The sequence below is a fragment of the Sciurus carolinensis genome, chromosome 1, assembly GCF_902686445.1.
Source record: "Sciurus carolinensis chromosome 1, mSciCar1.2, whole genome shotgun sequence".
Taxonomy (NCBI): domain Eukaryota; kingdom Metazoa; phylum Chordata; class Mammalia; order Rodentia; family Sciuridae; genus Sciurus; species Sciurus carolinensis.
In genome coordinates this window covers 95715339-95964774 of record NC_062213.1, presented here as the reverse complement: position 1 = coordinate 95964774, position 249436 = coordinate 95715339, and the positions used below count along the sequence as shown (strand labels likewise).

Genomic DNA, 249436 nt, shown 5'->3' with positions numbered 1-249436 from the left:
AACCCAAGGTTAGAGAAGCAGTGAGCCATTCTACATAGAAAACAAAAAATACAACAAAACAAAAACCCACACACCTACCCACTTCCATAGGACACATTTTGGCTCCAGTGAGTTGAGTGGTTGGGCTGGTTGTCCTTTAAGAACCATTGCAAAGGAAAGATTCCATAATCAAGGACATGGGTTAATCACTGCAGCATCCTTTCTGGACTAGATGCAACTATCCCAAATTAATTGCTGCATTTGGCTTTCAAAGTGGAGAGCATATGGTATACCTTGGCTGCTGTGCATCCAAACATGTTGCTGTGTCTCAGCACACCAATTCTCAGAAAGCAAAAACTAGAACAAAATTCCATGGGATCTCAGTGTTCAGAGTGGCATAATGTACACCTGTATGAAGTGACAGGCAGTGCAGAGTTGATTAAGAGGTTGGACTTGGCAGACAGCCTGCCCAGATTCAAATCCCAGCCACTTATAATCCTCATAACCATGGGCAAACTATTCAACTTCTGTGTGCCCTCAGTTTTCTCTTCTGGAACACAGGAATGATCATAATAAGACCTACCTTATAGGTTTGTTTTGGGGATTATGAGAGTTACTTCTTGCTGTCACATGCTTACAACTCTGGATGGTAGGTAGTAAGAACTAGACAAAAGTTCATTAGCATTAAGAGACTACATTATACAAACTCTAATGTTAAATATAAGGAGTTCCTAATATTCAGAGAGCAGTCAGAAATGAAAGTCAGCTCATGACTGAACACCTTAGTGAGAGGCATTAGATCTAAAAATCTTAGCATTAGGAGAAAAAATAGAGGTTATACAGACTAATTGCATACCCAGGACTGAAATCCTTTTAAAAAGAGTTATGATCTTCCATATTTTTGGAAAACTTTCAAGGACTTGGAACTAAGATCATGCTTTTTAAATTTTTGGTACCAGGGATTGAACCGAGGGGCATTTAACCACTGAGCCACAGCCTCAGCCTTTTTTTTGGTATTTTTTTAGAGACAGGATCTCACTAAGTTGCTTAGGGTCTCACTAAGTTGCTGAAGCTGGCTTTGAACTCCTGATCCTCCTGCCTCAGCTTCCTAAGCCTCTGGGAGTACAGGCATGTGCCACAGCATCCAGCCCTACCACTGACTTTTCTTTTCTTTTTAAGATTTTTATTTATTTTAATTTTTTGTATGCAAATGTTCATAAAAGTATTATTCATTTTTTAAAAAAATATTTATACATGTATATAGGGCAATGTCTGCCTCAATCTACCATCCTTCCCATCCCTACCCACCCTACTCTACCCCTCCCTCCCCTCTGTACAATCCAGAGTTCTTTCATTCTTCCCTATCCACCCCCCATTATGAATCAGCATCCACTTATCAGAGAAAACATTTCGCCTTTGGTTTTTTGGGATTGGCTTATTTCACTTAGCATGATAGTCTCCAGTTCCATCTGTTTAGCAGCAAATGCCATAATTTCATTCTTCTTTATGACTAAGTAATATGTGTATATGTACCACATTTTCTTTATCCATTCATCTGTTGCAGGGAACCTAGGTTGGTTCCATAGCTTAGCTATTGTGAATTGAGCTGCTATAAACATTGATGTGGCTGTAACACTGTAGTATGCTGATTTTAAGTCCTTTGGGTATATGACAAGGAGTAGGATAACTGGATCAAATGGTGGTTCCATTCCAAGTTTTCTTAGGAATCTCATTACTGCTTTACCAAGTGGTTGCACCAATCTGCAGTCCCACCAACAATGTCTGAATGTACCTTTTCCCCACATCCTTGCCAACACTTAGTATTGCTTGTATTCTTGATAATTGCCATTCTGATTGGAGTGAGATGAAATCTTAGAGCAGTTTTGATTTGCATTTCATTTTTTCATATCTGTATTCTTTCTTCTGTGAAGTATCTGTTCAGTTCCTTAGGCCATTCATTGATTGCGTTATTTGGGGTTTTGGTGTTAAGTTTTTTGTGTTCTTTATATGTCTTGGAGATCAGTGCTCTGTCTGAGGTGCATGTGGTAAAGACTTTTTCCCATTCTGTAGGTTCTCTCTTCAAATTATTGATTGTTTCCTTTGCTGAGAAGAAGCTTTTTAGTTTGAATCCATCCCATTGATTGATTCTTAATTTTACTTCTTGCGCTTTAGGAGTCTTGTTGAGGAAGTCAGGTCGTAAGCTGACATGTTGAAGATTTGGGCCTACTTTTTCTTTGATTTTTTTTTCTTTTTTTTTTTTATTTTTTAGTTGTAGATGGACATAATACCTTTATTTTATTTATTTATTTATTTTTCATGTGGTGCTAAGGATTAAACCCAGGGCCTCCCATGAGCTAGGCAAACCACTGAGAAACAATCCCAATCACACACTTTTTCTTCTATTAGGCACAGGGTCTCTGTTTTAGTACCACTGCCTTTTCTAACTATGCAGAAGTTTACCTTCTTTTCTAACAACGGTATCTGCCCCACCTCTGACATAGCTAGTTTCTTTACAGGTTTTTCCAAGATCTGACTCCAAATTCTACTACTAGGGGCGAGCTCTCATGGGTTTGCTCTAGTTTGTCAACATCCCTTTAACAACCTGTCCCCCGTGCCCCCAAAGCAGAATGGCCCAAGTGCATTCTGAAGAATGAAGAAAGCAGACAAACTGTTACCTATCTACATCTGTCACACACTTGGCCACTTGTGGCCACATGTACAACAATGCTTCCCTCCACTCTCCAGTTTTCTCACATTGCCACTGTTAATCCAAGTTTCTTTCTCCTTTTTCTCTGTTCTTAAAATGAAATATACCTTCATTGTTATGGATTTCATAGAGAATGTTTAAAAAAAAAAAAAAAGATGGGTATGCTACCTGAAGCACAATGTTTCTATCTGAAACTCTATTACACATAGCTAGGCATGGTGACACATGCTGGTAGGCCAAAAGAATACAAAATTAGGTGTGAAATAAATACTTAATTAGAATGTGAAAAGAAATTAACTGCCTGACATTTGTTTATTTACTTTTGGTACTGGGAATTGAGCTTAGGAGTATTTTACCACTGTGCTACATGCCGAGTCCCTTTTTATTTTTTGCTTTTATTTTTTACTTTTACAGAGCTGGGGCTTTCTGAGAAACTGAGGCAACACAAAGACATGCCTCCCTTCAAGCCCCAATTGTTGTCATCAAGTCAGAAAGATTTCAGTCACTCAGAATAGCAGGCATGAATTTATTGAAGGGATAGGAAAAGGAAAAGAGGTCCTTTCAGAGAGGAGGGGACAATGTGCCTCTCTTGCACTCCAGTTTTATTGGGGATCCCAGAGAAGTTTCCAGAGAGTCCTGCCCAGGTCCACCTCTTAACCTTTGATAGTAGCAGGATGACCTCAGACTTTCAACTCCCCACTGCCATGACAACTCTAGGTTACCATCGCCCTGACTGACCTGTTCTAATTGGATTCTTAACCATAAATGATTTCATGGTTAGGAGGAATTATCCTTATTCCTGAGTTTTGGGATCAGGTCAAAGGGTCACAAAAATCTCCCCCTTCAGAGTAACTTGTGCTGTTCTTATGGACATTATTTGGGGCCTACAGATAACAGGTAGTGTGCTGAGGAATGTGACATAGCCTGCCCACGTAAGCCAAGCAGTTTGTAAGTATTGCTTTTTGGAAAAGAAAGCATATGGAGGTCATTTTATAGAATTATTCCCTTAACCTCATGTTTCCACCATTCACATCTGTCTGTCCCCTAACATCATTAAATTGCTAATGCCAATCTGGAATTTGCCATCCTCCTGCCTCAGCTTCTCAGGTAGATGGGATTATAGGCATGCCCCCCTGGGTTGGTTGTTTTTCTTTCTTTTCTTTTAAAAAAACAACAGATAATCAGTTTATTAAAATTATTGACTTAGGCATCTGCAGTGATGACTTCAACCTCCATCACTGGCTCAATACTGATGTAAGTAGTCTGTTTAACAGTCTCAGAAAGAGCCAGGGGGTGGGACTGTATTCCATACTAGGGAGGCTGAGGCAGGAGGATCTCAATTTCAAGACAAGCCTCAAAATAACATTTAGGAGCCTATCTAAAAAAAAAATACAATTTAATTTAATTTAATAAATGAAATAAGAAGTGTTGGGTATGCAGCTCAGTGGTAAAGCTGCTCTAGATTCTCATCTGGAAACAATCCTTCATCTTAGAACTTTAATCACAAGGTGTTTTTCTTGTAGTAATTCTTCCAGTGTTGGTAGCCATACAAACAAGTCCTTTCACTGTGAGGTTCTTTTCCTCTGCACCTTTGATCAACTCAACATACAGCTTCTCCAGTAATTTCACATGGCAGCTGGTAAACCCAATTCTAATTCAGTGAATAGCTACCTCTGGTTCCATGGTGTCTTTCCAGTGTCTTTAAAAGCCATCGCTGCAGGGGACGGGGTTGTGCTTAGTGGTAGAGCACTTGCCTGGCATTTGTGAGGCACTGGGTTTGATCCTCAGCACCACATAAAAATAAATAAATAAAATAAAGGCATTGTGTCCATTTACAACTAAAAATTTTAAAAAAAGAAAAAGAAAACCATTGCTACAGCTGGGCTTCCTGATGGACTTGCTCCTGGGCAAGAGAGAAGAGAAGTGAGTCAGGAACAGGGGCAGAGATCTGCTGCACCCCAAACCACAACACCTGCAGAAAGATTTAAATATTCTTTGGAGACGAGGGTATCCCTAAATTGCTGAAGCTGGCCTGGAACTTGCCATCCCCCTGTCTCAGCCATGCCTGTAGTCGCTGGGATTCCAGGCCTGTGCCATCATGCCTGCTTGTTTGTTTGTTGTTTGTTTTTCCAGTGTTGGAAATCAAATTCAATGTTTTGGCATGCAAGGGAAGTGCTCTACCAACCCTTTTTATTTTTTTATTTTTATTTCTTTTGGTACCAGGGAGGGAATGCAGGTGAGTCACATCCTCAGCCCTTTTTATTTTTTATTTTGAGACAGGACCTGGCTAAATTGCTGAGGCTGGCTTTTAACTTGACATCCTCTTGCCTCAGCCTCCTAAATTGCTGGGATTATAGGCTTGTGCCATGGTCCTGGACCCTGTTATATATATATTTTAAATAAACGTGTTAAGGAATTTATTTCACTTAATGAGGGAATCAGGCAAATGTTATGAGAATTTCAAAGGAAAATTTTAAGTGGCATAGATTTATTTGGAGTAAAGGAATGAGGTGAGACAACACTGGTTTACTGGTTTTCTATGGGGCAGGGCAGGGTGGGTCAGGACCCAAAGAAATTACCAGACAAAATTTACACATATACAATTACAATTTATAAAAAAGTACAAATCTCTCAAAGATAAGGAACTGTGTTAGAATTTATAATCTGGAAGAGTAGACAATGCATCATTTTCCATTGAAACACAATTTTTTAAAAGCAAGGTACATCGATAGAAAATGGCTAAAGAATGTGGTACTGATGTCATGAAGTTTTAAGAAATAAAGGGATATCCCTGGGTATGGGGGCACACTTGTAATCCCAGCAACTCTGGAGGCTGAGGCAGAAGGATCACAGGTTCCAAATCAGCCTCAGCAACTTAGTGAGCCCCTAAGTAACTTAGTGAGACCTTGTCTTAAAATAAAAAGGCTGAGGAAGTAGCTCAGTGGCACAGTGCCCTTGGGTTCAATCCCCACTACCAAAAAAGAAAGAGAGACAGAGAAGAAATAAAGGAATATTGTACTGTATTATCATAGAAAATAATATGACATTAGGTGAAAAAAAAAGCAAGAGAAATCATTACTTATGACAAAAGACAAACACATAAATAAATAATGAATATGTGGTCATTTCTAGGGATTTTTCCTATTCCTTAGGGGTTTTTTTTTTCTCTTAAAAATATATTTAGAGGGGAGTGAAAGGAGAGGAAGGGGTAAGGGGGTAGGAAGGATAGTAGAGTGAAACAGACATTATTACCTCATGAACACATATACGACTGCATGACCAATGTGATCCTATAATATGTACAATCAGAAAAATGAGAGATTATACTCCATTTATGTATGATTTATCAAAATGCATAAATGCATTCTACTGTCATTTATAACCAATTAGAACAAATAAAAAATATACAATTAAATATAAATAGGGTTGGGTGGGGTATAACTCAATGGTAGAGCACTGGCCTAGCATGCAGGAGGTCCTGGGTTCACTTGGAGAGTTTTTTAAAAAGTTGCTATTTTGGAGATCCCCCCCCCCCTCGACCCGCACCCTCCCTTGGGATTGAGACTAGGGCCTCCTGTATACTAGGTCAGCACTCTGCCCTCTACCACCAAGCAGTATCTCTGGTCCTATATTCTGGGTATTAATCCTTTTCAAGTTAATGGTCTTCAAGTATTTTCTAGTTTGATATAGTCCATTTGTCAATTTTTGCTTTTGTTGCTTGAGCTTTTGGGGTCATATCCAAAAATGTTTGCCCAGAATCATATTCTTTGTTTTCTCCTAGTAGCTTCTGTTTCAGCACTCCCCGCCCTACCGCAGGGTTGAACACAAAATGCTTTACCACTGAGCTACATCCCCAGATTATTATTTTTCATTTTGAGACAGGGTGTTGCTAAATTGCCCAGTTTGGCCTTAAACTGGCAATCCTCCTGCCTCAGCCTCCCAAGTAGCTGGGATTATAGGCTGGTACCACCACACTGCACTTGGCTTTTCTTTCAGGCTTTATATCTAAGTCTTTCATCCATTTTGAATTATATTTGTGAATGGTGATAGTATTCTAGTATTATTCTTCTGCATGTGGATATCCAGTTTTCCCAGCACCAAGTAATGAAGAGAACATCCTTTTTCAAATGTATGTTTTTCTGTCTTTGCTGTAAATGTGTGAATCTATTTTTAGTTCCTCTATTCCATTCCATTGTTCTTGTGTCTGTTTTTATGTAGCATGTTTTTTTAGATACTACAGCTTTGTAATACATTTTGAAGTCAGGTAGTGTGTGTAATGCTTTTATTTTTGTTCTTTTTACTCAGAATTACTTTGGCTTAGTTCCATACAACTTTTCAAAGTATTTTTTAATTGGTATTTTGATAGGAATTGCATTTACTCTGTAGATTGCTTTCAGTAGTATGGACATTTTAAAGTACATGGGATGTCTTTCCATTTTTTGGTGTACCTTCTTCAATGATCTTATGATATTAAATACAATGCTGAAATATTTAATCTTATATCCATACCTAATGTGTACTATCATATCTATATCATATTTCAAGCAGTATAGCTTCAAGATAAACCCATAGAAGTAGAATTGCTGAATTGTAATATGTATTTTTTGGGGGGTTGTATTAGGGATTGAATCCAAGGTTGCTCAACCACTGAGCTACATCCCCAGTTCTTTTTATTTATTATTTTGAGACAGGGTTTCATTAAGTTGTCTAGACTAGCCTTGAACTGTGATCCTCCTGACTCAGAGTCCTGAGTCATTGGATTACAGGTATGTGCCACAGTGCCTAGCTTTAAATTTTATTTTATTACAGGGGATTGGGGTGTTTCCAGAGATAGTGCCTGCCTTTATACATGTGTATCATTTAGGCTCCCACACACAAATAGAACCATTATATACACAATGTTCTATACCTTTTCTTTTTTCAACTAATGGGTGTTTCCACGTACACAGAGTAATGCTATTGAAAATGAAATAACTTACATTTGTACTCATCAATGATTAAAGCAGTGCTTTGCACCTAGAGGGAATCCAAAGCATATTCAGTTGAACTACAGACTAAACATTGGAAGGGTACAGAGATCAGTCAGTGTAGGTCTTATTTTATGGATAATTAAAATACCCAAAGTCAAAATGATATCGAACAAGACAAATAAAATAGTGAATGCGTGAGCCAACTTGAAGGCATATCCACAGTATTTCAATAAGAAGTTTTTTAAATAAGAAAAAAGATAATAATATGTATAATTAACATAAGATACTGCAAATGTAGAATAGTGATGACTAGGTTTGTTTTCTCCTAGTAGCTTCTGTTTCAGCACTCCCCGCCCTACCGCAGGGTTGAACACAAAATGCTTTACCACTGAGCTACATCCCCAGATTATTATTTTTCATTTTGAGACAGGGTGTTGCTAAATTGCCCAGTTTGGCCTTAAACTGGCTTAAACTGTGGGTGTGTGTGTTGTTTTGTGGTACTTGGAATTTAGCTCAGGGTTGCTCTACCTCTGAACTACATCCCCAGCCTTTTTTGTTTTTGTTTTGAAACAGAGTCTGCTTATTGCACAGGCTGGCCTCAAACTTGTCATCCTCCTGCCTCAGCCTCCCGTCACTGGGATTTTAGGTGTGTGCCACCACACCCAGCATAGGTAGTGATAACTAGTACAATGTATTCCAGCTTTAAAAATGAACTCATATACATTAGTTCACATAATCCTCTCAAACCTAACAGATTGCCTTGGTCTCCACTTTACGGAAAAAGGCGGAGGATGTAGCTCAGCGGTAGTGTGGTATCCCTGAGTTCTGTATCTAGTAACACACACACACAGTAAAATTTGGCTAGGGCTTAAGGTCAGTGGAAAAGCACAAAGCAAAGCATTTGCCCAGCAAGAGTGAAGCCCTGGGTTCCCAGCACTAGCGAAAAAGAGAAAAGAGAGAGAAAGAAATTTTGTCTTTGAATCTATGTAAGGCAATCCCTAAAGTGTTTCTAAAGAAGGGAAAATGCTGCCGAAATGCAGTTGGGGAACGAAGTAAAAACGAACTAACACATAAGCAACTACACAGCGTTCACAAGATTCCTCACTGGTTTTGAGTGAGAATACAATGATTTCCGTGACGTGGGTCAGTCCCAGAGACTCAAAAGGAATAAGGTTTCTCCTTATTCCTCATCAGCAAATATTTATTAGAGATAATGTTGGCACGAATCTAATTGGTTTGCGCACGTGGGTTAAGGCACTTTTTGCAAAGTGATAATTGCACTTGCAAAGGAGCACACACTTGCCTGTGGGATACATTCAACTCAGGGAGCTGGCTCCATACCATCTGAGGGCGTTTGCTCTGAGACTACTTAAAGGTTGGTGCTCGGCTCCCTCCCCTGCACTGCCAGTTTGCGGATAGGCTTCGTGTCTCCCGAAGCCACGCACGGACAGTGCCCAGATTCCCAAACCCACCCTTACTCCAGGAATAAGAACACACAGACATATCGCGCGTGCGCATTACTGCGCGCACGCGCAGCCTCTCTTCTTCCTGATCATTTCGCAGGCTCATCCGACCACCATGTAAGATGCCCCGCCCCTTTGAGGGCGGAGAAGAGATTCGATTGGGCAAGTTGGCTGCCCATCAGACCGGGCTCGTTTCTTCTCAGTACCATTGGTAGCGGAGAAAAGATCAGTCCTCAGTCGTCTGCCTTCCCCCTGGAGATCCACCGCCACTGCGGAAGCAGCTATTGGCGGAGACTGTAGACCGCCACTGCTCACTTCCGGCGGGGGCCGCAACGATTTCTCCCACCCCCTCCGTCGCTCTCAGCCTTCCCACCCCCCGCCCTTCCACCATGGCCGCCTCTGTGTGGTGTGAGAAGCTGGTCCTCCGTGTCCTCCTGTAGCTCTACTGCCTCACCCTCACCCTCTAGGGCCGGATCCAAAGGAGCCTTGCTCCCCAAACCTTGGGGCACCAGCCAGGAAGATTTCCTAGCCCCTACTTCAAGGGCAGGACTCCTCTTTCCCCCCCACCTCTAGAGGCAGAAACTTAGGGTTTTCCCTTCTTCTGTTAGGGTCAGAAGGCAGAAAGGGCTCCCCTTCCACTTCTTCAGGGGCTGAAGCCTCTCCTAGCCTACCCACAGGGGCACAGACCCTTACCCTACCGTACTTCTGAGCTAACGGCTTTTCTTCATCCCTGCCACTCCAGAAGCAGCACTTGGAGGACAAGCCGCCTTCGCTCCCTCGGCAGGCGCGGCCTTTCGGAGAGGAGGGCGGAGTGCAGAGGACAGGGGCTCGTGCCCTCCCCTCCCCCACTTGTTTATCTTGCCCCTCTTCCCTGGCGACCCAGAGTTCCCCATTTCTAGGACTTTCCACCCATCCACTCCCCGACCTTTTCCCGTCTCCTGGCTGCAGCCATGGAGTTACAGAAGGGAAAGGGGGCAGCAGCAGCAGCTGCTTCGGGAGCGGCGGGAGGTGGAGGAGGAGCGGGAGCAGGAGCCCCAGGAGGGGGGAGGCTGCTACTTTCAACCAGTTTGGATGCCAAGGATGAGTTAGAGGAGGTAGGTGTGGGGGGTGGGAAAGGGAGTTAAGAAACTGGGTTGAGGGATACTGGAGCGGATATGGGGTGGGGGGTGGGGGAAAAGGCCTTCAAGTTTTTTCTAAGGCAACACAAACACTGCTCTAGTTTCCTGCTCCTCAAGGAAGAAGTGTGGGCCAACTTCCTGGATAGGTTGTCATAGTAACAGCAGCCACTAGTCTGAAAATGGGTGGGGGGTGTTCGTGATGGAAGTGATACAGCATCCAGTTTGACCGAATTTATTTATTTTTATTCCTTTTCACATACACACCACAGCTATTTTTTTTTTCTTAGTTGTAGGTGAACACAATACCTTTGTTTTATTTTTATGTGGTGCTGAGGATCGAACTCAGTGCCTCACACGTGCTAGGCAAGTGCAGCTACCTCTGAACTACAACCTCAGCTGCAGCACAGTTATTTTTAATATCCACTCTGTTTCAGACCCAGGTCATATCAAGTTGAGAAATAATGTATGTGTGTGGGAGTGTCTGGGGGCTGATAGGAGCTTGCAGCAGACCTTGGACCCTCCTTGTTAGTATTGTTGATGTGGTGCAGGCACAGCCAATTGCCATTTAACCAGGCATTTAGAATGAGTTCAGTAGCCTCAGCCACAGGGAATCGGGTGAGCAAGTGAATGTGACCTAGGGAACCATGTTCCTCAGAACAGATAGAGAACAGGGAGTTATTGAGAAGAATATGGAGTGTAGGGGCTCAGTAGGAGAGTACTTGCCAACCTTGCCCGTGCCCTGCGTTTAATCCCTAGTACCTCATTTAAAAAAAGGATGGGGTGAGGCAATGCCATGGAACAGAATGGGAATTCTTAGGGAACTAGGTAGTTTTCCCTCCCATCTCTTCCCAGTTTTTCTTGCCCCTGTCTCTGCTGGCTCAAAGTTGATCACATATCCCTTTCTGTTGCTACACACAAGGATATTGATATAGGAATATAAGACCCAGCCCAGAACTGAGGCATTATTGCTGAACTACTTGTAAAGCCTATTCAATGCTTCAATTCAGTGGTTATCCAGAGACAGGATGAGGAAATTAATAGGCCCTGACTATTCACTGTTCATTTTGCTGCTTCTGACTTTGCCATAGCCCTTTATCAGACTGTAGGCAGGCAGATAGATGAAACTCATATTTTATTTGAAAAACTATTAGTTCAGATACAAGATGGTGGAACTTTGTAAATCGAGGTGACTGGATAGCAACTGTGGATTACCGACCAGCAAATGTCTACTTGTAGTTTGGCTTCCCATCATGCTTTCCCCCAATAATTCTATGAACATTTAGATAAAATTTGTTTTCTGTAGTTTTTTGTTTTAACCAACCAAGGTAAATATAATTAGGAATGTAAATGATACTTCAAAAATAATGTATTACAAACACAAAATTGACTTAAAAAATCTAACTTTAGGGGCTGAGGGATAGCTCAGTTGGTAGAGTGCTGGCCTTGCAAGCACAAGGCCCAGGGTTCAATCCCCAGTACTGCAAAAAACAAATAAACAAACAAAAAAACCTAACTTTAGGGTTACTTGGGAATTTGAATCATCCACTTTTTTTTAAAGAAATGACCACTTTCAGCACTAGAAATATAGTTCAGTGGTAGAGTGCTTGTCTAACACATGTGAGACCCTGGGTTCAATCCCTGAGTACCACACGGAGGAAAAAAAAAAGAAGAGAAATGGTCGCTTTTTATGTCAATATATTGAGCCCTGTGTTGTAGCACTGGAGCTCTAGGGTTGTACAAAGTCAGTAATTTTACTGCTTATGGTCCCTCTATCAGTTTGTGTGAGAGGGAAAAGACTAAGGGTTGGGATAATCTGTTTATTCCTCATCCTGATTCCTACAGGGGTCATCATGCTTCTGATTTAATTCAGACCACAGGGTAGGACAGCATCCTGTTCTGAGCAGTAAACAAAATGGTATGGCAGGAGGAGACCACAAAAGAAGGGAAGCATTTATTTTCTTGCTTTTTTAGACTGAAAATGAACTTTCAGCTGTTTCCAACTGTTTCCAGGGAGAAGAGGAAGGGAGGGTGTCTGGTTTTTGTTTTTGTTTTTTTCCTAATTTCCTTCATGGTATAGATGTTTCTTAGTGTGCCTCAAGCTCCTCCACTCTCTTTCCTTCCTTGCCCTTTGTCCTTTGCATTCAAATTTTCCAGCTAACCTTGCCACACTATTTTCCCCCCATGTGTGTGTTTCAGTCAACTCTGCTAGACCAGAGTGTCTCTAAGGGCTCTGGCTTCTTCCTCTGGGCCCCCCCACAGATCTCTACACACAGAAGTTATCAAACCCTGGTTGTTGACCAGCTGACCTCTGCTTGTTTTGGCTCTGTAATTTTCCATCACAGGTTTATCTATTCTGCAGGAATGCAGAGGTAGCTTTCTGACCATGTATACTTACTTACTGTGTGTTGAATTTTATAGGAAAGTAAAATGGGTGAGACCCAAAGTCTGCCTTCCACAGAGTTTATCTTCTGACAACTTGAACTAACACACCCACAAGAAGGTTTAAAAAAAACAAACAAAACTGATTAGGATATTGAAGAGGATGAGGTCATTATAGTTGGATATGATTCGAAAGGCCTTTTAGGCGCCTGGAGTATGAAGCATTAGTCAAGGTCAGGGACTGAAGCTCTTCTACCCAAGGGAGTGTTTGTTGTATCCTTTCTTCTCTTTGGCCTCATTCCTCCCTTTGAAGACCAAAGTCTCCTTGCTCATCCCCAGCCCAATCTGGGGAGGGAATGGGATTAAAATAGGATTTTAGAACATGTACTCCTACTCTCTTGAGCCTTTGCGGCTCCTGGTTATTCCTTTGTCAAGGAGGGACCAGCCACTTTGTTTTTTTGTTTGTTTGTTTTTTTGGGTACTAGGGATAGAACTCAGAGGCCCTCAACCACTGAGCCACATCTTCAGCCCTGTTTTGTATTTTGTTTAGAGACAGGGTCTCACTGAGTTGCTTAGTGCCTCACCGTTGCTGAGGCTGGCTTTGAAATCGCTGCTAGGATTACAGACATGTGCCAACTGTGCCCAGCTACAGACCAACCACTTTGAAGTAAGGCTGAAAGCAGGCGCTGTGGTCCAAAGAAGTCAGAACTTCTTAAAGCTATGAATAGGTCTTAGTGTTGCATTTGATTAGAAGTATGCCCTGCCACATTTACCCCAGGGAATAATCTATATCCTCTCTAGGGAATGGGCTCTGAGTCATTTCCAGTTTTTTTCCATAAATCATCGTTTCACATATAAGGAACTCTGTTGTGGAATATAGGTTGTCCTTCAATATCCATAGGGGATTTGTTCTAGGCCCACCAGAGGATGCCAAAACCTGAGATGCTCAAGGCCCTATGTCAGCTCTGTGGAAAAGAAGGGTTACCTGTGCTTGGAACCCACTGTTCAATAACTCCTCACTGTTATGGGTCCTTGAGGATTTTGCCCATTGGATCATTTCTTCCTTTTCTGAAGACCATAGAATTTAGTCGTTTAAGGCCCTGATGTTCCATAAAGGAGCAGTATATACCATATACTCCTCTTCCACCCCCACCCAGTACTGGGGCTTGAACCAAAGATCCTACCTTGCTAGGCAAGTACCCCACCACTGATCTACACCCCAGCCCATTTTTAATTTTTTGAGACAGGTCTTGTTAATTAGACCAGGCTGGCTTTGAAATTAGAATCCTCTGGCCTTAGCCTCCTGAGTAGCTGAAATTTATACTGTTCATTTTTTACCACACAATATATATTGACTGAGGGTGGAAAATGCGAGGTTAGAGTTATCCCTCTAACTTGAGACTCCAGTGTCAGTACTCAGCTTCAGGTATATACTGGCAGATATCTATTGCTGTTGTGGTAGTTATGATCAGGCAGTCTCAGTACTAAAAAATTAGTAGAGGAGCTCCTGGAGATGATAAATATTTACTCAGCTCTCTGAGATGCTGTCGTAGAGGGCTTGCTCTGAACAGAGCCATTCTGCCAGCAATTGTTGGCAGCTACATGTATGATTTCATCTTTACTAAGGGTCTCCAGAGACTGGGGGAAGAAGGATACTGTTACTGGATTGTAGGAATCTTGTTTCCTGTGACCCTCTTTGACATCCTGAATCGTAATTAATTCTCCATCCTGTAAGGAGAAGTAATTTCTATAGTCACAAATAGTGTCTTTTATACTTCTGTTGCCTGTAAAGAACTTCCCACCACATTTCTCTTTTCATTGTGTTTATCTGCTTGTCCAGATTCTGGACTCTCCTGCTTTCTACATCCTTAGCTGGGCCTCCCTGTTTCAAGAGGACACTTTGTCCTTAACTGGGCAGTAACCCATAGAATTGATTCAGTTCTCTGAGCAGAGCTTGGAATATCCAGGAGGGGCCTAGAGAAACTGTTCAACCCAAGGTCTCTGAGGGTTAAATCATAGCCAGAGACCCGCCTGCCCATAGGGCTGTGTAGCCAGCTTTACAGGATTTTGGTACAGAGTCCATTAGGCAGGCCTCTTCTAGAAGTCAAAGGTTTGCAGAGGATAAATAGAAGAGGAAGTGTTTCAGCCTACTCAAGCATTTATTCATGACCTGTGGTAGGGGGTTAGTTTTCAGGACTCTTTAAGGAGATGCAATTAGAAATAGTGGCAAAAAAAAAAAAAAAAAAAATAGTGGCAATTGGTTTGGAGAGTCTATTCCTTGTAGGTATAGATTTGTGCAACTGATGGGCTTCCCTGCAAATTGAATAGCTTCTAATTCAACCAAGGCTGTATGCTATGCTTTCAGATTTTTATCTAATCAGAGCAACCTTGTGTTATAGGTATTATGTCTTTTTAAGATAAGAAAACCAGGGTTTAGATAGTCTAAATAACTCATCCAAGATGAGCCTAAGTCTAACTAGCAAGGTCAGTTCCTTCTATACTGTGTTTTCTGTCAATTTGCATTAGCTAGCTGCTGTTTGACTTCTTTTTCCTCTCTCTGTTGATTGAGCAGAGATTTCTTCCTTTGATAAAAAACAGTATCTAGAATTTTAGGATGCTATGCTGCTGCTTGTTCACTGTCTCCCTCCACTCTGAAACTGCTTGTTAACCTATGTTGGATACAGGAGTCCCAGCAAGAATAATCTAGACCTAGCAGCTAGAGCAGCTAGAATAACTGACTCTCCAGTCCCTGATAAGTGTCTGAGTATCTTGGGGAGAAAGGGATGAAATTAAAAAAAAAAAAAAGAAACCCAGCCTGAGGTTTTTCCTTCCCTTTTCATATCTGAGGTGGACTAGGTAATGATGTATCTCAGAGCTTGTTGAGAGGTGGTTTGTAAGAGTCACAGCTCAGCTTTAATGTGATCTCACAGCTCCTTGTCACAAGTACACAGGTGCTATTTATTAAGGTGGAGCCTGCTGATTTGTGCTAATTTGGGAGATAGACCCAATATTTCCAGTGACCCGGCAGCTTTGGGTTTATTTTAGGTTGAAGTTTTGTAGCTACCAAAGCTGCTTACATTAACACACAGTCTGACTCTCTGCCCCCTTATCTTCTTACCCTGGATAGACATATACAACCTCAGTATGATGATCAAAGAAACATGATTGTCTTTCATGCTTAGGCCTTTCCCATTGTCCTTATATTCAGTTCTCAACAAGATGTTTTATTCTGACCTCTAAGGTCAGAGGGAAGTAAACCAACCTACCTTTGTTACAATTTTACCAGCATCATTATCATTGGGGATCATTTTTCCTTAAACAGTTTTTGGGTTAATCCTCATGATGAAAGTTTTGAAGGACTAAGGTTTAGGTGTTGATAGTGGAGAAATTTTCTGACTTAACATTAGATATGTTTTGCCAATATCTTAACAATATTTAGTATTAAGTGCATCTTTGGAACAGGGACTGGTGACTGATATCTCCTTAGAATGTTGAGCACATACCATGTTTGGGTGGCCTTTGAGACTAGAGTGGTCCTTGGATAGGCTTTAATACAGCTGTCCCCACCTTTGTTTAACTAGAGACCTTGGCAAGTTTTAGTTTGGCCTTTGTCACTCCTTTTCTTTCCTCGTACTCTTTATTGTTTTGTTTTTTTAGTTGTTGATGGACCTTATTTTATTCATTTATTTATATGTGGTGCTGAGAATTGAATCCAGTGCCTCACACATGCTAGGCAAGTGCTCTACCACTGAGCCAGAAGCCCAGCCCAATACTCTCATTGTTTTTTAAGTTTGTTTTTAGCATTTTGGGGCACATTAGGTAGAACAGTATCTCCATGTACTTATGTCTCTCTGCTTTAGTACTTACCAGTAAGTACATGGCAGTCTTGTTTTACCTCCCTCCAACCTCCTTGGGATTATTTTGAAGCAAGTCTAAGGTATATTATTTCATCTTTTTTTTTTTTTTTTTTTTTTTTTTTTTTCAATGCTAGGGATTGAACCTAGCATGATCTACCACTGAGCTGCACCTCCAGGCCTTTTTATTTTTTATTTGAAATGGTCTTACTAAGTTGCCCAGGCTGGAGGACTTGGAACTTGAGATTCTCCTGCTTCAGCCGCCTGAGTCATTGGAATCACAGACATGTACTACCATGCCTGGCTTCATTTCATCTTCAAATAATTTATATGAATGTCTATAAGAGAAGGATATTTTTTATCATAGACCCAGTTCCAATATCATATCTACAAATATTAACAATACTTTCCCTTAAACCACCTCCTGACCCCACCTCTGTCCTCTGTCAAGTTTTCTGGAAGCCTCATGATTATCTCTGTGCTTGCCTTTTATTTCTCTTCCTTGTGGCTGCTGCTTTCTCTTTTTACTTCTTATTTGCCTTACCATGCCTCACCCCCCAAAAAATTTTAACAGTTTCTTAATATGTAATCAATACTTCAAGTCAGTAATCAAACAAGATTCATACCTTGTATTCTGTTGATAAAATTCTTCAATTTTGTGTGTGTGTGTGTGTGTGTGTGTTTGTGTGGTACTAGGGATAAAACTCAGTCTTGTGCATGCTAGGCAGGCATTCTATCACTGAATTTCATCTCCAGCCTGATTCACTCTTTATTATTATTAATTTTTCTTTCTTTCTTTTTTTTTTGGTCAGTGCTGGGTTTTGGACCCAGGGCCTTTTGTATGCTAGGCAAGTGCTGTACCACTGAACTACATTCCCCAATCCTGATTCTTTAATTTGTTTAGTAACTATTTCAAAATAATTTCAAGCTTAAAAATTATAATACATAGAACTCTCATACACCCTTCACTTGGATTTACTAATTATAAGTATTTGCCACATCTGCTTTATTATTCTATATATATAGACATTTTATCCTTTTGAAACTAAGTATCAACCTTTAGATTAAAATGCTTCATTGTATTTCCCAAGAACAAAGATTTTTTAAAAAAATACTTTATTTTTTTATTAACATGCCAATTATGTGTGTTATATTTCTACACATGCCTGCAGCATATACTAATCAAATCCAGCTTCCCTTTATTCACCCTTTCCTACCTCTTCCTTTCCCAACCTCTAATAATCACTATATAGATTCTTGTTGACTTTTTTTTAGCTTCTACATACATGAGAAGTTACATACATGTTTTTCTGTATCTAGCTTATTTTACTTAAGATAACATCCTCTTTGGTCCCATCCATTTTATTGTAAATGATGGGATTTCATTCTTTTTTGTGGCTGAATGAAATTTCATTGTACAAATTTATCATTTTTTTTAAATCCATTTAGCTGTTGATGGGCAACTAGATTGATTCCATACCTATTGCGAATAGTGCCACAATAATCCGAGGTATACAGGTATCTCTTTGGTATCCTGATTTTATTAAGAACAAGAATCTTCCCTCACATAACCACTGTTCCATTATCAAGAATGGATAATTTGCCAGGCATGTGGTGGCACACAACTGTAATCCCAGCAATTCAGTAGTCTGAAGCAGTTCACAAGCTCAAGTCCAATCCCTGCGATTGAACGAGACCCTGTCTCAAAATAAAAAGGGCCTGGAGACTTAGTCCAGTAGTAAAGTGCCCCTTGGTTCAGAATTCAGTATCCCCAGGGGCTAGGGGAGGGTGGGTAATTTAACACTGACATGTTGCTATATAACATTGACATGTTCCTAGTATCTGATTTATAGTACCTATTCACATTTTACCTGTCATCCCAATTATAGCAGTCCAGGATCACGCATTGTATTTAGATATCATATCTCTTTATTACTCTATTATTTTTTATAACAGACTCATAGTCCATTTTTGTCTTTCCTGACCTTAACCTTTTTTTTTTTTGACCTTATGACAATTTTTTGACAGGTGAGTTACTTTGTGGAATATCTCAATTTGGGTAGCTGGGACTCCAGACATGCCACCACACCTAGCTATCTTCAGTGCCATCTTATCAGAGGCATGTGATGTACTTTGGTTCCTTAGTTGAGGTGATGCTGTCTGGGTTTTCTTACATTTATTATTTTCCCTTGGAAATTTATAAGTTTGAGCATTTCTTCTTTCTCTTGAAAGTTTTACCTGCTGGTAAGCATCCATTGAAAGTATTTGCCTGAATCAACTATTATTCCTGCTATTCCTTCTACATTTGTTAGTTGGCTTTCTATAAGGAAGAACTTTCCCTTTCTTTCCCTTTTTTTTTTTTTTTTTTTTTTTTAAGGCAATTAGAGCTACAGACATGATCAGGTGAGAATTTTTAAAAACTTTTTTGGGGCCAGAAGTACTTTATAGGTGGTGCTGCACGCCTATAATCAGAGCAGCAAGAGGATCACGAGTTCAAAGCTAGCCTTAGCAACATAATGAGGCCCTAAGCAACACAGTGAGACCCTGTCTCTAAATAAAATATGTAAAAAAGGACTGGGGATGTGGGTCAGTGTTTAAGCACCCCTGAGTTCAATGCCCAGTACAAAAAAAGAAAAAGAAGTAGTACTTCATAGGTGGTACTGACAAACTGTTAATTTGTTCTCACCCTCCCCAGAGATTGGAAAGGTGTATGAACATTGTGACGTCAATGACAACTGGTGTCTCTGAAAGAGAGGCCAATGATGCCCTTAATGCTTATGTAAGTATAACACTCCTCATACCCATTTCTACTTCTGGAAAGTTCTGAGATACAACCAGAAAGATGCAAAGATTAAGTGACTAAGATCTAGGGTACTAAAGTTCATGTCTTGGCTCCCTAATCTGGGTTTCTCAATTCCTCTTTTACTGTGGAAGTCTATCTTTTGGGGTCTTCAGTGTTTATAAATAACAGCATTTTAATAAATTCAGTTCTGTAGTAATTTTTTTCTTTGTAAATCATCTCATGTATTTTATCTTTAACATTTTCTTTTTTTTTTTTTTTTTTTTTTGTGTGTGTGTGCTGGGGATCGAACCCAGGGCCTTGTGCTTGCGAGGCAAGCACTCTACCGTCTGAGCTATCTCCCCAGCCCTTCTTTAACATTTTCATTGATCTGTGAAGGACTTAGAGTACTCTCAGGTTCACAGTAAATGTTCAGTAGGTATTACTTGCTTATTATTGTATATTATTCTTATTATGTCTTCATTTTAGAAATTTCAGAGAGTCGATGATTTGCCCATGGTTATGGTTTGCTAGGTATACTTGTTATTCCATGACTGGCTCTTAGCAGCTGCCTTTCTACTGAATGCTGCTAAGGTCTGATGAAGGGGTGAGGAGGATTTTTGGTTGTATTTTTCCTATATTAAACACTCTTTTTTCTACCTCTGGCTTACTTCAGGTGGTTAGAGAAAGGGTTATCCCTTCCCTTCACCTCTCTCCTAAAAACAGATATCTCATCTTTTTTTGTTACTGGGAATTGAACTCAGGGGTTCTTTACCACTGAGTGTGTCCTCCAGCCCCTACTCTCATCCCCTTCTTCTTGTTTGTTTGTTTTTGTTTTTGTTTGGGAGACAGAGCCTTACAAAGTTGCTGAAGCCAGTCTCAAACTTGTGATTATCCCACTTCCCAGTTGCTGGAAGTACAGGCATGTGCCACTGTGTCTGCCTAATTTCATCCCTTTTAAGAGAAGAAAATAATCAGATTCAAGAATTGATCATTCTCTATTGTATGTTAGGAGGCCTGAGTTTTCTGGGAGAAACTGTGCTTGAACTTGAGTACCAACTACCTTTTTCCCTTCCTCACTTTCCAGGTTTGCAAAGGTCCCCCCCAGCATGAAGAAATTTGCCTGGGCCTCTTTACTCTTGTCCTCACAGAACCTGCCCAAGCCCAGAAGGTAAGACACCTGCTGTGGACCCACAGACCCTTCTCAGTCGTGATCTGGGAATACGGCAGAATTTACCATTTAACTAGGGCCATATCAGACTCTTGACTACTACTGAATCACCTTGTTCTCCAAATGTAATTTCAACTCCCTTTTTGTTCTTAGTGAATTGATTATTTTTCAAGTTCTTTCTATTCCCAGATCCTAAAGCTAAAGGCAAGAAAAGGCAGTTGTGAAAGTGAAAAGCACTTATATAGATTGAAGTTATAGGTGTATGACGTGAGGCTCAAAGGGCAGGGATTTTATCCTCGGGGAGAAGAAAACCATTGTAATGAGATCAGTGAAAGTTCTTACCCAGAAGAGCATGATCTGTAGTCAATGTAGGTTCTGTCATTGGTAGGTGAATAGAAAGCTGTCTTAAAATTGCAACAGGTAGCTGGGAATGCTGTTGCCACACCTGTAATCCCAGCAACTTGGGAGGCTGAGGCAGGAGGATTGCAAATTCAAAGCCAGCCTTAGCAATTTATCGAGGCCCTAAGCAATTTAGCAAGACCCTGTCTCAAAATTAAAAAGGGGCCAGGGATGTGTCTTGGTGGTAAAGCGCCCCTGGGTTCAATCCTCAGTATCCAAAAACAAATTTAAAAAAAATTGCAGCAAGTAGAATTTAGACAACTGAGGTCAATGTTACCTGATTGATAAAGCAACAGTATAATAAAGATAAATTGGAAGCTGGGTTCTGTGGTAATCCTCACTACTCAGGAGACTGAGGCAGGAAGATCACAAGTTAAGAACAGTCTGGACAATTTAGTGAAACCCTGCCTCAAAATAAAATAAAAAAGGGGCTGGGGAGATAGCTCAGTCGGTAGAGTGCTTGCCTTGCAAGCACAAGGCCCTGGGTTCAATCCCCAGCCCTGCCAAAAAAAAATAAATAAATAAAAAATAAAATAAAATAAAATAAAATAAAAAGGACTGGGGATGTGCCTCATGATACAGCAGGTACCTGGCATGTATGAGAGACCCTGGGTTCAATTCCTAGTTCCACAAAAAAAGAAAGAGTAGAGAGTGCTGAAGCCCAACTTACTGAGGAATATAGTAAACCTAGTCTGTAGCCCTTGGTTAACAGAAGAGACATCTTCACACAGGATGGTATAATTCGGGTCCTTCCTTGAGGTGAAGGACTAGGCAGTATGATCTCTTTGGATTCTGTTCTTTTTATAATAAAGGAGCAAAATTAAGTCTTCTGCCTTCCCATATTTCCCCTTTCCATGTCCTTTGAGTCTTGGCATGATGATTTAAAGTATGTGTCTGGCCAGGTGGGGTGGTGCATGCCTGTAATCCCAGCAGCTTAGGAGGCTGAGGCAGGAAGATTGCAAGTTCAGAGCTAGCCTCAGTAACTTAGTGAGGTCCTAAGCAACTCAGCAAGACCTTGTCTCTAAATAAAATATAATAATAGGGCTGGGGATGTGACTCAGTGGCTAAGCAACCCTGGGTTCAATCCCTGGTACCAAAAAATGTGTGTGTGTGTGTGTGTGTGTATCTGGAATCTGGCTTAAAATGTTTGACATAAGAATCTGGCTTTGGGGCAGTTTGATTTCCCCAGAGTTGGGGAAACTCAGCGTTCTGTTGACTCTTTCCTGAACAAGGGTGATATGGAAGGAAGCAAACATACTCTTTGCCCAGCATTCTTCTAGGCTGTGTCCAGAGAAGATCTCATTTGATGCTTCCAAAAAATTGAATTATTTGGTGACTTTTTTCTCTCCCTGCAAACTGCTCCCACTTTACCAGTGTGGTAACTTGGTGGTTAGAGATGTTATTCTTGTTAGGGATAACCAAAGGAAACTCACTCCCAGGGATAAGGATAGGATGCTTATGTTCTTCTGGCATAGCAGTTTGGATTAACCTCAGGGGAAGGATTTATGGGCATAGCAACCTGACATGTTTGTACTTTTCTAATGCCAGCTGGAATGGAATAGGGTCTGAAGTTAGGCAGATGGTGATGCAGCAAATATTCGAAATCCTTGGTTCCCAGGAGAACCCAGATGATTTTGGATTAGGTCTCTGTTGAGTAAAATTGCTATTTCATTTTTATAATGAATTTATCAAGATCCTTGAAAATGAATATTTTCTTCTTTTTTTTTTTTTTTTTTGTTTTTCGTATTGGGGTATAGGGGATTGAACCCAGAGGCATTAACCACTGAGCCACATCCTCGCTCTTTTTAATATTTTATTTAGAGATAGTCTCCCTGAGTTGCTTAGGGCCTTGCTAAGTTGCTGAGGCTGGCTTTGAACTCAGGATCCTTCTGTTCAGCTTCCAGTGCCACTGGGATTACAGGTGTGTGCCACTGTGCCCAGCAGATCCCTTTCATTTTAAAGAAATTGTTGGCAAAGATGAGGGTGGAAGGTTTAATTTTTTCTTATATGGGTTTTTTCCTTTTTTTAACTTTGTTTTTTATTAGTTATTAATGAATATTGTACAAAGTACTGAATTTCATTGTGTCATTTCCATATATCATGCTTGATCATATTCATCCTCTTTTTTGCCCTCCTCTCTCTCTCCCCATTCTCCCATTCCTCCTGATCTCCTTACCCTTCCCTGACCCTGATGTTCCTGCTTCTACTTGCATCTATTTTCCTGCAAATGACATGATTTTATTTTTCTTTATGACTGAGTAATACTCCATTATATATGTATACCATTTTTTTTTATTCATTCATCTGTTAATGGACACATAGATGATTCTATATCTTAGCTATTGTGAATAGTGCCCTAATAAACATGGGTATGTAATTATCTCTTTTGTACGTTGACATCATTTCCTTTAGATGTATACCCAGGAGTGCTATAGCTGGGTCATATGGTAGTTCTAATTTTAGTTTGCCCTCTCTCCTGTTGTAGTAGGAATTGAGCCCAGGGGTGCTCTACCATTGAGATACATCTCTAACCCTTTTTATTTTATTGTGGGGGTCTTGCTAAGTTGCCAGACTGAACTCAAACTTGTGATCTTGCTGTCTCAGGCTCTTGAGTAACTGGGATTACAGGCATGCTCTACCATGCCCAGCTCTATTCCATGTTGTATGGATTTTTACAAAAATTACAATTAAAATCTCATTTAAGGTCTGGGGATGTACCCCAATGGTACTGAACTCTTAGCACGTGCAAGGCCCTGGGTTAGATCCCTAGTACTTAAAACAAAGCAGCAGCAACAAAAACAAAACCTTTTTTAGTCATCTCAATACAAATTACTCTTACTGGCTGGAAAGGTTAGTTGATTGTTTGTTTCAGGTGACTTCTAAATCAGACAGGGTAAATCAATAAACCTCGGTGATATATCTGGTATTTTTAGTTCTTAACCTGGCATGGCAGTGTAAGAGGCCACTGGGCTCTGTTGTAAGTGCTTGTTATATCATATGATGAATTAGGCCATCCAAACGCAGCAAGGACTAGAGCACTCCTCTTTTTGTATTGTGATAGCCCCATGAGGGAGGCATGTGCTCTCTCTAGAGAGGTCAGACATCTCACCTTGGGTCTCATAACTGATTGACAGCTGCACCAGGATTCACGTTCACATGTAAACATTTCCAAGTAAATCCTTTATCAGTGAGCCTCACACTGAGTTCCCAGATCAGGCCTCTTCAAAAAATGGTAGCGACAGAATCAGGAGGACACAATTTTAGGTGAGTGAGGAGCTATCTGGTAGTGACTCATTCAGAGATTTTGAGCCAAGTCAGAGTGTGGTGGGGGAACTGATAATGTATCTCCCTTGAGCTTTGATCCTTCTCCCTAAAAAGGTGATTATCTTGTGAAATAGTTCTGTCCTGAAAGTGTTTTAGATGGGAGTTACTGATAAGGTCTGACTTTAACGCATTATTTCAGGTTTCAGCAAGAGATCTGTTTTCTGAAAGTTTATTTGAGGTTAATTCTACCTTTGGAATAGAAATCCCAGAATGAATTTGAGATTCAGTTGTTCCTGAGTCTCCATAGGCCAACAACAAGGATGAAAGAGAAGGTAGTGGAAACTGAGTCTTGACTCATTAGAAACCTGTCCTAGGCTGGGCTCCCAGTAGCTTTGGGGGCTGAGTCTTAGAAACTTAATGAGACCCTGTTTCAAAATAAAATGTAAAAAGGGCTGGTATGTAGCTCAGTGATTAAGCACCCCTGGGGTCAATCCCAGATACCAAAAAAAAAAAAAAAAAAGAAGAAAGAAAGAAAGAAAAGAAGAAAAGGGGGAAAAAAAAAAAAAGAAAGAAACCTACCTTGGTAAAACATGAGCTGAGAAGCCTCTGTCAGTTCTGGTGGCAGCTTCATGGAGTTAGGATCAGCACTAACTCCATCTGGGACTTCTTGGTGGATAGAGATGTTAACAGTTAAGGAGCAAACAGGTTAATTTTGTATAGAAAGTAGAATATTCATGGGGTGAGTTTTGTTCCTTCTTTATTTGATCTGCCCTCTTGTCATTTCTTAGGAATGTTTGTATTCTTTGAGTTTGCTTATTTCTTATTTGGTATCTGAACTAAACAACTAGGAGCAGGCCTGGTCAGGAAACTGTGGGTAAAGAGGGAAGCTAAAGCTGTGTAGGCTCTCTACAAGCCAGTAGATTAAGGTTATTGGAAAGGGTCTTACATCAGTGCCAAGGTCTCGTTCCCTCTGAGAGTCAAGATCCCAGGCCCACGCATTTCTCAGTCTAGGTACTTCTCTTAGCAGGCAGCTCCAGAAAGAAGACTGGGGGCTGAGTCTAGAACATCACTGCTGTCCAGAAGGTCAGGCTAGATGTGCTACCTTAGCACCATCTTGTCACCTTTCCTTTCTTTGAGACCCTCTGCTTTTCTTCTCTGTTCCTTGCTGAGTTTTGTTTTGTTTTTTTCTCCCATATGCTTCTCTCCTAAACCAGTCAGCAAACTGGCACAGAGGTTGGTAAGACAGCTGGCAGCATCAGGAATATGATACTCTTGGTACCCAGCTGACAAGTGTTATCAGCAGTTGTGGTTGTTAAAGGTCCCAGATGGAACATGAAATCAGGCAGGCAGTATCTGCTCTCTTCATCTGACCCTGTATCTCCTGAGGGAATTGTCTTCATTCCCTGTCCTGGGTCTCTTCTACATTTCTGGAGTTTTGACTTTGAACCGATAAGGCTCCTCTATGTTTAATGACTGTCTTTGGCCGAACACAGATTTTCCTTCTGCCTCCACTTCCCTGATCATCCTCTACCCATTCTGTGACTTACCTCTGGGAAGGCTCTAGGGCTTATCTGCCCAATTTGCTGACCAGCATGTTAGCAGTAGTTCATTGCCCTGCCAGCAACCGCTCACCACCCCACCTGCTACCTCCCCGTTTTTCTCACGCCTTGTTTGTTTGTTTAATGGTCTCCCAACCATCCCCCAGATGGGTCAAGGATAAATTCTGCTTTGGGTATGAAAAGTTTGTGGCATATGGAGAATCTCTGCTATTGTCATCAGATGATTGATTTGACTTAAGGATAAGAAAGGCAGGAGGAGTCCCGCATCACACTAAGGCCAAAGAGCAACTGGTCTTTATGTGTACATCTCTTTTCAGTACTTAGAATAAAGAATTTAGAATGTAGCTTCAAAGCCATTGCAAATTCTTACCTCCATCCCCAGCAGGGTCTTTCTCTTTTAGTTATTTCTCACTTTGGTATAAGAGGTGGTTAAGCATGGAATCTGGAATTAGACTCCAGGATTTTAATCCAGATTCTTCTTTTGATCTCTTATGTAACCTGGGGTGATTTGCTTTAACTTTTCTGCCTACCTCCTCATCTGTAAAACTAGAAATCACAAGGTAATATCTAATTCAAAGGGTTGTTATGTGTATCAAGTATAATAATGCATATAATACAAGGCAAATGAATATTAGCTATTATTGTTACTCTTGATGCCATCCTTGCTTCCTAGCTACTTTATAGGTTTTTGGATGAGACCCTGACAAGATAGAGCCAAGCAGGCTAAGGGGGCTACTAATGAGATCCCCTAAGGCATTCCCCCAGGAGTCTGAGCTCACTGGAAAGACTAGTGAGAAAAGCTCCAAGAGGAAAGGAAGCAGTGACTGTCACAGAAAAACTTGTCTTACCTTCCCTCCCCCTGGGGTAGGGATACTGAAGGACCCTTCTTTCAATACTTGACAGAAGCAGAGGGCATCCCAGAAAAAAGAAGAAAGACTTTTAGTCAAGAAAATTCAGTTTGGGTTTTCTCCTTTCTCTCTGAGTCCCTGATCCCTTAGTGCTTTCTTTGCCGCATCTGTCTGAATCGGATCAGGTCTAAAAACCTCTTGGTTAACTTTATGACTTGTTCAACTAAACCCATTCTACAGTGACCTTTTACTGGCAGATGAAAAGCAGATGGCCTCCACCTGGTTTTGCTCAGCTTGTGACATCAAACAGTATGATACTTCCTGAAAAGGGAGGTAGGGGGATAGGGATAGGACTCGGAAGTTTGTTCAGCAGGCTTTCCTGCCTTATTAGAGAATAGCTCAGTGCTTTCTCCCCAACCCTGTGTGACAGAGCAAGGGGTAAATATGGGGTAAAGGAGGCCTATGGGAGGAAAATATCCAGAAAGGAAAGTTTCATTGCTACTCATTGTCTCACTGATGTTAAGTTTAAGAGACTAAAGGGCAGGAGGTCTGCTGTGGGTAGAGTCAGAGCTTTATCCTCAACTAACTGCTTACAAACTTTGCTTTTTTTCAGTGTTATCGAGACTTGGCTCTCGTGAGTCGTGATGGCATGAATATTGTCCTGAACAAAATCAACCAAATACTTATGGAGAAGTACCTAAAGTTGCAGGATACCTGCCGTACTCAGGTAAGAAGAAAAGAAGGATCCAGGGGTTGTGGGTGTAGCTCCGTGGTTAAGTGTGTGCTTAGACACTGTATCAGGTCTCAGTGATTTGTTTGTGAGCTTGTTCTGCCTGTCCCATCTTGGAGCCCCAGAGCCCTCATGGGTGTATCATGCTCAGCAGTCTACCAAGGTACTGTTCTTCATGACCCCTGTCCCCCCATGCCCAGGGACATAGAGGCCCTGGTCCTTGCCTTCAGGAAGTTTAGTGTATTCACAGTGGCAAAGTGCACACTACCTGAAACTAGCAAGAACCCCAAAGCAGCTGCGGTAGACACCCGCCCAGCAGGCTTCTGGGAACCTGCAGTCTGTCTTCACTGACCCTTCCCTGCCTTGCCACATTGTGGAGGGTGGGAGGGCAGGAGAGAAGGGGAGTGGGTTCAGGGACAAGTGGCCAGGGTGGGTGGAGCAAACAGAAAATACAGAGAAACCACAATGGGATTTGAATTTTCCCCATGCATTCAACCAGAGGGATGAGCTAGCATGTGTTCGTGTTCTTGCAATCATGTGACTTAAAGTGACATCAATATGTACACAACTGACTAACAAATAATGAAGCAAATGTATCAATTTGTGAAAAAAAAAAGTGTGTGCTTAGTATGCACAAGGCCCTGGGTTTGGTCCCCAGCACCAAAAAAGAAAAAGATCACTCAAAGACACAATCATGGGGATGAATCCTCTTACAGAGAAGGGAAGGAGGAATTGGGGTAACATACCCACTACTATCGTGTACCTAGCTTGTGATATGTTTAAGTTAGCTCCTTTGTCAAACTCACAGTTCATGCTCTTCATATTTTTTCTTCTCTCTAGTTGGTGTGGTTGGTACGGGAACTAGTGAAGAGTGGGGTTCTGGGAGCTGATGGTGTTTGTATGACATTTATGAAGCAGATTGCAGGTGAGTTTGATGTTGAGAGCATAAAGAAAGGAGAGGAGCCCAGAGACTAAGTCTAGGCAATGATGAATGATTAAGCACCTAAGGACCCTGATTCCTGGGTTACTTAGGCTCTTTCCTTCTGATACAGACATCTGGCTTCATGTGTTTTAGGAAGAAATTGATTGAAAAATTATAGGGGCCCTTTTGAAGCAATAAGTCTTTCTTTGTTTTCTTTCCTGGTAGAATATTTGGCTTATTTTAACCAGGCTTCTTTCTGGGTTTTTGTGGCATACTGAATTAGGAAGGAATGGGGAGAAAAGTAAGGAGAAATAATTTGTCCCTATGTTGTTACGCTTTCAGAAACCTAGACATCTTCCCTGGCTCCACCCCTACATTCTGAACAATTGCTCCCTAATAATTATGAGAACTGATTGGGACCAGTCTGAGGGACAAAGGATATTACAGAACAGACCCTGACATTTAGGTTTCATTATCATTTTGGCATTGGTGACATCTGTCTGAGCCACTGAATATGAAAGAGGCCTGCCTGAGTTACCTTTTTTACCCTCAAGATTGTGTGTTTGTTTAAAAGTCACCCTCCTGTTTTACCTTATTATTTACCCACTGCTGCTTGGCCTTCTCTTTAGGATTTTATGTAACACCAATGCCCCTGTTTTGATGTGTTTGAACCACAATCTGTGTGATGTGCCACTATGTGAACATTGATATTTTTAATTGGGACTTAGGGCAAGGTATAGCAGTGTGGTGCTGGTTATTTTTATCCTTTCTCCAGCACTTTCTTCCCTATTTGGCACTCCCAGCTCCCACTTACTCTCCCAAGACTTTGGACTGGCATTGCTGCATATTCATTTTGTCCCAGGAAGTTCCATAACAAGAACTGAAGACTGATACCTGGAAACAAGAAGCCTATGTCCTGTTGTGAGCTTGAGCACAGGACTCGGGACAGCCAGATGCTGGGCTGCAGTGTTGCCAGCCACTTGCACTTCTCAGGCCCTATTTGAGACATCATCCTTTCTTTTCAACTGTGGGATTCCTTTTCAAGGGCCAACTTGTTCCCATTCCAGTTTCCAGTCTGGAATAGCAGAAGCTCTGGTATCTAGAAAAATTCAGAATATTCCCTTCTCTTCTTTTCTCCCTGGAAGCAAAGAGGGAAACTTTTAAAAGTCTGATGGAAGAGAAGACAATTTATCCTAATACTCAGGATAGCAGTGATGGAATAACAGGATAGACCAGCAAGATGAATGAAGAGATAGATTAGCTGAGTTGCTAATCAGAGCTACTGTATTCTGATTCTTTTTTCTTCCCTCCCTGCCCCCCTTTAAAATCAGGTGGAGATGTTACAGCCAAAAATATCTGGTTGGCAGAAAGTGTTCTGGATATCCTGACGGAGCAGAGGTAGAGTCCATCGTGAAGCGTGGGGCAAGATATGACCATAAGGTGTATAAGTGTAGGAAGTGGAGAAGAAGGATTGTGTGGCCCCAAAACACTTAAGGTTAGAGAGGAGGAGGCCAGAATCAGGTGGGGGAGGCAACCATCTTGATGGCAAGTGAAGAAATTAATGCTATAGTATGGCCCAAGGGATGAAGGAGTGGAAAAGAAGGGCCTTGTTTTCTGAGCCCAGGAAAAACCAGTTTCATCTGATAAGGGTTTATTTTTTGATCCAGACCTCTTTGGAATGTTTATCTTTGGAGGGGAGGTAGGGGAAGAATGAGCTCAGCAGAATAGGGCTCACCAACCACCCAGTCCTAGCAGGTACCTCTTCTCCCCTCCAAACCTCTCAGTCAAACATATGCTGTTTTTGAAGTGGTGCAGGGGTCAGCAGGGCTAGAGAGGTAATAGAGATCCTGATCCCCCAAATAGGACTTGGAGGCGCCAGTGGTGGAGAAAGGCATATAGGGCTTTCTGGCTGATTCTTTCCCTTCCTCATCAAACTAAAGGGCCAGAAATTTTATGAAGATTATTCCATTTCTGAGTTTGTTTGGGGATGAGGTCTTCCCCTTTGGTATTGTAGCCCCAGTCTTCATTTTGCTTAACTTTAGAGTCTCTCTCTGGATAAGGATACCACAGTGATAAGATTCTTGAGAGTGCTGAGAGTGTCCGTATTGTCTACATTTTTAAAGAATGGACCTCCTCCCATAATTCACACTTGTGAAAGCCACACTGCCAAGCCTGAGAACCACACAGGCCTGCTTTGCAGTGCCACCTAGTGCCTGGCACAGATGTGCAGCTGTACTGGACCTGGCAACATGGCACTGGCATGAGCAAGATCCTAGCAGTTTCTTACCAGGTTTCTGCTGCTCTTAGATATCAGTATTTCTTTACTGTCCTGTATTAGAAGGCCTCACTTGCATCCTCTTTTTCTTTTTCATGCCATTCTACAATTCAGATATGTACATCTTTGTTAGCAATCTTCTTAAAAAGTGATTTTTCTCATTTTATTCCTAATTCCAGGTATATTTTGTCCCCATGCCTTAAAACTGAATTTCCCATATAGGTGTCAAATAACAGCTTGATTAATTGCCTACCCTTTCCCTACCCTCCAAAAACTCACATCTTTTGGTGAAAGTGAGTATTTCAAAGTTTAAACTGTCCTTTTCCATACCTTCCCTCTTACCCCCTTCCAAATGTTTTTAGGGCTATAGAGGTAAAAGGTAGCTAGGGGCAGGACTCATGCCCTTGGCTAGTGATTATTTTGTTTGTTTGTTTGGTTGGTTGGCTTTTGTTGGGTTTTGTTGTTGTTGTTGTTGTTTTTGTTGTTTTTCTCCTCTCTGAAAGGAAAATGCCAGATTCTTTTAATTAGGTGACTTGAGCACTTTTCCGGAATCAGGATGTTGCCTGGTTGGATTAATTAAACTCCCTGTCTTGTTCCTCCAGTTCCTGCCTTCCAGCAGGAGTGCCAAAACCATTATAAACCTTTGCTTGGGGGATATTACTCCACAGGACTAGCATGTGGAAACAGCATTAGAGATTTTAGGAATCTTCCCACTGTGTTTTTGTCTCTACCTCTTTTAAAGCGGTAGGGAACAAATAATTCTTTCATTACCCTGTTTTCCCCAGGGAAATCTAAAAACTCCTGGGAAAATGAGCTTTGCCATCCAGAATCGGGTTCTTTTTTTCAGACTGTGATGTAGAACAGGTGACTCATTGTCTCAGGGTGGGGGTCTATGGGAAGAGAGTCGGGGAAAGGTTTGTGGCATGGTAGACTGCTAATGACAAACCTGATAGAAGGGCTAGCACAGTGTGTTCTGAAAACTCCAGCTCCTGAAAGGGTTTTGGAAATCTCCAGAGGTTCCTGCACTACACTTAGGATCTGTTGACTTAACAAAACTTTTCCCCATAGATGAACTGAGGAGAAACTGGTTCAACCCTGTCCCTAGTACCTCACACATTGCTTGGCACATGATGGGCACTCAGTAAATGTTTGAATAAGTGAGTCAATGAACAGAATTATTTTATTGGCAGCTACATAAGTAGTTACATGGTAAGAAAAGGTTTTTTCCCATTTGGCTCCTATTTTTATTGGTTACCAAATAGAGAAAATTATTAAGTTGTCTTTCTGTTAGCTGGTTGAGTTTTGAGATAGATAATAATAGCCTAAGCAAGCAAGCGAGAAAAAACAAAGAACCTCCTCCTAGTGTCTTACCGTCAAACATTACTGAGTCACTGAAGCCAAGTTTAGGCGGGTGATCTGGGAGCATGCATAGGTCTGTAGACAGAGTATAGGTGCAGTGTCTCTCCTCCCTGCAGGGAATGGGTACTGAAGAGCAGCATCCTCATTGCCATGGCTGTTTACACATATCTCCGCCTCATTGTTGACCACCATGGGACTGCCCAGCTCCAAGCCCTGCGGCAGAAGGAGGTGGACTTCTGCATCTCACTGCTTCGGGAGCGGGTGAGGAAGTAGGATAAGATCAGTAGGGGGAAATGAGATCCTTGATGGGATGCTCTTATCGGTTTCATGCTCCAGGACTGGAGATTCCTTTTCAGATGTGGAAGTGGTTCAAAATCTAGTGTTTTTCATTGTATTTAGATAAGGGTAGAAGGAGGGAAAAACATTGTGGAATGACCCTAGTTCCTAGAAATGCTGACATTCTAGGGATTTTACTGGTCATTGTGTCAGACACTGATGTACAACAGACACGAACTGTTCTTGTATACCCACTTAAGCTGTTCTTGTCATCCTATCACCTACCCAAATAATTGCCCCGTTCATGTGGTATTATGAATTGTCTACTGTCAGATCTCCCAAGAGAAAGAGATCTTAGAATTATGTTAATATGATGACTATTGACCACATTTGGTAATTTAAATTAATTAATATCAGATTTAAAAGTTTCTTAATTACATTAGCCACATGTTGCTAATGGGTATTGTTTGGACTGCATAAATGTAGGTCATTTCCATTACCACAAATGGTTCTGTTGGACAGGAATTTTGGGGTAGGGTGTTTGGGACTTCACTTGCCTGTCTCATAATTTTGGAATCTTAGTTTCCCTGAACTAAAGCAAAACAGTGCTGGGTGGAGAGGGGAATAGATGTAATATGAAAGCCAGCAGGGCTTCAGCACCTCCCAGTAACTTCATCCTTGGTATCAGTCCCCGGCTTCCAACTCTCTTCCCTAAACAGCTAGGAACCAAACCCTTGATTCTAGAAGAAATCATATAGTCCCTTCAGCCTTCTTCCCTTCCCTCCCTAGAACATGCTGTTCCTTTGTCCTCCCTCCAAAAGGTAAACAACCCATGTTTTTATTCTCTTTCCTGTACCCACTTCCTTCGCCTCCCCATATCAAGTTCATGGAATGTTTGATGATTGGCCGGGACCTTGTAAGACTACTTCAGAATGTTGCTAGGATACCAGAATTTGAACTGCTTTGGAAAGATATTATCCATAACCCTCAGGCCTTGAGTCCTCAGTTTACAGGTAAGTAAGCCCCTGGGCATCCTGTTCTTGAGAAGCGGCAGGTTAGCCTATATGTCCTATATGAATTGAGAGGGCAGAGGTTAATGGGTAGGACAACCTTTGGCAATCAGATACAGGAAGCTTGGGACAGAGTAGGTTTTGCCAGGCACAGCTGGATATTGGAATGGCAGAAGTACAGAACAATTCATGTGGTTCTTAGACAGTCCCTACTTGGCAAACTCCAGCTGTCATTACTTCTAAGAAAATAGTGAGACCAAGAACTATGATCTTCTTCCTCTCCTGGAAGCTCCTTGGCTCAGTAGATGAGCTAATGACCAGTCTTGGGCTTTACTGAGTCTGGCAGAGAGTCAGCGGAGGAGCTGGAATTAGTCCTGTTAGAGATGGCGCCTCCCTGGAAGCAGTCTGGCCTCTAATTCCAAGGATCCAACTTGGCCAAAATCATATGTAGGGGAGAGAGGGTCTCTGTGTTCCTTCCCCTGACATGGTCCTTTTAATGTCCTTTTCCCTCTCCCAGAGTCTTGGTATGGTCCGAACAGTGACTCTTCAGCTTTGCTCCCTAGCCTACCTCTAACACACATGCATGCACACACACAGAGCACTCTCTTCCAGGATCTGAGAAGTGGGGAAAGTGCTGGTGCTACCTGATAATGTACTACCCTTACATCAAGCATGTATCAGGTTACTTTGAGTGTCTCTTCTGTATTAGGCACACATATTTTAATTCATTTAACCCTCAGAACAACACTGTATGATGGGTATTTTACTTCCCCCCAACACACACACATAAAGAAACTGAGGTTCAAAAAAAAAGAAACTGAACTGGGCATGGTGGTACACACCTGTAATCTCAGTGACTCAGAAGGCTGAAGCAGGAGTATCAAAAGTTGGAGGCCAGCCCAGGCAACTTAGCAAGCCTCTGTCCCAAAAGGAAAAGGGCTGCAGATGTAGCTCAGGAGTAGAACACCCCTAGGTACTCTACCCCAGAATCACTCCTTCAAAAAAAAAATGAAAGAAAAAAGAAAGAAAGAAAAATTGAGGTTCAGAGAGATTAATGTGCTCAAGTGTAAGTGATAGGCAGGATTTGAATCCAGGTCATCCTAACTCCAGAGCCGTGGTTATGCCACTATATCACATTGATTCAAGGATCTAATAGTGGAGTCTTCAGGAGCAGGAAGACAGGCTAAGGCTTCCCATATTTTTCCCTTAACTTTCTCACCTGTTGCTAACTGCAGTAATGGGACTAAGGGACTCCGTAAGACCAGCAAAGGAAGGGAATTAATGTAATAGGGATGTAGTTGGTTGGGACAGAACATACAGATGCTGGTTAGAATCCCCTTGTGTATCTATGCTTGGACTTACCTCATGAACAAGACCACCAGCCTTCAGTACATGACCCAGCTTCCCCACCTGCTTTCCATTTCTTCTGGTCCTCAGGTTTCTCTCTTTTCTCTTCCCTAACACAAATGACTCAGGTATCCTACAGCTTCTTCAGTCAAGAACATCCCGAAAATTCCTAGCATGTCGTCTAACCCCAGACATGGAAACTAAACTCCTCTTCATGACATCCCGGGTGAGCTTGCCTATTGCAACAGGAAGAGGAATTACAGGTGTTCGTTGGACTTCTTGCTTCTGTCTGCTACTACTTCTGTCTGTTACTACTAAGTACTGATCCACAGAGTGGTAGCTAAGTGGGTATCCCTATCCACATGGCTACTGGCTTCTTTTCTTTGTTCATTCCGTGCCTGTACATTATGCATAGTGCTAAGAAATGGGGATATAGGGTTGAAAAAGAGATGCAGTTCCAGCTCTTATGAAGCTTTCAGTCTATCTAAAGTAGGCATTATGCCAAAAATTGTATGCAAATATTATTTACAAATGTGAGGTGTGCTATTAAAGGGTAGAGTGAGATTATTCATTCTGTCTGTGGTACTTTCAGGGGAACCATGAGCTTTCAGGACAGCTGTGACCTTTTGGTGCCCAAATATGGCTGAATGATGGTAAAATTGCTTGAGGAACATGTTATAGATGGAACTCTCTGGGTTCCACTCCCCCAGAGAATCTGATTGAGGAATTTGTTTTTAGCAAACTTCTCAAGCAGTTCCTTTGCAGACAGCCTGGCATTAAAGAACCACTGCCCTGGCCAACTTTTGGATCCCCAAGTCATCTAGGAGATACCTGTAGTGTGATAGCCACTAGCCATGTGTTGCAATTTAAGTTTAAGTTAGTTAAAATTTAGCATCTTGGTTGCAGTAGCTACATCTGAACTGCTCATGGCTACCATCGTTACAGGAAATTTTGTTGGGAATTGTGGTCTGAATGCATCTTTTTGTTTACCTTTCTGCTATTTTTTATTTCTGACAGGGGAATAGAAGAGGAAAACAGATCCTCCTCCTTTTTTAGTGTTGCTAATTGTAACCTATTTGGGTCTATCTAGTGAAATATTGCTGCAAAAATTTTTAGAGTCCGTACCTTAGATAATGGTCCTGTTAGGTTGCTTAGTGGCAGGAAACACTCAGTACTGAATGACTGAACAGGTTCAGCTCTTGCTTTCAAGAACATTCCTTGCTGTTCAGTCGGCGCAGGAAAATAAGAAAAGATTATAGTAGGACCAGATATTCAGTGACCAGTGCAAGAGTAAGGAGCCAAAAATAGACCACAGTTGTTGTTGGGGGTAAATGTGGCATCAGGTCAGTGATGACAATGAATGCACCCTTGATGTGAAAAGCAGCCTAGAAAGATAGACCATTTTTTAGAATCATGAAAATATCCCAAAAGGAAAGGAGACTTGCAAGACAGTGTGAGCTAATGAATAAGTTGTGGAAAAAAATAGAGGTCGAGGTTAAACATAGAGTTTAATGGTACTCATAGATTCCACCCTGCCTTCCAAGTTTCTTTTTCCAACTTTTCCCTCCCCAGGTGCGGTTTGGTCAACAAAAGAGATACCAAGATTGGTTCCAGCGCCAGTATTTGTCAACCCCAGACAGTCAGTCTTTGCGCTGTGACCTCATTCGCTATATCTGTGGGGTTGTCCACCCTTCTAATGAAGTGCTGAGTTCTGACATCTTGCCTCGATGGGCCATCATTGGTTGGCTCCTGACAACATGCACGGTAGGGGGCTGGACCACAGGGTAGAGGATGTTGGATAGTGAAGGTTACCTCTCCCATCATGTCTTCTGTATTTCCATGCTTCTTGCTGACTCCAGGACCATTTGACCCCTAAGGGCCCTTCTTTCACTGTTGTCTTTCAAATGTTTCAGGCTCTTACTCCACTACCTTTGTGTCTCAAGAAATTTTCTTAGACTCGTTATTTCTCATCTGGGTTGGGGATTGAATAGGTCCATCTGTCTCTTTATTACCAACCCCCAAAAGCCTGGATTTCTAAAGCATCCTTGCCTTTTTCCTTTGAGCTTCTAGATACCACATATAGTTATTTCTCTGAATTGTTCCTTTTTTAAAGCTCTAGGGTTTGCATTCTTTAGATCCTAACCTCCATGCCTTTTGGCATCAGCTTAAGATAAAGGAGCCATTTCCTAGCATTTTCCTTCCTGTGCCTGGGTGGTAAACTATCCAATCTCTGATATCTTCTGGCAGAGTTTCCCCTCCCCTCTCTGACTGGATCCTTGAAATGTACTGATTCAAATACGACAAGAGACTATTTATTCCTGGAGGGTCTTTTCCTCAGAAATGTGTCTGGGGAGCCCACCAAGGGCAGCCCAGGGGCTAGTCTGAGTGTTGCCTTGACTCAGAAATAATTAGTGAACTCCTACTCAGGTGTTCTCCCTTAGGGAAGCAGGGGTATGTACTACTGGGTGTATGAAGATCCTAGGCCAGTCCCATCCCCTTAGTTGATAAGACCCCAGGGTTCTCATACTCACACCTAACACAGACTCAGATCTGTGGGGTTCCACTGTATTTCACTGGAAACTGAATTTCATAGATGGAGCAGCAAAGCAAGCCCTGGAATCTGCCCTGGGCTTCTGAAGGGAAGGGAGCTGGTTGATGAAACTAGCCCTTTATTTTTGTCCTTCTCTTTTCCAGTCAAATGTTGCTGCCTCTAATGCCAAGCTGGCTTTGTTTTACGACTGGCTGTTCTTTAGTCCAGACAAGGATAGCATTATGAACATAGGTATGTGGCCCAGACCAGGCAGCACTGCCTTCCCATCCCCCAGGTCCCCACTGCCTTGTCCTAGTGACAGTAGCCATAAATCTTAGGGCAGCATGGAGTAGAGGCAGCTTATCTGGGAGCAGTTCCATTGTTCCTCATCAGTTCTCCCTTGACCTAGAAGGAAAATTGCTTTGATGAGGCTAAGCAATCAGCCCCGCTCCACTTTTCCGCAAAGCCTTATCCCTGGGCTCTGGGTGGGGAGGGCCTAGGCAGAGGAAAAGACTATGCCAGGTCCTGCTTTTCCTCTCCTCCTGCCTCCATTCTTCAGGCTGTATGCCAAAGACAAGAAGGGAGAACGAAGGCTAAGAGAAGTTTCGGGGACTGGTTGCTTTTGGAGTTGCCCAGTAGAAATGAGGGAAATAGACATAGCACATCCCAGAGCCATTCAATACCTATTGACATCCCGTTTTGTGGAGGTGGAAACAGAAAGTCTGATGTGGGGGGATCCTTTAATTCCACATTCTCTAGAGCCAGCCATCCTGGTAATGCATCACTCCATGAAGCCCCATCCAGCCATCACTGCCACACTCCTGGACTTCATGTGCCGCGTAAGTGCCATACCCCTGTCGCCCCTCAGTTCCTTGATTCAGAGTTAGATCTATCTCTGCTAGTCTTCCACTAATTGGGTCTTCCCTGTCCCCCTTGTCTGGAGCAGAAGTGGTCATGAGTTTATCTCCCAACTCAGTGAATGCTTCCCTTTCATATTACCTCTGTCCCCAGTTGGATCAGCCCTTATTTCCATGGAGTTTCTCAGTTGTAAGATGATAACTTAAGGTAGAATCTAGTCACTTTGAGGAGCAGCTGGATCCAGTAAGTGTGTCCCAACTTCCTAACCTGGAATGGTCAGAAATGCTCCATTCCTCTGCCACCATACTACCCTAGTATTCCCTGACCAAAACCAAAGCAGTTTTTTAGATCAAGTTCAGTAGAACACTCTATATAGAGTCCTGTGCTATTCTCCCCTCTTATTCTTCCCTTCCAGATCATTCCCAACTTCTATCCACCTTTGGAAGGCCATGTGCGGCAGGGTGTCTTTTCTTCCCTCAACCACATTGTGGAGAAACGGGTCTTGGCGTAAGGAGTTTATATGTAGGGAGGGTGGAGGTAGGGGGGTTCTCCCACTTTTCATTAGATCCAGCCCCCTCTTGGATAAGTCACATCTGGATATTGCCATAACACTGCTGACCCTTTCCTTTGGCAGGTATAACAAGTACTGTTTCCCCCTGCCCCCAACTACAGGGCATATGTCCTATTAACTCTTAAGAGTAATTTCTCTCCTGCCATTATATTATAAAGGGCTTCAAATGCCTTCCTTTCCCCTGTTAACCCCTTGGAAGGATCTGAAGATGGCCCAGTCTTACTGATTGGGCTTAGACTTCACTCTTTATCTCCATGTTGAGTTAGAAATTAGGAACTCTGATGTCTTCATTTGTGTTTCCTGTTAGACACTTGGCTCCCTTGTTTGACAACCCTAAATTGGATAAAGAACTACGGGCCATGCTGAGAGAGAAATTTCCTGAGTTCTGCAGCTCACCCTCCCCACCTGTGGAAGGTATGGTAGTCTCTCCACTGTCACCTGTGTTAGAAGAGGGATGAAGCCATCCAAGGTGCAGACTGGAGCCCCGTTTGTGATGTTGTCCCTGGGGAGTTCTCCCCCTCTGAACACTAGCTCAGTTTTCCTTCCCCACTTTCTCTTTTTATTCATTTTTGTGTTGTCTCCCTTTCTTCTCTCTGTATCCATCTAATCTCTTTTTTTTTTGGGTGCTAGGGATCGAACCCAGGGCCTTGTGCTTACAAGGCAAGCACTCTACCGACTGAGCTATCTCCCCAGCCCCTCTATCCATCTAATCTTAATTGATTTTCCCCTCATCTTTCTTGCTTTCTTCACTCTTTTATCCCTTATTAATATCGTCTTAGTAAGTAGACTTTCATGGAATGTTTGTTATCTCACTTTACCCATCCCTTCTTTCTTCCAAGCCCTCCACCTTGTCCCCTGATGTTGTTACAGTAGGTCTCAAATCTTGCCTCTGATCCCAGTCTGCCATTTCCCTGCCATCCATCCCCCACATACGTTTTTGTCTTGGGATAAGGGCTTAAGCCGGTTTTAAATTAAAGAGCACAAGAGATGGTCTGCACATTCATCCTGACCTAAGCACAGAAAATTCATGTCCTGTGTTGTTCCTTTTCCTAGCACTATCTCCCTACAGGTTATAGAAGGTTGTAAGGACAAGAGATTTGTCCTTCCAGGGTCAGTATTCCATGTAGACATAAACTCTGTATTCTCTCACTTACACTCCAGTCTCCCTATCCCAGAAGCATGGGACTTACTGGAGACCATCAGGTACCTTTCTCTTTTTACTCCCAAGTCAAAATTGAGGAGCCAGTTTCCATGGAGATGGATAACCATATGTCGGATAAGGATGAGAGTTGCTATGACAATGCTGAGGCAGCCTTCAGTGACGATGAGGAGGATCTCAACAGCAAAGGTGAGGCTGGTAGCAAGGGGTTGTTTAGGACTGTGACAGCCCTGGAAGAACCATCTTACAGGAGCAGCCTGTCTGCAGTCTTTCTATCCTATCATCTCTGTTCACCTGAGTTAGTTTTGTTAATAGCATTATTGAATGAGACTAAGGGTGCAAGCCCTGCATTTAACTTAAGAGGTAAAATAAAGTGGTTCCTGCCCATTTGTGGGTAAGAGCTGGGATATGTGTACAATCATGCAGTTGCATAGCATTGAGTAAACAGTCCCTGAGGGCTGTGGGGAAGGAACAGGTGAACTTTCTGTGTTGCTGGAATTTGGGCAAATTGACTTCTAAATCACTCCCTTCAGGAAAGAAGAGAGAGTTTCGTTTCCACCCTATCAAGGAGACAGTTGTGGAGGAGCCAGTTGATATCACCCCTTACCTCGACCAGTTGGATGAGTCCCTAAGGGACAAAGTACTCCAGCTACAGAAGGGGAGGTAGGTGTAGACCCTTCCCCCAACTTTGGGGGAGGATGCCCAGTCCGTGCCTTGTGCCTCATAGGTATGGCAGAATGATATGGCTTGGAGAGGAATGTGGTGGGGTATATGGAAAGGTAGCTGAACCTTCATGAGTGATATTTTCTGCAACTGGGAGTGGATCCGCCTATACTCTAACACCTTGGGTTCCTATTCCTTAGGTTCTGGGGGATGAGAGCCTCAGAGAACAGAAGCAGGAGGGATGGATAGGGATTTCCCTATTTTTTGGGCCTCTGCCCAGAAAACAGCAAATTCTGCCCTAGAGCCTCCCCCACCCAAGCTGGGATTTTACATAGAGCTCCTTTGTTTTGTCTCTGTTCATGTGAGTGCTTGCACACACTGTTCTGTGTGTCCTGCCCTCTGCTATCATTTATGTCCTTGGGATTTCCTCTCACTTTTGTACTGCAGTGATACGGAGGCCCAGTGTGAGGTCATGCAGGAAATCGTGGACCAGGTCTTGGAGGTGAGGAGAAACCCAGACCCTTAGGGAGGAAGGAGCCCAGCCTGTACAAACTTAGAGCTCCCCATGCAGATGTCTCCCTGGGAATGTGACTCCCTCCTTCCACTCCCCCAGATGAATCCTTCTCATGGGGGCTAGAGAATTTGCTGATCCTGGAAGTGGAAGCAGATAAGCTCAGAGGCTCTGGGGCAGTGAGGTTTGGACGTAGGTTGTGATACCACTTCCTTCCCTTGTCTCACCACCCAGGAAGACTTTGACTCAGAGCAGCTGTCTGTCCTTGCTTCCTGTCTACAAGAGCTCTTCAAGGCCCACTTCCGAGGGGAGGTGCTTCCTGAGGAGGTCACAGAGGAGTAAGGCTCACCTTCCCTGATGACCTTGGCTTCAGGAACCAGAAGTGTATTCTTGCAGTTCAAGCCCAAGAGGCACCATGCCGTACACTTGAGAAAAAAAAATCTGTGCGCTTGATGTTCTGTTTCTTAGTGTGTGCTAATTGAAATGAGGGCTTATTTTGCCTGCTGGACCCTGTGTATAATGGAGTGGTAAACTAGTATCCCTACCCTGTCCTTCCAACCCTGCTGCTGGACCAGTATCCCCAACCTTTACTGCTTCAGGTAGAACTGGATCCTCTTCTAGATTCTCCTTGAAGAGCAAGAATCTCCCTATTGATGATGATGATAGCCTCAGATTGTGATTCCATGTTAGGAGTCTGTTTTCTCTGCTTCCAAGCATTTGGGGCCACAGGAAGTTTGCCTTTGGGGTAGGACAGGAGCAGGCTGGGGTCTAGCCTCAGTATGGTCCTGCCTATGATCTGCCTATACCTGCCCCTCCCTTTTGTGGATTTTCATATGTAATCCTCCTCTTGTAGGTCCCTGGAGGAGTCTGTAGGAAAGCCTCTCTATCTAATATTTAGGTAAGCACCCAGTGGTAGGAGGGACTGCTCTGCCCTCCATCCTTCCTACAGCACACATTTGTTCCTGTCCTGGATCACATGGCTCCCTTTCCAGAGAGGCGGAGATTTGTGGTCGGTAGATTAACCTCTGTAGGCAATGCCTCTTCTCTCACCCCACCTCCAGGAACCTGTGCCAGATGCAGGAAGACAACAGCAGCTTCTCTCTGCTTCTGGACCTTCTCTCTGAGCTATATCAGAAGCAGCCGAAGATTGGCTACCACCTGCTCTACTACCTGAGGGCCAGGTGGGTGTCAGGAAGCACTCTGGAGAGCCAGTCTTTCTCCTCTACACATCGATTCCCATAACCTTAGCTGTCATCACCAGCACCTTTCATGTTTGTTTTGATGCTAGAGATTGAACCCAGGACCTTGTGCATGCTAAGTTGTTTTTTTTTTTTTTTTTTTTTTTTAAATAACAGCTTTATTGAGGTATAATTTTATACCATAAAATTCACTCTCTTAAAGTGCACTGTTCAGTGTTTTTTAGTGTATTCACAGAGTTATTCAAATACCACTGCTGTGCAATTTAAAACACTTTATCACCCCTAAAAAAAAAAAAAAAAAAAAAGTTATTCACTCTCTCTCTCTTTTTTTAAGATGGGTTCTTTGTTGCCCAGGCTAACCCCAGTCTCTTGGGTTTAAGAGATGCACCTGCCTCAGCCTCCTAGGGAGCTAGGACCGTAGGCATGTACTGCCATACTTAGTCTTTCCCAATTTTAACCCCGTTACTTGCCTTTTTATTGCTGGCTCTTTTCTCTTTCTTTTTCTTGTTTTTGGTGCTAGGGATTGAACAGGGCTCCACACATGCCAGTCAAGTATACCAACTGAGCTACATCCCCAGCCTTTTTTATTTTGAGGCAGAGTTTCTGAGTTGCCCATCCTGACTTAAACTTGATGATCCTCCTGCCTCATCCTTCTCAGTAGCTAGAATTACAAGCATGGAATATTATTATAATCTGGATACAGGTTGTCTTTTACGTTTTTTATTTTGTTTTTGTTTTTGTTTTTGTTTTTTTTGGTGGAGATTGAACCCAAGACCTCACATGTGCTGAGCTCATGTTCTAGCACTGAATTTTCACCTGCCACCTCCCCAGTCTCTGTCTTTTCACTTTTTAAAAAAAATATACATTTTTTTTTTTTTTAGTTGTAGGTAGACAAATACCTTTATTTTACTTATTTATTTTTATGTATTGCTGAGAATCAAACCCCATGCCTTACATGGACTAGGGAAGCACTCTATCACTGAACTACAACCCCAGTTTCTCTTTCCTTTTTTTGATGATACCCTTACACAAAAGTGGCCAGACGTGGTGATGCACACCTGTAATTCCAGAAGCTTGGGAGGCTAAGGCAGGAGGATTTCAAGTTCAAAACCAGCCTCAGCAACTTAGCAAGGCCCTAAGCAACTTAGACTCTGTGTCAAAATTTAAAAATGGAGTAAGGGGGAGCTGGAGATGTGGCTTGGTGGTTAAGTGCCCCTGGGTTCAATCCTCAGTACAAAAAAAAAGAAAAAACACAATGTGTTAAATTTTTGTAAAGTCAATTTATCTATTTTTCCTTTTGTCACTTGTTTTTGGTATTGTGAAGATTTTCTCTGGTGTTTTCTTCTAAGTGTTGTATGGTTTTAGGTCTTATAGTTAAGCCTATAAGCCATTTTGAGTTAAGTTTTATATATGGTATGAGTTGGTACTGCCCTCATGGACAGAACCCAGAAGGCAAGGGAGCTTTCTCCAACCTGACCTGAGCCTTCCCTCTCCTGTCACTTGGCAATGAGTAGCTTCATTGATTTCAGTCAGGGCCCTATGTGGAGCACTGGGAAGGGATAAGGAAACAACAGTGTCTCCCGATTCTTAGGTTGTCAAGCCCTTGGGAAAGGCAGGGAGGACTATGGGACAAATGAACACAGAATGTATAAGAGAGATAAAGGCATTCCAGAGTAGAGTGAGCCTGCTTCAGAACATCTGAAGTTCTAGTGCTGTGGTCAGGCTACTGACTTAGGCCCAATTGAATTTGCAGCAAAGCTGCTGCTGGGAAGATGAACTTGTATGAGTCATTTGCCCAGGCCACCCAACTGGGTGACTTGCACACCTGCCTAATGATGGACATGAAGGCCTGCCAGGAGGACGACGTGCGACTGCTATGCCACCTCACACCCTCCATCTACACAGAGGTTAGTGCATCCATCTTTACATGGTTGGGAGTAAGTGCAGGGGGCTCGCAAGAGATGTACACCCTGAGCATCACATCCAACCCCTTCTGACCTCAGTGGCCACCTCTTCTCACAGCATAACTCTCAACTCATTTCATTTCTTTTTATTAAAAGTTGGAAATTTTTTTTAAGCTCCCTTCATTCTTATCCTTTGGTTTAACTGTGGTGTGAGTTGGGGTTTGGACCCATATACTTACCTTGCCAGTTTCAGCCCCATCATCTGAACCTAGGACAGGTCTCCCAAACCAGATTCATGTTGGCATATCCCAAGCTCTCACCCTCTGATGGCTCACCCTTGGATTCTCTCTAATGGTTCCCGAAGACCAGAGCTCCTTTAGCAGAGATTCACTTTCATTTCCCCCAGTTATTCGGAGTCTTCTCTCAGAACTGGGATGGAGAAGGAGGTATCAGCTCTTCTTCCTCTTGGTAGAAGTTCTAGGAAGAGGGAAATGAGGACCCAGGGTGTGGTCTGACTGGAGGAACTGTGATCTCTGCCAGGCACTGGGAGCAGGGGGTGGGGATACATCACAGATGCCACACATGAAGTACCTCCCTTTTTGCCCTTTCCTCTCCAGACTGGGCCCTTCCTACCCTACCCACCCCTCACAAGCCCCTAGACACACTCACTCTGTACTTTCTCTTTGACTGAGACTCTGCATAAATTGGATTTCTTTACTGCCAGGTGTATAAATATTTGTTTGTTGCCACTCCCACCCAGAGCGAGCTGTCATGTCCCGTCAGCTCTGGCTTTTGTGGTCCCTATTCCTCTCCTTCCACACACCCTTTATGGTATGCATACACAGATAACAAAAGGTGGTATCTTCAAGAGTTATATTCCCAGCTTCATAGCTATTGAATCTGCGAAGGGATTTATGTTAGGATCCGCATCTGACCAAGTCAGACCCTGAGCTTGTGATAAGGAAGGGGTATGGGTTGTGAAATAAAAACCAAGGGGCCAACCCTGGACTCCTTCTCTAGTTTCCTTCTTTTTCTGTCTAGTTTCCAGATGAAACCTTGAGGAGTGGGGAGCTGCTGAACATGATCGTGGCTGTTATTGACTCTGCACAGGTGAACATGGGGCTTTGATATCTGCAGAAAGGCCTGAAAGGCAGGACTGAGAAAATCAGGGCCTCTGCTTTCTGTCCATGCATGCAGGCAGGAGCCCATGTTCCACAGGCACACTGCCTCCTGACTGCAGTTGGATGTACTTTAGGCCTTGGGGGATTGTGAGGAAAAGTGCAGATCAAAGGAGGCAGGCTGGGGTCAGGCCAGTTCTGGGGTTGCCATTTGTTTGTTTATTTTATTTATTTTGTAGTACTGGTGATTGAACCTAGGGGTGCTAACTAGGAGTATTCTACCACTGAGCTACATCCTCAACCCTTTTTTTTGGGGGGGGGGGGCACACTGGCCCAAAATTTTGATCCTCCAGCCTCATCCTCCCAAGTTGCTGGAATTACAGGTGTGTGCCACCACACTTCGTGAGGGATTTTTTGGTTTTGTTTTGTTTTGCTCTCAACTGGCCTTCCGCTTGGCTCAGAATGAAAAGCATCGGATCATTTCTACTTGACTTTCCACCAAGCATAGGGTTCCAAGAGTTATAGTTATGCTGGGGTTCATCTCATGCCTAGACTAAGGATCCTTTTCTGCTCTGTCTACTCATTGGAAATTAGCACTGGACAGTTTTCCTTTCTTTGCCTTTACCTACCCTTATGTAAGTCTAGAACCTAGCCTCCCAGGTCTTTCCCTCCTCAGGCCCAAGCTAAGTAAGACCAGAAGGAAAAATTGTCCTTTCTTTCTTTGCCATCAGGATGTGAGTAGTTTTCCATGACTGTTCTTGCCCCAAATAGGCCCATGGATCCCACTCAGATCAGTTGCCATTTTACCAACCCTTCATGCTTCAGAGACTGTAGCTTTCATCATATCATGCCTCTCCCTTCACACTGGCCTCCGGCGTCTTTTAGAGCTGATGGCTCTGCCTTTTCTCTCCTCTTCCAAAGCTCCAGGAGCTGGTCTGCCATGTGATGATGGGGAACCTGGTCATGTTTCGAAAAGATTCAGTCCTCAACATACTCAGTAAGTGACCAGATCTTTTAGGTGTCAGGAGAGAAGAGGGTATCAGCCTTGTGTGATTTCCACTAACAGGAAAGCTGGTTCTGGGGCTGGAGAGTTGAGGGGTAGAACCCCACCCCAACCCGCCCTGCTGGTCTCTTTCATAAGATGGAAAGGTTTACCTCTGTCCCTCTAACTTCAGGGTGGATGGGAATATGGAAGGCCTGTGAAGACTGGAAATAAGTATTGTGTGGGATAGGAAAGGGCCTAGATTTAGGGTCATTGTCCCTACCCCATGCCATCCCTGCCCTATCTCGTACCTGTTTAGGCTGCTGGTGGCAGGTGCTTAGCTGGGTGTGTGTGTGTGGAGAGAGAGAGAGAAAGAGATGAGGTTTTTCTCTTATCTCTTTCAGTCCAGAGCCTAGACTGGGAAACCTTTGAGCAGTATTGTGCCTGGCAGCTCTTCCTGGCCCACAACATCCCCCTGGAGACCATAATCCCCATCCTGCAGCACCTCAAATACAAGGGTGAGTAGGGTTGCAGGTGGGGAGAAGACACCTCCAGTGCAGCTGGGGTGAGGCTGAGGCCTCCAGCTTCTAGGATGAGCCAGAGGCCCTGCTCCTTCCCACCATGGTGTAGAGAGCAGTTTCCCTCTCAGTCACTTGGATTTGTAGATGAGCTTTGCAGGTCTGCTCTGAGCCTGGCCCCTGGACTATGGCTCAGGTGCCTCTGGCACTAAGATCAGGGTAGGGGATTCTTCCTGGCTTTTGGTCAAGGACTGTCCTTGCTCTTCCAGTGGCTCTTGGTTGGGGTGTGGGAGAGGCGCCCAGATCCCTTACTGGAATAATACATTCCTCTGAGCAGCCTGTACCCTTCCCCCATAGAACACCCAGAGGCCCTGTCCTGCCTGCTGCTGCAGCTCCGAAGAGAAAAGTGAGTTCCACCCCTGGAGACTCGTTAGCCCTCAGACCCAATGTCCCAAGAGACACTATGGCAAAAAGGGCTCTGTTCTTCTTTTGCCATGTTTTTTCCTATTAATGACATTTGCTTATTCTGCCCTCCACCCTGGTGTGACTTACAAATAAGCAGATCCCCTGGGATCTGGGCTTCCTCTGACTTTACCCTCCTGCCCACCAGAAACTGCCCTCAGAGATGGGGACCGGACATCCCTGTTTGCTGCTGCCACAGCAGTTCTAATCCTAGTAGCCCCTGCTCCCTTCCCCACACTTCTGTAGGCCCCCACAGGCTAATCCAGTAGGAGGAAGGGTCAGAGTAGAGGGGTCACACCCATCCTCTCCCTTAACCTACACAGTGCAGAGCCAGCTGGACCCATTGTGTCCCTGCCAGGGGTGGGGCGTAGATGGCAAGAAGGCGGAAATCTCCTCTTCCATCACGGGCACTTTAGCAACATTCCCAGGCTAATGGGGCAACAGCTATGTGTCTTTTCCTTCCTACCTTCTTGTCTTCTTTCCACCTTTTCTCTTGAGACACTAGAAATGGTACAGAATGTCCTGAGGAAGTGGGAAGTTTGGAGGCCTGTGTGGGGACTGTGGCTTTGTAACCCTTTCTCCTGCCCCTCCCTCACTGTGGATACCAGGCTCACCCCCAATTCCAGCAGGGAAGGGGGTCACAGACTTGTCCTTTGTCTCTCAGTCCCTCTCCTGACTGTTCTGGGGACAGCTAGGAGTTTGTTGGGTCTCCTTCCTGACACACACTTGCACACCTCCCACCATCAAATAGAATATCACTTCTCATCTCCTGACTTGTGCAGAGAATGAAACCGTGCCTTCCTTGGCCTAAAGAGAAGTGGGAGAGGGATATGAGCATAGGAGGCAACAACAAGGCTTGGGTAGGGTAGTGAGGCTCAGGATTGGGAAAAAAGTAATAAATAAGCAGCTCCTAAGGCCAGTGTGTGGGCACAGCACCCAGCACCCCTCTCACCCCCAGGCCCAGTGAGGAGATGGTAAAGATGGTACTGAGCCGGCCCTGTCATCCCGATGACCAGTTTACCACCAGCATCCTGCGGCACTGGTGCATGAAGCATGATGAGCTGCTGGCGGAACACATCAAGTCCCTACTCATCAAGAATAACAGCCTCCCTCGAAAAAGGCAGAGGTGGGATGTGGTCCTGCCCACTGTCAACAGGCATCACCAGTGCAGTCTACAGTGACTGTCGCCAGGGATGATGGGTTTCTAGTGCTGTCCCATCCTAATTTCTGGGTGACATCTAGTGGCCTAAAGCCATGTGGCATGAAGGATCAGTGTGGCTCCTGTTCCCTTCCTGTTCTAGTGCCCTGCAGCTGTACACCTTCCTTAGCCTACCCAACCCTCCCATCTCCCCAGGGGATTGGGCTGCCTCAGTCCTAAGGAGGGACCTTGGTGAGGTAGCAGTGTCTCACACGGCTGGAGCCCCCTCTTTGAGCTCAGACCAGCTCTTGTGATCTCCCTGTGCAGTCTCAGAAGCTCAAGCAGCAAGCTGGCCCAGCTGACTCTAGAGCAGATCCTGGAGCACTTGGACAATCTGCGACTCAACCTAACCAACACCAAGCAAAACTGTATGCTTCTCACCCTCTTGGGGGTCTTGTGGGATGCTGCCTTGGCTCAGATACCCCTGGAGCCAGGCAAGGGGCAAGGGCAGGACCAAAACCCAAACTTTTGGGAGGAAACAATAAGTTCCCAGACATCTAATAATTTTCCTTCCCTGCTCTCCTTTCCTTCTCCCTCTAGTTTTTAGCCAGACCCCAATCCTCCAAGCGTTGCAGCACGTCCAAGCAAGCTGTGATGAAGCTCACAAGATGAAGTGAGACTCCTTCCACTTTTGGTCTTGGGAAGTAGTGGGCAGAAAGCCTAGGGGAGAAGAGTCCTGTTGGGGACACAAGCTTAATGACCAACAAGACCCTGAGATTATTAAGAGAAACAGACTAGGCCTAGGGGCAGAGAACAGGATGGGAGGTGGCCACAGAGTCAGGATGTCTCACTCTGAAAGTCTCTTCTCCTTCCCCTTAGGTTCAGTGACCTCTTCTCCCTGGCAGAGGAATATGAGGACTCTTCCACTAAGCCACCCAAGAGCCGGCGAAAGGCAGCTCTGTCTAGCCCTCGAAGTCGGAAGAATGCCACTCAGCCACCCAATGCTGAAGAAGAGTCGGGTTCCAGCAGTGCTTCGGTGAGACCCCCATCCAGCGCACATGGGGAAAGGAGCAATGGGTGCGGGTGGAATGAGGGCCAGCAAGCAGCTGCCCGGGCTAGCGATTTCCCTCCTCCCCCTCCCTATCTCTTCCAGGAGGAAGAAGACACAAAACCAAAGCCCACCAAGCGGAAACGAAAAGGGTCTTCTGCAGTGGGTTCTGACAGTGACTGAGACCCTACGATCCCCATCCTACCCTCAGTTGGACTGCCCTCTCCTTGGTGAATCAAAGGGTAATAGGGTTGGGGAGATACAGGAAAAATACTCTCCCCACCCGCAAGCTCACCCAGTGGAAAGGATGAGCTGCTTCTGTGACCCAGCCTGAAGAGCTGCCATGCAGCCCCACCCTGCCCCTTCTGTCCTGGGGCCTCCAGTCCCCCACATTGCTGCTTCCACTGATACTTGGGTTCTCATGGCAGTCAGAGGCTGGTGGAATTGCTCAGCTCCCTGCCCCTCCCTTGGCCCCCTCCCCATCTCCCAAAGAACCTTTTCAACAGAGAAGGGAAATGACAAAGGGGCCACTGGGCAGAGAAGCTAGGATAAGAGCAGATGCTATGTGGATGTCCCTTCCTGCTTCCCCTTCATTCTGGATTTGCTCTGAACAGATTCTGTAGTCTCTCCACATACCTGTGTGTAATGGGCATCGAACCTGACATGGTGGCTGCTCATTCCAGGCAGATGCCATAAACCTTCAGGAAGGAACCTGAAAGGGAGGCCCCAATGCTGTACCCAGGAGGCTTGGGTTGACCTGCAGTTGGCACCTAAAGCTGGGCAAGAGCCCAGGAAAGTCCCAGAGGCAAGTTCCTCAGAATTGTCAAATGGTCTGGTTTCCTAGGTTCTGTTCTTGCTTTCTTTCCCCCTCCTATTTGTCTTTTTTTTCCCCCCTCAGAGATAATCACATTTTTAAAAATGTTTTTAAATGACAATAAAACAAGTCAAAACATCTTTTGTGCCAGAATTGGCGTCCACATGTACCCGGTGTGTGTAGAGTGGTCTCTCATTAATTGGTGCTCCTACTTGTGGCCTCACAACTTTCCTCCTTTCCCTTCCTGCCCTGCCTACATCTCTTGTCTAAAGCAGAAGGAACTTTGCCCTTCTTCCATCCTTCTTGCTACCATTTGGAGGTGTAAGCCAGACACTGACCTGTCCAGGTCAAAAAGTGATAAGGCACCATCTCCCTGCAGGCTGAGGTCTGTCCTTGCCCATTTCTCCTCAAGACTAGAAAATTACTTAGGCTGGGGATGTAGCTCATCAGTAGAACACTTTTCCAGCATGCATGAAACCCTGGGTTCAATTACCACCTCTGCCAAAAAAAAAAAAAGGAGAGGTTTCCAAAAGTAGTTATTTGTCATACTCCAGTTTATTAAGTTTGCATGCTTGCCAGCTGCACTGTCAAGGAGGGGGGTTCCACTCTGCATCTTGAAGGACAGAAGTGTGCCTGGGAGAGTTCAAATACCAGGTTTGGGGGACCTTCTTCACCTCTAGTCTGGCTACTTTCTGGTCCACATGTACCAACAGAAAAGAGTTCCCTGGCTGTGCTTTTGTTCCTCTGCTGTCCAGGGAGATTGGAGGGCCTGCTAAAAGGAGTGAGGTTGGGTTCACTGCAGACACCCTGAAAATTTGCCTTTTTACACAATCCAGGTTCTCTTCCTCAATTGCTACTCCTTCCTTTGAAAATCTAAACCACCAGAGGCCTCTTTTTTCCTTCCTCCCTCCTTCCCCGGTTTCCTCTGCCCCAATTAAAACCAGGATGGAAAGCATTCGCTGGCTGGCCCCAATTATTGTACCCTTGCCCAAAGGGAGGAGCCTCTCCCATGGCCCCTCCAGAAATCTAGCAGTCTGGGCCTCCTCTTTCGTCTACTTAACTTTGGAGCCCCCCACCCATCCTTAGGGTTGCTGCTGCTGGCAGCTGGAGAATAAGCATGGGTCTAGCCGGGACTTGTACAACAGAATGGGCCAGAGGCCAAATTCTGCAGTCTCCCTTGGGAAGGAGCAATGGTATCCTCCCATCACGGGTGAAATGAGAAGTACTGACGGAAGGATGGACTGTGGCCCAAACCCCCTGGCTCTGAAGATTGGGACTCCAAAGCCCAGCCAGTAGCCTAAACCTCCCAAGAGGAGAAAGAATTTAAAATGAAACATGTAACCCTGGAATTGAGGAAAGGATAACACCACCCAAGACCTGATAGGGTGAGGGCCCAGAGCAGAGCAGGGCGCAACGCGAGTTGCCTAGGAGGGAGCGCGCCCAGGGCGGGGCGTAGGCTGTGGAGAGGGTTGGGGCCGCCCCGCAACCCGGTCCGCTCAGCTAGCTGCGGGTGGGGGTGGGGGGCTGGGTGGGAAGGGGCGTGTGCCAGCGCACGCGCGCTCCCGGAAAGGAGAGGTCTCAAAGCAAGAACGGGCGGGCCCAGTTTTTCGGAAGGGAGTATCAGGGGTGTTTGTGAGCGTCTAGGGCCCGACGGTGCCGAAGAAAGGAAGAGGGCACCATGGCTGCCCTACTACTGCTGCCCCTGCTACTGCTGCTGCCTCTGCTGCTACTGAAGCTACACCTCTGGACGCAGTTGCGCTGGCTCGCGGCCGACTTGGCCTTCACGGTGCGCGCCCTACGCTGCAAAAGAAGTCTTCAAGCTCGTGCGCTGGCTGCGGCTGCCGCGGACCCAGAAAGTCCCGAGGCGGGCTGCAGCCTGGCCTGGCGCCTCGCGCAACTGGCTCAGCAACGCCCCACGCACACCTTTCTCATTCACGGCGCAAGGCGCTTTAGTTACGCGGAGGCAGAGCGTGAAAGTAACCGGATTGCGCGCGCCTTCTTGCGCGCGCGGGCCTGGGACCAGGGACCCGGCGGCGGCAGCAGGGCGGCGGGGCGCTTGTGTGCAGGAGACCCGGCTGCCGGAAGCAGCGCGGCACTTGCTGAATGTGCAGACGATGGGTTGGGCAGAGGTGAAGGACCCGTGGTCCCTCTGGCACCTGGGGCGACCGTGGCGCTGCTCCTACCAGCCAGCCCAGAATTCCTGTGGCTCTGGTTCGGGCTGGCCAAGGCTGGCCTGTGCACGGCCTTTGTGCCCACCGCCCTGCGTCGGGGCCCCCTGCTGCATTGCCTCCGCAGTTGCAGCGCGCGCGCGCTGGTGCTGGCGCCAGGTAAGGCTGGAGCACCGAACTGACCAAGGCAGGGCCAGCCACCAGGAGGGGAGTGTCTGTAGTCGGGGAAGGACTTGGTCTTATCTCTGGGCCTGGGAAACCCGCTAAACCATCTCCCTGGGCTGGGAAACCCGCTAAACTATCTCCCTGGGGTTCAGAAGTGAGTGGGGATATGAGTCCCTGGGTTTGCGAACAGATGTGCTGAATCTGGTTCCCAAAGAACCCTCACAAGGAGTGGGACTTCAGGTCCATGCCCTTCACCTTCATCCAAGAGCAGTGCAAAGGGGCACGGAGAACTGGCCACAGGGTGAGAAAGTTTCCACAGACGCGGAGTTGTGCTTTCCTACCCCTCTAGAGTTCCTGGAGTCCCTGAGGCCTGACCTGCCGGCCCTGAGAGCTATGGGGCTCCACCTGTGGACTACAGGTCCTGAAACCCATGTTTCGGGAATCAGAGATTTTCTGACTGAGGCAGCAGCCGAAGTAGATGAGCCAGTGCCAGGGTACCTCTCTGCCCCACAGAACATAACGGACACATGCTTGTACATCTTCACCTCTGGTACCACAGGTGAGGGCTGGACACTATGCTTACCTCCCAGAAACTAAGGCAGAGGAAGGAAGGGTCTGGGAACAGGAACTGGGACCTCCTTGGCTCTGAGCCCACCTTTTCAAATCTCCCAGAGAGAATACCTATCCTTCTCTCTTTCTCCAGCCCTCCTGCTCCCTCTTCATTCTCACCTCTGCAAACTACCCACATTTCCTGGGTGACAGGACCTCTCTCTGATTTCTGATTTTTCTGATTCTGACCTGTCTGCCTGCCCCACCTCTCCCATCAGGGGGAAAACAGGGAGCTGGGACTTGGAGCTGAGGCTTTCCCCTGATCACCCCCCCCTATTTCCACCACCTCACAGGCCTCCCCAAGGCTGCTCGGATCAGTCACCTGAAGATCTTACAATGCCAGGGATTCTACCAGTTGTGCGGTGTCCACCAGGAGGATGTGATCTACCTCGCTCTCCCACTCTACCACATGTCTGGCTCCCTGTTGGGCATTGTGGGCTGCATGGGCATTGGTCAGTCTCCCCCAACCCACCCCCACTCATTCCTCCAGGGAATGTTTATTAAGTACCAACTGTGACACGCTTCCCTGGGGACGCGTCCTGAGGGTAGAGAATCCAGAGGAAGGAGGAGGCAGGGCCTTACTCTCTGGAGCTCTTGGTACAGTGGGAAATAGGTACCATGTTTCATTCTCTGCCTACAGATTGAGTGACTAGGGAGGCCAAACAGTTCACAGAACTCCAGACTCCAGGGACAAAGTGAAGCAAGGGTTCTGTCAGTCTAGAAAAAGGCAGAGAAGAGGGTGGGACTTGAGCCGGGGTACAGGAATGGAATATCTGGGACTGGGAATCTGAAAAGGGTCATTAATCTCTCCAAGGCATGGGTAGAAAAGAAGGACTGTACCTTGATCCATACCTTGACCTGCTAAAAGGTATGGATCTCCCTGTGGCTTCTCCCCAGGGAACTTGCACAGCTAGTGTCTGGGAAGGCGGGGATGGGCTGTTAACCTCTCCTTCCCTCCTCCCTTCCTGCTTCTGGCAGGGGCCACAGTGGTGCTGAAGTCCAAGTTCTCAGCTGGCCAGTTTTGGGAGGACTGCCAGGAGCACAGGGTGACGGTGTTCCAGTACATCGGGGAGTTGTGCCGATACCTTGTCAACCAGCCCCCGGTGCGTTGACGCAGGGCTAGGTCACAGGGACAAAGATGGACAATGGGAAACACTGACACAGTTGTCTGGGAGTTGGAGGGAGAGAAGCAAGGAGAAGAAAATGGTGGTGGCATACAAGGAGCCCGAGATGGCCTAGGCTATCTGATGCTTAGGGCATCTGAAAGAGGTCACAGTGGGAGGGGACTTCACCTTGGTGAACTGGCATTGTGGTGTGAAGTCCCTGCCTCTCTCCCACTTGTTTCAGAGCAAAGCAGAACATGGCCATAAGGTCCGGCTGGCAGTGGGCAGTGGGCTGCGCCCAGACACCTGGGCACGTTTTGTGCAGCGCTTTGGACCTCTGCAGGTGCTGGAGACGTATGGACTGACAGAGGGCAACGTGGCCACTTTCAACTACACAGGACAGCGTGGTGCTGTGGGACGTGCTTCCTGGCTTTACAAGGTGAGAGGAACCCCACAGAATGGTGGGAGACTGGTGGGAAGGAGGGCCCACGCAACTGGAATGACCCAGTGCTGGGTTTCCCTTCCCCCAGCACATCTTCCCCTTCTCTTTGATTCGATATGATGTCACCACAGGGGAGCCTATTCGGGATGCCCAGGGGCGCTGTGTGGCCACAACTCCAGGTTTGTGCTCAAGTTGGTTGGGTGGTGGTGGTGAAGGATTAGAGTTGGTGAATGGGGCAGGGACAGGGTTCAGGAAGCTCTGGGTGAAGTGGACAGTCACTCCTGACCCCAGTGACTCTGCCAGGTGAGCCAGGGCTGCTGATAGCCCCTGTAAACCAGCAGTCCCCATTCTTGGGCTACGCTGGGGGGTCAGAGCTGACCCAGCGAAAACTGCTAATGGATGTCTTCCGGCCTGGAGATGTTTTCTTCAACTCTGGGGACCTGTTGGTCTGCGATGACCAAGGCTTTCTCCGCTTCCATGATCGTACTGGAGACACCTTCAGGTATCTCTTCATAACTTGTCTGATTCCTTACTCTAGACATCTGATCTCTGTGACCCAAACCTTGGACAACTCAACTCCCTAATTTCCTGCCTCAACCCAGATTCTCATCCAATCTCTCATTCTCAGACCTCATGAACACTTAATCCCTGTGATAATTTGTTACTCTGACTTCTGACCTCTTTCTCTCCCCATCAAGCTCCCAAGCCTCTGACCACTGACTTCTAGTTTCAGATCTCTTTTCTCCAACAGGTGGAAAGGGGAGAATGTAGCCACAACTGAGGTGGCAGAAGTCTTCGAGGCCCTGGATTTTCTTCAGGAGGTGAATGTCTACGGAGTCACTGTGCCAGGTACCTAAGCATGGAAGGACGGGGAGGTTTCCAGTCCATCACCCCAAATTGGTAATGATTAGGTGCCAGAAGCCTTCCTGGTGGCCAGCCATGGAAGGGCTAACACTGCTCTCTATCCCCTCCAGGGCAGGAAGGCAGGGCTGGAATGGCAGCCCTGGTTCTGCGTCCCCCGCATGCTTTAGACCTCGTGCAGCTCTACACCCATGTTTCTGAGAACTTGCCCCCTTATGCCTGGCCTCGGTTCCTAAGGCTTCAGGTAAGCAGCCACTCCTGCCCCAACCCCTTCACCCCAATCTCCACAACAGTTGGTGATTCCTAAACTCCACAAAGTGTACGCCCACGTAAGACACTATAAGAGAAAGAACAGCGCCTTCACAGACACATGCTCTGCGTTCCCCCCCTTTTCTTATCCACCTCCTTCCCCAGGCCTGGATGGATCTTTCTCTTCCCTGTCACATCCTCCCCTTAACCTTATCTAATGGCCCCGTCCCCAGGTTTGCCCCTTAACAAAATTCAGACAACTCACCTATATCTGAGCAGAATATATTTTCCTTCAACACCCTTTGACCCCCTTCCTTTTCCAGGAATCTTTGGCTACTACTGAGACCTTCAAACAGCAGAAGGTTCGAATGGCAAATGAGGGCTTTAATCCGAGCGTACTCTCTGACCCACTCTACATTCTGGACCAGGTTGTAGGTGCCTATCTGCCCCTCACCCCAGCACGGTACAATGCCCTCCTCACTGGGGACCTTCGAATCTGAGACCTTCCGTGCCCGAGGCACCTGAGGGACTCTCAGGGGTGCTAGCCATTATGAGTGTACCAGGGGCTGTCAGGGATCTTTTTTATATTGGCTTATTGTCATTTTGTAATAAATGGGACCAGAGCCAATGTGACTTTTTCTTTCTGATCTGCACGTCTTCCTTCTGAGCCTGTGTATGGAACTGCTTTTCCTCTGGAGCCATAGGCTCCTTCATGCCTGTCCTGACTGTAGGTGGCCTGAGCCCAGTGTCTGGACCTTGCTGATCCTGATCCTGGGAAAATCCCTGGTGGTTGATGTTTGTGAGTCTGTGAACCCCATCCTAATTGGGTTTTGTTTGCTTATTTATTCTCAGTACTGGGGATTGAACCCAGGGGTGCTTTACCACTGAGCTACAGCTCCTTTTTATTTTTTATTTTGAGACAGGGTCTTGCTAAGTTGCCCAGGCTGGTCTTGAACTTGTGATCCTCCTACCTCAGCCTCCCAAACAGCTTTGATTACAGGTATGCCCCATCACACCAAGCTCCCATCTCAGTTTTACTCCTAGTACAGAGCCCCACTGCACTCCGGGGAGCTGGAGGGCCTGAGGGATTGGCTCAAACAGCAGAGGTAGACGGAGACACCCAGAAATGCTGTGCACTCTGGCCAACCCACACTTCTCCACAGCATCAGGTGTCGTTAGGGCCTGGGGAAGTCTTAACCTAGCAAACACAAACTTTAGATTTGGGGGAAATTAATGGGCTGGGATGTACCCAGTGGTAGAATACTTACCTAGCATGCATGAGACCCTTGGTTCAATCCCTAGCAACACACACACACAAAGACATCCTCAATTCGGGGAATCTATGATCTAGACTCCCCTCCTCCTCACAGCTGAAAAGCCAGCCACTGAGGAGACGGGTGGGGCTCCTCAGCCTCCTGCTCTCAGCTGGTGCAGTTTGCGGCTCCTCCTGGAGTAGGGCTCAGAGTGCCTGTGTATGTGGTAGCATGAGGAATGGTGGGAATACAAAGGAAAAAGACTTCTCATGGCCCCAGAATGAAGTGTACGAAAGTTCACCATCTGAAAGGTTTAAATGATGGAACTCTGTGTCTCCTAGGAAATAAAGTGCCTCTGCTTTGTGCTATGGGTATTCAAGATGTTCTGCTCCTTTCTCCTGGATTATCTCTCCTTCCAACCCCTCTCTCCAGCATAAGAGATCAGAGGACATTCCCCACTGCCAAGCTTGGGTCCCCATTGCCAACCTCTGCCAGTTCCAAAACTTGAGTCTTGCTCCATGTCCACCAGCAAGCCCAGTTGAGCCTCACTGACAGTAGAGCACATGCCGAGGTATAGGTGACAGTCTCACACACCCACCAGTATGTTAGGGATTTGGCTCATGATGCTCACCTTTTCAGACAGCTCCAGGAAGACCGAAACTGTGCACCTGGGGCTGTGGAGCAGGTGGGTAGGAGTGGCTCTTGTGGTTGCTCGCCCAGGTCTCCCAGGCCCAGGAGTGGAACAGCCACGTCCTTTTGTGGAATCCCACACTAAGGTCTTTTCCCCACATTACCTGTTTCATTTGGTCTAAATCTGCACCTTTTGAGAGCTGCTAACCACACAAGGCTACTAAATGCTAGTCCAAAATGGGTTGTAGTAAATATAGAATGTACACCAGGTGTTAAAGATGTAGTAGAGGAGCCAAAGAAATGACTCGTTTTGGAGAGCGCTCGCCTAGCATGCGCAAGGGCCACTGTTTGAATCCCTGGTGCCTCAGATGAGGAGAAAAAAAAAAAAAAGATGTAGTAGAAAAAAAATTAAAACATTTTATTAATAATTGTTTTGTAGCTGGGTGTTGGTGGTACATAGGAGGATGAGGTGGGAGAATCACTTGAGCCCTGTTCAAGGCCAGTCTGGGCAACATAGCAGGACCCATATCAAAAATACCCCAGTAAGCTGGGTGTGGTGCCATGCACCTATAATCCCAGCAGCTCCAGAAGCTGAGGCGGGAGGATCACAAGTTCAAAGCCAGCCTCAGCAATTTAACAAGACCCTGTCTCTAAATAAAATATAAAAAAGGGCCGGGGATGTGGCTCTGTGGTTAAGCACTTCTGGGCTCAAGTCCCTGTACCCCCCCCCAAAAAAAAAAAAAAAAAACAGCACAGACATAAATATGTTTTATAATAAATAAATATATATAATATAATAAATAAATGTTTTATATTGCTTACATGCTTAAATAGTATTTTGAATATACTGAGTTAAATAAAACATTGAATTTTGCTTTTTTCTTATTATTTTTTTTTTATGTTACTGAGGAACTTGTAATCCTCCTGCCTCAGCTTCCCCAGCAGCTTCGAGTATAGTTATGCACCACTGTGGGGCTGGCTTGGTTTTTGCTTTATAAAATGTGGCTATTAGAACATTTAGAATTACATTTGTGGCTCACATATTTCTACTGAATGGTGCTGGCCTAAATCCTAACTTCACACCTCACTCTAATCCCACAAATACCAAGTGTAACATGTCAGTTGTGCCTGCAGGAACCCTGCTGTTCAGCATGTGCCCTTTCTCAAGGCCAACTGAGAGAAAGAGGATTTTGTTACAGTGGATTGAGCCAGAGGCAGACCTGGCTATCTGTCCTCCAGTTCATTTGGCTCTCAGCTACTACTGGTAGAACTGCAAAGCTTCCAAGGAGGCAACGTGTGATTCAAAAGAATTGGGTTTCAAGTTACCATGATTAAAACTAAAAACAAATTTTAAAGGAATTAGGCTTTCTACCAAAAAAAAATTAATTTAAGTGAAAAATGGAATTATGAGAAAATTGCAAAGATGAACTGAGCTGGACTTCAGGTGGTGAGTTCCCTTTCTCTGAGGTTGGTCAACTGAGACGCCCACAATGCAAAGATAAGACAGTCTAGTCAGAGGACATCTGTGTCACCTCTCATTACATTCTTGAATCACGGAAGGGGGTCTTAGGTCTGTAGAGCCTTCTGTGGGGACTTTAGGCCACGTGTCCTTGACACGTTAGGCTAAGGGACAGTCCTTGGCAAATCATCAGTCTCAAGGCAAGAGTCAGCAAACTATACTGGCCTGGTTTTGTAGGGCCAGCAGAACAGGCTAATCAAAGTTTTTATATTTTAGGTGGTTGAAAACAATCAAAATGTTTCATGACATATAAAAATTATAGGAGTTCAATTTTCAGTGTCTGTAAAGTTTTGCTGGTAAAGTCATTCCTTTGCAGTTGTGGCTATTTTCTTGCTAAGCCAGCAAAATGAGTGATCATGACAGGTATCTCGGCCTGCAAAGTGTTAACTACTTATTGAGTGGCTCTGAAAGAGAAAAATTTGTCTACCGCTGCTCCAGGTCTTCGTCCTGCCTTCGCTGGGCATCAATTTTTCAAGCCGAGATCGTGGGGCACCTTATGGACTTCATGGAGTAGGGAGGCGGCTCGAGAGGACAGGCGATACTTGGTGATCGCTCCTGGTGGGACTTAGCAAAACGTTCCTAACCTCGCCGCTACCTGGACAACTAATCGGAGAAAGCGGTAAGGCACCGGCATTGCTGCCCACTCTGGGGCGGACAGCAGCGGAGTCCGCCCGGTGACACCCACACGGCCACGACACGCGCTCCCGTAAACCGAGTTTGAAGCGCAAGCGCAGACCGGCGCCTACTCGGCTCTGGGTACACCGGGAAGACCCACCCAGCCGGAGAAGGGGGAGGAGTCATCCTAGCTGGGTGGGGCGAACCGTTCCTCACCGCCTACTCAGGAAAGGCGCCTGCGTATTTGTGCGCTGCAGCCACTACCCAAACTCAGAGAAGAGGGGTGGAGCCGAAGGTACCTGGCGTGTTTCTCCCTGATTCTTCTAGCCAGCAAACAGCGGGAGGAATTTTTCTTTTCTTTCTTTTTTTTTTTTTTTGCGGTGCTGGGAATGGAACCCAGGGCCTCACTCACGCTAGGCAAGCACTTTATACTGAGCTATACTCCCAGCCCAAGAAATTTTTAAATTGAGTTATAATTCATATATTTTAAAATTCGTTCTTTTAGCTGGGCGTGGTGGCATGCCTGTAATCCCAAGGACTCAAAAAGCTGGGGCAGGAGAATCCCAGCCAACCTCAGCAATTTAGAGAGGCCCTACGCAATATAACGAGACCCTGTCTTAGATAAAAAGAAAGAGCTGGGTATGTAACTCAGTGGTTAAGAGCCCTGGGTTCAATCCCCTGTCTCAAACAATACAAACAAAAACAACAACAAATAATATAAACTTTTAAATTGTGAAGTTCAGTGTCTAGCATAGTCTTGAAGTCGTGCAACCATAGCTAGTAATTCAGAATCCTTTTCCTAAAGAAAGAAATTCCTACCTATTAGCATTATCCATTCCTCTCTCCCCGCTAGCCTCTGGCAGCCATTGATTTATTTTCTGGCTCTGTGGATTTGCCTATTCTAGACATTCCATATAAATGGAATTGTATAAATGAAAGCCTTTTGTATCTGGTTTCTTTCACTTAGCATAATGTTTTCAAGGTTCATCCAAGTTATAACATGTACCAGTCTTTCTTTTCTTTCTTCTTCTTCTTCTTTTTTGTAGTGGGGATTAACACAGGTGTGCTTCCACTGAGCTACATCCCCAGCACTTTTTCATTTTTATTTTTATTTTTTTTTATTTCTGAGGCAGGGTCTTGCTGAGTCATCCAGGCTGGCTCCCAAATAGCTGGAATTACATGGATGGGTCACCATGTCCTGCTATCTCATTCCTTTGTAAGACTGAATAATATTCTAGTGTATGGCTATACCACATTATGTTTATGCATCTGTTGATGGGCATTTGGACTGTTTACGTTTTGGCTATTTGAATAATACTACTATGAATATCCTCATAGAAGTTTTTATGTAGCCAGGCGTGGTGGTGGATTCCTGTAATCCCAGGGACTCAAGAGAATCTCAAATTCAAGGCCAACCTCAGCAATTTAGCAAGCCCTGTCTCAAAAAAAATAAAAACAATGGAGCTGGGGTTGTGGCTCAGTGGTGGAGTGTTTGCCCAGCATATGTGGAGACACTGGATTTGATTCTCAGCATTACGTAAAAGACAAAAGAAAGATATTGGGTCCATCTACAACTAAAAACATTTCAAAAAAATAAAACTAAAATGGTCTGGGGTGTAGCTCTGTGGTAAAGTGCCCTTGGGATTGATTCAATCCCAAGTACCAAAAAGAAAAACACAGAAGTTTTTTGTATAGAAATGTTATTTTATTTTTTAAAATTTGTTCTAATTAGTTATACATGACAGTAGAATGCATTTTGACACATCATACCTAAATGGAGTATAACTGAGATGTTATTTTCAATATTCTTAGGCATATACCTAGGAATGAAATTAGTGCTAGGTCAAATTATTAGTTTTATAAAAACAGTTTTCTGCAGTAGCTGCATAGTTTTAACATTCCCACCAGCAGTGTATTAGGGATCCAACATCTCTACTTCTCACCAACACTTTTTTTTTTTTTTTTTTTTTTTTTCCCTTTGTGGTGCTGAGGATTGAACTCAGGGCCTTGTGCATGCAAAGCAAGCACTCTTATCAACTGAGCTATATCCCCAGCTCATCACTTAAAAAAAAAAAAAAAAAAAAAAAGTGGAAAGGAAGGAGGAGGAGGAGAACAGGAAGAAGAGAGGGAGGAATGAGTCCTTGAATGCTTGCCCAAGCCTGGTGGCTGCTCCCGTTGTCCCAGCAGCTAACGAGGCTGAGGAAGGAGGATCCTTTGAGTCCAGGAGTTCTACATGACCTGACCTGTGCAACAAAAAAGTCCTTGGGTACCATGTGAGGCCCCAAGCCAGCTTGGGACATAGTGTGTCAAAAAATAGATACCAAAGAATGGGTAAAGCAAAAGGACACAAGGTTCCATCCGCATTCGAATGTCAAAAAGATTAATGATGGCACTGGAAACATTGAATATTTAAAAAGTATCAGTTCTGAGCAGTGGAGATACAAAGGAAGAGAAAGCATGAGAAACCCCCCTAGAGCACCAATTCCCAACTCTGGAAAACAGCATTTAAAAAGGAAAGAACTAATATTTGTCCCTCCTCTCCTCTGAGCTCTATTTCAGGATATCAGATTGTCCTAGCTGATAAGGGCTGATAAGGGACAGCTCCACGTTTGGTTGATCTTTCTTTCTTTTTTTCGGGGGGAGGGGTGCTCTGTTTGGTTTGTTTCTGGGAATTGAACCAAGGGGGCTCAACCACTGAGCCACATCCCAGGCCTTCTTAGTATTTTTTTAAATATTTTTAGAAGTTGATAGACCTTTTTTTTAATTCATTTATTTATATGTGGTGCTGAGAATCGAACCCAGTGCCTCACACGTGCTAGGCAAGTGCTCTACCACTGAGCCACAACCACAGCCCTTGTATTTTTATTTGGATACAGAGTCTCACTGAGTTGCTTAGGGCCTCACTAAATTGCTGAGGTTGGTTTGGAATTCAATCCTCCTGACTCAGCCTCCCTAGCTCTTGGGATTGTGGGCATGCGCCACTGCGCCAGGTGAGAGTTCTTATTTACAGAATTCCAGTTAATAAATGAAAAATATGAAAAAAGAATGGTAGAATTTGGAAGATCACACTGGCATCGTGGAACATGCCTGTAATCCGAGTGACTCAGAAGGCTGAATCAGAAGGATGACAAGGGGGGTTTTCAAGATGGCGGACTAGAGGGTGGCTGCATTTCATGTTGCTCCAGGACTCAGGATTCAAAAGAGGAGATAGTGAGAGACTTGGGACCAACTCAAAACCGCAGGGTGAGTCTCTCCCGTTGGGGAGGCGTCCCGGATGGGGCGGTAGTCCCAGAAGGATGACAAGTTCAAGGCCTGCCTGGGGAAATTCAGCAAGACCCTCAACAATTTAGCAAGACTTTGTCTTAAAATAGAAAATAAAATGGGTGGGGATGTAGCTCAGTGGTAAAACGCTCCTGGGTTCAATCCCCAGTCCAAAAAAAAAAAATAAATAAAAATTGGGAGATCATTTTGCAATCCATAGTAGTCAGGCAATTATCTTCAAGGATGCAACTCTGGAATACAAGGTTAAGGGAAAATCTTCACAGTGGGGCACTGGTTGTCAGTACCAGAAGCCCCTAATCAGTCTTAGAATCACTAAAAGTTGGACCACCAGACCTGATGTGTCCCCTGAAGAAACACAGCATGTGGTGCTCAGCACCACCTTATAAACTTTCTTGCCTAAAGTGAACCCTGATTAATCAGAGTCTCTACAGCCAACACCCATTTACAAAGGAGTATACTCACACCAAAGAAAGACAACGTGCAGGTCCAGAATATGGGAGATTCTACTGGAAAATTCACCCAGTGTCTTAAATAATGCATTGGTATTCAAATGGGGAAATAAAATTTCAGCAGAACAGTGTTTACTTTTGATTAGATCCTTTAGAGTCTTAACAATTAATGTAGTTAATAAACTTTTAAAAATTTTTTGGTACTGGGTATTTAAATTGAACCTACAGACACTTTACCACTGAGTAGCATTCTGAGTCCTTTTTATTTTTTATTTTGAGACAATATCTGCTAAATGGTTGAGGATGTCACTAAATTGCTGATGCTAACCTTGAATTTGCAATCCTCCTGTCTCAGCCTCCCTAATTGCTGGGATTACAGCCCTGCACCACCACGCATGGCTAGACCTTGTCCTTGGTCAGAGAGAGAGGAAAAAAGGAGAGAGAGAGAGAGAGAGAGAGAGAGAGAGAGAGAGAGAGAGAGAGAGAGAGAAATAAGGAAGAAAAAGAAACAGAAAGAAAGAGAGAGCAAGAGAAGGAAGGAAGGAAGGAAGGAAGGAAGGAAGGAAGGAAGGAGAACGAAAGAACAATAAAACAATTTTTGAGACAATCAGGGAAATCTGATTATGGACCAGGTATTAGATGATATTAAGGAATATTGTTAATTTTGTTAGATTTAATAATGACATTATGGTTATGAAAAAAGGCTTGTAATTGTTTAAAGATACACTTAAGTATATACATATGCAATGACATGGTGTCCTGGATTCATTTGAAAATACTCTATCAGAGAAAGGGAGAACCGTGAAATCCCAGTGACTGGAAGGACTGGGCCCGAATCAGTGGACAACAGGTGGGGAGTGGGCACTGTCTGGGACTGGGTCCTGTACAGCCCTGGGCAGAGAGTTCCGGAGCTCGGAGATTGGATTGTGGGTAGTGGGAGCCAGGCAGCAGCAGTGGTGGAGGCAGGAGCAGGAGGCAGCGTCGGCCGACCCTGGTTTGCCCAGGGATTCTGGCGAGGCGCGGGCTGGGGCGGGGCTCGGTGCTACCGCGCGGCGCGCCGGAGTGCAGTCCCGGGTAGGGTTTACGAGACCACTCGGTTTTCCCTCTTTCCTCCCCGTAACGGATACTTAAGGGAAGCCTGTAGTATAGTCCATTTGCTCTGGACTTTGGTCACGAAGCAAGGGACATGTCCACATCTGCCTTCGTGGAGCTCACTGTCAGCGAAGGGACCACGACAAAAACCAAGCAGGTGTGAATGAAATGTGGTGGCTGGGGTTGTGGCTCAGGGGTAGAACCCTCGTATGGGTTCGATCCTCAGCACTACATATAACTAAAGGTATTGTGTCCATCTACGACTAAAAAAAAATTTTTTTTTAAAGAGGAATGTCATGTAGTGACGATTCAGAGAACAGATAGGAACAATACAAATCTTTGTAGGTCCATGTCTGATGGGGCATCATTGGGATGAACTCTATGTGAAAGGGACCTTCCCTTCTGGAGGCTCTGGGGAAAGTGCTTCCCAGAGATGCAGACTGAAAGGATGTGTGGCTGAGAAGAAAGACAGTGTCCCAGCTGTGCCACAGGATCCTCAGGGGATTTCTGCCTGCCCAGAGACTTTCCAGAGAAAAGAATTTTTTTTCAGAAAACCCTGGGCCAGCTATGACACTTCAGATGAGCAAGGGCACTGGTTGGGTTGGGCCCATAGTCAACTGTTAGAGAGGGAGGAAAAGAGGAGAATCAATCCTGCCAGGCTCTCCGAAGCATGTAATCTCCTAGGTGCTCTCTCCCTGGGACGGCACTTCCTGGCCAGAAGCAGGGGACATATTGCACATGTTCAGAGCAATGTGCGGATATCCCCTTAGTGGGGCAAAAGAGGCCGTGATCAAATTTTGGGGGACTACAAAAAGTTAACTCCTGCCAGGCGCAGTGGCACACTTCTGTAATCCCAGAGGCTTGGGAGGCTTGGGAGGCTGAGGCAGGAGGATCTCAAGTTCAAAGTCAGCCTCGGCAATGGTGAGGCACTAAGCAACTCAGTGAGACCCTTTCTCTAAATAAAATCCAAAATAGGGCTGGGGATGTGGCTCAGTGGTCGAGTGCCCTGAGTTTAATCCCCAGTAACCCCCTCACCACCACCACCAAAAAAAGTTAACTCCCTTTTTGAGAGTTATGAAAAACTTGAGGCCAGTCTCAGCGACTTAGTGAGACCATGTCTCAAAATATAAAAAAGGGGGTCGGGATGGAGCTAAGTGGTTGAGCACCCCTATGTTCAGTCCGCAGTAACCGCCCCCACCCCCGCCACACACACACACACACAATGCTTGAACTGTAAAATTCTGCTGTCACTGTGGACGAATTTGGCAGAGTTGCCATATGACTAACAACTTCACTCCTGGCTGTGTGCCCAAGAGAACTGAAAATATACATCCACACATAAACATATACGTGATGTTGTTCGTAATAGCCAAAAAGTGGAAACAATCCAAATGCTCATCACCTCCCGAGTAGATCAACAGAACGTGGGATCTCCATACAATACAGTACTATTCAGCCACAAGAAGGAATAACTACAAACTACTGTATGAATAAGCTGTGAGGACATTGTGCCACGTGCAGTATGTGATTCCACCTGTCTGAGCTACTTAGAGTAGTCAAATTTGTAGAAACACAAAGTGAAACCATGGTTGCCTGGGGCTGAGAGGAGGCAGATATGGAGTGGTGAAAGTTAATGGGTACTAGCTTTCTTCTGGGGTGACCAAAATGTTCTAAAGTAGATTATGGAGCTGAGCACAGTGGCACACACCTGTAATCCCAGCAGCTCAGGAGGCTGAGGCAGGAGGATTGCAAGTTCAAAGCTAGCCTCAGCAACTGAGTGAGGCCCTAAGCAATTAGTGAGGCCCTGTCTCAAAATTTAAAAATTTAAAAAATGGTTAGGTATCTAATTCAGTAGTAAAGTGCCCTGGGTTCAATCCCCAGTACCAAAAAATTAAAGTAAAATAGATTATAGAGCTGACGACGTATCTTGGTGATAGAGCGCTTGCCTAGTGTGCACAAGTCCCTGGTTTTAATGCCTAGCATCACTCGCAAAACTCACTCTAAAAAGCAATTTAAAAAAATAGGTCACAGTGATGATTACGCAACTCTATGAAATACTAAAATACTTTGAATTTATGTCTTAAATGGATGAACTTTCTGCTCTGTAAATTGTATCTTTTTATTGTTTGTTTGTTTGCTTTGCTGGGGATCAAATCCAGAGCCTCAAGCATGCTATGATGCTTCGCTTCTGAGCCACATCCCCAGCTCCACAAATTGTACCTTTTTTTTGGTACTGGGGGTTGAACTCAGGGGCACTCGACCACTGAGCCACATCCCCAGCACTATTTTTTTTTTAATTGCTGAACCCTGTTTTCTTTTTTTAATTTTATTTATTTATGTGGTGCTGAGGATCGAACCCAGTACACACATGCTAGGCAAGTGCCACTGAGCTACAGCTGCAGGCCCCCACCCCAAATTATATCTTAATCAGGCCATTCTTGGAAAAAGGGGATGCTCATCTCTTAACAATCAAGGCCTTTTACTTGATATTCCCAACTTAAGACCTCCTCCTTCTTAACCTTTTATGGGGTCAGCACACTATAGAGGTGAGGGACACTACCCAAGATAAGATGGCTGGTTGGTGACTGGCCTTGAACTTGGGTCTTCTGTATTGGTTGTTCTTTGACCTCTAGGCCCTGTGTAGTGTGAATTCAGTCAAGGCAAGTAACAGGAAAACCAGGCAGGGCAGAGGGGCCATCTTAGCCTCCTCCGGCTGCCACAGCTATCGCCACACACCAGGGAGGTTCAATGACAGGGATTTGCTTCTCAAGCCTCTGAAGGCTGGGAAGTCCAAGATCAAGGGTTCTTGGGGCTGGGGGCTGGTGTCTGCTGGGGGTCTACCCACCTGCACACTGGCTGTCCTCACATGGCCTTTCTTTGGTACGGGTGTAGGGAGAGATCCTCCTCCTTCTTCTTAAAAGGTCACCAATTGTACTGGGTTCGGATCCCACCCTTAGGACCTCACTTAAACCTAAAGATCTTCTGAAAAGCTCTGCCTCCAAATAGAGTCACGCTGGGAGTTAGGGCTTTCCCATATTAATTTTGGGGACCCAGAATTCTGTCTATAGCAGGAGAAATCATCAAACATCGTACTCATATGAAGCTAGGTATGGTGACACACACCTGTAATCCCAGCGACTTGGAAGCTTGAGGCAGGAAAATCACAAATTCCAGGCCAGCCTGAACATCTTAGCCAGACCCTGTCTCAAACAATAGAAGGGGGCGGGGCTGGGGATATAGCCCAGTTGGTAGAGTGCCTTGCAAGCACAAGGCCTTGAGTTCAATCCCCAGCACCACCAAACAAACAAATAAAAGGGGTAAGGATCTATCTCAGAGGTCGAGTGCACCCAACGTGTTTTTTTTTTTCCTAATCCCATACCCACCTCCGTTTTATAGATGAAACAGGCTCAGAGAGGTCAATTTGCCTAACCAAGGACACATAGCTAGTGATTGATTTGGACCTCCTCTCCCTGACCCCGTGCCCTATGTGCTTTCCCTGTTCAGGTGTTCTGACATAGGAGGCCCCTCTGGGGAGGGGTGGGAATCTTCATCGGAGGCCCCAGGAGAGATAGATGCATGCAGGGCTCAGGGAGAAGGCTGCAAGCTCTCCTCCCATGGTGCTCCCTTTTATGGGCAGCCTGTGTCAGTGATGCAGACCCTAAGGACGGCTAGTTTGGGAGAAGGAGGCTAAGCTGAGAGAGGCTGGGAGGTGAACTGGACCACAGAGGCTGGTGAGCAGGTTGGGAAGTGAAGTCGCAGGCTGAACTGGGCAGGACAAAGCCAGACACTAAGCTGTGGGAAAGAGTGAGGGGGTCAGGCTCCAGGGAGAGACTGAGCCAGGGGCCAGCCCAGCTGGAGCTTCTGGGGTAGAAACCTGGCCCTGTGGCCTGCCTTGCCTGCCCAAACCCCACCTCTATTTTTTTCCTTATCCCCCTCCACAGATGTCCCCGTATACTTCCTGGAGCACCCCATCATCTTTCTGGAAACTGCTTTTAGGGGGAGATTAGAGTTCATGTGTTCTTGCAGCAATAGCAAATCTTTCTGAGACCCAGGCCCTGTTAATCAAATAACCCCTTCTTTTTGCAGGAAAATCTTTTTGTTTTAGGTGGACAGTCTTGGCAAGGGAAGGGAGGTATGGGCTTTTCTCTTTAGGATAGGGCGGGTTGAAGCTGGGTCTCCCATCTCCCTCCCCCGGACTGGCAGCCTCCCAGCCCCTAGTGGCTCCAATCCATTGTCCCAGGAAGAATAGAGAGAACAGCTTTGGAAAGTGACACTATGAATGGTGACAGGGATGTGTTTGGGGGGGGTGGCTGCCACTGAATTAAGGGGGATAAGGCCCCCTCCCTGAGCCCTGGCTCTGCACCTGAGACAGTGACTCTGCTAGGAGGGGTGGGGGCTCTATACCCTTCCCTAGAATCCCCCAACCAAACTCCAAGCCACGCTGTCCAGGCCCTAGATCCCCAGAGAGGCTTGAGGAAGCAGATGCTCCAAATACCCCTAGAACTTCACTCTCATTCAATTTGATGAAAGTTTGAGAGGGAGCAGGGGGTAGTTCTGATGGGCTGGGAGAAGATTCTAGAGGCTGGGAAAGGGGTGGGTCTGACCCCCAACTTTGCCTGGTTGTCATTGACCCCTGGGCCCTCCCTCCCACCACTGTCCTAATTGTCTCTGTGTCTGGGTGCTGATGCTGAGAGGAGGGGACAGTAAAGACAGGGGTGGGGAAGGGGCTCAGACTGAAAACAGAAAGAGACCCAGCTCCAGGAGGATGGAGGGAAGGATAGCAGTCTCCAGCCCCAACCCAGGACTCAGCCCCCCAGATCCTGGGATCCCCAGAGCAAGGCCAGAGCCCCAACACTGTGCTCCTAAGTGTGGGTGGGGAATGCCCACAGCCCAGGGGCCCCCAGGCTGAAGGCAGAAGACCAGGGCGGCTTGGGAAGTGGCCTGGGACTGAGCAGGGCAGGCCTAGTAGACATAGGGTAAGGGTCAGGGTTAGGGGCTGGGGCCGGCAGGTCTGAGGGGAGAAGCCAGATGGGCAGCAGGGGAGCAGGGGAGGGGTAGAGGAAGATTAGCAGGAGTCTGGGGTGAGACTGGGGAGGAGCAAAGGACAGGTGGCAGGAGTGGAGGGGAAGAAACCTTGAAAGACTAGAGAGTGGGAAGCAGGAGGGCCAGGCAGGGACTGCCTGGCACCTGCATGAGAGGGAGGACTTCAGGGAGCAGAGACCTTGGACACAGTCCTGGGACCCAGATTGGAAGAGGAGCTGGGGGTCACATGGGATGAGAAAGGGGCACGGCAAGCTGTGGGTCTGGGAGAGGCAGGGACCCAGAAGTGCCCCCAGAGATGTGCCTGTCTGAGCCTTAGGCCTGTGGGCTCCCCACTGCAGGCGGAGCTGTGGTGTCTCGGGTGTCTGTAGGTTCTCCGTTCCACTTATGCACTTCTGGGCCAGTGACTTTGGTGTCTGTGGCCCCGTGTTTGTGCGTTTGACTTTGGGTCTGTAGAGCCGTCTAGCTACGGAGACCTGGCTTGTGGCCTCGGGAGTGTGCGTTTGGGATAGAATCTGTGCCCTGGGGTGGGGTGAGCTGTGAGGTTGTGATTTCTAATCCAAGTGTGTGCGTCCTCCATGAGTGTGTGAGAGCCTCCGCATGTTCCTCCTCTATTCAGAGGCTGGAGTCCGGTGGTGGGAGGAGGAAAGGGGAGAACCAGGAGTCCTGGGAAGCTGACCCCGTAGGCAGACAGGCAGACGGGCTGGTGGGGGAGGGAGAGGGCCACCCCTCTGTCCCCTGCAGAACACAATGCCCATGCGTCAGTCCCTGACCTCACCATTGTGCCCACTCCACTCCCTCCCTGTTGCCAGGGCCTGACTGAAAAAGGCCATCAATCGGGCCGCCCGCCAGGCCCAGGCTTGTACCGCCAGTCAGACAGTGGCCAGCTTTGCTCAGACAGCCAGGCCCTGCTCTCCCCCCCAGCTCCTTTGCTCAAATCCCCCTCAAATCCCCCCAAAGTCAAGTCCTGCCTTCTGGTCCTTTGCTCAAGCACAGAGAGCATCAAGACTGAGGGGGAGGCAGTGGGCAGGCAGTGGGCAGGTGTTGGGCCACAGGCAGCCACCATGTCCAGGCTGCTGACTGTCCCTACAGGCCATGCTACAGGCTCTGAACTGGCCTTGGTCCGGGAGCCAGGGGATGTAGTGGCAGTGTGGGAGCACCCGCTGGTGCTGCCCTGCCAGGTGGAGGGGGAACCACCCGTGTCCATCTGCTGCCAACGATGGTGGTGCCACCCTGATGCCAGCTGGTTCCCTGCACCTGGCTGCTCTGCCCTCCCACCAAATCCCTCATCCCATGCCCACGAGTACCACTGTGTGGCCCAGAACCGCTATGGGAGGCTGGCAAGCGGGCTGGCAAGTAAATGACAGGGCTGCTCCTGGGGATGGGGAACAAGAGGGCATGGGGGCACCCACAGGGCACAGAGTACCCAAAGTGGGCCTGGAAGGGTTGGCTCAGCCGTTAGACATGAATGCACAGTGCTTTGGGCCCATAAAAATGTTCTGATTTCTTTAAAACCAGAAGAAAAAACATGAATAGAATAATACTAGTAATAATGAGTTCAGCTTGGATTAAAATTGTCGCCTGGGAGTGGTGGTGCACGCCTGTAATCCCAGTAGCTCAGGAGGCTGAGGCAGGAGGATCATAAGTTCAAAGCCAGACTCAGCGATGGTGAGGTGCTAAACAACTCAGTGAGACCCTGTCTCTAAATAAAACCCAAAATAGGTCTGGGGATGTAGCTCAGTGGTCAAGTGCCCCTGAGTTTAATTCCCAGTATATAAAAAAATTGTCTTTATGTCAATTTATACCAATGCAATTGTAAAATGTAAAAATATTTTCATGAAAAAAAAATATTTTCATGGAGAAAGTCACAGTTATAACCCACAAAAGTCACAGACCTGAGGCTTCAGGGGTTGCACAGTGGAGAAAGCAGCAGGAAGTGGCCACATGGGCACGGAGGTGGGGCCTGACCTGGGGCTGCTGTCTGGGTACTCATGTGGCCCCCCCATGCTCTAGGTCTGTCCCGTTTCCACTAACATCCAGAGTCGATTGAGATGGAGTGGGGTGGAGTTGCACGTTTCCCGTGCCTGAGTTGGAGGTGCCCGAGCCCTCCATTTCCTGGGAGCACAATGGCACGACCCTGAATACTGCCGACCACTGGGGAGCACCAACCACGTGTCGAATGGGGTAGTCAGTCAGCTGCAGGCATGGCACAAGCTGTGGATTTGTGACTTCTGCATCCTCAGGGTCACACTGTTGCTTGGGAACATCACCAGTGTGAGCCAGGCTGACGTGGGTACCTACCGCTGTGTTGCATGAAATGTGGCCAGTACCCGACACAGCCAGGATGCCCTGCTGATCCTGACTGATAAGCAAGGACTAGGGTGGGCTCTGGGGAGAGGGAAGGTGTCGATACTGTGGTCGTTTGAGATAAGACACTGTAATTTCAAGGCTCTGCTATGTGTTAGGCAGGCCTGCTCCATCATGAGCTTCCAGCTCACTACCTGGTGGAGGAGATGTGGTGGGAACCAGGCCTGGGCTTGGGTGAGGGTTGGTCAGGGGCTTCTGTACTAAGCTACACCACGCTGGATGCTGAAGGATCAGTAAAGAGAAACAGATCAAGGTCAGGAAGGTGGGGAGAGGGCATTTCCTTATGCAAATGTACAAGCGTTAGAACAGCACAGCTTACACAAGCAGTTCAAAATTGCTGAACAGGGAGAATTCAGGGTTAACGGCGTTGGTGTCAGAAAGTAGGCAGAGCCCATCATGAAAGAAGTTCAAAACTTGATCCACACAGTGGTAGAAGCCCAGGATGGTTTTGGAGTGAGGGCTCAGTCAGCCTGGGTCTTGGACGTGTGCCGGTAGCACATGCATGGATATGTGTGTATACTTGTACATGTTTCCTCTTTGGGATGAGAATGAAAAGCTTTGTATCTGAGACGAAGCAATCAGGACACCTCCACTTGGAGGAAAAGTCGGGTGGGAGAGTGTTGTGCTGCTTATGAGCTTATGAGAAACTGGTCCATAGTGGGAGGTAGACTGAGGTCAGACTGCCTGAAGTGGAGATGCCACAGGTATCTGAGAAGTCATGCCAGCATCAGCCACTAGGGGGCTCCCGAGTATAAATGTAAGCTAGTGTAGGTGGGAAACCAGGGGTGCCAGGGTGCAGCTGTTTTAACACATCTCTGACAAAGGTCACCTAAGAATGCAAACTTTTTAAATTGGAGATTGAAAGGGATGGGAGGCGCTGTTGCGTCTCTGATCTACAACTGACTTAGAAACGCAAAGCAAGGGGTAGGGGCCACACAGTAGAGAGAAGTGGGGGGGGCCCTGTGGGGTTCCCATCTGCTGTTTTGGACAAGAGTTCAGGTAGGGTGCCATGATTCATGATGCTGGGTGTTTCTGGCCAAGTGCCAGGCTAGCAAGGGCAGAAGGCCACCCAGTAACCTCCATTCGGGGGCTGCCTAAATGTCAGAGAAGCAGCTGGGATCAGTGGATTCTTTCCCAGTGGTTGGGAGTGGGGACCAAGAAACCAAACCATCCACTTTTTAAATAAGTATATATATATATAATTTTAGTTGTAGATGGACACAATACCTTTATTTTATTTATTTATTTTTATGTGGTGCTGAAGATCGAACCCAGTGCCTAACACATGCTAGGCAAATGTGCTACCACTGAGCCACACAACCCCAGCTCCCAAACCATCCACTTCTCAAACACTCACCTGGCACAGAGCCTGAGGCAGGCAATTTCCCCGGATGGGCCCAGGCTAAGACAGATTTCCCAGACTTGAAGGCACTTACAGTAGAAGGAAGATGCTCTTTGTCAGTTGTCCAGGGCTACCAAGATTCAGGTTGGAATGTCAGGTTTGCTAGTACCTGTCAGAGGATGTTACTTTTTACCTCTGATAATTGAGTCCCCCATGTAAACTGAGGGAAATAAGAAAATCTTCAAGCTGAAGTGGGAATTAAATGGGGCCAGTACATGGGGCTCCAGTGCAATGCCTGGTATACGGATATGGTAGGCCAGTGGTGGCTACAGCGTGACTACATGGTCCAGCTCCCACTGAGCAGACTAACCAGAAAGGACACTGCCTCCTTCAACGAGGCCAGGATATTCCAGGAAAGTCTACAGCATGTAGTGAACAAAATTTGAAAGCTGCTTAATGAGGCATTCCTGGCCTAAAAGCAGGCCTTTGGTATACAGTCACTGTATTGAAGGAATAATGAATCCTATTCTAGATCTTGATGAATATTTAAAGATGTGGGTGACTTTATACCAGACCTTGAAAAACTTTCAGAGACACAGATTTTCATCTGAAAAGTTCCTTTTTAAAAATTTTTTATTTTTCAGTACTGGGGACTTAACCCAGTAGTTTTTTGTTGTTGTTGTTGTTGTTGTTGTTGTTTTTGGATCACTGAGCTACATCCCCAGTCCTTTTTATTTTTGAGATAGAGTCTCACTAACTTGCCAAGGCTGGCTCTGAAGTTGCAATTCTCCTGCCTCAGCCTTCTGAGTAGCTGGGATTACAGGTGTGCACCAACATGCCTGGTTTGAGAAGTTCTTAATGAAGGACATTTATGATAGCTTACGGTGTATTAGAAAGGCTCAGAAAATATAAGGTGGCAAAAAAAAAAAAATGAGAGTGACAGCAGAAGGAAGACTAAGGTTTGTTGTACACATGTTGTTAACAACTGTACTCCCTGTGTGAGGGTAGTGCTTGGCACACGATAGGCCCCTGGATGGTTTGTTGAATAAAGCAGTAAAATGGTCATGGCATGCACACTTGTAATCCCAGTGATTTAGGAGGCTGAGAGAGGAGAATTGCAAATTTGAGGCCAGCCTGGGCAACTTGGTGAGACTGTCTCAAAATAAAAAAATAAAAAGGGCTGGGGATGTGGCTCAGTGGTAGAATGCTCTGTACCAAAAGGAAAAACAAACAAAAAAGAATTTAAAAAGTAATAAAATGGAAGGGTGTGCCATAAAATTAAGATGGGAATCTATTTTAGAAAATGCCTAAAATGCCTGCATTTCTCCTAAGCAGTTGAGGCAGGCTGAGCTGAGGTTTTTTGTTTTTTGTTTTTTTTAAGTTTTTTTTTTTGTTGTTAGTGGACACAATATCTTCATTTATTTATTTTTAAGTGGTGCTGAGGATCAAACCCAGTGCCTCACACGTGCTAGGTAAGCGCTCTACCACTGAGCTACAGCCCCAGACTAGGCTGAATTCTTTTGGGGACTGGCATTCTTTCTGAAGGAGGGTCTGTTAGTTCTGGGGTGCCTCAGGAAAGGAAGTTAAGCAAGCCCCACCCTCTCCCCTGCAGGGTAGCACCCTGGAAAGTGAGGTTAACAGTGTCCTGACACTGCTGCAGGCCATGCACTGGGGACGCATGAAGAGCATGTTCACTTTCTCCTCCTCCTCCCCAGTGTAATTGGGGCCTGCTTAGTCTGCACCCCAATACTGCCATGGGACTTTAGAAAATTCATTTCTTTTTCTGTAAATCATGTATGAAATGCAAAGCATGTGGGCTAGAAGAGGGCACTTGGGGAGAAATGTGTATAGGGGCGCATGAACCAACATGTAACAAGGAATCTCTCCATTGTGTATAATTATAATGCACCAATTAAAATTAAAAAGAAGTGAGAACAGGGGATGGAAGAGGATTCTTTCCAGATCCAATGTGCCTGCTTCCAACACACAGTAGGGCCCCCGCAGCTGAGGCAGGAGCCAGAGATCCTGTCTAGGCCTCAGAGCTTGATGCTCACGATGTACCAGACTATGGGGCTGGAGTGCATTGCCACCTGCAACCCAAGGCCACTTGTACCCTGGAGCTGCCTGGGTGTGTAACTGCTCCATCCCCCCACCTCGGCCCCGCCCAATCCTCTTCTTGCCCTTTTCCAGCCCTGATGAGTGCCTTCCCACAGATGGCCACTCCATTGGTGTGGAGGGCATTTAAGTCCTGGGCACTGGGAATCTCATGATCTCGGATGTGTCGGTCTGGTGTCTATGTCTGTGCTGCCAACCGGCCAGGCCAGGCACTTGATTCTGGCACACAGAGCAGGGTGTCCTGCTTGTGCAGGGTGAGCCCCAGTGGGTGGACTGGGAGGATCCTGGAGAAACCCAGCTCCCTGGACCAGGAGAGGGCCTAGATGGGATGGGGACAAGAGATAGGGCCTCACAGTGCCTTCTTCCCCTCCATTGCCTATCCAGATCCCCCCAAGTTTGTGCAGTGGCCACAGTCCTTATCCAAGACCCCAGGCAGCAGTGCCATCTTCATGCTCCGCCCAAGGTGTCCCTGAGCCCAGACTGGTCTAGTTGAAGAATGGGAAAGTGCTGAGTCCTGGGGATAATGTCTGTCTCACCATAAAAGGTACTTATATCCTGCCTGTCCCCACTGTGCACAGTGGGTACCCCCACCCACTCTAGGCATCCACCCCCACATAATGCAATACTCTCTGCCTAAACCCACTATACAATCCACACACACACATAAGCCCCCAGCAAGTATCTCCACTTACAGGAGGCTCTGCCCTGCTAGCTCCACACAGGTGGTGTGTCCTTCTGCCTGTGGGCAGGTCCATGGGTCTCTGAGACAGGTAGTCTTCTCCTTTAGCGCCATTCCGACAGCTTGTGGGACTTGGTGGGAAGTGGTTTCCAGCAGCTGGGTCTGACTTTCTCTAGCACACTGATGGGGGGTCTCCATCAAGGATGAGGCCATACCAATATGTGGCAGAAAACAGTGCAGGCCCCAACCAGGTCAGTGCCAGCCTGGCTGTGATGGGGCCCCAGAGCCATTCCCCACCCTCAGGGGCCTGCAGGCTATGGATCTCTCCACTTCTTCCATTCGAGTGTCCTGAGAGCCACCCTCCTGCAGCAGAGACATCATTGGCTCTGTGCTGCACCTTCAGCCAGTGGGAGGTGGGTATGGGTGGCTGGGAAGAACTTTTGAGTCAGAGCTCGAGCCAAGGGCCCGGGGTCCCTGGCTCCAGTTTACCTCTGCCCAACTGTTGGGGTGGTGGGCAAGTCCTTTTCTTTCTTTGGGCCCCAGCATCCTCAGAGACTCCTGAACCCTTATAGACTTCCCATGGGCCTCTAATCTACAGCTCTCTAGGCTGGTTGCTTCTGTATATACTCCTTTTATGCTTCCCTACTGCTCTTCAGCCTGAAGTTCTACGTCCCTTTCTCTGGCTCCAAATCCTACATCCCCTTCCCTGACTCCCTGGAGGCCTGGCTTCATCCCCACTACATGGGACTGGGGGGATGTAGCTAGTGAAAGAGGATGCTGAGAAAAAAGCTATCCTCAGAGCCAGCTGGCCTGGAGCTCCAAGAGGCTGTGAGCAAAGGTACTTTTGAGCATGTCTTCTCCAACCTGGAGGCTGTCACTGCCTACACCGTCCACCTGAGGGCCTACTCAGTGGAAGATGCCAGTCAGGACTCTGCCCTGATCCTCATCTCCGCCATGGGCAGCAGTGAGTAACAACTGCACCAGCCCTATAGAGTTCCTGGCCTCAGATGGACAGAGGCTGCTAACCAGTGCATACATTTTCCTCTGCAGCCCTTGTTGCCCTGGGCTTCTCCACCAAAGTGCTTACTGCCACCTCTGTGCAGGCCTCCTGGGAGCTGCCACCTCAGCCTAGGGCCCATCCATGGTTTCAAACTTTTTCACCATAAGCTGCCAACTGCCCATTTTGAGAGGCCCCTGCCTTTGTCCAGTAGTGTCAGTTCCTTCCTCTACACAGACCTGGGTGAGGCCCTGAACCTTTTCTTGTTTGTTTTGAGATGGGGTCTGATCTCCCAGACTCAAGTGATCCTCCGGTTTCAGCCTCCTGAGTAGCTGAGACTATAGGACCATGTCATTGAGTCTGCCTGGTGTTCCCGAACCTTAACTTTCTTAGTGTGATCTCACCTCAGGTACCGAGTTTCCTGGCATAGAAAAGCTTGTTTCCTTCACATTCTCCTGCTCTCTGCAGAGCCACCTGCCCAGGCGTTCAATGACAATGGGGATGGAAATAGCAGCGCCCGCCCACTTTGTCTCTTTGCATGATGTGCCACTGACCACACCTGACAAGTGGAATCCAGTAGGAGAGTAGTAGGGATGGATCAGAGCAGACCCCTCCAACAGGACCTCTGGCTGCCAGTCTTCAGGGTGAAGCTGGGCCTTGCCTCCAACCATGATTTTCTGACAGCTTTGTATCTAGAGTCCAACACTGAGTGTTCTTGTGGCCAAGGTGAAAGCAGCTGGCTGCCTGGGGTTGTAGTGGGCATCCATGTGGGCCTGGCTGCCCTCATTGTTTATCTCCTTTACCTCTTCCTCAGCTGGAGACATAGTTAAGGCCCAGGTAGTGGGGGAAACTGCTAAGGAGTCATTACTGTGGCATACGAGCAAATGGAGGGTAGAGCCCTTCTCATTACTTACCGATTTTACAAATGACAATGAGGTGGGTGGCTGGCAGTTCTCTTCAGAGTTGTGTGGAACCAGCAGTGGAGGGAGGCCTGCTGGGCTACGCAAATGGGGCAGAGAAAGCTTCCGAGACAGAGGACAAGAGGTGGGAAATAAGGGCCAGAGCCAGTTCCCCTTGCCATCCAGGAGAAGGAAGAAGGCAGAAGGGGAACCCTCTCCATCCCTGGGAAAAATGGAACAGGGTGAAGGCTGGGGTCCATTCTAAGGCAGAGGGAGGCCCCAGACAGGTCATGGTGCTGACACTTTCTATCTGGGCAGTCTCTTCTGCAGACGAGTCCCAAGAATGCTGGGCAGTGTCTCAGTCTACTGCAGAGAGAGTTGGAGCTTGTACAGGCCAGACTCAGAGTGGAGGGAAGCCAGGAAAGAAGTCTGAGCTTATCACTTAGGTGAGAGGGTTCAAGTCGGGAGGTGTTGGGGAAACTGGTGTGCATGAGGCCTTGGGACAGAGGCCTGGCCACTTCACCCTCAGGTGACCATGAAACAGCCTTTAGCCTAGGGCCCTCCAAGTTGGCTTCCTCCCAGATGCCATTTAACTCTGGATCCATCAAAGAATCTACCTCACCTGTCCCTATTACCCTGGAGTCAGGAAAGAACCAAAGGTCCCTCAGCTCCACTCCAGGGAGGGACAGGCCTGGCCATAACAGGAGAGAATAAGGGTGTGGTTTCTGTTCCTCCTCCCGTATCAAGAAATAGCATCCTTCCCTCCAACATACCAATTAACCTTAAACTAAGCAAAGCTTAGCTGGGAGTTACACTCAACCCAGTTACTCCTGCCTCATAACCCCTCTTGATCCAAATATGAACCTACCCAAAGATTTATAGCTTTAGAAGTCCCTCTCCAAAGTGGAGAAGTAGGGCAAGGGGCTCTGTCACCAAGTCCCTCTGGCAACCCGAATTCCTCTAGTCTGAAATCTGTTTTTGTCTCTTTCTGCTCAAGCTGAAGTCCAATGGAGGAACAGATAACTGTATTCCTCATGGTCTGAGTCAGCAAGTGGGCAAAGGGGGAGCCCCCTGACCCCAACACCGTAAGTCCTTGAACATCTGAGTTCACACTAGCTGCTTCTCTAAGCAACCAAATTCCCATTGCCTCCCTCCCAGATCCAAAGCATTGGTTCCTCTTCAGGGCACACCTCCCCATCTGATTTCTGTTTTCAAGACATTAGTTTGACTTGGGGTTTTGAATCCCTTACAGAATGAGCTCAGGCTGTGGGGCATCCCATCTATCATCCCCTCCAATTTTAGGGCCCCAGAGAGCATCTCTTTACCAATCCCTTTGCCAGCTTGTGGCACTCAGCACCCTGAGTTCCTCTTCATACAGCTGTCATGCTGTAAAGCCAAAGCCTCAGCCACCACCTCAATCTTCCTCTCCCAAAGCTGTCCCATACTGTGCTAAAAAGGAGGAGGGTCTCAGGGAAAGGAAAGCCCAGGGCTTAAGGAACCCCAAATACTGTCACTGTGCTCATGTAGAATATTGCTAGCACCAATGACAAGATTTCAGGAAGGCTTGGTCCTGACCCTCCACAGGAGAACTCTGCACAAGGTGCAGAAGTATCTGTAACTATGAAATGTAGAAGGGAAGCAAGGGGGCTAAGAGCAGCCCAAAACTTCAAAGTCCTTGAGGAAATAAAAGTTTTCTACTCTGGCTGGGCCTGAGGATTTTGCTGGAAATAAAAACACAAGATTGGGGGGGGGGGGAAAGGGTCTGGTTAATGCTCTGGGTTCAAAGGAAAACTTGGGGTAGAAGGGTGATATGGTGGTGAGAAAGCAGTTGTAGGCCTTTCTGGAGATGCGGCATTCAGATGTTAAGGAACAATAGACTGTAGTGTGCTATAAAAAGAGCAGCATGAACCCCTACTGTGATAATGCCCTATCTAAAGAAACCAGTTACAAATATTTCTGTTAGGAGACACTACTGTGGTGTGACAGGAAGGGCCAAGGTCAGCCAGGAGGCACCTCTCCCTAGGAGAAAACGGAGACCCAGTCCCCTACCCCTGATCTCCTTGGACATTAACTTATCAGGTAACTGAAGTGGGGTCAGTCAATGGCTTCTAGAATATTAGAAATAGAGAAAAGAAAGAACACAGAAATAGGTAAGGGCTTTAAGTAATCATAATTAAAGGGTTCAAACCAAAGGTACACCACCATTGGACTGTGGGGCGTTTAAGTCATAGCTCACCTTCCAATTATCCTAAAATTCTCCCAAACTGCCATCCCCACCCCCACCATGACTAAAGCACAAGCCACAGGGAAATTTAGAAACCATTCCTTTCTTTATTAAACATAGCTTGCAAGTGATAAATATTACAAAGTTTTTTTCTTTTAATCCTTTCTCCAAAAATTAGCTTATTATTTGAATCTGTCACTGCCGAAATGATCAGCAGCATCTGAAACAGATGGGAGTGTATTTGCTTTTTTGAAAACCAGTTTCTATTGGTCTTAGATTTTTCATTTTATTTCCCAAACAATGCAGAAAATTAGAATGAGTTAAAAAGGAGGAGGAAAAAAAAAAAAAAAAAAAAAGAAAGAAAAAAAAAAAAAAAGAAAAAAAGGAAGGGGAAAAAAGGAAACTTAAAGAGAGTTGTGCAAAAGGGTCTTGTTCCCCTCCCACCCACCCTGTTCAGGGAAGGCCATTTCCCATCCCACCTCCCTGCTCCCACCCCACCCCAAACCCCAATCTATCCTTCCACCTTCACCGAGGCCTCCCCATCATCCTGTATTCTCTCCAGGCTTTACCAGCCAAGAACTTAAAGAGAGCGGGAATATTCAGCCCAGGCTACAGGGAAATTGAGCCCCTGAAGAAGAGACTGTTTAAAAGCCGCCTTTACGGGGTTCAGATTGGAACTGAGGGAAGGAAAGATGTGGGCTCTATCAAGCTCTCCTATTTTGTCACCAAGAAGGCAGGGGAAGTTCAATATCCTGTAGCTCACAAAGGGAGCAGTAACTAGACCACCAACCTGGGCATCCAAGGTCAATCATCCTTAAGGGCTCTGTAGTTGGTTGTGTCACTGGTCTAACTGCCCTCCTGAACATCACTCTGCCACCTCTCCCAAATAAATTTAAAGCAGGTCTCCAAGAGCACTGTCACATATGTAACTACTTCAACATCAGTCACTTTCATTTCCTCCCTATCTATCATCTCAGCCCAACCTTTACCTCAAGCTGAGGTTTTCTGTTTTTGGCAGGTGGGATGGAAGCTTAGAATCTCAATATTGGTGGTCAGGTGATTTCATCCTTCACAGATTAAAAAAAACTGAGACCCACAAAAATAACTCTCCCAAAGAACACAGCCAAGTTAGGAGACCCCAGCTCTCCAGACCATGCCCCTCTTTGTACTGGTGGTTATCTTTATTCTCCACAGTCCTGGACAAGAAGTCCCAGCATTCACAGGAGCCCAACCTCACCTCAATTCATGCAGCCTAAAACTGTGCAGATGGCTGTGACTCTCACAAGGTGAGACCTCCTAAGGAGGTTCTTTCTTCCTACCATCCCCTGACAATCCATCTTCAAAGGTCCATTAGACTAGCTTCTTTCTTTCTGTGGTGGGTGAGGTGGGGGAAATCCCTTGCGTAAGAAAGCTTGACACTGAATTTTGTTATATAGGTATATTGTATATATGCTGATGCAATCAGAGGGGAAAAAAAAAAAAAACAGTGCAAATACAATTACAATTCATAATACTTGGTTTCGATGCCCCCGGGAACTGCCCCATTCCTCGGCTGCCTCCCAAACCCCAGCACTTCCCCACAGTATCAACCTAATGCTGGGGGGCAGGGAGGGTGGGCAGGTTAGGGTAGGGAGTGGGCTCTGCCAAGGCAGTGCTGGTGACCCGGAGGGACTACTCCAGGGTGGGGAGGCAAGGCACAAATTAGGGGTGGGTGGTGGGGGAGGTGGCATATCTAAGGAGGGATGGGGTTGGAGCAGCTGCCAGTCTCAGTGTGCTGGGCCCGGCCCACTCCCCTACCCACCCTCCACAGCCCTGCCTCCCTACCCCCGCCCCTTCCCCAGAAACCCTTTTGCACGGATCATACACAAACGGGCACATTACAAAATGACATAACACAGTTTCACAATATCCATGGCTAGGGCTTTTTTTTCTCTTTTTCAGTTTTTTTTTTTTTTTTCTACACAATGTACAATTCCTTTTAAATGGATCAAGAAATAGCTTATATACACGAATGAGTCCTTGTTATAACATCTCGGCAGCAAATATCATAAGCTAATGAAGATCTTGATGAAAGGGAAGAGAGCCTAGGACTGGGATGGGGTAGGGGATGTGGAGAGAAGGGTTATGCCTTCTGGAGAAAAGGGAATGGTTGGGGAAAAGGAACAAAAGTAAAATATCAAGAAGCATCTTTACAAAGCAGTTCTACAGCTAATTCCTTCCAAAGGGAAAAGGAAAGGTAACCAAAGCAGGAAAACATTTATCTCTGTGTCTTTAAAAAAAAAAAAAAAAAAAAAGTCTACCATACATATATCCAAAAAGTGGGGAAAATACTTATTCCAGCGATGGAGGGAGTCCAGATGCTGTGGTCAAGTGACAAAATAAAACTGACAAATAAGGACCTCTGTCCCCCAGTTTTACCCAAGTCTTACCACTGATCCACCTATCTCAGGTTTCTAGGAAGTTAAGACACCATCCAAGAATGACTGCTTGTAGTGCCACTGGGTCTGGAGGAAGCCAGGCTTAACTGGTGGGATTCTCATTCTAATAATACCTGGAAATCCAAAGGTCCAGGGTAAAGGACAACTCTGTGGACACACGGTCTTTCCTCCCATCCTCAGGGTCTTTCCTCCCATCCTCAGGGCATGAGGATTAGCGTCTACAAGGCCCAAGGCCTAGGGATGATAGCAACACTAGACTTGGAGGGACATGAGACAATCAGAGATGAAAAAGCAGATACTTGAGGAAGACAGAAGAATGGGGAGGAGGAGGGTGGGGAGGAGGTGGAGGCTAATGCTTTACCATGATTAAGGAGAACTCGCCCCATCACTAATCCCTGGGAAGGGTATGAGATGGGGAGGAGAGAGAGTAAGAAATCAAACCTCAGCAATTAAGCAAAGGGTCACAGAGCTATACTAGTCAATAAGCAGCGTCTATGTAACTGACCCTGGGGGGATAAAAACAGGGAAGATTCTACCCTCTCCACTATGGTCTCAGCACCTTAGTAGACACTGGACTATGGGCCTTCCTTCCCCATCACTCCCCATCTCTACACATCTTACTTCCAAATTCCATTCAAGGTGGCCTGGCTCCCAGGTCAGGGACTCAGCTCAGGGCAGGGACAGCCCCCAGCCAGAAGGTATTGCACATTCTCTGTTCCTAACTTTTAATCTCAACTGACAAACTTGGGCACCTTGTACCTCTGAGCACCTCTGAGCTGGGGGTCAGGGAGACATAACAGAAATGGCACTTCATCATGGGGTGGGGGGAGGCTAGACAGACATGCCACAAGGCAAAATGACTTGTAAGAAAAACATGAAGGGGGGAAAAAAAAAAAGCTTCCAATTTTGTGGAAGAGAGAAAAGCAAAACCAAACAATTTATCCAGTGCTTTCAAAGCACAGAGGACAAAGAAAAGATGTAAGAATATATCTTTATATATATATATATATAATTTTAAAATAATCCCAGACCCAGTTCCATTAACCCCCCTCCCTCTCCCACCACTTACAGTCAGGGGTACGACATTCCCCAGAAAAATACTCGAAACGACCCGACACTACCTGTTACTAGCGTCTAGCTTCCAGATCATTTCACCACTTGGGGAGCCCAGACACTGGCTGTATCTCTGCTCCTTTATTAAGTGCTCAATGAAATTTGGGGGAAGGTAGGAAAGAAAAAAAGCCAGGATGGCCCGTAGGGCCAGTATAATCACCCACAGTGGCACTGGGGTGTGGGGAGTAGAGGCCAGAGTGGGGGGAACTAAGCCTGATTTCAGCTCCTTTTCCCACCCTACCCCCAAATTTTATGGGGAAGATGTGCAGTTTGTGTGTGTGTTAATTTTAAAAGTGCCTTTTTACTTTAAAAAAATTATTTAATTTTAAAAAATAAAAATGAGGGAACTTCCTCAGGTGGCTTTCAAGGGCAAAATATTAAATAATTCCTCACACCACTAGTATTATCACCAGTGCACTCTGGCAGCTTCTAGAGCTGGAGAGGCAGGTGGGTGTACACTATGAGGAGGGCAGAAACCCTTCCTTTTCAGGAGCTTCCCTTACCTCAAAAAACAGCCTGGTCCATTCCCCCTTCCCCCACAGTGTGGGCAAATGGGATGACAACCTCCCTAATCCCCAGAACAGCAACATTGCACAATTCAATTCATTCTCTACATTAGTAGCACTTAAGAAAAAAATAAAAACAAGACAAAAAGCAAAATCAATAAAATTCTGGGGAGGAGGGGTGTTGGAGAAAGACAACACTTGTATAGCAGAGATCCAGAGTTGGTTTTGACAGTGAGCTGTTTGGCATTAAGCAGCTGGTTCTGCAGTCAGTGCAGCACAGTCAGGGCAGGACTCCAGGCTGATTAGGGCCCCTTCTTTTACCTCCCCACACTCAGAGGGTGAAGGTCAGACAAATTCTCAACTGCTAGGAGAGAAATCTCTTTCTCTATTTCCAACTTTTGTCACTTGACTCACTCATGCCCATTTCAACTTCTAGGACACCAGCAAAACTCAGCCTGGGAATAGCATTCCTCTATATGGGGCTGTGGTTAGCGAGGGAAGATTAGGATCTTTAAAAAGGGAGTGAAAGTGGTGTGGAGGGACAATTTTACAAAGAAAATTCGATGAAACTATTTTGGGCTAGTTGGCCTGGAACAGACTTCCATGCCCCTGGGGTCAGGAGACCAACTATATTCTTCCAGCAACCAGAAGGCCAGGACCTGGTCTCAGTCCTCCTTGGCTCATCATTATGCTCATTATCATTACTCTTTCTTCCCCTTTCCTAGGTAAATTCCAGGGTGACTGTTTTGAAGCTTCTCCTTCCAGGTTCTTTCCCTTCATTCTTAGAGCCAAACTTCAATATGTAAACACTGTCTCCTAAAATGCCCATCCCCCAAACACCCACAACTAGGGTGCTTATCCTCCTCGTTTGATGCCACTCACCCCACAACTCAGGTTAAGTGCATTCAAAATTTTTGCCCCTAATACTCCCAGTCATGTCCTATTTGGCAGCTGAGGATCCTACCGCAATCTGCAATGCTCCTATCATTGAAATAAATGTCATCTGTGTTTACAAAAAAATTGAAAAGAAAAAAAAAAAAAAAAAAGAAAAGAAAAAGGAAGAAAGGGAGGGAGGAAGAGGAGGTAAGAAGAAAAACATTGGGGGGGGGGAAGGTTTAACCGTCCACTGAACAAAGGGAGGACACACAGTATAATTAAAAATGATAATAATTGTAGCATAAAACAAACTTTAGAAACACACGTCAGAGGGCTTAAATTCTCCCCAGGACCTCCTTCTGATTTCTATCAGAGGCAAAGATCCACCTCGCTGTTAAAGAAAATCAAAAAGAGAAGACAGAGCGGCAGGCGAACAGATCGCAGTAGTGAATAAAGGGGAGGTGGTGGGGCAGGGCGTGTGTTTTCTTGTTGATTTCTATTTTTTGTCTTCTGTTTTTCAGTTTTGCTTTCCGTGTATGGTAGGCACCAGTACAGGCACTGCATGCGACGGAAGTTGGGGGCAATGGGAGAGGAAAGGGGTAAAGGATTCAAGGTTGGGGTAGTATAAGTGGAACAGGCGTTATTTCTGTCCACTGATGGACTGCGATATAGACCGGGGAGGGATCATGTCTAAAAGGTATTCACGCTGTCGGTCTGCCAAACTGGGGGCTTTGTGTCCTCCAATGCCAGTGTTCAAATATGCAATGTTGACACCTAGACCCAGGAGACAAAAGTGGAGGACAGGTATTAAAAGAGGAAATGACATTGCCTTCAGTACTACCATGTAGATTTGGAGATGGGGAGGGAACATTAGAAGTTGACTACATCTATTCTATACTTAGCTAACTATTTCAATAGCAACTACCCTCTTACTCCAAAGCTTTAGAGAAAGAGATCTTCCTGAAATTTCAATTCTACCAGGAATAATGAACACATTCCTGATGACAGAGGACAGATAAAACAGTGGTGAAAGAAAAATTATAAAGAGATGGAATCATTGAATCTGCTCTGATTTGGGGGCCACTGATTGTGAAGAAGCAACCCTGGATCATTTAAACATGATAGTTGGCCCTACTGTACTAGTTAAGAGATCAAAAACCACATGCCCACTGAAGGCACATGATACATTAATATTTATAATGATAGGGACTATCAGTTTCACCACTAAAACTGTAGTACACTGTGGTGGGTACATAATATAAATTTAGCAAATATTGCTAAATAACAAAACAGTGAGGAAGTATACCCTAAGGAAAAAAGGCAAAGGAAGGAACAATTTACCTAACAGGGCTACTAAAGAATTGTGTACTAATCAGCTGACCCCCTAGCAAAGTTTTCAGAGCAGCCCCTCTTACCTGGCATACCGAGGAGACCACCTGGCACAGACAACTGGGGAGCCTGTGCAAAGTTTGAAAGCATGGAGCGGGCAGATGTGGGTATGCCACGCTGGAGGCTGCTCTGGGGCTGTGGAGCCTGCAATGATGAGGAGACAGTTAATACAACTTTGTCATGATGGAAGGTTAAGTGGGAGGCAAAGATAGGAGTAGAGAAAAACAGTATGGTTTCCCTCAGAAAGAAGGACAAACGGGTATAAATGGTTGACAAACCCTCAAGAGAAATCAGTCGGGAAAAAGTTCCTCACCTGCCGAAGTGTATGATGTCTCATGATGGTCTCTTGTTTACTGACACTGGACACAGCTGGAGCCGTAGTAGGGGAAAGGGCTGCCTGCTGCTGTAATCGTTGTTCAATTTCCTGTTGGGAGTCACCAGAACAAGTTGAGCAGGACAGCACCCAATTTCCTAATCAAAAAACCTAGAGGTCTTATCTATACTGTTTATAGTTAGCTGAAGTGATATGGAAAAGGAAAAAGAGTTTGGTGGGGTAGCTACTTTGAGATCCCTGGTGACAAGCAACCTACATGCTTCACTGATTAAGGGATTCCTCTCTCTAGGAAAGCTGGATCTCTGAGTGTAACTGGAGGAAGGTGGGTGGTAGCAATGAGCTAACTAATGTAATTAACTCTGATGAATTGCTGAGGTTTTATTTTTAACCTCCTGCCTATTTTCCAGAAGGTCCATGATGTTACCCAAACAAAGGACTCTAATGGATACTGAAAGTGGGAAATAGGATAGTGAAAAGGATCTCAACTTCCCAATACATTTTCCTTTTCTAAAATATTCTCATTCTATAACTATTATAGGAGATACTTATACACTCTAACACAACTACTCTTCACTGAGCTACTTCATAATCTTTTCTTTCCTTTGTCATTTATTTGTCAAGTATGGACCACAGATAATTAATTCTCTGAAAGATTTCTACACAGATATAAATCCCTCCCATCAAAATTCCTTTTTTTTTTTTGTAGAGGGGATTGAAGCCAGGGGTGCTTGACCACTTAGCCATATCCCATAACCCCTTTATTTATTTATTTATTTATTTTTTGCAGTGCTGGGGATTGAACCCAGGGTCTTGTGTTTATGAGGCAAGCACCCTACCAACTGACTTATATCCCCAGTCAACCCCACCAACCCTTTTTATTCTGAGACAGGGTCTCTTTAAGATGCTTAGGGACTTTTTAAGTTGCTGAGGCTAGCCTCAAACTTGCTAATCCTTCTGCCTTGGCCTTCCAAGTCGTTCGGTTTACAGGCATGTACCACCAGGCCTGGCTAAAATCCGTTCCAGGAGAAAATGAAGTTGATAATACAGAAACTTCTTTAGTGTTATGGAAAAGTCAAGACTCCCAAGTCTTCTGTTTCTTTCTCTTAACTTCATTCATATATGTTACTATATTCTTACCCAATCAGAAAGTCAAATGGAAATGGGAAAGACAGAATGACAAAGAGGGAGCAATAAAAAAGGAATTGAGATCTCTAGGTCCAAAGGTCTGTCAGGGATCACATGGATAATGGATAATCCCTCCAACCTAGAAGCAACAACCCTTTGGGAAAAACCAAACCTCCTCACATGGTTAGTGAGTACAAGTCAGGATTCTTACCTGTTCCTGCTGTAGGGCTTTAACGAAAGCATTTTTCAGCCTGTTGGTGTGTTCAGCTTTTAAAGCCTTCTTCTGGTTGGAGGTCATACACTGCTCACACAGAATCTTACCATTCTTTTCTTGCTTCCAGTGAGGGGTGAAATCTGTGCGGCACTGGGCACATACAAAGGGCTCAACCCGCAGAAGTGAGGCACAGCTTTTGCCTAGATGTCAACAAAAATAATTATCAGTGGCTTCATATTTCCTATCTCCTCTATTTCTCTTCATCAAATAGATCGTTTCCAGTTGTTTTTCTGCTGAATTAAAGAGATTCTATAAAAAAAATACTCTATAATTTAGAAAAAACTTATTTCACTGAACTGCAACATCATCACTTTATAAGGAATTTGGAGAGTACCACCCTCATTTACAAACAAGGAAACTAAGGCTAAGAAACACAGCTCTTTTAACTGACAGAGCTGGGATAAGAGTCCATGTTTTCTGATTTCCTAGTATATTACATTGAGAAGAAAATATGGTGTCAATTCACAATCCAGGGACTCCATCTAACTCAACCAGCACTTTCCCCCCACCAGTACTGGGGACTGAACTTAGAACCTAGTACTTGCACAAGCACTATACTACTAAGCTTCATCTCTAGCCCTTTTTTACAATTTTATTTTGAGACAGGGTCTTGATAAGCCCAGACTGGCCTCAAACTTACAATCTTCCTGCATCCACTTCCCTAGTAGCTGAGTTTATAGGCTCGACCAATACTTTTTTGTTTCTTAGTATCTCCTTATTTCACACTGTACTTGTCCCTGTTTTATATACATTTACAATTTTGAGTTATCAGGGTGAATTCATCACTTCATGATCTGTTTATAGCCAATACTGAGTCCTCTAGGCACATTCCTATATTCTAAGGTGTTCCCTTAAGTACATGTTTGGAAATTTAAGCTTAATAACTTCTGTTAGTCTAGATTATATATTAGTAGTCTGGTTCATTATTGCCTTACAGTTTTTATGTGATCATATTTGGTTATCCATATCAGTTTGAATACTCAATTGTATTGAATTCAGCAAAGGGTTAAGGATGTGGCTCAGTTGGCAAAGTGCTTACCTAGCATGCACAAGGCTCTGGAGTCAATCCTCAGCACCGTAAAAACAAAAATGAACCACCATTTGACCCAGTCATCACACTTCTAGGTTTATACCCAAAGGACTAAAATCAGCATACTACAGTTACACAGCCATATCAATGTTTATAGCAGTTCAATTCACAATAGCTAAACTAAGGAACCAACCTAGGTGCCCTTCAACAGATGAATGGATAAATAAATTGTAGTATATATACACAATGGAATATTACTCAGCCTTAAAAAATGAAATTATGGCATTTGCCAGTAAATGGATAGAACTGGAGAATAGTATGCTGAGTGAAATAAGCCAATCCCAAAGAACCAAAGGCTGAATGTTTTCTCTGATATGCTGATGCTAATTCACAATAAGGGGGCAGGGAGAATAGAGGTATTTTAGACTAGACAGAGGGGAGTGAAGGGAGGGGAGGGGGTATGAGGGTAGGAATGATAGAATGAATCAGACATTATTACCCTGTACACACATATGACTACATGATGTGTAACTCTACATCATGTATGACCAGATGAGTGAGAAGTTATACTCCATTTATGTATGATGTGTCAAAATGCATTCTGTCATACATAATTAGAAAAAAAAAAGAAACAAAACAAAAAACCCAAATCAGTACAAAGTCACACTAATAGAAATTCATCATATTGTGCATACATCATGTGAGGTATCTTTTAGTTTTATATCTGGTGCCAAGGACTGAACTGGTGGCCTCATGCACTGCTAGGTACCATTTAAAGAATTAAATAATATACAGAAAAAAATATACAAGATATATAAAACATGAACACACCAAATGCCCAGAGCTCTCCAGATACTGTTCCCAAGCAGCCTGTAAATAAGTGATGGTAGGTGGTTTGGCAATAGTAAGGAAAGGTTATTTAATATTGCATGGTACCATGTGATACTCTGCCTATGCCAATCAGGCTTGGCAACCTCTTGCTTAGATAGAGACTGAACCAAGGAAACAATCTTACCTTGGCTGTCAATGACACTCTGTACGACTTCTTCCAAGCCTACCATGTAGATGAACTCACTATTTGCTGCACTAGGCAGGAAGTGAAGCAAAGGAGCAGGAGGTTTTGGAGGTGGGATCTCCAGGAGTGTCTTTTCCAGCTGTTTGCGAAGGGCCAATTTGGCTGCAGCCTGTGAGTTGGCAGCATCAGTCATGGCGCTGGGGCTAGGAAGTGGTGAGGACACTCTGTTCACTGTCCCTGGCTGGATATGTGAGGCAAGGTTCATATAGATGGCAGAGGATGTTGTGCGTTGACAGGGAACAGAAGAACTTGACTGCTGAAACAGATTGAGATGTCAGTGATGGTTGGTATGTGGGAGACCATTTTTTTTTTTTAAAGTTGTTGATGGACTTTTATTTTATTCATTCATTTACATGCAGTGCTGAGAATTGAACTCAGTGCCTCACATATGCTAGGCAAGTGCTCTACTACTGAGTTACAACCCCAGCCCAGGAGACCAATTTTTTTTTTTTTTTTTTTTTTTTTTTGCGGTGCTGGGTATTGAACCCAGGGCCTTGTGCTTGCAAGGCAAGCACTCTACCAACTGAGCTATATCCCCAGCCCCCAATTCTTTTTGTCAGAGGACAATAACTGATTCTAGTCTGAACTACTTCATTTCCTCAAAATAGAAAGTATTCAACATATTCATTGGAAGAGAACTCTGGCTTACAGGAAAAAGGATAATGAGGTCTATGAGCTAACAGCCAAAAGAGAAAAAAAAATGGGATTCTGTAATACATTCTTATGCTTTTTATTCCTTAAGTCCATTTCTCTTTCTCTTAAGTAGATTTTTAGCTAACGCAGCTATGCTATGTAACCTATGTCTTTTCTCCACTACTATTTTCCTATAACTCCTCAAAGCTTCCACTTTGGGATATGTTTTCTAGTCAAGCTCCATCCAAATCAATCTTGTTATCCTAATTTCTCTATGTATAAAAACTAAAAACCTTTGGACCCTTTAACAAGAAAAGCAAATAAAAAATTTCTCTGATTTCACATTAAGTAGGGCTCTCTCTTACCGGTTGGTAATTGATGGCAGGATTCATATTAGGTGTTGTGGTGCGTACAAGGCCAGGCTTAGGTGGGCCCCGTTGACCCTGTAGCTGGGCTGGATTTGGTGCAATAACACGTTGAGACATCAACATGTGTGGGAGGGTGGTATTGGTCGCTGAACGGATGACACTGTGACCCTGAAGGGGAAGATGAGGAAAAGAACTAGTAACAAGTGGTATAATGCTCCATGATACACAAAAGAAAAAAAAAAAACACTGTCTATAATGCAAAACTGAGTAGAACCTACACTGCAACACAGTCAGACTTGATAATTTCATCTAAGGTTCTATAGGATAAATTCTTCAATTCTCTAAATGCTGAATAGTGGCTAGAAAGTCCTTGGTTGTTTGGTTTAAACTAATTCTATATGGCTGGACAGTTAGAAAAACTATCAACCTTTCTCTAGAGAAGCTAGAAATTCTCTAGAGAAGAAAAAACTATAGTGTAAAGATGAAATGTTTTATCTTCCTACTGCAAATTAAATTATGCCATAAAGGACCAAAAGGTCTATCTGTAGTAAAAGCACCTCTATCATGACCATGTTGTTCTAGAATCTTCACAAGAGTTCAAAAACAGAGGGTAGGCCAGGCCCTCCAACATGAAGATCTCACTGTGTGTCACGTACCTGTAATGTTCTCAAATTTTGAGTTTCTCCTTGTGCCCCAGGCCGGGAGGGAAGCTTGGATAAGCCCTGTTGCCCCACATGCGCAGGAGATGGCTGAACAATAGATGCTGCATTTTGTACAACTGGAGTCTGGGAGAACCAAGAGAAAACGAGATTGTGGAAAAGGCCAATAATCAGAGGTTGACTCTGGTGCATTTTTTTAGACTTTTAAAATTTCCTTGTCAGTACGAAGCTCCTGTTGACCAGGAGGAAAATGAGAAAAACAGTGCACATGCACACACATGCGTAACTCCTAGAAATTAAAAACCTATAGAACCAGAGGACAATGAGCCTCAATGTTAAATCTATCAGGGGTAGGCAGTCTACTCTGAAACCAGTGTTTTTTTCCTATCCCTTAGTCCTACATTTCTAGAGCATATTACCTTTTGGACCACATTTTCTTTCTGTAGCTGACTCTGTCTCAGTTTCTTTAACAGCACCAGTCGGGCTTCTTCCAATCGTAGCTCATCCCTCAGCTGCTTGATAAGCTGCTGTCGTTCCTCAATGCCTTTCCCCTAAGTAAACATGGAGACTGTTATAGTTAGAGCAGCAGATACCCAGAATCCCTTTCTGCAAGAGATAATTGTACTTCTCAGGTTTGAAACTTTCATCTTCCATAAAAAGTAGATGTGGTAATGGGACTGCTATCTTTGTATCCCCGGGGAATGCACAATGCCAGGCATTCAGGATTTACTCAAAAAATGCTTATAGAATGAAAGGACAGACTATGTATAAATGCTAATCAGTCATATTCCTGGCAAAACAGAAAGACCAAAGAAGAGACACTGTTTCTTTCAACACATTTTCTAAAATCTAAAGCTACATTTCTCTTTCTCTCTCACACACAACCACACATGCGCGCGCTCTCTCTCTCTCTCTCTCTCTAAGAAGGTCTTCATAGTCTGAGATTCTAGATAAAGTGCAAAGGGTATTCCCTTATAGTCAAGTGTTTATGTGCCTTGAATTGTAAGGTTTTATTTTCATTTTCCAAAAATGAATCTTATTGAGTATAATGGTTTATACATACATGCTTTTTCAAATTATCTTTCCCACTTGATTTTAACAGTTCTCTCTTAAAGGGCATCCCCCAAAGTTTAGTATCATCACAAAGAGTTTTCATCAATAGGTAGTTATTTAGATTCAAAAAGTAAACAGTGAAAAACAGAACTAGGGCCAAGAATGGTGGCACATGCCTGTAATCCCAACTACGGAGGAGGCTATAGCAGGACAATCACAAATTTGAGGCCAGCCTTGGCAACTTAGCAAGTCCTGTCTCAAAATAAATAAATAAATAAAAATTAAAAAAAAAAAAAAAGGAGGGGGGCTGGGAATGTAACTCAGTGGTAGAGCACTCTTGGGTTCAATTCCTAGTACCACAAACAAACAAAAAAACAACCAAAACCAGAACTAGGACTCTTAGGAAATTAAAGAGTAGAAGGATCAAGAACTAAATCTTTCTTTTTACCTTAAACATCTCTAGGTTTGCTGCTTTGAGTCTTTCTTCCATTCGAGAGCTGGAACGAGGACTGGAAGCCTCATTGTCAGACAAAACAATGATATCTGGGGAGGGAGTTAGCCTTCCTCGGTCTGGCTCACTAGACAAGAAAGGAAAAATTACAGCATTTTCAACAGTGAAGATTTCATTAAAAAGTTAAGAGATTTTTTTTCCTACACTGAACAATGATATCCAGGGGAACTTAGGTCTGTCCTGATGTTTACCCAGGGAAAGACATGAGACACTCACCTCCTAGGATCACCACAATGTGATAGCAAAACCTTAGCAAGGTATTTTCCTCATCTAAATTCCTTACAGAGAATACAGACACAAAGATACAAGGTAATGACTGGTTTTAGATATAAGAGATAAATATTCTTATCAAAGATTTTAATTCTAAATGTTTTCCCTATACCTAACTCTCCATTGGGCTATTGTGAGTTTACATGGAGGTTCAGGAAAGAAACAGTCAGTTTTACAGGGAAGAAGGTGCAAAGGCCTTAGAGTTTCTCCATCTAACCTGGGTACAGATGATAGCTGCTAAGGAAGCAGCTCATTATAACAACAACAACATGGTCCTGGCTAACCTAGGATTTATAAGAAAGTAGGATATGTGAAAACTCCAATGATAGTCTATCCTGTTAACAGGAGGTACTAAAGAGTAGGCAAAAGGTGTTGCTCATGGCTTGAGGAAATGAACATTGCCAATTATAAAGTCTACAGTCTTCTGGGAAAGGACTGACTCTCCAGCAGTAAATACACACTGACTTTCTAGAGTATTGCCTAGCACTTTCCCTCAGAAAGAAACTGACCAGAAATTACTTTGACATATAAATCTTTCACACTGGCTCATACTCCTAATTTTGTTTCTTAGACAATCCTTGTTTTGGTGTTTCTGAGGTTAACCTTGTTTCTGTAAAGTAATGAATGATGGCACTTAGTGCTTAATATCTAGATAATACAAGAATCCTGGAAACTTTAACTGCCTTAGATCCAAATTAATGACTGCATCTTCTAACTCTCCTGTGATTTCCAAGATAGCTTTCCAGACCCTACTTTTTGAGACTGGCAGAATACCTTAAAGCACACAGGTCTGTAGTAGTCTGTTCTTCTTCTTCTTCTTTTTTTTTTTTAATTAAAAAAAAATTAGTTAATATGACAGTAGAATGCATTTTTGACACATCATACATAAATAGAATATAACTTCTCATTCATCTGGTTGTATATGATGTAGTTACACAGATCATGTAATCGTATGAATATAGAGTAATAATGTCCAATTCATTGTACTATCATTCCTACCCCCATTGCCCCTCCTCTCCCTTCATTTCCCAGTCTAGTCCAGAGTACCTGTATTCTATCCCACACCCATTGTGAATTAGCATCCACATAGTTCTTTCTTTTGCCATCCCCGCCCCCAACAAGGCTAACCACTGTCCTTTATTTTGGGGGTAATCATTTTCTGCCATTCTTTATGGTTCTCCCAACCACGCACCTCCCCACCATAGCAATAAGATGTCTAATTGTGCCCATCTTTCAATTTTACGTAAGCAGAAGTGCACTCTGAGCATTTTTGGTAACTTACAGTCTTTGGTTCTTTGGGCTTGGCTTATTTCACTTGGCATAATATTCTCCAGTTTCATCCATTTAAGCAATATGTTCTTAAGTCTTATTTTAAGCATGTAACTTAAAACCTTAATACTAATGGATCATTAGGTATGAAATGCCTAATCTACCATTTCTCTGGGATTCTTGTCTCAGTTACTTCTGGGACATGGAAGCCTTGCTTTCTGTGTGTGGTGCTGGGATTGAACTGAGGGTTTTGTATGAGGAAGGCAAGTGCTTTCCCACTGAGCTATGCTCCCAGTCTGTGGAAGTCTTTTGAACAAGGGATACCCGATGGTTGGAATGGGCATTTAATTTCTCAATAGGATAAACCTGAGTTACTAAAGTCAACTAAGTTTACCTGAGGAAAGAAAATACTAAGCCTGGACTACTCTAAGCCATAAGCCAAGAATGCAGAGTTACAGAGAAAGAAACCACTAAGGGAGAAAAAAAGCTTTTCATTTTCTAACCCCAAATTCTTGGAGTAATGATCGGTCCTAAATAAAGTGTCTGAATTCATTTTTTTGTGTGATTTACTTATCATTTCTTTCTATTTTGGAACTGGGGACTGAACCCAGGGGTGTTCTACCACTGAGCTGCAACCCCAAACCTTTATTTTTTGAGACACCATCTAAGTTGCTAAGGTTGGCCATGAATTTACAATCCTGCCTCAGCCTCCAGAGTGGCTAGAATTACAGGCATGTGCCAAGGCACATCATTACTATATTATTTCTAACCCTTACCCCTAAGATTAAAATGGGAATAATTTTGAGGTGTGGAAGAATTCCCATTCTCTCCTGGATTCATCAATGTTTGCATCACCAGTAAGCAGTCCCCCCAAACCCCTTCAAGGCAGGGTCTTTCCTATAATATTGTGGAGGCAATCCTAGAACTCTTGAGGTCAAACAAAATCCTCCTGCCTTGGTCTCTCAAACAGCTGGGATTGCAGATGCATACCACTGTGCCCAGTTCAGAAGCTTTAAAAAACTGTGATCCTAAATCAAGTGTAATCCCAGCTACTTGGGAGGCTAAGCCAGGAGGATCCAAGTTCAAGACCAGTATGGGCAACTTAGTGAGACTCTGTCTTAAAATAATAATAATTAAAAAAAAAAAAGATGGAGATGTGTAGTTCAGTGGTAGGGCCCTTGCCTACTATTTACAAGGCCTTGGGTTCAATCCCCAGTTCTGAAAAACTAAACAAAAATTCTAGTCTTGGTTGGATACAGACATTACAGAAAACTGTTTCTAAGAGTAAAGTTTTTCTCTGGGTTGAGTTGTAGCTCAGTGGTGCAGTGCTTGTCTAGTACATGTATGAGGGCTTTACTTTGATCCCTAGCACTGAAAAAAATAAAAAATAAATATTCCTTGCTCAAAATTAATGCACTATTACTTTAAGACTGTTCAGTCCCAGGAAAGGCAGAGAGATTCCTGGATGGAGATTTTGGAATTGTATGACATTATCAGGAACTTTCACCTGAGAACAACCCAAAATGGTATTTATTCTCAGATACAATCAGACTCAATTAGATAGTACAGATAAGGCAAAGCCCAAGTCAGGTCTTATTCCTCAAGTTTTAAAAACTTTCACCTGGAATTCTGAGCACAATTCTTTTTTTGGGGGGTACTGGGGACTGAACTCAGGGGCACTTGGCCACTGAGCCACATCCCCAGCTCATTTTTGTATTTAGAGACGGGCTCACTGAGTTGCTTAGCGCCTTGCTGTTGCTAAGGATGGCTTTGAATCCCTGATCCTCCTGCCTCAGTCTCACTAGCTGCTGGGATTATAGGCAAGAGCCACCACACCCAGTGTGAGCACAGTTTTTTTTTTGTGGTGCTGGGGATTGAACCTAGGGCCTTGTGCATGCAAGGCAAGCAGTGAGCACAGTTCTTAAACACCCTAGAGAAAAAAATTATTTTGTTCCTTTTCCAAATGTATCTATGATTTGTAATGTTTGTTTTTTGTAGTGCTGGGGATTATACCCAGGGCCCTGTGTATGCATCCCCAGCCCTATTTGGGTTTCTTAAGGATGAAACCTTCTGTATTAGTGAGAGATTATTAAGAGTCCGACTTGCTATTGACATCACTTATGACTCAGCCTGGCATATTCCCAGAGACTGTAAAGCTCCTAATTCTTACCCCAGTCGTAAAACCAACTAAACAGAAAAAGAGAACTGCTGTGTTTCGCTAGCATTCCAAAATATGTATAAGGGTTTCACACATACCTTATTTCATAGATATTATAACCTGTCCAACTAATGGCAAAATAATATAAGGCGGCAAGTATGACACAATTCTCAGGTTAAAATTTCTCCTTCCTCTGCTTTCAAATTTTTTCTTCCTTTTATCTCATGGTTCTTCCTGGGAATCGATCAATTTTGTCAGAACAGCTTGGAGCTAATGGAAATAGCTGTCTGTGTACCTGGAATCCCCAGCTTCTAAAGAACTGTGTTTCAAAAGTTCATCATTGGAAAATAAAATTAATATAATGGTTGGATTTTCAGAACAGTTTGATTTTCTTTCTTTTTCTGTGGTCCTCGGGACTAAACCTAGGGACTAAACCTAGGTAATAAGTAGATGCTCTATTATTGGGCTACATTCTCAGACCCCAAGTCTGACTTTTTAACACACAATGTATCTACAATATAATGTAACTCCAACATCACTGAGATCTTACCAAAATGTGCAATAATGTTTATGAAAAGTGCACTTAAGGGTTTCAGTTCCACTTGTGAAGAATTTACCTAGCATTCCCCCAATGAAGTGGATTTAGTCACTTGTTCCAGAAGGGTAAGGATGATTAAGGAGTAAGTGGGCTTTTCAGTTATATGAACCCAATTCCTTTTCTTCTAAAGAGCTAAAGATTAATCATAATATTATAATATTCCACTGATACTACCTATAGCTTCCAAGAATTTTTCCCCTCTTCCAGGACCATTAGGGAGTTTATCTGAGAGTCTGAGGTTTACAAAGAATAGTTTAATATTACTACCAAGAATAATGTTCCCTCATGTGGTGTGGTTTAAATAGTCCTGGGACAAGACTTACAAAGTAAGTAAACATTAAAAGGTAAAGAAACACAAGGTTGTAACCACTCCTTTCTTCTTCCTTCTCCATTAGTCCAGCATCTTAAAAATCCGGCTTTGGATCAGTCTAGAACAAAGTGAGCAAGGTCTTTGGAGGGCAAGTAAACAATAAGAGGAATTCTCACGTCTATCAGTTGTTTCTGAACTTTTGTGTGTGTGTGTGTGTGTGTGTGTGTGTGTGTGTGTACTGGGGACTGAATCCAAGGGTGCTTTACCATGGAGCTACATTACCAGTCCTTTTTATTCATTATTTTAAATTTTGGGTGGGGGATACTGGGAATTGAACCCAGGAGTGCCTTACCACAGAGTCACATCCCCAACCCTTTTTGAGACAGGATCTTGCTAAGTTGCTTACAGCTTCATTAAACTGCTGAGGCTGGATTTGAACTTGCAATCCTTCTGCCTCAGACTCCTGAGTTACCAGGATTGTAGGTATGTGCCACTGTACCAAGCTCTGCACTATTAATAAAACTGAGTGTTATTAAAATAAGTTGGACTCAGGAAATCAAGGAAAATGTGGAAGCTAAAGCAAAGTGTGTGTGTGTGGGGTCAATCTTATGAAGACAGAGTAGGAAGAGACTGAGGGAGAGGGTGGCAGGACAGGAAAGTGAAAGAAATGCAGAATGAATTTGACAAAATTATGTTATGTATATGTATAAATACACCATAAGGAATTTCACTTTTATGTATATCTATGAAGCAACAATTTAAAGAAAACAATAAATAGAAGGAAGACTTTCTTCCTTCTATTAGAGGAAGAGGAATAGGGTAAGGGGGGGCAGAGACACAGGGGACTAAAATGGAGCAAATTAAATTTCATGCACATATGATTATGTCAAAATGAACCTAATTATTATGTATAACTGTAATGCACTAATAAAAGCATTTAAAAAAAAAAAAAACCTGAATATTCTTAAAACTAGGGTTGTCTACACTGTGATACACTGCCCAGGCTGACTCAACACTCAGCCAGCTCCAGGTATGTTTCCTTAATGTATGCTCTAGGGTCAAGTAATCAAACTTCACAAACACCAGAATAAAGGTCTGTAAAAATATGTGTGTGTTGGGGGGACTGGGATTGTGCTCAGAGGCAAAGTGCTTGCCTAGCATGTGTAAGGCACTGGGTTCGATTCTTAGCACCACATATGAATAAATAAGGATTCATCAACAACTAATATTTTTTAAAAATGTGTGTGTAAGAAAGTGGAAGTGAGAATGAGTGAGCATGTGTGTATGTAAAGGATGTATATGCATATGTAGGAATTAGGGAAAGTGGCACAGACAAAGCAAGAATGTAGAAACTTACCACATGAAGATTAATTTCCTTTCTGACACAAGAAAAGCCAGGCCCATGCTTTTTGATGTAATAAAAGCTGAGACTTCATAATAAAAAAGATCCTAAAACTTCTGGAATGATCTGAAGGAAAGATTGTTTGATTTCCTTCTTAAGATTGCTATAAAATTAGAATGAAGGTGTATATAAATTGGGCTATCAACCCTCTAGTGCTCCCTTTTATCCAGAAATAACCATTTTAAAGGTAAACAACTAAGACTCTCATCATGCTACATAAATTTGAAGCCCCTAAGTTCATTTGCAAATAAGAGGAATTCATGGTCAGATACATCTTCTTTCAAGAGCTGTGGAATGAAAACACCCTCATTTGAATTCATTCCATTTTCACAGGATTAGTTTATGAGAAGACCCTATTCCTGGAGGTAGCTAAACTGAGCCATACCTCCGTCTAGCACTCATATCCACAGGCTCATCATTGATGTTTTCTTTGCCTGGCCTTCCAGCAGTCCTGTTGTCTCCATGAGGCCTGAGATTCCCATTGAGTTTTTCTTCGTAACCCTTGACACCACTACCATCCTGTTTGGTGGGTAACTCATGTGGCACCTCAAGATTTGCCAAATCCTTTCTTTTGAGCAGTGCCAACATTTTCAGACGTTCCATGGCTTCGTGCCCCTCCATTTTCAGTCGTTTTGCCAGGACGTCATCTCGCTCATCTGCTGGGTCCAAGCTTCGCTTCAAAAGATTCAGTCGAAGAGCATCTTCTGTCATTCTATCCATCCTATGGAAAGAAAAACACAAATTATTTGAGATCAGAGTAAAGTCTTTTAAACAGTCCCTAAGGGAAGAGGGTGGAGTGATAAAATTATAAGAATCTTTTTCTTTGGCAGAGCTGGGGATCAAACTCAGGGCTTCACAGATGCTAGGAAAGTGCTCTATCTCTGAGCTATACCCCTACCCCCGCTGCTGCTTCTTTTTTTTTTTTTTTTTTTTTTTTTTGAGAAAAAGGAAAAAGAAGCTTGAATGCTTTGCTAGCAAAGGAGAAACACAGGGGACTCCTGTCCCCCAGGCCGTGATTCTGCCCATCAGCAGGAACAGGGGGCTTTTAAAGAGGTGATTCAAGGCTACATTCCACATGTTCTCTGCAGTTGTAATTCACTTGTTAATCTGGGAGACAGTCATTCCTGAGATCTTGTGGTACCATCCCCCACGTCTGGATTACTTCATTGCTATGGTAGGTGTGTACTCAGGGACAGATAAGTCTGCCAAGGATGGGGAAGAAAGATAATCCTGTTTCCCCTGAGATTAGGGAGGAGCAGGGAGAGAGGAAGAGAAAGAAACACATCCATATGAAAAATAAAGTTGTAGTGGCAGAACAGCAAGGGCTATATTCAAAGCATAAAGTAGACCACTGTTACAATTCCCCACCATCAATTTCTACATTGCAGTTCTATGGAAAATGGGTGACATCTCCAAACCGTTTCCCACTGAAAGGGGGCAAAGTTGGGGGAAGTAACCCAAAATCCTTGTTCTTTATCAGGTGGGGTGTGTACAGTTAAGGGCATTCAGCATCAGAGCAGTCCAGAGGTCCACAGTGGCAGATGGTAGGTGACTGGACAAGGCATAATAAACAGGGCAGGGCCTGCCAAGTCAACAATAAACAAGACAGCAAAGCATTACTTTCTGGTAAACATTTAGCACAAAAGCAATTAGTAGTTCAGCCAGTCTGTGAAAACCATGAGGACAGTAATTCAAAATCTTATATCATTGAAAAACAGATCAAGTAAATCAATGTAGGAAGTTAGGAAGATTTGTAGGTCTATGAGATCAGACTCAAATTCACTCAGGACATATTTGCAACTCAAAGTCATTCCCACACAAGAACCCTTCCTTAATAGCCTCCAGCTTTACTTACTTTTGGTAGGGCTGACACAAGTGTACATCTTAAGTTACATTTAAGAAAAAGAATCTATTGTTTTTTCTTTTAAATGTCCATGTAGGACTACACTCTTCCACCAGGTGTTTAAGACCAAGTTGGTCAAAACTGACCTTATTCCTATCTACTCTTAAGAGTCAGCTGACACAAATGGTATGCTTTGACTCCATGTACAAATAGAGAAACAACATGTATCCCATTTGTATACAATTAAAAAAAAAAAAAAAGTCAGCTGAGATTCCTCAGAGATCATTCTTGGGGACATATGTGAAGCCTCCTGGCTCCTTTAGCTTTCCACTACCAGTGGTGTCACTTGACAGGATGGTCAGGGTCTGGCTGACCATATATGGCTTCTCTTGGAAACATCAGGGTCATTTCTGTCTCCAATGACTCTATTCTTTGCAGAATATGTACTGGTTGGCTTCCTGTTCTCTAGGGTCCTCTTGATCTCCCTGATCAGCAGATCCAGTGACTTGTGGGAGTTGCAGGTCTGGACAGGGGTTCTTTTGTTCTCTGGGTTCTGGCTTACCTTAAAGGGCAAGGGGCAAAATGTTGGTTGTTTTTTCCTTGGCCTTTTTACTTCCTTGACTTTGGTCTCCAAGTTTTTGGTTTTGAACACCTAGCAAGCCAGTTTCACAAGTCTTAAAGAGGGAGTAACAGGTTATAACTTCGATAATAATTTTACAATAACCCCTTTCATTTAATTGGAGTCAGTATTTGTACTTGAAGTAGCATTATACACTATCTGGCCGGTAGGTGATGGTTTATTATCTCAAATTAAGCTAGGTTTTTGTTGTTATTTTTTAGAAGTAGTACCTCTCGGGCTTGGGTTGTAGCTTGGTGGTAGAGCACTTGTCTTAAATGTGTGAGGCACTGGGTTCAATCCTCAGTACCACATAAAAATAAGTAAGTAAAGAAAGAGTGTGTGTACATCTGTGACTTAAAAAAAAAAAAGGGGGGCTGGGGAGATAGCTCAGTTCGTAGAGTGCTTGCCTTGCAAGCACAAGGCCCTGGGTTCGATCCCCAGCACCACCCCCCCCCCAAAAAAAAGTGGTACCTCTGCAAAACACTAACAGGTAATAAAATTTATAAGGAAAATACAAAATAAAATTAACAGAGCAAAAACATTTAATTTTCCTGGGTTCAATCCCCAGCACCACACACAAAAAAATTCAATTTGTGTAACAGCTATGAACCAAGAAAAATGATTTTTATAACTTTGAACCTTTACTGAGTTATATATTACAGTCCCTATCTGAGATCATGGTAATCTTTATAACAAAAATCAATCTTTTGAACACAACTTTAAATGAGCTGAAGTCTAGTCTATTTTGGAGCCATTTTAACATGGAGTCAAAAAAAAGAAAACATGGAGCAAGGTGGGAGGCAGACCCTTATCTCAGGTAAGGTGGGGCTCTTCACAACTAACACATTACACCTGAAACATGAATCAAGTACAGGTTAAGAGAGCTTTTAACTTTCTTTTTGTGGTAAACGTTGCACATGTTTTACATGCTTCCATGTTTTACAGTGTCACCTTCATACAGATCAGGATCTCCTTATTATCTTCCAAAAATGCATTTAAATTCTAATTCCAGTGTGAAGAATAACACAAAATTTATATGTAACTTATTGGCAACAGGTGACTTTAGCTATAAAACATCAAATGACATGAATAAATACCAACCAAATTTGTTATTTCTATACAAATCCAAGACTCTTGCTGTGGGGGTTTTTTAGCCACATCCAGCATGGATGAGGGAAGGGTTAACTATCAGAGAATGGTGCTGGTGATAAATCAATTAATTACTAATGAATTTATCTAATCGATAAACACACAAGAGCCAATATTCTTTTCAAAAGGCAGGGGGTGCAATGGATTGGGCCATACTAGATCTGGCCTCTAACAAGAGGCCTTCGCCTTTATTTATAGTTATACAGATAAAGGGGCTCGGATCAGAAAGGGCTTCCTCTTTGAGAAACAGGACGGGGTAGAGTTAGGGAAGCCATTTGCTTAGGGAACTAGAATGTCATCAGGCAGTAAGTCACTCCCATAAAGGATTACTAACTCCTAGGCTATCTGAAACAGTCTCCCACCACCTCCAGTTTCTGGGAGTCAGAGCTCTGTATCCCATGGCTTATCCAGAATCAGTATTCTGCTAGACATGGATGGCTCCCCACATTTTGCAACAGATAATTTTAGTTCAAATAACACCAACTTGGCAAAATGCTCTCTTAAGCTTTACATTTAACTAAACAATTTTCAAAGTACAATTTAGAATCCAGAGTATATGGTAACAATAATCGCAGGTCTGCATGAGTTAACAAAAATCAAAGGATAGTCTTAAATCTCTTATACATTTAAAATAGTGTTAATCATCAGAAATTGACTTAATCAAAGTAAGCAGATATAAGACAGGTCTTCAAACGACAGTGTAGTCCTTCCTTGTTAGATACAATATACAATAAAAGAGAGCACCTATTTGTTATCTGGCCAGTAAACTTACATAAACTTTCACTTTATAAACTTTTACATAACCCTTAGGGCTTAGGTAGAGAAGAGTTCTCAGATGCATCCATATACCTAGTCACATATATTTTGGGTGTCAACAATATTGTTATAACCTAAGTACAGTTGTTTAACTAGTTACAAAGTAATCATTTAAAACAGGTACAAACCCCAATTTAAGACTTGGTTTCCCCATGTAATAAAACCTAACAAATACAAGAAAACTATCAATAAAGAGTAGATCAATGTTTAAGACTTTGCTTCACATCAGTACATTAAAGTTCAAATAACTTTAATTTACTGTGCTAATTATATCCAATTTCATCACAAACACAAACCTTTTTTTTTTTTTTTTTTTTTGTATTAGGGACTGAACTCAGGGGCACTCAACCACTGAGCCACTTCCCCAGTCCTATTTTGTATTTTATTTAGGGATAGGGTCTCACTGAGTTGCTCAGCACCTTGCTTTTGCTGAGGCTGGCTATGAACTTGTGATCCTCCTGCCTTGGCCTCCCAAGCTACTGGGACTACAGGTGTTCGTCAATGAGCCCAGCACAAACACAAACTTTTTGAGATTTAACTTCCACAAGTTTTCTGTGACTTAGACATTCGCAACTTTACATTCTTAATTGTGTCCCCTTTCATCTTGGACTTTAGCACAAGAATATTATTTTACCAGACAAAATACTTTCTCATCCACATTTCTTTTACCTCCTAATTTTCTGAACTAAAATATATTTCTAAACCTGTAACTTTCTTGTATCTAAAGTTTGGGACACTTTCTTAAATTCATATTCTGAAATAGTCCTGAATATTATCTGTGCATTTAATTTACACAACAAATATCATCCCAGGAGAGGGTTGGACAATCCAGCCCACAAAAAAATTGGGTTGTAATCTTTTTATCTCCCAGGTTGCATTCAAGGGGTTGGAGCACAAGATATTTCTCAGCCTGGGCTGTGTGTTATTATTATCGCAATGCCATCAACTTTAAGTGATGCCACTGTCACTTGCACCCAGAGGTTCCTTTTGGGTCTTTAAAAAACAACAACAACAACAAAAAAAAAACACTAGTCATATTCATATGAAATGGAGGAGACCCCTTCCAGGCTTCCTTAAAGATCCCTTTGCAGTGGCTGCCTACAAAACATGGGTTGGCTTTAGTTTCTTTTTCTTTTCTGGGTGCAGTTATTTATTCTGCCAGGCTCCCCAGGCATTTAGTTGATGGGATACTATTATAGCAAGAACTGCTTTGCCCCAGTGATGTCTATCTCCTGGCCAAATGGGGGCTCCTGTCAGATCTTAAAGGAGTAGACTACTCCTGTCCCCAGGTCATAAACTGACAGTGCTGGAACCTACTGCCATATCCTTTGTGGCCAGCAGGCTCTACCCTCTCCAGGGGCAAAAGGCACTGGAAGGCAGGACAGAAGCCAGGTTCTCTTTGGCCCTTTTTCTACAGCTCAGACAGCTTTTCTGGGATTTTTTTCCCCCCCAGTTTAGGGCTGGTATCCTTGACCCACAGTGAGCTGATCACAGTGAGCCTGTGGCCAGGCTGAGAAAGAGTGCTGGGAGTGCCAGCAATGAGTTTAAAGATTGAAATCTTTTTTTTAACCCTTTCTTCTGGTAACCCTGCTTTCTTAAATTCATATTTAAGGATAACCCTGCTATCCTTGCACACCAGAGGCAGTGTCTTTTGGCACCTTCGACTTTTCTTGAAGGTTCAGACCCCTTATCATGCAAATACATAAATGCCTGTATATACAGAATCTCTTTCATATACTTTATTACCTCTGACAGACCAACTTCAACATCAAGATTGTATAATAATCCAGAAAAACCATTCACAGACCAAATTGTATTACAGTAAACACTCTTTGTTAGACAGGTTTATCCCTATAGGTGTCCCATGCAGCCAAGAGACTACCAGTAAGGTCAATGCAGCAATGGCCCATGTCTTAAAAGGGCCAGTAACAGACCAAAAAACAAAAACGCAGACAAGAGAAAAACCAAAGTCCAGACTGTGTTACAGTAAACTTTTTTTTGACAGGCTTATACTTATAGGTGAACCATTCAGTAGACTCTGTTCAAAAGACTGATAAGATCAAGGCAGACTGGTCCATGTCTTAAAGGGCCAGAAACAGATAAAACAAAACAAAACAAAACAGACAACAGGATCACTGAAACAGGGCTGACAGGAACCTTTAAAACAGACAGACCCCCGCACATACAAATTTCTTCCACTTACTTTACCTTTGACAGACCAACTCCAATGGCAAGAGTGTAAAATAATCTAGAAAGTTATTTAAAAGCCAGATTATAGTAAAACATTATCTCAGACTTTTAAGTGGCCCTTTCTTCAACTCACTTGACCACTCTCTGACAGACCAACTCTAAATGCAAGATCATACAAAAAAGAAACAGAGAGAGAGAGAGAACCAGAGAGAAGCCCCAAAAACATGGCCAACAGATGGGAACCTTTAAACTGACCAGCAAGATCTTTCCCAAGAGACTACCTATAGAATCAATGCAGCATTGGCCATGTCTTAAAAGGGGCAGTAGCAGATACGAACAAAAACACACCCACAGGGAAATTCCCAAGCCCAAGGTTAACAAACAGATGAGAACCTGGAACAAATCAGAAGTACATGTCTCAAGGTTCTCGAGTCCCACTTCACCAGTGGCGCCACAGATGATCCCAGAAAGAGGGACCAGATGTTCCCACAAAGAGGAACCAGGTGTGGAATCAAGGATCTCGGTGTGCACACTAGGGGACTTACCAAACAGCCAAAGCTGTCACAACTTTCCTGAGTTCAGTTTCCTTTTTCTCAGAGTGAACCACAATGGAGCAACCTGTACTGTTCAGGGAGAGAAGGTGGGAGTTCCCTGAAGCAAAAGGAGCTTCGGCAGCTCAGTCCCTCCCTTTACTCAGAGGAATAGCTCTTTCTGGTTTGACCTGAGGCAAACTCACTCCTCTCCTAACTCCTGCAGTTGGCTCTCAACAAGTTAACCAACACCATGAATCTTCAGCATGGAAGTGGGGTTCCTTGGAGAGTCAGGCCTGACCAAGAAAGCTGGAGTGGTTGCTACTCATGGGTCCCATCTGTGTTGCCAAAATTGTTGCTGAAAGCTTGGTCCTTGTCCCTCATGGCAATCCAAAAACCAGGACACGGTTTTGAGAAAAAGGAAAAAGACTTATTGCTTTGCTAGCAAAGGAGAAACACAGGGGACTCCTGCCCAAAGGCTGTTTCTCCTATTCCCCATTCTTAATACGTACATATATATGTAAATTCAAAAGTTAACTGAGCTAGCTTCCCACACTATATTGTCTTATAACAACTGTATTAAAAGAGATTTCTCCAATTTTAGCAATGTAAGTGAACTTCAAACAGTCATCCAAAGCCTTTCCCTATAACAGATACCTGAAACCAAACTCTATACTCACTAGGATGGTCCACTAGGAGCCTACATAATTCAAAAAAACAGTGAAAGTAACTCTGCATGCATACTTGAAGTTACATGATTCTGTTTTAGTTCTCATACCAAATAATTCTTCTGGAAAAGAGTATTCCATGGGAATACTCTTAGGGAAGTTCCTAAGTTCACCCAAGCATATCTTTAATTGGCCTTTTTTTTTTTTTTGTATTGATGACTGAATCCAGAGGCACTCTACCACTGAGCTACATTCCCCAGCCTTTTTTTATTGAGATAGGGTCTTGTTAAGTTGTCAAGGCTAGCCTCAAACTTGCAATCCACCTGCCTCAGCTTCCCCCAGCAGCTTGGGTTACAGGTGTGTAGGTGTGTGTGTGTGTGTGTGTGTGTGTGTGTGTGACTATATCCAGTTAATTGCCCTATCTTAGGAGTGGAGAAATATGAGAAAGATGAACTAGACAAAGGGCATCTACCAGGACTCCTCAGTTGTCTGGATATTCCAAAGATCAGAAGGGTCTGTTGTTCTCTGTCCTAGTTTCATATAGATACAAATTCAAGGGCTGAGGATATAGCCCAGTGGAAGAGAGCTTGCCTTAGCATGCTTGAAGCCCTGGGTTCAATCCCCAGTAACTAACACACACAAACACACACAAAATATAGATTCAAAATCTTAAGACACGTTTTTAAACAGGATACATTTTATATATCTTTATTTTATTAATTTATCTTTATGTGGTGATGAGGATCGAACCCAGGGTCTCATATGTGCTAGGTAAGCACTCTACCACTGAGCTGCAACCCCAGTCCCACTTTGCTTTAATTCGTGTAGTCTATTAAAAATATTTTCTCGACTCATGCAGCAGAATTATTCAAGGCAAGCTAATCATCACCTTCCATTTTCACTAGGGGGGATTACCAGGGATTGGGCGCTTAACCACTGAGACACATCTCTAGCCCTTTTTTATTTTTGAGACAGGGTCTTGCTAAGTTGCTTATAGCCTCACTAAGCTGCTGAGGCTGGCTCTGAACGTGCAATCCTCCTGCCTCAGCCTCTGGAAGTGCTGAGATTACAGGTGTGTACCACCACACCTGGCTTCACTGATTTTTTTATGCTAACAAAATCTAAATACAGATTTAGATTTTCTCCAAAACCTTCAAATTTGGGATTATTATTCTTGTAGAAAATAGCAATGATGAAGTAAAAAAAAAAAAAAAACGTTGATGGAAATAGGTTCAAATTGCTACGGACTTTTACCAAGTTAAATATTTAATAAGTTCCTTTACCTCTTCAAGTCTCAATTTCATCTGTAAAAATGGAGTACTCAGGAGGTACTCAACAAAATTTGATTTCTATACTCTAGGGAAATGCCTTTCACAAGTGAGGTATGAGATGGGTTCAATAATTCAGAATCAAGTAACAAGACAGAAAAGACTACCAACATTAATTGGTTCTCTTGCAAAGAAAACTGTGTGCTTGAAGCATCTTCCTTCCTGTAGTTCAGAGCAAAATAAGGGCTGATTACCCCACCCCCTTGTTATAATGGGAGGGGAAAAAAAGACAAACAAATTTCTAACAAGAGGAAATATGTCTTCTAGAGATCAGATAAAAAGTCAGAATCCTGAACCATGAACCTTATTAATTCCCTTTTTAAGAATATCAAGGTATAATTCACTTTCTACACAATTTACTTACAATGCACAGGCAGATGGTTTTTAGTATAGTCACATTGTTCAATTATCACTGCAATCATTTTAGAATATTTTTATCACCCCCTAACAAAACAACAACAAAAACAAACCCCATACCCATCAGCAGTCACTCCTTTGTCCCCTTCACATTACCCATTCCAGACCTAGATGACAATGAACTTACTTTCTGTCTCTACATTTGCCCTTTCTGAACTCTTCACACAAATCATAAAATACATGGTTTTTTGGACGTGGCTTCTTTCATTCAGCATTATGTTTTCAAGGCTCATTCATGTTCTTATTAGCATTGTGTCATTACTACACCCATCCCCTTCCCCCAAGAACTGGGGATTGAACCCAAAGCTTTGTAACCTGCTCAGCCAGAGCTCTATCACTGAGATGTATTTTTTTTTTTATGGCTAAGTAATACTCCACTGTATGACTCTATCACATTTTAAATTTGTTCATCAACTGGTAGACAAATGGTCTGTTTCCACTTTTTGCTATTATGAATAATGCTGCTCTGAACATTCATGGTAAGGTTTTGTGGAGATAATAATGTTTTCAATTCTCTTGAGTATATACCTAGGAGAAAAATTGCTGGGTGGTATGGTAACTCTACATTTAACCCATTATGTCCCATTTATGTAACACACATATAAAAAATCTGTGAACTTGCTGGGGGCATTGGTGTATGCCTATAATCCCAGCAGCTCAGGAGGCTGAGGCAGGAGGATTGCAAGTTCAAAGCTAGCCTTGGCAAAAGATGCTAATAAGCAACTCAGTGAGACCCTGTCTCTAAATAAAATACAAAAATAGATCTGGGGATGTGGTTCAGTGGTTGAAAGCCCCTGAGATTAACTTCCAGTACTCTCCCCACCTCAAAAACAAAAACAAAACCCTGTAAACTTTTACTGGACACATGGAAAATACTGCTCAAATTAAGTTTACATAGGTGTCCTATATAGAGGATGATGGGACAGTGGGTTTAACATTTTGAGGAATTACCAGGTGGTTTTTCAAAGAACCATTTTAAACATTCACATCAGCAGTGTGTGAGGGTCACAGTTTCTCTATATCCTCTTAGTTCTCTTTTTAACAGCTTAATGTATGAGCATGTTATAACCTATATTAACATTCTTTACTTAGATTCTTCAAAGATTTGTTATTTTTGACATTTGCTACTTCTGAAGTGGATGACTGCTGAAAAATAGCTCTAGATGGAGTGAATGGAAAGTTGAATGCAATGGAACACCAAAAGTCAAGCCTAATTCCACAGTAACAATGTCTTGGGTAACTCAATGACACTACATACTGAGGATGTAACTGAGAATACAAAGGGGAATTGTAGAGAATGAGCACAGACTGTTATTCAACTGATTATAGACACCTAGATGCAAACAGTACTTTTTATAAAAGCACACAGTAAGATATACAAATGTAAATTAATTCACTGCAGTGTTCAGTTTTGCCATAAACTATATTCACGAGTATAGAATGTATACGTTGAAACAACAAAATAATAAAAATAACTGCTAAGCAGTTTTGGATGCCACCAGTACCCTAGCTTCTTGAACTAGTAGTTATGCAAGCAGCTCAAAGTAGTTCAAAAAATTTGCGCCAATGATAAAAGAAAGAAGCTGTTGTACTGGAGGTTAAGAGAAACCAGAATCCAGATATTTTTTGTCTGAGGTCAGTAATCTTTCCCAACTAATGGCCTGAGAACCCTGACCAATTTGCCCATGCCCACTTTTGTCATAATTCATCTATAAACCTCAACTTCATGCATTAATGCCTCAAAATCCAATGTAACCCAGATGAATGTAAAGTTTCACTTAAAACTGGGACTGATTACAAATGGGCATAATCAATCTTTTCAGAGTGATAGAAATACACTAAAGCTAGATTGTGGTGATAGTTGTACAACTCTGTAAATACACTTTTTAAAAACCATTAATTCTACACTTAAATTAAACTCCCAATAAAGCTTTAAAAATATTCACTGAAAACTTGTCACACAAAAATTCCTCTACAAAAATCAAAACAAAAATTATGTAAAATGAAAGCTGTATGCTCTTTTTAAACCAATCTTTTTCATTTCTTCTGTGCTGCTAATATTAACAGCCACTACACTATTTCTTAAGCACCTAAAGACAAACATGCCACTAAGGCAGATCAAGTATCCCAAGACTGCAGTCATCCATGACCTGGGTTAGGCCTTACTTAAATCTTTTCAACACATGACTAAGTAGGTGGTATTAGCCCTACTTCACAGGTAGGTAAGGTGTCAGATCAAGTATCCCAAGACTGCAAAGTTTTAGATAGTGAATATGGAATTAACACCTCTGGTCTAGCTCACATTAAAAATCTATTCCTGCTCATACCTAGATATCTTAAGAAACAGTGCTATGTATTTATAATATTTGTACATCATTCATCCTTTCTCTCATTAAGCATATCCTATGTGTCAAGTTCAGGTAAGGTGCTAGGAATAAAGATTTAAAAAAAAAAAAAGATTAGGTTACTGTTGTTGACAATTCCATTTTGGTAGGAAATGGATGTGCTTATAATAAATACTTGGCATTTACATGGACTTATTTTCTCTACCTTCCTCTAGAGATGTTCCTTGATTTACAATGGGGATTATATCCTGAAGAACCCATAAGATGAAAATATCATGGTTGGGGATGTGGCTCAGTGGAAGAATGCTTGCCTAGAATGCCCCAGGTTCAATCTTCACCACTACCAAACAACAAAACAAAACAAAAAACTTCAGTCAAAATTGCATTTAATATGCCCAACCTACTGAACATCACAGAACATAGCAACATAGAACACTGTAGAGAATCAGTTGTTTCCTCTGTGATCTCAAGGCTGCTCAGAAGCTGTGGCTTGCTGCTACTGCCCAGTACCACAAAAGTAGTGTACTGCACACATAATGCTAACCTCAGAAAAGATTCAAACTCAAATGTGAAGTACATTTCTACTAACTGTGTACTGCTTTCCCACCATTCTACAGTTAAAAAATCCTAAGACGAACTGTAATTAAGTTAGGGTGTTCTGCTTTTCATCCTTATATTTAGGTAAAAAGAACTCAATTCACCCAAAGGCAAAAGCTTAAATCTGGGAATCATCTGTGACTTTTTCTGATTCTTAAAAACAAAATAAAACAAAACGAAGTCACAAAGTCTCGTTTATTCTATTTTTTCCCTTGAATGTAAATGAGAAAATATTAACCTTGGTGTACTGCTGCCAACAGTCATCCTGTAACTATGAAGAAAGATAGCTTGTGGATGATAAAAGCAGACACTGGGATAAAGCAGAGCACTGAGAGGTGGGAGCCAATTATCCAGTTGTGCCACCATATTGAACCGCCCTGAAGCTAGTATCTGAATTTCTGTTACAGAGGCCAATAAATTAATGTTTAAGCTAATATGAGCTGGATTTTCTGTACCTAAACTGAAAACATCCTAATGAAGAAAACTGTCGAAAGCACAAAATGGAAATATTCAATAAACAGTTGGATAACATGGCAAACAAACAAAAGAGCCACAGCTTATGCCAGTGCTATTAGAGATATATATCTGAACAGGAAAAGGAGGTAATTAGAGTATATGTAGGGATGCGTGAAGTTGCCCAGAAAGAATGAACATATAGTTAGAGGACAGGGGAGAAAGGATAGAATCTAAATTTAAGGATAAGTTTGTCAGAGAAAACAAAGTCATGGTCAGAGAGCTAGGGGGAAAATCAGGAAATCATGACAAGTCAAAACACTAAAGAAAAAATTCAGGAGTGTAATTAAGAGTGTCAAGTAAATGTACCAGAAAAACGTCTAGCTTTAAATTTACTGTTGACTGCTACAAGAAACAATAATGGCCAAATGACAATACAGCTCTAGATCAACATGTGTCAAATTTTCAACTGACTTCCACACCAAAATCCAGATCAGAAGCAAAGACTTAGAGGAATCAAAAAGGTAGAGAATGGGCCAGGTATACAGCTCAGCTGGTAGAGTGCTTGCCTTGCAAGCACAAGGCCCTGGGTTCAAATCCCCAGCACCACACACACACACAAAAAAAAAGGTAAAGAATGAGGGAACACAGGGTGAAAAAAAAAAATGAATTAACATTTACTTAGTGACTGCATTGCTTTGTACTATACAATATACAAAACTCCTTTACATTTGTTCCCCAATTACATTAATCACAGACAATTAAGAGAAAAATATAAATTGTTAGGTGAGAAAACCACTAATTCTCAAGAATAATAAAATTTAAGCCTACAGTTTATTATATATAATGACTTTAAAAGTTTAAGCAGAAATAGTCTTAAGATCACAAAATGTGTTATATGACTTTATAAAGAGTTCTCAATATTTATAAGATATTTTATAATATTTTAAATATATGTAACATAATTTGTTAGTTTATGAGATATAACAGTCCTTACAAAACAAAACAGTATTTCTTTGATGCATTAAAAAAAAAATGAAAATACTTTTTTTTAAAAATACACCTTTCTCAAAAATTGTTACCTTTTTTGGGGGTGGTGGTGATGGTAGTGGTGGTGGTGGATTGAATTCAGGGGCACTCAACCACTGAGCCCCACACCCAGTCCTATTTTGTACTTATTTAGAGACAGGGTCTCACTGAGTTGCTTTCTGGAGCTGCCAGGATTACAGGCACACGTGTACTCCCTGCCGGCCTGACAGTTGCCTTTTTAAAATCTAAAGATTTTTAAGATGAATATCAATAAATGAATAAAAAAATGTTTCTTATGTTTCCACTATTTTTTCATATTGACTTCTCTCCTGGTCCATCTTCCAAATGGTCACAATATGGAACTGAAGAAAAAAAAGGTGGTCAAATCAATACTTTGCCCCTATCTTGTTTTCTAATTTAATTTTTTATTCTGCAATAATTGTGGATTCACAATTGCAAGAGACTATAGAGGGTTTTAGTGTCCCTTAGTGGTAGACTACATGATTATTATGCATGAGGGTCCAAATAGTAATATTTAATAATGATATCTTTAAATATTAATATTAAATGTTATTATTATTAAAGAAAGCTCTCACATACCCTTTAACTAGTTTCCCTGCAATGGTAACATTTGTAGTGTCTATAGATCTCATTCAGATTCCCCCAGTTTTACTTGTTCTCATTTGGGTATAGTTCTGTAGAATTTTATCACATTTGGAAGCTCATGCATCCATTGCCAAATCAAGATACAGAACATTCCAACATACCTCAAGAATCCTTCATGTTACCCTTTTATAATCACATCCCTCCCCAGAATCTGCCACATCTCTAACTTATGGTAAACATGAATCAGTTTTCCAATTCTAAGATTCTGACTATTCAAAAACATATAGGACATGGTGGTACATGCCTGTAGTCCCAGCTATTTGGGAGGGTGAGGTAGGAGAATCCCCTTGAGCTTGTAAGTTCAAGACCAGCCTGGGCAACATAATGAGAACCTAAACCAAAAACCAAACACATATACATACACACACATATGTATATAGTATAATACACATATGCACAGACATGTATTTGTTGTTTTGGGTACAGGGGATTGAACCCAGAGGCACTTTACCACTGAGTTATGTCCCCAGTCCATTTTATATTTTATTTTGAGACAGGGTCTAAGTTGCTTAGGGCCTCACTAAACAGCTAAGACTGGCCTTGATCCTCCTACCTCAGCAAGGCAAGAGGATCCCAAGTTGCTGGGATTATAGGTACGTGCCACCACATTCAGCCACATATGTATTTGTAATCACAGAGTATGTAATATTTGGGACTGGCTTTTTTTCACTCAGGATAATTCCTGAGATTCATCCAAGTTGTAACACATACCAGTAGTTCATTCCTTTTAATTGTCGTATAGTATTCCAAGGTATAGATGTACCACAGTTTATTCACTGAATTTTTTCTAGTTTTTTGCTATTACAAATAAAGTTGCTATGAACACCCATGTACAAGTTTTTTTGGTAAGAATTTGTTTTCATTTATCTGGGACATATACCCAAGAGTGCCACTGCTGAGTTACATGGTAAATGAACGTTGCTTTATAAGAAACTGCCAATCTCTTCCAGCACAGTCATACCATTATGTAATTCTCAGAAACAATATGTGAGGAATCCAATTTCTTCACATCCTCATCAGAATTTAGTGGTGTCATTTTTTATTTAAGTCATGCTGATAGGTACGTAGTAATGTTTTGTTTAAACTTATTTTATTTTTTAATTTTTTTATGTGGTGCTAAGGATTGAACCAAGTGCCTCACACAAGCTAGGCAAGCATTCTCCTACTGAGCCAAAACCCAGGACCTGTAGTAATATTTCATCATCCTTAATGGCTAATTATTACTTTTTACATGCTTATTTGCCATCCATATGGTCTCTTTTGTGAAACTATTGCTCATATTTTTTGCTCTTTTTTTTTTATTGTAAACAAATGGGATACATGTTGTTTCTCTGTTTGTACATGGCATAAAGGCATACCATTTGTGTAATCATAAAGTTACATAGGGTATTGTTTGATTCATTCTGTTATTTTTTTCTCTCCCCCCCACCCCTCCCACCCCTCTATACAGTCCTTCCTTCCTCCATTCTTGCCCCCCTCCCTAACCCTAACTCTAACCCTAACACTAACCCCTCCCACCCCCCATTATGTGTCATCATCCACTTATCAGCGAGATCATTCGTCCTTTGGTTTTTTGAGATTGGCTTATCTCACTTAGCATGATATTCTCCAATTTCATCCATTTGCCTGCAAATGCCATATTTTATCATTCTTTATGGCTGAGTAATATTCCATTGTATATACATATATATATATATACAATGAGTAATATTCCATTGTGTATATATGTATATATATATATGTGTGTATATATATATATATATATATATATATATATATATATATATACACCACAGTTTCTTTATCCATTCATCAATTGAAGGACATCTAGGTTGGTTCCATACTCTGGCTATTGTGAACTGAGCAGCTATGAACACTGATGTGGCTGTATCTCTGTAGTATGCTGATTTTAAGTCGTTGGGTAAGGGCAGGGAGTGGGATAGCTGGGTCAAATGGTGTTTCCATTCCAAGTTTTCTAAGGAGTCTCCACACTGCTTTCCAGAGTGGCTGCACTAATTTGCAGCCCCACCAGCAATGTATGAGTGTACTTTTCTCCCCACAACTTGTTGTTGCTTGTATTCTTGATAATCGCCATTCTAATTGGGGTGAGATGGAATCTTAGCGTGGTTTTGATTTGCATTTCTCATTACTAGAGATGTTGAACATTTTTCCATATGTTTGTTGATTGCTTGTAGATCTTCTTCTGTGAAGTGTCTATTCATTTCCTTAGCCCATTTGTTGACTGGATTATTTGCATTCTTGGTGTAGAGTTTTTTGAGTTCTTTATAGAGTCTGGAGATTAGTGCTCTATCTGAAGTATGATTGGCAAAGATTTTCTCCCACTCTGTAGGCTCTTTCTTCGCATTGCTGATAGTTTCCCTTGCTGAGAGAAAGCTTTTTAGTTTAAATCTATCCCAGTTATTGATTCTTGCTTTTATTTCTTGTGCTATGGGAGTCCTGTTAAGGAACTCTGGCCCTAAGCCGACATGTTGAAGCTCTGGACTTACTTTTTCTTCTATAAGATGCAAGATCTCTGGTCTGATTCCAAGGTCCTTAATCCATTTTGAGTTTAGTTTCGTGCATGGTGAGAGATATGGGTTTAGTTTCATTCTGTTGCATATGGATTTCCAATCCTCCCAGCACCATTTGTTGAAGAGGCTATCTTTTCTCCATTGCATATTTTTGGCCCCTTTGTCTAGTATGAGAAAATTGTATTTATTTGGGTTTGTGTCCGTGTCCTCTATTCTGTACCATTGATCCACCTTTCTATTTTGGTACCAGTACCATGCCATTTTTGTTACTATTGCTTTATAGTAGAGTTGAAGATCTGGTATTGCGATACCCCCTGCTTCACTCTTTCTGCCAAGGATTGCTTTAGCTATTCTGGGTTTTTTATTCTTCCAGATGAATTTCATAATTGCTTGCTCTATTTCTGTAAGGTACATCATTGGGATTTTAATTGGAATTGCATTGAATCTGTATAGCAGTTTTGGTAGTATAGCCATTTTGACAAAATTAATTCTTCCTATCCAAGAACATGGGAGATCTTTCCATCTTCTAAGGTTTTCTTTAATTTCTTTCTTTAGTGTTCTGTAGTTCTCATTGTAGAGGTCTTTCACCTCTTTTGTGAGATTGATTCCCAAGTATTTTATTTTTTTCGATGCTATTGTGAATGGGGTAGTTTTCCTAATTTCTTTTTCTGAAGATTTATCACTTATGTATAAAAATGCATTAGATTTATGTGCATTGATCTTATATTCCGCTACTTTATTGAATTCACTTATGAGTTCTAAAAGTTTTCTGGTAGAATTTCCTGGTTCCTCTAAGTATATAATCATATCATCAGCAAATAGGGATAGTTTGAGTTCTTCTTTTCCTATTCGTATCCCTTTAATTTCTTTGGTCTCTCTAATTGCTCTGGCTAGAGATTCAAGGACGATATTGAATAGAAGTGGTGAAAGAGGACATCCCTGCCTTGTTCCAGTTTTTAGGGGGAATGCTTTCCGTTTTTCTCCACTTAGAATGATATTAGCCATGGGCTTAGCATAGATGGCCTTTATGATGTTAAGGAATGTTCCCACTATCCCTATTTTTTCTAGTGTTTTGAGCATGAAGGGTTGCTGTATTTTATCAAATGCTTTTTCTGCATCTATTGAAATAATCATGTGATTCTTGACTTTAAGTCTATTGATATGGTGAATTACATTTATTGATTTCCTGATGTTGAACCAACCTTGCATCCCTGGGATGAAACCCACTTGATCATGGTGCACTATCTTTTTAATATGTTTTTGTATGCGATTTGCTAAAATTTTGTTTAGAATTTTTGCGTCGATGTTCATTAAGGGTATTGGTCTGAAATTTTCTTTCCTCTATGTGTCTCTGTCTGGTTTAGGTATCAGGGTAATATTGGCTTCACAGAACGAGATTGGGAGGGTTCCCTCCTCTTCTATTTTATGGAATACTTTGAGAAGTATTGGAATGAGCTCTTCTTTAAAGGTTTTGTAGAACTCGGCTGAGAACCCATCTGGTCCTGGACTTTTCTTTGTTGGTAGGCTTTTGATGACTTCTTCTATTTCATTACTTGAAATTGGTCTATTTAAATTGTGTATGTCCTCCTCGTTCAGTTTAGGCAGTTCATATGTCTCTAGAAACCTGTTGATGTCTTCGAAATTTTCTATTTTTGTTGGAGTATAGATTTTCAAAATAGCTTCTAATTATGTTTTGTATTTCAATCGTGTCTGTTGTGATATTTCCTTGTTCATTCCGAATTTTAGTGATTTGGGTTTTCTCTCGTCTTCTCTTTGTTAGTGTGGCTAAAGGTTTATCAATTTTGTTTTATTTTTTCGAAGAACCAACTATTTATTTTGTCAATTTTTTGTATTGTTTCTTTTGTTTCAATTTCGTTGATTTCAGCTCTGAGTTTAACTATTTCCTGTCTTCTTCTACTTTTGGTGTTGATCTGTTCTTCTTTTTCTAGGGCTTTGAGCTGTAGTGTTAGGTCGTTTATTTGTTGAGTTTTACTTCTTTTATTAAATGCGCTCCATGAAATAAATTTTCCTCTAAATACTGCTTTCATAGTGTCCCAGAGATTTTGATATGATGTTTCTTTGTTCTCATTTACCTCTAAGAATTTTTTAATTTCCTTCCTAATATCTTCTGTTATCCATTCATCATATAATAGCATATTGTTTAATCTCCAGGTGTTGCAGTAGTTTCTGTTTTTTACTCTTTCATTTATTTCTAACTTCAATCCATTATGATCTGATAGAATACAAGGTAGTGTCTCTATCTTCTTGTATTTGTTAACATTAGCTTTGTGGCATAATATATGGTCTACTTTAGAGAAGGATCTATGTGCTGCTGAGAAGAAAAGTGTATTCGCTCTTGGTTGCATGGTATATTCTATAAATGTCTGTTAAGTCTAAATTATTGATTATGTTATTGAGATCTATGGCTTCTTTGTTCAATTTTTGTTTGGAAGATCTGTCCAGTGGTGAGAGAGGCGTGTTAAAATCACCTAGTATTATTGTGTTATGGTCTATTTGGTTTCTAAAATTGAGAAGGATTCATTTGACATACATGGATGAGCCACTGTTTGGGGCATAGATGTTTATGATTGTTATGTCTTGCTGGTTTATGCTTCCCTTAAGCAGTATGAAATGTCCTTCTTTATCCCTTCTGACTAACTTTGGCTTGAAGTCCACATTATCTGAAATGAGGATGGATACTCAAGCGTTTTGCTGAGTCCATGTGCATGGTATGTTTTCCCCATCCTTTCACCTTTAGTCTATGGGTATCTCTTTGAGGTGAGTCTCTTGCAGGCAACATATTGTTGGATCTTTCTTTTTAATCCAATCTGCCAGTCTGTGTCTTTTGATTGATGAATTCAGGCCATTAACATTCAAGGTTATTACTGAGATATGATTTGTATTCCCGGTCATTTGGTTCATTTTTTAAATTTTATTTATTTTTTTGACACAACTTGGTTCCTCCTTTGACAGTTCCTTTAGGATAATTCCTCCCTTTGCTGATTTGCTTCTTTGTTTTTTATCTCTTCCTCATGGAATATTTTGCTGAGAATGTTCTGTAAATGCTGGCTTTCTTTTTGTAAATTCTTTTAGCTTTTGTTTATCATGGAATGATTTTATTTCATCGTCAAATTTGAAGGTAAATTTTGCTGGGTATAATATTCTTGGTTGGGGCTGCGGATATAGCTCAGTTGGTAGAGTGCTTGCCTTGCAAGCACAAGGCCCTGGGTTCAATCCCCAGTACCACAAAAGAAAAAAAAAGAAAAAAAAAAAAAAAGAAAAAAAAGATTCTTGGTTGGCATCCATTTTCTTTCAGAGCTTGAAAAATGTTGTTCCAGGCCCTTCTAGCTTTTAGGGTCTGGATTGAAAAATCTGCTGATATCCGTATTGGTTTCCACCTGAATATAATTTGGTTCTTTTCTCTCACAGCCTTTAAAATTCTGTCTTTATTTTGTATGTTAAGTATTTTCATTATAATGTGCCTTGGTGTGGGTCTGTTGTAATTTTGTGTATTTGGAGTCCTATAAGCCTCTTGAACTTGATTTTCCATTTCATTCTTCAGATTTGGGAAATTTTCTGATATTCTTTCATTGAATAGATTGTTCATTCCTTTGGTTTGTTTCTCTAAGCCTTCCTCAATCCCAATAATTCTCAAATTTGGCCTTTTCATGATATCCCATAGTTCTTGGAGATTCTGTTCATGATTTCTTACCATCTTCTCTGTTTGTTCAACTTTGTTTTCAAGGTTAAATATTTTGTCTTCAATATCTGAGGTTCTGTCTTCCAGGTGTTCTATCCTATTGGTTATGCTTTCTATGGAGTTCTTAATTTGGTTTATTGTTTCCTTCATTTCAAGGATTTCTGTTTGGTTTTTTTTCAATATCTCTAACTCTTTATTGAAATGATCTTTTGCTTCCTGAATTTGCTCTTTTAACTGTCAATTGGTGTGATCATTCAATGCCTGCATTTGCTCTTGCATCTCATCATTCAATGCCTGCATTTGCTCTTTCATCTCATTGTTTGCTTCCCTGATTATTTTTATTATGTACATTCTGAACTTCCTTTCTGTCATTTCTTCTGCCATGCTGTCGTTGGATTTTATTGATGTAACATCTAGATTTGTTTGGGGCATTTTCTTCCCTTGTTTTCTCATATTGTTCAGGAATCAGTGGATCATTAAGATATTGCAGATTTCCTCTATTGACTTATAATGTCCCTGAAGATTGCTAGTATATCCCCTCTTATCCTTCAGTAGCCTGAAGTCTTGGAGGAAGTAGATAATGTGGTGCTCCACAAGGAAGCTGCCTCTCTAGGGGTGGTGACCCTCAGGTGGGGTATATTCCCTGATAGTGGGCAGAGGTGCCTCCACTTGTTGACCAATGGTCATCCAAAGGGGAATTAGGCTGCGGGCTGAGGCAAGGCCTGTTTGTGCCTGTGTCTCTGGTTTTACCGTCCTTGTGGGAAAACCTCACCCAGCGGGGAAAACTCACCCGGTGGGGAGGTCTCGCTGGTCAGTTCCCCTCCCAGAGGTTCCCCTCAATCTACAACTACTGCCTGGGCTGGGCTGCCTTCCTCTGCAACGTTCCCAGGGGCCCGGACCTACCTCCTGGGCCTGGTAGCCTCACCCTTCGCAGACGAGTCTCCTTAGGCTGCCTCTCCTCAGAGAAACTGCCCGCAGTCCTGGAACCTTCGCTCCGCCCCTAAGCGTGTCTCTGTGTGGCTCTTCCACCAAGAAGCTGCCTAGGTCCTGGGACCCTGCTCTGCACCTAATCGCCTGGCTATGCGGCCCCTCCTCTGAGCTGCCACCTGGAGCCCCGTACAATAGCTCCGAGTCCCAGAAACCCGCCACACACCTCTTCCTCCGGACAGCCACCTGGTGTTCCGACGCAGTCACTAGGAGTCCAAGCAACTCACTTCGCGTCTCCTCCTCCCGCCAACCACCCATAGCCCTAGGCAGTCACTCCGAGTCCAAGTGACCCTCCCTGTTCCTCCTCCTCCTTGGGGTAGTCCCCCAGGAGTTCAGGAGCGGTTGCTCCAAGACCAAGCGACCCATCGCGCTCCTCCTCCAGGCAGGCCACCAGTGTTCAGGAGCAGTTGCTTTGAGTCCAAACAACTCACCACTCGCCTCCTCCTCTGAGCAGCCACCTGGAGCTCTGATGCAGTCACTCCTGGACCAAGCGACCCGCCACATTCCTCCTCTTCCTCCGGGCAGCCGCCTGGTGTTCAGAAGCGGTCGCTCTGAGTCTAAACAGCTCGCCACGTAGCTCCTCCTCTGGCAACCGCCTGTAGCTCTGGTGTAGTCCCTCCAAGTCCAAGCGACCCGCTGCGTTCCTCCTCTTCCTCTGGGCAGCCCCCCGGTGTTCAGAAGCGATCGCTCTGAGTCCAAACAGCTCGCCACACAGCTCCTCCTCAGGCAGCCGCCTGGAGCCCCAGTGGTTGCTCCGAGTCCAAGCGCTGTGCTGAGCAGCCACCTCTACGATGTTCCCAGTTGTCCGTGTTTACCGCTCCAGTGGGGGGAGGGGCGTCTCGCCGGGCAACTCTACTTCACAAAGTTCCCTGCGTTCCAGGACTACCGCCCCATCCGGGACGCCTCCCCAACGGGAGAGACTCACCCGGCGGCTTTGAGTTGGTCCCAAGTCTCTCACTATCTCCTCTTTTGAATCCTGAGTCCTGGAGCAACATGAAATGCAGCCACCATCCAGTCCGCCATCTTGAAACCTCCTTTTTTGCTCATTTTCTAACTGCTGATTTTTAAAAATAGGTTTTTGGATGTTGGTAGACATTTATTTTATTCATTTATTTATATGTGGTGCTGAAAATTGAACACAGTGCCTCACACATGCTAGGCAAATGATCCACCACTGAGCCACAACCCCAGCCCAAATGTTGAGTTTTGAGACTTCTTTACTATCAAAATACTAGGTATTAGTCATTTGTCATACATTTACTTTTTGGTACTATGAATTGAACCCAGGGGCACTTTACCACTGAGCTACACTCTCAGTCTTTTTTTTTTGTGACAAGGTCTCACTATGTTTCAGAGGTTGGCCATGAACTTGTGATCCTCCTGCCTCAGCTTCAGAGCTGCTAAAATTATAGGTGTGTACCGCCATACCAGATCTTAATTTGTTTTTAGTGAAATAAAATAGTTATACTTGAAGCACCCTCTGTAACTTTATCCCCAATCCATTCTCTATCCTCCCTCTTCCTTCCCTTCTCCGAGAAAGACAGTAAGATGGAATTATTGTTACCATTCTCATCAATAATTTTCTAAGTTTAATGTGCAGTGTTTCATTTTTAGAAATTACTTTTAAAAAGGTAGCTCTTGAACATATCCTTTGTTTTGCTTTTTAATATTCATTTTTTTATATTTAAGATTTATCCAAGTAAATGCATAAAGTTCTAGTTCAATTGTTTTAAATACTATGCAGAATGCCACCATCCAAATTATTATTATATTCATCCATTCTCCAATTTAACACTGACACATTAATTTGTTGATTTTGAAACCAATGCTACAGTTTTCACTTCCAGATTTACCCTCCTATTTGAAATAACAGTAACAAAAAACACTGAACAGTTTCCAAGACACTGGACATTAGACAATGAAGGACAGTGATCCCAAAGGGACAAGAAACAAAATTGAGTCCTACAACTGCTTTCAATTATTGCCTTAAGGGAGTTTTTAGGACATGATTCAGGGCAGGGAGTCTGAGGTGGACTGTGACAAACTCCTGAGTTAAAGAGATGGACTGCAGTATGATGGGACAATGGTAGCTAGATTTCAAAGAACATAATATAATATAAGAGACAGCTACAGAGAGAAGTCCAGGGATCTCCAAAACAACCCTTTCAAATACTGACAGAATCAGAGAACTGATTAGTATATATGTATGAGGAAACTATTTAAGATAGAGCAAAAAAACAAAAACCATCTGAAAGGAATACTGCCTAGTATCCACACATAGGGTCAGGAACAGTGCCTGTTCTTAATAACCAGATTGGAAAAACTCATAACTTACAGGGCACTTGGTAGAGTACTGAGGAACCATTTAACTTTAGTAGTAGGGAATTTTCAGTACTGCTTCAGACTGACCTGACAAATCAGAGACAGACCCAAAAGGACCAGACTGTTAATCACATTAACTAAATTGCAAAACAAACTTCAAGATTTATCTTAAAAAGAAGAAAAAAAAAATAGGCATGATGATGCACAACTATAATTCCAACAGCTCAGGAGGTTGAGGCAGGAGGATTTCAAGTTCCATGCCAGCATCAGCAACTTGGTGAGAGGTCCTAAGCAATCTAACAAGACTCTGTCTCAAAATAAAAAATAAAAAGGGCTGGAGATGTAGCTCAGTGGCAAAGCAACCCTGGGTTTAATTCCCCATACTCCACCCCCAATAACAAAAAAAATCCAATATTCAAAAATATAAAATTAACAATGTCTAGAATCCAATCAAAGATAACCAGATAAGCAAAGAACAGTAAAACATGACCTATGAGGTACAAAATTGAACAGAAATCTTACTCAGAATTAATTTTATTGAAATTCAAAGGACTTTTAAAGAGATATTGTAACTGTATTCCAACAAAATGGAAAATGTATAAAAAGACTCACAACAAACTTATATAGATTAAAAACTAGTGTCTGAGATGAAAAACACAATGGATACAAGTAAAGTGTGGTACTGGCATAAGGACAGACATATACTCACCTGAATAGGATTTAGACCCCCAGAATACACTCTAATATATATCAACTAATTTCCAAAAAGAGGGTCAAGAGAACTGAATCACGGAAAGAACAATCTGTCTTTTAACAGATGTTTCTGAGACAACTGACTATCAATATGCAAAAGAATGAAACTGGACCCCCTACCTCACACTACAAACAAAAATTAAGTGAAAGTGAGAGAAAAAACTAAATATAAGGACTATAACTATAAAATCCTTAAAATGAAAAGAGTAAATCTTTGTACCCTTAGGTTATACAATGATTTGTTAGATATATACCAATAACACAGGCAAAGGAACAAATTGGACTTAATTAAAATTAAATTTTTTTTGTGCTTCCAAGGATACTATCAAGAAAGTGAAAAGACATCCACAAAATGGGGGAAAACATTTGTAAATCCTCTATCTGTTGAAGAACTTGTATCTAGAATACAAAAAGAACTCTTATGACAAAACAATAAAATGTCAAATAACCTCAGCTGGAATCACCCAATGGAAACCTTGGCGCTTTTCCTAAGAAGGTATACATAAGGTCAATAAGCACATGAAGGATTCTCAATGTCATTAGTCATCAGGGAAATGAAAATCAAAAGCAAGAGATCCCACTTCACACCTACTAGGATGGCTATAATAGAAACTGATGATAAGTATTGGGAATCATGGAAAAACTCATATACTGCTGTTGGCAAAGTAATATGATATAGCCATTTCAGAAAAGAATTTGGTAGTTCATCACAAAGTTAATCATGGAGTTATCATATGACCCAATAATTCCACTGCAATGTATCTGCCCAAGAGAACTGAAAACATCATCCCACACAAATAATTTGTCTATAAATAATGTACACAGCAGTACTATTCACAATAGCTAAAGCATGGAAACCACACAAATGTCCATCATTTAATGAGATAAACAAAATGTGGTATATCCATACAATGGAATATTATAAACCAAAAAAGGGAATGAAATACTGATACATGTTACAACATAGATGAATCTTGAAAATATTATGTCAAATGAAAGAAGCCAGTCACAACAGGTTATATATTTTACATATATAGTACTCTTATCTTTGGTTTTGCATTCCATGATTTCAGTTATTTGTAGTCAACCGTGATGTGAAAATATTAAACGGAAAAATTCCAGAATAAACAATTGCTAAGTTTTAAACTGCATGTTGTTCTGAATAAAGTAATTTCATACCATCTTACTACGTACTGCCTGGGACTTGAATTATTCCTTTGTCCAGTGTATTCACACTGTACACATTAATTGCTTACTTGTCACTTGGTGACTACTCTCTGTTATCAGATGACTATCATTATCTTGCAGCATTTATATTTAAGTAAACTTTATTTTACTTAATAATGGCCCCAAAGCACAAAAGTGATGCAAAAGAGGCACCGGGGCATGAAACATGGAAAGACAGATTAACTCTGGTACTATGTGGCAATGTGCAGGGCATGTAGGAAAAATCATAGTATACATGGGATTCAGTACTATCCTTCTTTTCAGATATCCACTGGGGGTCTTGGAACATATCCCATGTAGATAAGGGGTGATTACTGTATATGAAAAGTAAAAAATAAGTAAATCTATAAACAGAAATATTAGTGATTGACTAGGGATGGGGGAAGGGCAAAATGGGAAATGACTGCTAATGAGCAGGGGGATTTTTTAGATGAAATGTTCCCATTTTAGGTTGTAGTGATGAGTGAATTTGTAGATTCTAAATGGGCAAATTGTATTGGTATATGAACCTCAATGAAAATGTTTTTTTAAAAAGTTATGTATTTTAAGAGCAGATTAAAAATTATGGGAAATATTTGCAAAGCAGAAGGCATAGCAATAAAATTATCTAACATAAAACAGAAAGAATAAAAATAAAAAGTGTCAAGGGAACAGGGACGACTGTAAGCAGCTTAATATACAGATAACTCAAGTCCCTCAAAGACAAGATAGACAGGGAGTGGACAGGAAAAAAAAAAAAAAGAAGGAATAATAGTCAAAATTTTACCACTTTGTGAAAACTATAAACACGCAGGTACCAGAAGCTAAAAACCCAAAGTACAACAAAAATAAGAAAATATCACCATGACATATGAAATTGCTCAAAACTAAAGCACTCAGATAAAATAAAAAATAAAAAAAATTAAAAGGCATGTTATATAAAGATATAAAATTAGATTTTTCATTTGAAACAACACAAAGAGAGAAGAGTACAGTATTTTAAAAAATACTGAAAAGAAAAACTAACAACCTGGAATACTATATACCTGCCAAAAAATTCTTCTCAAATACAAAAGGTGAAATAAAAATGTTTTAATTTAAAATTTTCCTTTTACAGGCTGTGCACACACAATCTTCTCCTTTACAATTTGTACTGATTTCTACCTTAAAAAGTTTCTATAATAAATTTTTTGGGGGGCCTTAAATCTCATTTTGTCTTCATATTAATATGGGAACATCAACTTTCTGGTTAGTATTCACATGGAACATTTTTTTTCATTCGTTCTTTGTGTATATGTGTGTGTGGGTGGGGGAGTGAGGTGTTGGAGGATAAAACCCAGGGCCTTATACATGCTGCTCTACCCCCCCCCCCACACCCCCCCCCTTTTTTTTCCGTACTGGGGATTGAACTCAGGGACTCAACCACTGAGTCACATCCCCAGCCCAATTTTGTATTTTATTTAGAGGCAGGGTCTCAATGAGTTGCTTAGCACCTCACCATCGCTGAGGCTGGCTCTGAACTCCCAATCCTCTTGCCTCAAACTCCTGAGCCAGTGGGATTATAGGTGTGCACCACTGCACCCAGGAGCTCTACCATTTTTTCATTTTCAATTTCAACTTTAGTGTCTTTAGGTTTTCAACAGTGTTTATAATATTTTACTCAATATGATGATTTTTTAAAGAACTGCTTAGTTCACTGCATTTATTTTATCATGATTAATAATATTTAGTTTTTAGTTTTATCATGAATATTTGTATTAGTTTCTACCTCCTTCGGTTCATTCTATTTACCTTGTTTGTGCTTTTCTTCTTTTATGCTTTCTACTGAATTGATTAAAGTTTTTATTATTTATTTCTTCACTATTTGTCTTGATTTTAGCTCCTATCAAATTAGTCATTATCAATGTATTATATACAGTCAAAGCAAATTTATATTTATCCAGAATTCAAAAATTTTGTCCACCATTCTTTATAAAAAATTTTTAAAAATTTGTTATAATTAGTTATTCATTATAGAGATTTATGCATTTTGATAAATCATACATAAATGGAGTATAATTTCTCACTTTTCTGATTGTACATAATTGTAGGATCACATCAGTCATGTAGTCATATATGTACATGAGGTAATAACGTCTGCTTCACTCTTCTATCCTTCCTACCCCCATACCACTTCCCCTCCCTTCACTCCCGTCTACCTGATCTAAATTTATTTTTCCTTAGCACCCCCCTTATTGTGCATTACCGTCCGCTTAACAGAGAAAACATTCAGCCTCTGGTTTTTTGCATTTGACTTAGCATGACATTCTCCAACTCCATTCATTTACCAGCAAATGCCACAATTTCGTTCTTCAAAGCTGAGTAATATTCCATCACACACACACACACACACACACACACAGAGAGAGAGAGAGAGAGAGAACAAGCGAGCACATTTTCTTTATCCATTCATCTGTTGAAGGACACCTAGGTTGGTTTCATAGTTTAGCTATTGTGAGTTGAGCTGCTATAAACATTGACGAGCCTGTGTCACTGTAATATGCTGATTTTAAGTCCTTTGGGTTAAGTTTCAGATTTGAAGATGAAATAAAAACCTTCCATGATAAATAAAAGTTAAAAGAATTCACAATTAGAAAGTGTGCACTATAGAACATTCTCAACAAAATATTCCATGAGGATGAAGTTAAAAAAAAAAAAAAAAAAAAAAGTGAAAACCAGCAAATGGAGGAACTACACTAAAGGAACAGTCAATTCAAAGGAGAAACTAAATCAAATTAAAAACCAGAAACAAACCAAAACAACAGAAATACAAATTCTATTCTAATAATTACCTTGAATGTTAATGGCCTAAACTCATCAATCAAAAGACATAGACTGGCAGATTGGATTAAAAAATAAGACCCAACAATATGCTGTCTCCAACAGACTCACCTCACAGGCAAAGACATTCACAGACTGAAGGTGAAAGGATGGGAAACCTATCACTCATATGGATAGCATAAACAAGTAGGGGTTTCCATCCTCATATCAGATAAAGTGGACTTCAGTCCAAAGTTAATCAGAAGGGACAAAGAAGGACATTTCATACTACTGAAGGGAATTATACAGCAGTAAGACGTAACAATTGTAAATATTTATGCCCCAAACAATGGCGCATCTATGTAGTCAAACAAACCATTCTTAATCTTTTTCCTGACATATGTCCTTTATTAGTTCTTTTAACAGAATAACTAAGAGATAAGTCTTTGAACATTTCATCTCATCTTTACTCTGGAATAAGTGCAGAGTTCTAACTGCCTTATTCTCTCTTTGTAGTAAATATTTTCCTGGGTTCTTACTGGTGTTGAGAAGTTTAAGTCTAGTTTTCACCTTTCTGACTGCTTTCATGAACTCTTTGGTTTCAGTTCTCTACAAAACTATATCCAGTATCTGTAATGTGTTTACTTTCATTTATCCTTTCAGGATTCAATGTTTCTTCCCACCCCCTCCCACAGTTGAAGATGCACATATTTATGTAAGACTGGGATCCTAATGAGAATAAGACATACTTCATGTTTGCATAAATATGTCAAAATGTACTCTACTGTCATGTATAACTAAATAGAAGTTTAAAACTTCACATATTTAGCAATTCTAGAAAATTCTCTGCCATTATCTCTCTGTGTATTGCTACTTTCCATTCTCTCTCTTCTATAGAGCTCCCACAAGATGTACCTTGGACCATTTATTCTAGTGTGTCTCAATCCTTTTTTATTTTTCATATTTTCCATTATTTGTTATTTTTATGTTGCATTCAGTGTAATACCTGCCTATTGTTCCCCTCTATTCAGTTGTGTTGAATATACTGTTTAAGCATATAGTGAATTTTAAATTTCACTCATCTACAGAACAACAGATGAACTTTGGATGCATAATGGAATCATATAAGGAACTCTTAAATATTGATACCATGGACTCAACAAAGACTCTGATTCACGTGATCTGCCATGAGACTCCTGCATTTGTCCTTTTCTGGGGAAGCATGGGGATTGAACCCAGGGTGCTCAACAACTGAGCTACACGTCCAAACTTTTTATTTGAGACAGAGTTTCACTGTATTGCTGAGGCTGATCTCAAACTCATGATCCTCCTGCCTTAGCCTCCTGAGTAGCTGGGATTACAGGTGTGTGCCATGGTGCCCAGCACATCCATCTTTAATAAACTCCAATGTGGTACCATTATTTAGTCAGTGCTGAGAATCCTTCAATTCCCAAATCAACTTGGCACTTTCTCACTTAAAAAAATTTGTCCCATGACTTCTTATCCTACTTCAGTAACTGCTTCATTTGCCTGAACCCTTATACAGCAAAATTCTTTGAAATAATGGTATATTCACAATCTCTACTTTCCTACTTTCTCTTGAAACTGGTTCAGTTTGGTTCCGATTTTGTTCCCACTGATATAGAGATTACTTTTTTCCAAGTCAATTAACATCTTCTTGCCAAAAACAATCATTATTTATCAATCATCCTACCTGAACTTTCAGCTGCATTTAACCAAGTTAATATTTCTTCTTCCTCCTCTTTTATGGTGCTAGACTGAAACCAGTACCTTGAAAATGTAAGGCAACTACTCTACCAATGAACTACACCCTCAGCCAGATATTCCTTTCTTTCTGAAGTTCTTTTTCAGTTGGCTTTCAGGATTTCATACCTCTGGGTCTCATCCTACATTCATACTCATTTATTCTGTCCTCTTCAGTAGTTTCTACTCATATTCCTATCTTCTAATTGTAAAAGTGGAGTGCTCCACTGGCTATAAAAAGCAACTATATGTTAATTCCCAAATTTATATCCCTTTGCCTTCATCTCTTCTCTAACACTATTTCTCTCTTTATTCAATTGACATCTCCATCTGGATATTGTCTTAAGTCTGTTAGTGCTGCTACAACAGAATACCTGGGTAGTTTATAATTTACAGAAATTACTGACTCTCAGTTCTAGAGGTAGTGAAGTTCAGTATCAAGGTGTTGGAATCTGGTGAGGGGTCTTCTTGTTGTATGGGAACATGACAGAAGGGCAAGAGAGACAAAGGGGGCACAAGGGGACATTAAACTCATCCACAAATAGTCTTCATGGCCTGATCAACTCTTAAAGGTCTTGCCTCAAAGTACTATTAAAATGCCAATTAAATTAGAACATGAGTTTTAGAGAGGAAAAATAAACTAGGGCAGATTATCTACTAGGCACTTTATAATCATATTTCCAAAACTGAATTCCTGTAATCTCCAGATAAAAACTTCCTTAAGTTTCTGCTACCAGTTGGTCAGAGCTGGCCAAGGTTTGGAGTACTGAAATCGCAGGACACAACATAGTGATAACTTAAATCCAAGGTCATGGCAAAACACCTGAAGTTTACTGTTTGGACTCTGATGATACAGGAAGGGAACACGGAAGGTGCATAAAGGACCGTAAAAAGAATCTTCATCATGGAGGGGCTCGCTGAGGACATCAGGCAAAGAAGATACTGTGAGAAGCCTTGTCACAAGTGACAAGTAGGAAAGCTAAGAAACCTACCAGTGGATCTACAAAACGAAAATGGCTCAAAAGACCAACCTGTTGATGTGAAAGATTCAGGTAGATTTTTGGTAAGGCTGCTCAGGCCCACATCCAGTTTATCTCCACCTCTTTTCTTCTCCAACCACGTTTTGTTACCTTGCTCTAAAATAAGCTCAGATCAACCAAAGTGCAAGAAGACCTGCATACACAGAAGCAATCCCATTGGTCAGCAGTAGCCGCTCTCTTCATTAAGTGAAAAGAAACTGAGTCCAAAAGTAGTTCAGGAGTAGAATGGTAGTTATCAGGTGACAGAGGGGAGGGGGCAATTGGGAAGAGTTGTTTAATGAGTACAGATTATCAGAGTTTGCAAATCTGAAAATACTCCAAAGACAGTTGGTGGTGATGGTTGCATAAAATTGCAAATGTACTAATAAACACCATTGAACTATGCACTTAAATAGCTGAAAAGGTAAATTTTATGAGTATTTACAATTATAAAAAATTTAAGTCTAGGAAAGGCAAGAAAAATTTCCAAAATGTGGAATATATCTACGATTTTCTACCCAATTTTCTGAACTCTAAAGCAAAATCTTATTGAAAAAGCATCTATTACTTTTTACTGAATTACCTGCCTCTTCTACCTAACTGTCGGGTGAAGAGAAGAAGAAGCATGTACATATTTGAAATAAATTCTGCTTCTAAAAGGAAAAATAACTCTTTCCCTAGTGTTTCCCATCTCAAGAAACATCACTGTCATTCAACCTGTTGCTCAAAACGAACACTTTGAAGTCCTTGGTTCTTCTTTCTCATACCTTACATGCATTCCATCTGTAAATTCTGTTAGAACTACCTTGCAAATATATTTTAAATTTGTCTAGTCAGGCTTGGTGGTGCATACCTATAATCCCAGTCACTAGGGAGGCTGAGAAAACAGGATCACAAATTCAAGGTCAGCCTCAGCAACTTAGTAGAATCCTATCTCAAAATAAAAATGGTAGGGCACGCAGCTCAGTGGTTAGACCACCCTTGGGTTCAATCCCCAGTACCACAAAAACAAATGTATCCCTTAATAGTACTCTCATGTTATCACCTTAACCCAAAATATCATTACCTGCCTAAATTACTGCGATACTTTAAAAAAATTTTTTTTTTAAAGATAGGATATCACTATGTTGCTCTGGTTGATCTTAAACTCCTGGGTTTAAGTGATCCTCCTGACACAACCTCTCAAGTGCTGGGACTACAAGCCTATGTACCATGCCCAGCTTACAATACATTTGAAATCTGTTACTCAGAGAAACTAGAGTGAACTTTAAAAAAGGCTTGTACGCTCAAAATGCTTTAATGGTACTTGTAGCTGTTTTTAAAAAGTCCCCCCAAATTCTCTGAAATGCCTTACATCAAGAGATTGGGCAGGGCATGGTGGCACATGCCTGTAAATCCCAGCAGCTCAGGAGGCTTAGACAGGAGGATCACACAAGTTCAAAGCCAGCCTCTGTAACTTAGTGAGGCCCTAACCAACTCAGTGAAACCTTGCCTGTCTCTAGATAAAATATAAAAAAGGGCTGGGGATATGGCTCAGTGGTTAAGTGCCCCTTGGTTCAGTCTCTGGTACCAAAAAGAAAGAGGCTGGGTCTGTGTTCCCTTCCCTTGAATCTGAATGAATGGATCTGTGACTGCTGCAACTGGTGGAGTACAGCAGAAATGAAGTTGTGTGGTTTTTGCCACTGAGTCATAAAAGGCTATGCAGCAAGTGTTACTTGCTGGAACACTCAAGTTTAGAGCCCTGAACTGTTAAAAAGTGCAACTAAGCCAGGAGTGGTGGTGCATGCCTACAATCCTAGTGATTTGGGAGGTTGAGGCAGGATTATAAATTTGAAGCCAGCCTCAGCAACTCAGCAAGACCCCTTTAAAAAAAAAAGAACTTGAGTTCTTTTTCCCCAGTATAAACAAATAAAAATAAATAAATAAAGGGAGGGAGGGAGGGAAGTACAGACTGTTCTGGATTAAGTAAGACTTATAATCAAATGCAGAAGTATGATCTTTGATTGGGTCTTGGTTAAAAGAGCTTCAAGCCTGGCATGTTGTAGTCCTAGGCCTTGGGAGGTTAAGGTAGGAGGTTCACTTAAGCCCAGGAATTCAAGACCAGCCTGGGCAACACAGGAAGACCCTGTCTCAGATAAGTAAACAAAATAAAAAGAGCTACAAAGATTTCATGAACAACAACCAAGTAAATTTTCAAATGGACTGGAAACATAACATTAGGGAATTACTGTTAATTTTGTTAGGTATGATGATGGTACCGTGGCTGGCTAGACTATCCATACATTTCTTTGAGAAGCAATTGCATTCATTTTCCATGACTGATGTAATAAATTATAATTCAGTAGTTTAAACAATATAAATTTACCTTTTGGTCTGGAATACACAAGTCCAAAATGGGTCTCAGTGGGCTAAATTCAAGTCATTGATAAGGTTCCTATGATTTCTTCCAGAGTCTCTAGAGAAAAATTCATTTTCTTGCCTTCCCAGGTGCCTACTTTTCCTTGGTTTATGGCTGCTTCCTCCATCTTCAAAGTCATTAATACCTGGCCTATACTTCCCCACGTTGCCATTTCTGATTCTTTTGCCTCCTCTTTTTTTTAAGGACCTTGTGATTACACTGGCTCATCTGGAAAATCCAGAAAAATCTCCGTATTTTAAAGCCAGTTGATTGGTGACCTTAATTCCATCTACCTTAATTAATTACCCTTTGCCATGAAACTGAACACATTCACAGGTTCTGGGGGATAGATTGTAGACATCTTTGAGGAAGGGGAACTTACTCTATGGCTACTATAGCCATCACTTTTTAAGAGACAGAGTCCTGCTAGGCATGATGGTGCACACTTGTAAACACAGAGGCTTGGAGGCTGAAACAGGAGAATTCCAAGTTCAAGGGCAGCCTGAGCAACTGAATGAGGCCCTACATAATTTAATGAGACCCTCTCTCAAAATAAACAAACAGGGCTGGGCATGTAGATCAGCAGTAAAGTGCCTCTGGGTTCAATCCCCAGTTACCTCCCCTCACCCCCCCACCCCCACCCCCCGCCCCAAAAAAGAGACAACGGGCAGACACACACACACACACACACAAAGTCTTGCTGCATTTTTCTGTCTGAACTCTTGGGCTCAAGGGATCCTCCTGCCTCAGCTTCCTGAGAAGCTAGTATTACAGGCAAATATGACTACACCCAGCTTACCAAAGCAACCTTAAGTATTCAGAAGTAAATTCTAAAACTTACTTTGAAGTGGTTTAGGAAAAAAATATTTATGTCGTACATTAAGGAAGCAAATGTTCACTGTTGAATCAAGACAGTAGTTACAGAGCTGTTGGTTATACTACTCTATTTTTCTATACGCTTAAACATTTTCAATTTAAATTTTTTTTTTTTTAAATCTCCATAGATTTCCTCTCCCAGTACACAAATCAGACACAGGGTCTTAGAAATGGTCAGTAAACTGTACCCATTTTTTTTCCCCCTTTTTTTTGGAGTGCTGGGGATTGAACCCAGGGTCTTGTACTTGAGAGGCACTCTGCCAACTGAGCTATATCCCCAGCCCAATATACCCTTTTTTTTATTAAAAATTTTGTTCTGAGACAGGGTCTCACTAAGTTGCTGAAAGTTTCACTAAATTGTCAAGGCTGGCCCCAAACTTGCAATCATCTTCCCTTACCCTACAGAGTAATGGGAATTACAGGCATGTGACATCACACTGATTTTTTTTTTTTTTAATTTTCAGTTGTAGATGAATACAATACCTTTATCATTTTATTTATTTGTTTTTATGTGGTGGGGAGGATGGAACTCAGTGCCCCACACATGCTAGGCAAGTGCTCTTTCTACCACTGAGCTATGACTGCACCCCCCATTTTAATTTTTAATTAAAAGAATATGGATAGTGTAGGATTTATTTATTTTGCCCCATCAAAATATATTTTATTATAATTTGAGTATTTCTCTCTATTATATACTAGCAATGCTATATTTGTAGATGGCCTTTTTCTGCCATACTTTTTTCTTTTTTATGGTGCTGGGAATTGAACCCAGGGCCCTGTGCTGGTAAGGTAAGCACTCTACCAACTGAGCTATATCCCTAGCCCCTGCCATACTCTTTTTAAAAATCGAACCCAGTACCTCAAACATGCTAGGCAAGTGTTCTTCCTCTGAGCCACAACCCCAGCCCAGTAGACTATATTTTGACGTATCAAACATACATGGAGTAGAACTTCCCATTTTTGTGGTTGTACATGATGTGCAGTTACACTGGTGTGTGGGACATTTAATTTAGTATATTAAGGTGAATAGCATGAGCCTGCTCGATACTATGGATAGAGTTACTTGCTGTGTTTGGATGGGATTAATTGCTTTTTACATGCAGATGACAGGGGCCCACCTAAAGATTCAGATCATTTTCTGAAAGTAGTCAAAGACCTGTTATTTCCTTGGGGGAAAAATGCATTAGATAAGAAATCTGAGCTCCTGTCTTTTTTTAATATTTAAAAATAAATAAATAGTATATTTTATTTCTTCTTTTTTGTGGCAGGGCTGGGGATCAAGCCCAGGGTCTCAAGCATGCTACTAGTCAAGCACTACAACTGAGCTACATTCCAGCCCTGCTTTATAATTTTTCATAACTATAACTTTAAAAAACATGTTGGGTTGGTTTGCCTTTCAGCTGGGCATGGTGGCAGATACCTATACTACTGGGAAGGCTAAGGCAGGCAATTGCCGAGTTAGGGGTCATCATAAGACTCTTCTTTCAAAATTAAAAAAAAAAGGGCTCAGTGGTAGAATGATGATCTAGCACGCATGAGAACCTGGGTTTGATCTCTACTACCAGAAAAAAAAAATTAAAAATAAGATTCCCTTTCTATTATAGGCACTATTTAAATAAGTGGCACCTGATGCAATTTTCATATTGACAAAATAGGTAAAAATTAGTCACTATAGTCATGTCAACAAAAAGGGTAGTTAAGAAGGAGAGAGATTCTCTGGAATAATCTTCATACACAAGTCCTTAACACATTCATAAACAGAAATGCTGAAATCAACCATTTTTACACATGAAGAGGTACTTTGCAGTTTGCTTTCTGCTAAGGAAAGACATTAATTGGGCAGAGATCTGTGACCTGTTAACTGTCATGTAGTTTTAAATATCTGAAGTAGTCCATCTAGTTAAGAAAGAAGGAAGGTTGGAGGCAAAGAGAACCTTCAACTTATTATTAAAGGAGTCAAGTGAAGACTCCTGAAATCATTGTTTTGAAATACCTAGGATACACATATTTAAGAAGTACAGGTTATTTGAGGATAAATTTAATAATAATATAAGTAACTGAAGAAATCTGGAGACACAGTACTCATCAAATAGAGAAGGAACCTAATAACACAAATATGGATGACTTCAAGAGTAGAGTCTAGGTCTCAAACAAGATCTGATTTCTTTCCAGTCCTAAAAGGTTCTTCTTGCTTCTGCCTGGTGAATTGAGGGATACGAGGAAATATCCTTACCTTCTTTTATCTACTTTATTTCTCTTCTTATATTTCATTATTTAGAATAACGATGCCACCAGTCCCTAGATAAGTTAGAAACGCTGAAGTCCTCATTCATTTAACAAATAAATTTTTCATTCATTCATTGTACTGGGGACTGGACTCAGAGGCATTTTACCACCAACTTACAGCCCTAGCCCTTTTTATTTTGAGACAGGGTCTCGTTAAGTTGCTGAGGCTGGTCTCAAACTTGCAATACTCCTGCCTCAGTCTCCCAAGTCCCTGGAATTACAGGCATGGCCACTACACCCAACTCAGATTCTTCTTTTTAAACTAGAGCTTTATACATACACATTCTTTTCTCATATTTTAACCTGATATCAGGATATGTCATATAATCAATGGCCTCTAACAACAGGCAAGATTTTTTTCCTATTGGTTCACAAAATATTGATGCAACTTAAAATCAATGGCATCTTAGGTTCCGTGAAAAAAAATACATTTGAGATGAATACTATTTATTTTTAGCACTATTTGAGGAGTTGAGGATATTGAAGTGAGTCTCCACCCTCATGGAATTATGGGAGAAAATGAACCAAATTTTATTTGTGGGGGAAAAGAGACAACTTTCATTGGTGTAAAAGTAGTGTCAAGAATCATGGGGATGGTGGGGGGGCATGCAAAGGGGACAGAAGTCCTGTCTGAAAAAAATACCATTTGAGCCAAGTATGAATTAAGGGAAGAAGTGAGCTATACATGTATCTGAGGGAAAACAATTAAAGGGAACAGCAAGGATATTGAGACATGTTGATGCTTAGTATGTTTAATAAATATTAAGAAGGTGACAATTAAGTGTTTTATCTAAGAGGGAGAGTGGTAGGAAATGAGACAGGAGAAAGAATTTACGGGCCAAATCACGTGTGGCTTTGTATCACAAGTTTGATTTAGAATATTTGTTGAAAGAAAGACTAATAGAAATGTTGATGCACTGGATGTGAAATACAAGAGTAGTTGAGGATGACTTCAAGGCTTTTGTCTCTACATCTGGGTGAAAAATGCCTTTTACTAAAATGGCATGTTTGTGGTTAAAAAAAAAATCAGAAGTTCAGTTGAGACATGTTAAGTCTGAATGCCTATTAGACAAAATTCTGGAGTTAAGGGGGAAAGTCTGGGCTAGAGATACAAATTCAGGAGTCAAAACATATAGCTGATATGAAGTCATGAGAGTAGGTAGACAAGATCATTTAGGAAGTGAGTATAAACACAGAAAAGGTCTAAAAAGTGAGCTCTGAAGAACTTCAACATTTGAAAACTTAAAGAGAACATCCAGCAAAGGAAAATGAGGAGAAAACTGTAAGAAAACCTGAACAGTGTGATATCCTGGAAGTCAAATGTCCTTCCCCACAAATCTAAATTTCTAAATTTCTCCAGAACTCTAAGTGTCTTTGTAGTTTCTCCATTCCTTTTCAATTCTCTTGATGTTCCTCAGCTCAAAGTGTCATGTTTTCTCTCCTAATCTATAGCAAATATTTCAAATGATCTCAGTAACATCTATCTGTTACCTAATGTTGGCACCATATCCCATGTAGTCAATAAAATGATCTTTTTTATAAAAAAATGTAATCTTAACATCCCAGTCATAATATCAAAGACTTCTCACTCTCTAAAATAATACAGAGGACCTTTCATGATCTGGCCCCAATTATCTTTTCAATCTTGACTTCAGCTACTCTTGCCCCTATATATTTTATGGTTAGGCACACCAATTTTATACGGATCAGCAACCCAACACACTCTTTCATGCTTTCAAGCTTTTTACACGTGCTATTTCTTTACCTAATATGTCTTCCAACTCTGACTTTAAAACTATACAAAGACATTTCTTTAATGAATGGAATAACAATTATGTCCTAGCTTGCATGGAACATATCCCAGTTTATCCTCTAATGATTAGTAACAATGTACCTTTCACTTTTAATAGTATTCCTTTTTGGAGGGCTAAATTATATGAAGACTGGTATACAGAACCTTCCCTGTTTTCCCAGGCAGTTTTTCCTTTTTCTGTGCTGTCAAAACATTTTGAACATCTCACTACTTATCTTCATTATTCAATTATTTGTCCATTACCTCAAAAAACTGTGAACTCCCAGAGGTCAAAAACAGTAAGTAGTAATTCATTTTCTTATCTTCTGCTCCTAACTTCTATATAAAAAGGCACTCAACAAACTTTTTTTTTTTTTTTTTTTTAATTGAACTCCAGGCTGCAAAGATCTACCTCCTGCAAACACACTCTGAGAAGAGGAGCTAGATAGAAGAGAAAAGCTATGGAACTGGCAGCAAAACTGATAATAGAAGTCAGCTGGAAGATGGGGTAATCTGCTCTAGAATTAACAACAAAAAAGCTCCATATACAAGGAGTGCCACAAACTTCAACTCAAAAGGATTCCTACTTCCAAGAAGCTCTGAACCATTTGAAAAATTTAACACACACCTTCAGGGAGTTGACATTTTAGACATTATCAAGAAACATCACAAAGTTATAAATGTATTTATTATTTGTGTGTGTGTGTGGTGCTGGGGAATCAAATCCCGGGCCTTGCACAAGCTGGGCAAGCACTCTACCAACTGAGCTATATCCCCAGCACCCTAGTTACATATATTTAAACTATAAATTTTGAGTTCAAGGCCAGCCTCAGCAAAAGTGAGGCACTAAGCAACTCAGTGAGACCTGTATCTAAATAAAATACAAAATGGAGTTGGGGATGTGGCTTGAGTGTCCCTGAGTTCAATCCCTGGTATCCCCCAAATATATAAGCACATTCCTGATATTCAGAGAAAGACTGTAAAAGCCTACAAAAATTTTTATGAAACTGAAATTTAATAAACGTTGCACACTGCCAACCTTGTAGCAAATACATATCTGAACAGTGAGTTCTTCCCATGTAGCTCTATCCTGGTCAGTAGCTAAAAGTTCCTACTCAATAATATTTGAATGATTGTGAGAATTAATATAACTATAATTTTTTTCAGTTTACAATGGACTTTCGTATACATTATATCTTATAAGATGCCCATAACATCTCTATAAGATAGACAAGTAGTAATACTGTATCAATTTTATAAATGAACAAATTGGGCTTCCTGGAACCTGTAGAAAGACTAAATTTCCAGCTTGTCAATTTAAGCACAAAAAACATTTCTTTTTCCCATATTGGGGACTGAACCCAGGGGGCCTCTACCACTGAGTGACATCTCCAGTCATTTTCTCATTTATTATGAGACAGGGTCTCACTAAATTGTCCAGGCTGGCCTTGAATTTGCTATCTTCCCATTTTGGCATCTTGAGATACTGGGATTACCGGTATGTGGAACTCTGCCTGGCATTTTCAATTCCTGAAAAACAATGCTACTCAAAGTGGTTCACAGACTCATGTTCGTCTGTGAATTGTTATCACTCTACAACAAGATAAGCATAGAAAATGAGTAAGCATTCAGAAACTTCCGTTAATTTGACAGTAATTTTACGCCTAGTGAATCTAACAATAAAAAGTACTGGGTGTGGATTTTGGGTATCTTTTGGTTCTCACAATAATTTATTCCACTTATTTATAATAGTATTAGTTCATGTTATATTACAGAACAAAAAACAAGTCCTTTATCCCAGAAAGTTTGAATAATCATCACTATAAAAGACAGCGTAGACTGATGTGTAACCCATGGCTGGAGCCTAGTAAATTTAATTGTCTTTTTTTGTTTGTATTTTAAACCAATGTCTAAGTGTCATTTTAGACCACCTACATCAGAAACACTTCAGTTCTGTTTAAAATACAGGTTCCTGGGGGGAAGGAAAAATAACAGAATGCGACAAATATCATTACCCTATGTACATGTATGATTACACAAATGGTGCGACTCTACTATGTGTATAACCAGAGAAACAACAGTTGTACCCCCATTTGTGTACAATGAATCAAAATAAATAAATAAAAATAAAATAAAATACAGGTTCCTAGTGCCATTTCATTGTAATAAGTGTGTTAGAGTGGGGCCAAAGAGCCTGCATTTTACCAAGCTCTCCTGGTAATTATTAGACACCCTTAGTTTGTGTTTTTAATTTCTTTCTTTTGTGTGTGTGTGTGTGTGTGTGTGTGTGTGTGTGTGTGTGTCAGTGCTGGGGATCAATCCCAGGGCCTCGTGTATGTCAGGAAAGCACTCTACCAATGTGCTACATTCCCAGCCCTGATGCTACAGTTTTAAGAATGTGCTTAGCCAGGCACAGGGCATGCTCCTATAATCCCAGCAATTCAGGGGGCTGAGGCAGCAGAATCACAAGTTCTAGGCCAGCCTTGTTAACTTGGCGAGACCCTGTCTCAAAGTAAAAAGGGTGGGGGATGTAGCTCAGAGGTAGAGTGCCTCACATATGTGAAGATGGGGTCTGATCCCCAAAACTGGGGGAAGGGGGAAGTGTAGGGGGATTCACAGAAGAATCAGGTAAATAAGCAATCTAAGCATATCGTTCAATAAAGGAATAACAGTTAACTATATTCTTCCAACCTCCTCCAGCACATTATCTTTAAAAATCTTCATTTTCTTCATGTAAAGTAGAACAGATGTAGGTTTTCCTTAAGAATATTTTTAAAATAATATTTTTTAAAATAAAAGAAAAAAATTCTTTTTCATGTTTTATGTCACAGTACTAATAACATTACGTGCAAGGAGAAAAAAATTTAGAATAGTTGTGATCTTTCACATTGCTTTAAAAAAAAAAAACAAAAAACCTTTTAGCCAGGCATGGTGGTGCACACCTATAAACCCAGTGGCTTAGGAGGCTGAGGCAGGAGGATTGCAAGTTCAAAGTCAGCCTCAGCAACCTAGCAAGGTCCTAAGCAACTCAGCAAGGCCGTGTCTCTAAATAAAATAAAAAAGGACTGGGGATATGGCTCAGTGGTTAAGTGTCTCTGGATTCAATCCCTGAACAAAAATAAACAAATTTTAAAGATATTTACTTTCTGATATCACTAATCATGGATTATGTCATGATTGAGTGGCTAACTTTTATATCTTCTTAGGAAAATAACACTAGAGAGTATGAAGAACCTCAATGTTTGGTTACTGTGTTGAGCCTTTGGGTTTCACAAGTCCCACATACCCTCTTAGATATGAATTATCACATTGCTCTTGAAATGCATGCACTCCTATTTACTTTCTGTACATATATGTTCCTTTTTTTTTTTTTTTTTTTTTTTTGTGGGACTGGGGATTGAACCCAGGGCCTTGTGCTTGCAAGGCAAGCACTCTACCAACTGAGCTATCTCCCCAGCCCTACTTTCTGTACATATAAATACACAACTCTGAGAATAGTTAGGGGAAAGTTCATACCAGTAGGAAGAAAAGAAAAAAGGGCTATATTAAGGGGCTGAAAGAATGAGAAATAGGAAAGAAGAGATCAACTTTTGAGTGAGAACACTAAATACCAGAACTGTGAACTTAAAAAAAAAATCAGAAAAATTACTCATTTAATTATCAGAACATTCCTATGAAGTTCATACCTGCCATCCTATGAAAGAAACTGAGCAAGGAGTGGTGGCACACATCTGTAATTCTAGTGGCTCGGAGGCTGAGGCCCTAAGCAACTTAGCAAGACCCTATCTCAAAATAAAAAACAAAAATGCAGGGGGATGGGGCTTAGTGGTTAAGTGTCCCTGGGTTCAATCCCCAATACAAAAAATAAATAAATAAATAAAATAAAAAAGAAAGGAGAAGAGGAGGAGGGGGAGGAAGAACTGAGACTAGGAGATACTAGATAAATCTGCCCAAGATTATACAACAAAGGTCATAATTAAAAATCTATGTCCACTTCTTTTAAAAAAAAAAAATTTGTTGTTGTTGTAGAGGGACACAATACCTTTATTTTATTTATTTATCTTTATGTGGTGCTGAGGATTGAACCCAGGGCCTCATATGTGCCAGGCAAGCGCTCTACCACTGAGCTACAACCCCAGCCACTGTGTCTATTTCTAATGACCAGAATACTCCCCTTCTATCACAAGGATGTAGCCAACTGCAGCTCATGCTATTGATGATTACCTGTAACATCATTTCATTATTTAAAAAAAAAAAACAAAAATTAGCCAATTATTGTCTGACACAGATACAACACAGGAAGAGAGCAGCATACACACACACGCGCGCGCGCACACGTATATAAACCGTGTATTTACCACATCACTCTCATAATCAGACCAATAATTCTAGAGGCATCTGAATGCAGCAGTCTATGAGGGTAACCACATTTTGCACTTTAGAGAAATAGGAGCTGAGATGTGGTCATGAGAAGGAAACAGCATTCATTTAAACCTCAGAAAAGTCTCACAACATTTTTTGCAGAATATCCCTCAAGAATATTTATAGCTCTATATACTAAATTATTCAAATAAAGGATAATGTTGTAAGTAAAGCTAATCCAGTAGTAGCTGAACTAGAAAACTTATTCCAGAAATAATGGACCATAATACAGTTTCATTAATAACAACTGTGTTATTTTAAAGTGGAAAAAATAAATAACCAAATAAATTCTATCTCAAATGTGTCTCAAGGATTAGTGGACCTGTGCCCTCTACTTACAACCTTATAGGAGAATGAAAGACCATTTATCTTCCGACCAAACTGGAAACAAAATGTACTTCTACTTCCTAGTAAAGATCACAGAACAATGGTCCCCTTTCTGTACCATCTCCCACCTACCCTAATGCAAACCAGACAGTTGAGCTCCTTTCATGCTACCTAATGTTTCCTACTGACAATCATTTCTAGCATTTAACTCTGTATATCCCAAGAATATAACCTCTCCATTTCATTTCCCTAAAGGAAGTTACAAAACATACAAACCAAAATGCAAAACAAATTCCTCAAATGGCATAAAAGCCGAAAGAAAGCAAAACAGCTATAGAATGAGTTTCATTTTAGAGCTACAAGGAATGAAATTATCTCCAAAAAGCACTATTTAAGGGGATTATTTTGTAGGTTGCTTTCATACTGTCCTAGAAGTACAATCTTTGAAATTTAACAACTGTTGGGAGTGAAACAGAGACAAGGGTTTGAGAAAAACATAGCATCACTGTGGGTATCTGAGTGCTATTAACTATTTCTCATTAAGAAGAAATTTAGACACTTGTAATCTCAGTAGCTCAGGAGGCTGAGGCAGGAGGATCTCCAGTTCAAAGCCAGCCTTAGCAAAAGCAAGGCGCTAAACAATTCAGTGAGACCCTGTCTCTAAATAAAATACAAAATAGGGCTGGGAATGTGGCTCAGTGATTGAATGTCCCTGAGCTCAATCTCTGGTTATCCCCCGCCCTGCATGAAAAAAGAAGACGAAGAAATTAGGCAGGGTATGGTGGAACACATATGTAGTCCCAGTGACTGCAGAGGTTGAGGCAGGAGATTTGAAAACCGAAGGCCAACTTGGGCAATTTAGTGACACTATCTCAAAATGAAAAATAAAAAGGGCTAGGGATGTAGCTCAGTGATATAGTGCCCCTGGGTTCAATTCCTGTATTGTCCCCCTTTAAGGGAAAAAAAAAAAAAAAAAAAAAAAAAAGTCTCAAAAAAAAGTTCACTGCCAGGCATGGTGGTTACCAGCCTGTAATCCCAGCGACTAGGGAGGCTGAGGCAAGAGGATTACAAATTCAAGGCCAGCCACAGCAACTTAGTGAGATCCTAACTTAGTGTCTTAAATTTTTTAAAAAAGTGGATGGGGATGTGGCTTAGTTGTTAAGTGCCCTGGGTTCAATCTCCAATCCCTCCCCCACCTTCCAAAAAATGAATTCATTAAAAACTTTAAAAAGTTTAAAGTACTCCTTTTCTAACTGTATCTATGTAAGACCAGATTTTTTTCAAGTACTTCAACCAAAACAATATATCACACCAGACTGAATGCAGAAGCACCTACAAGAATCCAGACATTAAAGTATTTGTAAAAATGCAAAACAATGCTACCATCCTCACTAAATTCTTCTGTTTATGAAAAAAATAACTATTTTCCAAAACAATAGTTTATGTTAATATTCAATGGGTTTGTTTTTTTTTTTTTTTAATGAATTAACATTTTTTCAAAAATTCTGTTTCAACTCTGATGACTATTTTAGTTGTAGCCCACAAAGCAAAATCTCTTTGGAATCCTTTAAGAGAGTCCTCTTAAAGGGATTCTGAGATCAAGAAGTTTGAGAATCACTGGAGTATGCCTAATAGCTCCAATAAAGATCCAAATATACAACAGCTGAAACAAGATAGAAGTATTTCTTTCATGCAATTGACCAAGGTAAATAGTTTCTGTTGCTCTTTTGTTCAATGTAACTGAGGGATTTGTTATTTTACACTGATTTTTCTGCTAATCTCTACCATGGTTCTCACATTTTAGTGCTTATTAGAATCACCTGAAGGGCTTCTAAAAGCAATTCCTAGTTCTCATTCCCAGAATCTGTTTCAGTGTGTCGGGGGTAGGATTTAAGAATTTGTATATCCAACAGGTCACCAGAAAACGCTCATGCCACTGGTAGGAGGATCACATTCTAGGGCACTACGATCCTTTGCAAGGTCAAAGCTGGGTTGCAGCCAAAGGGGAAGGGGAAAGAACATGGAAGTATTGGTCTACTGCTTTTCAGTTCTCAGTCAGGAAGTGGCACACATCACTTCCTCTTTATTCCCTTGTCAAGAATTTAGACTCCTCTCAGCAAGGGAGGCTAGGAAATATGTACCTTTCTGAAAAACCATGTGGTCCATACATCCATTACTGTTGAAGAAAGGGAGTTGATTTTGATGGCCAGTAAGCAAAAATATCATTAGGACAGCAGAAGAAAAATACTAAGGAATAGGTTTTATCAGATAAAGGACTCTTATTTATGTAGAAGCATGGGAAAAGAAGGTTTAGGATGGTAGTATGTGCAAATATAGCAGTGAGACTGTTTTATGGAAGAATGGGACAGATTAGCTTGGTTAGGACAGCAAAGCTGGGATTCCAGCAACAAGTAACTCAAAGTATTATAACACTTTGAAAGGATTTATTAGTTTTGTTTGATAAATTGCAGTAACAAGAAGACAGCTAAAAAACTGTTTTCTTGTATTATAAGGGTCTTGAGGTTCTTCTCTGATTTGGCCCTGACTGTTCATTTTCCCACTCTAAATCGTATTCACAAGTACCATTTAGGGGCTCTTAATACCCTCGTGTTAAGTTATTCCAATATTTATGTCTGATCCACAACTGATCCAAACAAATGTATATAGTATGTGAGAAAAGTTTAGCATGTGAATAAAAATAAAGAAGGGTTTATAAGCCTTTGTTTTCAATGATCAGTTCAAGTAGGACCATGATACTCTACCTAAGAAAAGCCTGAGACAAATTGTAATTCAGTGTCCTATAATTTTTGCAACTTTATTTTAGAGAAGTATGATCTGGCTCAGAGAAAAGCTAGGCAAGTGAATTGTACTTCTCTTTGAACTGCAGCTTTCTTCTTTGCAGGCTTGATACTTTACCTTATAGCAGTACTAGTGATGTCTGTAATCAACAGTCAATGTCTTCTATACTTGTATCAGGTTATTTTCTCTGATATGCCAAACTTCTCTTTGTTTGTGGTGCTAGTGATTATACTGGAGGCCTCATTCATGCACTCTACCACTGAGCTACAGCTCCAGCCCACCTAACTTCCTTTCCTTTCCCCTTTTCTCCTCTCTCCCTCCCTCCCTCCCTCCCTCTCCCTCCCCCCCCCTCTCTTTTTGTGCTAGGGACTGAACCCAGGAGCTCTTATCCATTGAGCCACATTCCCCAGCCCTTTTTATTTTTTGAGACAGGGTCTCAGTGAATTGCTTATTAGGGCCTCCTAACTGCTGAGGCTGACCTCAAATTTGTGATCCTTCTGCCTCAGCCTCTTGAGTCCTGGGATTACAGGTGTGCATCACAACACCTAATTTATTCTAACCTTCTGGTTAAATCCATGACAGATACATTAATTATAATAAGCATTTTGGGGTCTGATATGTTTGATATATCCTTTGTTTTAATATCTTATACAGAGATCAAGAATGGTTTCTTGTTTTCTTGTTAAATAAATCTCTCTGCTGTTGGTGATTCTTTTTCCCTTTTTTGTGGTAATAGGGATCAAACCCAGGGCCTCACACATTCTCCCCGCAAACACCTTTTTTGACACTGGGTATTTGAACCCAACAGTACTTTAACACTGAGCTACATTCCCAGTCCTTTTAATTTTGAGACATGGTCTCACTAAAGTTGCCTTCCTAAACTTCTGAGGCTAGCAGTTACCACTCCTGCCTCAGATTCCCAAGTCACTGGGATTAGCCACAACACCCACTATGTTGTCCAGGTTGTCCTCAAACTCCTGGGCTCAAGTGATTCTCCTGTCTCTTGAGTAGTTGAACCTACAGGCCTAAGACTGTACCCAGGTATCAGAAGAATTATTGAAACCAATCAACAGTGCTGATATACTACTATTAAGTAATCCACTGATATTACTTGAATTTTACCAGATTTCCTACTACTGACAGAACCTACAACCCCACATTGTATTTAGTTGTCTCGTCTCCTTGGTCTCCTTCAATCTTTGATAGTTTCTTAGTCTTTTTTCACCCTAACTTTGTTTTTCTTGGAGGGAGGGTATTTTTCTCAGTACTAGGGATAAAACCAGGACCCTGCAAATGCTGGGCAAGCACTGAACTATGACCCAGTCCTTCTTATTTTATATTGAGACAGGACCTCCCTAACTTACCCAAGCTGGCCTTAAGCTTGTGATCCTCCTGCCTCAACCTTCCACGTAGCTGGGTTTGCAAGAGTGCACTACCATGCCCAGTTCACCTTAATTTTGAACATTACTGGATAGTTCTTTTGTAAAATGCTCAATTGGCGTCTGTCTGACATTTTAGACTGAAGTTATACACTTTGGGCAAGAATATCAAAGAAACAATGTTGTGTTCCTTTCAGTGTTATTTTATCAGCAAGTACAGACAATACAGACAGTCAATACAGACAGTCCCTGACTTACAATGGATTCTTCTATTTTATCTTTATGATGGTGTGAAAATAATACACACTCAGCAGAAATCACATTTCCAATTTTTGAACTTTTTCTGGATAGTTACAGGTAGATAATATTCTCTCGTGACACTGGTCAGTGGCAGCTGGCCACAGAGCTTTTAGTTAACTGTGAGATAACGAGGGTAAACAACCAATCTGCAGTGTACTGTGAGGCTAAGCTATGATGTTCAGTAGGTCAGGTGTTTTTGTTTTGATGCCAGGAATTGAGCCCAAGCATACTTTACCACTGAGCAACATCTCAAAAGTGCTTATTTTTTATTTTGAGACAGGATCTCACTAAGTTGCTTAGGATCTCACTAAATTGCTGAGGCTAGCCTTGAACTTGTGATCTTTCTATCTTAGCTTCCTGAGCCACTGGGATTATAACTAACCTGATAACCCAGCAGGTTAGGTTTGTTTTCTTTTTGTTGTTACTGTTGTTGTTTTAGTTTGTAGGTGGGCACACTATTTTGTTAATTTATTTTTATGTGGTGCTGAGGATTGAAGCCTGAGTCTTACACATGACCAAGCAAGTGCTCTACCATTGAGCTACAATCCCAGCCCCAGGTTATGTGTGCATTTTGACATGACATTTTCAGCTTATGATGGATTTATCAACACATATCTCCACTATTAAGAAGCTTCTGCATATTGTATTAGTGGTGGTGTTAATTTTAACCACTTGGTTAAGTTTATCCATGGAAATATTAAATATTGTTAAGGAGAGACACTTAGAAGCTATACAAATACCTTATCTCCCATCAAACTTCCATCCACTAGTTTTAGCATTCACAGATACTTACTGCTTTCAACAACTGTTATTATAAGCCAAACACAGTGTATTGGGAAGCTGTCAAGCTCATGGCAGAGTATATAAACTTTTTAAAGTTCTAGGTTTTGTTCAAAATTTTATCACTGGTTACATAGTTGTTTTCCTTGAAATATTAAAAAAAAAATGTTTTCCCAATATTCAAATCAAACACCATGGTCAGTTGTTCTCACTACCAATGGTGTTCTATGAAGGCAGCAACTAGTCAGTTTCTAACCCAAACAAATAGTACCTTTTCCTTTAGACAATAATTGCACTTCAATATACAGAGAAGAGTTCCCATTTTATCACTCAAAATATTTAAAAGCCCTGTACTGAAAGATCAAGAGTAAATAAAATTAATGTTTACTACACCATCAAGAACATTCTTAAAGGACTGGGGCTGTAGCTCAGAGTGCTTGCCTAGCACTTGTGAGACACTGGGTTGAATCCCTAGCACCTCATAAAAATAAACAAAATAAATGCTAGATTTATTTTATTTTATTAATTTATTATTAAAATGTAGGTACTGTTCATCTACAACTACAAAAGAAATTTTTTTTTTTAAAGAACAGTCTTGTGCTGGGGTTGACTCAGTGGTAGAGCACTTGCCTAGAACGTGTGAGGCACTGAGTTTGAATCTCAGCACCACATAAATAAAGGCATTGAGTCCATCTATAACTGAAAATATCTTAAAAAATAAAAATAAATAAAAAAGAAGTCTTAAATAAATCTGGATTATTATTATTTACTTATTTTTAAATGAGATATAGCTATGCTGCCCAGGCTAATCTCAAACTCCTGTGTTCAAGTGATCCACCAAGCAAGTACTACAGGCATGCCCCCACCATGCCCCACCTAAATATTTTAGTTTTTTTTTTTCCTGTGGTGCGGAGGTTTGAACTCAAGACCTTGAGCATGCTAGGCAAGCACTATAGCACTGAGTCATATCCCTAGTCACCTCTCTCCTTTTATTTATTTATTTTTTAAATTTTTTTTTTAGTTGTTGATGAACCTTTATTTTATTCATTTATTTATATGTGGTGCCAACCCCACCTGACCTCTCTTCTCTTAAAAGTGCAAGTTTAAATTGTATAGCAATGAAGAGTACAGTTTGGTGTTACTGCTTTAAGTTTTGCTAAGATGGCAGGAGTTTTAATCACCAGTACTTTTGGATAAGTGCAAAGGTCAACACAGTGAAAAAGGCAATACCTTAGTATTACTATGAAAACTGTTTTGATCTCACAGACTCAAGAAAGAGTTTTAGGGATCACTGGGTCTAGAGACTGCTAACCTATTTAAAATCTACTTTGATGGGCTGGGGAGATAGCTCAGTCAGTAGAGTGCTTGCTTTGCAAGCATAAGGCCCTGGGTTTGATCCCCAGCACCACAAAAAAAAAAAAAAAAAAAAAAAATCTACTTTGAAAACTACACCTACTCTAAGAGACCTGTTCGATAGGTAACCTATCTTTCATGTTATTTTCCAAGGTTTTTGTTTTGTTTTTTTGGTACCAGGGATTGAACTCAGGGGCACTCAACTACTGAACCACATCCCCAGTCCTATTTTGTATTTTATTTAGACAGAGTCTCCCCAAGTTGCTTTAGCACCTTGCTTTTTTTTGTTTGTTTTTGCGGTGCTGGGGATCGAACCCAGGGCCTTGTGCATGCAAGGTAAGCACTCTACCAACTGCGTTATATCCCTAGCCCAGCACCTTGCTTTTGCTGAGGCTGGCTTTGAACTTTTGATTCTCCTGCCTCAGCCTCTGGAGCTGCTGGGATCACAGGTGTGTGCCAGCACTCCCACTCCATTTTCCAAGTTTAATGCGAACTACTCAACATCTCTTCCTTGTACTTTGCTTTAATACTGATTAAGATGTAATACCCCTAATAGATCAAGTAATATATTATGTCTAACCAACTCCCAATAGTACTTTTCTTCAACTAATATTAGCCACACCATGGGCTCTCTTCCTGTAAAATCTTATTCCTAAATCCAGGCTACAAAATCCTATTCCGAAAAACCTGAAAACATTGTTCCTCATGGCCTATTTAAATATAGCCTATTTGAACTACTTCCCTTTTGATTTCTAGAACTTGCTTTTTGAGTTGCCATCCCAAGAAAAATGATTTTCTATCTAGAGCAGGGTCTTCAAAACTTTTTTATATAAAGGATCAGACAGTAAATATTTTAGACTTTATGGGCAAACTACAAAACTCTGCTTTTATAGGCAAGAACATGTGGCCGTACACCAACAAAACTTTATTTACAAGAACAGACAACAGCTTGTTTTTGTAAATAGGTTCCTAACTATAGGAACACAAAATATCTGCTAAGAATAAAAAATGGAAGTAGCTACAGACTGGCTTAAAGAAACTAAGAACACTGGAAATAAAACCAATAGAGAGGAATATTAAAAACAGAGGCTAACATTCACTGAGCTAAAATGTCTTATAATACATTATTTCATTTAAACCTTTTCAAAGAGGTAAATAATTATCCTCCTTTAACAGAGGAGAAGACAGATAAACTACGTAACTTCAAAGTCTCAATGGCCAAGTGTGGTTTAAAAAAAACAAAACAAACAAACAAAAAAACAGAGCTGTCTTACTGTGTAATCCATGTTTTTTTTTTTTTTTTTTTTGGTACTAGGAATTGAACCCAGAAGTGTTTAACCACCAAACCACACCTGTAACCCAGTCCATTTTATTTTTTATTTTGAGACAGGGTCTTGCTAAGTTGCTTGAGACCTAAGTCGCTGAGGCTGGTGACAAACTTTCAATCCTCCTGAGCTGCCAGGATTACAGGAGTGTGCCACATCACCAGGCAGAGTCCATGTTCTTAACCACCATACTCTCCTATCTATACTGTCATTTTTTTAAATCCAACTAGACTAGTTTAGACTAATTCTAAAACAGGCATGTTGGTGCAATCCTGTAATAACAATCCAGGAGGCTGAGACAGGAGGATCACCAAATTCAAGGCCAGCCTCAGTAACTTAGTGTGACTTTGTCTCAAAGAAAAAAGTTAAAACAGGGCTAAGGAATGTAGCTCAGTGGTACAGTGCCTCTGAGTTCAATCCCCAATACCATAAAAAAAAAAGGTACTAATTCTAAATAAAAATGAACAGATCTGTTTACTTGCTATTATAGTGTCTTTTTTATAACACTGAATACAAACATTTTGCTCACATCCTTGAACGGAAGAACCTGGGTGACTGTGGTAGGTGACATACTATTTAGAAATATGTACGAAGGATGATAAAGGACCCTATAGTTAAATGTGATAAGCTAGGTAGGATATGAAGTCTAAAAGCAAATGAGTAAGAGGTAAACACACCTCTCCCCCTATCACCTTGTAATAAATTAACATAAAAGTTCTGACATAACAAATATCTGACAGATATTTAGATAGGTGGCATGAGAATGAAGGGAACAGAGGTGGTCCAAGGGCAGATTTCATATATCCTTTGAAACTACTCTTCAGAACTTTATTTATTCATGACTTTATTTTATTTGTTTATTTTTATGTGGTGCTAAAAATTGAACCCAGTGCCTCACACATGCTAGGCAAACGCTCTGCCATTGAGCTACAGTCACAGCCCCTCTTCAGACATTTCTAAATAGCAACCTAGGACCTACTGAGAGATAAGAAAACAAACACAAAAAATAATAAAGTGTATCCATTAACAGAATGTATAAATTATGTTTCACTGATTATGACCACATAATCACTAAGATTATTTTTACTAATCTGGTTCTAGCAACCCAAAGAAAAATTAAAAACAAAGGATGCAAAAGCCCTTCTTTGAAACCCTTCATATCATAAAGCAAGCATCACAGAATCTTAAAGAAAATGTTAAGGAATGAAATAATCCTTATGTTTCCCTTAGATTTATTATAAACAAACATAACAGATAAAACATGACAAGATCACAAATGGATATTTAAAAAATGGCAAGCTCCCATGGAAAGTATTACCATTCAATACTGAAAGGAATAATATCAAATCAAAAAGGTTAATTACTACTTCTAAAAATCAGGGAATCCCACAACTCTGTATGAATCTTGATCTGGTCTCAAAGCTGAAGTGTTGCTATTTTCTTTCAGTATTCAGCCAACTGGGAAACATCTTCCTTAATTCATTTATGAAAGAAACTTGGATAAAATGGGATCTAGCAATTTGGAGCAGGGAAATAACTGGGCAGTCTGGGGAATGAGCAAGCAGTCATTCTGGTAGGTCCCATCCTGCAATCCTTGCAGCGTAGCCTCATAGGCAACTCCTAACAAAAGGAAATGAGCATAAAGTTTTACACAAAGCTCACACATTGAAAAACATTCAAAGATTGTTGCTTGTGAAGGTGTGGCAAGAACACAAATTCACAAGCTTTAACAAAAAGACACAAGCTCCCAATGAAATTAAGAAGCTTCTTTTAGCCTATAACTTGACAAATCCTTATTATAGGATAAACTGGTACAAAAATTTCCTCCACTCCAAACTCTCCCTACCCAATCCTTGTACTATTCTGCATTAATCCGGCATTATCTGAATGGTTAGATAAAAGCAAAAGAAATCTCACACAAAACCTGTAACAGTATAACCCTCTCTTGATCCACAAATATAAATTCACATTTTCATCTAACACAAAGCTGCTTCATGTAATCACACCTAGAAAGCACATAAAGAGGATTAATAAGAAAGGTACCATACTAAACTGAACAACAGAATTATAATTTCTTCCTCCTTTTTTTTTTGGGGGGGGGTAGTGCTGGGGATTGAACCCAGGGCCTTGTGCATGCAAGGCAAGCACTCTACCAACTGAGCTATATCCCCAGCCCCAGAATTATAAACTCCAACTGATTGTAGATTTCCTGTGGCCAATGGAAGATCATCATTAACTGAACCCCCAAATCGGAATAACTGAAATGTTTAGGATGCTTGGAACAATCTCAAATTTTTCCTCCTTTCCATGTGCTATTTGACTTTCCTTTTGTACAACTCTTAACTCTGCAGCAGATGGCAGGCTAAGAACACATTTTTAAAATATACTAAAGAGAATGAGAAGAAATAAAAAAGGAGGGAATTCAAAGGGTTATTAGCTAATACCTGCTTTATTATCTTTTCGCTTCTCCTTAAAAGCAGTTCCTCTCACCACCCATCCCTGTACCCATGGCAATTCTGAATGATTAGAAACAGTCTGGCCTGTCCCCTACCCCCATCCAATAGTATCTTAACAAATCACAGCTGTTAAGACCAGGAGGCATTTCTCTTCTAGTCATCAAAGGGTGACTCAGTACACACACCTCAAGTACACACACCTCTGAATGGCGGCAGAGAAAAGATCCAAAAAAGCTGCTTTACCTCCCCCCAAGAGTTACTATTTTCACTAAGATCATGGTCAACAATATTTGCACACTGAAGCTTTCTCATTTGCAGCAACACAAAATACCTTAAAAAAAAAAACAAAACAAAAAAAAAAAAAAACAAAGAAAAAAGTGGTGTGTGTGTGTGTGTGTGTGTGTGTGTATGGGGGGATTTTTCTTGCTCTAAGCTTTTCACCTCCTTCTCCTTGTCCATCAGCCCAAGCAGAGATGACGTAGACTTCCTTATATAATAGCCTGTGATTTCCTAGACTGCAGGCCTTTCCCTTTGTGTTCTGTATACACTTACACACACGAGCGAGCGCGCGCACACATTCTCATTGCTTTGCAGCCCCTGGCATGATGCCAGCACTCAGTCAGCTGGTTGACTCCATTCACAGAGCAGGGTTGGAGCTGACATAGAAGGGGGGCGGTGGGCAGTAAGGGTACCGGGGAGCTAGAACCATCACTGCTATAGACAAAAGAAAATCTTAAAAAGGAGTGAAAGAGAGAGAGATAGAACCTTAACATAAAACTCTGCGTAAAGCTTCAGCTTGAAAACTGGAAGCCAGACTCTTACCAGTATAGCAAATGGATGAAGCAAAGGGGAAAAGGATCCAAATTAACAGGAGTTTTGCATAAGAAACAATTATACTCTTAACAGATTTTTAAAAGCAACAGTATTTATTACTTTCATTCCATCAGAAATCTCGGCCTTATCACTTACTACACAGAGTCACGAAACTGCTCTGAAGAACACAAAGCAACTGAGTTTCTGCTTTCAGATAAAGAAAAATAGGTTGGGGGAAAGACAGTTAAAAGTAGTTATAGGCATATATTTTCCTGCTCCCTCCTCAAACTGCCAAAAAAATTGGAGACAGACGAGAAAGGGGGTAACAAAAACATAAAAAGGAAAAAAAAGAATAAGAGATGAATTTAGGTTATTAGTTTTGTCCCCCTGCGTGGGAGGGGGGTTCTTTTCTCTATTATCTGTCTCTTTCCTATCTTAAGAGAAGCTCCTTCTATAGCCCAGAGGTGTTCCCATGCATGCCAGCCCCCTTAAGAGACCTGCACACAATCCCAGACTCCAAGCAGGCACTGCCCTGCCAATCACATGGCGCACTGTTATATTAAACAAAAGAAACAGGGGGATGCTTACTTTTACCCATGATGCCTAGCGGGGGCAGGAGGGTGGAGAGAAAAACCAGTTGAAGCCGGTTTATAACCTTAGGACATGGAATTATCTCTTAATTTTTAAAAGTCCTTTGTGGTACAAGTCAGTCTCCCCACTCTAACTACCCCCCCAATATTCTGGCCTAGTGCCAAAGTTTGCCTTCATTCATGAAAGCTAGTTTCCTCTCAAAATCATGATGCTTTAACTATTTCATTTCCAAAGCCAACATACAAGACAGGAAATCACAGAATCAACACCAAATTACAAAATGAAGACACACTGTCTACTAAGCTACTTTTTTCTTTTTACATCTCATTGCTAGGGCTAAAGAACAGTTACTAACAAGACACAAGATTTGTTCATTAAAGATTTTTTTTTTCCTGAAGTTCCACAATAGCATCTGTTTAGCCCTATCAACTGATACCATTCAGGGCAGCTGTATCCACACCTAACACAAACCATAGCAAAGTTTTACAGCAAAGTAGTCATTAGAGTAAATGCACACCCTGGCCTTTTTTTTTTTTTTTAAATCATGGTGCTGGGGATTGAATCCAAAGTCTTGATTTGAGCATTTGAGCATACTAAGTACAAGCTCTACCACTGCGGCTTTCCAGCCCCAAGCACACTAAAAATGACATAAGGACAAGGAATGTGCAGAAACCCATGGCAGAGGCCGTGCCTAGTATGCTAGAAGCCCTGGTTCAATCTGCAGCACCAAAAAAAAAAAAAAAAAAAAAAAAAAGGCTTAGACCTTTGTTATGTGTATTTTACCACAACTTTGGTTGCAATATTATTCCACTTTCCTATGTCACAGCTAGGACAGGCCTGCCTCAAACATCTCCATATCAGCACGTACCATTTACCATATAGATCCTGTGTGTGTGTGTGTGTGTGTATGTGTGTGTCTCCACCCTCCTTTTTTTTTTGTATTTTATGATACATGGAATTGAAGTCAGGGTTCCTGCATGACAGGCAAGTACTCTACCACTCAATTACAGCTCCAGTCTTTTTCAAAAAGTTTTTATTTTGAGAAAGGTTCTTGTTCTTGCTAAGTTGCCCAGGTTGGCTGCAAACTTATGATCCTTTCAGCCTATGAAGCACCTGAGATTACATGCATGTGCACCATGCCTGGCTACATCCTACATCATTCTATAGACACATCTGGATGCTAGACATGGAAGTCTAGTCCATTGATGATTTTTTTCCTGTTTCAAAGCAACTCTATCCAATCATCTTATAAGGAGTTTCCATTTGCCGAAAACACTGATAAAGGGTCAGAAAGCAGTAAGGAAAAAATTCAAACCAACCAGAGAGGGGAGGGCAGTGGAATTGTTTTGATGGAGATCTAGAGCTGAGCATCTTTGTTCTAGGATCTTTGTCTATTTGAGGAACTAAGTTTTTTTTATGTATAGTAACAAGGTAAATAACAGAGGGGGAAGGGACTGTCTTACTTTTCAAATGGTATTTCTTATGACTATACTATCTCAAATGCCTGTCTCATTTGAATCTCTGAAACTCAAATCATACTTACGGTGCTCTTCCATCAAAATCTTTCAAAAAGTCCTTATTTCTTTCAAATACTAAAGCTTCTAGAGTACAGAAAATATAGAGAACAATAATCTACAACATACTCAAAGATATTCATTTGAAAATAATGAGGAGCAATATAAATACTAACTTCAATTTTCAGAAAACTAGGGGCTGAGGATACAGCTCAGTGGTAGAGTGCTTGACTAACATGGGTTAAGCCTGGGTTCAGTTCCCAGCAATGGTGGGTTAGGGGCACGAAGTACTAATAATGAGGTAATTCTGGGGTTGGGGTTGTAGCTCAGTGGTAGAGCACTTGCCTAGCACGTGAGAGAGGTACTGGGTTTGATCCTCAGCACCACATTTAAAAAAAAAAAAAAAAAAAAAGTATTGTGTCTTATCTACAACTAAAAATATATATACAGAAAAAGATTTGTTTAAAAAAAAAAAATAATGAGCTAAGTCTGAATAGGGTAGTACTAGTACTGGCCACTCCCATGAGGCATTCAAAAATTCACAAACTACAAAGGAAAACCCTGTATCTACACCAACTTAAATACCATGGTAGTTGATACTATGCCATCTCAGTCATAATAAAATGTACTTAACAGGTCCCCACCAGAGGTATTCAGGTATAGCTACGGTTATCGATTAAGTCAATAAGAGAAAAGATGATGTCTTGATAAATGGAGCAAGGAAAATAGATTATTTTTCTCTCATTTATCACATTTCCACAAAATACCAACTATGAATTTTAAACTGAAGCACACTAGTTAGTTAGTTCCACATTGATAAGGGTAGGGAAAACTGTCTATTTTAATGACCTTTCAGAGATCATGCCCAGTTAAGTCTGTTGAATACATACGACTGCACTTAAATACCAGCTAATGTTTATAAATCTTTAAGATAATACAAATAGTCCCCACCTTATCCACAATTTTGCTTTGGGAGGCTGAACATTAAACACTGTAATCTTGGATTAGACAATGATTTCTTAGATATGAACACCAAAAAACCAAGCAAATGAAATTAAAATAAGTTGGAATTTGTCAAAATTTTAAGTTTCTAGCCAGATGAGGGGCACATACCTGCAATCCCAGCTACTGTATGTAGCTGGGGATATATAGCTCAGTGGCTGAGCACTTGCACCTAGCCACATGCAAGGCTGTAGGTTCAACTCTCAGCACTAGGAAAAAAGAAAGTAAAAAGACAATCTACAGAAGGAGGAAAAAACAGTTGCAAATCATATATTTGTTGAGGAACTTGTATTTAGCACATAAAAGAACTCTTGAGAAAGTCAACCCAATTTAAAAATGGGCAGGGCTGGAGCTCAGTGATATAGTGCTTGCCTAGCATGCGTGAAGATATGGGTTTGATCACCAGCATGCATAAATAAATAAATATTATAAAACAGGCAAATTATTTGGATAGGTACTTCTCCAAAAAAATTACCTACGTGGCCAATAACTACATAGTTTCTCAATCAGAGCTGGAGGTATGGTTCAGTGGTAGAGTACTTGCCTAACACGAGGCCGTGGGTTCAATCCCAGTACCACAACACCTAACCAAAAACCTGGAGGAAATATGAAGTTCATAGAACCAAACACTGAAAAACACACAGAAATATCAGAAACAAACTGGCAAAACCTCCACATAGTCATAAATTTTTTTAAGTATCTTGCTAAATTTTTGGTGCCAAATTTAACATATATCCTTAGATTTGGAGGAAAGATACCTAAAAATTACAAGTATGGCCAAGTGCGGTGGCACACAACTAAAATACCAGCTACTGGGGAGGCTGAGGAAGGGGATGACAAATTTGAGGTCACTATGGACAACTTAGTGAGATCCTGTTTCAAAATAAAATTTTAAAAAGGGCTGTGGCTGTAGCTCAGTGGTAGAGTGCTCGCCTAGCATGTGTGAGGCGCTGGGTTCCATCCTCAGCACCACATAAAAATGAAACAAATAAAATAAAGACATATAGTCTAGCTATAACTACACACACAGACACACACACACACAAAAAAAGGGAGGGGTGGTCTGGATGTAGCACAGAGTTAGAGCACTTGCCTTGCCTTCATAAGGCCCTATGTTCAGTCACCAGAACAAAAAAAAAAAAAGAGAGTAATAATAATTAACAACCATTGTTAAGGCTGAACATGAACTTTATTTTAAAAAGTCATACATCACAAAATGGCCAACTTTCTAGCCTACACAAATTAATCTGTATAAAGTTCACAAACTATTCAAAAACAAAACACCAATGTGGGTGTGATGGCACCCATCATGGAAGAGGCTGAGGCAGGAAGATCACAAGTTTGAGTACAGTCTCAGCAACCTGATGAGACCCCGACTCAAAAATAAAAAATGAAAAGGGCTGGAGATGTAGTTCAGTGATAAAGTGCCTGGGTTAAATCCCTAATACCACAAACAAAACCAAAAAAAAAAAAAAAAAAAAAACACAAGCCAAACTTTTTCTAGCTGTTTGTTAGTATTCTCCCTCTATTCCCTGTAGTTCTATTTTACTGTTTCAAGTAGATCTAGTCCATTTGGAAAAATCAGATCATGATATTTCAAAATTACTAATATTATAATAACAAATCAGACCACAAAATAGCAAAATCCTATAGGAGCCACAAGCTACAAATTTTTTAAGTGTCAAGTAACTGAACTAGTCAAAAGCAAAGGTCAGATCTTACGAGATGAGAGTTCCTCTCTACATATTTAGAAATGGTAGATCATACAATCAAGAATAATACAAAGTGGGCTGGGGATATAACTCAGTTGGTAGAGTGCCTGCCTCACAAGCACAAGGCCCTGGGTTCAATTCCCAGCACAGCAAAAAAAAAAAAATAACAATACAAAGAAAACCATTGTGTCTTCCCAGTTCCTAATATACAATTTAAGAATTACATCTAAACCAAAAACCTGATTTAGTCTCTGGAAACAGGTACTTTGTGTTCATTAGCTAAAATGAAATGATTTCTATAAAGAGAGGGAAAAAATTTTCAATCACTTGGGAATTACACATTAGTGACTGACACATCTACCACTAACTAGGAAAATGTATATATTAAAATTCTGCTTAAAATCAAATTTAAACTAAATATGCTACCCCTCCCCTCCCCACAAACACACTGAGTATTGAACCCAAGACCTCTAATAATAAGCAAGCACTCTACTACTGGGCTATGTTCCCAGTCCTTTATACTTTATTTTGAGACAGGATCTTGCTAAATTGTGCAGACTAGCCTCGAATTTACATCTTCCTACCTCAGGCTTCCAAGTAGCTGGGATTATAGGCATATGCCACATCACATGGCAGTACACTTCTTTATAAAGCAGAATATGGGCTAGGTCTTACACCAGTACAAGAAGAAATAAGATTCCCAGTCCTGATACAACATTTAAATTACAGAAGGGCTGGGAATGTAGCTCAGTGGTAGAGTGCTTGCCTAGCATGATGGAGAAGGCCCTGGATTTGATCCCCATCACTGTGCATAATAAAATAAATAAAGAAGTAGTATTTTTCTCAAAGTAGCACACCTTAGCATTCGCTCATTAAGGATTTACAGCATATAAAATTGTTGTAGAGACTATCAAATATTGCAAATAAGCATAAAAAAATTCTATCATTCTACTCAATAACTTAATCATCACATAGGAATAGAGGAAGTAAATAACATCAACTATTTCTTTTTTTAAAATACTTTTTAGGTGCTGATGGACCTTTATTTTATTTGTTTATTTATATGTGGTGCTAAGAACTGAACCCAGTGCCTCACACATGGTAGGCAAGTGCTCTCCTACTGAGCCACAACCTCAGCCCTTACATCAACTATCATCTTTCATGTGGCACAAGATGTTTCTAGATGTCTTCTGTGTGAGGGTACTTTACCTAAGAGCACTGGGAAATGAATTCCAATGCCTATGACAAGAAAAACAGAAAAATGAAAATCATCTAGAGCATTAAATTACTATTTAGAACACCTACAAAATCATAATTTATCTCTTTCAAAAGACAAAGCAACTCTAATGGAATCCACAGCTATCTAACTACTGTAGTTCTAAATTCCTAATTTAGTCTCATCCTTACTCAGCTGTATGTTATTGATTCTGGGTAAACAAGTTGTTGTTGTTGTTGTTGTAAATGGACACAATACTTTATTTTGTTTGTTTTTATGTGGTGCTGAGGATCAAACCCAGTGCTTCACGCGTGCTAGACAAGCACTTTACCACTGAGCTACAACTCCAGCCCCAATACCACATTTCTTAATACCTGACTGCTGATTTGATTTCATTCTTTACTTGTACCTTCTTAACTCTACCTTTGTAGGGGCATCAAGTTTTTAGACAAGTCATATTCTCATTTATCTGACAATAAAATTTAATTCTAAGTACCTAAATGGACTACCACCTATCAACTAAGCATCACAAAGAAAAAATAAATAGGAAAAATAAAAGTAGTTTTAGTAGTCACATTAATTTGTTTTGCTACGAATTTTATAAGCACCTGAATTCTACTTTGACCTGGCAATTTTCTGTTACTAAGGATCTACCAGTGTCTGTCTTTCTTTGTATGTCTCTCCCTCCCTTTCCAACAGTACAACTTCCAGTTTATGAACAGTTTAATTTAGAACTTCAGATCTTTTACTCAACCTTAAGCCTTTAAGCCTCATCTTTTAGTTCTGTTGTAAAGGTCACAAACAATGCAAAAGAAAATAAACAAAAACAGCTGCATATTGATGTTTGACTCAACCTCTAACTTAAAAGAACCTCCAATTACAAGAAAATAAAAAAGATTTTTGTTGCTGTTGTACTGGGGATTCAACTTAGGGCCTCAATACATGCTAATAAGCACTCTACCGCTGAGCTACGACCCCCTCCCCCTGGACTTTTTTTTTTTTTTTTTAACTGAGACAAAGTCCTGCTAAATTATGGAGGCTGGCTTTGAACTCGTGATTCTCCTGCCTTGGCCTCCTAAGTAGTTGGTATTATAGGCATATGCAACTTCAATCACCAATAAAAAGGAATTTAAGATAAGAAAATAAGTCATTACATCTACAGTCAATTACTTTCATATATATTTTAATCTAGCCTCACTTTAGCAATTACCTTATCTTCAACAGGCTATACAACTAGATTTAATTAGCTATCAAATATAAATATTATGTATAATTAGAAATCACTCTGGAACTGGGCATGATGGAACACACCTGTAATACTAATGACTCAGGAGGCTGAGGCAGGAGGACCGCAAGTTCCAGGCTAGCTTTAGCAACTCAGCAAGGCCATAATCAACTTAGTGAGGCCCTCTCAAATATAAAATAAGAAAATGGGCCAGAGATGTAGTTCAGTGGGCTCAATCTCCAGTACCAAAAAACAAGCAAACAAACAAAAACAAAGAAAAAGAAATCACTCTAGAATGCAGTCTACTGTCCTCATGGCAAATCCAGAATTCACTTTCCTCTTCTATCACAATCTTGGTAAATTCGTGAGATATCCAGTCACCATAATTTCAGGACAACTACACGCTACCTACTCATACTACACTAAAGAGAAAATTGAAGGACAATATAAAAGGGAATATCTGGAGGCAGGAGATGTAGCTCAGCAGTAAGAGTGCTTGCTAGCAAGCATGAGGCCCTGGGTTCAATCTCTAGCACTGCAGAAAGGGGGGAAAAAAAAAAAAAAAAAAGGAGCAGAGGTTGGGGGGGCACATCTGGAAAAATGGTAAATTTAAAATAAACCCATGTTACTATGCATCTTCACAATGTTCTTAACTGTAAACAATGGCAACATTTTTCAATCTTGAGGGTGAGTGCATGAAAGTTAATTATACTCTATTTGGGTGTGTATTTGAAATCAGAATAAAAAGTTAGAAATTTTAAATATGGAGCAAACTCCTTTCAAGTTTATGTCTAGACTATCAATGGAAAGATTCCAAGAAACAAATATTCTGCCTCCAAAGGTATCCCTTTTCTTACTGTAAACTTTTCTCCTGAATGTGAATTTTATATAACACATATACAACACCTACAAAAAAACTGAATAAAATTTAAAATGGTATAATGATCGAACAGTGTAATTATTAATAAAGATATATATGCATGATGAAAGGAAAACACAGTTCCCAGGCTTAATCAGAGGGCATAAACCACTAGCAAAACTCAACAGGAACACATCATGTTCAGCAAAGACTTCCAAAGGCTAAAGATCAGGGATGTAGGAAAAATGATGCAGCTGATAAATTATTAAATATATTGCTAAGTAAAAGGGTTTTGGAGGTCAAAGCAGCATCACTCAAGAAATAGAACTGTCAAGATTATAAAAGGTTAGTTACACTAATATATATCTGCTCATACCAATTAATGTGCCAGGGGTAAAGAAGTTTAAAAATCAGAAACAAAAGATTAGATATTCCAGTGGGGAATTTTGGACACTCATCGCTCCCATCTAGCAATATCATAAATTAAGAATCTGGTCATCAAACTGGATTCAACCTAAGACATTTTATCTAGCAGATGGGTAAAGAAACTTCTTTACTGAAATGAAGGACAAATATACATGCAGGACTGTATCGTGCTCTCAAATTGTAATTAAGGCCAGGCTGGGTGGCACATGCCTGTAATCCCAGTGGCTCACTCAGGAGGCTGAGGCAGAAGGATTACAAATTCAACTTAGTGAGGCCCTGTCTCAAAATAAAGAATAAAAAGGGCTGGGGTTGTGGCTCAGTGATTAAGCTCCCCCAGGTTCAGTCCCAGTACCATTAAAAAAAAAAAAAAAAAAAAAAAAAAAGAAGAAGAAGAAGAAGAAAAAGAAGAAAAAAAAAAAAAGGACTTAAAGTCCAAGAGATGTATCTGTCTGGTCTGTATTTCACTGACAGCTTCTGGCAGATTATAACTTAGATTGGCCCATTAACCTTATGGAGCACATGAAAACTTACAGGAAAAAGAGTGTTTAGTGTCTTCAGTTTAGTGACAGACATCCATCAAAATTTTAACTGTAGTCACCTGAATCTAGTACACTGGGCAGAAGGATTATCATTTTCCCAAGCACTATGTATTCCCCTTAGGAAGTTAGTTTACCCCTGGGCCCCTAAAGTTCAAGGAATAATGCCAAGAGTTAATAAATGGGAAGTCATTAAATTAAAAAAGCTTCTGGGCTGGGGCTGTAGCTCAGGCAGAGTGCTTGCCTAGCACGTGTGAGGCACTGGGTTTGTTACTTAGCACCACATAAAAAATAAATAAATAAAATAAAGGCGTTCTGTACATCTACAACTACAAAAAATTCTTTAAAAAATGCAAAGATTCTGCACAGCAAAGGAAACAATTAGGGATGTGAGGAGTGGACCTACAGAATAGGAGAAAATCTTTGCTAGATGCTCTTCAGATAGAGGGTTAATATCTAGAATATATTTTTAAAAACTTAACACCAATCCCAGCAGCTCAGGAGAATGAAGCAAGAGTACTGGCCAATATATGAAAAAATGTTCAACATCATTACCAATTAGGGAAATGCAAATCAAAACTATACTGAGATTTCATCTCACACCAATCAGAATAACAGTGATCCAGAATACAAACAATAGCTGGGAGTGGCAGCACAGGCCTGGTATCTCAGCTACTCAACTCAGGTGGCTGAGACAGGGAGACTGCAAGCTGGAGGCTAGACTCAGCAATTTAGCAAGGCCCTAGGGAACTTAATGAGACTGTTTCAAAATAAAAAACAAAAGGGCTGGGTATGTGACTCTGTGTTGAAGCACCCCTGGGTTCCAACCCCAGCAACTGCCTCTCCTCCCTAAAAAAGAATACAAACAATAATAAAAGCTGAAGAGGATGTAGAGAAAAAGGAACACTTTTACACTGTCGGTGGAACTGCAAATCAGTACAATCACTATGGAAATCAGTTTGGAGGTTCCTCAAAATACTAGTCAATATGACCCAGCTATACCACTCCTCAGTATTTATCATAAAAAATTAAAGACAAGCCAGTCCCAGTGGCGCAGGCCTGTAATCCCAGCAGCTCAGGAGGCTGAGACAGGAGGATCGCAAGTTCAAAGCCAGCCTCAGTAATTTAGCAAAGCCCTAAGCAACTCAGTAAGACCCTATGTCTCTAATAAAATATAAAAAAAGACTGGGGATGTGGCTCTGTGGTTAAGTGCTGCTCCTGGGTTCAAAAAAAAAAAAAAAAAAAAGAGATCATACTATAATTATACACACATACCCATGTTCATAGCGGTACAATTCACAATAGCCAAACCATGGAATCAATCTTGATGTCCATCAATGGATGGACGGACAGACAAAGAAAATGTGGTATTATATACACAAAGGAGTGTTATTAAGTCATAAAGAAAAATTAAATTATGTCATTTGCAGGAAAATGAAACTTTTGAGAACATTATGTTAAGCTAAATAAGCCAAAATCAGAAGATTAAGGGTTGTATGTTTTATCTCATATGTGGAGCTTAAAGAAGAAAAAGGAAGAAAAGGTGAAGGAGTAGGGAACTCACGAAAATCAAAGGGAGATCAGTAGAGAGAAAGGACCAGAGGATGGAAGTTGGGGAGGGAGAGGGGGTGCTGGGGAGTGGTACTGACCAAATTATGTCACATTGTGTGCACATATGAATACGTAATAATGAATCCCATTATTGTATACAACTAATGAACCAATAAAAATGTGGAAAGAAAAAAAACTACATTTACCCTTATGAGTTTCCTACCAATAGTTGTTGTTTTTTTTTTTTTTTTTTTAAACCAGGGTCTTACCATGTTGCCTAGGCTACCCTTGAACTTCTAGACTTAAGCCTCCAGAGCAGTTGGGAATTATGAGTGCACCACTGCACCCAACACCAAATAGGAGAATTTTGATGAAGGTTTCCCACAAAAGTTTCAAAAGCAAAATGGGTTTTCAACAATTTAATGTATCATTTATTGCCACAATCACCTCAATGGGCCCTATTAAAGCAGAATTTCTCAATGTCAGTTCTATTAACATTTTGGGCCACATAATCTCTTGTTTGGGGGAACAGTCCTAGGCACTGTAGAATGTTTAGCAGCACCTCTGACCTCTGTACACTAGGCGCCAACAGCGCCAACAATTCTAGTTTCGAGAACCAAAAATGTCCCCTCTAACACTGCTAAATGCCATCTGAAGGGTAAAATCTTCCCAGTTGAGAATCACTGTATTAAACAACACAGATACAATTTTACTCTCCAGAAAGTCTACATCTATTATTTCCAATAGTCTCAACATTGCAGTTGAACACAAACACTACCACATGGGGTGCTCAGGCTGTGGCTCAGTGGTAGAGTGCTTGCTTAGCACATGGGAGGAACTGGGTTTGATTCTCAGCTCCATATAAAAATAAATAAATAAATGTATTTCTAAAAGATACTATCATGGGAAGTTAGAATGATTCTCTTTTGGGTTTTTTGTGAGTTTTTTTGGGGGGTGGGGATTGAACCCTGGGCCCTGCACTTCACCATCGAGCTACACTCACTCCCAGCTCTAATGATTCCCTTTTGTAGATAGGGAGGATAATGACTACCAGAGAGCATGAAGATGATTTATGGGTAGAACTAATCTTCTATACCTCTATCTAGGTGGTCACTTCATAAAATCTTTTTACCCCACCGTCTGTACACAGTACAATGGGGGTGGGAGCATGGTTAAGAAAAACTGATAAGCAAGAAAATGGTAGTACTTCCTTGACTCAATGCCAACAGAAATGAGGTATAGAACCAAGGCATCTAAGGGGCAGGGAGACAAGCCACGGAACATTTCTTGAGGATGCATTTCAAGATAGCCGGCAGTATTCAGGTCCTTCTTTTATTCATACAGCTACAGTTACCCACTCCGTTCTACTTATAAGGCTTTCTAAGCTTGATGGTCACATCATAGGTCAGGATCAGGTTATCCCTGTTCCTTGTGACTTTTATAAGTCTGGCTTTGAAATAAGGCTCTTTAAACCCTGCACTCCAACAAGGAAATCTCTAAACAGCATTAAAGAAAGCTGCTTGAAATCAGGCATAACACAGATATTGGCTCCTAATATTAAGAGAGTTGCCTATCCCTAATCAAAAGTGCCACTCAAGTATTGGACTCTACATTCCAACAAGTGGGGTGGAAGGCACAATCTAAAACAAAATAAAAAGTAGAAGATACTATAAAAACAAAACGGTTTGAGGGTCTTATGGTGGAAAGGAGGGATGGAGATGTAGTTCAGTGATAAGGTACTAAACACTAGGTTCAATCTCCAGTAAAACACACTCACAGATAGGTTGGGCCAGGTGTGGTGGGAATGCCTGTAATCCCAGCAGCTCAAGAGGCTGAGGCAGGAGGATCTCAAGTTCAAAGCCAGCCTCAGCCAAAAGCTAGGTGCTAAGCAACTCAGGAGACCCTATCTCTAAATAAAATACAAAATAGGGCTGGGGATGTGGCTCTGTGATTGAGTGCCCCTGAGTTCAATCCATAGTACCCCCCCCAAAAAAAAAAAAACCCTGTAGGAGGACTGCAATTTCAAAGCCAGCCTCAGTAACTTAGTGAAACCCTGTCTCAAAATAAAAAATAAAAAGGGCTGGGAATGTGGTTCAGAGGTTAAGTGCCTGGGTTCAATCCCAGTAGCCCCCTGCAAAAATAAATAAAGCCGGGTGTGGCAGCACAAACCTGTAATCCCAGCAACTTAGGAGACTGAGGCACAAGGACTGCAAGTTCAAAGTCAGCCTCAGCAATTTAGGAAGCCCTAAGCAACTTAGAGAGACTCCATCTCAAAATAAAAATGGTTGGGGCAAAGCACCTTGAGTTCAATTTCCAGTACCAAAAAAGCAATAAGAGGCTAGGATGTAAATCAGTAGAAGAACACCTGCCTAGTTTGTGTGAGGCCCTGGGTTCTAACCCCAGTACTCACACTCACTCACCAAAAAAAAAAAAAAGTGGGGGGGGGGGGGCGGGATGCTGAAAAAGATGCCCTTATTCACTGACTGTATGTTTCTAGAATCTTATTCTTTTTTTTGGTACTGGGAACTGATCCTAGGGGAGCTTTATTGCTGAGCTATATTCCCCAGCCCTTTTTTATATTGAGACAGGGTCTTGCTTAAATTGCTGCGGCTGGCCTTGAATTTAGGACTTTTCTATCTCAGTCTCTGAAATCACTGGGATTACAGGTATGCATCACAGTGCCTAGCTTATGTATGTTTCTATACCCAAATATTACAACTGTTCTAAATTGCTGCCAATCTGAATTGTTGGAAATAAATAAATTACCAAAATACCAATCCCAAATCACATAGTTCTGGTAAATTGTGTGTGTTGGGGGCATCAGGGTTTGAACTTAAGGGGCACTATACCAATAAGCCACATTCCTCACCCCTATTTATTTTGAGACAGGGTCTTGCTAAGCTATCGAGGCTGGCCTCAAACTTATGACACTCCTGCCTCAGCCTCCTGAGTTGCCAAATTACTGGTATGGGTCACCACACCAGGTATTTAAAAATTTTAAGCCTCCAAGGTGAAATCAGAATGGAGAACTTTAATAACAAGAGTGATTCATACGACAAAAATGTACTGGCATTAGACTTACTGAACATGATGAGACTCCTACTCGGCAATCATTTTGAAAACTTCCATGAAAATTATCTAGGTGATTGATTTTCCTTTGATTAAAATGTCCTAAAAGCATAACTGGGAGATAACTATCTCCAACTTACTTAACTTATAAGTTTTCAAAAATAGCTCATTTGTCCAGTCATAGCCCCAATTTGGGATAAGAATTCATCTACAACAGACTGGCAAGCTTTTTCAGCAAAGGACCAAATACTAAATATTTTTGGCTTCTGGGGCCTTACCATTTTTGTTATGATACCAACTTTAACACTGTAGCAGCATGAAAGCAGTCATGGACAATAATATAAACAAATTAGTGTGGTTGTTTCCAATAAAAGTTTATTTATGAACACCAAAATATGAACTTTATGTAATTTTTACATTGTGAAATAATCTTGGTTTTTTTCCAACCGTTTTTCAAATCATTTATAATTTTTAGTTCATGGTGGACCAAAACAGACTGCAAAAAGAATCTGGCCTATAGGTCCTTAGTTTGCTTACGCTAATATATCCTGATTTATCTTTATTAACTATTCCAAATTTGCAAAAAAGTATAGAGGATAATGTTATAACCATTTACTTACCATCTAGTTTAAGAAATCAGTCATCACAAATAAAACTTAAGCTTTCTGAGAAACTATTCCCATTCTACTTTCCTCCATTTTTTCTCTCAAAGGTAACCACTATACTAGATTTAGTGTTTATCACTGCCATGAATTTCTTCAGTACTTTTACTTCATGTATGTAGGCATATCTTTATAAATATATTCTTTTGCAAATTTTTAAAAATCTTACAGTACGTCATTATATATTCCTTGGAAATCCTTTTCTTTAATATTACCTTTTCTTTTTCTTTTTCTTTTTTTTTAAGGGTCCTGCCCCTAGCTCTTTCCATTTCATTCTGAGACAGGGTCTTGTTAAACTGCCCAGCTGGGACCAGGAGCTGGAGAGGTTGGGGGCCCTTGGAAACTGGCCCCAACCCCTCTAAGACATACTGATGAGATAGGGGCAGCCTACTGCCCACTTTGGTGCCAACCCTCGGGGCCAGAGGGATCCAGAAGCAGGCAGCACCCCCAACCCCCAGTCCAGGTCCTTTAAGATTGCCAAAATTATTATTTTAAACAGTAGAATATTAGGCTTAAAATGTCAATTCAGAAAAATTATTTAATATGCAGAAAACCTCGGAAGCACAAGGCCCTAGGTTCAATCCCCAGTACCAAAAAAAAAAAAAAAAAAAAAAAAGCAGAAAAATCTGGAATGATAATAAAGGACTTCTAGATATAGAAAGGAACTTAGAATATCCGGTTTAAGTCCCATTTGTAACAACTGTGAAAGCTTCTCTACTTATGTGCCATACTACAACGTGAATAAAATGAAATTAATGGGAAAAACAAACAAACAAATAAAAACTACCCAGCTGGCCTCAAATTTGCCATTCTCCTGCCTCAATCTCCCTAATAGAACTGCCAGAGTTCACCACCTTGGCAGGTTCTAATATTACCTACCTCTGGTATGTATCCAATTTCATACATGTAACTAGATCATTCACCTTAAAAGGTGGATGGAATGCCCACTTTGAATAGACAACAGACATTTTATATTTTCCGTTCATTCAATAAATTAGTCTAAAACTATATGGCAGGAATTTTTATTTTTCTAGGTGCAAAAGGTATAATACTAAATAAGTCAAAATCCTTCTCTTCTTGTAGTTTACTGACTTCTACTTTCTCTTTATTGATATTATAACCCTGTCCAAAATGAAGTCTCAAGAGTGGCCCTAGTTAATTTTATCCAAAAAAATGAAGAATGCAGTAGGAAAAAAAATGCAATCAATTTAGTAAATAGAAAACAAAATCTTTTCCTTTTCATTAAGATATATTTAACCCATTAATTTCTAAGTTTTCAATTCTGCATATATAATAATACTTCAAAGTTAAGGGTTTAATAAGTGTTTCATATCTGGTACAATAGGATAAAATGGTTTAAAGATGCTTTTTGTTAAGCTAAAAATACTACAGATAGTTTTACCCCAAATGCCAGAATCTTTAAGCATCAACATTTTAAAATTACAACCCACCTCATAGTTGCCTTTATTTCGGCTAACACTACAAAGAGGTCACTAGTTAACAAGAGAAATGCAATTTTCAGTTTTTTATTTATTTTTTCCTTCATTTCCAAATGCCAAAGTCAACATAAGAAAATAAAAGAACACTGGATCTAAACCTACAATGGTCAATAATCAAAATCAAGAGGTATTTATGCCTTAGAAAAGAAATACTAATAAGGTAAATTTAAGTGTTCCAAAAGGCATTTAAAGACAGTTCTTACCATTGGACAGCCGTGCTATTTCTCTCAAGTTTAAATTTAAATTGTATTGCTTTAGAAACTCCGTAAGCTGTGAATGTAAACTGATAAAAGTTTGGGAGGGATAATTTAACAATTCCTAAAAAAATTTTAGAGGTACATGCCCTTTGATCCAGTAATTATACTTATAGGAATTTTACCTATGAATATACCTAAGTGTATAAAGATGTATGTATGAAGTACATTATTTTCATTAAAAATTGTTAAAAAAAGATGATATATGATATTTAATTGGAACAGTTATCATAACACACATATACACAGTCACAAACTAGAAACAGTCTAAATGTTCCTAAAAAGGTAAGAGATTAATAAATTATCTCCATACAATGAAATATTTAACCACTAAAACCATGACCTATGTGATATATACATATACATACATATAAAAATAAATACAAAATATCTCCACGTATATACATACATATAAACAGACATTAAGAGTCTGACCTGTGAGTCAGACCTGGAGCTGAGGGTATAGGTTAGTGGCAGAACACTTGCCTGGTCTGCACAAGATTCAATCTCCAGCATCTTCCCTTCCCACCAAAAAAGTGGTATTTTCTGATTCTGTATCCAAGCTCCTCCTCTCACCTCAATTCATTTGGAAAATGGGGACAATAGTATTTACCTTTAGAATATGTGAGGATTAAGCAAATTAACTAACTTGACAGTGCTTAGAACAGTGCCTGATACAAAGCAAACCCCAATAAATATTAGTTACTATCAAAAAGATATCGAAGGTTATTAAGTGGGTAAGGGCAAGCAATGACAATGGTTAGAACTAGGGCAACAAAAGTTGGTATAGACACAGACAAGTGTGAAATATAAATTTCTGAAAGCAGAATTTTCAGGATTTGGTAAGCCTATCCTACAAGTTGTAAAATACAGGGACTAAGGGTACCATTCTACTTAAGAGGCACTTAGTTAAATTTTAAGTGTATTTTATCTAGCTGGTACAATGGCACATACCTATAACCCCAGCAATTCTGGAAACTAAGGCATTAGAATTGCAAATTTAAGGCCAGCCAGGCAATTTAACGAAACCCTGTCTCAAATAAAAAGGTATGGAGATGTAGCTCAGTGGTAGAGCACCCCTGGGTTCAATCCCCTATACCACAAATAGGTAAGCCTATAAATATATTTTATCTAGTAGTTATTAGATGTGTCCTCATGTCATTTATCTTCACATCCTCTAAAACACCACTTTTTTTTTTTTACATTAAAGGTGTACAACAAATATTCTGTGAATACAGGATTGGTCAGGCCTTTTTAGTTCTCCACAGTCAGCAGAATTTAGTACAGAGTAAACATAAGGCTCAAGTTTTCTCTTTATTAGAGTGATTAACTGTCATTTTGCAACATCTAAGTCAGAAAAAGCAGCTGGGGTAAGTACCCCAGGAATTGGAAAAGTAATCCCATATCAATGATCAGAACCATGGATTTTCTGACAGTCTGGGATCTGGAGGACTAAATGAAATTATAAAGTAGACTTCATGAAAAGGGAATAAAGCATTCCTAAACTAAATTTAATAAAGACCCAAGAGTACTCAAATTGTTTGTTCAGTGCTAAGGGAATAGCAATGAAAATCAATGAAGAGCAAGATTTGTAGGCAATACAAAATTAGTCAATTTTCATAATAGGACACACTAACTCAATGCCTGAATATTTTTCCTAATAAACTTTTAATACCCATGAAAGACTTTTCACTTTTAAAACTTTCACTTAAGAGACATGGAAACTGCCAGGTATGGTGGCACACACTTGAAATCCTAGTGATTCAAGAGTCTTAGGCAGAATGATTCCAGGACAGCCTGGGCAATTTAGCAAGGCCCAGTATCAAAAAATAAAAAGTGCTGGAAGTGTAGCTCACTGGTAAAACACCCTTGTCAATCTCAATACAAAAAAAAAGATAAGTAAATTCTATACGTATAGATTTGAAAACAATCTCCTATACTGTTATATGAAAAAAAGCACAATGTAGAAAATTATGCCACCTTTTGTGAAAAAGAAGAAAACTAAGAAAAATTTGCTTCTATATACATATAAAGAAATTTCTGAAATGACAGAAAAGAAAGGAGTAACAGTGATGGGGTTTAAAACTAAACAGGTAAAAGACAATGAGGACCCCTTCATTTATAATTTAATTGTTCTAAACAAGAACAAAATTTTTTAAATGAAGATGAAGTATTCTAACCAAAGCAAAATGGTTTGTTTCTAAGAGTAAAGATAAGCTGGGGTTGTAACTCAGTGGTAGAGCACTTGCCTAGCATGTGTGAGGCACTGTGTTCCATCCTCAGCACCACAAAAAAATAAATAAAATAAAGGTATTGTGTCTACCTACAACTAAATATATTAAAACAAACAAGCAAACAAAAAGAGCAAAGATGTTAGCAATGTTACTTCTAGGTGGACAAAGAGACATGCCTGTAGTTCCAGATATTTGGAAGGCTGAGGCAGGAAGATTCCTTGGGTCCAAGAATTCAAGACCATCCTGGGCAACACAGCAGCAAACCCTACCTCAAAAAAAACAAAAAAAACCTAATACATAAAGAAAAATACAGGGGCTGTGGTTGTGGCTCAGTGGTAAAGAGCACTTGCCTTGCATGTGTGAGGCACTGGGTTTGATTCTCAGCATCACATATAAGAAATGAATAAAATATAGGTCCATCAACAATGAAAAAAATAAAAAAGAAATTAAAAAAAAAAGAAAAATACAGTGATCCAAGGAACTGCATGTAACTCTTTAGTCAGCTGCCAAACTGTAATGAAAGGATCCCATTTCCATTTTCATCCCAATATAAAATACAACGTGAATAGAGAACCCATCCTAAAATTCAACTCAAGAAGCCCCAAATAGCCAAAATATTGAATAAAGAGAAAATCGGGGCTGGAGTTGTGGCTCAGTGATAGAACACTTGCCTAGCACATGTGTGGCAAATCCACAGCACCACATAAAAATAAATAAAGGTATCGTGTCCATCTACAACTAAAAATATTAAAAAAAAAAAAAAAGAGACAGAAAGAGTACTCATACATTCTGATTTCAAAATTTACCGCAAAGTTATAGTGATGAAAACAGTAATGTACTTCATAAAGACAAACATACAGACCAATGAAACAGAAAACCCCAAAATAAACCCTTGCAGACATGGTCAAATGATGTATGTTGTGTGTGAGAGATACACATCTATACACATGTAGATATACTGGGGATCAAACCCAGGGCCTTGTGTATGCTGGGCAAGCACTCTACCACTGAGCTACATACCACCCAAGAAGAGATTTTTTGACAAAGGTACCAAGATCATTCAATGAAGAAAGGACAATCTTCAACTAATGGTGCTGGGAAAACTGAATATTCACATGAAAAAGAATGAAGTTGTACCCTTATACTATATAGAAAAATTAATACAAAATGGATCAAAGATTAAAGAGCTTGAACTAAAATTCCTACAAGAAAACAAAGGGAATGCCTTCATGATGCCGGATTTTGACAATGATTTCTTTTTTTTCTTTTCCTGTTTTTTTTTTTTTTTTTTTTTTTTTTTGGTGTGTGTGGTGGTGCAAGAGATCAAACCCAGACCCTGTGCATGCTAGGCAAGTGTGCTACTACTGAGGCACATCCCCAGTCCTGGTAATGATTTCCTTTTTCTTTCTTTTTTTTTTTTGGTACTGAGAAAGGAATTAACTTAGAATTGAATTGCTTAATAACTTAACCACATCCCCAGTCCTTTAATTTTTTAAATTCTGAGACAGGGTCTTGCTAAATTGCTGAGGCTGGCTTTGAACTCACAATCCTCTTGCCTCAACCTCTGGAGCTGCTGGGATTACAGGCTTATGCCACCTAGTCATGATTTCTTAAGATACCAAAAGTACAGGAAAATAAATGAAAATTACGATAAACTAGACTTTATAATGAAATACTTTAACATACAAAAGGATATTGCAAACAAAGTAAAAGAGCAGCCACAGAATAGGAGAAAATATCTGCAAACCATATGCAAAGATAATGGTTTAAAATCCAGAATACAGCCAGGTGTGGTGATATATTCCAGTGACCAGGGAGGCTGAGGCAAGTATGAGGTCTCAGCAACTTAGTGAGACCCTATCTCAAAATAAAAAATAAAATGGGCTGGGGATGCAGCTCAGTGGTAAAGCACTCCCGGGTTTAATCCCCAGTATCAAAAAAAAAAAAAAAAAAAAAAAAGCAAAGAATCTGAATTGACATCTCTCTACAAAAAATATACAAATGAACAATGATTACTTTAAAAGACTCTCAACATCACTAATTGTGAAGGAAACAAAAATCAAAATCACAGTGAAGCCAAGTGTGGTGGCATGTGCTATAGAATCTACTACTTAGGAGGTTGAGGCAAGAGGACTGCTTGAAACCAAGAATCAGGACCAGCTTGGGTAACATAAAGCCACTACATTTTTTTCTTTCTGTAATACGGGGGGTCAAAGCCAGGGGTGCTTACCACTGAACTATATATACCCTTAGCTCTATTTATTGTTTGAGACAGTCATGCTAAATTACTGTGGCTGACCCTGAACTTGAGATCCTTCTGCCTCAGATTCAGCCTCCAGAGTAGTTGATATTATAGGCATACACCACCACACCCAGCTAAAGACCTGTATTCTTAAATGTGTGCATGAATGTGTGTGCACGCATGAGTACACACATACACACACACAATAAAATACTACTTTACAATAAAATACTACTTTATGCCTATTAGAATAGCTATTATAAAAAACAAAAATAACACGGGTTAGGCAAGTATATGGAGAAATTGGAACTCTTGTACATTGCTGCTAGAAATGTAAATATATAGTCACTGCAGAAAACAGTTATGCAGGCACAGTGAGTGGGGAATACCTGTAGTCCCAGCAGCTGAGGAGCTGAGTCAGGAGGATTACAAGTTCAAAGGCAGCCTCAGCAATTTAGCAAGGCCCTAAGCAACTGAACAAGACCCTGTCTCAAAATAAAAATAAATAAGTAAAAAGGGCTGGGGATGTGGCTCAGTGGTTAAGTGCCCCTGGGTTTAATTCCTGATATTTAAAAAAAAAAAAAAGGAAAGAAAGAAAACATAATAGTTCCTCAAAAACAGAATTACCATGATCTAGCAATTCTAATTTTGGATATATACACCAAAAAGAATTTAAATCAGAGCCAGACACAGTAGTACACATCTATAAATCCTTCAACTTCGGAAGCTAAGGCAGGAGGATGGAAAGTTTGAGGACAACCGTGGCAACTTATTGAGAACTTGTCTCAAAATATAAAATAAAATGGAGCCAGGTATGCTGTGACACACTTATAAACCCAGCAGCTCAGGAGGTTGAGACAAGAGGGTCTTGAAATCAAAGCCAGCCTCAGCAAAATCAAGGCACTAAGCAACTCAGTGAGACCCTGTTTCTAAATAAAATATAAAATAAGACTGGGGATGTGGTTTGGTGGCTCCAGTACCCAATAAAATAAAATAAAATGGGCTGGGGAGCAGGGCTTGGTGGTGCACACCTATAATCCCAGCAGCTCAAGAGGCTGTGGAAGAGAACTGTGAGTTCAAAGCCAGCCTCAACAATTTAGCAAGATCCTGAACAACTTAGCAAGACCCTGTCTCAAAATAAAATGTAAATAAAGGGTTGGGGATGTGGCTCAGTGGTTAAGTATCCTGGGTTTCAATCCCCGATATTAAAAAAAAAAAAAAAAAAAAAAGGCTGGGGATGTAGCTCAATTCATTCCTCAGTTAAAAAACAAACAAACAAACAAAAGCGACAAGTCAACCATGCAAAGATCAGGGAGAAAGAGCATTCTAGATTGAGGAAAGAATGCAAAACTGAACACCAAAAGGAGACTGGTATAATTGAGAGGGTAAGAGGATTGGCAAATTGAAGGAAATTATTTTCTTCCCTTTCTTTTCTTTTGGTCCTGGGGACTGAACTCAGGAGCACTTAGCCACTGAGCCACATCCCCAGCTGAGTTGCTTAGGCCTCGCTAAATTACTGAGGCTGGCTTTGAACTCATGATCCTCTAGACTCAGTCTCCCAAGCCACAGGGATTACAGGTGTGCACCACTGAACCCGGCCCTTTTTACTTTTTTTTTTTTTTTTTGAGGCAGCAGGTCACTCAGTTGCTTGGGCTTCACTAAATAGCTGAGGCTGATCTTGAACTCATGATCCTCCTGCCTCAGCGCCCAAGTCACTGGGGTTACAGGTGTGCTTCATTATGCCTAGCCAAAACAAAAATTTTTAGAGGGGGATGAGGATGTAGTTCAGTAGTAGAATGCCCCTGGGTTCAATCCCCAGTAACAAAAAAACCTGGAATTTATTTTTAGTTGTAGATGGACACAATGCCTTTATTTATTCATTTTCATGTGGTGCTGAGAATAAAAACCAGTGCCTCACACATCTCACACATGCTAGGCAAGCATTGTACCACTGAGCCACATCCCCAGACCCCCAAAAATTGAGTTATTAAAAAATTAAAAATAGGGGCTGGGGAGATAGCTCAGTTGGTAAAGTTGTAAGCACAAGGCTATGGGTTCGATTCCCAGCACCACAAAAAAAAAAAAAATAAATAATTAAAAATAATTGAACAGCTGAGTATGGTAGAACACGCCCATAATCCCAACTACTAGGGAGGCAGAGGCAAGAGGATCTCAAGTTCAAAGCCAGCCTCAGCAAACAAAACAAAACAAAACAAACAAACAAAAAAAAAAAACAGGCGACAAGCAACGCAGGGCTGGGGATGTGGCTTGATGGTCGAGTGCCCCTGAGTTCAATCCCCTGTACCCCTCCCAAATAAAAATAAAATAAAACAAATATATATATATATAAAAGGAATGAAATTCTGACATGTTACAACATGTACAAATCCTGAAGATATTCTAAGTCACAATAAGCCAGACATAAAAGGACAAATATTGTATTATTCCATTTATATGAGATACCTAGAGTAGTCAAAGACACAAAGTAGAATGGTGGTTGCGGGGGTGGATGCAGGGGAGACAGAGAATGATTGTTTAATGGGTATAGTTTCAGTTTGGAAAAATGAGAGTTCTGAAGACAGTGGTGATGGCTGCACAACAATGTAAATGTTGTAAACTGAATTGCATTCTTTAAAAGCCTAAATTGATAAATTTAATCTTATGTACATCTTAACCCCTCCACATACAAACCCTGTATGCCAGTTTACCATTACCTTTAAAGGAATGGCTAACATTTGCCAAATAGTTACTATTTGCCAGGCACCAAGAAGTAAAAGATCCACAACTAAATAAGGGGTGGAGCAGAAATTTGAACTCAGGGCTTTCTCATTTGAGCTGTAGTTTTCTTATCATAGGGCTATTGCAGATTTGTTTTTTCTCTCAAGTTTGATAAAACTAACCAGTAATACTTCTATAGTATAAAAATTGTTACATGTAAATTTTCTAAAATACTGTTCTGCCTAAAAATGGACAAGGGCTTCATGGTAAATTCATAAGCTACTAGTGATGTTCACACCGAGAGAGAGCAGATGACCACTTGTCAAGTATATGGTACAATGAAAGGTGTTACCTCTACATGAGAAGTTAGACCAATATATCTCTAAAATATTTTGATTCATGGGAGTCGTTAGGAATCTCAGAAATAGAATCTCTAAGATAAATGGAAGCATATCCTGTCGTGGAAGTGTACATTCCAGCAACTTGGGAGGCTGAGGCATAAGAATCACAAGTTTGACAGCAGTCTCAACAACTTAGCGAGACCCTATCTCAGTGGTAAAGTGCCCTGGGTTCAATCCCCAGTACCAAAAAAACAAAAAAATAAGAACAAGAAGTAGAGGAAATAAATAAATAAATAAATGGAAGCATATTACCTAGAACAAGGATAAAGGACAGTGTAGGGAATACAGTGAAAAAAGACCAAAAGTTATTCTAGTTTAACCCACATCCATGATCTTTTTTTTTTTTTATTTTGAGGTCTTGCTTGCTAAGTTGCTGAGGCTGGCTTTGAACTTGCAGTCCTCAGCCTCCTGAGCTGCTAGGATTATAGGCATGCACCACCACACCCAGCAAAGGGAAAGCTTTCAAGAAAATAGGTGAAAATAGTAAGAGCAGTACCAGTACTAAACTATGTTCTCATATTCAAACAAGAGAATTCAATTCATGCACAACACTGAGAATGTTGGGTTGTTTAAAAGAGCAAGAAAACACAAACACAAAATATACACACTGACAAAGTTTTTCAGAATAACCAGCAAAATAAAGAGCTATGGAGGGTATGCTAAACAGCACATTGACAAAAATTAACAAGGGCTGGCGCTGGGTCTCAGTGGTCAAGCGCTTGACTGACAGGAGTGAGGCACTGGGTTCAATTCTCAGCACCACATAAAAAATAAAGATATTATGTACAACTACAACTAAAAATATATTTTAAAAAAATTAACAAAATTAAAATGTTAGTTTTCAAAGGCTTTTTCATCTAATTCAGAAAGCTTTAAAACAGTAGGTAAAAGTCTTACTGTCCTCTAATACCTTTCTATACCCTTCAATAACTTATTCAGTCTTTTCACATCCTCAACCCAAATACATCTCGAACACAACACAAAAGTCACACGAGTAGACACTTTTAAATTTCATTTTTTGATACAACTTCTAAATATATGTACATATGGTATGTATAACTCATTAGATAAAGATCTTAAATTTTTACCACTATTTAATCAAGAGAATGAACATTCCTTTGAATCCTCAAGGTTCTTTGAAGATGCAATTGCTATTTCTACAATGTTACTGTCGATTGCAAAATATAGGTGTACAAGATCCTTTTCCAGTCACCCATATTCTTTGAAAGATTCAGTTCAGTATTAATGCATTATATAGAATTCAATCTGGGAGGAGCTCTCCAAAAAGGTGAAGAGTTAAAAATACAGACTAATGAAAACTCAGGATTGGACCTCAAAGGAGAAAGAGACCTAGTTCACATTTATTTGGGAAAAAATACCTGAATTTAAAACACTCCAAAAAAAGGGCTGGAGATGTTAACTCAGTGGTAAAGCCCTTGCCTAATAATGCACAAGGCCCTTGGTTCCACCCTGAGGATTGCAAACAACTCTGAAAAGGCAAAATTTTCAAATTCTCAACAAACTCAGCTGAGGAACTAAGGCACTCTTCACTATCTGAATTACAAAATAAGAGAAAATGGCATTAGAGTGACACTAGTTATTTATGGACACTTAACCATCAGTCAAAGAGAGTCATGCAGTTCATATCAAACTCCCATAGAAAATCATAGCTCCATACTCCAAGGGTCTTCTAGACACCTCTTCATGGCAATAGGAAGACTTGTTTCAGTAGAAACAAATGTTTCAATTCCTCTGATAGCAATACATCAATCTAGCCATATAAAGGCTAAAGAGTGATTGAAGCACTTCCCCACCTCCAAAAATGTGTTATTCTATAAGGAACTCTTCTTAATGTTTTCCACTGGTAGACAGAGTTTCATCCTACTAAATAAAAATTTTAAATGATACAGGGTAATTAGAGTTTCTTTTCTTCTCTGATCCACAGGTGTGTTTGTATGTCTCACAGAAAGAAATAAGGATGGGTTTTATGGCTTTCTTGGTGTCATACAACAGAAAGAGTTTCTTGCTCCTAACTTAAGGATTTTTGTTCAGTCACAAGGTTGAAACCTTACAGTGAAGTCCTGTTACTAAGGAGGATGAAAGGTGGAGCAGCAGCTTAGTTACAGTTCTAGGAAAATACTGACCACAAAAGCCAAGTTTGTTGAGCTGCACCTTTGCCTCAAAAGACTGCGGGGGGGGGGGGGGGGGGGGGGGGGGGGTAGCAGTCCACAAACTACTGAAGTTTCTAAAAAGTATCTGTCTTTAAAGGGGAGAAGGGATTGGATTGTAGCTCAGTGGCAAAGTGCTTCCCTAGCACCTGTGAGGTGCCACATAAATAAGTAATATAAAGGTATTGTGTCCATCTACAACTAAAAAAAAAATCTTTTTTAAAAATCTTAACTCCAGATTTTTTCAAAAACCTATTGAACCATGTAAACTTCTTTCACATAAGACTTACTGAGAGAACCACTGTTGAAAAAAGATTAAAAGGAAGATTTTCTTGAAGAAATACTAGCAGAATTTTAAGACAACTTTTGGAGTCAGGCAGAGTTTTAGAGTTGTACAAATTATGTGGGATTCACTTTTTTTTTTTTTTTTAATCTGTGAGATTCTAACAAAATGATAACCTCCCTAATAATTGAGTTTTCTCTCATATGTAAAGTGAGTGAAATAGCTCCCTCACAGTCACTGTAAGAATTAAAGTACCACAAACCACTACACAAAGAAAGTGCTCAACAAACTAGTTTACATTGTTAAAATTCTTTTTAAGTTATGAAAATGCAAATTCTTTTGAAATCTGAGGGGAAAAAAAATCAGAATGCAGCTGGGGTTGTGGCTCAATGGTAGAGTGCTTCACTAGCATGTGTGAGGCACTGGATTCGATTTTCAGCACCACATATAAATAAATGAATAAAATAAAAGTCTATCAACATCTAAAAAATTTCTTTTAAAAATCACAGAATTCAAGATTGAGGGAATTCTTGAAAAACACAACTTCCTAGGATTTTATAAACATTTTTAATCCACTGGAATATGAAGAAAGCCTTAACTCCAAGCTTCAGGATAATATTCAGGGGTACAGTATGCCTACTGGTGAAAATAGATATGAACAGAACAATGTTATAGAATAATATTTACAATTTCAAAGGTGAAAAGAAAGGGCACTTAATATGTTCAAGGAAAAACTGAGTCAAGTTGTAAGGGAAGTTCAGCCTGTCTCACATAACAGTATGACAAATACATTGTTATATAATTAATAATTATATAGTACTTTACAGTTTATAAAAGCACCTTTCCATGCATAATCTTATTCAATTAACACAGAAACCTAGTGAAACAGACAAAGCAGTCATTGATTCTCATTTCTTTCTTTCTTCTTTTTTGTGGTGCTAGGGATTGAACCCAGGGTCTTCTGCTTGACAGGCAAACCACTCTACAAACTGAGCTATATCCCCAGCCCAATTCTCATTTCTAAGTTGAGGAAACTAAGGCTCAATGACCTGAAGTGAATCAATCAAGGTCATACACATAGTAAATGGCAGAATCAAGACTTCGACTATTGGTCATACACAGCAAATGGCAAAACTGAGACTCCAATCCTTTTTTCCTACTCCTCTGTAGTGTAGAACACTACAGAAGGGGTATTTTCTAAATATATATGGCATTTTCTCAACCCATAGGAATATTCATTTATTCAACAAATATTTTTGAATATTTTTTAGGTGAAAGGCACCATGCCAGGCACTGGAGATAGTTTAAAAAATAAAATGCTATCTTTTGCTTTTAAGATGCTTATAGACCCCTGGAGAGAAACAAGCAATATTTATTAAGTATAGTGAGATCAAAGAAGACAATGCATCTAAATCTTTTGGGGCAAGTAAGGGAAAAGCCTTCCAGAGGATGCAGCATTTGAGATGAGATTTGGAAGCTGATCTGGAAACTAAAAGAACTGTATTTGCTCATGTATTAACTATAAGGTGGAGAAGTAAGGCTGGAAAGGAGAGCAAAGGTCAAAATCAAAAAGGTCCTTGAATACTATGCAAAGTTTACATTTTATATTTTAATGACTGGAAACTATTGAATAGTTACAAGAAGGGAAAGTAGAATGAATAATCAATCGGATAAATGTAAGACTTTTTTTTTTTTTTTTTTTTTTTTTTTTTTTTTTTTTTAATTTTGAGGCTGGGGATATATAGCTCAGTTGGTAGACTGCTTGCTTTACCTGCACAAAGCCCTGGATTCAATTCCCAGCACCCCTCCCCCCAAAAAAAAATTATAGTTGTAGATGGACAGAATGCCTTTATTTTATTTGTTTATTTTTATGTGGTGCTAAGGATCGAGCCCAATGCCTCACATATGCTAGGAAAGCGCTCTGACACTGAGCTATAGCCCCAGCCCTTTAAGACCATTTTGAAGATAATAGGATGAGAGTTCAAAAGGAAAGAAGACTAAAAACCACAAGAAATTATGGCAATATTCCAAATAAGAGACCAGCAGTGGAAATACAGAAGAGTGACAGGCTAGACATGATGGTGCACACCTGTAATTCCAGCTACTCAAGAGGCTGAGGCAAAAGGATTTTTGATTCCATATTATGCTTATCACATTTCATATTTGTTATAAACAAACATGAGGTTAGGAGAACAGGTTATTATTCCTATTTGACCACAAATATTTATTAAGTATTAACTATATGCTAGGCACTAAACAAAACACCAAAATAAATACCATGGATATGTAAAGGTCTTACATCATAGAAGAGGAACTAATAAGCAATAAATGTAACAAATAAATATAAAATTAAATGCTATGGGAAAAAAATAAAGCAGGGAAGGACTATTAGAGGTGAAATCCAGGCTTAGGTACAATTTTAAAGAAAGGCAGAATAAGGCCTCATTGAAAAGGTAACTTCTGCTGGGCACAGTGGCAGATGCATGTAATTGCAGCGACTCCATAGACAGAGGCAGGAGGATCACAAGTTCAAGGCCAGCCTGAGCAACTTAAAACCTCAGCAACTTAGTGAGATTTATTTTAAAATAAATAAAAAGGGCTGGGGATGTAGCTCAGTGGTAAAATACCCCTGGGCTTAATTCCTAGTACCTCCTGACCCAAAAAAAGCCTTGAACAAGAGACTTAAAGTAGGCCTTTCCAGATTCAGATACCTGGAATTATTTTTAAAATGCAGACTGTAGGGGCTGGGGTTGTGGCTCAGAGGTAGAGTGCTTGCCTAGCACACGTGAGGCACTGGGTTCAATTCTCAGCACCATATAAAAATAAAATAAAGATATTGTGTCCATCTACAGCTAAAAATATTTTTTAAATGCAGACTGTGTATATTTGTAATCTCAGCTACTTGGGAGGCTGAGAAAGGAGGATCACGAGTTGTTCGCTAGTACTGGCAACTGAGCAAGGACCCTGCCTTACCAAAAAAAGACTGGGGATGTAGCTCAAGTACCGGGGTTTAATACCCAATACCATCATTTACAAAAAAAAGAAAAAGAAAAAAGTATGCTAGACAGGTATGAAAAGCAAAAAGAGAATGTCTCAAGAATATAGAATTATCATTCTCCTTAATTTCCTTAGCAGTTCACTTGTTAATATTTTTAACAATTAAGTTCACATGTTGTTAAAAGATGCTTCTGTAATTACTATGATTCTTGGAAGCTCTGGCACTTGAATATTTCACACCTCAAAAGTAACAAAATATGTGTCATTTTTCATCTGCTACTTTTGATGCTATAACCCAAACTCTTCATAGCTTCTTTCCAGTTGATAGCAACTTAAAACAGTGGCATAGGTTAGTGGGTTTTGAGTGAGACACCAAACATTACTAAACCACCATCTAAGAAACACCTCAGACAGGTTAAGCCCTAATCACTGTGGATCATTCCTCTTCTGCTTCATGAACTCAAGCTGTGTAGGAGTGTGTAGGAGTATTTTACACATCTACAAGAAAGAAGGTAAGGGTAGAACATGAGGAGGGAACCATTTCAAATCAGACCTATGCTTCAGAAAACTTTTATCACTACTACACAGAAATGAAATTCTCTGCCTTACAGATTCTGGAGCCACCAAAATCCCCAATCAGTACCTACAGAAAAAGTGTCACAGACTACTGAGGATAAACCAAACAACAGGGCCAACAGAAGCTTTCCCCCCAAAAGCCAGTTCAACAGAAACAGAACTTCCTCATGTATCTTTTCCCATGCTTAGCCAACAGCAGGGGAACTGCAACTTTGTGTGGCATTGTCTGATAGGTTGAATTTTTCTCCAGTAAGAGGTGAACAGTTTTTCTTTTTTTTTGGGCCGGGGTTAGATTTATAGTCAAATTGGGGGAGGGGGGGTCTCTGCCTCCCACACACTTATTTCCCTCCAAACTACCTCAGAAATTTGTGCCTTAATATGTAATGATGCAGAGCTTTAAGTACTGCAAAGGTCTGGAAAAGAAAATCCCTAGGTTCCAGTTATGGCTCAAATCTTACAATTTCTCTAGCAGTTGTTTTAATCAACCTAAGCTGGTTTGGCTTTTCTCAATGAGCCAAGCTACATGAGCATTCTGACCAAGTGCAGAGGGGCTGCTTGTCAGCATGACTCCCAATGGGGTGGCTAACATGGAAAAAGCTCCAGAGTCTAGAAACCAGGACAGCACAGCTGCTGTTTCCCTACACATACACTTTCAGCTTGGTAGGTGGGGGAGAAAAGGAAGGAAAATTCATCCAGTAAATTGAAACAAGAGGCCTGCTTTACATACAACATATAAGACACACTGCTTAAAGCTAAGATGAATCCAGAAGTCCCAGCATATGATTAGGATACTTTCAAGGACACACGGACACATTGTCACCTCTTCCATCCTGCTGTTTTCTACCCAAAACCCAAATGATTGGTCTAGTCTGGCCCAGCTAGAAATTCCTCCCCAAAAAGAGGTGTAGAGTAGATTCCCTCAAGAGGAGGAGACAGCACAGGCTTTTGAGAGTACTTTAAGGCTATGAGGTTCAGAACAAATTCCTCACACTTCTCCCACCACCCTTTGAACCTATGCTAAACACAGCATTTGCAAAAGTTACTGCCAGAACTTAGATTTGAAGGGCGATTCAGGCAACCTGGTTAACATTGTTTCTAGGGAAGTATCTGAAAGCAACTTCTATTCAGACCATATTTCCAAGGTCTCTAAACAGGAAGTTAACAGACATCATACACAGTGAGGGGAGGCAAACCACAGTGTCATAAAGATGGATGCTGCTGTCAAACAGAAATCACCCTCACCTCAATGTTTTCAGCTATGGATAATAGGTAGGACAAAGTCCATAAACCTCTTCTCTTCTCAAATTTGGTCACTCAATCTACAGGTTAAGTCTTCTGATGCTTACTGATTTAATACTTGTATGTCTGATTCCATGATGACCACCACTGTCTCCAGCCTAAAAAATATATTCCTCTAAACTGACAGCCGTACCAGACCAATACTCCCTATTAACTAATTAACTTCCTGTTAACTAATTATTCATACAACCTATCTACTTAAAAAAGCCAGAGGAAAGCATATCCTCACCCAACTTATCCTCAAACAGCCAGGGAATGGGCATTAAGTGGGAAAAAATAATAATAATCACCACCACCACCAAAAAAAGAAACAACACAACAAAAAACACCATTTCTAACAGGTATGGGCCTTCCCTTAAAATATACTGAATCCCTCCACAGCACCACCTTTAGCATCTCCAGAAGCAGCAAGTACCTCCTTCCCAAGCAAGTACCAACAGAAATGATATACTAGTACAATACTCTATGAAGAATGCTCCAGCACCAAAAATGTGAATCTGAGTGATTTTCAGACTTCAAGGAAGTCAGTAATAGCAAATAGCAATAAAGTTAGAACTAAACTCCCACACAGGTTAATTTCCAACAATATAGAAACCATACTGCTGCTAGAAATACAGAAGCCATGTGCAATAGGAGTGGACTGGACAGCTAGAGGACAGAAGGAGGGAAGATTTGATTTTGTACCACTTGAACGCAGTATCTATTCAAAATATAATTTAGAAATGTTCTAAAACTACAAATCCATCAGTTCTTCTCCAACTAGGAACAGTAAAACCTGCTTTACTCCATCAGCTACCAGTCCAAATCCCTCTTTTACAGTCAGGGCTGAAAACACTGCTTTCTCTTTGCCAAAATATAGTAAGCATCCCCACTTATCTCATACACACAAAAGTCCTCCAAATAATCATTTATCAGATGAGAAAACGTTCTCAAGAGGTTACCTAATTCGCCAGACGACTGCAAAAGAAAAGACTGATACCTAACTCAGCATCCACATGCCACCCACCATTAATGCCCCCATCTCCACCTTAGCACCCACCATCCCTATGAGCTAACACCTTGTGTTTTGAGGAAAGTTGATGTTGGGGAAGCACCCAAAGAAGCTACAACACCTTTATGAGGGAAGAAGGTTGCCCTGGGTCGCAAGTGGCATCTAAACCTCTGCATAAGCAAAAGTAGCTAGCACCTTAGTGTAAATAGGAGCAGGGAGGCAAAAAGTACTCCGAGTCCCGGTTTGGTTGAGGAAGTTAAGTTCTAGCTTCATCGACCCTCAGGCTCTGAACTGGGAAACGAATCCAGTCAGTCCCAGAAGCCCAGCTGAGAAAACGAGTGGTTTAGTAGCTACAGAAGTATCCACACGAGCTGAGACAATTCCCTTCTACGGGACGCCGAGGAAACGGTGGACGACGAAATAAAGGGTAAGGTTCTGCGCTCTTGATCCCTTTCCCTAAATAAAGATAATTACCCTTTGCTTCCTTCACCCTTAAGGATCCCCCATTTGTCCCATTCGCCTTCAAACACAAGACTGAAAGCAGGGAGCGGCCCCCGCACCCTGAGGGCACCACTGGGGGTGGAGAGAGTTAAAAAAAAAAGGGGGGGGGCGCGTTAGGGAGGAAAGGAGGGGAGCATGGCGGGCAGAAGGTAGTGAGTGAAAGCGGGGATGGCGGGGAAAACGGGGCGCGAGGGAGGGGAGAAAGAGTAAAAGGAGATGAAATGAAGGGACACGAGCTGGGGGCGCGCGAGGGCGAAGTGAAAGACCGGGGAGCGCGCACGGAGGGGGGGAGGGGATGAGGTGAAGGGGGAGCGCGAGGCGGGGGCGCGCGGTGCCGGGGTGGGGGGAGGGGACGCAAGGCGGGGGCGCGCGGGCGGGCGTCGGCTCGCGGGCGCTTCCCCTCCCCCCGCCCCTCCACCTTTCCCTTCCCCCACCACCGCCACCACCGTCTCCTCCCAGCCTCCCTCCCTTCCTCGCTCCTCACCGCCCCCGGGCGGGCGGGCGGCCAGGCTGGCCTAGGCCAAGGCTCCTCACCTGGCGGTGGCGGTGTAACTCCCGGCTAGCTCGCCTCCTCAGACGGCGGCGGAGGCGTCGAAAAAGGAAGAGGCGACCGCACAGTGGGCTCCGGATCCCGCTGACGGGATGAGGGACGGGGGTGGGGGAGGGGGGCGGGCCGGACCGGGGCGGGCGGGCGGAGCAGACACTGCGGTACAGACGGGGGCAGCGGCGGCGGCGGCGGCTGCACCGGCGGCGGCGGCACCACACAAACAAGGACGCTGATTGGGCAGCTGCCAAGCGCCTCGGCTCCGCCTTACCCACACGCCACGACGCCCATTGGACGACCTAAGCCGGCCACCCCGCCCCCTTCTTCTTTGCCGTACCAATAAAAAATGGGATGCCTAGACTTTACCCCACCCTTGAAGAGTGAGTGGCTGGAGAAGTAATGACTGGCATACCTACGGTCCAATCTTAAACGGAGGAGGGGGATGGTCTAGCGGGGGCGCGTTAATGGGTACCTCGGCCAGTCCCAGACACATCCGGGTCTTCGACAGCCCATTAAGTGTCGGGGGTCAAAAAATTGCTTCAGGCTGCAACTTTACCTTAGAGACGTTTTGGTCCCCAGGCAGCCGCCGTACCCGAGTCTCCCAAAACCGGGATTCCCCTTTGGCCAGCTCTCATTCTTTCAATTCTAAAGATGGAGACCGGTCACCGGTGCTAGGCTCTACGTTGAGCGGTGTTTCATCGCGACAGAATTCAGGAATTTCACGATAGAAGTAGCTTTAGGCGCTTGGGCCTTGCTGCCTGTTTGGGGCGTGGCCTGTCTCCGTCTGCCAAAGGCCTTGGGCTTGCTGGTGTTGGTCGGCCTCTGCTCAGTCCTGTCGTGACAACCACGACAGCAGGGGAAAAAAAGGGGGGGGGAGACCGCAGGTGGCCAAATTTATTGAGGAATTACGGTGTGCAGAGCCAACGAAACACCTCTCGGGATCTCCTGGTCTCGTTAAGTTCACACTTAAGAAAAAGCCTCCCACAACACCTGGTTCCGCCTAATCAACTCAAGGCCCAACTTCTGTTGCTAGCCTTACTACTTCCCCACGACGCAGTTAGGCCCGCCTAAACTCAGCGTTTCTTGAGCACCTTAAGGATAGGGACCAAGTATCACAGAATCGGTATGTTGAGGGAATAATACTATCTAACATTATGGGAAGGGTCTGTATGCCCAGGCACCGTGCTAAGAGCTTTATATGGATTATCGTATTTGTTTCTCATGAATGTTACCCCTATTTTATAAGGAAAATGAGATACAGATCAAATGACTTTTCCAAAGTTACACGTTAAGTGACAGAGCTGAAATTTGAACCCAGGTATAACAGGAAACCAGCTCGCAGGTTAAACAATGTGCCAGAGTCAGAGAGCTAGTGACCAAGCAGTAGTTTGAACTGGTTCCAGAGGCAGAACATACTTTTCAAATCATGCAGAAGTCGTGCTGTGCAATAGAAATAAAATTGTAATGGAGGGTATAGCCATGTAAGGACAAATGGAATAAAAAAAAATAAAAAAAATAAAAAAGACAGGTAGACCCTGAATACACCCACAGAGGCATGTCTCAGTTTTTAAATGGATAAGAAACCATGCTAGTATAGTGTCCAGGTGAAGAAAGAACATGTCTCGAATTGAGCGCTTGAGTTTGGACCTTAGCTCTACCTTTTGTCATCTGTGTGATTTGGGTGCAAATTAATTAACTTTTGGGTGTTTTTTGTTTGTTTGTTTTGGAGGGGGTAGGTTTTTTTGTTTTTGCTTTTGTTTTGTGGTACTGGGAATCAAATGCAGTGGCACCGTATGTTCTACTGAGCTACATCCCCAGTCCCTTTATTTTGAAACAGGGCCTCACTAAGTTGCCCAGGCTGGCCTAAAACTTGTGATCCTCCTGCCTAATCCTTCCCAGTCGCTGGAATTACAGGCATGCACCACAGTGCCCAGCTTAACTTTTATTTTCAATGCCCCAGTTTCCCCATCTGTAAAATGGGAATAAGAGTACCTAACACATAGGGGAATTTTAAGGATTACAGAATAGTACATTTAAATGCTTAAATGCTTAAGCACTCAATAAACATAATGTAACTATTTTCCTTGCTTTTCCAACAATTTCACTTTCTTTTCTCTAAATTCAACTTATATTGGTCTTCTACCCATAGTACCTATCTTGTACTGCACTGAAAATTAGTCCCATCATCTTAATGCTTTTGCTGATTCTTTTCAGTCACTGAATACACATGACAAAGCACCCATGATATTACTAGTCACTCCCATGTGCTGGGGATATAGAAGTGAAATGACAGGGCTGGGGTTGTGGCTCAGTAGTAGAGTGCTTGCCCCGCACATGCATTGGGTTCGACCCTCAGCACCACGTAAAAATAAATAAAGGTATTTTTAAAAAGAAGTAGTGAACAAGGTAAAGCCATTGCCTTCATAGAGTGTACATTCCTCTTTTCCTAAACTACCATATATCATCAGTCCAGTGCATTCTCTGCTACCTAAAAAGCCATTCTCAAAACTTTGAGAAAGCGTGAGAAACACAGTAGTAGAAGATACCAACCTGAAGAAGGGACTGCAAGGCCTGAGAAACTGCCTCCCAACAAAATAAAAATCAGGTTTTGGAAAGGGACTTTCAAACAGGAGTGATCAAGCTCTGAAGAAGACAAGTGAGGCCAGTATTGTAGTGGACATGACCTTTGCCCTACAATGGCTACCACTGTTTCCTTTTTTTTTTTTTTTTTTTTTTGGTACTGAGATTGAACCCAGAGGTGCTTTACCATTGAACTACATCCCCAGTCCTTTTTTTTATTTTGAGATAGGGTCTCACTAAGTTGCCCAAGTTCTCACTGAATTGTTGAGGCTGGCCTCGAACTTGCAATCCTCCTGCCTTAGTCTCCCAATTGGGAGGGATAACAGTCATGCACCACTTTTCTTTTTGAAGCTAACGTTTATTGAACGTGCTTAACATTTCATATGGATAATATAATTAGTATTTAAATGACCCCCATTTTCAGATGAGGAAAAGCTAAGGCATAGAAGTTACTTGCCTGACGTTGTAAGATTAGTAAGTGGCAGAGATAAGATTTACCTCAAATTCGTTAAACTTGAGGTACTTGTATACTCTAAAGTCTGGAGAAAGAAATTGAGCCAGGCAATTTAGACATATTCTTTCCCTCATACAACTCCCTAGGCCATAGGACAGATATCAGATATCATGGTATCATAATTTGCTATTGGAATTCCCAGATATTCTTATAATTACAAAATTCTGTAGTTCTCTCATCTAACTGCAGGGCTTTAGAAGGAAGCCCAAAAATGAGAAGCATAAGCTGGAAGGCAGAGTTATTGTGGAACCAAAGGGCATGCTAGACCAGTAAGATTATATGCTCTACTAGGATAGAGACTGGGCCCTAAAATTTTCTCACTATAGTAAGTGCAGTGACTTACTATACTGAGGGCAGGTATGTGGGGGCATACCTCACTGGTTGGAACACTTGCCTAGCATGAATGAGGCCCTGGATTTGATCCCCAGCATCACCACCACTATACACACACACACACACAGAGGCAGGTCCACCCCTATAAAAGGTCCTTAGGGATAAAATAGGGAGGTCAATTCTGGTGAGTGGGGCCTAATCGGAAACTAGGGTGACCTCTGGAGAGACCATCATCTAGCAAGAAAGATGATGGCATTTCCTAAGCCCTTTGGTTTCCTCCTTTGCAGCTCCTTTAAGGACTGGAAAAGCATCCTACCATGCTCAAAACAGAATGGGGAAGGGTCTTCTGGCTTGAAGGTTTTGGCATTCAGAAGTAGTACTTCTCTTTTCACCCAGATCTCCACCCAGGAATTTACACTAAAAATTCATGTAAGTCATTTCCTCCATTAATACTCCTGCCCTCCTTTCCTAAGGCATTTCTATTTTGTTAGCTAATTCCCTTTGATAATTGGTTTTGCAGCTCTGTTAGGAGTTGTTTCCTGTGTTTATTTCTTATACAGAAAGAAAAGGAGAACGTTGAGTGGGCCAAAGGGATTAGAAAAATGATGCCCATCTCCCTGATGTTCACAGCACAGCAAGCCCCTTTCTTTCCAGTGCTGTCCCCAGGCTGAGACCCTGATCAGAAGAGTGCTGCATACAACTAGAGCAACTAAGGGGGGCGACTGATGACTGACTGCCAAGTCCCCCAAGACACATGAGGGCCACCAAAAACAACTACTAGGGAAAGGGTTATCATCTCTGTGGAGGTAATGGAGAGGTTGGGGGGCAAATTATGGGAGAGGAAATAAGGCAAAGATGAGCTCAAGGCCCCCAGAGAATGGAGCCTTTGTGTGGGGTACAGATGAGGGACAAGGGGGTGATTGTGTGGGAAGGCTGGAAGTGCCACACAGACTGGCACTGCCATAGCCAGCACCAGATTCCCCCTTCTCCTGCTCCAAGAACTCCCTGTGCCCCAAGGGACCAGTACCAGACATGATCAGGAGAAACAAGGTATACCTGAAGGTTGCATAGGATGGAAAGCTGGAAAAGAGGATGTGCAAGCCAGGAGAAAAGGAGGAGTATAAGTAGCCCCCACTATTATCCCAGACCCAGGAAACAGGAGGCAGAAGGAAAAAGACAGAAGCAGCTTTTACTATATTTACATAGAACAAAACTTTGCAGGGAACAATTCTTATTGCACAGGTCAGGGCCCTGGGTGGATGAGGCATTCCCCAAAGTGGAGTGGACAACAAGGATCAGGACTGGAGGAGGCACCAATTCTTCCTAAGGGGAGCTTGGGACTCCTCTAGCTCCCACTGCCTGGCTTTCAAGGAGCTACAAACCATGGTGCCCCATTTCCCTTCTCTTTCTCACTCTCCGTAAGAGCCTCATTAGCAAGGGGGCTGTGGCTCCAGAATAAATAACTTAAAATAAAATACAAACACTAAGGTAGAAAGGCATGAAGAGCCTTGGGCTCCTTCAGCAATGCCAGGGAAGAGAGACCATCACTGATGGGGAATGAGATCCCTCCCTCCTGTTCTGGGCAAAGGCTCAGTAGCTCTGTGTCTTTCCAGTTGTTTTTTAAAACAAAAACTTCTAAAATTACCAGGGCAGTGAAGATCCATGGGTGCCCTGGACAAGAGTTCCTGGAATAGGATAGGGGAGGAACAGGGCTATTCCAACTCCCCTAGCTCTCCCCCAACACTGACATGAAAAAATTAGGCAGGATGGAGATGGGGGAATTGTGACTTTTGGTAACAGTGGGTCTCCCTTTCTGCTGTCCCCACGTGGAGCTTATGGCTGAACAGGCTTCCCAGCCTGTTCCCAATTCCTTTATGAAGGGAACAGGGAAGCAGTTTGTCTCTAGAATCTTTTTCCCTCACCTCTCCACCACAGGCTGGAGAGGGAAGCTTAAGGGTCCCTAGCATTCCAGAGGTGCTCCAAAACATTTTCGGCAATCAATGGCCTTGGTAGTAGGCATCTGTGCCCGCCGCTGCCTCAATTCCTCCTTGCCCATGCTGCTGGCCAGCTTGTTAAAGGCGGATTTGTACTTCTTGTCGAAGGCCACTAGGGAAGAGGGTGGAAGTCAGTGCATTAGGACCTCAGTCTCTCACACCTGGCCCAAGATCCTTAAACTCCTCAGTCCCCTCCCTGCCTGCTCACTCACCTATGTCCACATGGTCCTTGCCCATAGCAGCCATTGTCAGGAATAGGATCTCGCGGTAGATACCCCTGCAGTAGAGGCAGAAGAGTGTAAACAAGAGAACAACAAGAAGGTGTGAAGACTGACTGACATGGGTCAGGGACCACTCAGATGAGCATCATACCTCTGCAGGTGCAGGCCAGTAGGAGGGGGCCCTAGAGTTTCCAGCAAGAGCCCCACAGCCTTGTGCACCTCATTGAGTCCAACATGGCGCAGCACTGACTCCAGCAATGCCAAGCTAAGACATGCAGGTACTGGGCCTGGCCATACCACCCGCTGAGGGATTTGGCCTAGGTGAAAGGAAAAAAGGTCACCAGGATCACTGAGCCCCCTAGTCATGGAACTCACCCGTCCCATCCCTATGTCAAATACCAGACTCACTATGGACCCTCCAGAGCACATAGAGAGGTGGGCAGCTGTTGGGGTCAGGAGTCAGGATATCCCACAGCAGTCGCACCTGCACAGAGGCTGGATCGGGGGTTAGCCAAGGAGATGGGGCCTGGGGGAGCTGAGACAGGAGAGACAGTAAGGCTCACAGAATGGAAGGCAGAGGACAAAAAATGTACAGTTAATGTCCAAAGAGACGGGCATTACAGGACACAACCAAGGAGAAGAGGGAAAGGAATCTTATCCCATGAGAATGTAATTTCTTCAGAGTAAGGACTTTATTTTGTAATCTGCCACATCTCTAATGCCTGAAAACTGTGCCTGGAACCTAAAAGATGCTTAATAAATACTGGTGGAATGAATAGATAAAAATCAATGAATCATTTTCTAGGTACTAAGCACTACACAAGGTGTCTGTGCAACAGTCATTGCTTATGTCATTATAAAGATACAAAATTGTGGTCCAGAGTGGTGAAGTGCAAAGGCCAGGAGTCAATCAGGCACAACAGACTCCACAGTCTGGACTCTATTGTGCCAAGGGCACAGAGGACTAAGACAAAGAGCTGGGAGACAGGAAAGGAGGCAGTTATGAAGCAGGGACCACATAAAAACACTGACCTGGGGGGGTGGGGGCCCATCACAGGAGGCCAGCACCAGGCCTGGTAGAATACTAGGCAGGCGTAGCCGTTGGAAATACCATAGAAGGTTCCAGAAGATGATGGGGTGGGCAGCAGGCAGTTCTGGCAATGCCAGCACCTCACTGCCCTCATTCTCTACCAGAGACTCCAGCTCCTTCCGCAGCACCAGGGGACTCAGGTATGCCCATGCACCACTCTCTACACGCCTAGAGGAACCCTGTCAGACACAAAGTAGAAGGGCAGTGGTGGGCACATCCCATGGCCCCATCCAGTGCCCTGCCTCCCACAAAGCCAGTGGCTTCTGGGATGCCTCTTGCCCTTATTACCCATCTATTTGACAACCCTCCACACAAGGCAACATGCTCCCACTCCTTGTGCCCTTTTGGCCCAGCTCTTACCCCTGTGTGTCCATTGCAGAGCTGGGGCTCATCCAGGGCAAGGCAGAGCCTCCGGTCACTGAGTACAGGGCCAGGACCCCCAGGAATAGGAGCATCTTTGCTGCTGCTGGCACCAGCAGGGGCAGGTTTGGGACTGGGGGCACTGTAAGGACAGAGCAGAAGAGGTTGGCTCTTGGACCACTACCTTCCTGTCCCACTACCTTCCTGTCCCACCCACAGCACTTGTCCTGATTTGGGCACCTGGGTCGGGAATCAAGGGTCTGAACACTGAGCAAGGGCACGAAGGGGCAGGCACAGAAGGGGCAGGTTGTGTTGAGGTTAGAGTCGTCAGGTGCCCAACCAGCCATGATTTCCTCATCATACACCAGTGAATCGCAGGCACGGCACAGGGAGCAGCTGGAGAGCAGAATCTGAAGACAAGGAGACCCCAGGAAGTAGGTCTGGATTGGCCTTCAGTGCCTTGAAGCCCATGCCCCTTCCCTGGTCCTTCCACCTCCAAATCCCAATCAGGCCTCCTCCTATCTCCTCCCCATCCCCTGCCTTTCACAGGATGACTGTGTGGTGTATGTTTTCCAGCACAGCTGTGTGGGTGGGGTTATCCTTACTTCCAGGGAAGGTGGCTGGAAGGATCCAGGGGTGTCACTGAGGCGCTCTGAGGAACGGCGGAGGCTCAGGCTACTGAGAGAAGACTCTGAGAGGTCCCACTCACTGCCCAGAGAGGCCGAGCTCTGCCATTACACAAGAAAACCTGTCAGCCAACTCCATGCTCCTCTTCACCCTGGATGCTAGGTCTAACAACCTTTCAGGGACCCCTTCTGGATATTTGCAGCCCCTCCCAGTCCTCCTGATGCTAAGGTGTCTAGACCCAGCTGTTGCTGGCTACCTCTGATGCAGTGGATCCAGGACGCTCCCGGGGTCTCAGAAGGCTGTCCATTGGGCTGCGACGGGCAGGGGGAGGCAGGTCAGGGGGCAGCTCAGATGGGGAAATGCGGGAGGCAGGGGAGCGGCGGGAAGGAGTAAGCAGCTGTTGGAGGCGGGCACCCAGCCCTCGTCGGGGGGTGCCTGCCTCATCCTGACGCCCACCAGCCTTGGGTCCTCGCCCACTCAGCCCTTCCAGGGTCTCACTGGACTGGGCACTCAGGGCCAAGCCTGAGCCCCCTGGACTGCCTCCAGGTGCCAGCTCCTCCCCTGTCAGGCTCAGGTCTGAGAGACTTCCATCATGCCAGGGTACAGGTGATCCCCGGGGTTCTAGGACCCCTAAGGCCTCTATCACTGCAGGACAAAAAAAGAATAAGGGAAGATGGAGGTCAGCCTCTCTTCCAGGTGCCTGCTTCTTCGGTACAAACAATTCCTGGCTGCATAAACTCTGACACTGGACCCCATCATGACATTCTGATTCCTCAGAGTGCACAGTTACCCAACCAACAGTCCCCTTCTTCCAAATCTCTGGCCCTGGTTCTTCTCCTTTCTTGCTGGCAAGTGGTTAGGAAAACTGACTATGGCAAAGAGAAGAGGAAGGTCAGACAAGAGCACTTACTGTGGGCCACACCGGCCTCCACAGTGGGCTGTGCTCCTCGGGCACTGCCCAGGCTGCCACTCTTCACCAGGCGCCCAGTGGGTGAGGCTGGGTCCCTCATACTTCGCCCAGCCCAAGTCGTCTGACGCTGAAGGGGGCGGGTGGGGGATGGGCGTTCCAGATAGGACTCTGGAAGAGAGAGAAGGGGTTTAGAGGCAGCTAACTAGAACCCCAAAACAGAGCTCCATGGATGGACCTGGATTTGCAAGGTTCCCCTCAGGCAGAACTTCTGTTACCAGTCAAGTAGAATTTTCCTATCCTCGGAAACCCCATGCCATCCACTAAGCCAGTTCTGGCTCTCCAAGAGCCTGGCTACCCTCTCCCTAAGCCTGCCTCACCAGTCCCTGCCCACCTGTCTGGGAACTGCTGGTCTCTTGGTGTGCTGCCACCTGCTGCTGTTGCTGCTGCCGCTGCCGGTCTCTCAAAGGCTGACGGAATTGAGCAGCCCCCAGGACAACATTCCGGAGCTTGGCCCAGCGCAGGCGTCCACCTGGTGTACCAGACGGCCACTTGCTTTCCAGCACAGCCTACCAAGTACAGTACCCATCAGGATGGCCTCTTTCCAAAACCCTGACCCCAGCCTGATGCCCACCTCCTGTCCTAGAGTCCCAGGGACCAACTTCCCCTCCACACATCCTGCCTAGGACTATCTGACCAATGACTCATCCAGGAACAAGAGTAATTGTGAGCAACTGTCCTGAGAAGACCTACGAGAAGTAAGAGAAAGTTTGTATTCAAACTCTACTACTTATAAACTGTATGGCTTTGAAGAAATCATTTCAGATTTTGGTCATTAAGTTTCCTCATCTGAAAAGCAGGAGATAGTTTAGTATTATGGTTAAGGGGCTGAACTTAGGAAATATGGATATGCCTTTGCTCAGATCCTTGCACCCTAACTTGTTCGCTATGGGACTTTGAGCAAGTTATGAATTTTCTGTAACCTCATCTACTCTTCTATGAGATGAGGATAATCCTTTTACCCCATGGGTCATGGTGAAGATAAAATTATTTAAAATGTATAATATAAAATTAAAAAATAAAACGTATAATATATTTGGAATAGTGCCTGATATACTAGCCAACACTGTTGTAAGAATCAAAGTAGCTGAGATGAAAAAAAAAAAAAAAAAAATCTGTTGGTGCCTAGGCAATAAGAAGAGAACACTGGATGCCAATGATTACAGGACCTAGTTTAACCAATCTCCAAGACTGGAGAGAGCAGGTGTAAGAAGCAGCACACCCCATGCACACCTGGTACAGACTGCCAGCCATGCCACCCCTAACTAGGTACCTTGTTGTAGTAACCATAAGTGATGGTGTTGGGCACAATGCCTGCCCGCCGCATCTCCAACATGACCCGCACAGACAAAACAGGCTGTCCATAATATGAGCAGAGCTGCATTAGCACCCTGTAACACACCTGGGCCAAGAGAGGCACAGAATGACAGAAGACTTACTCCCTACCCAAATCCTCAAGTCTCAGCAAGTGCCCTCTTCCACCCTTTCCAGTTCTTACACACTTCACTGGCCCCTTGTAGCTCTTTCTTGCTGATCCTGCTACCCTGCAGTCCTCACTGCTATGCCCCAATCATGCTCACTTAGTAAACGCTTATGGAGCATCTGCCCAGCTCTAGGGCTCCCCATCTGCTTTTCTTCAACTCCAACAAGTTTCCCTCTCACAGCCCCCATGGCTGCAAATGGTCACATAGTAAATGGCTGCCTACCTCATCAGGGAGCACCACCTTGCGGCTCTCCATCTCACGTAGCACATGGTACGCTGTGTGTAGTGCCCGCACTCGGGAGGGTGCTGACCGCACATAGGCAGGAAGACACAGGAACCACAGCCCATAGCAATGGCCCAGCAGGCACCGGGCCCACAGTTCAGGCATAGTTGCTGACTTCTGTGCCATCCGCTGTGCCACCTTCATCTCCTAGGTGGGGCAGAGGAAACACAGGATGAATACGATGCCAGGGCAGGTCAAGAGAAGCAGTGCCTTCCATGAGGGAGGGTCTGTGCTCTGAGGAGGGATGCTATACTAAACAGGTTACAGCTCTTGAGCATGGGCAGGTGCCCTGGACTAAGCAGCCAACCTCTGAATTCCCAGAAATGAAGATGGTGAGGGCGATGATGATGACAATGACAATAGTAACAATAACAGATGTTTGTACAACACTGCTTTTTATATGCCAGGCATATGTAAACTTCCTAATAACTCTATGGGATAAGTATCATTATTATCCTTTTTTAACAGATGAAGAAAACTGAAGCAGCAGCCCTTGGCTGAGCCAGGTTTCCCATGGGGTTCACCAGCTGATTACCTGTTTGGTACGGCGAGGGGCGGGACTGCTGGGAGTGCTACGGGATGGGCCTGGCACAGGCAGGACCCCTGGTTGCTCTTGAGGAGACTCAAATAACTCAGCCCGTAACTCTGGGAACCCATCATAGCTGGAGGGGCAGAGACAGCCAATATCAGGGGCAGTTGGTATAGAGTCATGCAACTGAAGTGGATCATCCCAGAGGTCTTGGAACACAGGAGGGGACAAAAAACTCTCACCAGTACTGGGGAGTGGATTCACTGCCCTCTGGTACTGGGGGCTCCTCAGGGGGTGTGATAAAGACAGTGAGCTCACTTCCTGACAGTTCTTCCAGCTCCACTAAGGGTGTCATCTCGGGTTTCTCCTGCTCTGGGTGGACCTAAGCAGGAAGGTAAGAGAGTGAGCATTAGACAGCAGGCATGGCTGGTTGCAGTGGTGCTGCACACCTTGTAACCCAGTGACTCAGGAAGCTGAGGCAGGAGGATTGAAAATTTGAGGTAGCCTTGGCAACTTAGTGAGACCCTGTCTCAAAATTAAAAAATAAAAGGGTTAGGGATGTAGCTCAGTACAAAAAAAAATAAATAAAATAAAAGGACAGTGGGCACAGAGGTAGCCAGATGTCCAGAAAATGGTATCTTCCAGGAAAGCACATCCAAGGGAAGGAGTCCTGAAGACACAGTTGAGGGACAGAATCAGGAATGGGAGGATACTACATCTAGGAAGCCAGACTTGTATGGCTGTACAGTTGTGTGCTATGTAACTCGGGGGGTGCCCTCCTAGTCACAGTGAGATACATTTGGGTTTACGGTGGGCTGTGGGCAAAAGAGACAAGCAGAAGGAGAGCAGAGGCCACTGGGCACATAGAGAAGGCTCAATACCTTGTCGACACAAGAGTCAAAGAATTCAAGGGCAGCATGCCGAGCAGAACCAAAAGAACATTCTTCAATGAACTGTGAGAACATCTGCGTGTGCAACAGCTGAGAGTACAGCTTGTGGCTGGAGCGTTCTCGGGACTTGAGGAAACCTGATGGGGACAAGAATGAGGCAGGGAAGGGAGGTTACCAGAGGCCTCTCCCATAGCCATCTCTGCCCTACACTGTTCTTGGCTCCCTGACCTCTTAGGACCCATGCCCATCAAGGTCTTCATTTCTTTGGCCCACTGATACATTTACTCCACGGACCAGCTCAGCTCCTCTAGCACCATGGTCCCCCAGAGTCCTTTCTTTTTGTCTATCTGTACCCACTGTCATAGACTTAGGGTTCTCCAAGGATAGGTCCCTCAAGAGGGACCATAAAGGCTGCTCACAAAGGTCACTATGTCCACTCTACACCCAGGACTCCCAGAGAGCAGGGCCACATCCGGTTCATCTTTATACCCTTACTCCCTCCAAGAACAGAAAAATGGTTGGCTCAAAGCAGGTAATTAAAACATTTACTGAGTTGAAGAATAAGAAACCGAGTGGTACCCAGGCCCCCTTGCCCAGCTCCTCCCATGATACCCCCTCCCATGATACCCTTTCCAAGTAGAAATAAGCCCGTGTTACCCTGAAGGTAGAAAAGGTTGTCAACATCACGAGCCCCCTCGGATGGGGCCTGGGTAAGGGGGCGCAGAAAGTCCCGGTAGCCCTTGAGCAGACAGGCCATAAAGCGCAGGAAGGCTCCCTGGACTTCCCGCTCCAGGCGGGCACGGCGACCACAAACTGCCTCATAGTCTGTCAACAGGAATTCCAGGGATGCCTCCTCCTCAGGTCCAGTATAAGCTGGGAATCAATGCCCCAGAGTCAGAGTCAGCACCCACAGTGCTTACCTTACCTCCATTCCTCACACTGACATCTCTATTTCCATCTCCAGCCTCTCTCAGACCTCACACCAATAGTGACTAAAAGATTAACTTCAGGTAATAGCTTTAAGCCTCCCCAGTCACAAGTTCTACCTTCCTGATGTGTTCAGTAATGCTGTTTGCCCCTCCTTCTAGCTGTTTCTTTATTTTATTTATTTATTTATTTTTGTACTAGAGATTGATCCCAAAGGTATATCTCAGTCCTATTTTATTTTTTACTTAGAGACAGGGTCTCACCCACTTGCTGAAGCTGGCCTTGAACTTGTGGTTCTCCTGATTCAGTCTCCCAGCTCACTGGGATTACAGATGTGCACCAAGGCACCCAGCTTCCTTCTGGCTTCTATTGGAATTTGAACCCCCTGACTTCCACCAAATCCTGACTCCTCTAAGGTCCTCAAGGAATGTCTACTTCCCCACAGCACTCCCCATACTAGAGGTCAGAGACCAATGACCAGCTCCCAGTTCCCACCCCCACTGAGTCTTCTCACTCTGGTCCAGTTGCTGGTACAGGGTTGTTAGTGTGGCCAGTAGAACCTTGTAGGGTCTGCGGGGCAGGGTCCGAGGGGAGAGAAGCTTCTTTTCCTCTGTCCTAAGAGATACACACGAAGATAAAGAATGATATGGTTCCTCACAAGCCTCCCTTATTTTTGCCTGAAGCTCCTTTTGAGCCAGTGGCAGCCCACACGTCGACCCTTGCATGCTCACCTCCCATAGCCCCCAGATGAGACCCAGCCTCTTACTGGAAGAGCGTGTTGGTATCAAGATCAACACAGATGACATCAGCAGGAGGGTCATGCAGATCAAAGTAGCTGGAGTGGATACCCACAATGAAGGGCACGGGGGCGCTCAGTACATCTGCCAGCACCAGGGGGCACAGCGGAATGTAGGGGCACTGCCAGTGCAGTGGGAAGATCATCTAAAGTCCAGAGAGTAAGAACAGGTGAGTAAGGACTGGGGCAACAGTGAGGGACACAGGAGGGAGAGAGGGTACTGACCTTGGGGAGCTGGTGCCTATTTATCCCTAAAGTCTGGACCCAGGGGGAGGACCCTCCCCAAGGAAGGAAAAGTAAGGTGACAAATCCAAAAAGGCAGGCACCAGAAAGAACAGTGGTTCAGGGGAAGGTGGACTGGGCAGTGTGGCACTTACTGAGACGAGGGCCTCACAGACACTGGTGAGCAGGTCTGGCCGCAGGGAGTGGACCAGTAGTTTGTGCTCTGTGAGCACAGCCAACAGAAGCGTGACAGCCAGCTCAGGGCCCAGGCTCTGTAGCAGCTGCAGGAAACTGGCACCACTGCAGGCAACGCGGGGTTGAGAAGTGAGTAACCAGAAGACTCTAGAGACTCTTCCCCAAACACTGGGCACAGACACCACGTAGCCCAGCCTGCAAAGACTTCAATGACTGCCCTCAGCACCTACCACGTCCTCAGTCATCAAAGATTCCCTCCCCCTGAACCTGGGCACAAACCTGAGAGGCAGGGGTGAGGATACAGGTTGACAGAGGAGCAGGTTGTCATAGGGAGACATCTGGAGGGGCAGAAGAGTCACAGATCAGGATGTTGATGGCTAGCCCCTGCCTGCTCCTCTCCTTCCATCCAGCCCAGCCCCAGCTCTTACCTGCACTAAGATGCGGGGTCTCTGTGGGGAAGGGAAGGGGACATTGTGAATGAAGTGGGAGATGTGCCTGCAGAGAGAGGGAAATAGGTGAGGCAGACTCCCCAGTTCATCCCTATCCTACTTCCACCATGTTTCTCCATCTTTCTCTTCTGAGCTCCAGAATCTTACTCCTAGTCAGGCACAGTGGCACATGCTTATTAACCCAGTAGCTCAGGAGGTTGAGGTAGTAGGATCACGAGTTCAAAGCCAGCCTCAGAATTTAGTGAGGCCCTAAGCAACTCAGTGAGACCCTGTCTCTAAATAAAATACAAAAAAGGGCTGGGGATGTGACTCAGTGGTTGAGTATCCCTGAATTCAAAGTCCAATCTCTGGTACCAAAAAAAAAAAAAAATCTTAATCCTACCATGTTAGATATAACTAAAAAGAACCAATTTTAAAAAATTCTATTTCATAGGGAAAAAAAGAATATTACTTTTCCCTGAACCCCACTTCATGACCTGCATAGCCACCAAAGCCTCCATTATACTTAGGACTTGTACAAATCACACACAGCCTTTGTCAGGACCCAACTAGCAAGTGTAGGCTGGATTTCAGGCTGCTCATCTCAGCTGATGACATTTTTTCCAATGGCCAAACCATACAACCACACACTACAGCCCTGTCCCCTACTCACGTTCAAACCACCCCTATCTCCATCTTAGTCCCTCCTTCCCAGTGTCAGGGTAGCCATGCTCACGCTTCCAAGGGCAGGCGGTGGGGGCCAGAGACAGAGTAGCGATAAAGGAAGGTGAGGAAGGCTCTGAAGGCTGGAAAGGCAGGCCAGTGGGACAGCACAGCAATGGCACGCCGGCTCCGCACAGCGCGGCCCCCCAGAGCCCGGCCCCGTTCCACAGCACTCAGCAGGCCCAGTGCCCTGGCCTGCCGCTCTGACAGCCTGGCTCGTGGAAATGCCTCATAGAACTGCAGGGCGGCACCATACACCTGGCAGGGGACAGAGGGACAGTCAGGCAGGCTCTGCATAGCCCAGGCCCCTTACCACACACCACACACCTACCTTATCACCAGCGGCACCCGTGAGCACAAAGGTGGAGAAGACGGGCACAGGGTACTTTGTCTGGGCAGGCCAGCACTCGATAGTGGCCCCCATGGGCAGGCAGAAGACGGGTACTGACTCAGGTAGCGGGAATGCCTCATTGTCCTCCTCTGGGTAGCGGCCCAGCAGCTCTGCACCCAAGCAGAGTGAGGAGTACCCAAAAGGAGGGGTGTCCATCAGACTCCAGGGAAAGGAGCCAGGGGATCCCAGAGAAGGGCCAAGCAGCAAAAGGGAAATAAATTCTAGGGACACTTGAGGGTACCAATCAAGAGGTACCAGGGTGGAGGGACAAGGAGGGTCAAAGGTTAGGACGGACAGAGGGGCCACTCACCTGCCTCATACACCAGTGTGTTGGCTTTGGCCAGGCCCACCTTGTAGCACAGATACACTGCTGGGCCCCACTGTCCCAGATGGCAAGAGACAAGCAGAGACACAGCTACCAAAGGTTTCTGAGGTCCATTTTCTCTCTACCACCCCTAAGTGGGCTTTTGTCTTCAGAGCTCTTGCTAATACCAACCCTTCAAGCCCAATCATCCCTCTGGCCTGCTGCTGGTCCCTTTATGCCCAGTTTCACACCCTCACACCAATGGCCCAGGTCTCAGCTCTTGGCTCCACAGCCCCACTCACCATGCCAGGGTTGAGGTTGCGGGATAACCGGCAGTAAGTATGAGGAGTGCCCTCACCCTTGCTGGGCAGCACCAAGCAGAGATCAGTGATGCCCAGGGCATGCAGTCCTGCCCCCTCTGCTGCCCGCCTGTAAGTGAGGTAGGTGCGGGGATGCCCAGGGCCTGGAGGGGCCAGGTTGGCTGAGTGGCTGTACGGTGTAGTATCGAGCACTTGGAAGCCGGGCTTGGGACGTTCCTTGCCCTCATATAACACCCTGGGCACAGAGAACAGAAAGAAATGTCAAGAGGACAGGATAGAAGAGAATGACCTCAATCCTGCCAGATCTGCCTACCTAGTCTCTTCAACTGCTTTGCACCCTCAGCCTTGTCAAACCCAATACCAGGGCCCACCTCTTCTTGCTGAACTTTTCTCCAGAATCCTATGACCCCTCTTATGCCCTTGACTCTACCTATCAGTCAGTAACAACCTCACATGCCTTCCACAGCTCTCATACTCATGAATAAACACCAAGACTTGATTGACACTGTTCTAAATCCCTCAGGTGGGTTATTCCATTCAATTTTCTCAAGCATCCTATGAGGGACAATTATCCTCATTTTGCAGATGAGGCAACAGGCCCTCAGTGGGGTTTTATAACCTACCCAAGACCAGAGGGCTAGCTGGCAGCAACACTGGCACAAAAACCCAAATCTGAGAAGCCCTTCCTCCCTGGCTTCTGGTCCATGCTGCTCCCACTCCCCTGGCCCTCCCCTCATCCCAAACCCCTAACTCTAGCTCTCCTGATCTTACCCATAGTACTTCCCAGCCTCCCCTGGGGCCACCATGGGTAGGAGGCACACACCCCAACTCAACGAGGGGGGGCTTGTCACGGCCCCGGCGGTAGCAGATGACAGGTTGAGTTCCACCCAGGAGCCCAGCACTGAATTCCAAGGGGTGGCCACCAGCAGAAGCCTGGATGCACGTATAGCCCTGGGGCACTTCCTCGCCCAGTGCCCTAGCAATGACGGCCACATCTGTGATGGGTTCAGCTGGCCGGGGAGGGCGCAGGGGCCCACTGGGTTCAGGAACCCACGTTTCCTCAGGGATAGGTGCTCCGTTCCCTGCAAGCCCAGCTACCACGAAGTAATCCACCAGTCGGGGGGGCCGCTCCTCCGCCATGGCCCCCCCCTCACTCACTGCATCTGGAATGGGCAAGTGGAGGAAGAGATGGAGCATGGGAAACTGCTATTACCATGGCAATTACCCCCTCCCCTTGCTCCCCTCCTGTTCCTAGTCCTTCCAAAAAAAGATGGGATAAGTGGTCAGTCAATCCGGAATTCTCCCACCTCTCACATCACCAGGCTCTCACAGCCCACCACAGCTCCTTAAAGAGACCAGGTCTCTCCCACTTGGCAGTTCTTTTCCCAAAGAACCCAAACTCCACCACACTCGGCTGGCCTGGGTTCTGACATCATATTGCTCATGTATTCCTTTTAAAGGCTCCACCCCTCCACACTACTTACATACAAGTTATAACATCACAGAGATCACAATATTTATCCTGGCCACAACAGCATACCAACTTTAGTCTTTTTAAAGGGTTTCTGGCCTTCCTGCTCTAGTTATGACATCCTAAGAACCTCCTAATCCAGTTAACACTCTTAAAGAGGCCATTCCTAAGTTTTTAGAAGACACTAGTAGGTTTCTGGTAAATTTCACAAAACCCAAGCTTTAGTGTCTTTTCACCAGTGTCCTTCTTCCTGCCTTAACTCAACCACCCTGGCCCAACCACCAGAGCCCTCCCACTTCCAGGATCCTTAACTATCTCCAGTTAGGTCCAAAGTGGCTGTGGGAGATAGTTCCAGCCATCCCACACCCTCCGCCACAGAGCCCTGAGACAGCCTTAGTATTAGGCCCACAACAGCCTTTTAGTAACTGTTTCCTCACCTGCCTCCATGGCCCGCCCCAGGGAGTAGAGACCCAAGGGTCCTGAGGCGCCCCGGGGTGCAGAAGCTGGGATAGAGCCTGGTGGGTGGCTCACAGCAGGGGCCAGGAACGTGGGAGAGTGCTTCAGAGGGGAAGGGAGGTTACTTCCTGAAACCGTGGAGGGGAAGCTGCAGTTCAGCAGAAGACAGCCTATGGGTGTGTGTGGCGGCGGCTTACTGCTGAAGGTGCCAGCGAAGCATCATGCCAAGACCGAACCTCAGACCCTAGGGCCCTGAGCAAGGCAGAGGATGTTCTGAATGGCTCCAGGATATACCGTTCTACTCAATCTCCCACTCTTCCCCCAGAGAACTGGGAGCAAAGGAGTCTCCTGGGACCAGGTTGTCTGTCTCTGTGTGTCTGTCTGTCTGTCTGTCTCTCTCTCCTTAAACCGGCTTCTGGACACACACGTCCCAACCCCAGCTAAATTTAGCCTCCACGTCTAGGAGGTGAAGCCAGGAGTCGGCGTCAGCCTCCTGATTTAACTCGAGGGCACAGCCCCCTCCCTCATCTACTGCAGGCGAAAGGGAGTCCTATGCCCAAGGCACAGGCACAGGCAGTTAGGTGGGACCATCTGAGCGGCAAGTGGGTGGCCTCCATGCGCCGAACGTGCGCAGGGATCCCCCGGACCCTGCCAGGGGCGTCCTACAGAGGGTAACCCTTTCTCCCTAAGGAAAGCAACCCGCACAGGGGCCACTCTGGTTTCCAACGCCCACATGCCGGGCGACGGGAAGTTGGGGTTGGGGCAGAGGGCGCGCGGAGGGGAAGGAAGCTGAGCAAGGAGCTGGAAGGCAGAGAAAAGTCGGCGCGCCGGGGGCCGAAGACGTGACGGCAGCAGCGCCGGCCGCCGCGTGACCCGAGTAGGAGGGAGGGGTGCTCCAGCTCCGGCACCCGCGGGAGCAGGAGGGGTGCGGGGTGCCCGACACAGCTAGCTAACTCCCGGCTGCGCCTTCCCCTCCACTTTCACTTCCCCAGGAGAGAGGAAGCGGAACCAGATGTGCAGCGTTGGAGAACAGCTGGGGGCTGTCCCCCGCCCCGCCAGCGCTCCCTCCCTTCCTTCCCCGCCCGCCGCCCCGCCCGGTCCGGCCCCTACCTGCCTGCCCTGCGACTGCCCGGCCGGCCGGCCCGCTGGCGGGTGGCTCGGAGGGCGGGCTGGCGGGCCGGCGGGCGGCGGGACTACCCGGCCCCGGACATGGCGCACCGGACTTGGGCGCCGCTCCCGCCTGGGCAGCGAGTGAAGGAAGAAGAAGCGGCCGAGGGCACCAGGGCGCGGGGCGCCGTGGAGGGAGATCTGGGCGGTCCCAGCGTAGCGTCCCTGCCGCGCTGCGCCACGCTGGGACTGTGCAGCCGCGCCGCTAGCCGGGCCGCGCGGTCCTCCCAGCTCCCGCGGTGCTGGGGGCCCAGCGCTCCTCCGCGCGCCCCGCTTTCTCCACTCCCCCTACCCCCCCTTCGGGGCCGCGGGCGCCGCCGCTACCCCTACCCCCCTCCTCGGCCGGCGGCCGTGACCCCAGCAAGCGCCGGCCCAGCACCCTGCCGCCTGCAGCGCGACCCCTGGCGGCTGGGAGGGCCCCCTGCACCCAGGCGGGTTCCCACCATCTAGCCGGCGCCTCTGGACGCTGACCCCCGATAGCCCTGAAGTCGGCGTCTTCTCACGTCCTGCCCTGGGTCCTACAATCAGATATGGTGCGCATGCCTGGGACAAGGTGAAGTCCTAGACTTGAGGAACCCAGGTGGCTGCCCGCATTTCCAGGTTTAGGGCACACTGCATTCCCTTCAGAAGCTCTCAGTTCTCTTTTCTGGAAATGACATGAGCTTTGGAAAGAGGAAGAGGAGAAGCTAGGGTGTGGTGCAGAATAGTGGAGGTGGGGTAACTGAGGAGGGGCACCATTCTTCTCACTGTGCTGGGTGGGAAAGGAGCAGAGGCTCAGACAGCCAAAGCACTGGTAAATACATGCAGAAAGGGGAAACCTCTTCACAACACAGTTAACAGGCGATGATCTGTTGAATTAAAATTCTCAAATAAGTGGAGGTATGGGGAGGCAGAAGTGAATTCATGCATAGGAAGCAAGTGGGAAAGGAGGGCTTCCTCGAGGCTTGGCTAGGTCCTGGAGGCATAAATGACCATAACAAGGGAGCCAACCAACACCTACCTGGAGTTCATAGTTGTTAAATTCCCTCTTCTCTGAAGCCTTAGTGCTGAGGTCAGCTACCCCCAGGAAACCTGGGGTCATTCCACCAGAAAAATCAGACCTGTGAGCCTAGCCAGCAGCCACCTCCTCAACCCGACTCATAGCCAGGCCTCAGGCTAAGAAGAGGAGTAACTTGTCTGGTCAGTCCCCTGATGCAGCAGTACAGTCCCAGGAGTCCCAGGGCACAGGATATGTCTTCCTGCCATCATGGAAGCCTACATCCATCCCAGGCCCTCATGTTCAATCTGGGATACTAATTCTGAGGCTCAGGCCCTTCAACAAAGCACAGTAGTATTGAAAAGATGCAACACGCTTAGCAGATAAAAGGGCCATAGCCCAAGATCTCCCTAGATCCCAGCCACACCCCAAACAGTAGCCAACCACACCGAGGGTTTGATAGGATTTTTTTATTAACATATAATATATTTAATAAAAAATAATATCCACTCTGGCTCTTTTCCTCCATTGCAAGGAGAAGAGTAGTGAGGAGGGGCTGGCACTGCCCACCCCTGGGCATCTGGATAAGCCCTGCCTCTGGGGTTCCCCTCTACCCCCTGCTTTCCAACAGGTTGTGACCTCCAGACAGATGTTTTTCAAAGTTGCAAGTGCTTTAGGCCCTCCCTTGAGCTCCCCCAGGCCCACCCATTGTGCAGAATTCAGGGGCCACTTGGACAAACCCCTTGTTTTTTTCTCATTCTTAGGATCCTTTGTTCATGTTAGAAAGAGAATCTGGGGGCGAAGAGTGGAGTTGTTACTGGCCAGGAGAAAGGGAGGAAAGGGACAGTGATGGGAAACAGGGCCAAGAAGGATGGTGGTGAGGTTCCCTCACTGTAGCCGGTCACTGCGGAATGAATCCTCTACAGCAGGATCGGGCAGCAGGGCACAGGGGTCACTCAGCATGTTTAGCCCTTCCAGGCCCAGTGGCTCCATGCGCAGTTCATCTTCCAACCCAAGCCCCAGCTCCAACCCAGGTGCTGACATCTCAAAGCCAGGTACTCCAGCCAGGGCCACTGCAATTTCCTTAGAGAAACCTGGGGAGGAGTCTCCTGCAGGTAAGATATAAGTAAGGACCACATGCCCCATCAGCTCTCCCAAGACTCCTCAATTTCTTACTGTGTCAGCAAAGGTATCACTCCCTACCTTCCACTGCCCATCACCACCCGTGCCTACTCACCTGTGAGGACAATGTTAGGTCCTGAACCATGGCGGGAACAGTGGGTCAAGTTCTGGTGGTTGAGAGTGTGAGGGTCCTGGGGGCCACTCACTGGCACCTCATCCCCTAAAAATCCAGGTCCTTCAGAAAAGCCAGGGGGATCCAGCACCAGACTGGTTGATGGGCTCTCCATGCTGAACTGCTCCAGCTAAAGACACAAAGATAGACATTGAAGAAGTAGGCTTCAGAACAGGATGTCCCTGCCTGCCCCTGGCCAAACATGTTAACATGTCCCCTTCACCAAGCAATTTTCATCCACCCCAGGAACAGAGGCAAAGACAGAGGAGGTTGGCAGCAAGCAGAGCAAGAGAAGCGAGCACGGGGCCCGAAGTAGGTATGGGCACCGTACCTGCTGGGCCAGAGCATGTGCATGCCAGGAAGAAAACGAACGGGTCAAGGCAGGAGTCATCAAAGAGCAAGCTGAGCAGAAACAGAGGGGTAGGAATAGGGGTCAAACGCAGGAAGACAGGAGCCCCAAGCCGGCAGTGCTGTTACCTGGGGCAAAGGGAGACCCTTTCCTCTGAATGACCCAATTCAGAGTGCACCAGAGATACCACTCAGGCCCCCTGGGCCCACCCTCAATCCCTCTCCCTGCTTCTGAGGTAGAAGCCTGAGTACTCACATTTCCCAGGCTGAAGTCACTCACTGGCCGGTGATGAGACTGTTGCCCGTGCCCAGTGGACCCAGGTGGGTATGGTATCTCATAATGTGACTGCCTGCCTGGGGGTTGCCCACCAGAGGGCTGCACTAAACAGACCTGAGCAGGCAGCCCTGGCTGCTGCAGAGGCTTTGGTTGCTGGGTGGGCAGAACCAGACTTGGGGGGCTGTATGGGTAGGGGGGAAGCCGCTGGTCAGTAGGCAGTTTACTGGTGTCCAGGGGGACGCCCTGAAAAGAAACAAGAAAACAGGGGAAACTTACCCCTCCAAGAATAACCCTTACAGTTTCCCACCCTCTAAGCTGCTGCCATCCTCAATACAAACATGATAATGCTTCATGTTCTCATGGGCACCCCTGGGCCTGGTGGCAGTAACTCAATAATGCATATTAGAATGGAAGTGCTAAGTGAGGTTAACACTAGGATAACTCTGAATCTATTCCAGAAATGAATCATCCCTTAACATTGGTATGTTTAATGGTTGTCAGTAATCAAGTACTTGTGACACATCTCACAAGCGCCTGTTAACACCACAGTGCAGCTGAAAGGTGTTGTTCTGAAGACTGAAGAGGCCAGAGGAAGTGGGAGAGAAAGGAAAAGCAGAAAAGGAGGGAGGGAAGGTCTCCACCACTGAGAGAATGGAACACCTACTGGCCTGGCCTCAGTCCTAGAGGAGAAGGTAAAGATGAAACACAGAACACACATTCCAGGGAACAGTAATGAAGGAGAAGGAGAAAGTAGGGCAGAGGAGAGGGAAAAGGGAAGCATAAGGGTGAAAGAAATGAGGAGCAGAAATGACAAAGAAAGAAAAGAAGAAAAGGGTGGGAAGGGAGGGAAGAGCTGAGAATTTTAGCATTGAGGAAAAGCCTTAAAGTTATTCCAGTTCCAACTTGCTATATAAACCTGGGGAAGTTTACTTGCCTCTAGGCCCATTCCCTCATCTGTAAAGTAGAAAGGGATTGGACTCCATAGCCTGAGATTCTCTGATTCTATGAATTCTATGAAAGGAGGGGAAATGGGAGAGGTGATGGGACAGGACAGAAGAATGGGGGAAAAAAATAGAAAGACAGAAAAGAATAAGAAGAGAATGGAAAAAGAGAGGATAAGCTACCATCTGTCAAGCACGGGTCTGGGCTAGTAGGTATGGTACATTATTCATTTGATGTACTTTAGTGCATTTGATGCTTACAAAGCCATTTTTGTCTTATAAAGGAGATCACTGAGACACATAGAAGTTGTCAAAGGAGACTCCTAGGAAAAGGCAGAACCAGGATTTCAAACCAAAAAGCTAAACCCCAGGGTTTGTACTCTTTAAGCAAAAAGGAGACAAGACAAATAAAAGATGGGGTAGGTAGAGGACAGAGAGATGGAAGGGGATGAATAAGACAAGGGGTGCAGGAAGTAAGGGGAAGAGGTATTTGAGGAAAGGATGGAGGGAGAGAATTCGACAGGAGAAGAGAAGGGGAAGGGAGACAGACGTGTAGGGAAGGCAGCCACGCATACCTGAGTGATGGAAGACAAGGTGGGTGACATTGTTGGCGAAAACTGTTTGGGCAGCTGCTGTTGGGACCTTCTGGCGTCGGCTGGGCCCACGGGCAAACTCAGGGGGCTGAGGGGGACACGGCGGTGACGGGGGGAGGTCCCAGGGGTAGAAGCTGGGTAAGGGGGAGTGCCCAGGATGGGTGATGAAGTGGAGGAAGAGGAAGAAGAGGAAGAAAGGGCCGGAGCACTGAGTGATGGGTGGCCCAGGGAGGTGGTGGGCAGTGTATGGCGGGTCAACGAGGAGGCAGGCAGTGAGGGGTGACTGTGGGAACCCTGGAGCTGGGGCTGAGGACTGCTCAGGGAAGCCTGGAGGTTGGGATTGCTTAGGGAGGACTGCAGGGATGGGTGGCTGAGAGGTGAATGAAGTCCTGCAGGCACAGACAAAAAAACCAGAGATGACATTACTGATGAGAACTGGAATCCTTTCCACCTAGAATGGGTTGCAGTGACCAGACTATGAAAGCGGCAACACAATGTCCTTCCTACTCTGTTTCTGACAGTGAGACTGGCATTGCCCACCTGGGGATTGTTCTCCATCTTCTTTTTAGGAAAAGTCACACCTACCAGTTCTCATAGGCTGAGAAATGTAGTGAAGAGATCCAGGGGTGCAGGATTGCTGGGCTGGCGGACAGTCATAGGATCCAGCTCAAACCTCCCTACCCTCCATCCCTCTAGCCAGGCAGCATCTGATGGGTACATACACGACCAGGAAAGCCACTCACCTGGTGCATCATAGCCCGGGCCCAGGCCCAGTCCTCCACTGATGCCCAGGTGAGTCATGGTGTGGGTCAAATTGGAGGTACTACTGCCCCCACTCAGGCTGGGATAGGTTGTCTCTTCAGGGTCCAGGGGGGTGGGCAGCGGTGGAGGAAAGTGCAGGTTGGTGAGGTCAGGTAGGGAGCCCCCAGTGTTCATGGCAGGAGGGAGGACAGGCACATTGGCAGGCTGGTCAGGAGATGGAAAGATGCTAGGAGAGGGACAGAAAAAGAAAGGTGTAAATGGAGGGGAGGAGAGTCAAGGAAGAGCAGAGATCCCTCTTGCACATCTCCCTGGAGTTCCCTCCCTCACTCCTGCTCCTCAGTCAGTCTTATAAAGGAACTTACTTAATTCCAGGAACTTCACAGGACCGAGGTCGGGAGGAGGATGAGGACAGCTAAGGAAGACAGGAAGAATGTGGAAAATGAGGACAGAGCTCAGTAGGGAACTCTAGAAGCCTGCCCTATGGGAAGGGGAGAGCAGAGGAAAGTGGGTGACACACAGTGGCCCACACCTACCTTCTTAGTATCCCATGGTTTCAGCAAATGTTTGTCATCTAGCAAGTTCTCCTCAATAGCAGGGACTTGAAAGAGAAAGACAAGTGATGGGGAGGCTGGAGAAGAAGCCAGTAAGGCATATAGGAAGCAGAGACAGGCAGAAGGGAGTCTTGTGTCTTAACTCTGCAAGAAGTCCCCAATGCCAGCCCAGAAATTCTTTTGGTATTTGGTACCCAGTGTTGAAGAACACATACCTTTGGAGTCTATTTCACCATCCAGAAAACCTGCAAGGGATGCAGCGAAGTTGGCCGCAGCCCCACTTGCCTATCTGATTCAATAGAAAGTTCACAGCTACTCCCTACCCTGGGATTTGGTCACTTACCCCCACGGCGGCTGGGTAGGACACTGGGAGGTGTGGGTCCTGGATAAGTGTCCTGGGGGTTGGGGTTCATCACACTTGTATGAAGGGCAGAGTCAGAGCTTGTCCTGTTAGGAGAGTAAAGAAGAGCTGGCAGCAGTAATATTTTCCTAGTGGCCCTGCCCTGCTCAGCAAGGGCAACACTAGCTGGGCTGGAACAGGGTGGGAGTGAAGGAACAGGGCCCCATAAAGTACAGATTGGAGAAGATATGGCCTAAATAAGGCAAGGACCATCACCTGTTAAGTGCAGATGGTAGTCGAAACAACTGCCCCTTCTCTACAGGGAAATTGCTCCAGGGCATCGTCCTGGGGTAGAAAAACAAAGTCAAGAGTAGGAAGAATGCTGGCAATGAACAAGAAAGCAGGCAATGAACAAGAAAGCAGGCAATGTGAGGCAGCCAAGATGGAAATGGAGAGGGCTGGGTACCAGAATCATTCTTTTTTCTGGTTCTTCTGATGCCTGTGACCCATGAATCCACCACCCCGCCCAACCAATCTAAGAAATCTGGAAACTTCTCAACTCCTCTCTGCCAGGACAAGCTGAATGGGAAATGTGGAGCCCAGAAACTCTTTTGGACATGAGTGCTAGGGCTAAGATGGATAGAGGAGGGGTTCAGAGATCTAATAGTGTCCAGCACTATATCTGGCACCCACCCTTGACAGAAGGCAGTCATTTTCACCTGTCTCCCTGCCTTTCTCCCTCCCCCCCCCCCCCCCCCACATCCCACACCCTGCTTGGCTACAGTTCTATTGGTCCTGCTTTGGCTGGACTGGGAGGCTTGGCCACCCATGTCAACACAGCCAAGACTGGACTCTGATCACCTACTCTTGTTGCCCCCACCCTCCCAGCTGAGATGTTACGGGAGGAAGTACTGATGAAACCCTAGTCTAGTAGCCCAGCCCAGCCCTATCCCCTTCCGAAAGTGACAGAGAGTGGGCAGGGGACTGACTGATCTGGACTCACCTTCGCCAGCTGGACTCTGGAGGAGGAGATAAGTAGGCAGAACTATAGGGAGAACTGTCAATGTGAACAGCACCAGTTAAGAAAAAAAATGGAGAATGGGTAAATGGGATAGCAGGAGGATTGCCAAGTTTGAGGATAGCCTCAGCAACTTAGCAAAACCCTGTCTCAAAAAAGAAGACTATGGAGACAGTAGTTATTTCTTTTTTCTTTTTTTTTTCTTTTTGATACTAAGGTGCTTTACCACTGAGCCACACCCCCAGCCCTTATTATTTATTTTGAGACAGGGTCTCACTAAATTACTTAGAGCCTTGCTAAGTTGCTGAGGCTGGCCTTGAACTTGCAATCCTCCTGTTTCAGCTGCTAGGATTACAGGTGTGCGCCACTAAGCCTGGCTAGATAGTGACTTCAAAACACACATACCTTTCTCTTTCTCTCCAAGTGGCAACAGTGGCGTCAAAGAATGAAGAGAAAGGACTGGGGATGTGGCTCAATGGTAGAGTGCTTGCCTAGCATGCAGAAGGCCCTGAGTTTAATCCCCTACACTAGGAGGAAAAAAAATTAAAAAAAAAAAAAAAAAAAAAAGGAACGGGGTTGGAGCTTGGTATGCAGCTCAGTGGCAGAGTGCTTGCTTGGCATTTGCAAGGTCCTGGGTTCAATCCTCAGTACTGTGTTTAAAAAAAAAAAAAAAGCATAGGGCAAAATGGAGCTAGAACAATCTAGGACACTGTCTGGGCAGGACTTAGGAGAGACTAGTGTATAGGACTCTGAGACTGAAAGGAAACAACAGAAATGAAGGGATCAAGCCTCCCTTAGCAGGAGACATAGGGAGCCCCCAACTTGTGCAGTACACTGAATCAAAGTAAGGACAGCTGGGGTCAGCCAGAGAGGAGGGCAAAGCCTTAGGAGCAACAGCTCCTGTCATAGGAGCCAGCACTGACACATTGGCTGTGGTCACTTTGCACTGAGGCAAGGTAAAGGAGAGCTTCTGGAAAAGGATGGAACTGGATAACATTCAATGTCCCTTACTGCTGGACATGATGGCTCATGCCTTGTAACCCCACAACTAACTCAGGAGGCTCACAATCACAAGTTCAAGGCAAGCCCTAGTGATTTTGCAGGACCCTGTCTCAAAAAATAAAAAGGGCTGGGGATGTAACTCAGTGGCAGAGAATCCCTGAGCTCAATCCTCAGTACTATAAAAAGTAAAGTCCCTTCCTACCACCATTCCCTGAAGAACCCTTCCCACTACCTCCCAGATTCCCCAGTCCTCTAAGAAGGATATGTGGCGAGGATATCGGCGGAGTGGGGACACCATTCTGCGGGGATCTCGCTGCACTCTTTCCACCAGCCCATGGTGCCGAGTGCTCCGAGATGAATCCAAAGGAGATTGGAGGGGGCTCTGCCAAAAGGGACAGGTGAATCAGTAGAGGAAACAGCCTAAGAACCTCCACTCCTCCCTGGCTGAAGTCCACTCACCTGGAACTCAGCCAGGCCACAGCCAATCTGGTTAACATTGGGCAGAGAACCACCATAATGGGAGCTTCTTGTGTATGCCAGTCGCAGTTTTTGGGCCTGTAACTGAGACATGAAGGACAAATGGGAATGTCAGGGAGAGTCCTGAGCACTGTTCCCTTTGGCCATCCTTGACATCCCTGTCACCAGGATATGCTGCTGCAGCTTTTAAGGTATCTGTTGGGGGGGGGGAGGGGGAGAGCCAGTGCTAGGAGAAAGGTCTACAGAGACCTGGTACAAACAATCCACCCCAGCCCTTCTGCAGGCTACCCTCATCAATGACATCACTACTGCCTATCTCAATCAGCATCAGACTAAGCAGAGTCTCTAGGGGTTACCAGGGACTAGTCAGAGAGACGAATGCCTATTAGACACCTCTAGTTTCATTTCCAGATGTATCCAGGACTAATCAGAAGGGCAAGGTCACAGGTGGATGTCAAAGATGCATTATTGCCATCCTCCCTCCTTCACACTCATGAGAGCACAGGCTTCTTGGCTCTGCCACTTGTCCAGCCTCGAGAAAGCTACACACAGCCTGTACCTCCCAAACTAGAAGATCCAGAAAATAATGGCTCTCCTCACTTCCACTGGGCTCTATGGCCTCTTAATAAGCAAGAAAGACTAGTGAATGGAGGTGGGCGAGGACTCAGGAAACCACTCCAGTCTGGGTCAGAGCCATCTCCCTGGCCTTATCCCCATTTCAAAGAGATATATGTCTGACACAGAAGTGATACACCATATCCCTCAGCCTGACATGAATCTTGTGTCCTTCTTTAAGAGGTGAGTAGCTACTGCCAAGGCTCAGTCACTACCAGACAAACAGACCCAGAGCAAGGCCATGGGGAGGAGGGTAGCTGAGGATGGTAAATTCTAAGAGCTTCCAGGTCACACTGTTGCCATATAAGCCTACATCAAACCTGACTTCCTGTTCCAGGAGCTCAACCTAGTGAGTTGGTGGGCACCATGCTGACCTCTGGGTCACTTCAAAACCACTGTTAATAAATATGGTAACCCTAGCCTCTCAGTGGAATAGATATGGCCATATCTCATTTGAATGAGCCCTCCCAGCTGGCCAGGTAACAGACTGAGCCCCAGATCTCTCATTGCCAGCTCAAGATTTTTAGATCCCCAGGCCCTGGCCATGTATGCCCACTAGACTTTCTACATAGCAGAAAGAACCAGAAGAGAAAAAGCAAGTAGAAGGGTTCTTTTGATAAACCAAAGCACTACAAATAGGAGTCCCAGCTTCGAGTTTCTCACAGCCTTGTTTTCACATTCAAGTCCTAAGATCACACCATGCCTCTGCTAGAATCATGGTCCAGAGGGCAGAGCTGTCACCTCTGTCAGCTGAAGATGAGCCTTTCTCCCATCTTCTCTCAACAGTGGGAGCATAATCCTCATAGTAGTTAGACTGGGTTATGTGAGTGCACACGTGTTCACACACACACACACACACACACACACAACTTGCCTCCTCACCTATCTTTTTTCTGTTCTGACTTCCATAAACTAGGGCACATGGTCCCTAGAGACTCAAAGGGGAAGAACACAAATAATCAAGAGGCACACAAAAATACAATCAGAGTCACAATCATTGATAGATGCAATCACAAAGAATGTTGAAATGTGGTATTTATGTCCACCATCTCCCCTTAAATTCCTTCCAGTTCTTTGCCATGAGGGATCACTGCAAAAATCCTCTCACCTATTAATTGACAATAATGTGTCCCTAAATTAGCACTGCATAACAGCTGGGCAAACTCTTGACCCTGGCCTGGCTCCTTTGACATCCAGCCTTGGGCAGCAAGAAACCAAGGCCAGAGGAGCTTCAGAGGCAGCTTGTCAGAGACCTGAAAGTTCTAAGAATTTTCTAGGAATAAATATTCCCTACTCATGGAGAACCCTCCAAGGGTCCTCCATGACCCACAGAATAGCCATCCCCTAGAAAGTCCAGCAAATCATCGGGTTCCATACAACCTAAAAAAAAAAAAAAAGAAAAATCAGTTACCTAGTTTTGGGATCCAAAACTCTACTTTTCCTTCAAGGCGGTCAGGGCAAAACACCAAGCACCAGCCTGTGTGCAGTGGACCTCACCTTCATTCACGTCAGGAAACCACAAGAAGTATTTGAAAAAGGAAGCAGAGGGACGGGACGCAGGAGGGGACTTCCTGCCCCACTATACCAAGCACTGCTCGTTCAAACCGCTCAAGGGGCCCTTTCTTGTAGGTACCAAAGTGCTAAGAGTGGCACAACAGGGAAGAGAGACCAGTCTAGGGATCACAACCTCAGAACCAAATTAGGGACAAGCAGACCATCCTGCAATCCATAATCCAAGAACTGGGATGCTTCAGTGGAGTCCCCAAGGGAACTCCTGCAGGCATGCAGAGGACTCCTCACCTCCACTGGACTTCAGGGATCCAACTCCCCTCTCGGCCCATTCCCGTCTCATGTACTCGGTCCCCAGTCGTTCCCACATCCCCCACTTCGGTATTTCGGTCTCCCGAGCAAAATTCATCTTCCAGCCCCCTCGGCCGTCAACCCGCGCCTCCCAGACGGCGGCGCCCGCTGCCGCTGCCGCTGCCTCAACCCTGTTCCGCCTCCTGATCTGCGACTCCCGCCCCCGCCCCGCCTCTCCTCTCCGTAACTGCTCTGCTTCGCTCCCGCTCCCCGGCGCGGCCCCTCACCCGGGTGGAGCCGATGTCCATCATCACCTCCTCGAAGGCCGCCGTCTCCTCGGCCTGACGCTGCTTCTGCAGCGCGATCTTCTCACTAAACTTGCGTGGATTGGAAGCTGAGGCCGTGGCAGAGCCAGGCCCGTTCGCACCCGACGTCGCCATCTTCCTCCCGCGTTCCTCCCCGCCACCTTCTCAGTACTAGCCACGGCCTCCGCCGCGGGCCCTGGCCGGGCTCCTCCAGCAGTAGCCGCCGCCGCCGCCGCCGCCTCCGCGAGCCCCGCGGCTCGGCTCCAGCCTAGTCCTGAACTTCGGCGCGCGGCCCGCCGGGACTCGTAGTTTGTTTACGTGACCTCTTCACGCCCGCAGCCACGCAGCACGGAGAGGAAGCGGACTACACTTCCCAGCAGCCCTGCCAACTCCGGGAACCCGGGGCTCTCTCCACCCCTTGCCTGCTCCCTGCGCGGGGCACACTGGGAGTAGTAGTTCTGTAACACTCGGTAGCCTATGAACGCGAAGGGGAGAGGGATTAAGAGAGGAAAGGAAGAGGGAGGGAATGATGGGGAAGGGAAGGGGTGGAGACAGGGAGGGAAGAAGGAAGAGACAAAAGAGAAAAATTTTGGTCATCTTCAGGAAAGAGGAGTGTTGGGACGAGTGAAAAGAGTGAGACCAAGGATCTTAAAACAGCTGTAAACATCTGGGACTCAGGTCTTCCAATATGCTGGCCAGATGCCCACCCCTTTCCCAAAACAAATGAATCCGATACCAAAGAGATGTAGAAACATCTTTTATTTGGGTAACATGTCCCAAAACAGGTCAGTTAGTAAAATAGATTCTACAGAATATGGCCCTATGAACAACCCTCCCTCCCCCAAAATAACCATTCTCCCTTGGGCTCCTCAGGTATAAAAAAAGTTTTGGCAGCTCAGTGTTTATCATCTGGGCATGGGGCACCATGACCGACCATGTTTGTATCCTTAGGGTGCAGCAGCTAGTAGGTGGCCGCAGCTCTCCCCTCACCCAGTCAAGCCCAGCAAATATTTGTGTCCCACTCCAGATTCTGGAACCAAAGTTAAGAGCAAGTAGGTCTCCTCCACTGAGGTGCTGAGTAGGACCCAGTGCCATATCACTGTGCTTTAAGAAAGAGGGAAGGGATTTGTTTGGCACTTTAAAAATAGAGGAGTGAGTGAAGCTGGAGAAGCCAGAGAAGATATCAAAACTGGCAGGGAGAGACTATTTGGCACTAGTCCACTGGAGGAAGAGAAGATAGATATGAAAGTAGGACGGGTCCACTTCTATCTGCAGAGTGCTGAAATGAGCTAGAACCAACAGGACACTGATCCTGGACCTATGCCCTATCCCTACCTTTATCCCACAGCAGCTGGGTGACCACCTCCAGGCTTCCCAGTGTCAGCTTACCCCTATGTGTAGTGTGTGACCTCTGATCTAGCAGTCAGGGTCTGTCCCAATCCTAATATCCCCTGATCATGTCTCTAGTGACTTGGCCATTGTCTTGTTCCTTAGGCCTGGGGCCAGCCTCTTCTCTGTCCATTTCCCTCTCATTAGTCATAGTTCCAAAAGGTACATCCCTACCTCACGAGAACTCTTTGGACCTCAATACCTCCAGTCCCCATTCCTTCCTATTCCCTACACACTGGGGAGGGGAGGGAAGACAAGGGCACCTGGTAGTTAACCTCCTCTGCCCCTCTCTTGAAGTCCCCTAGATTTGGACAAAGAGAAGACCAGTGAGAAGGGCAAAGCCTGCTAGGAGCAGAATGACCTTGAGGATTCTCTGCTCAGAAGTGGCCAGCTCCTGGGGCAGGATTTCCAGGAAGGTGATATAGAGGAAGGTGCCAGCTGCCATGCCCTCCAGCACAGACTGAGCCAGCTGGTGCAGAGGCCCAGCTGACTCTGCCAGAGCTGCGCCCAGTCCAATGCCCAGAGGTGTCATGCATGAGAAAAGGATTCCACAGCCAACCACCACCTGCACTCGTAGGTGGCTCTGCAGCAGCCGCAGGGATAGGCTGACTGCCAGGATACCCTTGTGGAGCAGCAAAGCCAGGCACAGTTCCATGGCCCGAGCCCGGTCTCTCTGAAGCCCCACTGCCAGCCCCTCAAAAACTGAGTGCAGGGCCAGGGAGAAGACCAGCACACAGGCACGCAGGGCTGAGGGGGCTGCCAGGGCTCCACTAGCCTGTGGGACCCCTGGCCCATCATGCCAATGCTGTGGTCCACCATTCACTGTTCCCAGCAGAGCCCTTGTCTCCTCCCGAAGTGGTGGCCCCGACTGCTCCTTGTAAGCCAGCGTGATCTGTTCCATCACCAGGACTAGGAAGAAGCCCATGGCCAGGATGAACTCTTGCAGGGGAAATTGGAGCTGTGGGCAGAAGTGGCAAGAGTTCAGGAGACAGTACAAGAATAGAGCAGTCAGATACAGAGTCTGACTGCATCACAAACTCAAAGTCTCATACAGACACAGGGCCACTTTTGGTCATACAATAATGAAGTTATTTGGTGATAGAATGACAAACAGATTATGGTGTCACACACAGTGTTACATGAAGACCAAAGAATCTCAACTTTGGCACTATTAACAATTGGGCCAGAAAATTCTTTGTCACAGAGCTGTCAGATTCACTGCAAATTGTTCAGTGATCGCTATCCACCCACCAGATATCATTAGCAAGCACAACCTATCTGTGGCAACCAAAAATATCTCCGGACATTACCAAATGTTTCCTGGGGGCAAAACCACCCCAGCTGAGAATCACTGATGTAGATGTACAGAAAGTGTCACTGCGGACACACTGGCTCACCATCCCAAATGCTCACATGAATGTCCCAGGGACATTCAGTCTTTTACAGTTATATGGAGATAAACATCATTCAGTCACAGAAATATAGAAGATTGTAGCCAGTGTGACTTCCTTAGTCTTTGGGGTGGGAGAGGAAAAAGGAGGAGCACGAGATGACTTCCCTGCATCACTACCCAACTGTCTCAGTTTTTCCTATAATGAGTTTTTCTATGATTTGGATTTGATCATTCCCCACATCCCACTTCCTCAGGGTAAAGTCTTTTTGGTTAGCAATACCAGGTCCCTAGGAACTGCCTCCTACACGTCCCATGCCTGAAGTGACCTTTATCTCCAGCCCTTCATGAGAGTGGCAAGAGTGATGATGGCTCCTGGAGCACTATTAACTTCCTGGATTTAAGAAAGCCACAGAATAAGTCAAACGCCTGATAATAAGGTTCCTCACACTGTCTCAAGGGGTAAAAAGAGGCCACACAGGGTCTGGTAAGGGATAAGGAACACACAGAGTTATGCCCTATAACAGAGTATCACAATTCATAGGCTCACATGCCAAGAGTCTTGTACGCAGTCATGGAATGACACAATGACACATGCACAGATCTACACAAACCACATATATAGTTGGACCCATCCCCACACACCAGGTCACATGCTGGGGACCAGTGCTCACCGTCACATGCAGTGCTGCCAGTGCCTCATCTATGGCAGTCAGGTAGTCAGGCAGCAGATCCAGGAGACAGGTGGCCAAAAAGACACCTCCTGCGAAGCAGCTTACTAGACTCAGGGCTTTCTGGCGTGAAGCTGGTCAGGAGTGGGACACAGAGGGAAATAAGCAAATGAACCACTTGCAGGCCCCACTACCCAACCCAAGTAATGGTTACTTCTGCCTTCCCCTCCTCCCTAGGTTACTTACTTCAACCATCCACAACGGAAAGGAAAGGAGAAGCTCACCTGAGGTTTCATGGTTAGCTCCAGGCCTGCGCAGCACACAGACAGGTACCAGACTGCAGAGGAGGGTGAGCACCAGCAGCAGCACCAGGGCCCCCAACTTCACCTCTAGCCCCATAGGCATCAGAGGCTCTGAAGCCACTGCCTCTGGGCGCCACACCAGGAGCTCTGGCTCTCCCCAGGGCCCCATGGTGGTTGTGGTAGTTCCAGTGACTCTCAGACCTAGGAAGATAAAACCAGAGTGGGTGGAGAATGATCACTCAGGAAAAAAGGGGTCAAGAAAAGGGGAAGACTGGTCAGCAGAGTGCAGTTCCCTCACTCCAGCTACTTTCTGGCCTTCCCCAACTGGGGGTGACTCATCCACTCCTGTACCAGGAACATTCTTTCCCCGCACCCGGGCCTTTATCTCTCCCAAGTGACTTGTTCAAGGAAGCCAACAACAGGGAAACTGAGGCACAAGAATGCCAATGTGAATATCATCTGGAGCCCCCAGAGAATCTAAATACGACCTGGAGCTGGTGTCCCCTAAGGCAGAAGTCTGCCTCCCCCTACCCACTCCAGAAAGAAGTGGATATAGTGAAGGGGACTTGTGCTGTGGAGAGAAGTCTGAGTAGCTTCGTGGACCACCTGAAAAAGATAAGTTTGGGTGCTGGATCGCGCTCTCGCTTCCCTTTCCCCAGCGCCATCCCCCGGAAGCAAAGAGCGAGCCACAGGCAAAAACGTCTGGCCGATGGCCAAGGAGAGGGGCCTGGGGGTCGCGGGACGGCTGAGTCGACAGTGAGGGCGGTGTCTGGAAGTCCCGGCTCCGGGAGGCGGGGTCAGAGGTCGCCAGCGTCGCGAGAAGCCGATGAAGAATGTGGAAGCTGGGACCCCGTCTCCTAGGCCCCCGGAGGCCTGGGCGGCAGACCTCTACCCCACTCCCTGGGAGCCCACACTCACCTCGCAAGGGTCTCACTACATGCTATACACTCGGTTCCGGCCTCGGGTCGGGAATTCCCGCCCCCTCCCCATGGGCTTCCCCTCCCCCAGCGGCCGCGGCGTACCCGCGCCCGGCTGCCAATGACAGCGCGGGGTAGGCGGAGCTCGGATAGGAGTGGCATGGATTAGGAGAAATCAGAGACCAGAGTCAGGAGAGGCGGAGCAGTCGAGGAGGGGTGAGAGTGAGTGAGAGCAAGGGAGGGGACTAGGGAGAAGACTTTAGGGCTACACGCCCTGGGTGCAGTTAGGGAGGTCCGCAGACTAGCCAGAGTTGGCGGGACAACAAAGGCTTTGATCATAAGGAGATTTTTTAAAGAGGGAGGTAGAAACACTGCGGGCAAGGCTGATGCCCCATCCTTGCCCCCGCATTCCCAAGTCTTCCATCCCGCATCTCGGTGTGAGTATATCTGATTGGCTATGGTCCAGTGTCTCCTTATCTTATCTCTTAGACTTCAAGACCCTGTCAGTGCACTCTGGCGCCAAAAGGAAATCATTCCCTTCTTGGGACAACTTTCTTGCTTGACTTACCTCGTCAGCACCCACAAGGGGGGGAAATGGTAAAGGGGAAAAGTGAAGAGAAGACATGTCTTGAAAATCATCCCTTCCAGACTACCACTGGCGCAGCTGACTTTTGCACAGCCTCCTGCCTTCTCCCAGCGGCAGAGAAGTGGAGGAACCCAGTTCAGGGGTTGGTGAAACCCTATCCTCTGAACAGCCTCTCTCAGCATACCAATTGACTCCAATTGACTATCCTTTCTTCAATTCACTTACCATGCCTCAGGCATGGTGCCAAGATTCTCTCCAGTCTCATTTCATACTCTCTTCCAGCCTTGCTGGCCTCCTTTCTGTTTTCTGTTCCTTCAATGCACCAAGGTATTTTCAACTCAGGATCTTCACTGTTTCTTCAGCCTGGATCCTCCTGGCCCACAGCCCTGTGCTATGAGTATCCTCTCCTGTCCTCACATTGGGTAAAAAAACGTAAAATAAAAAAGGCAACTCAAGCCGGGCACCATGACTTACACCTGTAATCCCAACGGCCATGGAGGCTGAGGCAGGAGGATGGAGAGTTCAAAGCTAGACTCAGCAAAGGCGAGGCACTAAGCATCTCAGTGAGATCCTGTCTCTAAATAAAATATAAAATGGGGCTCAGAGGTCAAGTACCCCTGTGTTCAATCCCTGGTACCCCACCCCACCCCAAAAAAGGGTCTCAGCCTACTCGTTTTTGTCTACTCTTTTTTTGTAAAGGTGAAAAAACCTCATTGCCTTAAGAAGGGACAAAGTTATGCCTCAGATAAGGCTATAGAAATGGAGACCAGCAACTTCTCTAAGTAAAGTTAGAATATAAGAACTTATAGAGGAAGGGAGTATAAGAGAAAAAAATATATAGACCCCCAAGAGCAAGACATAAGTGAAATGGGGCCATAACTTACCAATAATCATTACTGTTTCAAGTTTTTGTATTGGTTAGTTAGTTGGTTTTATTCATTTGTTTATTTGTTTTTTGGTGCTAGGGAATTGAACTCTGGTGCTTTATCAGTCCCAGCACTTTTTACTTTTATTTATTTATTTATTTATTTATTTTGGGTGCTGGGGATCGAACCAGGGCCTTGTGCTTACAAGGCAAGCACTCTACCAACTGAGCTATCTCCCCAGCCCGTTTACTTTTATTTTGAGACAGGACCTTGCCAACTTGCCAAGGATGGCCTCAAATTTGTGATCCTCCTACCCCAGCCTCCAGAATTCCTGGGATTACAGATGTGTGCCACTGTGCCAGGTCCATTCCTCCAAGTTCTTAATTAAAAAATAAAAGTTGCTATTACAGGTAACTCTAGATTGTTCAAGGAAATATTATGCATGCTATGTTTTGACTGTGGCAAATTATGCTTTCAAGATTACTGGTAATTAGTAATATTAACAAGGAATCATGACTGAGACTCAGGAAACTTGGATTCCAGTTCCAGCTATACTTTAACTTATATACATAAATTTAATTTTATGTATTTTTTATTATAAAATTGGCATACAAAAATTGTATATATAGTTAGGTACGTTGGCACATTCCTGTAATCCCAGCTACTGAGGAGGCTGAGGAAAGAAGATTGCAAGTTTGAGGTCAGCCTCCACAATTTAGTGAGACCCTGTCTCAAAATAACAATTAAAAGGAGCCAGGTACCATGGATTAGGCCTACAATCCCAGCATTTTGTAATCCTAGCAGTTTGGGAGGCTGAGGCAGGAGGATCCCAAATCTGAGGCCAGCCTTAGCAAAGCCCTAAACAACCGTAGTGAGACCTTGCCTCAAAAAAATAAATAAATAAAAAGGGCTGGAGATGTCACTCAGCAGTAGAGAAGCCTGGGGTTCAATCCCAGTACCAAAACAACTTGTATATATTTATGGTGTAACACATGATGTTTTGAAATGTACACACACACTCATACACACACACACACTTTGAAATGGCTAAATCAAGCTAATTAACAAATCCATTACCTTACATATTTATGATGAAAACACTTAAAATCTACTCTTGCTGTGTGAGTGGCACATGCCTGAAATCCCAGCGGCTCAGGAGGCTGAGGCAGGAGGATCAGCCTCAGCAAGTGAGGCACTAAGCAACTCAGTGAGACCCTGTCTCTAAATAAAATACAAAATAAGGTGGGGGTTGTGGCTCAGTGGTCAAGTGCCCCTAAGTTCAATCCCTGGTACCAAAAAAAAAAAAAAAAAAAAAAAAAAAAAAAAAAAATCTGTTGGCAATTTTCAAGTGTACAATACATCATTATTAACTACAGTCACCATGTTGTTCAACAGATTTCTTGAGCTTTACCTTAATTTGATATGTGATTTAAATCAAGTAATTTTCCCTCTGCAGAGCCTGATAATCGAGGGAAAGAAGTTAAATTAGCAGATGATGGCAGTTTCCTTCCAGTTCTAACATGAACAGAAACTGCCTATATTTTCCACTTAATCATCTCTGCACATGAAGCTGCAGTAAGTCCCTCAAAATGCATTTAACCACCTTCCCTTGCTCTCTGAAAGATCTAAACAAGAACATCTCTGCTTTTGTTAGAGTTATGCATCAACCTCGGAAGCCTGCTTTGTCTCTTTACTACCTGAGTATGATGCAGAGATGAGCAGGAAAAGATATAGTTGGGAAATTTGAGAAAGCCCAGTAAGACAGCTTAGAATAGTGTGAAGATGTTGGTTTGGGCATCCAAATCTTGGTTCAGGTACTTACAAAGTAACCTTGAGGAAGTTAGTAACCTCTGTCTGCTGTTACTATGAGGCTCATGTCAGTAACATGAAAATATGACTATATAATAGTTGCTCAATAAATACTAGCTCCTTCCTGTTTTTACCCTTAGCTTGTTTAAATCTTCACAGGGAGAATCAAACCAGTTCAAATTTCACCCCAAATTTTCCTGCCTTACCCAGCTGCCTTATATGTGAAGTACTACTGGGAGGCAGGCAGATGACAATCATAGCTATATCAATATAACTCTATTATTTTACTTGAAGTGATTTCCTGGGCCATCAGATAGTAGATAAAGAAAAAAAAAAAAATCATGAACTACTCTTTATCTAGTCACGGACTATTTTATAGTCATCTGTCTCCTCAAGGGTAAAATTAGCAAAATATCACATGCTCTATCTGCCTCTGAGCTGTTGTAGATTAAATGAGAGAACAGTGTTTATGAGAAGTTTTTTAAACTATGTGAATGCAGCTAGGCATGGTGGTGCACTCCTGTAATCCAGCTATTAGGGAGTCTGAGCCCAGCCCAAGCAACAAACGGAGAAACGGAATCTCTATCTCCCTCCCTCTCCCGCTGCCTACCCACTTTGTACTGGTGATTGAACACAGAGGCACTTTACCGCAGAGCTACATCCCCTGCTCTTTTTATTTTTTATTTTGAGAAAAGGTCTCGATACATTGCTGAGGCTAGCCTTGAATTTGCAATCCTATTGCCTCAGTTTCCAGAATCCCTGGGATTACAGGCGTGCACCACCGCACCCGGCAGGAGACTCTATCTTAAAAAACAAAACCAAGACGGTCATGCAGGCACATGCCTGTAATACCAGCTACTCGGGCAACTGAGGCAGAAGGATCACAAACTCCAGGCCTCAGCAATTTAGCGAGAACCTGTCTCAAAAAAATAAAAAGGGCTGGAGAGGTAGCGCAGTGTTAAAATACCCCGGGTGCAATTCCCAGTGGCAAAGCCAAAACAAACAAACAAAAAAGCAGGGTACAGTGGTACACACCTGTAATACCAGCAGCTGGGGAGGCAGAAATAGAAGGATCACAAGTTTGAGGCCAACCACGGCAATTTTGCAATAACAACAAAATATAAAACAGGTCCGGGGATGTAGCTCAGTGATAGAGACCCCTGTGTGCAATCCCCAGTACAACAAACAAATAAACACCACCACCACCACCCCCCCAAAAAAAATATATATATATTACATATTATATATATATATATATATATTTTTTTTTTTTTGCTGGTAATTATACGCAAATTCCCAAATGCAAGAGGTATTTTAACTTACTGCACTTTTCCAATCCCTTGTCCCTCCGTTAGTTAACAAGCCAGAGACTGTGTATGTACAGTAGCATAATGTACGGATGACGGATCTGGAAAACCCTCGATTGCGCAATTTTTCGCCCACCCGGGCAAAACCCTGTGTCTTAATTTGGGTCAACAGATTATTTAATCCTAGGTAATAACCTGGGGCTTCAGAGTAATGTGGTAAACAAACCCAAACCAAGTCGCTCTGGCCAACATCCCCCAAACTCCTCCTCACACTCCCACAACTTATCCACTGTTCTACCTGGCCCTTTAGTCCCGCGGAACCCAATCCCCGCCTCACAAATAAATACTGCGGCCCCATTGGCTTGTCGCCTCACAACTAATTCTGACCAATTACGAAGGACTCAGCCTTGAGCTGATAATTCCATTGGCTCGATTCCATGTCCCTCAAAATTCTTAATCATTAGCTTCCAACTAGGACTCAAGCGTGGGAAGAGCCCCACGCGGTGGGAGAGGGCCTGCCCTTAAGTTTTGGGCGTGACTCACCGCTCCTGTTTGCAATCCTGCTGTGGTCTCCACCCTTGTAAAAGCGATGACTGGAGAACATGCACTCAAAGATCTTGTGCACCAGTCACAGCCATCTCTGTCTTTCCTCGAGGAGACATCAAACTCTCAGAAAGCGCTATCGCTAGGAGAAACTGAGGCACAAAAGACGTGACTACCTGTTTTCTTTAAACTCAGTGACCTCTAGTTCCAAGATACAGCGCCCCTAGCGTGGCTCCTTGCACGGTGCAACCCGCTTTCCGGGTGAATGGCGGGAGGGCGGGGTTTGACTGGGCAGGACCAGGATATGAGATCCTGGAGGAAAGAAAAGGTGTAGTGTTTGGGGTGGTCAGCGGGCTAGGTTGGCACAGCAGGGCTGGGCTGTTCGGAATACGTAATACCCAGGTTGCCTGAACGTAAGATAAAGCCAGAGGCGAAATCTCCCCGTGACCACTGTGGGGGCTTCGGCAGGTAAGAAAGGGGAATGTGGAAGAGGGTGCAGAGAAGCCCAGAAGATGTGGGGGTAGGGAACAGCTATCTTCTCGCTCCCTTCTGTAACTGTCCCACACCCTTCCTGCAGAAGCATGGATCTCGGATCCTCTGACCTGCTGGATGTATTGCTGGAGCCCCCAGAAGATATCTTCTCAACAGGATCCTTACTGGAACTGGGATTCAACTGTTCCCCTCCAGAGGTTCCAATGACTAGGCTACAAGAACAGGGGCTGCAAGGCTGGGAATCTAGTGGGGGCCATAGCTGTGTAAGTGTGATGAATGGTAGTGGAAGTGGGCTTGAGACAACTGTGGGCTAAGAAGACCCAAGAGGCTTCAGCACCCACTTGGAAAGGCATCTGAAAAGAGTGAACCCAAAATAGATATGAGTTGTAACTATCCCCATGCCCAAGAAGAGAAAAGACAAACTGAAGTAAGAAGGACTAAGTCTGATGTTAGGTAGAACTTCCAAAATTCTTCCTGGCACACTTATATACCCTTCTCCTACTATAGGGCCTTCAAGAGAATGAGTCTGAAGATTTTCTGAAGCTTTTCATTGATCCCAATGAGGTATACCGTTCAGAAGCATCTCCTGGCAGTGACAGTGGCAACTCTGAGGATCCTGGCTGCTCAGATAGTCCCTGTGCCACGCAGGCACCCAGCTCTCCTGCCCTCTATGAGGTTGTCTATGAGGCAGGGACCCTGCAGAGGATGCAGGGGGAAGATGGGCCAACCTTAGGACTCATCTCCATTCAGCTAGGTCAGTGTTCTTTGTGAGAAGAGGCCTAGCCCTAGCCAGTGCAACTACCCAGCCCTGCTGCCACAGGGTGTACCTTTCTTTTCTCCCAACTTCTTGTGTCTTCTTCAGATCAGTGGAGCCCACAATTCATGGTGCCAGATGCCTGCATGGTCAGTGAACTGCCCTTCGATGCTCATGCACACATCCTGCCCAGAGGCACTGTAGCCCCAGTGCCTCCTGCAACACTTGTAAGTCTTGGGGTCAGCCACACCAGTGCTCTGTGATACATATATCCTCACACAAACAGTGGCAGAGGGGATGAGGGTGGGGGAAACCAATGAGGACTTGTGTCTTTGCCCTACTTTTTGTGGCACTGAGCCTGAAGACCAAGGAAAGGACAAGGGCGTGAAAGAGGGAGCCCCTGTGGGTGATGACTCAGTTAAGCAGAAGATGGGATGAGGGAATCTGGGGACAAAACTCTGGAGAAAGCCCATACATTATGTGCATTGCATGCTTAGCCAGAGCCACTCACTGTCTCAGTCTTGGGTCAGGACACAGAATTGGGACAGGTGGCCTGGGAATCCAACTGGTTGGTGGATACAGGGTGATGGAGAAAAAAATGAAACAATGTTTCCTCTGGAATAATTGCACTGTAGCAAATACCCACTGGCCAGTGCTACAGGAACCCTATCAGATACCTTCTGAAGGGTGGCTGGAGATTGTGGGGTCAGGTTGGAAAGGGGGCTACCTTTAGGTCACTGTTCCTTCCTTTATCCTGGGAAGTACTTTTCTTTTAAAAAAATTTTTTTTGTAGATGGACACAATACATTTATTGATTGATTGATTGATTGTGGTGCTGAGGATCGAACCCAGTGCCTCACACATGCTAGGCAAGCACTCTACCACTCAACTACAACCCCAGCCCCTGGGAAGTACTTCTTAAGCCCAAAAAACAAGGAACAGGTACTAGCCTAGCTTCCATCTAAACTCATGGGTGAAGCTTGAACCAGAAGCCAAGCCAAGCCAGGCACAGTGTCCCATAACTGCAATTCCATCTCCTTGGGAGTCTAAGGCAGGAAGATTGCAAGTTTGAGGCCAGCCTAAGTAACTTAGAGCCTGTCCGAAAATAAAAAGCACCCCTGTGTGCCATCCCCAGTACTGAAAAAAAAAAAAAAAAAAAAAAAAGTACATGACTTAGCCAAAAGCCAAAACAAATTCTTAAATCACAAAGTAAAGCATAAATCTTTCAAAAAGGAATGCTAGTGAGAAGGCAGTTTACTCTGTTGATAGACCCAGTTTAACCAATAGATGATGTGAATCATCTATTCACCTGTAATGCTGAGAAGTCAGTCAGTGTGACTGCCTACAGGAGTTCCTTGTCTAAGAGGGGATAGAGCCTAGGCCTGAAAAGTGGAGTACAGACCCTGTGATTCCTATGATTGACAGGCAACTGGATAACATCCTCTGCCAAATGGAAGTTAATGGCTGGATCATTTACCTGCTGTAAGGATTTATATTTTTTCCCCTGCTGTAAGGAAATTAAGCAAACCCCACTGTAGTGAGTACTCCACATCCTCTTAAGATGCTCTCAAGTTCTAGGAGACAGGAATCAGAACAGGCACTCCCTAGCTTGATCAGAATGTCCAGGTCCCAAATCTCTGAACAGATGATGAAACCACATCCTTTCCCTTATCAGCCTCATGATATCCCTTTGGCTCTATCCAAAGCCCGTTTCATGTCTCTGCCCTCGGCTCATCTTTTTTTTTCCAGGGATTAAACCCAGGAGTTCTTAACCACTGAGACACATCCCCAGCCCTTCTTATATTTTGCTTAGAGACAGGGTCTTGCTAAATTGCTGAGGCTGGCTTTGAACTTGCGATTCTTCTGCCTTAGCCTCCTGAGTTGCTGGGATTATAGGCATGTGCCACCACACCCTACTTAAAAAACTTTTTTGGCTAACCTCTATGTTGGAGTTATTCCTTAGTGCAAATAGTGAGCACTCTCCAGAAGGTATGGGCAGGGGGGTGCTGCTATGTGCTGACAATGTGATGACCTTCTTCCCATCCCCATCTCATCTTCTCCTATCCTTCAGCTGCCCTGTCAAACTCTGTTCTTGACAGATGAGGAGAAGCGTCTGCTGGGGCAGGAAGGGGTTTCCCTGCCTTCTCACCTGCCCCTCACCAAGGTAACACTCTTCCCTTTCCCAAAGGGTGTCCCAGTACAGGGGGCCCATTATGGCCTCTGAGGAGCCAGGATCCCAGGGAAAAGTTGGGCAGTTGAGGGAGGTTATGGGCCCAGAACTGATGCACCCTGGGCCACCAGGCAGAGGAGAAGGTCCTCAAGAAAGTCAGGAGGAAAATTCGTAACAAGCAGTCAGCTCAGGACAGTCGGCGACGAAAGAAAGAATACATTGATGGGCTGGAGAGCAGGTATGTTTGGGATCACATTTCTGAAGGAGACCATGTCTGGCTCCCCTTCCTCACCAAGGCAGGCAAGGTAAAGGACTCAGATTGCTGATCCTTGTCCTGCCTCTCCACATGCCCTAGGGTGGCAGCCTGTTCTGCACAGAATCAGGAACTACAGAAAAAAGTCCAGGAGCTGGAGAGACATAACATGTAAGTGAAAACACCATGTATGTGCTGGGGTGGGGGAGGTGCAGAGCACAGAGGCACCATTCTTGGGCCATGGTTCCCAGAAGAAACTAGTTCTTCATTCCTCCTTTCCCAGCTCCTTGGTGGCTCAGCTCCATCAGCTACAGAAGCTCATTGCTCAAACCTCAAACAAAGCTGCCCAGACAAGCACTTGTGTTCTGGTACCATCAGTCTATCTCCTTCCCCCCTCCCCCAACCTCCACTGTCTCCTGCCACACTTCCATCCTGATACCCCCACTACCTAGCCATATCAATCTTCCCAACCCAGATAAACCCAACTGCCCTCTGCTCCCTTCCTCGACTGTCTCCACAGCCTGAGCGTCTTGTTCCTTCCAGATCCTTCTTTTTTCTTTGGTTCTCATCATCCTGCCCAGCTTCAGCCCCTTTCAGGGTCTACCAGAAGCTGGGCCTGAGGATTACCAGCCTCATGGAGGTGAGAAGCTCCCTGGTGAGCAAGGGGGCTTTGTACACAGTAGTCAAGAAGTGGGAGAGAAGTCCTGCCTTCTGTTTAGGGTCCTCCACCCAAGAGAAACACTCTACTTTGTGCTTTTTCCTTCATTTCACAGTGATTTCCAGAAATATCTTGACCCACATGGATAAGACAGAAAGTCTAGAGACTCCAGTGGAAGAGTTCAAAATGGGAGAGCCACCTGGAGCCCAGAGTGCAAACAAGTCAACAAGAACACTGCTAGAGAAGATGGGAGTAAAGACTGGGCCTACTGGGCATATCAGAACTGTGCTGCATGCAGATGAGATGTGAGCTGGAACCTTCCTGGCCCATTCCCCATAAAATAAGGAATCCAGGGCTCCTTTATGGCTCTGCTTCCCCCTGGGATTCCCACTCAGGTGTCTTTGCTCTTGGGGGTCTGAATCACTTCAGGACAACCTAGGAGATGTCTGCATCCTGAGGCCCAGTTAGACTGTATGAAAGAGCACCTCAAATACTTTTGTTATGTATCTGTGATTTTATTTCTTCTTTGGAGATATAGTAGAGGGAAACAAAAGTTTTGACTAAGAAATAAACTTTCTAGTTAAAATTGTGTCCCAGAAGTTTTAAATGAGTAGTAAAAGGGGGGAAGATAGGTACTTGGGAGATTGCCACCCTCTTTTCTCTCTGCTCCCATGATTTCTTGCCCCACACCAAATTACTATAGGAAGAAGGAAACTGGGGCTGGGGAAGATAGCTCAGTCTGTAGAGTGCTTGCCTTGTAGGCACAAGGCCCTGGGTTCGATCCCCAGCACCCAAAAAAAAAAAAAGAAGGAAACTAATTTACTCTTTTTATTGTGCTTATTAATGATGTAGAGAGGAAGATGGGGAAAAGGGGTACCACCACAAGGTTCCAAAGAACCAAAGGTGCAAAATAGTCCATTTCACTTTCTTGTCTGAGATATGGTCTGTAAGACCCAGGATAAAAGGGTGGAATGTAGCTATATGGATTCGATTTGCTTCCGGACCTTTTCCAGAGCCTTTCTGTCCAGTTGTCGCTGACGAATGATGACAAGGCAAGCGAAGACCAAAGCCACACCCACCACAGCCCCTTCAAATTTCCAGAATAAGTGTTGTTCCATCAGAGCTGAGCGGCAGCTGAGGATAGGAAGTAACAGTTACTCCCAGGAAAGGTCAGACAGCTTTTCCTTCCCATCTCCCTTGTACTTCAGCCCCATCAAGGAGGTAATATCCAAAAGGAGAAGAGGAAACCAAAGTCAGTCCTATAAAGTGTTTACAATATTTGGTGATATAAGCAAAGATAGCCTTAACTGATGTTATGGAAGAAAAAATATGGCCAATAATAGGTCTGAGGAGTAAAACTAGGACTTGGGTTTAAGTAATTTGGCTCAAAATTCCCTCCTCTTTTCCATATGTCATGCTACCCCAGACAGGAAGAAGTCATGGGAGGAAAGGAGATAATGAGTCTCCAAGTAAAGAAACAGTCCTTACCTTTTGAACTCATTTCTCTTAGAGGAGCTGCATGTGATTTTCTCAACATAACCTGTGGAACTACACTCAGAGGTGGTTTTCTGCCAGGAGAAAAGGACCAAAATATGTGTTAGGAAGAGGCAACAGGAGAAACAGAAAGGTTGCCATTCAAAAGGGCAGATGCCCAAGTGCTATGGCCAGAGCTGTAGGAAAACAGAGAGCTAAGGAAGAGCTCTGATGTGGATGGTGAAGGTGGTGGTTGCATGATTAGGGATGTGTATTGGAAAGAACACTTCAGGATAAGAGTCTAGAAGGACATAAGGACAGATTCCAGAGCATGCTATATTAAAAATGAACAGAACTGCAAGGTGTGGTGGTGCACACCTGTAATTCCAGTAATTTGGGAGCCCAAAGTAGGAGGATCACAAGTTCCAGCCCAGCCTGCCCAACTCAGACCCTGTCTCAAAATAATAAAAAGGTCTGGGGATAAGGCTAGGTGGTAGAGGGCCTTGGGTTCAATCCCCAGTACAGAAAGACAAAAACAAAAACAGAACAGAACCTGGTTATTAGCTGAACACTGCCATTAACTTGGAAAGAAAGGAACATGTTTTCAGGGTAAGACAAATTCATATACTGACACTGCAAGGAGAAAGAAGAAAAGACAATGCAAAGGCGTGCTTGATGAGATTTGGGGACTGGTTAGATGCTGCGGGGGAGTGGGGGGGATACTCACAGCCTGAAAACTGGAACATGGAGTACACTCCTCTGCTATCACAAACTCTTCTACCAGCCAGCACGGCAAAGTTGAGGTGCTCACTAAAAGTGGAAAGAAATGCCAGACCACACCATTCACAAAACGTTTTCCCCCAAAAGCTCTACGCATCCAAATTCCAGGCACAGGGCTTGCCCTCATTCCGTGTAGTGCCACCTTTTCCATCTCTGCTTTTGGTATGTGAGGAAGACATTAAAAACAATAAACTATGGACTGGGGCTGCAGCTTGGTGGTAGAGCACTTGCCTAGCATGTGCGAGGCATTGGGTTCGATCCTCAGCACCATATAAAAACAAATAAAGCAAAGGCATTCTGTCCATACACAACTACAATCAATCAATCAATCAATAGATAGATAGATAAATAAATAAAAACAATATAGATAGATAAATAAAAACAATATAGATAAATAGATAAATAAATAAAAACAATGAACTATGGGGGCGTCAGGTTCCCGGACAGTCACTCACCTGACTGCTTCTCCTCCGGTACAGAAGCCTCTGCTTGACTGTAGCGGGTGAAGGAAGGGGCAAAAATCACAATCCAGAAAACAGGCAACCCCACCTCTGCTGTCCATGCACAAGGTCTTCCCCATACCCGTAGGTGGGTACGATCCCATCCTTCCGCGCCCTGCTTTTCACTCTGCTCAATTCCTGCCTCCTTACCAGAGTTTTAAGGTGAAAGCGCAGAACAACCAGCACAGGTGAAGGCCCTGAGGGAGGCCACGCCTCCCGGTGCCCGCAGGCATGGAGCGGTCAATGTCGCACCTGTGGGAACAGAAGGACCTGCTAGTTTGGCCGCGTGCCTGTCAGAACGCAGTGGCGGGGTTTACTCTGAAACCCTCCGGGAGGTTCCACCTCAGGGAGGTGAGATGACCGGTTTGCCCATCAGGGCAAAAGCTCTATTGGGACTACCCCAAGGTCACTGAGAGAAAAGTCATATGCATTTGTTGTCTAACGAAGCCGATTCCTTCGCGGAGACATAGGGTGCGGGAGGGAAGGGCCGGCTGCGGCGCCAGGCCCCAGCACCGCTCACCTCTGCCTCCGCCCCCGGGACCGCCATCCTGCCTGCGGAGGATCCTGAGGCGCTGTCCGCTGGGACTTGTAGTCTTCCGCGGTGACGGGTTTCACTGCGCTTGCGCAGCAAGACGCGGCCGATTGGCTTGGCGCCCTGTGGCATTGTGGTTCGGGTAGCGTTTGAGAGAACGGAGGAAATGGCGGTGACTGTGTTTGTGTGGTTTCTCGGTTTACCGCTTCCTGGGTTGTCGCCTTTCTCATTCTGGGCGAGGTTAGCAGGGAGACAGTACGTCGACCTGCCAGGACTTTGGATTCTCCTTAGGACCCTGGATTTCACCCTTATTCTCTAACCCTTCCGACACCCTTCACCTACCCACCCTACCAGCCCCCAAAGGCCTAGTGGAAAAGCTGGGTTAGCGGTCTAGGGATGGAGGAGAAACTGCCTTTTCTTCTCCCCACAAAAGCGGGACCAGTCCAGAGCCATCGTGAACGTGAAACTTGTTCCTGTTCTGGGCTCACATTCTCTCTCTCTTTTTTTTAATTGTCAATGGATCTTTCATTTTATTTATTTATAAATAAGTAAGTATCGAACCCAGGGCCTCACACATGCCAGGCAAGCGCTCTACCACTGAGCCCCAACTTAAGCCCTCGGGCTTACATTCTGCTCTAAATAAGTGAACGGAAAAAAAAACAAAACTGAACGGTGTCACCTCCTCTCATGTTAATTGCTAATCTACTTCCCAACGCTTTTCCTTTGGATAACTTTCTCAAATGTTCTCCACTTTCCCTTACTCCTACATAAAGGAATACTCACTAGGTACAGTGAGAAGAGCACAGATTGGGAGCTCCAAGAAGTGCTGAGACTAGGTTCAGGAGCTTATTAACTATGTGACCTTAGGACAATGGCTCCCAGTGTCAAGTGTGAAATGGAAATGCTAATATGCATTGCTTTTTTTTTTTTTTTTTTTTGGGCTAATGAAATGTATATGAAAACATTTTCTCCAAATAGTGTTGCCTCATTTTTTCCACCCCTCCATGCCTGGGTTAGCTGGGTTGGAACCCAGGGCCTCATTCCTGGTAAGCAAGTTCCTTACCATTGAGCTACCTCTATGTCATATCGGTCATAACTTTTTTGAATGCAAATTTTAGTTTTTGATCCTCAGTAATCCTGAGGGGGTCAGCATTATCCCTGTTTTATGAATAAGGACAGAGAGACTTTGTTAGGGGACAGACAGATGCAAATGATGGGAGCATGAAGTTAAGGGAGTAATTCTATCAAATGGGCCCACTGTGCTGACTCCCACATGCTTTTTCAAAAAGCAATTTACCTGCAGGCCTGCCTGGCTTAAGTGGAGAGGCTGTGTCACATTGCTCAGCAAACTACCTGTTAACCTGCTGAGGAAATGCAGGCCTGAACCCAAGTTAACCCTGAAGGGGGAAAATTTTGTGAACCTTTTCACAGACCAGATCCTGAAACTCAGGGAGATAAGGAAAATTCCTCCTAACTATAAAATCTGTAAGAATTTATAGTTAAGAATCCAATTAGAATCAGTCAGAATAGGCTAAAGTGACCTAGAGTTGTCATAGTGGTAGGGACTTGAAAATCTGAGGTATTCCAGCTGTCAGTCAAAAGTTAAGAGGTGGCCTGGGTGGGACTCTCTGGAAACTTCTCTGGGACCCCACAATAAAACTGGAGTTCAGGAGAGGCACACGGTCTCGCTCCTCTCCCTTGAGAGTGTCCCCTTTCCCTTTTCCTATCCCTTTGAGAAACTCATATGTATTACTCTGCAACATATCTGAAATCTTTCTGACTTGATTGCAAGAATTGGGGTTTGAAGGGGGGCCTTTGCACTGCCTCAGTTTCCTGGAAGGCCCCAGCCTTCCTGTAATAACTTGTCCAAGGTCATCAAGCTAGTAAGTGGAAGAGAAGAGGCTTGAGTCCAGAATTTCAGCTGCCAGGCCAAAGATTAAGCCTGCTTTCCATCCCCATGGAGTTAAACCTATAGACTCAAAACTGCAATGACAGGGGAGGGTAGGAAGTACTGGGAAATGAAATGGAGCAAATTATATTCCATGAATGTATGATTATGTCAAAATGAACCTCAATATCATGTATAACTATAATATACTAATAAAAACATTTTAAAAAAGGGACTTGACCCACACTCTGGGTTCACAGTTTACTGTCAGGTTATGTATTAATCACTGAATTCTGCCCTAATTCATTTCCTGGTTTCATACATGTGTGACTGCAGCCCCAGACAATGAGGTTGTTGTGAGTTTAGTTTTCTTAGATGTGCAATAGATAAAGTACTTGCACTTCATATAAACATGAAGCATGCTGAATTTGCCACCCCTTCTGAATTAAGAACAACTTCCTCATGCTGAGAGTGGAGGCTGAAGGACTGCAAGTCCCCACTCCGATGCCAAAGAAGCTGAGAGTTGAGACTTCCCTGCCTTGGCCTGTGTAGCATTGGCTAACTTAATTACATATGTACATTTCCTGCCTTTTGTCTTCACTTTCCAACTTCTCCCCTGCCTCTTCTTTAAAAGCTCTGTTCAATGATAGAGCACTTCCCTGGCATGTGTGTAGGCCATGAGTTCAACTCCCAGTATCAATAAATAAATAATAAAAGCTCTGTTCACCTTTGGAGATTTTGAAGATGGAACTTTTGAAACAATGTGTCTTCTACCTACCAAATTGGCTTTGAATAGAAACATTTTTCCTTCTATTTTGGTATTAAGGATTAAACCCAGGGGTACTTTGCCACTGACCAACTCCTCAGTCCTTTTCATTTTTTATTTTGAGGCAAGGTCTTGCTAAGTTGCTGAGGGTCTTGCTAAATTGCTGAGGCTAGCCTGGAACTTGACATCCTCCTGCCTTAACCTCCAGAGTCTCTGGGATGACAGGCATGAGCCAATGATAGGCAGCATACAGACAGAAATAGTGGGGAACATGAGGTTAAGGGGATAATTCTACAAACAGGGCCCACTTGCTGACCTCCGTTTGTTTTTTTTTTTTTTTTTTTTTTTTTAGACAGCCACATGCCTTTATTTATTTTTATGTGGTGATAAGGCTCGAATTCCATGTCTCATACGTGCTAGGGAAGTGCTCTAACACTGAGCCACAAAACCAGCAATCTCCGCTTTCTTTTAAAAAACAATTTACCATGGCTAGGGTTTTAATATATATGTATATATCTTAAAAACAATTTACCCACAGCCCTGCCTAACTTAAGTCAATAGGATATGCTGAATTCCTCAGCAAACAACCTATTATCTGAAGAAATGCAGGCCCAAAAGTCTTCTTGTGATAAGAACACAAGTTACCCTGAAGGAGAAGGGGCTTTTGTGACCTTTACACAGACCAGATTCCAGAATTCAGGGAGATATGATGGAAGGTAGCCCCCTAACCATAAGATCTAAGAACAAGTTCCAATTAGAACCAATCAGTGTGGGTCAAAGAGACCCAGAGTTACCTTCAATCCTTATCCTGTACAGTGGGGACTTGGAAGTCTGATGCAATCCTGTCAGTCAAAAGTCAGGATGTAGATCTGGGCAGAACTATCTGGAAACTTCCCTGGAGCCCCATCCATATAGGAGGTGCACTATCCTTCTCTTCCCTGAGGATTCTCTCTCAAAGTGTCCCCTTTTCCTATCCCTTCTCATACCTGCTACTCTTAATGACATCTGAAAAATTTTCAGTATAATCACAAGAACTGGTAACCAAGGACTGCCATGGCTACCTTGGCTCTATGATGGGCCCTTGATTTAACACTATCATGCCCCATGTGTCTCATAAATTCTGTTTATCTTCATATAAGACTTAAAGCTGGCATTCCAAGAACAGAATCTGTGAGATTATGGAAAGGATATTGAATGGAAGTTGGGGTGGCAGTGCTGGTGAGGGCTGAGCTTTAATTTTGAATAACTTATTGGTTCCTTTAAATTATATTTGTATATGTGTGAATAGTTATATGTTACAGAAAATAGGTTATGGGTTTTTCCCCCTGGTTTGGGGGTATGATAGTATTTTTTTGGTCCTGGGGATTGAACCCAGGGGTACTTTACCCCTGAGTTACATCCCAACCCTCTTTATTTTTTTGTTTTGAGACAGGATCTTGCTAAGTTACTGAGGCTGGGCTTGAACTTGTAATCCTCCTGCCTCAGTCTCCAGAGTTACTGGGATTGCAGGCATGCGCCACTGTGCCTGACAGTTTATGCTTTTTGTTGTAATCTTCTAATATTTGTTACTCCTTGCCATAATCTTACATCTACTTTATCTCATGGAAATTATCTCATGGGAAGTTGTGCTGTGTGATTTTTTTGTAGTACTGGGAATTGAACCCAGGGGTACTTTACCACTGAGCAACATCTCCAGCCTTATTTATTTATTTATTTATTTATTTATTTATTTTGAGGCAGGGTCTTGCTAAGTTGTTTGGGGCACAGGCTGGCCTCAAACTTGCTGTCCTCCTGCCTCAGCCTCCTTAATCTCTGGGATTACAGGCATGCACCATGGAGCCTGGGTAAATTCTGTGCTCTTGTAAGATTTAACTTCCAATTAAATTTAGCAAGAAACCAACTTGGGTTTCTGCTCTGAAAGTATATTTTTAAATACCTGCTTGGGGTATGATGAAGCTGTCAGTCAGCTTTACTTGAATAACACTTCAAATGGTACATTTATTTTGTTTGAAACAAATCTGACATTTTCATTATCCTAATAAAAGATCAAGTCTGGAGCTGGAAATGTTGTTCAGTGGTAGAGAGCACTTTTGTAGCATTTACAAGGCCTTGGGTTCCATCACCAGCACAGAAATTAATTAATTAATTAATTGAAAAGGAAAGAAAGAAAAGAAAAAATATCAAGCCAAGTGCAGTGGGTGTAATCCCAGTGGCTCAGGAGGCTGAGACAGGAGGATTTCAAGTTCAAAGCCAGCCTAAGCAATTTAGCACGCCCTAAGCAACTCAGCAAGACCTGTCTCAAAATAAAAAAATAAAAAGGGCTGTGCCTCAGTGGTTAAGCATCCCTGGGTTCAATCCCCAGTACCAAAAAAAATAATAATAATAATAATAAAAACAAGTCAGTGAGATAATTCTGCAATTTTAAGAGCTGGGCATGGTGGTACACTTGTGATTCCTATTTGGGAGGCTGAAACTGGAGGAACACAAGTTCAAGGCCAGTCTGAACAACTTATGTAGACCTTGTCTCAAAATCAAAACTAAAAAGGGTTGAGGATATAGCTCAGGAGCTGTGAGTGCCCTTGGGCTCAATCCCCAGTATCGCCAAAAAAGAGAAACAGGGAGAAAGGGGACATGTGTACTTAAAGGGACAGTATATCAAACCTGAATTTTTTGGTTGTTGTTCTTTTGCATGCCGACAGTTTTGGCATCTTTCTCTCCCTTACCACCCCACCCCCGCCAGGAGTTAGCTGTTTTTATTAAATTTGCTTATTTCTCTGCTTGTAAGAACCACCCAAGGGCCAGCTGTGGTGGCACATGCCTATAATCCCAGAGACTCCTATAATCCCAGCAACTCCAGAGGCTGAGGCCAGAAGATTGCAAGTTCAAAGTCAGCCTCAGCAAGTTAGTGAGGCCCTGTCTCAAAATAATAAATAAAAAGGGCTGGGGATGTGGTTCAGTGGTTAAGTGCCCTAGGTTGAATCCCTGGAACCAAAATAAAAAAACCAAAACCACCACCCAAGGGCTATGTTAACTGATAAATGGAGGGTGACACATAGACACTCAATAAATATTTATGGATAAATAAACCTCTCTTGTCTCATACTCCTCCCCTATAAAAGCAACTAATAATGACTACCAAATACCTAAACAGATTTCTGGCAAAATCAAAGAAGCATGGAGGCTGGCACTTGCTTAGCATGCTCCAAGGTTGAGTTCGGGCCCTGAAAATAATGGGGGGCAGTGGGAATCAAAGAAACTTGTACAAATCACTGGTAAGCCATACTAGGTCCTGTTGTTACCCTGAGGCTATGGTTCTTCAAGACCTCTCTCAGAATTTCTTCTGCTAAGGACAAGGCTCAGATCATAGTGATCCTTGGTCCTCAAGACCCGACAGTGAAAGAAAGGTTGTTCAGTACTTCAGGTTACTCTGCCTCCTACTCCTTGCTGTAACCAGCCAGACTCAGGCAGACCAACCACTTTGGAGAGATAAGAACTGGGTTTGAGTGGAAAGCAATTCTGACAACATTGTAAGTTACCCAAACAGGGCGACATTTGTGCAAATGATGGCCTTTAATACTAAGGAAGACCATGCAGAGTGCCAAACCTTCACAGAGTGGTGCTGAGCCAGCCTCTCACAGGACTTGAAAACCTGATCCAGTATCAAAAAAAATCAATATATTTACATATATTCATGACCTAAAAATCCAGAGAAAGTTCAAGGCATGAGGCTCTCTATCCCATTGTTACTCCTCCCTCTCATCCTACCCCATCACCTTCTTTCACTTTCTTTATTCCCTCTCACACTGCTCCCTGCCCCTACTTTCCTTCTTTTCTTTGTTTCCCTTCTCCATCTTCTCTGCATTCTCCTTACCACCAACCCATCTATTTCAGGTACCACTGCTATTTCTCCCTGTGCAGTCCCTCACGTTCCACCTCCAGGCTTAGGGTGGGGAGGGAGAAAAGGGTTCTCAGCCCAGGGAGCACTTGCTGGTGTTCTTCTTGTCACAGGTTTTCAGATCAGTGCTGGGGGGCTTGTGATTGTTTCCCTAGAGGGAGAGGGACACAGAGGTCAGGATGTGAAGGGTTGGCTGGCATATGAATCTGTAAAGGCAAGTTTTCTTTTTCCCTTCATGGAAAATCTTAGCATTGCTCCCCTCCACAGTCTTTGCCCCTAGCACCCACACAGTTAATGAGACCCAGCCCAACACAATCAACTCACCAATCTCCGGCCTCCTGACTTGAGTAAGATGTCCCGAGCCAGGGAACTGAAAGCCTAAAGGGGAGATTGGTCAGAACAGACTGCAGGGGAGGATATTTCTATCTTTCAGTATTCTATGTCTTGGTGGTGGTTGGGGGGGAAGGAGGAGGCAGGTCTCACCTCATCCACATTCATACTGGATTTGGCACTTGTCTCAAAAAATCGGATTCCGTGCTCTCGAGCCAACTGTAGGGATGAAATGAGAAGGAGAGAGCTGGAGAAAAGGCAGCAGCCAAGTCTTCTGCAACCCGATCTCATGATGTATTCGCAGCGCAGTTGTAGAACATTGCCCAGCTTGGCCCTCACCTTATCGGCCTGCTCCTTCTGCACTTTTCTCTTGGCTTCCATATCACACTTATTCCCCAGCAAGAGACGCTCCACTCCAGCTGAGGCGTTCTGGGGGCAGAAGTGTAAGACAAGTAAAATTTGGGTCCTGCCTATCATCACAGACCACTTCATCCTCCATGATCTACCCAGTTCCCCCACCTCTTCTGAGGGTTCTTACTTCTTTGATGCTTTTCATCCAGTTCTGAATATTTTCAAAGGATTTCTCATCTGTGATGTCGTACACTAGGATAATACCCTGCGGGATGACAAAGTTCACCTTGGGCCATATTCCCACTTAGCCTTCTTACTGCCCTCTAAATGACCCCGCAAGTCCCATCCACATGTCTAAACACCATGTCATGTGGGGCTTTTTGCAGCCCACACTGGGTGTCCCACTTCTCCCTGCCCCAATCCCTGGCCCTCTGTACTCATAAACCTATATTCTATTGTCTCATGCCCTTAGCCCTTATCCAGAACCACATGTCATACCATGGCCCCACGGTAATAGGCAGTAGTTATAGTCTTGAATCGCTCTTGGCCAGCTGTGTCCCTAAAGAAGGAGAAAATTTCATGGGTGAGATAGGAGTCTCTAAGGGGAGACTCCTCCCCACCAAATAATTTAATTTTTACAACATGGTGCAGCTGAAAAAAATAGACCAACTGGGTACAGTGGCACATGCCTATAATCCCAGTGACTCAGGAGGCTGAGGCAGGAGGATCCGATCACAAGCTTAAGGCCAGTCTCAGCAACTTAGCGAGATCCTCCTGTCTATGGGTCTCTGCCTCTCTGTTACTCACCTTCTGCTTGACCTTCTTTAGTTATCCAGCCTCTCCAAATCTGTTTCCTCATTTGTAAAATGGGGACAATAAAACATGTCTCAAAAGAGTGAGGATTAGAGAAAAATGATACATACACATAAAATGATACTTAGTGTTTTGCATAGAGGAGGCATTCAATGAGTAAACAAGAGATCTTGTTTCTTGGGCCCCTACCATCCATCCATTTAACAACAGTTCAACTATCTTTTTTTTTTTTTTAAGCAGGGTACTGAACCCAGGGCTTCTTGCATGTGGAGCAAGTACTTTACCACAGAGTTACATCCTAGCCCTTGATCTGTTATTTCAATTAAAAAATAAAAAGCTAGGCAGAAAGATCACAAGTTTGAGGCCAGGCTCACTCAGCAACTTAATGAGACCCTGTCTCGAATTAAAAAATAAAAAGGGCTGGGGATGTAGCTCAGTAGTATCAGTGGTAAAGCACTTCTATACTGAAGGAAAAAAGAAAAAAAAAAAAAAAAGTCAGCAGAAAATGCTCCCAACCTGGGGGAAGCGAGAGTTACAGGCTGAAAATGGTTGGTACAGCAGGAAGAGAGATGGAAGGACAGTTGAATAAGCAAGATAAATAAATTAGGAGAAATGATGGAAGAAAAAACCTTTCTATGGAGCAAACAGAAGGAAAGGGTTGTAGGAGACAAATGGAGAAGTCTAGTTAAGGTGTCCTAGGGAATTCACTCACCAGACTTGCAGTTTGATCTTCTTCCCCTCTATTTCCACAGTGCGGATCTTGAAATCAATTCCTATGGGCAGAAGATGTGCACTGAAATGGAGTTGTGTAAGTGTGTGCATATGAAGGTATGTATGTGGTGAGAGAGACAGGAAAGGAGCAGAGATAATTCTGCAGGGCAGGCGCTTGGGCTAGCAACCTTGTTGGAAGTACAGAACTAGGAGAATTTTCCCAAAGCTATATTTGTATAGTGAGTGTACTGTTTTTACTTAGATATTATGGGGTAGAAGGTGTTGAAAATTCTGCAGAGGGCTTAAGGTTGTCCCAGCTAACAACTCTCACTCTAGTCTTTAGTCTCTGTTTCATCCCAAATACTACTTTCACATTCCTCTTTCCATTTCCTTAGGCCCTTCTTTTTTTTTTTTTTTTTTTTTTTTTTTGGTACTGGTGATTGAACGTAGGGATGCTTAACCACCAGGCAACATCCCCAGCCTTTCTTATATTTTATTTAGAAACAGGGCCTCGATAAGTCACTGAGGCTGGCTTTGAACTCATGATCCTCCTGCCTCAGCCTCCTGAGTTCCTGGGATTTCATTAGACCCTCTACAATCAGTATGCCACCACCTTCCTGTCTCTATAGGGTAAAGAGTAAGGGAAAAGGTAGTTGATATTAATCCATTCGATTTAACTGGTGGGCCAGGCTTGGAACTAAGACAGTCTGAGACTTACACAGGATTCCTTCTGAGAGAGACTGAGAGAGAACAGAGGGGCATTTTTCCTTCCCCTTTGTAACCAGAATTGTCTTGAGACTCCGTCTTATTTCCCAGGCCAGAGGACATGAAGAAAAATGAAGGGAGGAAAGGGGACAATATTTTTCTTAGCGGAAACTTGGGCACCTCCCCCTAGGCTGCTGGGGGCCCCAGGGAGAAGATGAGTCAACAGGCTGACTCAGAGACCCCAAAAATCCCCTCATTCCCACCTTCCTCACCAGGCAATTCCATATTCATAATCGCAGTCCTTGAGCACACTCAGCCACCCTAAGACTGGCAAACAGAGGGTAAGGTGGGGATGCAAGGGGAGAGCCTGTAAGTTCAGTGGGACAGAAAGGCTAGCAGAATTGGGAGACAGATGTTAGGGGATAGACAGATAAGGATGGTGGAGGGTGAATCAAGAAGAGTTCTATATGGATAGAGTCTGGGGAAGAAGAGCTAGAGGGAAAAGAGAAGGGCTCATGTGAATTTGGGGAGACTAGAAAGACAGTAAATGAGAGGTTGGCCTGAAGAGTTAGCTGGAGGCCTCAGAGAGGTTAGAGGTTTGAATATCTCCAGATATGTATGGGGGATGGGTGTGAGACAGGGGTGGAGGGACTGGAGTTTAGGAGACTTGCCCTAAGGGGACTGCAAAGTAGGGTCACTAGTAATCTAGGCGCCTGAGAATGAGGGCTCAGGGGCGTCAGGGGTCTGGGATACGGCCAGTGGGCTCACCGATGGTGGAGATGTAAGTGCTGTTGAAGTTGTCTTCTGCAAAGCGAATGATCAGACAAGTCTTGCCCACCCCCGAGTCCCCGATCAGCAACAACTTGAAGAGGTGGTCGTAGGCTTTGGCCATGGCGGACACTGGGGGCGCCGGGGGAGGGGTGGGGAAGCTCCCGGCACTGGTAGGCGGGATCGTAGGGCTGGCAGACCTAGCGTCCCTGAGCCCAGGCCAGGAAGTTTTCCTCCCTCTCCGCCCAAGCTCCGGGAAAGGGGAGAGGCGGCACTCCTCCCGGCTCCACCTCCCGCCCGCCCACCGTTTTCGGCCGGCGGACAAGGCAGGTCCAGCCCCCGGTCCTGTGGTCTTTTACTTCCCATCCTAGGCACGCCTGTCTCCCTCGCTAGTCCCCACAGCTTTTGCTAACTATCGTTCCTCTCTTTCGATCTCACACTTTTATTGGGAGGCTGGAATGAAGGGAAGTAAGAGGTTTAACCAAGACAACCAAGGGAAGAGGAATTTTAGAGAGATTAGGGGAAGGGGACAGTTTTGTCAATAAGGATGGAGGTGGGGATGGCACTGGAAATTGACGAAATTGGAGACTGACTTTTTTGGAGGTACTTTTCAAAGAAGGTGGAAGCCTTCTGGGAGGCTGAGCTGAATTAGGCAGTCCTGAAATTCTAGAGTTAGTGATCCCGACCCTTAGTTCAGTGAATCCTAACTGCCTTTGAAAGAAGCGGCATGACCAGAGTGGGGGTTATTGTTGAGTCTGTCTGCCCCCTGCTGGAGCACAGTGAAAATTAAGATTATGATATAGAAGGAGCTCTACTATATATACCCCACAGGAACACACTCAAACTGCAAAGGCTCATTTGGACTTCACTTGGAACAACTATCTTCCTTCAGGGACCCTGTGTGTAATTTATCTAACCAGATAGCTCAGGAATACAGAGATTGGAACTAAAAACATCTTATTTTGTTTGTTTGTTTATTTGATACTAGAGAATGAACCTAGAGGGGTTTTTACCTCTGAGCTACATCAGGCCTTTTTTATTTTGGGGCAGTGTTCCCTAAATTGCTAAGACTGGCCTCCAACTTGAGATTCTCCTGCCTCAGCCTCCTTAACTTCTGGGATTAGAGGCATGTGCTACCACACCAAGCTAAAATGCCATTTTTCCTGGGGATCTTTTAATAAGACCATGCTATGGGGCAGTCCTCCTGGCACCTGGCCAAATGGACTGTGAATGTGTAGCCATGGACAACAGGAAGCTGGAGTACAGAGAGCATTGATATAAAGAAACAAGTGTATCTTTTCCTTTGGAAATAACTTTTTTCAAAATAGTCTTCTTTTCTAACAGTAGATCATTAGAATTGTCCTTGCATAAAGATGTATATTGGAGCCTTGGAGTCAGATGGTACACACTTTAATCTCAGTTACTCAGGAGGCTGAAGCAGGAAGACCAAAGTTCAAGGCCAGCATATGCAATTTAGAGACCCTGACTCAGAATTAAACAAACAAACAAACAAACAAAAACACGAAGAAAGAAAAAGGGCTGGGGATGTAGCTCTCAGTAAAGCTTCTCTGAGTTTAATCACCAGTACTGAAAAAAAAAAAAAAGTGCACTGGTTGTGAGAATTGTGAGAAGGCACCTTTTGTCATTTCACTTATCTCTGTCACCTTCTGTATCTGTGTTTGTCCCTTCTCAAACACAACTTTTTTTTTTTTTTTTTTTTTTTTCATTTTCTTACCTCTCATTGTCTCTTTTTCTTTTTTTTTTTGGTACTGGGAATTGAACCCAGGGGTATTTTACCACTAAACTACATCCCCAAAACTTCTTATTATTTTTTATTTTAAGACCCTGGTCTCACTAAGATGCCGAGAGTATTACTAAATTGAGGCTGAGCTGGGCATAGTGATGCATGCCTATAATCCCAGCAGTTCAGGAGGCTGAGACAGGAGGATCACAAGTTCAAGGTCAGCCTTAGCAATTTAGCAAGGCCCTAAACAATTTAGAGAGACTCTGTCTCAAAATAAAAAAGGGCTGGAGATGAGCCTCAGTAGTTAAGTGCCCCTGGGTTCAATCCCTGATTCCAAAAACTAAAACATAAAAATAAATTGTTGAAGCTGGCCTCAAACTTGTGATCCTCCTGTCTCAGGCCTTGAATTTGTGATCCTCCTGCCTTAGCCTCCCAAATTGCTGGGATAATAGGGCATGCACCACTGTGCTCAGTTCTCATAGTTATCTTTAAGCTGTATCACAAACCTTGAATTTTTCTTCACTGACCAAACCATCTCATTTGTCCATTAAATTACTCTTCAATTTTTCATGGATGGTTCCAATGTAAATCCATCAGTTCTTTTTATTTTCTTCTTATTTTGCATGGATCTGAACTTTCAATCTCCAGCAATGTATTATTCTTGCTCACCTCACCAATACTTAAGCTGGTTGGTGTACACCTGCTTTCCCTGGAATCTCATCTCCTAGTACTCTCCCCAAGCTCTCAGTCTCAGCCACAATGCCTTCTACCCACTCAGCTATACTAGGTTCATTCTGGCACTGGGGTTGTGTTTTTCCTTCAGTATACGATGCTCTTCCCTCCAGCTCTTTGCATGCTTGATTCCTTTTTTCTTTTCTTTTTCTTTCTTTTTTTTTTTTTGTGGTGGGCGTCACTGGGGACTGAACCCAATGGTACTTTACCACTGAGCCACATCCCCAGTTCTCTTTTTAAAATTTTTGTTTATTTAGATTTTAAACATTTGAGATAAAACTCATATAAAAATCATTTAACCATTTTAAGTAGTCACTCCCCAGTCTTCCTTCCCCTCAACTTCCATTTTAAACATTTATTTTTCCCATCCTCACCACACCACCTCTTCCCTCACTCCCCTCCCCAGTTCTTTTTTTATTTTTTATTCTGAGACAGGATCTTACTAAGATGATAAGGGTCTCACTAAGCCTGGCCTTCAATTTATGCCTCCTGCCTCAGCCTCTCAAATCACTGGGAATACAAATGTGCACCATTATGCCCACCTTTTTTTTTCCCTCCCTTTGGGACTGATTACTGGGGAATTAACTCAGGAGTGCTTTACTATTGAGCTACATCTCCAGTCCTTTTAATTTTTCATTTTGAAATAGGATCTTGTTTGCAATTCTCCTGCCCCAGTTACCTTATTCGCTGGGATTACAGGCATGTGCCACCATGCCCAGAGAATTCTTTTCTTAGATTTCAATCTAAATATCACTTTCTCAGGGCTGGGGTTGTAGCTCCGTGGTAGAGCGCTTGCCTAGCATGTGTTCGACTCTCAGCACCACATACAAAGAAGTAAATAAAAGTCCATCAACAACTAAATATCACTCTCTCAGAAGTTGTTCTGGTCCAACAATTGTGCACTGGAACCAGTTCTTACCAACACATAAGCCTAGGTTTTGCACATATCTTACCAACTCCAAGTTTTATGATGCTATTTTGGTAGTTTGAAATAGGCTGTGGTAAGAGTATTTACATTATTGAGATTAATAAAGATTATGATCACAGAACTTTGTTTCTGAGAGTTGGTTGTTAAACTTTTACCAGCCAGGTGCAGAGGCACACTCCTGGAATCCCAGTTTGGAAGGCTGAGGCAGGAGGATTAGTAGTTCAAAGCCAGTCTCAGCAATTTAGCAAGGCATTTAGCAACTCAAGACCCTGTCTCTAATAAAAATGTAAAAAAAAAAGGGCTGGGAAGGTGACTCAGTGGTTAAGCACCCCTGGGTTCAATCCCCAGTACCAAAAAACAT

General features: G+C 43.3%; 9 protein-coding genes and 3 non-coding genes across 24 annotated transcripts; 5 read left to right on the top strand and 7 right to left on the bottom strand.

Moving 5' to 3' along the window:
• The first annotated feature begins 9473 nt into the window (after positions 1 to 9473).
• Ints3 (integrator complex subunit 3) lies at positions 9474 to 50053 on the top strand. The gene is made up of 30 exons (XM_047562971.1): positions 9474 to 10213; positions 19166 to 19249; positions 20337 to 20420; positions 27104 to 27217; positions 28061 to 28145; positions 29474 to 29540; positions 31893 to 32037; positions 32936 to 33065; positions 34538 to 34635; positions 35982 to 36173; positions 37104 to 37191; positions 37699 to 37778; positions 38213 to 38304; positions 38676 to 38782; positions 39597 to 39716; positions 40061 to 40190; positions 40638 to 40692; positions 40936 to 41039; positions 41555 to 41599; positions 41763 to 41882; positions 43654 to 43807; positions 44846 to 44914; positions 45844 to 45919; positions 46309 to 46422; positions 46780 to 46828; positions 47843 to 48010; positions 48350 to 48450; positions 48623 to 48695; positions 48902 to 49058; positions 49176 to 50053. Exons 1-30 carry the CDS (start codon positions 10070 to 10072, stop codon positions 49251 to 49253), a joined length of 3123 nt encoding a protein of 1040 aa, XP_047418927.1. The 5' UTR covers positions 9474 to 10069; the 3' UTR covers positions 49254 to 50053.
• Trnaa-ugc (transfer RNA alanine (anticodon UGC)) lies at positions 21249 to 21325 on the top strand. Its single transcript has one exon. It is a non-coding gene; the product is annotated as a tRNA-Ala (tRNA).
• A 1384-nt stretch (positions 50054 to 51437) lies between the features above and the next one.
• Slc27a3 (solute carrier family 27 member 3) lies at positions 51438 to 56128 on the top strand. Its single transcript, XM_047539698.1, has 10 exons — positions 51438 to 52211; positions 52567 to 52776; positions 53120 to 53278; positions 53805 to 53929; positions 54174 to 54368; positions 54460 to 54550; positions 54675 to 54873; positions 55123 to 55220; positions 55346 to 55476; positions 55805 to 56128. Exons 1-10 carry the CDS (start codon positions 51563 to 51565, stop codon positions 55979 to 55981), a joined length of 2034 nt encoding a protein of 677 aa, XP_047395654.1. The 5' UTR covers positions 51438 to 51562; the 3' UTR covers positions 55982 to 56128.
• A 25743-nt stretch (positions 56129 to 81871) lies between these two features.
• On the bottom strand, positions 81872 to 187663 carry Gatad2b (GATA zinc finger domain containing 2B). Of its 2 annotated transcripts, none has more exons than XM_047539709.1 (11): positions 187473 to 187663; positions 99761 to 100096; positions 93306 to 93435; positions 92224 to 92355; positions 91802 to 91930; positions 91143 to 91313; positions 90085 to 90400; positions 87977 to 88179; positions 86620 to 86730; positions 86333 to 86450; positions 81872 to 85691 (listed from the first exon to the last, which is right to left on the bottom strand). In XM_047539709.1, exons 2-11 carry the CDS (start codon positions 100093 to 100095, stop codon positions 85558 to 85560), a joined length of 1779 nt encoding a protein of 592 aa, XP_047395665.1. In that variant the 5' UTR covers position 100096; positions 187473 to 187663; the 3' UTR covers positions 81872 to 85557. The 2 variants fall into 2 exon arrangements, with proteins under 2 accessions (XP_047395665.1, XP_047395676.1); XM_047539720.1 differs by having other exon boundaries at positions 90085 to 90397.
• Positions 119732 to 119805, top strand: Trnaa-ugc (transfer RNA alanine (anticodon UGC)). The gene has a single exon. It is a non-coding gene; the product is annotated as a tRNA-Ala (tRNA).
• On the bottom strand, positions 141841 to 141914 carry Trnaa-ugc (transfer RNA alanine (anticodon UGC)). Its single transcript has one exon. It is a non-coding gene; the product is annotated as a tRNA-Ala (tRNA).
• Positions 187664 to 192078: 4415 nt separating the features above from the next.
• On the bottom strand, positions 192079 to 207057 carry Dennd4b (DENN domain containing 4B). 3 transcript variants are annotated; one of them, XM_047562455.1, is made up of 28 exons: positions 206697 to 207057; positions 204483 to 204822; positions 203642 to 203894; positions 203346 to 203415; positions 202976 to 203145; positions 202658 to 202902; positions 201922 to 201988; positions 201773 to 201831; positions 201454 to 201598; positions 201047 to 201222; positions 200795 to 200895; positions 200011 to 200226; positions 199345 to 199490; positions 198706 to 198845; positions 198470 to 198596; positions 197875 to 198081; positions 197442 to 197570; positions 196503 to 196677; positions 196112 to 196279; positions 195458 to 195846; positions 195180 to 195302; positions 194815 to 194984; positions 194575 to 194716; positions 194157 to 194393; positions 193533 to 193659; positions 193276 to 193441; positions 193116 to 193180; positions 192079 to 193015 (listed from the first exon to the last, which is right to left on the bottom strand). In XM_047562455.1, the coding sequence occupies exons 2-28, from the start codon at positions 204797 to 204799 to the stop codon at positions 192870 to 192872; spliced, it is 4476 nt and encodes a 1491-aa protein (XP_047418411.1). In that variant the 5' UTR covers positions 204800 to 204822; positions 206697 to 207057; the 3' UTR covers positions 192079 to 192869. The 3 variants fall into 3 exon arrangements, with proteins under 3 accessions (XP_047418411.1, XP_047418420.1, XP_047418404.1); XM_047562464.1 differs by lacking the exon at positions 206697 to 207057 and adding an exon at positions 205568 to 205989 and having other exon boundaries at positions 197442 to 197525; XM_047562448.1 differs by lacking the exon at positions 206697 to 207057 and adding an exon at positions 205568 to 205987.
• A 1145-nt stretch (positions 207058 to 208202) lies between these two features.
• On the bottom strand, positions 208203 to 218327 carry Crtc2 (CREB regulated transcription coactivator 2). Of its 5 annotated transcripts, XM_047524205.1 has the most exons (15): positions 218035 to 218172; positions 216830 to 217327; positions 215315 to 215416; positions 215121 to 215237; positions 213839 to 213900; positions 213112 to 213180; positions 212839 to 212942; positions 212711 to 212740; positions 212478 to 212542; positions 212307 to 212356; positions 211926 to 212170; positions 211165 to 211571; positions 209628 to 209891; positions 208967 to 209153; positions 208203 to 208838 (listed from the first exon to the last, which is right to left on the bottom strand). In XM_047524205.1, the coding sequence occupies exons 4-15, from the start codon at positions 215151 to 215153 to the stop codon at positions 208618 to 208620; spliced, it is 1737 nt and encodes a 578-aa protein (XP_047380161.1). In that variant the 5' UTR covers positions 215154 to 215237; positions 215315 to 215416; positions 216830 to 217327; positions 218035 to 218172; the 3' UTR covers positions 208203 to 208617. The 5 variants fall into 5 exon arrangements, with proteins under 5 accessions (XP_047380161.1, XP_047380144.1, XP_047380134.1 ...); XM_047524188.1 differs by lacking the exon at positions 216830 to 217327 and having other exon boundaries at positions 218062 to 218327; XM_047524178.1 differs by lacking the exon at positions 216830 to 217327 and having other exon boundaries at positions 218035 to 218326.
• Positions 218328 to 218796: 469 nt separating this feature from the next.
• Slc39a1 (solute carrier family 39 member 1) lies at positions 218797 to 228012 on the bottom strand. 3 transcript variants are annotated; one of them, XM_047552657.1, is made up of 4 exons: positions 227833 to 228012; positions 221787 to 222005; positions 221506 to 221636; positions 218797 to 220399 (listed from the first exon to the last, which is right to left on the bottom strand). In XM_047552657.1, exons 1-4 carry the CDS (start codon positions 227891 to 227893, stop codon positions 219743 to 219745), a joined length of 1068 nt encoding a protein of 355 aa, XP_047408613.1. In that variant the 5' UTR covers positions 227894 to 228012; the 3' UTR covers positions 218797 to 219742. The 3 variants fall into 3 exon arrangements, with proteins under 3 accessions (XP_047408613.1, XP_047408623.1, XP_047408632.1); XM_047552667.1 differs by lacking the exon at positions 227833 to 228012 and adding an exon at positions 222723 to 222865; XM_047552676.1 differs by lacking the exon at positions 227833 to 228012 and adding an exon at positions 222411 to 222608.
• Positions 228013 to 228121: 109 nt separating this feature from the next.
• On the top strand, positions 228122 to 232940 carry Creb3l4 (cAMP responsive element binding protein 3 like 4). Of its 3 annotated transcripts, none has more exons than XM_047552627.1 (10): positions 228122 to 228300; positions 228410 to 228587; positions 228832 to 229078; positions 229187 to 229305; positions 231150 to 231242; positions 231380 to 231486; positions 231604 to 231672; positions 231785 to 231869; positions 232045 to 232141; positions 232275 to 232940. In XM_047552627.1, the coding sequence occupies exons 2-10, from the start codon at positions 228414 to 228416 to the stop codon at positions 232466 to 232468; spliced, it is 1185 nt and encodes a 394-aa protein (XP_047408583.1). In that variant the 5' UTR covers positions 228122 to 228300; positions 228410 to 228413; the 3' UTR covers positions 232469 to 232940. The 3 variants fall into 3 exon arrangements, with proteins under 3 accessions (XP_047408583.1, XP_047408601.1, XP_047408593.1); XM_047552645.1 differs by having other exon boundaries at positions 232022 to 232141; positions 232275 to 232416; XM_047552637.1 differs by lacking the exons at positions 228122 to 228300; positions 228410 to 228587 and adding an exon at positions 228602 to 228751.
• Positions 232941 to 232972: 32 nt separating this feature from the next.
• On the bottom strand, positions 232973 to 235778 carry Jtb (jumping translocation breakpoint). Of its 2 annotated transcripts, XM_047552695.1 has the most exons (7): positions 235433 to 235778; positions 235063 to 235164; positions 234868 to 234905; positions 234360 to 234442; positions 234186 to 234265; positions 233648 to 233727; positions 233131 to 233293 (listed from the first exon to the last, which is right to left on the bottom strand). In XM_047552695.1, exons 1-7 carry the CDS (start codon positions 235672 to 235674, stop codon positions 233277 to 233279), a joined length of 642 nt encoding a protein of 213 aa, XP_047408651.1. In that variant the 5' UTR covers positions 235675 to 235778; the 3' UTR covers positions 233131 to 233276. The 2 variants fall into 2 exon arrangements, with proteins under 2 accessions (XP_047408643.1, XP_047408651.1); XM_047552687.1 differs by lacking the exon at positions 234186 to 234265 and having other exon boundaries at positions 232973 to 233293; positions 235433 to 235684.
• A 5867-nt stretch (positions 235779 to 241645) lies between these two features.
• Positions 241646 to 245923, bottom strand: Rab13 (RAB13, member RAS oncogene family). Its single transcript, XM_047552707.1, has 8 exons — positions 245672 to 245923; positions 244200 to 244260; positions 243173 to 243233; positions 242862 to 242939; positions 242663 to 242752; positions 242477 to 242542; positions 242318 to 242371; positions 241646 to 242144 (listed from the first exon to the last, which is right to left on the bottom strand). Exons 1-8 carry the CDS (start codon positions 245793 to 245795, stop codon positions 242067 to 242069), a joined length of 612 nt encoding a protein of 203 aa, XP_047408663.1. The 5' UTR covers positions 245796 to 245923; the 3' UTR covers positions 241646 to 242066.
• Between the last annotated feature and the right edge of the window lie 3513 nt (positions 245924 to 249436).

Excerpts from the sequence above, each read along its gene's own strand:
- Gatad2b (XM_047539709.1), bottom strand. The coding sequence starts at position 100,095 with ATGGATAGAATGACAGAAGATGCTCTTCGACTGAATCTTTTGAAGCGA. Across the intron at positions 92,356-93,305 it reads CAAACCTAGAGATGTTTAAG|GGGAAAGGCATTGAGGAACG; the intron begins GTAAAAAGAAAG and ends ATGTTTACTTAG. Across the intron at positions 86,451-86,619 it reads GACATCATACACTTCGGCAG|GCTCCACAGCCCCAGAGCAG; the intron begins GTGAGGAACTTT and ends TCATCATTGCAG.
- Creb3l4 (XM_047552627.1), top strand. The coding sequence starts at position 228,414 with ATGGATCTCGGATCCTCTGACCTGCTGGATGTATTGCTGGAGCCCCCA. Across the intron at positions 229,306-231,149 it reads CAGTGCCTCCTGCAACACTT|CTGCCCTGTCAAACTCTGTT; the intron begins GTAAGTCTTGGG and ends CCTATCCTTCAG. Across the intron at positions 231,243-231,379 it reads CTCACCTGCCCCTCACCAAG|GCAGAGGAGAAGGTCCTCAA; the intron begins GTAACACTCTTC and ends CTGGGCCACCAG.
- Dennd4b (XM_047562448.1), bottom strand. Across the intron at positions 203,416-203,641 it reads GCAACCTCAACCCTGGCATG|TGGGGCCCAGCAGTGTATCT; the intron begins GTGAGTGGGGCT and ends CATCTGGGACAG. Across the intron at positions 196,678-197,441 it reads CTTATGGTTACTACAACAAG|GCTGTGCTGGAAAGCAAGTG; the intron begins GTACCTAGTTAG and ends TGTACTTGGTAG.
- Crtc2 (XM_047524178.1), bottom strand. The coding sequence starts at position 218,187 with ATGGCGACGTCGGGTGCGAACGGGCCTGGCTCTGCCACGGCCTCAGCT. Across the intron at positions 212,943-213,111 it reads CTACCATCTGCACTTAACAG|GACAAGCTCTGACTCTGCCC; the intron begins GTGATGGTCCTT and ends CTCTCCTAACAG. Across the intron at positions 209,154-209,627 it reads GTGACTTCAGCCTGGGAAAT|CTGGAGCAGTTCAGCATGGA; the intron begins GTGAGTACTCAG and ends TTGTGTCTTTAG.
- Ints3 (XM_047562971.1), top strand. The coding sequence starts at position 10,070 with ATGGAGTTACAGAAGGGAAAGGGGGCAGCAGCAGCAGCTGCTTCGGGA. Across the intron at positions 41,040-41,554 it reads CCTGAGGAGGTCACAGAGGA|GTCCCTGGAGGAGTCTGTAG; the intron begins GTAAGGCTCACC and ends CTCCTCTTGTAG. Across the intron at positions 44,915-45,843 it reads CTGTTATTGACTCTGCACAG|CTCCAGGAGCTGGTCTGCCA; the intron begins GTGAACATGGGG and ends CCTCTTCCAAAG.
- Slc39a1 (XM_047552657.1), bottom strand. The coding sequence starts at position 227,893 with ATGTTCTCCAGTCATCGCTTTTACAAGGGTGGAGACCACAGCAGGATT. Across the intron at positions 222,006-227,832 it reads CAGGATTGCAAACAGGAGCG|GTCTGAGAGTCACTGGAACT; the intron begins GTGAGTCACGCC and ends TTATCTTCCTAG. Across the intron at positions 220,400-221,505 it reads TGGCAGCACTGCATGTGACG|CTCCAATTTCCCCTGCAAGA; the intron begins GTGAGCACTGGT and ends TTCTGCCCACAG.
- Slc27a3 (XM_047539698.1), top strand. The coding sequence starts at position 51,563 with ATGGCTGCCCTACTACTGCTGCCCCTGCTACTGCTGCTGCCTCTGCTG. Across the intron at positions 52,212-52,566 it reads CGCGCTGGTGCTGGCGCCAG|AGTTCCTGGAGTCCCTGAGG; the intron begins GTAAGGCTGGAG and ends CTACCCCTCTAG. Across the intron at positions 53,930-54,173 it reads ACCTTGTCAACCAGCCCCCG|AGCAAAGCAGAACATGGCCA; the intron begins GTGCGTTGACGC and ends CACTTGTTTCAG.
- Jtb (XM_047552687.1), bottom strand. The coding sequence starts at position 235,674 with ATGAGAAAGGCGACAACCCAGGAAGCGGTAAACCGAGAAACCACACAA. Across the intron at positions 234,443-234,867 it reads ACCGGAGGAGAAGCAGTCAG|TGAGCACCTCAACTTTGCCG; the intron begins GTGAGTGACTGT and ends TTCCACTTTTAG. Across the intron at positions 233,294-233,647 it reads AAGAGAAATGAGTTCAAAAG|CTGCCGCTCAGCTCTGATGG; the intron begins GTAAGGACTGTT and ends TCCTATCCTCAG.
- Rab13 (XM_047552707.1), bottom strand. The coding sequence starts at position 245,795 with ATGGCCAAAGCCTACGACCACCTCTTCAAGTTGTTGCTGATCGGGGAC. Across the intron at positions 242,940-243,172 it reads CCTATTACCGTGGGGCCATG|GGTATTATCCTAGTGTACGA; the intron begins GTATGACATGTG and ends GTCATCCCGCAG. Across the intron at positions 242,753-242,861 it reads GGATGAAAAGCATCAAAGAA|AACGCCTCAGCTGGAGTGGA; the intron begins GTAAGAACCCTC and ends TTCTGCCCCCAG.